General features: G+C 35.4%; 17 protein-coding genes across 18 annotated transcripts; 6 read left to right on the top strand and 11 right to left on the bottom strand.

Moving 5' to 3' along the window:
* Positions 1-21,436: 21,436 nt before the first annotated feature.
* LOC123662281 lies at positions 21,437-22,346 on the bottom strand. The gene is made up of 2 exons (XM_045597143.1): positions 22,027-22,346; positions 21,437-21,933 (listed from the first exon to the last, which is right to left on the bottom strand). Exons 1-2 carry the CDS (start codon positions 22,168-22,170, stop codon positions 21,733-21,735), a joined length of 345 nt encoding a protein of 114 aa, XP_045453099.1. The 5' UTR covers positions 22,171-22,346; the 3' UTR covers positions 21,437-21,732.
* Positions 22,347-32,613: 10,267 nt separating this feature from the next.
* On the bottom strand, positions 32,614-44,393 carry LOC123662254 (DNA-directed RNA polymerases I and III subunit RPAC1). Its single transcript, XM_045597121.1, has 6 exons — positions 44,211-44,393; positions 43,742-44,042; positions 42,085-42,204; positions 36,851-37,033; positions 35,721-35,948; positions 32,614-32,727 (listed from the first exon to the last, which is right to left on the bottom strand). Exons 1-6 carry the CDS (start codon positions 44,262-44,264, stop codon positions 32,618-32,620), a joined length of 996 nt encoding a protein of 331 aa, XP_045453077.1. The 5' UTR covers positions 44,265-44,393; the 3' UTR covers positions 32,614-32,617.
* A 20,035-nt stretch (positions 44,394-64,428) lies between these two features.
* On the top strand, positions 64,429-83,448 carry LOC123662101 (mucin-5AC; the record flags this gene model as incomplete). The annotated part of the gene is made up of 7 exons (XM_045596988.1): positions 64,429-64,462; positions 72,998-73,160; positions 75,062-75,306; positions 76,367-76,543; positions 80,232-80,420; positions 82,498-82,676; positions 83,292-83,448. Coding segments are annotated over 7 exons (999 nt in total), but the record flags the coding sequence as incomplete, so codon positions are not given.
* Positions 72,172-72,765, bottom strand: LOC123662100 (NADH dehydrogenase [ubiquinone] 1 alpha subcomplex subunit 8-like). Its single transcript, XM_045596987.1, has one exon. It carries the CDS (start codon positions 72,763-72,765, stop codon positions 72,226-72,228), a length of 540 nt encoding a protein of 179 aa, XP_045452943.1. The 3' UTR covers positions 72,172-72,225.
* Positions 83,449-84,473: 1,025 nt separating the features above from the next.
* LOC123662000 (40S ribosomal protein S29) lies at positions 84,474-87,093 on the bottom strand. Its single transcript, XM_045596899.1, has 3 exons — positions 86,928-87,093; positions 86,733-86,832; positions 84,474-84,524 (listed from the first exon to the last, which is right to left on the bottom strand). Exons 1-3 carry the CDS (start codon positions 86,987-86,989, stop codon positions 84,516-84,518), a joined length of 171 nt encoding a protein of 56 aa, XP_045452855.1. The 5' UTR covers positions 86,990-87,093; the 3' UTR covers positions 84,474-84,515.
* Positions 87,094-91,003: 3,910 nt separating this feature from the next.
* LOC123661985 (adipocyte plasma membrane-associated protein) lies at positions 91,004-107,074 on the top strand. The gene is made up of 6 exons (XM_045596887.1): positions 91,004-91,239; positions 91,317-91,525; positions 91,724-92,012; positions 92,534-92,727; positions 104,764-104,981; positions 105,126-107,074. The coding sequence occupies exons 1-6, from the start codon at positions 91,118-91,120 to the stop codon at positions 106,140-106,142; spliced, it is 2,049 nt and encodes a 682-aa protein (XP_045452843.1). The 5' UTR covers positions 91,004-91,117; the 3' UTR covers positions 106,143-107,074.
* Positions 107,075-111,239: 4,165 nt separating this feature from the next.
* On the bottom strand, positions 111,240-125,889 carry LOC123662473 (presenilin-1). The gene is made up of 9 exons (XM_045597314.1): positions 125,743-125,889; positions 125,264-125,478; positions 124,604-124,813; positions 123,313-123,533; positions 123,021-123,119; positions 117,283-117,366; positions 116,332-116,574; positions 115,726-115,838; positions 111,240-111,562 (listed from the first exon to the last, which is right to left on the bottom strand). Exons 1-9 carry the CDS (start codon positions 125,887-125,889, stop codon positions 111,407-111,409), a joined length of 1,488 nt encoding a protein of 495 aa, XP_045453270.1. The 3' UTR covers positions 111,240-111,406.
* A 674-nt stretch (positions 125,890-126,563) lies between these two features.
* LOC123662009 (26S proteasome regulatory subunit 4) lies at positions 126,564-137,814 on the bottom strand. The gene is made up of 9 exons (XM_045596906.1): positions 137,708-137,814; positions 137,343-137,630; positions 137,029-137,199; positions 136,480-136,608; positions 128,784-128,969; positions 128,380-128,480; positions 128,204-128,300; positions 127,032-127,241; positions 126,564-126,828 (listed from the first exon to the last, which is right to left on the bottom strand). Exons 1-9 carry the CDS (start codon positions 137,708-137,710, stop codon positions 126,694-126,696), a joined length of 1,320 nt encoding a protein of 439 aa, XP_045452862.1. The 5' UTR covers positions 137,711-137,814; the 3' UTR covers positions 126,564-126,693.
* Positions 137,815-138,323: 509 nt separating this feature from the next.
* Positions 138,324-143,033, top strand: LOC123662536 (signal recognition particle 54 kDa protein). The gene is made up of 7 exons (XM_045597380.1): positions 138,324-138,416; positions 138,500-138,676; positions 138,986-139,215; positions 139,432-139,582; positions 140,188-140,336; positions 140,614-140,875; positions 142,502-143,033. The coding sequence occupies exons 1-7, from the start codon at positions 138,339-138,341 to the stop codon at positions 142,958-142,960; spliced, it is 1,506 nt and encodes a 501-aa protein (XP_045453336.1). The 5' UTR covers positions 138,324-138,338; the 3' UTR covers positions 142,961-143,033.
* A 4,661-nt stretch (positions 143,034-147,694) lies between these two features.
* LOC123662212 (abscission/NoCut checkpoint regulator) lies at positions 147,695-149,802 on the top strand. The gene is made up of 6 exons (XM_045597087.1): positions 147,695-148,195; positions 148,270-148,356; positions 148,442-148,515; positions 148,590-148,839; positions 148,938-149,186; positions 149,530-149,802. The coding sequence occupies exons 1-6, from the start codon at positions 148,148-148,150 to the stop codon at positions 149,734-149,736; spliced, it is 915 nt and encodes a 304-aa protein (XP_045453043.1). The 5' UTR covers positions 147,695-148,147; the 3' UTR covers positions 149,737-149,802.
* A 47-nt stretch (positions 149,803-149,849) lies between these two features.
* On the bottom strand, positions 149,850-152,204 carry LOC123662211 (CCA tRNA nucleotidyltransferase 1, mitochondrial). Its single transcript, XM_045597086.1, has 6 exons — positions 152,001-152,204; positions 151,716-151,915; positions 151,330-151,613; positions 150,816-151,136; positions 150,376-150,592; positions 149,850-150,154 (listed from the first exon to the last, which is right to left on the bottom strand). The coding sequence occupies exons 1-6, from the start codon at positions 152,049-152,051 to the stop codon at positions 149,857-149,859; spliced, it is 1,371 nt and encodes a 456-aa protein (XP_045453042.1). The 5' UTR covers positions 152,052-152,204; the 3' UTR covers positions 149,850-149,856.
* A 3,797-nt stretch (positions 152,205-156,001) lies between these two features.
* On the bottom strand, positions 156,002-157,182 carry LOC123662082 (DNA repair protein XRCC3). Its single transcript, XM_045596971.1, has one exon. The coding sequence runs from the start codon at positions 156,920-156,922 to the stop codon at positions 156,011-156,013; it is 912 nt and encodes a 303-aa protein (XP_045452927.1). The 5' UTR covers positions 156,923-157,182; the 3' UTR covers positions 156,002-156,010.
* Positions 157,183-157,755: 573 nt separating this feature from the next.
* On the top strand, positions 157,756-159,267 carry LOC123662046 (probable pterin-4-alpha-carbinolamine dehydratase). 2 transcript variants are annotated; one of them, XM_045596935.1, is made up of 3 exons: positions 157,756-158,035; positions 158,261-158,470; positions 159,144-159,267. In XM_045596935.1, the coding sequence occupies exons 1-3, from the start codon at positions 157,868-157,870 to the stop codon at positions 159,225-159,227; spliced, it is 462 nt and encodes a 153-aa protein (XP_045452891.1). In that variant the 5' UTR covers positions 157,756-157,867; the 3' UTR covers positions 159,228-159,267. The 2 variants fall into 2 exon arrangements, with proteins under 2 accessions (XP_045452891.1, XP_045452890.1); XM_045596934.1 differs by lacking the exon at positions 159,144-159,267 and adding an exon at positions 158,919-159,094.
* Positions 159,268-159,417: 150 nt separating this feature from the next.
* LOC123662472 (L-threonine ammonia-lyase-like) lies at positions 159,418-170,224 on the bottom strand. The gene is made up of 10 exons (XM_045597313.1): positions 170,210-170,224; positions 169,668-169,778; positions 169,493-169,563; positions 168,261-168,545; positions 167,621-167,783; positions 166,535-166,690; positions 165,379-165,515; positions 163,116-163,215; positions 162,655-162,780; positions 159,418-159,564 (listed from the first exon to the last, which is right to left on the bottom strand). Exons 1-10 carry the CDS (start codon positions 170,222-170,224, stop codon positions 159,418-159,420), a joined length of 1,311 nt encoding a protein of 436 aa, XP_045453269.1.
* Positions 170,225-172,754: 2,530 nt separating this feature from the next.
* On the bottom strand, positions 172,755-177,317 carry LOC123662470 (L-threonine ammonia-lyase-like). Its single transcript, XM_045597312.1, has 8 exons — positions 177,186-177,317; positions 177,033-177,103; positions 176,675-176,962; positions 176,188-176,350; positions 175,826-175,984; positions 174,530-174,666; positions 173,823-174,048; positions 172,755-172,928 (listed from the first exon to the last, which is right to left on the bottom strand). The coding sequence occupies exons 1-8, from the start codon at positions 177,315-177,317 to the stop codon at positions 172,755-172,757; spliced, it is 1,350 nt and encodes a 449-aa protein (XP_045453268.1).
* Positions 177,318-179,393: 2,076 nt separating this feature from the next.
* LOC123662469 (L-threonine ammonia-lyase-like) lies at positions 179,394-195,861 on the bottom strand. Its single transcript, XM_045597311.1, has 9 exons — positions 195,832-195,861; positions 195,345-195,458; positions 192,000-192,070; positions 191,607-191,894; positions 190,353-190,515; positions 188,334-188,489; positions 186,575-186,711; positions 180,413-180,638; positions 179,394-179,937 (listed from the first exon to the last, which is right to left on the bottom strand). The coding sequence occupies exons 1-9, from the start codon at positions 195,859-195,861 to the stop codon at positions 179,785-179,787; spliced, it is 1,338 nt and encodes a 445-aa protein (XP_045453267.1). The 3' UTR covers positions 179,394-179,784.
* A 5,183-nt stretch (positions 195,862-201,044) lies between these two features.
* Positions 201,045-201,990, top strand: LOC123662310 (DNA-directed RNA polymerase II subunit RPB3). Its single transcript, XM_045597169.1, has one exon. The coding sequence runs from the start codon at positions 201,152-201,154 to the stop codon at positions 201,977-201,979; it is 828 nt and encodes a 275-aa protein (XP_045453125.1). The 5' UTR covers positions 201,045-201,151; the 3' UTR covers positions 201,980-201,990.
* Positions 201,991-218,517: the final 16,527 nt, after the last annotated feature.

Raw genomic sequence — 218,517 nt, 5'->3', positions numbered from 1 at the left:
ACTTCCTGGTCGTAGCCCGAATGCGTGGCCTCTTTAAACGGTGGTGACATCGAAAGGCCGAGCCTACGAGTGTTTTGGACAGAGTGAAAGTGGAAACCTACAAGAAAAGGAAAAGAAAGACGAGTATGTATAGAAACTGAAAGAAAGTTTTAAAAGCATAGAAGAGATAGGTGTGATTGAAGATTTGTGGGATAAATTTAAGAAAGGGGTCGTGAATGTTGCTATGAGGTATGCGGGGTAGCTAAAAGAAGGAAAGGAAGAAAGAACTATAATGTGTGGATGGATAAAGATGTACAAAAGGCTGTGCAAGAAAAGAAGAAAGCATGGTTGGATTGGTTAGCGACAAAAGCTAAGCTAAAAGTTCAAAAGGCAACGGATGACGAGATAAAGGAAGCAAGAACGAAGTATAAAAGATTGAAATTAGCGGCGAAAGAAGTTGTGTCTAGAAAGAGAGAAGAACGAAAGGATGATTTTGATAGAAGCCTCAATAAAGATTTTCAGTCAAACATCACGTTTTTCTGGAAATCCATCAAAACAGCCAGAGGAGAAACTTCTACCTCGGAACTGAGTACAATCAGGAGTCAAGATGGGAGCATTATAAAAGGAGAAGAAGGTGTGTTAAAGAGATGGAAAGAGTATTTTGAAAGTTTGTTCGAAAGAGAGAAAGTGCAGGTACAACATACGGCACCTTCATACGTTGATGAAAGTGAGATAAGCATGGATGAAATAGTGAAAGCATTGAAACGTATGAAATTAGGTAAGGATGCAGGGTATGACAGAATTACCGTCAAAATGCTAAAGGCTGGACAAGGCATAGTGGCTAGCCAGCTGTACCGCCTTTTCAATTTGTGCTGACGAAACGGGCAAGTATCGGGAGACTGGTGCAAAGCCGTAATCGTCCCATTGTACAAGGGAAAAGGGTCACGGCAGGACTGCAGGAATTACCGCGGTACAAGTCTCCTCAGCATCGTCGGTAAATTGTATGCAAAAGTGTTGATTGAGAGCGTTGTGAATGAAACAGACGATAAAGTATGGGATGCACAAGCGGGATTTAGAAAGGGAATGGGATGTGTGGATCGGGTTTTTTCTTTGCGGTGCATTGCCGAAAAGTGTTTGGCAAAAAACAAAAAAGTCTATTGCGCGTTCGTGGATTTAGAAAAGGCCTATGATAGAGTGATGAGGAATGAATTGTGGTCAGCATTGTCTGTGAATGGTGTGAGCAGTGTCCGCATACGAGCATTGCAATCTCTTTATAGGGATTCTAGTGCTTGTATGAGAATAAATGTAGCATACACTGAATGGTTTAATATCGAAAAAGGTGCTAGACAGGGATGTGTAGCGTCACCGTGGCTGTTTAATCTACTCATGGACAATTGTTTGACATATTTAAAAGAGAATGAAAATGGATTGAGAATGAATGAGTTACTCGTCAAATGTCTTCTCTATGCTGATAATCAAGTATTACTTACGTCTTCGCCCGAGGAGTTGCAGGAGATGGTAAATGATATCAGTGGAGCCTTTGTAAGAAAGGGAATGAAGATGAATGTAAAGAAGACGAAAGTGATGGTGTTTGAAAGAGATGAGGCAGTGACAGACTGCAATATCGTGATTGGAGACGAACAAATTGAACAGGTGAATGAGTTTGTGTATCTGGGTTCAAAGTTTACAAGAGATGGAAAGTGTGAGAGTGATATTGAAAGAAGAGTGAATGCAGGAAACAGTTCCGACACTCATGTACGGAAGTGAAAGTTGGGTATGGCAGAAGAAACATGAAAGCGGAATAAATGCAGTTGAGATGAGAGCGTTAAGGAGTATGATAGGAATTAAACAGAGTGACAGGATAAGATATAGTGAGATAAGGAAACGTTGTGGTCTGAAAAAAGATGTAGTGACAAAAATTGAGAAAGATATGCTCACATGGTTTAGCAATGTCGAAAGAATGAGTGAAGAAAGATTGACGAAAAAGTGTATAATGCGAATGTGAATGAAAGGGTTTGGAAGCCGTTAGGCGGACGTTCCGAGACCAAATAAGGGACGTCTTGAAAAAAGGCCAGGTCAAGAGTACCCTAAACCGAAGAGCATGTATAAAGGGAATAATGAAAGTGGACGAAGCGAAAGAAGTATGTCGGCCATTCTCCGATTAGCAAATTTTTCGTGTCCGGGCTTGTTTAAACCGTAATATCATCATATTCAATCATGCACTTTTTTAAATATTTTAGATAGCATCCGTACCTAGCTGTAAAAAAAATATTGGCTTCTGTTTTAAGTAATTAAGACTAAATTAATTTAACTTATGTTCAAAAAACCTCTGTTCTCTAATTACCGTGACGTGTCCGCACATCAACTTAATCTTAAAACTTGCTTGTAATTTTTATAGCGTATAGATTTACTTTGATCCATTCAACGTTTTAAACGATATTAAGCAGCGTGTATCGCATAACAAAATATCAACTCAATAGAACCAGTCTACTAATAATTATTATGAAGTAATCGTATGTCCAATGGAAACTTCTAATTACCGTAACATCTGCTGTTCTCGAGTGCACATCCCTAAATAAAAGTATTTGGCACATCACTACCGTACGCATCGCGTCTCCTCAGTGTGTGCCGAGGTCCATCAGCAGTTGTATGACTCTCATGTTAGTGTACCACCAATGAAGCACGTGAGTATATAATTACCGTAGCCTTGGTTAAAAACTTTTCTAATTACCGTTGTTCTTATTTTAATACTAGATTTTTAAGATAGACCCAAGTTGATCATGTAAATGGAGACAGTACTTTGGCCTCCGTACGTTGTAATAAGCTAGAATTTGTATACTGCGTCGGTTTTAAGCATTTTTGTGAAAATGTATCGTTTTCTAATTACCGTATACCAATTACCATATGTTTATAATTACCGTTGTATGAAAAAGTAATACTTGTTTACCGCGGTTTTCGTAGATTATTATTATCATTGTCCGTAAATATGTCTATATTATATGCTGACCATTCATCAAATTATTTAATTTATAGGATAGGAAAACCCAAAAATACCAAAGAGGAAGTTAAAGAAAATAGAAGGCTTGCCGCGCGACAACGCCGAGAACGAATTAAAAATGCCCCTTTTTGTATTAGCAATCAAAGAAAAAATAAAGGAGAAAGAAGGGTACAATAAAAAAAATAAAAAAATACTGCCTATCTGCGAAATGTCACCAAAAGCCGGAAGAAAACTCAAAAAAGAAGTAGAGAAAATTTCAGAACTTACTATGAAAGACAAAAGGAAAAGGGAAAATTGAAAACAATCGAGGAAGAAGGGACCTTAGATATAGAGGTGCTTGATAACAATATAACAGATCCTCTTGAAACTCTGTCACACACATCTCAATGATTTATCATATTCGCTGCGCTAAAAAGTACACTAAAAGAGTACAAAATTGTCCCGAAAATCCCAAATCAAAAAAATAAGATAATCAGCAAGACGAAATTTTTCTGCAGTCGAGTTCTTTTGAAAAAGAATTAGTTCCCTTGAAAAAGACACCAAATTTTAAACCTTCTTTAATCACATCAACGTCGCGTCCATCTAGTGCTCTGTCATCATCTTCTACTGAAAGTATGTTATTTTATTATTAATTAATAATGAGCATTTGACCGAAAATAAACGAACGAGCGTCTTCCTTGTGTTCAACACCAACTTCACCATCTTCAAAGATAACTGTCGAGAAACCGATACGTAAAAAAATCTCACTCTTATTGTTATTTAGAAGGCATGTATAGAAAACAAATAAAGAAATGTCATATTTGAGACAAAACAATAGACCTAAGAAGAGCAAAAGAAAAGTACAGGAAGCAAGCATTAAGACTGAAATATAAAACACGCTACATCCAAAACCAAAACAAAGTCATGATAAAGAAATAGAACCAAAGTATTTACATAATAATAATATAGGGACTACTGTAGAGATAACCAAACAAGACGCCCAAATTTTTGTAGAGCAAGATGAGATCAGTCGCATTTGTCCTGGCAAGAGAGAATATATTTCAAGAAAAACGTGGCGTGAACTCATGTGTCTTGTCTTGTCTTGCCCATAGTCACCACGCTGGGCAGGCGGGTTGGAGACCGCAGGGCTGGCTTTGTTGCACCTAAGACACTGCTGCCCGTCTTCGGCCTGTGTATTTCAAAAGCAGTAGTTGGATGATTATCCCACCATCGGTCGGCACTTTCAAGTTCCAGGGTGGTAGTGGAACTGTGTAATCCCTTAGTCGCCTCTTAAGACACTCACGGGAAGAGAGGGAGTGGCTATATTCTTATTGCCGTAACCACACAGCATATTTTCTAATTACCGTTACATTAAATATAAAAATTTTCTAATTACCGTATTCATAAATTTTTTAAGTCTCATTATCTAGAAAACCACAAATAACTGTTACATGCCAAATTAATTATTGAATTCGTATTTTTGATTTGTTTCATATTTTAATGTGTTTAAATCAAATCAGTGAAAAATAAAAAACGTCACGGTAATTAGGCAAAGAACGCCGAATTGGAGAATGACCGATGTAAGGATCGTAGCAAGTGGAAAGAAGTGGTCTCTGCCTACCCCTACGGGAAAGAGGAGTGATTATATGTATGTATGTAGTTATGTATGTGTAGAATTGAATTCGCTTACTTACGGAGGGATTGCTATAAACTTATGAAACAACGTTATTACCGTTATATTCTACATTTCGAGGAAGCTATTAGCAATAATCCAAAGTATTTCTGGTCACATACAAAAAACATGCGTCGTAAGGGGTCAAATTATCCTAATAAAATGTCTCTGAATGATCATGAGGCAAGTAGTAAGAAAGATATTTGTGATTTGTTTGCTAGTCATTTTTCGTCAGTTTTTGTTAGGGAAAATATCAATGACAACTTATTGTCACAGACAGTAACCCCAAATTCTATAGGCGGCACTTATTTCTCCAATCAAGACATTAAGAGTGAGCTTAAGCGGTTAAATAAAACAAAAAGTCTTGGCCCCGACGGAATTCCACCTGTACTGATATATAAATGTGCAAGCTCACTAACTGCCCCTTTGACTCTCATATTTAACACCTGTTTGAGGACAGGTATTTTTCACTGAAAAATGGAAAGAGGCGCGGATCGTACCGGTATTTAAAGGTGAAAACGCTGCACATGTAATTAATTATAGACCTATATCCATTTTATCTACTGTGTCAAAGGTCTTCAAGAGCGTGGTCTATAAATCATTTTTCAAGGACTTGGTACGGCACATTGGTTGGCATCAGCATGGTTTTATATCTGGAAGATCTACAGTCACAAATTTATTCTTGGACGTAACCAACTTAATTGAGAATGTTGATAACAAGTTGATGCTATATATACAGACTTCTCCAAGGCCTTTGACAGGGTAAATCACGCATTACTTATTTATTTATTTATTTTATACTTTATTGTACACCACAAATATATTACAAACAAAGCATAAAGATAGTTACAGACAGTGAAGTACAATGGGCGGACTTATGGCTAATTAGCCATTTCTTCCAGACAACCCATTATTAATAAACTGATTAACTTATTAATAAACTGAGAACATTTGTTGTGGGAGATAATTTGCTGAACTCGTGTGAATCTTATCTTCAGAAGAGATCTTCGACCGTTGTGATAGATGGATACGTTTCACAGTCTTATACTGCCTATTCCGGTGTACCACAAGGCTCTACTTTGGGATCAGTATTTTTTAACATCTACATAAACGACATTGCCTCGATATTTCAACACTCGAACGTCTGTCTGTTTGCTGATGATCTCAAATTGGTTAAAACCATCAGAAACATCTCTAACGTTGAACTATTGCAACAAGATTTCAACCGTCTTTTCCAGTGGTGTAATAACAACCAAATGTATCTCAATGCCAAAAAATGTCACCTCATCAGGTTTACCAGAAAACATAACTTTGTTCAGAGTCAATAGTATATTGATACTGAAAAACTAACTGTGGTTCGATCGGTGCGTGATTTGGGTGTCATACTAGACAGCGAATTAAAATTTACCAAATATATCGACAGCATAGTCACCTCAGCTACAAAGTCACTGGGTCTTGTATTGAGGAATTCCAAATAGTTCAGAAAACCAGCTATTACAAGTAAGCTTTATATTAGTCTGGTCAGAAGTAAGCTAGAATGCTGCAGTCAAATTTTAAGTCCTCACTACAAAATCCATTCAATGCGAATTAAAAGAATACAAAAGAGACTGCTACGTCATCTCGTGTACCGTTCGAACGGCAGTCATAGTAGTCATTCATACGGGGGCAGGCTGATTCAATATAATATGTTGTCACTGCAATCACGAAGAATTATTTCGGACATGATGTTTCTGCACAAAATTCTCGATAACAGCATTGATTCTCCACCAGTACTTCAATTATTTCGTTATAATAAACCATCCAGATTACCCAGGGAACCGCACGCCTTGTTAAATGTATCCCTCTATAGATTCAATTTGGGCAAGTATTCCCCTTTGGCTCGACTGGCACGTACTTATAACGATCTGTCGTCAAAGATTTCTGGCCTTGACATTACTTTTGATGGCTTGCATTCCTTTAGATTTAAATTGATTAGTTTTTTAACCGACTTCCAAAAAAGGAGGAGGTTCTCAATTCGACTGTATTTTTTTATGTATGTTACATCAGAACTTTTGACTGGGTGGAGCGATTCCGACAAATTTTCTTTTAATTGAAAGGTGGTGTGTGCCAATTGGTCCCATTTAAATTTATTTGAGATCTAACAACTACTTTTCGAGCTATATCTAATAATGCGTTTTTACTTGACGCTTTTTTCGTCGACCTGCGTTGTATTATAGCGCATAACTTTCTACTGGATGTACGGATTTAGATAATTCTTTTTTTGTTGAAAAGGGGATATCCCTAGTTTAGTACCATGATAAGGAAACCAGGATCTGATGATGGGATCTTAGAGAAATTGATGGAAATTCATGAAAATCCGCAATAACTTTTTACTGGGTGTACCGATTTTGATAATTCTTTTTTTGTTGGAAAGAAGATATCCTTAGTTTAGTACCATGATAAGGAAACCAGGATCTGATGATAGAATCCCAGAGAAGTCGAGGGAACTTCTTGAAAATCCGCAATAACTTTTTCGAGAAAGTTTGAGAATATTTTCTTTCTCACACCTAGAAGGTTCTCGATATTATCGTCCGCCGTAACAATAGGCTCTGCAGCTGTAGCATACGTGGTAAAGGCGCGAAATTTAAAAACTTAATTAAAATGTTTTCAGAACTAATTTAAATAACTATAATTGTGTTTGCTTGCAAACGAAAAAAAAACCGACTTCAATTACATCGACAAGTAATACAACGTAGAACGACGAAAAAATAGTCAAGCAACTACGCGTTATCAAAGATTACTCAAAAAGTAGTTATCAGATCTCGATAAAATTTATATGTGACATGATAAACATCAGCTTTCGATTAAATTAAAAATTATCAAAATCGGTACACCCAGTAAAAAGTTATTACGGATTTTCGAGAGTTTCCCTCGATTTCTCTAGTATCCCATCATCAGATCCTGGTTTCCTTATCACGATACCAAACTAGGGATATCCCCTTTCTAACAAAAAAAGAATTATCAAAATCGGTATATCCAGTAGAAAGTTATGCGGTATAATACAACGTAGGTCGACGAAAAAAGCGTCAAGTAAAAACGCATTATTAGATATAACTCAAAAAGTAGTTGTTAGATCTCAAATAAATTTAAATGGGACCAATTGGTACACACCACCTTTCGATTAAAACAAAATTTGTCGAAATCAGTCTACCCGATCAAAAGTTCTGATGAAACATACATAGTGTTGCCCAAATTCAGTCTTGGTCTTGCAGTCTTGGTCTTGTTCTTGCGTTTTTGCAAGACCAAGACCAAGAACAAGACCGCGTATTTTTAGCAAGACCAAGACCAAGACTGACCGTGCAAGACTTGAGCAAGAACAAGACATAGCCTGCAAGACTCTTGCGTCTTGCAGCTAGGACTTAGCGCTATTTCACTGAGTAGTTAGGTGTAACAGTTCGGTGTATAGGTAGGTACGCTTAGGAATTCTATGAGACGCAAAAAACTGTATCAAAGAATATGAAAAACTGGACCTATGCGCATTACGACTAATACCATAAACATAGCGAATAAAAAAATATCTATTAAAATCAAACTGAGTGCATGCATAGTTATGTTTTAACCATCGGCACTTTGATAATGCGGCATCAAAGGTTTTGTACTTACTTCTCAAAGAAATTTGCCGCTTTTCGGAAGTACATGGTTATGATACACGCGCCGGCGGCTTCTTTTGAAATCTAAAACAATCGTTGCCGCCACGCCGAAATCATAACATTTGACACTATTTGATTGCCGCCATAGGGCGTAGGTATACTCATGCAAAATAATTTCGAATTTTAAGAGTACCTACAGGTGTTCCAAAGAATAAATAAGTTTCAGAGTGCTTAGAATGAAAATGAATACATTATACTGATCACGCAAGTAGTATTATGATTAGGATAAAATGGTAAGGATAGGTAGTAGATGTCATATTAATTCATTCTAGTAAGTGTATATTATAATATTGATTACTTATATGGTTTTAAACTAATTACTTAGGTACTATTATTGTACATTTAGTCATTATATTTCTTAAGTTTTTACAAGAAAAAATAGCAAAAAGTGTTCAAATATCACCCGTTTAATAAATATTGTAGCCACTTTTAAATATACTTGAAACGTGTAAAAAAATTCTACAAAACTAATAAAATAATATAAAAAGCGTAGGTACTTACCTACTAATAAAATAAAAAGCCTGCGATAAGAGTTTTGTATTACTTACCAGCCCGAATATCTCTGAGAGAGATGATGAGAGTAAGTATTTACTAGCTGTGCCCGCGACTTCGTCCACGAGGAATAGTAACTTTGGAGGTATAGTGACGTTCAGGACTTATTTATTTATTTTAAAACTTCTGTCATCAAACATACAAACGAACTCTTCAGCTTTATATAGTATAGATGTACGCCAACACATTCACTTATATGTAAAGAATAGTGATTGGCACTAATTCTTTACATATATTTTATTCACGCGTCGCGTCTGTACAAGTAGGTAATATTTAGTGTGTGTTTGTACGCCGCACGCGGCATTGTTTGATTTGCGGCGGCATCCTTTTCATAGAGCCGGCACGTGGCGAGGCGGCGCGGTAGAAAGCAAGGAAACGTACTATAAATAAAGGAATTATTTTAATTCCAGTCATTTCCAATTGAGCTGTGCTTCGAGTCTAACTTAATAATTGTTTTTACTAATTCTCGTTGTTTTCTAAAAACGTATCACGTGTACAATTTAATATGAGTGACGAAGATTCAAATTATTCTAGTCCGAGTAACGAGAGTTTGAGTTACAGATCTAAAAGACCCAAAAGCAAATTTGAGGAGTTTTTCGAAATAATTCATGCATCCCAAACTGCCTTCTGTAAATTGTGCCAACATAAAAAGATTGAAATAAAAATGAAAAACAGAAACACTTCAGGCTTAAGGAAACATCTAATATCTTTCCACAAAAAGGAATCAGAAATATTTCTTCCTGTTAAACCAAAATTAAGTGGAGATATCACAAGCTTTTTAGTAACCGCTGGAAGAAGTGGACAGGTAAGAATATTTTTTTAACAGTTAAAAGAATTTTAACTCTGCGTAGCTATTCATGCGATACTTTCAAAAACGCCATTAACTTACGTAAGTATTTTTGAGTTAGTGGTGTTTTCATCTAGGGGTGCGACATATTAAGTATGTAATTATCGTCTTAAATATTTTTTATAAACACCCATATTTTCATTTAATCGGCCAGTAACAACTAAGTACTTTATTTTGGTAAATTACAGTACAGTGCAACCTTAATATAACAAATATCAATTTAACGATTTTCTCGATTTAACAACAACAAACCTCCTCCTCTTATACGCTCAAACCTAGTATGTTTTAAATAATAACACAAGATTTATTGTTTTGTTTCAGTCGGAAAACAGCAGTGACAACATCACGACAGCTACAGTTGATTGGGTGGTGAAAAAATATCTTCCCTTCTCATTTTTCGATGACGAAGCTACACAAGTATATTTTTGATGTATTTGCCCTAATATGGTGTTTCCTAAAAGGTCTACACTTAGAAGGAAAGTCAAAGAGCGATTTGAAGAGCTCCAATTGAATCTCAAGGAACGACTTCAACAATTATCATCTAAAATGTCTTTTACCATTGATGGGTGGACGTCAATTGCTGGTAGGAGTTACTACGGGGTTACTATTCATTATATAGACAACGAATGGAAGTATCAATCTGTAGTTCTTGATTTTATACCATCACGCGGTCGACATACTGGGGAAGATATTGCAACGATTTTCCATGAATGTTTATTGGAATATGGCATAATTGATAAAATACAAGGTATCACGGTCGACAACGCAACTGCAAATACCAAATTTATGTATGAACTGGGCAAACAGCTGCCGCCACACTTTGATTCAGACAATCAACATTTCCGGTGCTTTGCTCACATTTTAAACCTTGGTGTACAAGATTTATTAAAGACCTTAGCATTACACTGTGAGTCTGACACTAACGCGCAAGATCAGCAGTACGAAGACTATGCAGACGAAACTGAGGATGAGGAAGATGAAGAATCTGCACCAAATATTGCTGACTCGCGTACATCTGTAACAAAGTTACGCAGTATTTCCAGTAAAATAAAAAGAAGTGAGATAGTGAAGAAGAAGTTTCAGTCTGCTTGTGAAGCAGCTGGCGTGCCATCAAATCTAAATGCCATTCTTGACTGTCCAACGAGATGGAATTCCACACATGATATGATTGGATTTGGTTTAAAAATGAGAGCGGGCATTGACATATTGTGCAGTTCTGTCACCGAATTAAATGATTTTCAAATCACAGCTAATGAATGGCAGGTACTCGAAAAATTACATAAATTTCTAATAAACTTTAAACTTTTAAGTACAAAACTTGGTGGAGACAAATATGTTACATTACCGCTAGTCATTGTATCATTCAATCTCTTGCTAGATAAAATTGAATCCATGGTAAAACAGTTAGATGAGAAACCTAATCGATCTGAAGTGGATGAAAGGCTCATTCTAGCTTTCCAAGCAGCTCGAAACAAAATGCTTAAACATTACAAGAAGAGCAACTGGATTTATTGTACTTCTTTAATTTTAGACCCAAGGCATAAGGCTCAGACTTTTGACCTGACAATGTGGGGGAAGCAACTTAAAACAGAAAGTCTGCGCAAGTTCAATGAACTTTATGAAGAATATAAAAGTCTACACTCACTGAACAAATCTCTGGAATTACCAGAAAAAGAAAATAAAGTATGTGATGAAGATGAAGACGTAATAGACTTTGATAAACTCTATGAATGTCCCTCGACGTCATCTGGATCTTGTCTTCAAGGCTTAGTGATAGACGAGTTGGAGGAGTACCTGAGAAAACCAAGAACTGCCAGCTCGGAAGACATTTTAGATTGGTGGAGGACGCATGAGACAGAGTATCCGATTTTATCGAAAATGGCCCGTGATTTTCTCTCAATACCTGCAACTTCAGTACCTGCTGAGAGGTTATTTTCTAAAGCATCATTAGTAATTAGAAAACATAGAAATAAGTTAAGTGATGAGTCAGCCAGATGGTTACTTTGTATTAATTCTTGGTCAAAAAAATTGATATAAAGTATCATAACCTAATGATAAAGCTGTTGATTTGTGTTGTATTTTATTTTTTATTCAAATAAATGATAAATCGTAAAACTCTTTTATTAAATTTCTTATAAGTTGAGGGTTCAATCTCTTTCTAGACAGATAAGTATTGTTCTTTAAAATACAGTCAAGTTATTGTAATTAATTTGTTTTTTTACATGTTTTAGCAAATGTAAGCTTATAAATCATAAATGTTTATTAAGAAACAGTTACTTCCATGGAAAACGACATATAGGTCAGTTGATTTTTCGAATTTCTTATCAAATCTTCAGTTATTTATTAATCTGCTTGATCTTTACTATGGCTATGTTAATTCAAGCTCACAATGTTCCAATTCTAATACGTTTTTCTAAGATTTAAAGTAAACTTTAATAAATAGTAATAGACTAATAGGTAATTGCAAGACTTGCAAGACTCTTGCTGCAAGACCAAGACCAAGACCAAGACTGGGAGCGCAAGACCAAGACCAAGACCAAGACCAGGTGTATTGGCGCAAGACCAAGACCAAGACTGGCTAAGTCTCGTCTTGTTCTTGCATTTGGGCAACACTAAACATACATAAAAAAAAATACAGTCGAATTGAGAACCTCCTCCTTTTTTGGAAGTCGGTTAATAAAGACATTCTGTAGTATATTTAGTATCAGCATTACACCCGTGCGAAGCCGGGTTGGGTCGCTAGTTTATATATAAAATTGTCAAATAATTAAATTTCTTTTTAAAAGTATATTAATTTATTTAATTATATAATCTAGTTTTTCCTAGGGGAGCCTTTAATTCCTATGGGAACTCATTCCCAAGGTGGCGGATAGAGGACTGCTCGCCTGGTGCTGCATGAGCAGAACCAGGAGGGTAGGAGTGAAATATAATAGCTCCTGCAGGCCAAAAGGCCGCAGGACACTGCGATATAAAACCCCTGCTGCGGGCTTCTTCGACATCTTCGGAGCAGAGACCGTAGCTGTGCTGTGAATCTGGGCTGGGGCTCACAGAAGAGATGACGTTGGAAAAACCCTTCGGGGCCAACGGCAGCGCTCATACTCCGCAGCGGGTGATAGTCTTGGCGTCAGGTGGCAAGCGGCCGTAAAAAAGCCAATCATTATAACTTCAAATCATGAAAGGCAGAGATAAGAAAAGGGCAATCAATGCTAGGGCGTCCCCCTTTAAGCGACGACAGTAATGATGGAAACGCAACAAATGCTAGGGCGTACCCCCAAAGCGAAGCAAATGTCATCAGAGCATTCGGGATCAAATGGCACTGGCACACGACCTTGCGAATGTTAACACTTTCTTCACTAAGCCTGCAGAGCATCTGATAACCTATAAAAATGGCAGAGTATGCACTCAGATAGACTACATTCTAACTGATAGAAAAAACTAAAGACATGCAAAGACTGCAAAATAATACCCGGGGAACCTCTTACTTTACAGCATAGAATACTAATGGCAGAGTTCAAAATACTAAAACCATACAGGGTCAGCGCTTCGGCCTGTAATTTCTCACTACTGGCCATAGGCCTCTTTCCCCATGTAGGAGAAGGATCAGAGCTTTCCTTGGCTGTAACCGTTGCGCCAACGCGGCATCATACAGGGTCAAGAAATTGAAAATCATAAGAACGCGGTGGCATAAACTGGAGGGTGAAGAGGGTCTCAGACTATGTGAAGAAATCGCACAACATCTTCAGGAGCAGCAGGATGATACAGCTGACGCAATGTGGAGAGATTTTCAATCATAATGCAATGAAAAAGCTAAACGATATTTAGGGCTAACTAAAGGTGCCAACAATAATAACAAGGAGTTGGTGTAATGATGAAGAGAGAAAAATTGGAAACTAAGAAAACATTCTTCAAATTATGGCAATAGACAAAAGACGTTGCTGATCACCAAGCTTATAAAATTCCTAAGAAAATCGCAAAACGAGCTGTCGCACAGGCCAAGGCAACCACCAGGGATGATTGACACTAATGACATGACACTAATCTTGAAACTGCCTTAATTGATAAAGAAATCTTTACGTTGGCAAAACGCAAACATCAAAGTAGTAGGGATATTACCACAAACAGATTTATCAAAAATAAACAAGGTAAACTACTAACATCAAATAAAACCCTGGATTACTCCTGGATTACTACGCTGCATACGACATCGTGATAAACTATACAAAGAAACTAAAAGTAATCCTAATGACATGACTGCCAGAATAATCTATACTCGTTATAGAAACTTCTTTGTTGAAGAAAATAAAGACTGACTTTGAATTTAACGAATTCCGGAATGCTGGCAAAGATGTAAGGAGAACTTGGGCTGTTATTAAAAAAGTCACCAATATTTCTAACGAAAATACTAGCACATCAAGTCTCTAAATTCCACATCATGCACCCCTTTTTACTACTTGTTTAATTACTACTTGTTTTATCATAGTTATTTTATTATTGTTTGATCTTTATTTTTCCTGGTGATCATTGTGTTTGTGTTTATATTTTGTTACATTTGGTCATCTTTGTGATACGACGCTTTGTGAGGAGGGCGTTAATGACTGAGACACAGTTTTATACTAATGTAGTTATTATCGTTACAAATTGTTTTTGTTATTTACCAAATATTTGAAATAAATAAATATTATTATTATTATTATTATAAAGACATCAGAGACCGCTGGACAGAATACTACACGGAGTTGCTAAATGAGGTATTTCCCAGTGAGGCACCACAAGATATTCCTGCTACAGAAGGCCCTATCCCAAGTATAAAGCCGGAGGAGATAACTCTGGCAATCAAACGAATGGCAAATCATAAAGCCTCTTATCTCTCGATATCCCTGTTGAATTCTGGAAGCGAATCTGAGACACAAGCTGATGGAATACCCGACTGGCGGAAAAGCTTTCTAATCCCTTTCTATAGACATAAAGGATGGATATAAGACTCTGCGGCAACTATAGAGCTATAAAGCTGATCTCAAATTCCTTCAAAATACGGGAAAGAGTCATCAACCAAAGACTACTTGAAATAACTAGCGTCACTGAAAACCAATGCGGATTCGCTGCCGGTAAATCCACAATTGAAAAGTACAGACACAATAAAACAGACTTGCACATGATATTCATCGACCTCGAAAAAGCTTTCGATCGGGTACCGAGAGAACTAATTTGGCGTGCTCCAAGGGCCCAGAGTGCCCCCGAGCATTACATAATGTATGTCAAAGATATGTACCACCAAGTATCAACCAAAGTGCGAACTCCAGCGGGAACAGGCGATGAATTTGATGTGAAGGTTGGTGTGCATCAAGGTTTCGCACTCAGCCCTCTGCTATTTAATATTTTAATGAACCATCTCACCTCACATCTGCAACGAGCACCACCATGGGATATGCTACATAAGATGTGAATAACCTACAGCAGATTTTGGAAAAGTGGAGAGAAGCTCTGGAAACATCAGGTCTGCGAATAAGCAGAGAGAAGACCGAGTACATGCATTGCAACTTTAGCGGCGTCAATAGTAAACACACCGTCTGTTTTCAGAACACCCAGCTAAAAGAAGTAGACCATTTCAAGTACCTAGGATCAATCATCAGTAAAGATGGGTCAATAGACACTGATGTCACCCATCGTATAAATACCGGGTGAATGAAATAGAGAGAAGTGTCCGGCGTGCTATGTGACAGCCGAATGCCTGTTCGCATAAAAGGACGAGTATACAGAACAGCCGTCAGACCGGCCATGACATACGGAGCCGCATGCTGGCCTCTCAAAAAGCAGCACGAAAACCAATTGCACTGTGCAGAGATGAAGATGCTCAGGTGGGCGGGTGGTGTGACTAGGCTGGACCATGTCAGAAACACGCATTTATGAGGAACCTTCAAAGTAAGACCTATCCCAGAAAAACTACAGGAAAGCCGCCTGCCTCAATGTATCCTACATTGAGGCGACCATCCGATCACATGACCAGAAAAGTGCTGGATATTAAAACTAAGCCCCGAGGACGAGGAAGACCCCGAATCACATGATATCTGTAGTAAATAAGAACCTCAAAGAAGCCCAAGTCAAAAAAGAGACGACCCAAGACCGTGTTGCCTGGGGGCACATGATACGGAGGGCTGACCCCAAATAAAATGGAAAAGAGGCAGCAAAATATGTAAATGTATATATATACTAGCTGCCCGCGGTCGCGGCTTCGCCCACGTTCAAGTCAGTGTGTCACAAAGTTTTGCTGGCAAACTTCCAGTGAAACTCTCATCAAAATCGGCTTAGCCGTTCCTTAAACCTTCCCCTTGGAGCCTTCTCTTCATTGGCGAAATCGCATGAAAATCCGTGGACACCTTCACACCATTTATAGAGCATACATTTTAAATTTCAAGTCTTTTACTTCAAAAACATAGGACTTTCATACAAACGTCCAACCCCGTTTTACCCACTTATGGGTAGAGTTTCGTAAAATCCGTTCTTAGCGGATGCCTACGTTTTATAGGGAGCCTACTTGTCAAATTTCAAGTTTGTTGGTGTGATAGTTTCGGAGATTTCGTGATGAGTGAGTGACCTTTCGCTTTTATATATACGAGTATATATACTAGCTGTGCCCGCAGCTTCGCCCGCGTTGAAATTAGTGTGTCACAAAGTTTTCCCGGCAAACTTCCAGTGAAACTCCCATCAAAATCGGCTTAGCCGTTCCGTAAACCTTCCTCTTGCCAATGGTGGAGCCCTCTCTCCAATGGTGAAACTGCATGAAAATCCGTTCAGTAGATTTTGAGCGAATCGATCACATACACTTTTGGGGACTTTGTTTTATAATACACTAACTGTTGCCCGCGACTACGTCCGCGTGGTTATGAAGATATGCATTACTATTAAGATGTTTAACGCAACATCGTAACGGTACATCGTTCCATAGCTTAATTGGCTAGAGCGCCGACACGGTCAGTCGGAGACGCGGGTTCGATCCCCGCTGGAGCGGTATTCAAAAATGTTTGGAATTCCTAATGTGTGGGTAACACAAAAATAAAATCGTACATAATAAAAATTGCATGGTGTCGTCTCCTGTCAAAGATTTTCATTGTAATATGAAACTTTGAATAGTTACGGGTCTCTGTAAAGAACTCACTGTAGATGGCGCCACGGTTCTCTTAAACCGAAAATAAAAATCATCATATCAAAAATTTCGATCTAGCGGGTACATCGTTCCATAGCTTAATTGACTAGAGCGCCGACACGGTCAGTCGGAGACGCAGGTTCGATCCCCGCTGGAGCGGTCAATTTTTGATATGATATTCAAAAATGTTTAACGCAAATTATTTTTTTATTTCAGTCACTTGAAATGCTTATCAAATTGAGTAACTTTTTAAAAGGCACAATTTAGTATAATTTAATAGTTATTTTTATAAAACCTCTCTATACACCACATTTCTAGTTTTATTTCCAAGCTGTATATGTTTCATACAAACTATCAACCATACAAACCGCCTTAGCGGCGGAATATCGTAAAATCCGTTCTTAGTGGACGTCTGCTAACTATAATCTACCTCCCTGCCAAATTTTATCTTTGTCCAACCTGGATGGATAGACCATCCAGCGGTTTTTGAGTTCTCGTGATGAGTGAGTTAGTGATCTTTCTCTTTTATATATATATAAAAGATCGATTTTCGTGAAATCAGCTCTTAGCGGATGTCTACGCCCTATAAGGAACCTACCTGCCAAATTCCAACTTTGTAGCTGTTATACTTTCGGAGGTTTCGTGATGAGTGAGTCAACCTACCATCCCCCATTTTAACTCCAAAAGAGAGTAGATTTCTAAAGATACATTATTTGTACACCTTTTCACCATCTATAAAACATACATTTTAAATTTCAAGTCTCTTACTTCAAAAACATAAGACTTTCATACAAACTTCCAACCCCCGTTTTACCCCCTTAGGGATCGAGTTTCGTAAAATCCGTTCTTAGCGGATGTCTACGCCCTATAAGGAACCTACCTGCCAAATTCCAACTTTGTAGCTGTTATACTTTCGGAGATTTCGTGATGAGTGAGTGACCTTTCGCTTTTATATATATTAATTAATATTATAGATATTATAGATTATAGATATAGATTTATAGATAGATATATATATAGAAGAAGAAGATAGATAGATAGATTTCATATTTACTGTTTGATTATTGCATGTTATGTGCCTTTTAAAAAGAAATACAATTAAACTTCTTTAATTAATTATGTAAAATAATTAACCGACTTCCAAAACAGGAGGAGGTTCTCAATTCGACTGTATTTTTTTTTTAATGTATGTTACATCAGAACTTTTGACTGTGTGGACCGATTTCGACAAATGTTTTTTTAATCGAAAGGTGGTGTGTGCCAATTGGTCCCATTTAAATTTATTTGAGATCTAACAACTACTTTTCGAGTTATATCTAATAATGTGTTTTTACTTGACGCTTTTTTCGTCGACCTACGTTGTATTTATACCGCATAACTTTCTACTGGATGTACCGATTTTGATAATTCTTTTTTTGTTGGAAAGGAGATATCCCTAGTTTAGTACCATGATATGAAAACCAGGATCTGATGATGGGATCTCAGAGAAATCGAGGGAAACTCTTGAAAATCCGCAATAACTTTTTACTGGGTGTACTGATTTTGATAATTCTCTTTTTGTTGAAAAGAAGATATCCCTAGTTTAGTACCATGATAAGGAAACCAGGATCTGATGATGGGATCTCAGAGAAATCGAGGGAAACTCTTGAAAATCCGCAATAACTTTTTACTGGGTGTACCGATTTTAATAATGTTTAATTCAATCGAAAGCTGATGTTTGTCATGTGGACACATATAAATTTTATTGAGATCTGATCACTACTTTTTGAATAATCTTTGATAACGCGTAGTTACTTGACTATTTTTTCGTCGATCTACGTTGTATTACTCGTCGATGTAATTGAAGTCGGTATTTTTTCGTTTGCGAGCAAACACAATTATTCTTTTTGTTTTATGTTGTTATTTCTGTTGTCAATCCTAATAAATAAATAAATAAATAAATATACAAATAAAAAATTAAAAAAGGTCGTTTTTTTAAGAAAAATTTTCATCTACCATACTTAATTCTAATGCAGAGAAAGATGACGTTTTTCTTTCAATCGACAAAAAACCGAGGAGGCTCTAGTCGATATTTTTTTTGCTTTAATTTTGACCATACATAACTTTTTAGAGGGTAGTCCGAATTTGATAATTCTTTTTTTATTGGAAAGGCCCGAAGTTGATTGTCGCCTCGGAGGTGAGGGAGAAGTGCGGTTCGCAGTTTGCTTGGCATAGACATGGGAAAGAGCAAAGGCCACATTCTTTTTATTTGTCATTGTATTTTTTACTAGTCATCATTACAGCCTATAAAGTCCACTGCTGGACATAGGCCTCCACAAGTTTACGTCAAAAATAACGTGAACTCATGTGTTTTGCCCATAGTCACCACGCTGGGCAGGCGGGTTGGTGACCGCAGTACTGGCTTTGTCGCACCGAAGACGCTGCTGCCCGTCTTCGGCCTGTGTATTTCAAAGCCAGCAGTTGGATGGTTATCCCGCCATCGGTCGGCTTCTTAAGTTCCAAGGTGGTTGTGGAACCTTGTTATCCCTTAGTCGCCTCTTACGACACCCACGGGAAGAGAGGGGGTGGCTAAATTCTTTAGTGCCGTAGCCACACAGCACATTTTTTACTAGTATTACGGTAATATTTATTTTTTAACGTCACCTATTTAAGAACACTTGGGCTGCTAAAACGAACCTAACGGTACCTCAATTATGTAAATCCGTTCTGGAGATATGAGGTAATAAAGAATTTTACATACATACGTACATAGTTATATACATACAAGTTATGCGCGAAAAACCTAAAACTTCCTTTGCAGTCTAGTAAAAATGGAAAAAGTGAAAAGGTTTATAACTTAGTATAATACTAGCTGTGCTCGCAACTTCGTCCGCGTCGCATAGTGACTACATGTTCAACGTGATTCTTTATATTGGCGTAACTTTTTTATTTATAAACCGCTTGACATGAAACAAACACTAAATGTTAAGCTAAGCTTGCCACAATTTACTAGTAAAAACCACATCTAAATCGGATGAGCCGTTTCTGAGATTAGCGTGCACAAACGCACAGACAAACAAACAAAAGTTCTGACAATGATTGTTTTGGGTGTGAATTGCGTATTGATTAAGGTCCCAATAATATTTTTTCTCATATATTTTAAATGTTCAGACAGTGACCCGTTACATTTTTATTATATGTACTGATGATTTTTCAAATTTAAAATAACAATAAATTATACCAGAGCATTATGGTCATATAGATTAACCTTGAAATAAAAATAGCTTGATTGAATCAAGCCCTACTAAGTTTTTTTGCCTCCAAATATCTCATTGAATAATCTGAAGATTACCATGATGACCTCGTGTCTCTCTGTCACAACCACTTTGCTGTAAATCTTTTAGAGCAATTGAGTTATAAAATACACAGACCAATTTATTGGTTAAAAAATACTTAAAAATCACAGTGAGCTGTTCAATTTATTAAATAACGCGAAAAACCAATAAATTACTTTCACTTCCACGTCAAATAACTTGGAAAGGAGTGAATTTATTTCAAAACGTCAAGAAACTTTTTTGTAGAGTATTAAATTTCCTTTGAAAAATAGTATTTTTTACCATAAAAATACTGATATTTCTGGTAATTACAAAAATCCAAAATAGAAACGCAAAATTGAAGAAATTAATCAATGTTTAAGGCACAATTACAAGGAAACCACTTGCTTTACAGTTTACATTAATTTACTAAGAAAGCTTTTTTTCAAGGACATTTAATTACCTTTAAGAATACACATCACTCAAAACTTTTCAGATTAATAATTGATTAGTTTTGAGTACAAAAATGCGATAACATTTAAAAAACCTAAAGTCGCAACGATACACCCCTTAATATTATTATTAAGAGCTCAAACTTTTTGAATAACCTTTTTTTTATCACAATGATTGATATTTTCAGTATTGTTAAGAAAAAAAATAGTGTTTTTTTGGCCCAGTCTAATATTATATATTTTATTTTGTTTTAATAAAATGTTTAAATTGTCACATACAATTTTAAAAATTGTTTTTACAATGTAAAAACTGTTGTCTGGAAAAAAAATAGAAAGAACTTAGAAGAATACACAATAACACAAATAACAAGAAAACTTTACTAGATGAGGGATACCTATAAATATCAATCAAAATATTAAGTATTAAAACTAAATGAAACTAGAGCATCGCCACATGAATAATTACAAATTACATTGAAATGTTGCTTACTATAAAATGACTAGCACAAATCAAACATAGATTTTTCACAATTTTTAAAAAAACAACAAGAAATATACAACAGGGTCAAATAACTTTTATAACTTTATTAATTTAAATAGCCGGGAGTAAACGTAATTTTATAGATACATACAAATAAAAAGAATAATTCAAAAAGACTATATGACTTATATGACTCACTATATTTAATTTTATCAATATAAATTATATTTTACAAAATGTAATTACTACTTGTTAATATTATTGCAACTTTTTAACTTGTTAATGTTATTATTTGATAATGAAGTTGTTCTAAAATTACATAATAATAATAAACTATTAACTAGATTATACATGTATTTTGAAATATTTACAACTTGAAATTATATGACTAATTTAAATTATTATAAGCACTTAAATAATAAGTAGTAGGTAAGTCTAGACATCTTACCATACACAAATGCTTGTAATTTGTTTTCAAAAAAGTGACAAACATTTAGTCAAATTTTCGTTATTCTAATGAGAAATAATAGATATTTTTTAAATTAATTTTCAGATATCTTTGAAAGTTTCCAATGCTTTATATCTTACATAAATACTAATTCTAGTCATAGAATAAAATTTTATAATACAAACTAAAATTATTAATAATTTATTTTCGTATAGGAGGATGTGGAGGTCCATTGGAGTTATCGCATAGGCTCACATAGCAGCCGCGACCTACTCTGGCACGTCTTTGTCCTTTTAACATATTTGCTGCATGTTCGATACGCATTACCAACCTATGCTGATTTTCTAAGCGTTCTAAACAGTTCTTGCAAATAGTTTTGGGTAGAGGATCTGAACGTGACACCTAAAAATATAAAATTATTGCAATTTAAATTTATAAAAGCATTATTGATAAAGTTGCAAATGAAAATAAAAATCTTGAAAATAATATACATACGTTTATTGAAAGATATCTATTGATTTTCTCAGATATACATAATCGTATGCCTTCTTCTCCATAAATGTGAAGAACAACACGATGCATTTCAGAACATAAACGACATATAAAACCAGTCAATACACCTCTGTCTAAGCTTCCCATTTTTATCTTAGTTTGGATATAACAAAGAATTTACAGGGACTACACTGGAAAACAAAATACTGAAATAATCTATTTCTATATTGTTTTATAACAATAAATACCAGAGATATGAGAGATATTCGCAAATGTCAAAACTTAGACTTTCAATTTTACACAGAGAAAAAATAAAATTTAGGATCCCGCTTGCGTTAGCTGTGGTCAACACACGTGTTTTAGTCACAGAGCAACACGGAGGGGAGTAGTCATGTACAGGCGTTCCCCTCTGTCAAGGTATAAGGCCAAATGCCCATATGCATACAATAAAACTAGTTGCAGCCGCACTGATCACTAGACTAAATCTAGTTGCGCGATTGAATCAACGTCCTTCAAAAATATAGTTCTTTTAAACCTTTTTTAAACTTACAAATTACAAATATTATCGGTCGTGTTGACTCGATTTGTTTACCAACACAGGCCGCTCGCCCTCATACAATATGCGGATCGTTCGAGCGACTGATCGGAGTCTATTAGACTTGGGTAACTCATGAGTGAGTGATACAAATGAAACACTCTTTTCAAGTGAGCTAGTCTCTCATCAGCTCACTTACGTTTCAAATATATCTCCAGCTCACTAGTCTTATGATTCATTTTCGAGAGATTGACGTACTGAGCGGGAGTAAACGAGACTGAGCTAGTGAGCCACTCGATCAGACGATGGCGTTTATCATGCGAAAGAGAGAGATAGTCAGTTGTGGCTCTGTATCTTTTCGATTCATATTTCACAAGGTCATAGACTCAATCGTCTTGCTTTGAACAAGCGAAAAAGTATTTTTTTACCACCACATAAGGTTGCATTTTGGTTGAATTATAAAATTATTTCACTGAGCTAAATGAGCTGAAGAGCTAAATGAGTGATATATATCCTAAGATCAAAATGATATATATTTCTCTTTTCTTTTCAGTGATATAAACTTCGCATGGCTAGAGTCTATTTCCGAGAAGTCACTGTCGCCGAGCGATAGTGTTGTTACCGGTTTGTTTGTAGATTGTTATCGATAAAAACGGCAAAGGCAAAAGAGGAGACAGACATTTTTGTGATTTTGATTTATTTAAAATATTATATTGCTAGCTTTTTTAAATAAACATAGTTATATAATAAAATTGTATTAAATTAAATATATTATACGTATTATGAGTATTAATACATTTTACTAGAATTACTTAATGTGAACTTCGACCATAATGTTTTATATAAAAATTTGGCAGGTTTTCTAAAAATCCAAATTTAAGGGATATATGGAAAAAAATTGTAGTAACAGTTAACCTGGACGCCCACAAAAAATAGTGTAATTTGTTTAGATCATATCAATACCACAAAAAATAAATAAATGCTGCCAGCATTCTTGGCACAATTCCACGCGGACATGATTTATACCAAAACTATCTGTAAATATTTAGTTCTTAAGTTGTGAATTGTAAATATGTATAATATTTTGTATACCACTAACTTTCAAGTGTTGGCGAACAATAGAAGGAAATTAGTCGAGGGCAACAAACCAACACTAACGCCACACTGTTTGTGTCCCTTTATTTTATTTTTTTTGTCTCACGTACAAGGTAATCAAGATATAGTTCAACTTAGTCATAGTAGTGAAATGAAGCTTAGATTTATCAACTTTGAAAATTAACACTGTTAAATCCATCCTTTCAGAGTCATCAACAAATCATTCAATCTAGCAGATAACAGGCTATCATCTTATGATGCCGTTAGTCCTACTCTCCCTATTCCTGATTCGTTGACATCACCGTGTACATTATCAACTCCGCAAAATGTGGGTTGACTTTAAATCGTTTATTGTAGACTGGCATTGTTTGACGCAACAACGTTGCACCAAACGTATTGTGACATAATTATAATAGTTAGACATATGCTGTCGCGACACTTTTTAACCGACTTCCAAAAAGGGAGGAGGTTCTCAATTCGACTGTATTTTTTTATGTATGTTACGTCAGAAATTTTGACTGGGTGTACCGATTTTGATGATTTTTAATTTAATAGAAAGCTGATGTTTATCATGTGGTCATGTTCAAATTTCATCGAGATCTGATAAAAACTTTTTGAGTAACCTTTGATAACGCGTATATATTACGTATATTGTATTACTTGTCGATGTAATTGAAGTCGGTTTTTTTTCGTTTGCGAGCAATTACAATTATTGTAGATAATGACGTGTTCTACAAAGTCTTACTACATTATATATGTCGCAGAGTAACACGTGGTTCAATAAGTCCCGAGACTAAGTACTAAAAAAAGGTCTTTTTTATAAAATTAATTTTTATTCATCAACATAGTCTCCTCCAAGAGCGATACAGTCCCTCCAACGCTTTTCTAACTTTTCTATCCCATTTGTGCAGAACGATTTGTCTTTGGCTTCAAAATAAGCCTCCGTTGCTGCGATAACTTCACTATTTGAGTCAAATTTCTTACCCTGAAGCATTTTTTTGAGGTCTGCAAACAGCCAGTAATCGCTGGGGGCCAAGTCTGGCGAATAAGGGGGATGAGGAAGCAATTCGAAGCCCAATTCGTTAATTTTGGCCATCGTTCTCACGGACTTGTGACAAGGCGCGTTGTCCTGGTGAAACACCACTTTCTTTTTGTTCATGTGAGGCCGTTTATTCGCAATTTCGTACTTCGATCGCTCCAATAAGCACATGTAATAGTCACTATTTATATTTTGCCCCTTTTCAAGGTAGTCGATGAAAAGTATTCCATGCGCATCCCAAAATATAGACGCCATAACCTTACCGGCCGATTTCTGAGTCTTTGGACGCTTCGGGCGGCTTTCACCAGCCGCTCTCCACTCCGCTGCCTGCCGATTGGATTCCGGAGTGAAATGGTATATCCAGGTTTCATCCATTGTTACATACCGACGTAAAAAATCCTTTTTATTATGATTCATCAGCGCCAAATATCGCTCTGAATCATTGATACGTTGTTCCTTTTGATTAGTTGTAAGCAAACGCGGCACCCACTTAGAAAAAAGCTTTTTCATGGCCAAATTTTTATGTAAAATAGTGAAACCACTACCAGCTGAAATCTTCACTATCTCGGCTATCTCTCGCACTTTTACCTTCCGATCTTCCAATACGATTTTGAGGACTTGGTTAATATTTTGTTGAGTCACTGCTTCATTTGGACGACCTGAGCGTTCCCCATCATTGGTGTCCATGCGACCGCGTTTGAAGTCGGCATACCACCGACAAATGAATGCTTTAGAGGGAGCTGATCCTGCATAACATTTTATAAGCCATTGCTGTGCTTCAACGGTATTTTTTCCCATTAAAAAACAATGTTTTATCAACACGCGAAACTCGTTTTTTTCCATTGTTTCGAAATTACAACCGTAGCGTCAATTAAATGTTTCGAAATCAATAATTTTATTGTTCCATTTTTAAAAATTTGACACATATTCTTGTATTGATAGCCAGTACTTTTTAAAAATCAAAAGAGTTTTTAATATATGCGCCATTTCCAGGTTAGTCTCGGGACTTATTGAACGATCTAGTATGAATACGGAACGTCAAGTGTTTGACTTGGGTGTATTCAGATAATGTCAGTTGTCAATTATTAGCTGTTAGAGTAGTGGGGTGATCGACGCGCCACCTAGCACATCGTTCGATAGTCACCTACCCTCATTTATTATATTACTCGAATTGTTCTGAATAAAACGAACGGTTTCACCTCAGCTAAGGCAGTCTTGGCTCTGGCTTGGCACGATACACTTGTTGTATCCTGCTAGTAGCTTAACCTAGACTCATTCACTAATTAATTTGTGCAAACGAATTAATTATTACCTATTACGATTAATTTGGCTAGGCGGGACGTATAACTCGAGCAGTGAAGGTGAGCGTTGATACGTATCTCAAAGGGGGGCCTCCTTAAACCTACACCTAGGTCGCAAGTCCTAGGCACTGCTCTGAGTTACTCACTTTGCTAAACGATGAACGAGAGAATTATACCTTCATTCCGACATCAGAAGCGGGATCAGATCCAACCCCACTTTCAAAATTTAACTAATTAATTTAGTTACATTGAACGAACAAATGTCTCTCTTCGCTTCCAGTATGGAAGCTATTATTCAGAAAATATTTGAAGTTATAGGCCCACCTCCTGACAATAGATCTGTTTTTAGCAAGAGTGCAAGTTAGTTGCAATATTTTGTGGTGATTGGTGGGTACATCGATATTTTAGTTCTTTTCGGTCGTTCTGTTGTATTCTTATCGGTGTGTAAGTGGTTTTTGTTCAGTGTTCGATTACGTTATTCGATTTACCGGTTATTTGTTGAATTTAGTTTTGTTTTAATACGTGATACGTAGGTAATTGTGTAGCGATTGATTTTGCGATTCTGTTTTTGTTTCGATTCAGTTACAATGTCAGATTGTGAGCGTGATCGTTGTACAAGCCGTCGTGGTAGGCGCAACCCCAGTCGTGAGTGTCGCCGCAATAGCCGTGGTTGTCACAACGGTCATGAGCGTCGTGATGACTTTCAGCGTCGCGACAGTCGTGAGCATCACAGCGACCGTAACCGGGGTGATAGTAGGCGTTGTTAACGATCTCCTGACGAGAATACTAGGTTGAGGCTCGAAATGAGAACAACGATAGCTCGTATTAGCGCGTTAGAAAATAGGTCTAGGGCTTCGTCTATTCCAGCGCGTTCAAGTGAGCACATGGTGGGTTCTAGACTCTAGTAGTCACGATGTGTTAGTGTCGAAAAACGTGCATACTTAGGACCAACAATTTACGAAGGTCAGGTTAGGCCGAGTCGTGAAAAAGTTAGGGCTTTGATTAATACACTTTAACCGCAATATGCCAAGCAGTTTCGTCAGTTCATGGGTTTAGCCAGCTATTTTAGACGTTACATAGCTGATGTTGCCCTAAAACCCCTTGTATTGTTGACCGCTTGTATCGACAGTGGAGCCGGTGGCGCTGTAGCTTAGTGACGCGTGGATATCTGGACATTGACAGGCGTTTGTGGTAAATTACAACAGTTCGGCCAGTCATACTATTTTTATTTTTATTCCGGTGCCGGATGCTCTCTAGCTAATCAAACTGTTAGCCGTAACTTCATAGGGCGATTATTCATTTACAGGGTATAGGTTATGCTAATGAAGAATGTACTGAACAAGTTCTTTGTGACGTGTTGATTAGTGGTAGTCGTTTATCGAGCCTATTTCATGTGATTGCCCGATGATTGTTTCAAATATGGCGTAATTATTGGTCGAGAATTTTCAAAACCCTTGTTTTGTACAATTAGCATTACTGAGTCGTTTTTTGATATCGCAAAATAAAAAATCTGTTGCTACCTGTACTTACGAACCGAAATTCTTGTACAATCATGACGATATCGACATAGGTATTCTGAATAATGAATTTCTGCTGTCCTTACTTAAGGAATTTGTTCACGCTTTTATTGATTGTTTACCCCACACGCGTGTCACATCTAGTGAACTAATAATTAGATTTCATGATGCGAATCGTACTGTTTAGCGTACTGTTTATCGTCTTACAGGCTCAGTCCAGATGAAAGGTAGATAGTGCGTTCTAAGGTTAGAGAGCTAATAGAAGCTAACATCATTTGCCTCAGTCTGTCTTCGTTTGAGAGTCCTATACTACTTGTGAAGAAGCGTGACGGATCTTATCGTGTGGTGGTGAACTGTCGCAAAATGAGCTGTGGCACGGTGCCAGATAAGTTCCCTTTGCTTCTTATTGTAGAGTAAGCGGCTAGGAACATAGAAAAGAGTGTGAGTTAAGATAAATTTAGATTTGATCAAATTAAGGCCAAAATTGTAAAGTTTGACATTGGTGACTTCTAGCTATCCTAAATACAAGGAACCGTTTAAAGTTGTAGAATTGTTTGAAGGCAATCACTGTCTGTTAATACAGTGTCTGGTAATAGAACCTATAGTATGCTCACGATCGCATGCGAAAGATTCCTCTTACTGGTGTACCTGCTGAGTTAGATTTGTTTAATGTGGATGATATACCACCTGTGTATATAGACACATACCATGGCTATTTGGTCGCACTGCACGCACTAGTCTGTAGTCGTAGCTGCAACTCACTCGGGTTGTTCGGGTTATGACTGAGATTATTGTAAAGTTCTTCAAATATCTTAAGTTTAGAGCGTAGAGTTTGTCTACTTTCCCCTTTTACGTAGAGTTTGACTGAGTAGCATGAGCTGCTGTCGCTCGATTTAGGTGACAGTGTCGACTCTTGATTACGGTTATCGTCACTCGATGGAGGTGGCAAGGTTATCGTCACTCGCTGAGTGGCATGAGCTACTGTCGCTCGATTTAGGTGACAGTAGCGACTCTTTCAATTACGGTTATAGTCACTCGCTGAGTGGCATGAGCTACTGTCGCTCAATTTAGGTGACAGTAGCGACTCTTTCAATTACGGTTATCGTCACTCTTTGAGTGGCATGATTTACTGTCGCTCGATTTAGGTGACAGTAACGACTCTTTTAATTAAGGTTATCGTCACTCTCTGAGTGGCATGAGCTGCTGTCGCTCGATTTAGGTGACAGTGGCGACTTTATGTAGAACTATTAATGGAGTCCTGTTCATACCAATCGGGATTGGTTAATTTTGATTTAATGATAGTTTCGCGTATGGTTGTATGGTGTGTTATCAAAAGTGGTTGTACTATCACTTTATCCTTGATTAAGTGTGAATCAGGATAGGCCGAGATGAGACTTTGATACCGCAGTACCTTTTTCCTTTTTACAGCATCACACGAGGACGTGTGACTTGTCAAGATGGCCGTGTCGCAGAGTATGAATACGGAACGTCAAGTGTTTGACTTGGGTGTATTCAGATAATGTCAGTTGTCAATTATTAGCTGTTAGAGTAGCGGGGTGAACGACGCGCCACCTAGCACATCGTTTGATAGTCACCTACCCTCATTTATTATATTAATCGAATTGTTCTGACGTGTATAAAACGAACGGTTTCACCTCAGCTAAGGCAGTCTTGTCGCAACGCGCTCCGCTTGTCTAGGTCGCAAGTCCTAGGCACTGCTCTGAGTTACTCCCTCTGCTACACGATGAACGAGAGAATTATACCTTCATTCCGACATATATTTCTATTATCATTAGTTTTTGCAGCGCACGCAATGTAAGGAATTTTTAGGAAAAATTTTAATCCCTTGGGTTACATTAATGGAGTTTAAAAAAGGATCCCTAATATTTTTGAAAATATAGTATAACCTATGTCGCTCAGGGATAGTGTAGCTTCTCAACGGTGAAATAATTTTTTGAATCGGTCCAGTAGTTTCGGAGCCTATTCAATGCTAACAAACAAACAATCAAATCTTTACTCTTTATAATCGTTTATTTTACATGAAGATGTTTGGTATATATGGTACCAGTTGAGACCTATAATTTGCCTACCATACAGTGCCTAAATTGTTGCCGTTTTGGCCACATTAAGACACAATGCAGGTCACAGCCAAGGTGCTACAAGTGTTCACAATCGCACACAGGTGAGTCATGCGACGTAACTAAAGAAAATGCGACTTGCTTACATTGCTCTGGTAGGCATTTTACAACCGAGAAGGACTGTCCTGAATACCTCCGTCAAATTAAATTAAACCGATATGTCTTCGGATAACATATCCTATATAGAAGCATCCTCTCGCCATCCTCCTGTTCGTCGGTCATATGCAGAGATGACAAAGGAAATGTTCACTCCCCCCGTATATATTCCCACCTCCTCAACACAACCTCCTTCTTCACCGAATAGGTCCTATCGTAAAACGGTAACGCATTATCCTCGTCCTGTAGCCGCTCTAGGCAAAGGGTACACAAAAACGGATAGACAAGGATAAACAAGCCCATCAATCTATTGTAGGTGACATCCCCTCCTCTCTCCCTAACGGTTGTGCACTAAACAACCCTCATAGTCCCTTAACCCCTTATAGTAGTAACCTATTAGAAAACATCGTCCAAATGATCCTCAGTATTATTACTACATGTAATGATAAAAAGAGTTGAGCAAGTGATGCGGCAACGTTGGGCGGTAAGGACATAATATGTCCTTACCGCCCAACGTTGCCGCATCACTTGCTCAACTCTTTTCTATCCTTAAAAATGGCCCCACTCAGCTTCCTCCAATGGAACTGTAAGAGCATCCGCCCAAAAAAACATGAAATCCTATCCTTAATCAACCTGCATAATCCTGCCGTTATTGCCATCTCTGAAACATGGTTAGTTCCAGGTTCTCGTTTTCGGGTTCCGGGTTTCTTCTGTTTGAGAGATGACAGAAGTGATGGGTATGCAGGTAGTGCCATCCTCATTCGGCACAAAATCCCCTTCTCCCAAATCCCCATATCCTCCCCCAGCTAGCACATCAATGCTGTTGCTGTTAGATCCTGTGACATTTCCTTTTTATCTCTGTATATTCCTCATCCTAGTCCTTCCCTTATCCCTGAACTTCGTTCTATCTTTTCTTCTCTTCCTAGCCCTGTTCTTGTCATGGGAGATTTCAACTCCCATCACACCTCCTGGGGATCCCACCTTACTAATGGTTTTGCTCTCCTGTTGTTGGACGTCTTTGATGAATTCAACTTTTGCATATGTACGATTTTATTTTTGTGTTACCCTCACATTAGGAATTCTAAACATTTTTGAATATCATATCAAAAATTGACCGCTCCAGCGGGATTCGAACCCGCGTCTCCGACTGACCGTGTCGGTCAGTCAACTTTTGCATTCTCAATGATGGTTCACCAACTCGGAGTGCTTATCCTAATCAGAACCCCAAATCTGCTGTAGACCTTTCCTTAGCCTCCCCTTCCTTAGCTTCTATGTTGTCCTGGCAAGTCCTCCCATCCACTTTTGGCAGTGATCACTTTCCCATTATCCTTGCTATGCACTTACGACCTTCCCTGCCTTCTAACCCTATCCATATTCTTAAATTTAAATTGAAGTTTTCTAATTTCTCTCCTTATGCTGAATCTGTTGATAGCATGATTGACATGCTCCCTGATTCTCAAGATGATGGAAATATTTTAATTTGTTATGATCTTTTTCTTAATGCTATTTTAAATTCTGCTAATACCCATTTTCCTAAAAAGCACCACTCAAAAACACGTTTGCTTTCCACCCCCTGGTGGGATGAGGATTGCAAACGCCTAGCTGAACTAAGATCGGAAGCAGCAAAAGGCATACTCTCTGAGGATGTGCCCTGAAAACTTTATCAGTTATCAAAAATTGGATGCCAAGTTTAAACGCTTGGTGTCAAAAAAGAAAAAATTTGGTTGGATTTGTTTCTGTGAAGCCCTTACTCCTCGCTCTTCTCCACGTCTAGTTTGGAACCAATTTAAAAAATTTCGCCGCTCTCTAGCCTCTGATAGCCATCCTCTAATGATCGTTCTGTATGGCTTAATGATTTTGCAGACAAACTCGCCCCTCCCTTTGTCCCTTGTGAGGACAACATCTTTACTTCAATGCCAGCATCTATCTCGAATGAAATGGATGCCCGCTTTTCTTTTTCTGAGCTTCAGTGTGCTCTGAATGGATTGAAAGATTCAACACCTGGGGAAGATGGCATTCCATACTCTCTTATCCAAAATTTAAATGATAAAGCAAAACATTGCTATCTTAACATAATTAACACCTTGTTTATGACAGGAATCGTCCCGCAATCATGGAAGTCTCAAATTATTATCCCAATATTAAAACAAGGTAAAAATCCCCTAGACAGTACTTCTTATCGTCCTATTGCTTTATCGTCTACTCTGGCAAAAGTTACTGAGCACCTTTTGAAAAATCGCCTGGAATGGATAGTTGAGAGTAGAAACATTCTGTCTCCCTCCCAATTTGGCTTTCGGAAGGATTTCAGCACAACTGACGGTTTAAGTTTACTCACAACAGACATTCGATTAGCTTTTGCTAAGGGAGAATATCTTGTAGGCATTTTTCTGGACATAGCGTCTGCATACGATGGTGTCCTTCTTTCGATACTCAAGCAGGTGCACTCAACGTTATTTGTAAATAAATAAATAACGTCAACTGCCATGGTGCCGCTGCCTGTGTACTAAATTATGCAGGGTAGGTACGAGTAACGGTCAACTATAAGTTGTGTACTTATATTATTTTGATGTGACAGTACAAGCTTGAAAGTAATTGTGTTGTGGCAGTAAGAACATATTTTACATATTACATATAATATATTATTATATACCTGCATCGGAAAAAGGCGTCTATCTACGTGGTGGCAAAGAATTGAAAAAAAAAGAACGTAAATAGGCGTTGTGTCGAATCATGTATTCACTAAATCACGCAAATAGACGTACTGTCCGTGAAATTGTAGTAATATATGGACTATACACTATCAATAAAGTTGAGGAACATAGCTATATACAGTAGAAGTGCTTTCGGCGAATAAATAATACAACGAAACTTTCTTATAAATTATTTAATTCATCTAATAAGTTTTGACATTTATCTCTTAATATTTTGACTGCTTCAACAAATATAACATTTGGTGGCATTGCTCCAACGGATTCCACATTAACTGAAAAAAAAAAAAAAAAAAACATATAAGCAATAAAACAGTATATATGGAAATAAAATTGTGATACATTTTTATTGAAATGGGTGGCATAGAATTAAAAACAATAGTATAGCAGAAAAATAATAATATTCAGTTGTCAAAGATTTCACTTTTCACAACTACTTACTTAGATAAAATAAATATACTGTTTTACGATTATTTATCGAATAATAATTTAATATAATTCATTTAAATATTTTTAAGTGAAGAAATAAAATGTTATTTACAATATTTTTAATCTGTACTGAAACACTAACTACAGTGCTTGACGTCCAAGAAGCTTATATAAAACAGTCGAGAGTGCATCTAAAACATTCACCCCATTTATGTTTTCTATCCCCCTCACACTTTATTTAAAATTGCCATGCTATGTACAAAAAATCCCAATCAATATGTGTGTTGTCACCTTTTAATCAATAAGTTCATGTTGTATCTCTTTTCAGTTTTTCTTTTATTTGTTTTTCGTTTGCGGTCACTTTGTCCTGTTAAAAATTATGCACTGGGTTTTTTTTTGTATAATTTTAACTTGATCAGCATATTTTTTTTTTTACAAATAAAATTATTTATTTTTAAAAGGATGACTTTCCCAATTTTTTTGCGCAGAACCATTTGCATTGCTTATCCAAGAGCATGGTCAAACCATGCGTATAATAGCATATGTATCTGTATCTACTTTGATGTGAATTATGATTTTCAGGATTTCGTAAGGTCAGTGTTCTCCTTTCTGGTTTTACTTCCCTAATTGTAGGGAGCTGCCATTTTATTATTATAGCAACACTGGACGAAACTTCAAAAAACAGTATGATTTGATTTTAGGTTGACTACTTTTATTATTCATAATAAGAAACTATTAATAAAGAGAATATTCGCTTTTTGAAGAAGTTTAATTTTGTTTTTTAATATACCTACTTTATCTTTATCCAAACATTAATAGCCTAGTGGTTTGGAATGTGGCTTCTTATTCGATCCCGGGCATGCACCTTTAACTTTTCGAAGTTGTGCGTTTATGTAATTAAATAACACTTGCTTCAATGGTGAAGGAAAACATCGTGAGGAAAGGCGCTCAGTAGTGAGCCATTGATAGGTTGGTGATGATGATGATATTCATCTAAAAATCTTTTTGAATGTTTTAAGAATCTTTCAATTTTAGCGTACAGTGCAAATTTCATCAAGATCGGTTCAGTGGTTTAAAAGAAATGGGCCATAATGTTACACGAAATTTTTTTTCATCGTAACTTTTGTTGCATCAGTTTACCTTTTCAAATCACTTTTGAATGTTTCTAAAAACACAAAATTATTTGATTATTTATTGTGTTAGGTATCATTCATGTGCATTTAATACTCAAAGTGTGCGCGCCATAAAAATAAAGCAGCTATTGATGGAAGTCTGTTTATCAACACTAAACTATACTGAGGTAGGACATGTCCACTGATTTTTTATTTTACTTTTATTGCGACGTTGCCACATCCACTATATAGCTCACTACAGGAGATAAAGTCGGATATGCCCGCGTGGATTGGGCTGAGATCAAACTAATCGCAAATATTACGATAGGGTCCATCAAGTAACAACGCATCGTCGTCATCACGTTTTTTAGCCTACCAAATTTGATGGATTTAATTATCACTTCAGTTTGAAAATTCCTTATCGCTAGCGCATCATAATCTTCAAAATGAAGCTAAAAACGATAAAAATATCAGCTCAAATAGTAAAAGTTTTTGATAGATTAGTACCATTATCGTCCATAGGGAGGACGCTGCTGTCCCTTTTCATTTTTGCGAGCTAATAGAATAAAGAAGTCTTGTAAATGCTTGACAAGATTTTTAAATAGTATGGATCCTGAACATAGGATCAACGTGGTCACCCTACAGAAAGAGATAAAGAACATACGTGACGTAATTCAAGGTCAATTTTTTTTGTCTTCAAAGGATTGTTTACGATGCACTCTCCGGTGTTTTGTATAAGCTTCTTGGTGACGTCATTTGTAGGATCAAACATTGACAGCGTTAAATTAAGCATCCGCAACGCCCGCATCATGTTTTCACCATGCAGCACACAGCTGATACCTGACACTTGACAGCGCTCAAATATGCGTTCCACTTATAAAATTCACCCACAACGCCCGCGGCGTTTTTTTAGTGGAACGGCAATTTCAGCGGTCGTGTTCGATGGCGTTGTGGGCCTTAGGTGGAACGCGCCCTTTGTTATTACTACAAATGACGTCACGCGCTCTCAGATGACATAGCGTGGCGTTTTGACGGGATGATTAAACAAACAATATTGAAACATGATTTTGAGTACCTAAAAGGCTATAAAATAAATAAAATTTTATTATTTTATTTTCGGGGATACCTCCGTCGTTTATGGACCGATTTTGATAATTCTTTTTTTGTTAGAAAGGAGATATCCCTAGTTTGGTACCATGATAAGGAAGCCAGGATCTGATGATGGGATCCCAGAGAAATCGAGGGAAACTCTCGAAAATCCGCATAACTTTTACGAGGTGTACCGATTTTGATGATTTTTAATTTAATCGAAAGCCGATGTTTATCATGTAGTCACATTCAAATTTCATCGACATCTGATTACAACTTTGATAATGCGTATCTACTTGACAATTTTTTTGTCTACCTACGTTTTATTACTTGTCGATATAATAGAAGTCGGTTTTTCTTCATTTGCCTGTAAACACAATTATAATGTTTTTGCTTCAGTGCTAAGACTTGCCATAGAATATTCGTCCAACTTTAATTCTTAGAACAAAATTATTTTCACTTATTATGTAAAATATCTGTCAAAACTATTTAGTTTTTTACAAAAAACATTTATTCTTTTAAAAATTTTTGTATCATCCCAGATATTTTTTTAGGAGTCTTAGCATTGTCTTTACTTAGGGTATGAAAAAATTCAGACATTAAACACTTAAAGTTATAAGTTAAAGAAAATAACTTACATATAAAGTGATCTTTTATCCTGCTTATTATAACAGCATCTTTTATTGAATCATAACGGTATATATTTCTGCTACAACTGTCATATCTCGCATCTCTCACATAGGCTTTCCCGTCAGAGTCAAGTCCTATCACTCCCGGAGAAAAACAACTTTGCAATAAACTTGCGTCACTACCTCTAACTTCGCGTGCTAACCTTACCTCTGGCAACAATCTGTATGAAGCAGTTGCTAGAATAAAAAAAAAATATATAAGTCATACAGAACTAGTTTTTATATATATAATGAAATTGGTCTTTTATCTATTTCAGTACATGACATAATTACAATTAAATCTTATAAATACAAGAAATACAAAAATGTTTGAAGATAGAACTTTTACTGGACCAAATATTCTGAAAATTATCTATAAAATATTGGTTCTAATTGAGTCCTGTATTACTTCAGAACTTCCTTTAGCTTTACGGGAATCTTTAACAGCAATTAAGATAAAAAGATACCTAAAAAAATATTTTATTAATAATATACAATAACACCATATCACAAATTGAAATAAAAAATTTAACTAATTTAAATAAAACTGGTTGGTCGGTCTATCGGCATAAAGCATTTCACCTATTGATGTGTGAAGATTATTATATAATTAATAAATTCTTTGGTAATAAAATGATGTACTTCAACATTAAGTCAAATATATTATGTACCTCCCTACTGATAATGTCGACAATACTGATGTTCGGTAGAACTCGAATAAGTTGATGTGGCATCTTATTATCACTAATTGTATTGTATATTCTTACATGTATCTTAATAAAATAAATAAATAAAATAAATAAATCTAAATTTAATTAATAATTAGGCTCACGTAGTATATAATTAATAATTAGGCTCACGTAGTATATGTTTTTCATGAGTGAATATCAATAAATAAACAAATAAATTTAACATACATAGGCAGTGGTTTATTTCTAAGGCAACATACACCCGTTTTTAAGAACTAGCCAATTGATATACATATTAATTTTTAATGAACATATAACAAAGATTTAAAGTCATAATGTCTATTTAAGATAAAAAGAAAACTGTCACAAATATTCTTTAAGCAGACAATATTTATAGTTCTAAAAACTTACCAACAGGTGAAAATTTCGCATGGTCTTTGCCTATGCCTTTAACTGCTACTAAGTGGAGATCCAATTCGTGGCCTGATCTCATTTTCGATATAAGTATGTCACTATGTACAGGACCAACATCAGCTTCTTTAAATATAGATGCTTGGTTGCCTATTGGATGCCACTTAATTGCCGAAGAATAAACTAAAATAAAAAAACTTATTTAGTGATATAGTTGTATTAATTACACTAACACAAACGACTACTGGGGAACTACAACCCCCCTAGACTGTTCGGTACGGAGCTACAGTTCAGCTCGGAGGTAAAATATCTAGGAATCATTCTTTCTGAGGTAGGGCACAGCAGGGATTTCCTGCTCAAAATCTGAAGCAGCCCGACTGGGGGTAGTACCTCAACCTTACAGAAGATCACAGCTAAATAATACTGTTTTCGAGCAGTATTGTGTTCCTGTTGGTGACTAAGGTGATCAGAGCTCCTGGGGATTGGGTTGGCAACGCGCTTGCGATGCTTCTGGTGTTGGAGGCGTCTATAAGCTACGGTAATCTCTTACCATCAGGTGAGCCGTACGCTTATTTGCCGACCTAGTGATATATAAAAAAAAAAAACTAATTCTAGATAGCAAACTGAACTGGAGCAACCATCTTAACAGCAAGATCGACAAGGCTACAATAGCCTTCTGGCAGTGCCGCAGAATCATAGGTAAAAAGATGGGGTCTATCCCCAAAAATCACTCTGGCTGTACCAGTCCATCATCAGGCCAATTATCAGCTATGGTTCAGTGGTTTGGTGGCCGAGAACTAAACTAATCACCAGTGAACGTTGCAAGGACTTCAAATGCTGGCGACTACGGGCTGCATGAGGACCACTCCTACTGCGGCTCTGGAAGCCCTACTGAACCTGCCGCCCCTGCATCTGTTTATCCAACAGGAGGCAGGAGCGGCTGCGGTAAGACTCAGGAAGCTAAACCTATGGAGGAACGTAAAAGTAACACACACAGGAATACTTGGCGAACTGGCAATACAGGGAACCGCTTATCGAAGCGGTCACCGACAGGATACCCAAACAGTACGTATTCGATAATAATTGTGTTTGCTCGCAAACGAAAAAAAAAACCGACTTCAATTATATCGACAAGTAATACAACGTAGATTGACGAAAAAATAGTCAAGCAACTACGCGTTATCGAAGATTACTCAAAAAGTAGTTATCAGATCTCGATAAAATTTATATGTGATTACATGATAAACATCAGCTTTCGATTAAATTAAAAATTATCAAAATCGGTACACCCAGTAAAAAGTTATTGCGGATTTTCGAGAGTTTCCCGCGATTTCTTTGGGATCCCATCATCAGATCCTGGTTTCCTTAGCATGGTACCAAACTAGGGATATCCCCTTTCCATCAAAAAAAGAATTATCAAAATCGGTACATCCAGTAGAAAGTTATGTGGTATAATACAACGTAGGTCGACGAAAAAAGCGTCAAGTAAAAACGCATTATTGGATATAACTCGAAAAGTAGTTGTTAGATCTCAAATAAATTTAAATGGGACCAATTGGCACACACCACCTTTCGATTAAAACAAAATTTGTCGAAATCGGTCTACCCAGTCAAAAGTTCTGATGTAACATACATAAAAAAAAAATACAGTCGAATTGAGAACCTCCTCCTTTTTTGGAAGTCGGTTAAAAAATACAGAATACAATTATATGAAGACCTAGGGGAGGGCCTCAACCTCAAAGAGTTAAGAATCTTCACAGACGTGTCAAAAACATCAACAGGTACAGGTTCTGGGGTTTACTTAGAAGAACTGAATATCCACATCTTATCGCCATTTGGAAGCCATTATACTGTCTTCCAGTCGGAATACATGGGAATCATAATGACAACAACAGCGATCAATTCTAGAGATGTACAGGGTTTTCCAATCCGTATACTTTCAGATAGCAGATCGGTCCTGCAAGCCCTACAGAGCGACATTATGATATCAGGGCTAATATACGAGTGCCATCGAACTCTGACGAAGGTAAGTGAAACAAACACCATTACCCTTCAATGAATAAAGGGCCACAGTGGATCGCGAGGCAACGACGCGGCCGATCGACTGGCCAGGAATGAATCGGAGATGAGGGTCCACGGACCTGAACCCATTCTGCCTCTGCCTTTCGTATGACTGCGCAGCCAGCTGCGACATAACACCAAGGTAATGTACCAAGAATATTGGACACACCTAACTACCTGCAGGCAGACCAAGGAAGCTCTTCCGACGATCAACCCAGGATTGTCCCGCAAACTTCGCGGTTATGACAGAGCCCAGCTCCGACTACTGGTCGGGGCTCTTACCGGACATGCCTTGCTTAACAAGCACAATTTCGTTGTTACAAACAGCCGAGCAAGACGCTCTTGAGACCCTCCCTCGGCGACTGAGAATCATCGAGGCGAGCCCTTTTGGCCGGTGCCTGGGACGTACTTCCATCCCCCTTACCCTTCGCCTGCGTCTTGCCGTGTTGGGCGCGACTAGTTGCCTGGTTACCCTGGCCACCTGCCGCCCCCTTCGCGAACTTGACGGACCCCTTGGGTTTGGGTTCTTCGGCATAGGCTGTCATAGCGCGCTTGGCGGCTCCCGCCTACAATTCACGCTTCTAATTGACGTTGGCGCTGCCTCCTCCCCTTGCGCTTGGGCTTAGGTTCACTTCCTGGTTGGAAGGACCCTGTACCACTAGCGCGTCTCGCCGACTTGCCGGGTTTCCCCTTGGCCTGGTTCCGGGTTGCCCCGGTGCCGTGTCGGCGTCGAGCCCTCTGGCTTAGCGCCTCCCTGAGGTGGCACTGAACCTGTTGAGGACGCCGTCGACGTGAACGGCCCCGGTTCCTCCAGTTTCCCGGTTTCACCTCGGCGTTTTGTGTGTGGTGGCGCCACCTTGGCAGCACCACCCCCACGTGTGTGTGTTTTCTGAGGTCAAGGTCGACTTCACTGCATTGCGTCCGCTTGTGGAGGAGGACAGTCCCATCTTCTTGGTACCGCTCCCCTGCTGTGTTGGTTGAACCCGTGATGGGTAGACGGACCTGCTTTCGCGGTTCCCGCCACCAGTAAAGTACCATCCGGTTTCCCTTCAGGTCCCTGTGAGGGTTTGGATCTATTAATGTCCATGGTGTATATAAAAACAAATTCATCCACTGCGCTCCCTACCCTCCATGGAGGCCGCAACGTTGGGGATGCCGTGTCGACACCGGGGCTATGCAGTGGATATAGATGTGGCAGGTTGGGTTCCAAACGCGACATCAGGAGCTACAGATGCCCAGCTGGTGACCGCGATCCCACGGCCCCTAGTTGTCCCGAACATCCTTGCTCCGTCAGCATGGCCGGTCCCCATGTCCTACCAGAGGACCCTCCCCCATCTCGCCAGCGTAAAGCACCCCGCTCATCCGTGCAGTTACGCATGTCCATTTCCCCATTTGTTAACAAACACTTACATAATTTAGGTGTTACAGACAGCCCCCTATGCAGAGCCTGCATGGAGGCAGAAGAAACAGCCTCACACATCCTGCTGGAATGCGATAGTGTGGCGAACTACTGGGCAGTACACCTCGGGACACCGAGGTCACTCCAGGAAGTCGTCGGCAACGTGATGGGTCTGCTAGGCTTCCTTAAGGAGCTGAGCTGGCAATAGTGTCCACAGCCAGTCACGCAAAATAGGCGTACAAAGACGTCGAGTTGCGAAACATGGCCCGTGTTAACATACATCCATCCATACATACATACATAGTTGTATTAATTATAATAACTTATACTGGAGTTTACTCCTTAAGAAACAATAATGAAAAAAATAAGGAATGTGAAATAATAATGAAACCTGCCTGATAACAACTTTTACTGCACAGTATCTTGCAATAAAGACATAAATTAGTGTTCGACCGAAAGTTAGGTTTCAGGCCGAAACCGAAACCGAAACTCGCGTGTTCAAGTATAAAATTCCTTAGAATATTGAAATTTTGTGCATTTTACCCGTTATTCTGCTTTAATTAGGACATGACATGAAAACACAGTATATTTATTTTGTTGTAAACATTTATTTAATATAATATAAAAATATTGAAAATATTTTTATTACTTTTCATAGCAAAATGTTTATCAGTTATCAATAATAATCAAATCACTAATTGTTACTATTTCATTAAATAATAAATACTAAGTATTGGTATTTTGAAATCTTATTAATTAATACTTTGGTTTGTATTTCTACTTAGAAGAATCATCAATCAAGCATTTCCGCGAGTAACGAAGTAAGGTGAGCATGCACGACAACTTCCGAAATCAGTTTCGGCTTCGGCAAAAGTTGACCGAAACTGCCGCCGAAACTTGATTTTTGGCCGAAACTCGGCCGAAACCGAAACCGAAATTTCGGTCGGACAAATACTTACATAAATACTTACTACATTACTTATTATTTAAGAGTTAACTCCAGTTGCCTGTCAGAGCTGACATACACTATTTAATACCTTTATCGCTTTCACCAGTTATGGAAATGCTATTTCCAGAAAAATCTATCCATCGTTTGAGATGTAGACGTTGAAAATTGAAAGAAAACACGTATCACAAGGAGAAGAAATAAGAAAACAAAGAAATACTGCCGTTTTATTGAGATTTACTGTAAACATATATAGGGGTAGTTCACCCCCTTAACTTCATTTGCGGTAAAAACGCAAAAACCCGTATCTACTACTTTTTTGCCCTCTTCAAAATGCAATTGAAACCATCGAGATAGGTGCTATAGTTTTTTTGTTATAACGATTTTGTGAATTTCAACCCCTATAACTTTTTTCCTGTGCAACCCCCCGATATGAAACCAGTTGCATTTTCCATCGTTTATCATTAAGTTGATTATCCATTTGGGTGCATTCGCTTATCTCGAGTGAAAATAGGCGAAACCTGAAAACTACCCTCGGAGGTCTCAACTTTAGGGGATATTTTCACCCCTTAGAAACGTTTTTCCGCCGATAAAAAAAAAATACGTGTCTCTTAGATTTTGATGTAGAATAACATATTTCAATTTAATTGAAATCGAAGGGGGTCAGCGGAAAGACTTTCCTTGTCAGACACATGCTGCTATTTAAGAGCAACATTATTTGGCTATCTTTTTTAAGGTTCAGTTACTTCCACAATCCTGCTTCAAAATTTGAAGCAAGATATTTCGTGCTGCGCAAATCAGTACAAAAAAATATTAAATAAAACATACCGCTATGGTTTTCATACAAATCTTCCATTCTAAATGAATCTTTAGGCTGCGATTTATTTGCTGTACATTTGATTTTTAAGGAAAACTCCAAAGTATCAAATTCTGATCCTTCTGTTGCATCTGTGAATAAAAAAAAAAAACAGTACAGTCAATCAGGGTAACTATGACAGATCATTACTATATTTTTTTAGCTAGCTTTGACAATGTTAAATATGAGACACAAGAGTTGATTTAATATGTGCTCTCAGGTTGGTTTTCATGCTCTCAAGTTATTTAACGGCTATAAAAATTATAATATGTATCAAAAACTGGTCAATTTTGATGTGTGTCAAAGTTATAACCCCTTTGTGGATAACTTTGATACAAATGAGACTTTAAGATAGATATAGTAAAGGTTCTTCTTCTTCTTTAGGGTTAGGCTTTCAATAGTGCCAAATGAGCACAGATGATTTCGCCAATGTCACGTAAAAAATATTAAAGCTTGTATTATGTTTTTCATACCTTGATAGTAGCAAAATTTTCGAGTTATCTAAAAAGTTTACCACTGAAAAAAATACAAAAATTGCACGTGTAACTTTTAGCAAAGTTTTTGAAGTTACCTTTATTCTTAAGCTTTTTTTTCAGAGAGTTTACTTACAAAGTTTGTTAAGTAAACAAATTTTTTAAATTTAATTTTATGCACTAAATGGGGATTGTGGACCAAAAAAATAGGCTAAGATCTAGATTAGGTAAAACCGAATTAGAAAAACTGAATTATGGGGTTTTTGGGTGTGGAGGGTGGAGGGTGTAGGGGAATCTATACAAGGTAACACTGTCACACCTCAAAACCCCATGGTTATGGAGATATCCATGGTTAAAGTTTTTAGTCTGTCCTACCCCTAGTGTTTTTTTTGTGCCGCGGAGGCGCGGAGGGAGGGCAGCCCTCGCCCGCCGTGCGAAAGCGCGCGAACGAATGCGTAGAGGAGCGGCTGAGCCTCCGCTGCGGAACGGAGCATGAGTGAGCGTGCTTTCGCACGCAAGGGCGGAAGGGCTGCACTTCCCGCAGCGCCGGAGCCAAGCGTTCCTCTAACTTTCGAAATTCTTCTTCTAACCTCAAAACTTTAACCATGGATATCTCCATAACCATGGGGTTCCGAGGTGTGACAGTGGTACCAGGGGAAGCGTTCCCCACCCTCTCCCCCCCCATCCCCCCACGGTCCCGAAATTCGGTTTTACCTAATCTAAAGCTTTGTGTTTTAAAGGAAATGCTAAGTGACGCCTTATTTTGGTCAACGGTGTCTATTTGTTAGTCGTTAAACGTCAGTTCGTATCGTTTGTTGATCTTGCAATCGAGATCGTTTTTACGTAAATTTGTTCGAAAATAAAGTGTGAAAGTTGGTGAACAGAGCATATGAGTGCACTTCCCGCAGCACCGGAGTTAAGGTGGAGTCAGACGCGGAGCTCTAAGGTATTGTAATATCTCTGAATCACGTAAAGTTAACCTCAAAACTTCAAACACGATATCTTCGAAACCACGGGGTTTACGCGAAAAGCACACTACGAGGGGGGGTAAAAAACCCACCCTCCCCCCTCCCTTCACCCCCTCTTCCCCCAGGACCCCATAAATTGGAGCCCACTTAACTAAAGATTTACCAATAATATTAATAAAAAGAAACACCTTGTTGTCGGAATTCGAAAAGATTGGGATCTGCTTTAAGAGGAATTAATCCTAATCTATGGGCTAGAACTTCGTCTTGTATAATTGATGTGTTGTTCTTAATCATAACTTTTTCGATTGCTATGCTTGGTACTTCACTCAGCATGAGTCTACGAAATGCATTTGCAAAGGCAGGCTGAATACCAATTAAATCAAACTCCATTTCCGAATTATCCATACGGACAATAACTATGCGAAACTTTTTAGTAAACTTCTTAAAATTCCATTTTTCATCTGCCATTCCATAATCATCAGGTCCATTCTGCGAAAAAGTAAATGATATTTCATCTTTATCTATTTCCTATAAACTTTATTTAATTTTAAAGCCCTGTAGTAAAGTAAACCCTTATATGTACAAAACGTCTGTCATATATAATATTAAACAATAAATAATATAATAATAATAAACATTTAAGAAAATATATCTAACCTTTATACGAAATTCTTCCAAGAAAACTCGAGGTTTGTCTTCTAATTTAGGCATGATTATAAATTTGTAAAACTACCCAATATCAATAGAAAACACTACAACCAAAGATACTACAACGTTTTAATAACCTCAAAATCGTTGTTGTTTTAAAATTTATCCCCAATAGGGAAAGGCAAAGGACTATAATCCATACGGCCTTCAAAATCGTTGATTAGTCGATCATTGATACAATGGGTATGTTCCACTAAACGATTGGATCGATTATAGGTGTGTTCCACTAAAGGCCTACAACGCTATCAACTACGACGGCTGAAATTGCTGAAAACATGCAGATGTGAGGATTGTGAGTATGTGAGTAAATATTTCGCATGGGTTGGAGTAAAATTTAATTCAATATGGATCCCCTGATTTATCGTTGCGTTTTTGATGAAGCGAATGAGAGATAATGACTCGAAAAGTCATAGATAAAACATGAAAAGTTGAAAAGTTCATCAAGTTCTGAGGACATTCACAATTTGACATTGATAGTTGTTTTTTTTTTTGAATCCCGCCAACCGCAAATTGGATGTTTGGTAATGAAGGATGGGATTGTGGTTGTGTGCAAGTTTCGTAAGTTCTTGCGCGGCTATTTTTCTGTTTAATATATTGATACCTTTCTGTTGTAAAACCTCTATCCCATTGTGTTTTGTGTTGTGTGATTGTCGTTCTGTAAGTATATTTTTGTAGTTTTTACTTGTTTTAAAATGGATAATGAACCGCCAGATCCTGGTGGAGGATATATATGAGTACGGCAGTTTCAATGGATTTGAATGGATCCAACAGAAAAAGGCGGCCTGAACAGGATAATCTCTAGGCCAAGAAATCGTCGTCTTGCGCCCTTGAAAAACCATGTATTCAATTGACTTACGTTCATCCGGACTATGACAAAGGAAAAAATAAGTACTCGTCAAATGATTTTGCTCTTTTCGTGGTCGACGTATCTAGACATGAAACAGTACCAGACACAGGTGCAGTCCTATGTCCAATACAATTCGGCCATTTTCTTTATAAAAATAATATCAATAATGTTGTGATGGATGGAATCTAAAGAGTTGGTCGCAATCGTGTATCTATAGAATTTAAAACAGCTGAACACGCCAATGATTTCTTAGACCACTCAGCATTACCTGCTGGTGGATATACAGCAGCAATCCCAGTATTTAGCGTTTCCCGAATGGGAATTATTCGAGAAGTACCTGTAGAGTGGTCTATGGAAGAACTGGTGGAAAATATTGAAGTCCCTAATGGTGTTGGAAAAGTTATTAGGGCCCGGAGACTGAGCCGAAAATCAAATAATGAAAATAATACTCCCATTTGGATACACAACACAACAGAACGAAAATTCTACACAAAAAGTAGTTTTAACTTTCTCTGGACAAAAACTTGCCCCTCGTGTATTTTGTTATTTTACTTCTTTACCGTTTGAAACCTAGATTCTGCCAACAATCCAATGCAATAATTGTTGTCGATTTGGTCATGTAAAGGCTTAGTGTAGATCAAAACCGAGGTGCTTCAAATGTTCACAAATGCACGAGGGCGAAACATGCTCTGTCCAATCCCTGTCCTGTTTATTTTGCTCTGGTGCGCATGCAGCAAATGATAATTCTTGTCCTGTGCACTCTAGACAAAAAGCAATAAAATTATTTATGTCGCGGGAAAGCGTTTCATACCTTGAAGCCGCTGCTAGATTCCCACAGGTACGTAGATCATTTGCTGATACAGCTAGGAATACGCCTCTTCTTCTGACCCTGTCAATACACAATATTCCCCTACTTCTACTTCATATAGAAAAACTACATTTACCCCACCCCGTCCAGCATCTGCTAGCCCAGGTTGTAACAGAAAAGCGCATCGAAATATAGTCCAACCCACTATTTCATCCCTACCTGATGGGTGTGCTTTCCCACAAGAGAATATTTCCCCTAATGATAACTTTTTGGAACTACTAACTTTTATTCTCATTAGTATGATTTCCCGGTTCAGTGACACCGGGCTAACGAACAATATTCGTAAAAACCTATCTCAGCTGTCTTTATTATTGCAAAATGTCTCTGAATCTAATCCAGTGGAAGTGCCGTAGCATAAGGAATAAAAAACATGATTTTACATATATCTTAAAAAAATATAATCCATCAATTGTTGCCGTCCAGGAGACCAGGTTAAGGTCTGGTACTTCTTTTAGGTTACCCAGCTACGCTTGTCTCCGGGACGACATATATATACATATATATCTGTATATATACCTGTCCCTTCATCATCTGTGTTGTCTAAATTTTCCTCTATTTTATCCTCCTTAACCCCTCCTATAATTGTTTTAGGTGATTTTAATTGTCATCATATGTCATGGGGGTCATATTTCAGTGATAGTCTCTCCCTACTTTCACTAGATTTATTTGATGAATACAACCTCGTTGTACTTAATGGTGGTTCTCCCACACGCAGGGTTTCACCTTTCCAGAATCCAAAGAGTATTGTCGACGTTTCTTTAAGCTCCTGTAACATCTCAGCCCAATTTTCATGGTCGATTCTCAGCGACTCTTTTGGCAGTGACCATTTTCCTATTCTCATTTCATTGAGTCACACTCCTTCTCCTTCTGTGATTAATTATCCAACCAGACAATCATTTAAATTGGCTAACGCAGATTGGTCTCAGTTTGCTAACATGACTGATCAACAAATCCGCCAAATTCCTCCAGTCTTCGTCGACAATGTTCACATGCTTTACTCAGATTTTAAAAACGTTTTGTTAAATAGTGCGAAAAAAAACGGTTCCTATTAAAAAAAAGTGGCATTTATAGAATTTCTTCCCCACCATGGTGGGATTCCGAATGCACAAATGCTTGTAGACGGTATAAAGAGGCAGAGCGCTTGTATTCGGTATCTATGAGCTTAGAAAACTACCTGAATTACAACCATATTGCAGCACAGGTAAAGGTTACTTGCTCAAAAGAAAAAGAGTTGTTGACTGAGAGTGTTTTGTGAAAGCTTGTCTCCTTCTTCTCATCCCTCATTAGTTTGGCGAAATATTAAAAGATTCCGTGTTTTTTTTTCCTTAATGATAGCCCTATGATTAATGACACTTCACTTTGGTTAGATTCCTTCTCTCAGAAGTTGGCTCCTGCATCGGCTCCGTCTTTGGAGGAATGTCGCGTTTTTTTAAGTTCGCCGCGTACACCCTTCGGTGAATTTGATCGCCCCTTTTCGCTGGAGGAGTTTCAATTGGTTTTAAATTCTTTAAAGGACTCTTCACCCGGTGTCGATGGTATTCCTTATTCTTTTGTGGTAAGAAGTGGCCTGGAAACACAGAGGACTTGTCTAAATTTTTTAAATTCCATTTTTCAATCGGAAATCCCTCCAGAGGAATGGGGGACTTAAATCAATATACCTATCTTAAAGCCGGAAAAGCTTGGTAATGATTCCTCTTCTTATCGCCCAATTGCTCTATCATCAACCCTGGCAAAAAATTTAGAGCACCTCATTAAAAATAGGCTTGTGTGGAGTGGATGAGTAGAGAACAATGACATTCTTTCCAAGACTCAATTCGGTTTTCGAAAAGGTCGCAGTACAGTAGATAGCCTCAGTATCTTCATTACTGATATCCGCACTGCCTTCTCAAAAAACGAATCATTGATGGGAGTATTCCTTGACGTGTCGTCCACCTACGATAATGTGCTTCTTCCGGTGCTCAGGCAAAAGATGCTTCATCTGAGTCTTCCTGTGAAGATAGTAAAATACATCTGCAATTACTTGTCCACAACCACCTTGGAACTTAAAAAGCCGACCGATGGCGGGATAACCATCGAACTGCTGGCTTTGAAATACACAGGCCGAAGACGGGCAGCAGCGTCTTTGGTGCGACAAAGCCAGTACTGCGGTCACCAACCCGCCTGCCCAGCGTGGTGACTATGGGCAAAACACATGAGTTCACGTTATTTTTGGCGTAAACTTGTGGAGGCCTATGTCCAGCAGTGGACTGTATAGGCTGTAATGATGATGATGATGATGATGAATTACTTGTCAACCCGTTCTATTATGGTTAATTATCAAAAGTCCACCCTCCCACTTAGGAAAGTTTGGAAAGATCTTCCCCAAGGCTCGGTACTTAGCCCTCTTTTATATAATATTTATACTAACGACCTTGACCTTTCAGTTCGTTCTTTCTTCGATGTTTTGCAATATGCGAACGATGTGGAATTGTACATTTGGCACGGATATACTAGAATGCTCTAACCGACTTAATTCCTCTATTTATTATTTAAATGAGTGGTTTGATAGACATGGTTTATCCATATCTACCGAATAAAGTAGTGTGGTGGTGTTCTCTAGGAAGAGATCTATACCTAATGTAATAATAGTTTCAGATAACCAAGTTTTCCCGGTTAGGGATTGTGTTAAATTTTTAGGAGTATACCTTGACTCAAGAATGACTGGCTCTCAACATGTTAATCATGTTCTAAATAAGTCAGAAAATAATGTCAATATTCTTCGCTCACTTTCTGGGGTATGGTGGGGCTCACATCCCTACAAACAGAAGCTCCTCTATAATGCTCTGGTCCGCAGTCACTTTGATTATGGAGTCTTTCTACTTGAGCCCTGCAATAAAACCTGTTTAAAAATGTTAGATAGGGTACAATCTAAATCACTTCGCATAATTATAGGGGCTATGAAGTCTTCCCCTATCAATGCTATGCAGGTGGAATGTGGTGTCGATCCATCCCTACATCTGCGACGTCAGTACCTTGCTGATAGGTTTATCTTTAAAGCTCTCCAAGACTCTCAACATCCACTTATTTGTAAGCTTAGTGTACTGTCCCAGCTTACTTCTTCCATCAACTATTGGTGTCATAAAGATATTCCTTGTCTCTTTAAGAGTTACCTAAAGTTTACATCTCTACCATGCCCAGTTGCTCAATTCAGACTTAACCCTCTTTATGATACCCCCTTTTCTTCTGTTATCTTATCCCCCAAGATTATCCTAGATTTACCCATAAGTAAGGATTACATGGTGGCCAACTCTCAATTCAATTCTATTATGAACAGACAGTTTAAAGACTGGTTAATTTTATATACTGATGCATCTAAATTGTCTGAGTTGGATTGTGTGGGTGTGGCTGTCTGGATTCCTAAAGTTAATGTTATTTCAAATTACAGATTACCACCAATATCCTCGGTTTTTACAGGTGAAGTTTTGGCTACTCTTAAAGCTCTTAAATTTTTTGAGTCACACCGTCTTAACAAAGACATTATTATTACTGACTCGAAGAGTGCTCTACAAGCAATTACTTCTAATCAATTTCGAACAAAGTCAAGGTTTCCTTTAATCCTGAAAATTAAACATATACTTTTTAATTTAAATAATAACAATATTCAAGTTGAGCTGGGTTGGGTTTCTAGTCACTGTGTTATAGTTGACAATGAGAATATCGATCTTTACGCTAAGGAGGCAACTAGGTCTGGAGGGCTTATTCAATTTAAGGTTTATTGTCAGGACGTCATTTTTCTAGCAAAAATTCATTTATTCTCAGTCTGGAATGAACTGTGGATACAGTCTAGTAGAATTATGGGAAGGCACTGTGCTGATATCCAAAGGCAAACCTTGGTTTTTTAAGTACTACAAAGCGGCCAAGTATGTATGTTCCACAATATGCCGACTTCACCTTGGCCATTCTTGCAACCCTGTCTTTCTAGCTAAAATAAAAATGAGAAACAGCTCCCTTTGTGAATGCGGATTAGACGAAGGCTCCCCTGAACACATTTTTTTTAGCTGCTCACAAAATGTATCCTCACTATATAATTTTCTTCCGCCTGTTATCCCACGCCCTACTGATTTTAAATCTGTGCTATCCTTTGTACATACACCATTTGTTGATACTTTGTGTGCGTTTATTGTAGAAAATAACATTAGACTATAGAGTAATGTCCTACTAACCTTTGTTGTGTTTTGTTTTAGGTAGAGCAACAGTTTCTTTCAATATCGTTAAAAAAACCTTTTTTCTTTTTATTTAACTTGTACTTCCACAAATCTTGATAAATAGCAAAGTCAGTCTTGTCAATGTCTTAATTGAACAACAGACACTCACCGAACATTGAAGCATCTACTCTGATACTGGCAATTCCGCAAGGGTGCTAAAGCCAAAGAAAAAGAAGAAGAAGAACCGCAAATTGCTAACCCACTGATGTACTCATAGATTATACACTTATATACTGGTAGATGTACTTAGTCTTAATCTCCAGACAACTCAATTTGATTCGGGCATCCTTCCTAGTGAATTCATTCTACTTTAAATTACAGTTATGGTAGTAAATAAAACGCTTCCAAATGAACGGTTGCAGTAAACCATAGTGGTTAAGGTAAGTGACAGTGATGAGTTATTAGTATTTTTACTTTTGTAATCGACTTTAAATCATCCAAGTAAAGAAAAAAAGGTAATTTTAGAGGGTTATGTGTGGCAATTATTGTGACAAAATTCTAGTGAGGCTCTCGTTATATGTAAACTAGCGACCCACCTCGGCTTTGCACGGTTCCAAAAACAATCAGTGTTCCTCTATATATATATATATATTATGCATGTATTATACATATAAACCTTCCTCCGGAATCACTCTATTTACCATAGAAAACCGCATCAAAATCAATTGCATAGTTTTGAAGATCTAAGCATAGGGACAGTGGGTAGCGACTTTGTTTTATACTATGTAATGACAATAGGTCTCTAATTTGCGGGGTTTGGGGGAGAGAAGGGGAGGAGGGAGGAGTTTTTTACCCTCTGGTGCCACTTTTATCGTGTGAAACCAACAAAAGCTCCTATCGAAAATTAAACTGAGATATCAAAAACCATCACATCTCCTATGACGGGTACACGATGTCGTCCGCGACAGAATTCCTAATGCTACGCTATCAATTATGTGAGCCAATCACTTACCTCCACACATCTGCTCAGTCCTTGCCGTGAGCGACATCTTCAGCACAAAGACTGCGTTGGGAGAATTCGCACCGCTCGCACACAAAATGTTAGAACAATATCGTGAAGTTGACACTGTCAGCACAACACTGCTGCCTCATACGTCCACATCCTAGATACACAGTACTTGATAAGCAAAATAAGAAAACTCTTTATCGAAATCGCCGCACTAAAAGCAAGAAGTATATATATATATATATATATATTGTTAGAAACTTTCCCGCGACCCGGCTCCTCTACTCAGTGACGTCGTGCGACGGAGCGCGGAGGGCGGGACAATAACGCCGCGTGCGCCACGTCACATCATGCGGTAGCATCGCTCTCTTTGCTTCGAGCTCGCGGCAGCGACGGACGTACTCTCTAGTGCTAATAGAACGCGTACTTGTACTTATGTTGATAAACATTTAGTTGATGTAAATGAATAAATCTTGTAAAGTAACTCCGTGTCTTATTCGTTTTTTTTTTAAATAAAATTCTCTTTCACTTCTGATTTCTAAGATCAGAAGTGGGATAGATACACGCGCGTTTCGACCGTTCGCCATTGTTATAAATCAACAATAGTGATTGTGTAACATTTCTTTTCTTCTTTCATACGAAAAAAAAAACCTCGTGTTGCTCGTTAAATGTGTGTCGAGTGTGGTATTTTGTTTAAAATCAACAATAGTGATTGCGTAATATTTTTTGTTTTATTAGGAAAGAAAGCTTTGTGTTGTTCGTTACGTTATTTGTGTCATGTGTGGTATTCAGCTATTTAGTTAGAAATGTCTGATCGTGAGTCTGGGTCTACGGGTTGACACACTCCGTCTGAAGAACGATATAAAAAGCAGAATTCTTGTAGACGTCGTGGTAATTCACGCAGTAGTAATTACGACCGTTTGGATAGACAAACTCGTTCCTGTCACAATCGTAGTAAATCTCCCTGTGAAAGTACGAGGGATAGGCGCCGCGATAGTTCGTATGGCCGTCGCGATAGTGTACGACGTGATGATCCTTTTAATCGAATACTCAAGTGGTTAAATGCACTAGAGAGTAGGCTGCCTACTACGGCGTCATTGACGTCAAGTACGATACCGCATCCTAGCGCCGGGCGTGCATCCCAACTTTCGCACCAGGAAACAACGAGGTCTCTGTAGAAGATGCGGAGTCGCACGCGACAGGTCAAGCGTCCGAGGCGCTTCGCGATGACAGCGCAGGGACAGCGGACAGGATTGTTGACGCGTTTTTCATTCAAGTAAGATCTAAGCATTACTATATATCAAACTTCGACCCCAGTGTTCATGATTCTGACCTGTGGTGCGCAGAACTAGATCGCGCTCGGAAATTAAATAACTGGGACTATCGAGAATGTCTGGGACACAGGCAATTGCTTACGTGTGATGCTAAATGCTAATGCATGGCTGGATGGCTGGACTGCACGTATACGAATTTTAAAACTGAATCTCGATTGTTGTGGCCATGTGAGGTGAATTAAAAACTGCTTCAGTGATCGGAGGCATTTCTGATCTCAGATTAAAGCCGTGTCAACGAACGCTAGGTTACAGTTAAATAATATGGTCGAATTTCTGTCGGTATATGTAAAGCCTAAGAGCGCGCGTTCAGCGAATAATCCTGTTCGTTCGTCAAGCGATAGTAGTACGTTAAATCCACGTAAACGTGATGCTATTAGGTACGGTTGATTGTCATGCTACAGACGTGGAAAAATAGGTGTAACGCCGTAACGATTTCCAAATCGGTGGTAGCTTTACTTTTAAAAATAATAATCACTTTAAAATTTTAATTGGTAAAATGACGATTCGATAGTGCTTTTGAAGGTTATTTGAATAAAGTTTTTTTGATAGACAGTGGTTTGGTTCCGAGTTTCAATATCAATCATTAGGAATGCTTTTTTTTTTAATCAACTGAGATAGTATTGAGCGTAACATAAGTCAAGGTCAGGTATGACCGAGCGAACAAAAGACGATGCTTTTGTTGAGATTCCTCTTGAGTTAATACTTTCGTAATAAAAGCATTGCACTCATTTTGAAAAGAAACATTAACTCAGACGCGTTATATCTTAATCTGACGAAACTGTAACAGATGCTTTTATTTAAAAATGTGAGTTCTCTGTTTGGTTACTCCCATACGAATTGTAGTACACATCGACACTTGTTTTAGAGTCCAGAATTTTGAAAATAAGTTTTATGTTGTGTATCACATTGCAATACGTAATATCTGATATTGGACAAAAAAAAAGTTGAGCGTTATTGCCGGATAATATTAAACAGTGCTACATACTGTTACCACCGACATGAGATGTGGTTTGGAGCTTAGCCTAAACATGACTACGCACGATTAGATGTTTGTTGCCTATTTTTAAATGTTACAGCTGTGACCACTAGCGACCAACTTCACGTGTAACATAGCGTGGCCAGAGGTGCGAAGAGTATGTGCTGCCTGCCTGAGCTACGTTGAGTACTGCTGCGCGTGACATACTCAGCTGAGCGCCGCACCGTACAGCCTGCTGATAAGCGGTGAATTGCTTGGCCTGTGCTGCAGTGCTGGGCCTGTGCTGCAGTGCTGGGCAGAGAAGAGTGAGCTGCGTGTGACGCTTCGCAGAGGGATTAACATTGTGGCTATACTTTGCCCCGACCTTGTGGCAATTGTCCGCCCCGACATTGTGGCGTTTGTAAGCCCCGACATTGTGGCTGTAGTTTGCCCCGACATTGTGGCAATTGTCCGCCCCGACATTGTGGCGTTTGTTAGCCCCGACATTGTGGCTGTAGTTTGCCCCGACATTGTGGCAATTGTTCGCCCCGACATTGTGGCGTTTGTTAGCCCCGACATTGTGGCTATAGTTTGCCCCGACATTGTGGCAATTCTTTTCACCTCGAAATTGTGGTGTTTGTTAGCCCCGACATTGTGGCTATAGTTTGTGAATACGAGTTGTAGCTACCTATTTTAATCTGATCACTTGAAATGCACACTTGTGATCATTTTACAATGGGATGTTGTCAACGACAACAAAGTATGAAACAACAGCCAAAAGATTTCTTTTGCTTTAGATGACGGTGATTTGACTGGGGTTAAATGAAGATCAAGCCCGAGGAACTCCTGATGAAGAGGAGCAGAGCCAAGCCGAGGGGAGTTAAGCTGACGAGGACGTTCAGCTGTCAGGAGAGGCCGTGTTAGAAACTTTCCCGCGACCCGGCTCCTCTACTCAGTGACGTCGTGCGACGGAGCGCGGAGGGCGGGACAATAACGCCGCGTGCGCCACGTCACATCATGCGGTAGCATCGCTCTCTTTGCTTCGAGCTCGCGGCAGCGACGGACGTACTCTCTAGTGCTAATAGAACGCGTACTTGTACTTATGTTGATAAACATTTAGTTGATGTAAATGAATAAATCTTGTAAAGTAACTCCGTGTCTTATTCGTTTTTTTTTAAATAAAATTCTCTTTCACTTCTGATTTCTAAGAATATATATACAATATAAATTGATCTAGCTAGGATTCATTTTAAGAAAATGTCGTTTTATCCGTGTTTTTAGGCAGTGAAAAAACGGCTACAATACCATTAGAATACGAAGGCAAATTGCGCCATTGTTTATAAGGTTATACCCGTAATAGCTCAGGTCAATCAATCGGCTGGTTCCGATACGAGAAGACCCCGGTTCAAATCCTCATGTCGCCAGATCCGAATATATTTTTCCTTTTTTTCTAATTGTACTCGTGTTTTTTTTATATTTACATAACCAGATGAAATTTAATTATTATCATGACGGTAAGATCGAAAAATATTTTATTCGTATGTCATTAGTATGTAATTCATATTTTAATAAAAAAAAAACAAGGCCTTCTTATTCCCTGATCGAGTATTTTACCTATTTGTTCCTGTATATCCTTCCTGCATATGAACATATGGGATTTCATCGGTGGTTTAAACTGAGTGTTGTGTATTTTATTTGTAAATATAAGTGCCTCGCCATCTAGATAAAATACGTCGTCGCTAAAGAAGAGTCGCTAAGAATTTTCAGTCATCAAGTCATCAGATGACTATGTGTTAGTTGGAGTTATTTATTTATTTATCGTTATTAGGTAATAATGATTAGGTATACTATTTATATACTAGCTGTGCCTGCGACTTCGTCTTGCGATTTAACAAACAAGTTATTGTTCAGTTAGCAGTGTTATAAAATAAATAAAATTCTTAAATAAAAGTAGCCTAAATTACTTCTTACTACATCAGCGATCTGCCAGTGAAAGTCCCGCTTAAATCGAATAATCATCTCCCGAGATAAAATCTTTTGCTTTCGGACAGGATTTCTTCGATTTCTTTCCCTTACTGTTTTGATCGTCTTTTTCGTACGAACACTGAACGGAGAGGCGGAGGAGGTTTCATTGTACCTATCAATAATAGCCTGTTACACAAACATTTGACTAATACCAACAAAATGTTCCAAATTCATATGTTACATTTGAATTTGGAACATTTCGTTTATTTTTAATTGTAACAGTATTTGTTGGCCCAGACTATCTATACAAATAAATAAAATTGGAGTGTCTGTTTGTAATATTAAAATAGTCGCTTTTTACTAAATGCATATGGATATATACACGGTACATATACCAAAATTACATTTTGTACAGTTTTTGTCTGTTTGTCTGACTGTTTGCTCCGGCTAATCTCTGAAACGGCTGGACCGACTTTGACGGGATTTTCACTGGCAGATAGCTGATGTTATAAGCAGTAACTTAGGCTTCTTTTATTTTACACTTTTTTTTATTGGAATGAAGTTCCTTACGGCAGGGTTGACATTTGGCTGGGCGACCGAACTGAAAAAAAATGTGATACTAAAACCGTGAGAAAATATGTAACGGAAGTGACGTAATATCAGTCACACGACTGTATAATATGACGTTTGTAAAACTAAAATATTAGTAGTAAACTTTTTTTTTAAATTATTTATGTAATTTTATACTATCGACAAAAATAAATAAAGACACATGTTTTTTTATTTCACTTAATAGTTTGAATTATTATTATTATTTTGTTTGATTAATTTTATTTTACGGTATTTGTTATTTTCTAAAATATTAATTTCCTAAATACTTTTATGTACTTTACTTAATTAAAAACCAATCAACAAAATTAAAAAAAAAATCAAGAACTAGAAAGTATATATAAAATTCAACATTTTTTTTCAAATTGTGTTGCTTCTATACTATTCGAAGGAACTTCGTTCCTACCTGGTGTCCCATGATACCACATTTTTTTTTGTATCTCTGCGAATTGAACCATAATTTTTTTTTAAATTTCACGCGGACGAAGTCGCAGGCACAGCTAGTTGTAAATATAATGACCAATTCAGATGAAGTCGCGAGTATCAGTTACTTTAAAATAACTTCGTAAAAATAATCGTATCAACTAGAAAGCTTAGTAGTAAGTTAAGAATAGTTATAAAATAAAAAAAAAAAATATTTTATTTTAACAGGATACCTGTCTTATGGGTCTCATTTGTGTGTATAAATAATAAATACCTAATTATTTGTAATTATATGATTGGGTTAAATTTTGATCAAAAATTTAATTTGTTAGTCTCACCTATTTAACTAAATAGCTAAAGAGGACAAGCACACTGTAGCAATAATGTGCAGCGAAAGTATTTGTGTCCGCCAAATGATAATCTGTATCAACAGCGGCAAGTACTTATGCAACCAGCGGCTCCGCGGCACCATTTGCCGTCTCCAGCCTCAGTAAGCAGTAGACACTCTCGGTCAAGACTCGCAAAAACCAAGAAAGTGCCATTGTTGACTTAGCAAACTGTGATATTATTTTAGTGAATCAAAATGCAATTCTATGTTTTAACGTTATTGATTTTGCCAATTGGAATATTTAAATCAGGTGAGGTTTATTTAATAATTTATAATGCTATGTATTTTTTTTTTATATATTTCAAAAAATAAATCTATAGGTAGGTTGTCACCTGATTTCTAAAAGAAAATTAAAGACTAACCTACCTGGAATTCTGTTCCATTTTGGAAATATTTTTAAGGCTATTAAATACTGCTACTAAAAAATACTGATTTCCATAATTTAAAAAATATACCTGTTTAAAACATTTTAAATATCATGTAGGTAAACATTTCATATATTATAAGTGCTAATCGACGTTTTATAAAGAACCTAATAATTGTGTTTGCTCGCAAACGAAAAAAAAAACCGACTTCAATTACATCGACAAGTAATACAACGTAGATCGACGAAAAAATAGTCAAGCAACTACGCGTTATCAAAGATTACTCAAAAAGTAGTTATCAGATCTCGATAAAATTTATATGTGACCACATGATAAACATCAGCTTTCGATTAAATTAAAAATCATCAAAATCGGTATACTCAGTAAAAAGTTATTACGGATTTTCGAGAGTTTCCCTCGATTTCTCTAGGATTCCATCATCAAATCCTGGTTTCCTTATCACGGTACCAAACTAGGGATATCCCCTTTCCAACAAAAAAAGAATTATCAAAATCGGTACATCCAGTAGAAAGTTATGCGGTATAATACAACGTAGGTCGACGCAAAAAGCGTCAAGTAAAAACGCATTATTAGATATAACTCGAAAAGTAGTTGTTAGATCTCAAATAAATTTAAATGGGACCAATTGGCACACACCACCTTTCGATTAAAACAAAATTTGTCGAAATCGGTCTACCCGGTCAAAAGTTCTGATGTAACATACATAAAAAATACAGTCGAATTGAGAACCTCCTCCTTTTTTGGAAGTCGGTTAAAAATAATCTTATTCAAATTTACTTTTGTGAAACTACTGATGGTGATGAGGGTTGTCTATAATTGTGTTTGCTCGCAAACGAAAAAAAAAAACCGACTTCAATTACATCGAAGAGTAATACAACGTAGATCGACGAAAAAATAGTCAAGCAACTACGCGTTATCAAAGATTACTCAAAAAGTGGTTATCAAATCTCGATAAAATTTATATGTGACCACATGATAAACATCAGCTTTCGATTAAATTAAAAATTATCAAAATCGGTACACCCAGTAAAAAATTATTACGGATTTTCGAGAGTTTCCCTCGATTTCTCTGGGATCCCATCATCAGATCCTGGTTTCCTTATCACGGTACCAAACTAGAGATATCCCCTTTCCAACAAAAAAAGAATGATCAAAATCGGTACATCCAGTAGAAAGTTATGCGGTATAATACAACGTAGGTCGACGAAAAAAGCGTCAAGTAAAAACGCATTATTAGATATAACTCGAAAAGTAGTTGTTAGATCTCAAATAAATTTAAATGGGACCAATTGGCACACACCACCTTTCGATTAAAACAAAATTTGTCGAAATCGGTCTACCCGGTCAAAAGTTCTGATGTAACATACATTAAAAAAAAAAAAAAAAAAAAAAAAATACAGTCGAATTGAGAACCTCCTCCTTTTTTGGAAGTCGGTTAATTAAATTAATTCAAAGTTTTATAAAGTACATCTCATTATTACTAAAATAAAACACGAAAAACGGCATCTAATCTGTTTACTATCATTTTGCATATTACTTGTTATTAGCGTACCTAAGTAGGCGCTTTTCCGTTGTAATTAAAAAAATTAATTAAACTATTTATCTTTACTACATTCGAAAAGAAAACAAATACTAACAGTAAAATTAGTCGTGTGGATATACAGACAGTCCTCGACTTAGGTACGTCGTTTCAAGTTACGTCAAACAATGTTTTGATTTTGACCATGGAGCATAGATGGTTTTGACACTATTCCTCAAGCATACGTCAATTGTTTCAATTTCCGGCAAAGGAGAATTCACTCGTTAACAGAGAAGTTTTAATGTTCATAACAAAATTTGTGCAGCCTATCAGTGTTACCAAGACCTGTATGATAGCAAGATGAAAGAAGCGAAGCAATCTAGAATTAATAGTTTCTTTAAGCTAAATGTTTAATTTACTATTTCTCATTGCATATTTTGACTATTAAAGTTTTATCATTATAATTAAAATAAATAACACTCAAATACCAAAAATAACTAGCAATTTCATAAGTACATATACTTATAATTATTTTAAGAACTTACTTTTGATAATAAATTATGTAGGTATATCTTTAGTTATAAATGCAGTTTTATTTTTATTTTGTGTCCGCGTGGATCCTAACCCTTGAGTTTTACACGTAAACATATGAAAAAATATGTCCCGACTTATGTTGTTTCGATTTACGTCGCGTATTTCGAGAACCTAACATGCCGTTTGTACGAGGACTGCCTCTATATGTAAATCGAATCTTGAAGATTTTGGTTAATGTTGTGAAAAAGTATGCAGATTTAAAAAAAAAAAAACTTGAATCGAATTATAATTAAAATTTAAATTTCAGTCAAAAACCCTGATATTGAAACCTATATTTTATAAAAACTTGCAACGGGTTGACAGAATGGGAATCCTTCTATCCTTCGAAAAAAAAATGTGTGTTCTTATGACTGTACATGCGTAAGAAGTTATACTACATTGGCTAGCTAACCTTACATTGCTAACTTCTTCTTCGTTGACTAGCTAACTTCAGGGTTTCGATTTTTTCGTGACGGTGTACGCGTGCATCGTAAAAATTTACTCTCATATTTTTGCCCTAACGCACCAAAGGAAGTACTATAACTTCAAAAAGGTCAATGATCCCTCTGATCCTGATAATGGTTATAATATAAATGCAATTGCGTGTCATTATAATCATATAATACCTATGCGTTTTAGCTTGGACATAATACCGTAAATAACTGTAAATTATAGAAAACACCTTAATAATGCTACATTCTCATTCGTTGTAATTATAATTAAAACTAGCTGTGCCGTCGGCGTGGAATTCAACAAAAAATTTATTGTTCAGTTTGCAGAGTTATAAAACAAATAAATTTCTAAAGAATTATGTGGGGTGTCATGGGACACCAGGGAGGAACGAAGTTTCTTCGGATAGTATAGAAGCAACACAATTTGAAAAAAAAAATGTTGAATTTGATATACATAGTTATATATTTTCTAGTTCTTGATTTTTTTTTTTTTTTTTGTTGATTGGCTTTTATTAAGTACGTAAAAGTATTTAGGAAATTTAGTATTTTAGAAAATAACAAGTACCGTAAAATAAAATAAATCAAACAAAATAATAATAATAATTCAAACTATTAAGTAAAATAAAAAAACACGTGTCCTTATTTATTTTTGTCGACAGTATAAAATTAGATAAATAATTTTTAAAAAAGTTTACTAGTAATATTTTAGTTTTACAAACGTCATAATATACAGTCGTGTGACTGATATTACGTCACTTCCGTTACATATTTTTCTTACGGTTTTAGTCTCACATTTTTCTCAGTTCGGTCGCCCAGCCAAATGTCAAACCTGCCGTAAAGAATTTCGTTCCAAAAAATACAAGTAGCCTAAGTTACTCCTTACTACATCGGCTATCTGCCAGTGAAAGTCCCGTCACAATTGGTCCAGCCGTTTCAGAGATTACCCGGAACAAACAGACAGACAGACAAAAATTCTAAAAAACGTTATTTTGGTATATATATCGTGTATACATACATATGAATTTAGTAAAAAGTGATTATTTTAATATTACAAACAGACGCACCAATTTTATTTATTTGTACCTATGTATAATTTATACACTTAGACAAAAAGTTATGCTTGACATAGCACAGATATGCGTTACTCTAAGGTCTCTTTTTGCTAAAAATAAATAAATAGTAAAGCATAATCTGCCACGATGCGCAGAATGAGACCATCAAAATTCAACACAAAACATGAAAATTTCTTCGTGACGTTTTTCTACGCTGCTTTAAACGAGATGAATGATCATTATTTTTATGTATAAACTTAACGAAGCTTAGCTAGCCTAAATACAGATGTATTTACTCCGTGACTGCGGCTTATCTATAAAATTATTCTTTAAAAAATATTTCATCTTATTTAAAATAATAAATATAATTATTATATTTATATCTATTCTGTAAATAATCTTTATGTAAATACAATGCTGTTTATACTTTATATTATTTAGTAAATTATAATTTTACACCAATAATATTTTTGTGATTAAAAAATTATATTGGACAACGAGTATAATATGTTACAGATATTACGAGGTATTGTAAAAATTCATGAAAAAGATGTTATAATTTATAACACACCGCGTTTAGCTTAATGTATATTAACATTCATTGATTAGAATCATAAATAGTTATTATTTTTTAAAACAGTCCAGTTTTCTTATCCCGAAATTTGATAAGGGCTTGTCTCACCAGTTGTGGACAACGCTATTTGGCGGATGACGATAGACGATACAAATACATTTTGACAGCGGGACGTAGAATAGGCCATTAGGACCTGTTTCTCCTCAATTATTAAACTCTAACTTTAAGATTAATAGTTATATGCAAATAGAAATATCTCATAAATTATAATTGAATTCGATGCTAAAAAAGAATAACCAATCAAAAACTTTTAACTATTCGGATACCGTCATCTGTCAAAACATAGATTTCAAAATAATTTAAGTAGATACCTACAAATTAACATAACTCATTACAGCCTATACAGTCCACTGCTGGACATAGGCCTCCACAAGTTTACGTCAAAAATAACGTGAACTTATGTGTTTTGCCCATAGTCACCACGCTGGGCAGGCGGGTTGGTGACCGCAGTACTGGCTTTGTCGCACCAAAGACGCTGCTGCCCGTCTTCGGCCTGTGTATTTCAAAGCCAGCAGTTGGATGGTTATCCCGCCATCGGTCGGCTTCTTAAGTTCCAAGATGGTTGTGGAACCTTGTTATCCCTTAGTCGCCTCTTACGACACCCACGGGAAGAGAGGGGGTGGCTAAATTCTTTAGTGCCGTAGCCACACAGCACAATTAACATAACTACTCTAATGTAAGTAGGAAATTATAAGAGTTGGTTTAAATATTTTTGATTACAATTGTTAAACTATTTAACGCTACAATACATACATAGCTGCAAGTAGCCCTGAACTAAGTTTACGATATACCTTTCACAAGATATCAATCATGATAAGTTAAATGTTCATAAAGTGACTGCTATATATATTTACTAGCTGACCCGGCAATCGTTGTCTTGCCGCTAAACGCTATTAAAAATAGGGGTTGATGGTAGAGGTTGAAAATTTAGGGTTGTATGTATTTTTTAATGTTGTATCATAAAAAAATAGAAATTAAAAATTTTGTCTAAAAAATAAAAAATAAAAATTTAGGGGTGGACTACCCCTAACATTTAGGGGGATGAAAAATAGATGTTGGCCGATTCTCATAGATACCGGATAAGCACAAAAAATTTCATCAAAATCGGTCAAGTCGTTTCGGAGGAGTATGGCAACGAAAACTGTGACACGAGAATTTTATATATTAGATAGTATAAAACAATTTGCGACAAAATGTAGCACTGTTTCACTATTAAAAGATATGTATTTATTATAATTATGATATTAATTCATTCAGGTTCTGATGAAGTAATATTATTATATATTATAATATAATATAATAATATTCAAAAGAAAGTAAGAAGAAGGTATATCTAATACCACAGAGCATAGTAAAACTTACTCTAATACTAAACACTGAAACAGTTCAGACTTCATGCCAGATTGAGCAATTTTGAGTCTTAAGTCCTTCGATAGAGGAAATAAGAAAATATAGATAAAAGATAGGAAATTTTAACCATTTTTTTAAATTTATTTTAACGAGCAGTTTCTGTCATTGTCTTCAAAAAAATAAAATAATAATTGTGTTTGCTCGCAAACGAAAAAAAAAACCGACTTCAATTACATCGACAAGTAATACAACGTAAAACGACGAAAAAATAGTCAAGCAACTACGCGTTATTAAAGATTACTCAAAAAGTTCTTATCAGATCTCGATGAAATTTATATGTGACCACATGATAAATATCAGCTTTCGATTAAATTAAAAATTATCAAAATCGGTACACCCAGTAAAAAGTTATTACGGATTTTCGAGAGTTTCCCTCGATTCCTCTGGGATCCCATCATCAGATCCTAGTTTCCTTATCACAGTACTAAACTAGAGATATCCCCTTTCCAACAAAAAAAGAATTATCAAAATCGGTACATCCAGTAGAAAGTTATGCGGTATAATACAACGTAGGTCGACGAAAAAAGCGTCAAGTAAAAACACATTATTAGATATAACTCGAAAAGTAGTTGTTAGATCTCAAATAAATTTAAATGGGACCAATTGGCACACAACACCTTTCGATTAAAACAAAATTTGTCGAAATCGGTCCACACGGGCAAAAGTTCTGATGTAACATACATAAAAAAAAAAAAAATACAGTCGAATTGAGAACCTCCTCCTTTTTTGGAAGTCGGTTAAAAAGTCTGTTATGAAATTTAACGACAAAGAATCTTCAAGAAAATTTATTACACGTCCGTTTTAATTTTTAACCAACTTTCAAAAAAGGAGGAGGTTTTTAAATCGTTTCATTAATTATCTATGATTGGATCGCATCTGGAAACACATTATCTGTGTGTGTCATCACTTTACATAATAATAATCACATAACATGTTTTTATTGTTTACGCAAATTTATTTAAAACGATTTCATTGAAACCATTTGCGAAATAATCAATTGACATCTATATAATATTTTGAGTATAAAAAAATCTAGGAAGAGAAATTTGGGAAGGGCTATGATTAATGAATGACAATTCCGTCTAGGGGTCAAGACTTCATCAACAATAAAATTAGCACAAAAGATATGATTAAGGGTCGATTTCATGAATCTAATTGAATTAACACTTTTTACCCTTGAAAAATCCTTGTCACACACACGTAGACACACGCACACGCACACGCACACGCACAGGCACACGGTCGTCTTAAAGTAAATAGTATTGTACTTATATTATATATTTGTATTGTTTTAATGTATGTTCGGGGATAACTTCGTCGTAACGTTCGTATTATTCTTTTTTTGTTAGAAAGGAGATATCCTAAGTGTGGTACCATGATAAGGAAACTAGGATCTGATGATGGGACCCCAGAGAAATCGAGAGAAACCCTCGAAAATCCGCATAACTTTTTACTGGGTGTACCGATTTTGATGATTTTTAATTTAATCGAAAGCCGATGTTTATCCTGTGGTCACATTCAAATTTCATCGAGATCTGATTATAACTTTTGGAGTAATCTTATTATTATTATTATTATTGGGCTTAATGGCTTTCAGTTGTGCCAGGGGCACTGTCGAGGAGTAATCTTTGATAATGCGTATTTACTTGCCTATTTTTTTTCTACCCACGTTGTATTACTTGTCGATGTAATTGAAGTCGATTGTTTGTGTTTGCGAGCAAGCACAATTATTCTTTGACAAATATAACTAGTCTGGCCATAAATACTGTTACATAAAAACTTTTCTTTTAATTATTATGAAATCAGAACACGTATATTATTTTAAAAACTTATTTCGATTTTGCGCCATTTCACATATTTTTTCGTGTACATTATCAAATTACAATATGGATGGGGTGTTAAAGAAAATAGGATTGCAGTGATCGCCTTGCACAAAGTGGGTATGGAGCCGTCGATCATATTTCAGACACTTCAAAAGCTTGATATCAGCCGTATGTTCGTATATCGTACTATCAACAGATACAGCAATACTTCGTCTATCGAAGACGGGCGGCTGCGTGTTGTTAGAACTACAAAGGCTGTTAATGCTGTCAAAGCTAGAATTCGTCGAAACCCCATTAGGAAGCAAAAAATCTTATCGCGAGAAATGAAGATTCTAGTTAGATTCCGCTAGGACTCTGTCGCGTATTATAAAACAAGACCTGAAGCTCGGTACTTATCGCCGATATACAGGACAAGCCCTAAATCAATCTTTACAATTAAAGAGAGTGGATTGATCAAAACGCCTTCTATCGCTATACGCAGGTGAAAGGCACAGAAATATTCTTTACCGATGAAAAAATTTTCGGGATTGAAGAACACTACAATAAGCAAAATGATAAAGTGTACGCTCACAGTTTTGCTCAAGTTGTCGGAAAGGTACAACGTGGTCATCATCCTGCGACAGTGGTGGTTTGATGGGGCGTGTCTTATCAAGTAGTCACAAAACTACATTTTTGTGAAAAAGGAGTGAAAATTTCAGCCAAAGTGTATCAAGATACAGTCTTGGATCATGTTGTGAAACCTTTCAGCAATATACTTTTTAAAATTATACCGTGGACTTTCCAGCAGGACTCTACACTTGGTCACAAGGCACGAAATTCAAATTATGGTCAGTTTTAGGGGACATGGCCTGCTCTGAACGACACGGCGACATTGAGTCATATAAAAGTCATAATAAATAAAAAATCAATATTATAATTTTTTAACTATCTTTATTTACATGACCGTGTTCAGTGAAAAATCATATATGTATGTGGTGACGATCCTCAGCAATGAGGAAACGACGAAGAAGAAGACTTACATGATGTTATTTTAATTCATTTTCAATGTAGGACCCTTCATTACGAGTACAAAAGCGCATTCTTTTCCTTAAAGTGCTTTTTACGACACTTGTTTGTAAAGTTTGCCTGATTTGTTCAGCAACGGTCACCCAATAATGTTAAAATAATGTCATAATGTTTACAATTATAGATTTATTAGCGCTTACTCTTAAACCTCTATAAGTCTATATTTTTAAAACAATGCATGAATTTACTAACTATAAAGTACTCTTTTATACAGAATACACATCAAGCTAGAAATTCTGTCTTTTTTAATACAATTATCATACGATTATAGTAAAAATAATCTAAAAAAAATATTTTATTGGATGGTAACGTTTCGGATGTACGGATGATACTTAGTAAAATAACGCGAGAACAACTTATCGAAATAAGCTGTTGTTTTTATTATGTCATAAAACTATTAACTTCTTAGTAAGTTAGTAAGCTGATTGAACATGAAGGCTGAAACATTCTTCAATATTTTACAGTGAATATTTTTACGTGTAAATTTTTTTTTTTTTTTTTGTAGTGAAACTTCTTTAGGCGCATGAGGGTAAAAAATTTTACGAATGAGACGGCAACGTTTTGATGAAACGGGGCAACGTTTTTGTTGGTGGCGCTGGAACGGAAATCTAAAGCTTTAGATTTGTATAAATATAAACGAGACTTAAAAATTAGTTTGCCACATAAGTTTCTCTTCTGACATGTGTACTTTTTATGCACGAACATTTTTATACACAACTGAATCACCAAACAAGCATACGGCTCTATATCGAAAACTTTTCAATTTTCTTTTGTATAAACCTCGTCATGCAATAACAAACAATACATTTTTTTTTTATCAGATTCAATGCCATCGCTCGGAAGTTGGCCACATAGGTACATATAAATTCGACCATTTACTTTTATTTAAAGGTATATTATTAAATACAGAAATATAGATTTATGTAAATTACAATAAAGATATTTATACTTAATCTTTTAAGTCGTTTCTTAATGCTAATAATTTAAACTAAGAAACGTGTTTAGCAACGAGTATTTCTCAGAAAAAGTTATGTAAGAGTTGTATATGATATAATACCAAACGCAGGTAAACTATTAATATTGCCATAATTCATTGTGATTATTGTTGTGTTAGTTTAAAATGTAGTTTACTCATTTACGCTCGCGGGGTGACTTGGGGAGTAAGCTGGTGAAATCGTGACGAGAGCGTTATGAATAGTCTACTCAGGCGAGGTGACGGAAGTTGAGAGGGAGATATAAGCTACTGAAGATAGAAAGAGAGAGCTACGTTTCGTATATTATTGTAGGAGCTAAAGAAGTTTTACTTCAGTCGTGTGGTCTAAAGCACACTCGTTTTTCTTATTTTTTAAATTTTTTTTAAATGTTTTAAAGAATTAAGTATGAGAAAAAAGTATATTTTGTTTTTTTATGAATAAAAAACTGTCAACTTCGAGTTAGACAATTAAATCAAACATAGTATAATAAAGTAAAAATAATATTTTTGGCTTCAATTGCTTTCATTCACAGTAACAATCTTAGCCTCACCTATGATCATTTATTCACATGTATAACCATCTTGGCCTCACTTATGATAATGTTCTTGATTAATAAGTTGTTTACTTCTTATTTGAAACTAGTTGTACTCTGCGCGCGTTGCTACGCTTTTTTATGGTCGTACTAACTCAGAAACCTTTGTGGGTTCATGCACAACACTTTGCTGAAGATCGTAATAAAAGTAAGTAACACCAAAGCCATGAAGCTGTTTACGACGGGCGTTGATGTTAACTATGCCAAGAAGTGTTGCGAAAAAAAAATCCAGAAGAAAACTTAGAAATGGCATGAGTACAAAAATTTATTGCTCAAAACCTTAACAGAAAACAGTATTTTTACCATTTTTTTAAATATTTTTCAGACAAGAATGCAATTATTTTGCAAAAAGAAGTTAACTGTTGCGTTTTCAAAGACGATGCTTAACGCATGCATTGAGCGTAATTCCGGTCAACGCCAAAAGATAACATAAAAATTCCGCTCTTTTACTATTTGGCTAGCGTGCATAAGTACGCATAACATAACAATAACATAACAATACACTTTATTGTACACCAAAACAGAAACAATACATATCAGATTGATTTTAACAAAGTATCATAAAGTACAAAGGACGGCCTTATCGCTGAAAAGCGATCTCTTCCAGGCAATCTAGGGGCAGAGGACGCATCTATGTTTTACCTTATTAGAGTATAACAAACAAATATTGACTGCGACGTACCTTAACGTAGCTACTGGATCTGATACTGTGTATTATGATGGGTGTAATTTTTGTACTAACAAAGCAAAAAAAATATTTCTACGGCTTACAAGTTTGAAATTTAACAGAAAGATGTTTCATAGTTAGTAGACGTCCGCTAAGAGCGAATCTCGCGATTATATGACCGCATCTAAGAGCTGTCGAAAATTTTTGTAAAATTTCTTCATGTTTGTGCTATGAACTAAAAATTTGACAAAAAGGTAGTTTTTGTAGACGTCCACCAATAACGGATTTTACAAGTTTTTACAAAAATCCTTTTTTTGTGCTTTGAACTTGAAATTTATCAGATAGGTAGTTAATAGTTAGTAGACGTCCTCTAAGAACAAATTTGGGTAATAGAGCCGCATTAAGAATGTCTAATGGCTCAGAAAGACTTCATAAAAGTCCTTAATTTTTGAAGCAAAACTTCTTTACGCACGCTTGACTTGGGGAGTAAGGTGATACTTTCAACCCCTATCCCCAATCTACCTTTTTCCATCATATTTTTTTAAATTGAAGCATGACGTTTTATTCAGGAATATACCTAACATAAATAAGTATCCTATCCTACCTAAACTTAAGGAAAAACTTTTTTTGGCACGATTGTTCCATGAAGCGTGATTGAGAGCAAGCTTTGCTAGCAGTCTGGTGGTTCTAACGCACAAAAGGTGAAACATAAATATAATGATTATACGCTACTTTAGCCTCTCTATGTAAATATTATCAATTTCTACGTATGCGAAACCGCGGGCAACTACTAGTCAAAGATCTATATATATCCTTACTCTCCTACTAATTATGACTTTGTCTTACTACAAAAAGGATACAAATCCAGTCATCCCACATTTTAAAACATGTTTTTTTAACGAACTGAAAAAAAAAACAGAAAATTGGATAATTTGGGAAAACGCTTAAATAACGGTATGTGTAAATGTTTATCACACAGATTTGTAAATATTTGTTTTTATGGATGGAAGGTTCGCTTAAAAGCTTCAGTATCATTATATGTTTCGTAATAAGTACCCTATAAGTAGTAATATATAAGTAGTATAATATATAAGTAGTATAATATATAAGTAGTATAATATATAAGTAGTAATAGATAAACTATTTAAATTAAATATTGTTTTCTAATGTTTACGCGAATTTTACTCATTTAATGAAACAACTTTTTTCGGATTTTATCGCGGTTTATTATTAACTTTTGGACTCAGCACTCAGGACTCAGTCCTCCCGTGACCATGGTTGCTGTAAAGTATCCGAAACGTCGGGAATCAAAAGTTAATAATAAACCGCGATAAAATCCGAAAAAAGTTGTTTCATTAAATATTTAAATTACGTTTAATACGAACACCTATCTTCTAATATATCAGCCTATCATCTAATTAAATCAATTAATAAAGTTACTTTTTCGAAATATCGTTAGGCGTGAACTTCATATTATAATTGAAATTATTTCTTCTTACGATACATAGGTAAGTAGTGTCGCAAGAATTGCAACCTTAGAGCATCATTGGTTTAAAATAGAAGATTCTTAACCGCTCTCAAACTAATAATAGGTAACAGTTGTTAAACCATTTCGCTCCAAAAATAGCAAATACGTAAACGTTACAATCCCGTTCACTTGCCTTTGTTTTTATTAAAAAAAAATAATAATTGTGTTTGCTCGCAAACGAAAAAAAAAACCGACTTCAATTAAATCAACAGTAATACAACGTAGATCGACAAAAACATAGTCAAGCAACTACGCGTTATCAAAGATTACTCAAAAAGTAGTTATCAGATCTCGATAACATTTATATGTGACCACATGATAAACATCAGCTTTCGATTAAATTAAAAATTATCAAAATCGGTATACACAGTAAAAAGTTATTGCGGATTTTCGAGAGTTTCCCTCGATTTCTCTGGGATCCCATCATCAGATCCTGGTTTCCTTATCACGGTACCAAATTAGGGATATCTTCTTTCCAACAAAAAGAATTATCAAATTCGGTACATCCAGTAGAAAGTTATGCGGTATAATACAACGTAGGTCGACGAAAAAAGCGTCAAGTAAAAACGCATTATTAGATATAACTCGAAAAGTAGTTGTTAGATCTCAAATAAATTTAAATGGGACCAATTGGCACACAAAACCTTTCGATTAAAACAAAATTTGTCGAAATCGGTCTACACGGTCAAAAGTTCTGATGTAACATACATAAAAAAAAAAAAAAAAAATACAGTCGAATTGAGAACCTCCTCCTTTTTTGGAAGTCGGTTAAAAATAAACACAGTCTGAATATTAAGAATTCACAAAAGTTAAGTCGCAAATTATTCGCAGCTATAGGATTCCTCCGCCGGTTTCAATATTTCCTTAGATCTGACGATATTTGAATTATCTCTAATAATGCGTATTTAATTGATTAGTTTTTTACTACTTACGTTGTATTAAGTATTTGTCGTCATCAATTGATGTCGATTTTTTTCGTTTGAAAGCAAACGCAAACCGCATTTAATACTTATACTTCCGCGGTTTATGCGTGATGATGGAACATCGACAGACAGACACATATACCCCAAATAAATATTTTGAATTATATTATTCTCAAAAGACACCTAAACTTTGTTTTATCTAAATATCATAACATGACATAAATATCGGCTACTAATAATGCTATTAGGTATAAGTAATACTTATTAGTCAGTCAATCAGTCAGTCAATTCAACCTATTGCAGTCCACTGCTGGACATAGGACTCCCCAAGTTCGAGTCAGACATCCCGGTTTTCCGCAAACCTCATCCAGCCCACACTGATCTTACGTAGATCGTCGGTCCAACGAGCCGGAGGACGTCCACTGCGTTTGCCAAGACGCGGTCTCCACTCCAGGACCCGTTTGCTCCAACGGCCATCGGTCCTGCGATACAGATGACCAGCCCACTGCCACTTCAACTTGCTAATTCTGTGGGCTTTGTCGGTTACTTTCGTTCTCTCGCGAATAGTATAAGTATATATAGATTTATTTATATTATATCATCCATTTACAATTCTGTTTTTGCTTAATGTAGTCGGTTCCATTCAGAAACTTCCATTACATGACTAACGTCCTAAAACTCCAAATGCTAAAAACTCAACAGAGCTCGTGCAGGCTTGAACTTTCGACCGTAAAATTATTATAACACTACACATTAAATATTTAAATGTAACATAGATAGCCAGCGAACAGATTAAATGTTTATTTTCTGTTCTACTAAATATTTTTGGCGGGTACTGTACATTACATTATTAGTAGTTTCCGTTACCCCAAACTAAGTATGTACAATCACGATAAAAATCAATGGGACATTATTCGACTTGTGACAGAAAACATGTTTCTATCGCGGTCGGTGGAGTTTAGTAAAACAAAACAGCAACCTCTTTAAATATAATAACAACATTAAAGTTAGTTTTGTTGTTTTTCTCTTCATTAAAACAAAACTCTTAAAAAAAATTCGTGTCACATAAAGCGCTAGCATGTTACAACATAGGTACCACTTTTTGTTTCACTTGTTTCTTAAGTTATTATGTTATTAAATGTTCATAACCAGGTGAGTAGGTAAAAAGCAGTAGGTACTTACAGCTTTCGACATTGAGTTAGCTCGCCCTATTAACGGTGCATTTTCGATGACCTTCATTGTAACAAATACTGACTGTCCGCTCTCTTATTCGCTAAATTTTCTAGACTAATCGCATATTAATTATGAGTTAATACATATTATTTTAATATTTTTATGATCCTACGACTACTTGAAAGGTTATAAACCTTGAACTGTTGCATAAAGTAAGGTAATTTTATTGATTACGTCTTTTTACATTCGTTTTAAAAATAAATTTAGGTACGATCAACTAATAAAATGATATTAAATTTCTTTCGATTCGTTAAACATTTACATCTTGTATAATATTGCATGACTACATTACCTACATTATGAAAGAAATACGTTAATATCTCAATTGTTTAGTGCATTAATATTAAGACCCAGTAGAAATTAATTACCGACCTACACGTACACGCATTATGTAGGATTTATTAAGGCAACATAGTTTTTTTTAAACGTATTATAAACGTATTGTACTCACACTTTTTTTTAAAAATAAAATAACATGCAAGATAAATATTTTTAAGATAAACATTTTTAAGATAAATAAATGTTACCGTTGTAACACGTAAACAATAAATATACTATTCTGTTATCCAAAAGTATCGTCCACCGAAGCGGGCAGGTGGACGAGGCTTGCAATCAGGCAAAGACGGTGTTTCATCTGGCACTTTAGGTTGACAAGGGCACGGCTCTGGTGGCGGCGGAGCACTAGGACTGCTATGGACCCTCGCACGACAAAAATACCCAAAATCGGGTCTCTCCATACACAATTTTTCTTTCATACACGTGTCGAAAACTGCTTGGGTTTTACGGCAATTTGCCAATGAAAAATCACCAGAACTCTTATCGACGCAATGTGAATACTGTTCAAACTCTTGTTTGCATTTGCTTTTTATGTTTCTAAATAATTGCAATGTGCATGCTGTAACTTTTTTACCAAGATCTACGCAAGCTCGCGGATCATTAGACTCAAATCTACATAGCATAAATTCATTATTGATGGCTTCGCAATACTTGCCAAGATACGGAGCTGCCGACATTAACGTTGCGGTAGACAAATCCACCTCTGGCACGGTCAATGTCGTGAATTCTGGCAGGTCCACTTCCTTTGTTAACACCATTTTTTTACTCGACTTCAATTGAAAGGTATTAGTACATAAAAATAATAACAATTATGTATACGATACCTAATGAACGAAAGGTATATAAGAAGACATTTCAATAAAAGTTATGTGACAAACGTCATTTAAATATTTGTTAACTGTAAAACCTTTTTACAAAAAAAAAATATATCTATATTTAATCATATCTATCATGATTATAAAAACATCTCTTCCTTACTTTATTTCACAGGTGAATGTCAATCACTGCAATGTCCTAAAGTACGAACGACTAGTGGTTGGTTAGATCTGTTTCCCATTCCATGTAGAAAAAATAACGAATGCGCCGTAATGGGAAAACAGCATCTTTGTTGCAAAGGATTTTGCACCAGAGGGATTAAAGCAGCAGCATTACGGTAAGTGCCATTTAAAATAAAAAAGCTTTTAGAAACAACATCACAATGCCATAAGTATTGTTATAAACATTGCGGGTTTATAATCCATTTTTAACCGACTTCAAAAAGGGGAAGTTACTCAATTAAAAAGCACGTACTCGAATAAATAGAAAAGATAAATAAAATAACTAAACGCTTCAAGCTCAACGGAAACCCAATAGGATTTTCTCATGTGTCGGGAGTCCGGAAACACACAATATACAAGCACAAACATACATACCACGAGAAACATCTATATGGACAATACAAAGGTCTGTCGTGAACGGAGATCGAACTCGCAACCGCCAGCATAACATCCTGTGCTGTGACCGCTGCGCCAACGAGTCATCATTATAACTTAAGATACCCAGCAGAAAGTCCGTTATATGTATAATGTAAGGTATCACATTATAGGTTGTAAAGGGTCTTAATTATACTCAAAGAAACTATCAGAAAAGTACAGGAGTAGTTAGGTTATAGTTTATACATACCTATATATATATATATATAATTATGTAAGCACTGTCACTCCTAGAGGATTGATCTGTAATTTATGGCGTAATGTATGTCAGTCGTTATGTAAAAGACCGGAAAATGGTTGTAGGTATCACTGGTATTAAATACAATACCTTATCTGGTTTTTCTCAAAGTCGACAAGTTTAAATTTTACCGTAAAATACTAAATTCCAGCTGCTTGTACCTAAATGTCTCATAAATAGACAAAGGCTCTTTTCTAATCAAGGACAACTAGCGAAGTTTATTTTTTTTTTCGTGGAAATATTGCAGATAGATGCACGGATTCTTACAATGTTTGTAAAAGGATGAAATTCAAGAGATCTATTCTCTTAATTTTTTCGAGATATCTCAGTAAATATAAAATTTCTTTATTATCACCCAGAGATTTCTAAAGACCAAAATATAATTAATTTTTTCTGTCGAAGGGCAAGAAAGCTAGGATAAATAATTATGTAAGGTAATAAATTATATCAGATGAGCTGTTAATTACTTTTAAGCTTTGAAGCATTAACTATGACGATTGATTCTCAATTCTAGTTTGTAACGAATATCTAATAAATCATGACAAATTTAATTTAAATATAATAGAGATACAACACTATTATTAACTTATCAACATTCAAAAAGGCTTTTAATTCTCATAGATCTCATAGCCTTCTCAGATGATAGGTATCTCTCTCGGTATGAAAGTTTGGTCAGCATTTGTCCATGTTTTTGTAAGGCTTATGACATTTTTTCCATAGGGTTTCACATCTATCGTTAGTATTGCCATATGTACCTTTACTTAATTTAGTAATTCTTCGAAGCTACAGTTAATTTACCTACTAAACTAACTTGAAATATTAATTGTAAAAATAAAATAACTCGTGTACCTACTCATACTTACCTACTACATATTCTTTAACGTATTTTTTATCTTTGTCAATTATACAATTAAGTATAAAGTTCATATTATGAGCAATTTTAATTAATATTTCATAAGTTCCTTATTGATTTTCTTCGTAACTAGTTCTGATAAATTACATAATTTGATAAAATGTTATTGCCACCTCGTTAATACGTATGAAAGTGAATGGTATCTACGTTTAAGTTTTATATCGTTTTTATTAATTAAATTATTGTTTTAATTTCCTTGTAACAATAAATATAAAATGTTACACGTGTTTTTATTGCATGGTATAAACAGTTCACGTGTTACTTATTTAATTTTAATTTTTCTTACTAACAGTGAATAAAATTCGTATGATTTTTATTAATAATAATAAATTTTAAGTCATCAAGCTAAATTAATTACTCGACTAATAAAATAGCACCCGCTTCGGCTTCTTTAATAATCATCCATCAGATCATATTCTAAAATATTCTAGAACCACGGAGGCGAGTAGTGTAGAGCCCAGTAGTACAAGCACAAGCACAAGCACTAGCACTACCACTAGTACTACCACCACCACTACCACTACTACAACTACTACAACTCCAAGTACCACCAGCTCGACGACTACGACTACCACAACTCCGAAGCCAACTACGACGACTTCAACAGAAGCACCGCGCCCTTTTCTACAATTACTGCCCATACAAACAACGCCAAAGGCTGTACCATCTAAAATAGGTAATAATAAAATATTGTTGCCATTTTATATAATTATATTTGTATAAAATCTTATGGGCCTCGAGCGTTATTAGATAACTTTTATGTAAAGCAAATCACTAGTTAGTTTATACTCGTAAGAGATAGTTACGTTAAGCAATTAGACAGTCAGTATTAGTATGCATTATCATTTAAACTATAATTTTCATCATATTACAAAGAAACGCTTAAATACCTATTCGTATTTGTAACGGTTTAATAATAAGACGAAAATTTATTAAAATAATTAAGCTCTGATCCTTCTCCTACATGGCAAAAGAGGTGCCCAGCACTCAAAGTACTCATACAAAATAAAAGCGATCAGTCAGTACAAATTAAAAAGTTGGTCATTATGTATATTGACCTATTAAAAAGGAATTTATAATATATTCACAATAAATAAAATATAGGTAAGTACTCTTCCATAAGTAGACCATATTAGAATTAGACCAAATTCTTAAAACAGTGTCATTTCAATGTAAAGTATCAACACTGTTGCTCAAAGATAATAAGATACAGACTGATAGAAGAGAAGTTGATTTTTTTTTCACGCTTATTTACCATTAAAGTATAACGTACTACGTACATTAGTAATAATACTACGTACGTTCCTTATAATAGCTCAATGTTCTTTACGTTAGTGCGTGTTTTCTTATTTTGCAATACCACAAAAAACATAAAAACGTTTATAAACAAAATAAAAATATTTACACATTCAAAATTAAATCTAGGGTTATAGCTAAGTTGTTATAAATTGACATTAAATTCGGAATGGTACTATTCAGCGTAATGTTGTTAGGTATATCAAATAACGCATTGATATTGAACCTGACATATTGAACGGTCACTTAACAACACTGTATTGTAATGTACTTATCTAACGTAATGTGTGTATTTACCGAAAAAAGTGTGTGTATTCACACACGGGAGAAGTGAAACTTCTTCTTATTTTGTACCTACATCTTTCCTTTTATCTTATAATTTTTATGTTGATAAGGGATAACTATTATTATTTTTAATAAATAGGTATTTTATTAAACAGGAAATACACAGAAACTAGTGTGTCCGAAGAACCCGACTTCGATACTGTTCCCAATTCCTTGTGAAAAGAATTCACAGTGTCGTGCTAGCAGCGGGCCCGGGCAAGTTTGCTGTCAAGGCCAGTGCGTGAAAGGTGTACCAGCACCGCGGCCCACCGTAAAAGAACAATCACACCAACGTAAGTGTTATATAAGAAATAAATATTTTACTTTTTTACATTTACAAGCTCATTAATGTCGAAAAATATCGTACAGTCCAAAAGAGTGTTGGTACTAAGATGGAATCAGGTTCTTTATTTTATATAATGGATTTAATATTTTTCACAGTACCTATATTGTGACCAAACTACCGTTTTTATCTATTTTTGTGACCAAATTATCGTAGAATTATTAAAAAATTTATGTGTGAAAACACTATCGATTTTAATGAAACTTGTGAACTGATAGTTTGTACCTATAACTGAACTCATTAAGTCTACAAAACATACAAAGATTGTGTTGTATGTAAGCGGAATAATACCGCCAACGCGGGAAAACCGCGCGGACGGACTAGTCTATAAGGAATTTCGATTTAAAAGTGTGACCTCCTCAAGGGCCGCATTATTTACTTGACAAAGTTACTACTGATAGTCGCACCTGGTATCATCACGTCTCTGAGGGGTTTTTATTGTGATGTGATAATTTGAAAATTCCCAGGTAGGTACTAAAAATCCTATATATCCTATAATTTCCTTTACGCAATAAAACTACAAACGCCAATTATATAACGCTCTTTTATATAAAAAGCAAAACATACGAGAAAACTCGAAGCCGCATTAAAACACCATGACTAAAATAAGTAAAACATAAATAATGCTTTTGCTATCTATCCTAAAATACATTTAGGAAATCTCATACATAGCATACTACTTAATGGCATACATCAATACCAACGATTTACTAAGTTTTTAATTTTTTACAATTATAATATGCATATTAAAATCAAACATAACACCTTGATGAATTATAACGTAACCTTTACAAATTGGGAAATATAAATTGACGTAGAATACTTTTCTGAACCATTCACAATGAAGAAATATAATTATATGTACTAGCTGTACCCTGCGCGCATTGCTACGCTTTTATTTGTCGGTCTTACAAACTTAGAAACCTTTGTGGGCTCATGCACAACACTGCTGAAAATCGTGACATGATCAAATGTATAGTTTACGATTCTATATTCATTTTTATATATATTGCACTAGACGTTTCCTTCTGTTTAATCTGTATTCAGTGTCAAATATGTAGGGACGTTGATAGTTATTATTACATATATACCTAACCCGAGAGCCCGTGAGGGCCAGACCTTCGTCATTTTATAAAAGCTGAAAGTTTCTCAGCGCATGCTCCCAACACAGGTTGAAGCATTGGCCAAATATGAAATTCAACTCATGGCAATAATTTGGCAGATACCAGGTATCAAAGGCGTAATATAACGCTCGTTAATATAGTCTGTAAGATTGACCATTAAAGCTTAAAGAACTATTATTAAAAAACTATTTTTCATACAGTAACTTATTTTTATTACTTTGACGATAAAGTCCTAATAAATATATTACAAAATTAAATCTTTTACACAAGAACATGACGGATACAAGCGAGAAGCGTTAAATTAACCACATACATATTATTTTTAGTTTAATTAGTATGTAGCACAAGCTCTTTTGAAGCTATTTAACAAAAAAGCAGCCTTGAATGGATAGTTCAGATATAGGTAGTAGCAGAAGAAATTAATAACAAGTTTCCCTAACTTGTTTTTTTACTTACGATAATACCTAAATAAAGTAAGGTCACAAAAGCTTTAATGTAATTATTATTGTTTATTTTTTAATAATTTTAGAAACAAACAGTATAGTAACACAATAAATTAAAAATTGATATAAAAAATGCGTAAAACAATACTTTCCAATAACAAACGTTTATAAGAATCCAGCGAAAAAATGGAAATAGAAACTAAAATATGACGTTATAGAAAAATGAATAGATTAATATGACTTATAATGCACATTTTCTTAAAATTTTTTGTAACATTAAGAAAAGCATGTACACTACATTTACTTGCAAAAGCCCTTGGGCTTGTCCGCAAGTAACAATCTCACATTTTATATAACACTTATGCATATTGCTATAACATTTACAACGACTAATGTTATATATCTTCTTATATAAATAAATATGAATGTTGCTAAGCGCATAACTCGAGAACGGCTAGACCAATTCGGCTAATTTATTTTTTTGTATGTTCCTTAAGGCCCACGGAAAGTTTTAAAACTTAGTAAAAAAAAATGAAAAAAAAAAAACGAAAATTGTGTGGACAAATTTAATTTTTACTATTAACTATTGACAGAACGAAGTCTGTAAGGGCAGCTATACATATAGTCTTACATAAAAAAATCATTCAAGTATAAAGAATTAATTAAATGATAAATTAACTATTTACAACATCAATCGTAATTCAATGCAAATCAAATAAGTATACATCATCACCATCATCATCATCATTTCAGCCTATCACAGTCCAGTGTTGGACATAGGCCTCCACAAGTTCGCGCCAAATATGGCGTGAACTCGTGTGTGTTGCCCATAGTCACCACGCTGGGCAGGCAGGTTGGTGACCTTAGGACTGGCTTTGTCGCGCCGAAGACGCTGCTGCCCGTCCTCGGCCTGTGTATTTCAAAACCAGCAATTGGATAGTTATCACGCCATCGGTCGGCTTTTTAGGTTCCAAGGTGTTAGTGGAACTGTGTTATCCATTAGTCGCCTCTTACGACACCCACGGGAAGAGAGAGGGTGGCTATATTCTTTACGGCCGTAACCATGCAGCAAGTATGACACAAATATTTATTAAAAGAAATCAACCTAACAAGAAATTCTCGATTATGTAGAAATAATAACATTAGTAATTTAAAAAATTATAGCATTTCTTATTTAAGCTTTATAATTTGTTTTGTACATACATAGGTATAGCATAATCTCCATCAAGAATGTATTTATTACATTTTTTACAAGCTCTAAAATTAAATTTTACGGCGTATTTATATTGTTATAACCTCAGATATACAAATAATTGTGCTTGCAGGCAAACGAAAAAAGCTAGTTCGCAGAGTTATAAAATACAAAAAAAAACTAAAAAAATATAGCCTAGGGGTAACTTAATACCCCTTATTACATCAGAAATCTGCCAGTGAAAGTCCCGTCAAAATCGGTCCAGCCGTTTCAGAGATTAGCCGAAACAGACAGACAGACAAAAATTATAAAAAATGTTATTTTGGGATATGTACCGTGTATACATCCATATGCATTTGGTAAAGAGCGGTTATTTTAATACTAGCTTCTGCCCACGACTTTGTCCGCGTGGAATAGTTACTTTGGGCTAACGAAACTTTAACTGTTTACGCAGCGTACGCAGCGGAAGCTCTCAAAAGGAAAAAATCCCAATTTTGAAACATTCATCATTGGTGCTCCGCTCCTAATAGTTTAGAGTAATGATATATAGCCTTGCTCGATAAATGGGCTATATAACACTGAAAGAATTTTTCAAATCGGACCAGTAGTTCCTGAGATTAGCACGTTCAAACAAACAAACAAACTCTTCAGCTTTATAATATTAGTACAGATTACAAACAGACACTCCAATTTTATTTATTTTTATAGATGTTCTTTTGACGTACCTAACGTTTTAGATACGGAAAGATTTACATTGATATAGATTACGGTGCCTCTAGGTGGATTTTTTTTACCCAAGCGAAGTGTGTGAAGGTTGAAGTGTGTGTGTGTGTGAAGTGTCAGCTAGTATATGTCTAAATATTACATACAAATTTCCAGCATTACTTGGTGTGATCCCTCGTGAATGTCCATCGACGCCGCTTGGTGAACTTCTGTTTGAGGTGCAGACTTGCAAGACCGATGCGGACTGCTGGCCGCGAGTGTGTTGTCCTGATGGCAATCGGTCTTATTGCCGTACAGGACGCGCTCGCCTCGACCTCGTACCCGTCGCCAACAGGATCGAAGCTCGTAAGTTAGAAGTAGTCTATTGCACGAATGCCGAAGATTAAAAAAACGTAACGAAAAAAAACCGACTGCAATTACATCGACAACGTAAGTAGACGAAAAAATTAACAAACGCACTGGTCGTCACTACGATTTTCGAGGGTTTCTCTCGATTTCTCTGGGATTACATCATCAGATCCTGATTTCCTTATCATGGTACTACACTTGGGATATCTCTCTTCTAACAGTAAAAGAATAATCAAAATCGGTTCATAAATGACAACGTCATCCCTGAACATACATATTGTAGGTATATATATAACGATCGAATTGAGTAACCTCCTCCTTTTTTAGTCAGTTAAAAATTAGACAATTGTTAAATTTGCATAATTGATACCTTATTATTAAATTATTTGACCAGTTAGGAAATTAATGTCATGGTCTCAATTTTTTAACCATTTTAGTATACCTAATTGACCGCAAAAAATTAACAAAAGGTTTCAATTAGTTTGGTAACTACTATTTTTTTCCATGTTATTTGTTCTCAAAAGAAAGGCTGTTAATGCTGTTATACCCTAAATTTTCGAAACAAAAAGAAATCTCTTAGTTTCACTCAAGTATTTGAATATAGAAATAATTTAACATCATAAACTTATATTAACTATAACATATATGCAGACAGGTTTCTCGTTTTAAGTTAAGTATTTTGTTCTCAATCATGTTTTTTTTTTCCTTATTCCAAAGCTATTAAAGAAAACATAACTAAACGCCTTTGAATAATAACGGATATTCTAAGCTAAACAACTTTCTTCCTTGTGATTGTGACACGAGCCCGATCAATAGCCTGCTGGTTTAATTCATTGAAAACTAGTTGGCCTGGCGAACTTCGTACTATCTTCTTTTTTTTAAAGTTGGCTTAACCACCATTATGATCTGAAAACCCAGGCGCCCCAGACATTTCTTATTGTCTAATGGACAAATTCTTTACAAATCCTATACTACCCGCTATAGCTGAGGCCGACGCCGACAGTCTCAGTCATAGATTAAACATTTATATAGTCGTCTCGGTCGATTCTCCGATCTCAGCTGCTCAATAAAGTACATAAAAATTATACGTAATAACATGTTATCCTTACAAAATATTTTGCATTTTTTTTACGATTAAAATTGTAATTTTATTACGGTAGATGTTTTTTAGGGAACTTATTTAAACTTTATATAAGCTTGATGATTCTTTTACGAACGAATCCAGACTTAAAATAGTCTCCTAAAATATCATAGAAATAAATAAGTTTGAAGTGAAACTTTTTTAGGCGCATGAGGGTTAAATTGTTAAGGATGAAACGCAGTAATAAAATATTTGCGTCACAAAGATGTACAACGTTTTTGTCGAACTACAGACCCACCTAGCGTGTACTATAGAAACTACAAAGGTTGTTACATTAATATCGATAGAATTACATTGCAAACTAACTAGATGGCGCTGGAACGGAACTCTAGATTTGTATAACACTTAAAAATTAGTTTGCCAAAGAAGTTTCACTTCTGACATGTGTACTTTGTACATACGCACTTTTTTTCCTACGATATTTAGGAATTTTAATCCTTGACAATATTTCCTACAACTTACGTTAGAATCAGCCGTCAAAAATATATTTTTTAAACATTTTTACGTATTTTAGCACTTAATATCTGAAAATTGTCCATTGGTAGTAAGACTTACTTAAAATTAAAGATATTTTATACACAACTATCGAGAACTCGACGGCATAACTAAAGCTATGTATTCATTAGCAACATTTGATTCGCAATACGTGACGCTCAACATGCATCTCAACATGTCGAGCGACGACGCGGAACTTTCTTAAGTAATTTCTAACCCACCAAAGTTTTTTCCTCTTTTTTTATGCTATGATATTATAACAAACGTAGGTGAGACCAACACTAGCTCTTCAGGCGACATGTTATTGGTGACTGAACGTCCATTAGACTGGCAACGTTGCTAAGCAAAAGTTCCGCGTCGTCAAATGTTGCTAATGAATACATAGCTTAATACAATGAAAAAAATATGAAAGTATGAAGCTTAAAAACTATTTTGCAGCGGTCCGTATGTTTGAGTCGTACTTGCAATGTACACCACCACCACAGTTCGATTCATTCCCACAACGGTGCAGTTCAAGTGTCGACTGCTTCCCCAATTTATGCTGTGCAGAGGGCGGTAAAAAACATTGTCGGCCGCCACAGAGAAGTCTCTTTGCGCTTCTTACCGGCGCTGCCGTCGTATGTATATTTTTGTATTTGTAACATTAAATTCTAAAAAATTTAACCTTTCCTGGTCAGATTTTGTCACAGTAATCGTGTCCCCAGCGCCATACAATTTTAGGGTTGGGAAATCTGAATAACTGTTCTCGATGTTATAATTATAGTAGCTCATGTACATTGCTCTTCGGCATCGCACGATTCTGTTTTAATCCGTAAGATTTTTTTTTATTTCGTAATTTTCTTTAATCTTCGTCCATTATCCAAATGAGATGTTTAAAAAGACATTAAAAAATTTAAGAAATTTAGTCTAGACATTCATCATTAAAATATTTATTAATTCAAAACCATTGCTTTTTTTAATTTAGTTTTTACTAGAGCATCATTAGCCCACGTAAAATTACAGTGTGTCAGGGTTTATAATTGAATTTAAATTTCATTTTTATGTATCAGAATGATGAGCCTACTGTTTAAGTTATATAAGAATTAGACATCAAAACAATTGAATGTAATATGACAGGATAAGCTCCACAGGTACTAACATCAAAACACGGAATATTATTACGGTGACGGCCGGGAAAGGGTTAAGCAATTTATAATGCTAAGTTTTAAAAATTAAATATTTTTACTTTACAGAGATTTGGTTGATGCTGCTGAAACTCGATGAAGAGTAGGTGTGAATATGTGTACATAGCTTATATACATCTTGCAGAGTAACCATAACTCTTTTTTATACTTATTTCAAATTATGTATTAATTTTATTTATAATAAATTTTCTTTAAAAAATGTTTATATTGTTTGTTGTTTTATTATTATTATTATTTATAGAAAAGGTTAAAACCTTTTCTAGCTTTAAAATTTTTTTAAATTCTTTTTGAAGGTGGTGAGAAACTTATGTATCATAAAAGACAAATAATTGTGTTTGCTCACAAATGAAAAAAAAAACCGACTTCAATTTCATCGACGAGTAATACAACGTAGATCGACGAAAAAATGGTCAAGTAACTACGCGTTATCAAAGATAACTCAAAAAGTAGTTATCAGATCTTGATAAAATTTATATGTGACCACATGATAAACATCAGCTTTCGATTAAATTAAAAATTATCAAAACCGGTACACCCAGTAAAAAGTTTTCGATTTCTCTGGGATCCCATCATCAGATCCTGGGTTCCTTATCACGGTACTAAACTAGGGATATCCCCTTTCCAACAAAAAAAGAATTATCAAAATCGGTACATCCAGTAGAAAGTAAGTCGACGAAAAAAGCGTCAACTAAAAACGCATTATTAGATATAACTCGAAAAGTAGTTGTTAGATCTCAAATAAATTTCTCATTACTCTCATTACAGCCTATACAGTCCACTGCTGGACATAGGCCTCCACAAGTTTACGCCAAAAATAACGTGAACTCATGTGTTTTGCCCATAGTCACCACACTGGGCAGGCGGGTTGGTGACCGCAGTACTGGCTTTGTCGCACCGAAGACGCTGCTGCCCGTCTTCGGCCTGTGTAATTCAAAGCCACCAGTTGGATGGTTATCCCGCCATCGGTCGGCTTCTTAAGTTCCAAGGTGGTTGTGGAACCTTGTTATCCCTTAGTCGCCTCTTACGACACCCACGGGAAGAGAGAGGGTGACTAAATTCTTTCAAATAAATTTAAATGGGACCAATTGACACACACCACCTTTCGATTAAAAAAAATTTGTTGAAATCAGTCCACCCGGTCAAAAGTTCTGATGTAACATACATAAAAAAAGTACAGTCGAATTGAGAACCTCCTCCTTTTTTGGAAGTCGGTTAAGAAAAAAACAAATCTTGGGTTATTAAATTTTTATTAACCTAAAACTCCAACACATCTTAGTCGAGCTGAAACAAAGTAAAAATATATATTAAAATATTAAATGAAAAAGGACATATTAATGTGTAGTATACATAATGTGACCATTTTTTTCATTCATCCAAAGTGAAATCATTTCATTAATTAGTTTATAACGGCTCAGGTGGCTGTACACAGCTTAAACATTTGCACTGAAAGTATAATGCAAAACGTGTATCATCTGATGTGACTTCTTGCAGATTCTTCTCTGCAGAATCTACATTCTGAATTGGTAGCTTTTCTTTTAAAAATAGTAATCATTAAAACTAATTTTTAAAATTACAATTCGAAAGTGATTTTGAATATTTGAATAAAGTTATCTTGATTTAATTAATTATTACAGTCAATCGGGGTAACTTTGACAGATCATTACGATATTTTTTTAGCTAACTTTGACAATGTTAAATATGAGACACAAGAGTTGATTTAATATGTGCTCCCAGGTTGGTTTCCATACTCTCAAGTTATTTAACATCTATAAAAATCATAATATGTATCAAAAACTGGTGATTTTGTTGTGTGTCAAAGTTATAATCTATTCTAAGTTTGACACAGATGATATTTTAAGATAGACATATTAAAGGTTCTTCTACTTTAGAGTTAATGGCTTTCAATAGGGCCAAATGAGCACAGATGAATTCGCCAATGTCACATAGAAAATATTAAAGGTTGTATTATGTTTTTACATACCTTGATAGTAGCAAAATTTTTGAGTTATCTAAAAAGTTTACCACTGGAAAAATACAAAAATTGCACGTGGAACTTTTAGTGAAGTTTTTGACATTAACTTTGAGAGATTCTTTATTTTCAGAGAGTACATCTAAGAAGTTTGTTAAGTAAACAAATTTTATAACTTTAATTTTATGCACTAAATGTGGACAACGTAAAAAATAAAAAAATAGTTTTGTGATTTGACTGTCAAAGTTACCTTGTCAATCAAAGTTACCCCGAGTGACCGTATTAAGTTAAATATTACAAATTAAAAAGGGCTCCAGTAACTCCAGGAGCATAGTAGAGTGTAGCAACCCTACCCCCTTCCTTCACCAGAAGCTCTGGCTACTCACCAGAGGAAAGTAACACTACTAGAGGGCAGAGTTATTTATCTAATCTGTAATGTATCTCTCACATTACAGAATACTTTCCCAGTCTAGCTGCTCCAGATATTTCTTACTGTGTCCTACCTCAATATTATGCATGGTCCAACTGACAAAATATTAATGCCACATAGAAAAACAGGATATTTTTTGTCAATATTTGTAAAAAATAAATTATATGATGTTCAATGAAAGCAATAAACGAAAATAAACATTTTTAGAAATTTAATGTTTATTTCATTATTATGCAAATCTGCAACAATTGATAAATGATGATCTTCATGTCCCATTAATTTTAGAAAAATCTTTATGAAATAGTTTTGTGCTCCTATATGTTTAATATCAAGTGCCGCTATCTTTGTTATTTCTACAGAGAACAAATCATAGTGTTATAAGTTGTTAGTCATTACAAATCAGTTATTCATTTAACAGGACACTAAGAAACAAATAATGTAATACAATAACAAACAATATTGTTATGACAAGCTTCGTTAACACGTTAAACGCCATTGGGGACACCAGTTGGGCCTCACTTGTTTAGTCCATGGGGCCAGTTTAAAAATCCTTATTTACAAAATTTTTATGATAACTTTTTATTGTACTATTATATAACCATTCTTAAAGATCTTATTTATTTTTCCTTACACTATATGACATATTTATTAAGTTAACTCTGGCTCGCGGTCATGTGGTGTTCCCCTTGACACTAACGGAAAAATTTGTTTGTTGACAACATGGTGTCCCCATGGCCCAAACAGAAAAACTAAAAATCAAGGCGGCATTTAAAATATTAAACCAAATTCACTTGATATTTTTGTTAAAGGTACTTTTATTTTGAACAACTGGTTTACAAAGGGGACATAAAAACATTTAGGTTCATTTAAAATAACCTTGACTAGAAATTACTAGTATGTGAATTATACAAAACAAAAATTGAAGTGATATTTGGTGTTGTCAAATTACTGTGACTAACATTTTAATAGACCATATCGTTTTATTGTTAATAGATCATTTTGTTTGTATTTGTTAGTTTGCTATTTATTTCATATAAAACAAATTTTGGTTAGTTTTGTCACTATTTGTAATAAAATGGCATGTACTCACTTTTTTGAAACCGATATCATGTGCGTACTCTCTGAAGCACTGTCTGCAAATATTTAGACCATATTTGCGAATGAGACCGTGTCTGTTGGAGCAGGCGCGGCTGAAAAGGCACCATGTTACAATTTTAAACACGTGTTCTAACCATAGTCGAATCACAGTAGCGAGTAATAAATATACAATAAAGTTAATACATACCATGAACGAGATCCTTGACCGTATCTACGGGGGTGGGAGTACCAAATGTTAGCGTGACCCATCTTTAATTATGACTCTTCACTAGCAATCGTACCAAGTACGTCCTCAAACGGCGCGTGAAGCAACAAAAAGAAGCTGATGGAGTATTGTTTGTTGCCAACTTTCAAAAATGTACCCCCTTAAATTCCCAATCAAAAACCCCTAAAATCCTCACAATTACTAGGGTACTATTGTAAAATAAATAATCAAATATTTTTGAATAAATAATGCATTAAAAATAATTAATAAATAGTATAATATCATTAAACAAATCTATAATAATATATATAAAAGCGAAAGGTCACTCACTCATCACGAAATCTCCGAAACTATTAGACCTACAAACTTGAAATTTGGCAGGTAGTTTCCTTATAAGACGTAGGCATCCGCTAAGAACGGATTTTACGAAACTCGACCCCTAAGGGTGTAAAACGGGGGTTGGAAGTTTGTATGAAAGTCCTATGTTTTTAAAGTAAGAGACTTGAAATTTAAAATGTAAGCTCTATAGATGGTGAAAAGGTGTCCAAATAATGTATCTTTAGAAATCAACTCTCTTTTGGGGTTAAAACGGGGGATGGCAGGCTGTCTCACTCATCACGAAATCTCCGAAACTATAATAGCTACAAACTTGAAATTTGGCAGGAAGGCTCCATATAGAGCGTAGACATCCGCTAAGAACGGGTTTTACGAAATTCGACCGCTAAGGGGGTAAAAAGGGGGTTGGAAGTTTGTATGAAAGTCCTATGTTTTTGAAGTATGAGACTTGAAATTTAAAATGTACGCTCTTTAGATAGTGAGAAGGTGTCCAAATAATGTATCTTTAAAAATCAACTCCTTTTTGGGGTTAAAACTGGGAATGGTAGGTTGACTTCCTTATTACGAAATCTCCGAAACTATAACAGCTAAAAACTTGAAATTTGGCAGGAAGGCTCCATATAGAGCGTAGACATCCGCTAAGAGCTGATTTTATGAAACTCGACCCTTAAAGGGATAAAACGGGGTTGGAAGTTTGTATGAAAGTCCTATGTTTTTAAAGTAAGAGACTTGAAATTTTAAATGTATGCTCTATAGATGGTAGAAAGGTGACCAAATAATGTATCTTTAGAAATCAACTCTCTTTTGGTGTTAAAACGGGAGATGGTAGGTTGACACACTCATCACGAAACCTCCGAAACTATAACTGCTACAAACTTGAAATTTGGCAGGTAGGTTCCTTATGGAGCGTAAACATCCGCTAAGAACTGATTTTACGAAAACCGACTCCTAAGGGGATAAAACGGGGGTCGGAAGTTTGTATGAAAGCCTTATGTTTTTGAAGTAAGAGACTTGAAATTTAAAATATATGCTCTATAGATGGTGAGGAGGTGTCCAAATAATGCATCGTAATCTATATATATAAAACAGAAAGGTCACTGACTCACTCATCACGAGAACTCAAAAACCGCTGGATGATCTATCCATCCAGGTCGGACAAAGATAAAGTTTGGCAAGGATGTAGATTATAGTTAGCAGACGTCCGCTAAGAACGGATTTTACGATACTCCATCGCTAAGTGGGTTTAATTTGGGTTGATAGTTTGTAGGAAAAATATACAGCCTGAAAATAAAACCAAAAATGTGGTGTGTAGAGAGGTTTTTTAAAAATAACTATTAAATTATACTAAATTGTGCCTTTTAAAAAATTACTCAGTTTGATAAGCATTTCAAGTGACTGAAATAAAAAAATAATTTGCGTTAAACATCTTAATAGTAATACATATCTTCATAACCACGAGGACGTAATCGCGGGCAACAGTTAGTGTATTATAAACAAAGTCCCCAAAAGTGTATGTGATCGATTCGCTCAAAATTTACTGAACGGATTTTCATGCGGTTTCACCATTGTAGAGGGCTCCACCATTGGCAAGAGGAAGGTTTACGGAACGGCTAAGCCGATTTTGATGAGTGTTTCACTGGAAGTTTGCCGGCAAAACTTTGTGACACACTAATTTCAACGCGGGCGAAGCCGCGGGCACAGCTAGTAATAGTATATTTTTGACAATACTCTTTTTTTCTCTAACATTAGATATTTTAACGAATGACTTGCTGATAAAAGTACGAATTGAACAAGCAAATAACTAATAATAATCAACGTATTTGTAGTAAACATAAACGCAGTTTAACCTTACGTTTTTTTAATTCTGCTTTCTTAGTAACAAGCAATCGCACTAGATTTCGCTAAGGCGGTGTGTATAAAAATGAATAGGATTCGCTAATCGCTAGATTGGATTATCCCAGGGCATATTCTATTACATCTTTACTTTGCTTATTTTGAAATAAAAAATAAAAAATTATTTGAAGTTATAAAACACTTTTTCCCCCTAAATTTGGGAGGAAAACCCCTAAGTTGACATCACTGTAATGAAGTTTAGTACAATACATGTACAATAGTATATAATATCCAAAGATAATATTTGACAGACTATATACAAACACAGATATATAAAACAATTATGTACCATAGATAACTAGAGTTTATAGCCGCTGCTAGCCTGCCACAGATTGGGCTTTCCTGTTAATTCAGATACTCTGGCTAGAAAAGCTACAATAAGTGGTGAACTTTTTTCGTATAAAATTTCCTACCCAGATTTATTAACTTTGCCCAAACTTTGTATGGATATTGGATAAGTCGTGGTAAGTGTCCTATGGTCATAGTGTCGGCAAAAAGGAACGTATTATTATAGTCTAAAATCTGAAATTTTGGTAAAAACCATGGTTTTATAATATGGACTTTAATAGAAAAGGCTGTAGCATAATATCGAGACTAAGGCTTGGTCACACTTGTTCTCCACACTCCAAAATTATTTCCAGTCCGTCCTGTTTTTGTGGTTATGAAATTAATCATCTTTTTATTCTTTCAACCGATCCCGTTTTCTGGAGTCACTGATTGAGTATAAAATTCCTTTTCCCGCATCTATAAATTGTTTATTGTCTTCTAGAAAGTATAATATATATAAAATTATATTGGATTATATATTTCTTAATAATAAAGACATTTAATATATTATATAAGTTACCTATTTATTTATTTTTATTTTCCTTTGCATCATAAAATATATTATTTTGTTTCTTCCTATCCTGTTCTGAATCCTGTCATAAATTTCTCTTGTTCGTTATCCACAATTTTTTAACATTTTCCTTAATTCCTGTTCGTTATTGGCAATGCACTAACGGGCAGTCCATAAATAAAAAAGAAAAAAAAGACAGCAACACTGCTTAATAGTTAACATACTTATCTAATAATTAAACTGTACTTCTTTATTCTTTTTTATTATCAGTGTTTCCGTTTTAGCCATTTTGTGGCTAGATCTAGCGGATTTTCAACGGTTTTAGCCAAAAAACAATCCATTTTAGCCACCAAAATAAATCTAGCTACTTCTAGCTGCTTTTTAGATTGTTAATACAAACGTATTTTTATTACTATAAAAAGTCTACCGACTAATACATACCACCATACGGTACCAATACTACCAAACTAAAATACATAATTAATTTTAGGCAGCACCAATAATGTCCGCATTATGGCAGGGGGATTCCCGAATGAATGTTTATCTTTAACGTAATTTAGGTTCGATCGAATGAAAATAGACCGTATTGCCATTGCTGTTGAGCCTAGTTTGTTTTGCATAACGTCAATACTACTCGTGTCAAAATGTCAAACGGAGCGCAATGTTGTTATTGTTTACGCATACGCAATACGCATTTTTTTTAAATTAAAGCGTGTGAAACCGCGGGGCACAGCTAGTATATTATAGTTAGTAATTCAAAGTAAAGTAAAGTCGTCGTAGTTTTTTTAGGTGTATTTCAAAACTAATTCAAGTTCCACTGAGTCACATTATGCTCTGTAATTGGAAAATGCACACTTTAGCCACTTCTAGCGGAATTTCGAAAGTGATTTATTTACAAAACTGGCAACTTTTTTCTTTGATGTAGCCACAAACTAGATCGTCCTAACTACTTATATACTCTTTGGTCCTAACGGCAAGTCGGCAACACTGTTTATTATTCGTGTTTAATCAAGTTCACGACGTTCACGTTCAAGTTCACGATCATTGGCATTTGGCATCACCGTAATAAGTTAGTAAGAGACTCGGACTTTGTTCCAACGCCAATATGGGATTTTTATTTGCATTAGTAAAAAAAATATTAAAAGTAATATTATATTCAGCGATTGTAATAGCAGTAATAGTTTTTATTCCGAATCTTCCGCCGTACACAAAGTTTACAAGCATCGGGTAAGTTTTAAACTTGAAATAAAGTTATGATAATACTTACCGTTATGTTAAATTCAATAATGTATTTTAATTAATAGAATCGAGCCGACTCAACCGTTAACTGGTGAATTAGCAATAAACGGCTTATTGAATAATGCCGAACGTTTATTAGAGGACAAATTAATGGGACCAGAGTGTTATCAAATATACAATGATGAGTTGTATACGAGTCTCGCGACCGGTGAAATCGTGAAAGTATCGCTAGGTGGCCATGTGACGATCGTAACCAAAATTGGCGAACCTTGTAGTGAGTAACTAATAAATGATTTAAAAAATATACTATAATGTGCTCTAAGTAGTATGTACTAACTACCAAGATGCCCCGCAGCATCTACTAACTTAATAAAAGGTTACAGATTACAGTGTAACAGCATTTTTGTAAGCAAGCACAATATTGTTTTTTTTTTTTTAAATTCAAACATAAAAAGAAAATTATAATTTTTAGCTGGTCTTGTGCAGGAGGATATTTGTGGCCGTCCCCTAGGATTTGTCATTGATAATAAAAATAAAGCAATGTATGTTGCTGATGCTTACTATGGCATTTGGAAAGTTAACTTAGAAACATTCAAAAAGCAACTTTTGGTTTCGCCTCGAGTACCTATAAATGGAAAAGTACCTATGACTTTTAATTCAGTAGCGCTGGCTCAAAATGGAGATATTTATTGGACAGATTCCACCAGTGAATACCATTTAAAAGATGGTATTACAGGTATTATGTGCGATCCAACAGGAAGGTTAGTCATATATTTAAAAGGTTTAGATTTTTTGTTTATGTCTTGCCATAGAAACTAATGCTGTGTGGTTATGGTAATAAAAGAATATAGCCACCCCCTCTCTTCTCGTGGGTGTCGTAACAGGCGACACACACAACACAGTCGTAACACAGTTCCACTACCACCTTGGAACTTGCCTGGAAGCCGACCAATGGCAGGATAACCATCCAACTTTTGGCTTTGGAATTCACAGGCCGAAGATGGGCAGCAGCGTCTTCAGTGCAACAAAGCCAGTCCTGCAGTCAGGCAAAACATATGAGTTCACGCCATTTTTGGCGAGAACTTGTGTAGGCCTATGTCTAACAGTGGACTGCAATAGGCTGAATTGATGATTGATGATGATGATAAAAACTAATAAAACGATTGGTTCACTCTTGGGTTTAAAAATGTTTCTTACCACTATATATATATTAAAAAATCTTACTGTTAAAGCGTGATTACTTAAAAGCAAAATATTAAATATATATCTTTTTATATAACAGGATGTTCCACTACAATTCTGCCAAAAATGAAAGCCGAGTACTACTAGATGACTTATATTTTCCAAATGGCATAGTTATTTCACCAGACAATCAATTTGTGTTAGTAGCAGAAACAGTAAGGTACAGGCTTGTCAAGTATTATATAAACGGACCTAAGAAAGGCGAGACTGAAGTGTTTATCGCTGGATTACCAGGTGAGGAAATGTAGAATCATTTGATTTTTTATATATACTTTCATAATATATTAAAGTACATATTTTGCTACAAATACTTATTTATACATACACACAAGTTTCCAGAGCTTTTCTCCAGACACAAATAAGTTATACATAAAATAGTAATCATATATAAAAAATCATTTGAAAAAGAAACAATACTTGCATTATACAATAATGCAAATGGAAACTGAAATATGCAATGACATTACAATACAAAAGATAAAATTTAGAATTGTTGTTTAAAAAAATATGTATAAAGAATAACATAATATTAACTTTATATGTTACATTATTTATTTTGTGAGTGTTTCATTGTTAAACATTCATTCTCGCCGTGATTGCCATAATATTTTTAACATCATTGTAATGTCAAAAAAAAAATTTAAGGGCACAATATATTGTGATATTATAACATGACTTGTATTACATAAATATATTATGTAATATATGTAATATAAATAATGAAGGCTTAAAATATATCCTATCTAATATATAAAATTCTCGTGTTGCGAAGTAGAGAGTAGAGGTATTTAAACTCCTCCGAAATGGCTTGACCGATTCTCATGATATTTTGTGTGTATATTGGGTAGGTCTGAGAATCGAACAACATCTATTTTTCATCCCCCTAAGTTATAAGGGGTTTAACAACATATATGGCAAAACAACGTATGCTAGGTCAGCTAGTAATAGATAAAATTGACATATACATTATCATCTATTACTTGAAAGCATTTTATAATTGCAAATCTAGATTTCTGATAATTTTGAAAACTCTTTTATACATAAATTTTCCATTAACTTATTTGGTAAACTCTGAAGTATGTTAATCAGTAAAATAATTTTGCTTAAACAATTCTTTTATCATGTAAACTTGTATAAATCCTACACACATCATAAAAACTACCTGTAATGTGGACCACATGTCCACAATAAAAGTATCTTCAACTGCTATATAGCTGTCTCGAGATTTAGTTGCACTGTACCTGTCTAACATATGTCGTGCTCGGACGACATAGTTCAAAGTGCGCATTAGCGAGTCTAATATAATCTTAACTTCGATTGTATATGTATCACCATTTTCATCAACACCCACCCAATCAAGAATTTCTTCCTCTAAATGTTCTTTTCCTTCCGCGTCGACTACACTCACTTCTGTTTCATTTTGACCTTCTTTGTCTTCTATTACAACATATATGAACACAAGTTTAGAGTTCATCATACTGTATGTGTTATCCAAACAGAAAACATAGTCACCGTCATTGTCCAAGTCCATTATGATCGAGTTTTGAGATTGCTTGTAATCAGATATCAGCTTTACTCCTCTCGGGTCTATAACGTCTACCGATATGTCTAAGTCGCCATGCTGACCGTCAAGTACTTGATAGTAAAATTCCATCAGTTGACCAGATTTACCCTTTTCAAAGAAACAGGTTCTGGTACCAGCTTCTATTCTGAAGTTGACGTCGGTTTCGTAAATTTGATCCGTAGTTTCTAAACTGCTTAATGCTACAATAAATAAAATATTTCTAAAAAGACACATTTTAGCGGTATAATTAAGCGCAGGCGTACTTTAGTATACCTTAATTTTATATGTAGTGAGATGGAGTAATTTCAAGTTGTTTGCACAGGTGAACTCGTTACAAAGACGACACATATTACCAAAAACAATTTAATATGTAACTACCTGTTCAATAAGGTTACAATTGAGCAATTAAATCATCACTTAACAAATATTAAGTAATGGTACTGCCATTTAGTATTCGGTCATTTAGCTACGATTAGGTACGTTTTAATCTTCGCTAATATGCCAAATCCCTGTGATGATCCCTGCCAATGATAATGTTACTCAAAAATTAATTATTGTGGTTAATATTTTCGGTTAAAACTTCTTTCAAATTCTATATATAATGTAATACAGTTGTTGTTCTTACGTTTCGTTCGTACTTCTACATATATCTATCTATTCTTCTCTTTTAAAAATAAAATATGTTGCAACCAACTCTCTATATTACAAGTTCATGGTATTTGTAATTTTTGTAGCATATAAATTGCGTTACAATTTATTTTGGTTGTCATTAAGATTTTCCTCGCTTTTACTATTTTGAATAAGTAACGCTTCAGCCTGTAATATTTCACTACTGGGCATAGGCCTCTTTCCCCGTGTAGAAAAGAGGATCAGAGCTTAATCCACCACGCTGCTCCAATGCGGGTTGGCGGATATATTCCCTACTATGAGTAACGATTGCTATCAGGTGTACATGAAAACAACCGGGACCGACGGCTTAACGTGCTCTCCGATGCACTGTGGGGAGACCCACAAGGACTGCCCAAACACCCAGACCACGGCAAACGCCTGTATGGCCAATACAAATGTTTGTCATGTGCGGGGATCGAACCTGCAACCGCCAACGCAACAGGTACAATCCATGGCTATAACCGTTGCGCCAACGCGGCGTCATTTTGAATAAGTAATTGAAACAAAATAATATCTTGAGCATTATTTTTGGTATAATGCTAAGCCACGTTAATGGCTTCAAGTTTTATGTTTATATTGACATCGAGTCCGAGGTAATGCACGCAATAGCTTTGAAGTAAATTCTAACAATATAATTTATTTTATGTATAATAGGTACATAGGTAACATTTTAAACTAAAAAATATATGTGTGATGATATAGGTATTAAAAATTAGCTTTTGTTTTTTGTTGACTTAACACAGAAATTAACGAACTTTCAAATTTATTATGTCGAAAATCATCTTATTTTATTCTATACACATAAGATATAATGATTTGAGATTCGGTTAGTTCATTATTTATATATATACTATATAGCACATATATCTGCTTTATCATATATTTTATTTATTGTTTATTTAGTCTATTTTATAATTTTAAATGAGTACTCATAGTGATCAATTTTTTTCCCTTTTATTATCTGATGGATCGTCCAGTGATGATAGTTACCACAGTACATCTTCTCCTACTCTAAATGTCGCCCTTGATTCATACTTCTCAGACTGCCTGACAAATTTTAATGTTATTCACATAAATGCTCAGTGTTCCGGCTCACTATCCCGATATGCTTGCGTCTTTTGACTCGCGCAATATTCACGCCATCCTTGTTTCAAATCACAGCTTAAGCCCTGTTTGCCTTCCACTTTATACTCAATATTCGGGCTTTCAGCTGATTCGTAACGATCGTATCGGTAAGCGAGGTGGAGCGGTAGCGATTTTTTTACGTACCCACATTTCTTTCCTTTTCACTATCATAAGTTCGTCTGCTCAACCTCCTCAACCTGATACGGCCGAACATTTACTTATTGAAGTAAATCTTTCTAACTCTAAAATGCTTCTGTGTGTGTTCTACAACCCTTCATTTCTTTTTAACTACTTCAAAAATTTTGAAGATATCCTAGAAAACCTCGTTCATAGCTACAGCCACGTGGTTATAATGGGAGATTTTAACACCCGCTTACTGAAAGGCGAAACAAACAGTAAAAAATTGTTAGAGATAACAGAATCATGTAATTTGCATATCCTACCCCTATCAGCTACACACCATTCTCCTGGCTGTACCCCCTCGCTTCTTGACCTTATTATGGTATCATCACTAGATTCAGTTTTCAAATATGGGCAACATTCCGCTGATATATTTTCTTATCATGATTTGATCTTTCTCTCATACAAAATTCGTCCTCCCAAATCCAAATCAAAAATTCTTCTCCAACGTAATTTTGGCGGAATTGATAAAGACCATCTCTGTAACAATGCTCGTCAAATAGACTGGTCTGAGGTTTATGATGCTGACTCTATAAATAAAAAGGTGGAGCTGTTTAATATGCGAACAATCCAGCTATATGACATGCGATAGACGCACCTATAAGGCCTGTGAGATTAAAGCACCATCCGCCTCCCTAGCTGTCTGAGGAGCTTAAAACTTTAATTGCCGATAAGAAAAAGCCGAATATAAATATAAAATTAATAACACTGACCGTAACCGCGATAAATATAAAAAAAAATCCGAAATCGATGCAATACATTATGTAGAGATGTTCAACGACGCCACATCCATAAATTTGTCGAAAACGGCGACATTGCTAGAACATGGAAATTTCTCGAAAACCTAGGAATCGGTAAATCGTCTCGTAAAAACCCTTTAAATATTAACATTCAGCTTCTCAATAAGCATTTCTCCTCTTCTACGATACTCAATGATGTTGATAAACATCAAACTTTAAATTTTCTTTCATCACTATCAACTTCTAACATCCTACCGTTTACTGTGGCTTCGATTGCCGTCGGAGCCGACTGCTTAAGCCGTAATATGATCATCCCTATCTTAGATATAATTATTCCTATTTTGTTACATATCCTTAATTACTCTCTCACATGTAGTAAGTTTCCCAAAACCTGAAAGGATGCACATATTATCCCGATTATAATTATTCTTATTTTGTTACACATCCTTCATTACTCTCTCACATGTAGTAAGTTTCCCAAAACCTGGAAAGATGCACATATTATCCCGATTCCTAAAAAAAACTAGTGATACCTGTGTATCCGATTTCCGACTGATTTATATTTTTCCTTTCCTCTCAAAATTCCCAGAAAAGTTAGTTTTCCAACAATTAAATATTTTCCTTTACAAACATATCCCCCTAAATCCTCTTCAGTCTGGATTCGGTTCCGGTCATAGTACGGTTTCAGCCCTAGTCAAGGTTACCGACGACATCCGACTGGTTATGGACAATAAACAACTCACTGTTTTGATACTTTTGGATTTTAGTAACACGTTCAACTGTGTTGACCACGACATTCTATTAAGTGTGTTGCGCGCTTTTAACATGTCTCAATCGGTGACAGACTGGTTTCTGAGCTACCTCAAAGGGCGACGACAACGTATACGCTATGATGATGCCACATCTTCATGGTGTGATGTCCAAGCCGGGGTACCTCAAGGCGGCGTTCTATCTCCATTGCTCTTCTTAATCTTCATCAATTCGATAACTCAATCCATTTCGTCTGTCTACCATATGTATGCAGACGATGTCCAAATTTATCGTCACACAACGCTTCAAGATTTTCATAGAACAATTGATTTAATCAACAGAGATTTAGCTAACATATCTGAGTGAAGCAGACGCTACGGACTTAATGTTAACCCGAGCAAATCACAGGTTAATTATTGGTAGTCCAAGCTTGATTGTAGGGGTTGATAGGTCAACCCTACCTACTATCTTATATAACGGTATTAGTCTGCCTCACTGTGCCACCGTAAGGGACCTTGGTATACAAATCGATCGGACTTTATCGTGATCAGTACAAGTAAAAGAAGTCAGAAGAAAAACCTTCGCTGCGCTGAGCACCCTACGGCGCCTCAAGTCTTTTTTACCAATTCCTACCAAAATTATGTTGGCGAATTCTCTCCTCCTATCGATTCTCGACTATTCAGATGTAAGCTATATTAATCTGACAGAAGATTAACTTAAGAGGCTTGAGCGTCTTCAAAACTTTGCTATACGGTTTATATTCTACCTTTGCAAATATAACCATGTTTCTGAATTTCGTTCCAAGCTCAAGTGGCTTCCAATACGTTCTCGCCGAAACCTGCATACTTTGTCTCTTCTGTACTGTGCGTTGTTTGACTTTAAGACTCCGTCTTATTTAAAAGATAAATTTGAATTTCTTGGGGACCATTCTTCCCTAAGATCTTCGAGGAGACTAATGTTAAAATTGCCTGTTCATAAAACAAAATTTTTCAGTCAGTCTTTCACCATTCGGGCAATTAAGCTATGGAATAATTTACCATTATATTTAAAAGAAGCCAAATCACTCCTAACGTTCAAAAAATTAGTTAAAAAGCTACCTTAATACTGAGGGCGATTCCAATTAAATTTATTTATTTTTTATTAATTTTTTTAATTTTTATGGCGAAATTGATTGTAAGTGCTATGAGATACTGTTGTTATATTTATTAGTTTATTATATTATTCAAATGTTTATATGCATTGCTTGTAAGTATTAATGTGTAGATATTTGTATGTAAGTTTATCTCTATATATATAAAAGCGAAAGGTCACTCACTCATCACGAAATCTCCGAAACTATAACACCTACAAACTTGAAATTTGGCAAGTAGGCTCCTTATAAGACGTAGGCATCCGCTAAGAACGGATTTTACGAAACTCGACCCCTAAGGGGGTAAAACGGGGGTTGGAAGTTTGTATGAAAGTCCTAAGTTATTGAAGTAAGAGACTTGAAATTTAAAATGTAAGCTCTATAGATGGTGAAAAGGTGTTCAAATAATGTATCTTTAGAAATTAACTCCTTTTTGGGGTTAAAACGGGGGATCGTAGGTTGACTCACTGATCACGAAATCTCCGAAACTATAACACCTACAAATTTGAAATTTAGCAAGTAGGCTCCTTATAATACGTAGGCATCCGCTAAGGACTGATTTTACAAAACTCGACCCCTAAGGGGGTAAAACGGGGGTTGGAAGTTTGTATGAAAGTCCTATGTTTTTGAAGTAAGAGACTTGAAATTTAAAATGTAAGCTCTATAGATAATTAGAAGGTGTCAAAATAATGTTGCTTTAGAGATCAACTCCCTTTTGGGGATAAAACGGGGTTAGGTAGGTTGACTCGCTCATCACGAAATCTCCGAAACTGTAAAACCTACAAACTTGAAATTTGGCAGGTAGGTTTCTTATAGAGCGTAAACATTCGCTAACAACGGGTTTTACGAAACTCGACCCCTAAGGGGATAAAACGGGGGTTGGAAGTTTGTATGAAAGTCCTATGTTTTTGAAGTAAGAGACTTGAAATTTAAAATGTATGCTCTATAGATGGTGAGAAGGTGTCCAAATAGTGTATCTTTAGAAATCCATTTTTTTTTTTTGGGTTAAAACGGGGGATGGTAGGTTGACTTACTCATCACGAAATCTCCGAAATTATAACAGTCACAAACCTAAAATTAGGCAAGTAGGTTCCTTATAGGACGTAGACATTCGCTAAGAACGAATTTTATGAAACTCGACCCCTAAGGGGATGAAACGGGGGTTGGAAGTTTCTATGCAAGTCCTATGTTTTTGAAGTAAGAAACTTGAAATTTAAAATGTGTGCTCTATAGATGGTGAGGAGGTGTTCAAATAATGCATCGTAATCTATAAATATAAAAGAGAAAGATCACTGACTCACTCATCACGAGAACTCAAAAACAGCTGGATGGTCCATTCATCCAGGATGGACAAAGATGAAATTTGGCAGGGAGATAGATTATAATTAGTAGATATTCCACCGCTAAGGGGTTTAATTGGGGTTGATAGTTTGTATGAAACATATACAGCGGGGTCGGTTAAATAACCGCGTTGCAACCCTATGTGTTCAAGAAACATTTATATTGATCACTTATAACTTTTAACTGAGGTAGGGCACAGCAAGAATTTCCTGCTCAAAATATGGAGCAGCCCAACTGGGGTAGTACCTCGACCTTACAGAAGATCACAGCAAAATAGTACTGTTTTCAAGCAGCATTGTGTTCCCGTTGGTGAGTAAGGTGATCAAAGCTCCTAGGGGTTTGGGGATTGGGTCGACAACGCGCTTGCGATGCTTCTGGTGTTGCAGGTGTCTATAAGCTACGGTAATCGCTTATCATCAGGTGAGCCGTACGCAGTAGTACAGAAAAATGTATTTTTTACAATATCTAACCTTTGCGTTACTAGAATACTTTTTATTTACCCCTGTCGTCACGGAGTCACGAAGGAGCGTGCGTTACGCTGTTCTGTGGCATATAGTTACGTAGAACCATATTAAAAACTAAATTACATGCAGTATATTTAAACATATTTACACTACAATACTATATTATTACTACATTATTTCATACCACAATTCTGACGAATTCAACAAACCATTTTGTTAAACGCGACGCGCTTCACGCGCACGTAGTCGCGGGCAACAGTTAGTGTATTATAAAACAAAGTCCCCAAAAATGTATGTGATCGATTCCCTCAAAATCTACGGAACGGATTTTCATGCGGTTTCATCAATGGAGAGAGGGCTTCAAGAGGAAGGCTTATAGAACGGCTAAGCCGATTATGATGAGAGTTTCACTGGAAGTTTGCCGGGAAAACTTTGCGTCACACCGATTTCAACGCGGGCGAAGCCGCGGGCACAGCTAGTTATAATATAAATGCATCACATACCCGATCTTAAAATAAATAATTCTCAATCCTATTTCGGGTTGTCTGGAAGAAATGGCTAACTAGCCATAAGACCGTCTTTTGTACTACACATTCTTGTTTGTATTATTATTATTATTTTGTACTAACGGCCCGTTCCGGCTTCGCACGGATATAAAATATATGTCATTCACTGAAAAAATGATTAAAATAGATCCAGTAGTTTAGATTTATTCATTACTGCCCGTGGCCCGCACGCGTTAACTTTAGAGTAAAACAATTCTTCTTTTCCTAAACCATGAAAATTTCTTGTTATCTTTGGAATATCTAAATTCACGCTCCCGCCGCCCCCGACCGGCCGGAACCGCCGCAAACGCTACGTCCCGCAATTTTTAAATTTGTAATATCTTCGAAAATATTTATTTAAATTATATGCTGTAAAGAGCCTTATGGATCTATATTAAATCAACAATGTATTTAGGGTATTTAATTAGATAAGGATTAATGCTGTATTTGTTAAAATCGCTTCGAAAATTAGCCATTATTTGTCGTAAAAAGTAAATGACAAAAAATGTTATTGTGGGATATCCATAAGAGATAGACATATACCATAACGGAGTTTTCTGTGGAACTTTTCAATGTGTACAATACTTAGTACATTATTTTGATAAATCTCGTAGGGTTCAGCCTGCGTTTGCAATGTAAGCGGAAAAAAAGTAATTATTTACGACATCACAATAGAAACCTCAAAAATATCAGTATTTCTCCACTATTTAATGGATGTTATTATACATCTAAACCTTCTTCTTCGATCACTTTCTCAGAGATCGCTCTTTCAGCGATAAGACCGCCTTTGTACATCTTTCATTTTATGTTTTTTTTTCTCTGTTGTTTCTTTTAATGGTGTACAATATAGGGTATTATTATATTATTATATCACTTTATCTATTTAAAAAAAACGCATCAAAATCCGTTGTGTAGTTAAAGATTTAAGCATACATAGGGACATAGGGATATAGGGACAGAGAAAGCGACTTTGTTTTATATTATGTAGTGATTTGCATATTGTGGTATACAATAAACAGTAAATAAATAAAAAAATAAATATAAATAAAATAATAATAATACACTTTATTGTACACCAAAAACAGAAATAATACATAGCAAAGAAAGAAAAATATTAACAAAAAAAAATCACCGAAATGTATGTACGCGCATGACTTCCCAAAGACTGCATCAAATTGGATATTTTTTGTGTTCGATTGTCAGGACAAGGTTTGTATAAAAGAAAAAAAAAGAAAAACCACAAATCTATTTACAAAAAAAAGAAAAAAAAAAAACTGGCGATACGAAGTTCACCGGGTCAGCTAGTGTTAAATATGTATAAAACGTGTTAATGTTTCCCGTCATTGTGAATGTTGGAATACTATTAAAATCATATACAGTCACGACTACACATTATAGCATTAATATATATCTTCATTAAAAGCTTTTATGTTTGTAAAATTTACATATATACAAGTGTTAATATAGTAAAAGGTATTAAAGTTATATTATCGTACTAATTAACATTGATTGTAATAAAATGTTCTTTTATTTCTTAAAGTACTTAAATTGCTTACTACTTAATGGTTTTTTAATAATGATTACAGAAATTTTAATATCATTAAAAAATTTACGATATTTTGGTGACATTGCAAAAACCAGTTTCGGGAGATTCAGTGCAGTATTTTTATTTATTTATTAAGAAAAGGTTTACCAGCAGTGTTTGTACTATTTAACAAATTCATAAAAATAAAGACCAATACTAAATGCAAAAACCAATTAATGGTAAACACAGCATGCAAATTTACAATAAAAACAAAACAATATTCCGAGTAACAGTACCTATGTCATTGTAGTATGCGTTTAATTATTTATTATCTACTATTATTGCTGAAACTTGGTCAATAAAATTTATGCTTCACATTACAAAACTTCCCTGGTCGGGGTATGGTCGGTACTACGTAGCATTAATTGTTTACCGTCGCTCATAGATATATGCAATGTCAGAGGAGGTGCGACTGTGTGAGCGAGACCACCTTCAACAGTAAAACACGTGTCCCGATGTCAAGGGAAGTCCCGCACTCCTCCTTTTTAACCGACTTCCAAAAAAGGAGGAGGTTCTCAATTCGACTGTATTTTTTTTTTTTTTTTTATGTATGTTACATCAGAACTTCTGACCGGGTAGACCGATTTCGACAAATTTTGTTTTAATCGAAAGGTAGTGTGTGCCAATTGGTCCCATTTAAATTTATTTGAGATCTAACAACTACTTTTCGAGTTATATCTAATAATGCGTTTTTACTTGACGCTTTTTTCGTCGACGTACGTTGTATTATACCGTATAACTTTCTACTGGATATACCGATTTGGATAATTCTTTTTTTGTTAGAAAGGGGATATCTCTAGTTTAGTACCATGATAAGGAAACCAGGATCTGATGATGGGATCCCAGAGAAATCGAGGGAAACTCTCGAAAATCCGCAATAACTTTTTACTAGGTGTTTCGATTTTGATAATTTTTAATTTAATGAAAAGCTGATGTTCATTATGTGGTCACATTTAAATTTTATCGAGATCTGATAACTACTTTTTGAGTAATCTTTGATAACGCGTAGTTACTTGACTATTTTTTCGTCGATCTACGTTGTATTACTTGTTGATGTAATTGAAGTCGGTTTTTTTTTCGTTTGTCTGCAAACACAATTATTTGCAGTCACTTTGGCTTTGGTTATATTGGACGAAGCTACGTCTGCCCCATTCAGAGACCTGCTCCCAGTAGAGACACAAATTGTAATCTGTTCCCAACTTCCGACCGAGGCATATTAAACCGGCCAGTGTAAAATTCATTTCCCATACTGTCATCTGCATAGCAACGAATATTGCTGGCTTGCAACATATCGTTGACATGTAGAACAAACAGTGTGGGTGAGAGCTCTGAGCCTTGAGAGACTCGAATGTTAATGGTCATGGTTTCCGAGTACACTTCGTCGACAGCGATCTTGATGCTACATCCATCAAGAAAACTGATTATCCAAGTTCATAACCCTTCTGGGAGCCCTTGAGATGGTAATTTCACTAAAAGAGCTTTGTACCAGACCCTATCAAAAGGCTTTAGGATTTCTAGCACAGATAATTCCTAGCTTCAATGTCATTTGCCTAACGATAACTCAAGAGTCAAGTTTGTGCTAGTGTGTATCATCCCACTGCTGAACATAAGTTATTTTCTCCATGTAAGAAAACGATCAGAGCTTAACTCACAATTTATGGTTGGCAGATATATTGCTTACTAGGAGTAATAATCGCTTTCAGGTGTCTATGATATCAATCGGGTCTGACAATTACCGTACTCTACAAGACACCGTGGGAAGCCGAAATAGAAAACCTACTAAGACAGACATCTAGACGTGAAACAACTATTTGCAATAAAACAAAAAAAAAAAAAAAATCCGAACAGTAATCGAACCCACGACGTATTTTTTCTAAATGCACCACTACTCGAGAATGGTTGTACTATAAAAATTAAGTAAATAAAAAAATGTGTATCTTAGCAGTATTATTATTCCATATCTAAATAATTACATAGTACAAAAAAAATACATTCGTCAAAAATAAGTTTCATTTGAATGCGAATTGAAAGATAATGTGAAACAAAATAAGTACATAGATAACCAAAACAAATAGTACAAATAAATTTGTAAATAAACGCAAAATTTTAAAACTTTTATTTTTAAGATATTTTAATTGCATTAAATGTCATGTGCTCAATAATTTATTATTTATGCAGGTTATCCTGATAATTTACGATTTCTTCCCGATGGTTCTGGTGTATTGATATCGTTGTACAACGTTTTCGACGAAAATCACCCCAATATAATAAAGACATTGGCCTCAGTTCCCCTCGTAAGAAAGTTTATAGCAAGAACATTCCATCTCATTGAAAATACATTTGACTTTCTGAACAAACAATTTCATTATCATATTTTTGAAGAAATCGTATATTACGTAAGTATTTTAATTTAAAGAACATTTAATGTATATCAGTAAATTGATTTAGAATACACTATAAAGTAGTAGATTTAAAAATATTTCAATTTTATTACATGTTGGAAACAAACTATAATTTTTTTGATAAAAATAATATTTCAGGTTGGAAGCTTTGGCAGTGCAGCATTTTTAAATCCAGGAAAGTCTGGCCTTATTCAAGTGGACTGGAGTGGTAAAATAATTGCTTCATATTATAATACAGACGGCAGTATACATCACATTAGTGATGCTATTGTGCACAAAGACAAATTATACACTGGCTCTCCTCATCAAAATTTCATTGGGGTTGTACCAGCTCCGCCTCTTTTAAAGAAAGCCTTTTCTACTAATAAACCTACCGTTAAAGAAACACCAAAAGTAGAAGTTAAACTTTCAGAGCAAATAAAACCAAAATTAAAAGAAAAGGCAGAAGTTCCTAAACAACAGCAACTAAAAGAAAATGTTAAAAAGCAAACCGAAAAAAAAGAAGTTCCAGTGAAAAAAAATGAGATGTCCGGTGATTCTGGAACCAAACCAAAAGTGACTCCCAAAGAAGTAGAAAAACCAAAAGTAGTTGCTAAAGAACCTGAAGTCAAACGCAAAGTAGCTGCAAAAGAAACTGAATCCAAGCCAAAAGAAGCTGAAGCCAAACCAAAAGTGATTTCTAAAGAACAAATTAAACAGCAAGAACCAGAGAAGAATCTAAAACCTACAGTTACAAAATCACAAGATACCAAAGGAAAAAATATTGACAAAGAGCCTGCAGTAAATAAAATAAAGCCAACTAATAAAGACCCTGAAACCAAATCTAAATCATCTAAAGATGCGAATATGAAGTCTAAAACCGAAAGTAAAGTAACTGGACAAACAAAACCAGTTCCAAAAAAAGTCGAGGTTGATTCAAAAACAAAATCAGAAGATCCCCAGAAATCTGAAAAAGTAAAAGTAAACCAAAACTATGGAGAAAGTGAGAAGAAAACTAAAGAAGACTCAAAATCAACGAAGAGTGCATCTAAGAATGCTGCTAAATTAATCCCAGTTGAAGAAGAAATACCATCAGACACTGCCAAACCAAACAAGGAAACATTAAAAGTCATTAAAAAAAGTGGTCCCCAAGAGATCCCTAACCTTAACTTGTAAAGATAGGTTGTGTACAAAAGACTAATAGTTTCCATTTTAAATAAAGATAATTCACATTTTTATAATATTTGAATATGGTAATGGTTATTGAGATTATGATTTTGCAAGAAATATTTGCACAAAATTATTAACTGATTAAAATAGTTAATGAATCTGAATTAGTTTAGTTAAAGATAGTAATAAAGTTGTCTAGAAATAACTATTACCAACAAATTTTAATCATTGTTGTTTTTAAATTATAAAAAGAAAGATTCTTTTATATATGTATAATTTTATAGGTAAGACGCAATTAATTCCTTCTTCAATAAAAAAAAAAATAACAAGTTGTTAGGTGATGTTTCCAACAAATTCTTGGTGTGGGGTTAACTAAAAGTGAAATATTTATGTACAGGCGAAATTATTATTTTTGCATTCCCTAAAATCATTCCTAAATTTTTTATTATTTTTTAAATTTAGTATTGAAAATATTTTGTATGTCAATTATATGATAATATTTTTATAATCGTGTATTAATTGATAAGATCTCAAATTTATATCGTAGTTTAAAAGTGTTATGAGTATTTCAGTCAAACTGAAAATACAATAGCGATAGTTACGCTTTACTGACTTGACTGAATGTAGATGAAGCCTTTATAATTGATAATCTATATTTAAATAACCGTATTTTTTATAATTTTTTTTCTTTATTTTCGTTTTTAAATGACTATTTTGATATGTTACCACTGCAGTTGCAAATGTTAAGAAATCTTATGTTCCATATTTTTTATGCATAATACCAGAAATTATTTACAAATTATGTAGCAAAGTAGTGTGCAAACAAAATATCGTCCATTGTTGTATGGGATAATTTTATATACAAATGTATATATATTGTCTTAACATTCTCACATGTAAATCGAGCAATACTGTTTTCAATAAACCATTTTAATACACTTTTTTTTTTTATTTAGCTTACTTTATTTAGTCATAAATTAATCCAAGTAAACGACACTGATTTTTCGGAGACTTAATAACTATTATGCACTTAAGACACGACATAAGTGATGTGCTATTTTATTTAAATCGTTGAAGTGGTAGGTCAGTGACCATTGTGTGTAAATAGTTTGTTATAATTTGTGTCTTTGGTACGCAATGCAAATATATATATATTACGCTTCAGCCTGTAATATCCCACTACTGGGCATAGACCTCTTTCCCCATGTAGGAGAAGGATCAGAGCTTAATCCACCACGCTGCTCCAATGCGGGTTGGCGGATATATTCCCTACTATGAGTAACGATCGCTATCAGGTGTACATGATAACAACCGGGAGACCCACAAGGACTGCACAAACACCCAGACCACGGCAAACGCCTGTATGGCCAATACAAATGTTTGTCATGTGCGGGGATCGAACCCGCAACCGGCAGCGCAACAGGTACAATACATGGCTGTGACCGTTGCGCCAACGCGGCGTCGGCGGTGGCGACTGTACCCTGCGTGCGTTGCTACGTTTTACCGTCGTACCAACTCCGAAACCTTTGTGGGTTCATCACAATTAATCAGCTGATGTGTGTGTGTTATTTTTTTACGATTGCGGTGTTGCGTTTTGAGAAACTGTAAACATGTAATCTTCTTCTTCTATCTATAATAAATATAAAAGCGAAAGGTTACTCACTCATCACGAAATCTCCGAAACTATAACACCTAAGGGGGTAAAACGGAGGTTGAAAGTTTGGACGAAAGTCCTATATTTTTAACCGACTTCCAAAAAAGGAGGAGGTTCTCAATTCGACTTTTTTATGTATGTTACATCAGAACTTTTGACTGGGTGGAGCGATTTCGATAAATTTTCTTTTAATCGAAAGGTGGTGTGTGCCAATTGGTCCCATTTAAATTTATTTAAGATCTAACAACTACTTTTCGAGCTATATCTAATAATGCGTTTTTACTTGACGCTTTTTTCGTCGACCTACGCTGTATTATACCGCATAACTTTCTACTGGATGTACCGATTTTGATAATTCTTTTTTTGTTGGAAAGGAGATATCCCAAGTTTAGTACCATGATAAGGAAACCAGGATCTGATGATGGGATCCCAGAGAAATTGATGGAAATTTTTGAAAATCCGCAATAACTTTTTACTGGGTATACCGATTTTGATAATTCTTTTTTTGTTGGAAAGAAGATATCCTTAGTTTAGTACCATGATAAGGAAATCAGGATCTGATGATGGGATCCCAGAGAAATCGAGGGAACTTCTTGAAAATCCGCAATAACTTTTTACTGGGTGTACCGATTTTAATAATTTTTAATTTAATCGAAAGCTGATGTTTGTCATGTGGTCACATATAAATTTTTGAAGTAAGAGAGTTAAAATGTATGCTCTATAGATGGTGAAGAGGTGTCCAAATAATGCATCGTAATCTATATATATAAAAGAGACTCAGGTCAGTCAGCAGAGGTCACTGACTCACTTCATCACGAGAACTCAAAAACCGCTGGATGGTCCATCCATCCAGGATGGACAAAGATGAAATTTGGCAGGGAGGTAGATTATAGTTAGTAGACGTCCGCTAAGAACGGATTTTGCGATATTCCACCGCTAAGGGGGTTTAATTGGGGTTGTTTGTATGAAGGGATAGTTTGTATGAAACATATACAGCACCTATAAGTTCGCCTGATAGGTTATTTATACTGCAGCCTGAAAATAAAACTAAAAATCTGGTGTATAGAGAGGTTTTATAAAAAATAACTATTAAATTATACTAAATTGTGCCTTTTAAAAAGTTACTCAGTGTGATAAACATTTCAAGTGACTGAAATAAAAAAATAATTTTCGTTATACATCTTAATAGTAATGCATATCTTCGTAACCACGCGAACGTAGTCGCAGGCAACAGTTAGTGTATTATAGAACAAAGTTCCCAAAAGTGTATGTGATTAATTCCCTCAAAATCTACTGAACACATTTTCATGTTGTTTCACCAATGGAGAGAGGGCTTCAAGAGGAAGGTTTACGGAACAGCTAAGCCGATTTTGATGAGAGTTTCACTGGAAGTTTGCCGGGAAAACTTTGTGACACACTGATTTCAACGCGGGCGAAGCCGCGGGCACAACTAGTTAAGTATAAATTTAGTTGTTCAGTGAGTTTAGTTATAGTATTTAAGTATATTTGAATAAACTGCCACGAAAAGGACAAATGTGGAATTATTTTAATGTGGTGGATAAAATTGCAAAAAACTTTTAAAAAATAAAGCTAGAACAAAGTTTGTGTAAATAAATCAGTGTGCAAGTGTATATAATGTAGGAAAGGTCTTACACTGATTAATTAGTTAACGGAGAGGGGGACGAATCTCGACTGGAGAGCGATTGTTGGTCTCGATTGGCGAGTGATTGTCGGTCTCGACTGGCGAGCGATTGTCTGTCGACTGGCGATAAATTTTCGATCAACTGGTGAGCGATTCATTGTGAGATATTTAGCAAATTATTCAAATGGCTAATAAGCTGGTATGGCTAGTATTGTTCATTTTTTTATTTCTAAATAATTTTAAAATGCTACAATATTCTTACTTTTCTAACCTCCTAACGATCTCCTTCGATAACCATGTCTTAAATTAGGTACTTGATGGGATAAAAAATTAAAACACAGTGATAGATGTTAACATATATTTCTTAAATAAATCAAATGTAAAATAAAAAATAAGACTTAATTTAAACGGAAAGCTAATATTACAATTTACTGATTGGAATGTAAAGATTGGTAAATATCGATATTAGATACATAGAAACAATCTTTTTGTTATGTAATTAAAAGAATAGATTAATTTTAGACTAAAATCAAATTTAATAAATTAAAATAATGATACCATGTTATTTTTAACACTATTTCTAAATTACTTGTGAATATTAACCTTACAAAGTGAGTTCACTCGGAAAAAATATCTACAACAATTGTAGACTAACTAGACAATATTCACTATGTACACTTTAGCAATTGTTACGCTATTGGTGTAAATTTATTTTATTGCATTAGAAATGTCATTTTGTATTTTCTGTTACACTAATATTAATGTCTACATTATCGTTACTATTGCTAGCCTAAAAACGAATCTAGTAGGTATAATTCAGTCCAAATATTTTTGTTAGTTACTGAATACACAATTTTAATTTTTTTTTAAGATGTATACAAGCCATTATTGAAAAAGCTTAAGCGTCTGTTCAGTTCGATTATTTACTTATTTCATATTTGATGCTGAATCATGTTGAAAGTGTAATCTAGGCTCTTAAAAAAAAAACAAGTACTGACAAATTATATTGTGTAATCGATTGACAAATAAATCGAGCTGAACAGCAACAAAGCGCTTTCAAAAAAGTTAAATCCGTGGGACGGAAGTTATATCCTCTGTCAATCTAACTTTCAATCACGGTCTTATTACACAGGTCAGAACACTAAGCCCAATTTTATTGGTTAGAGATTAGTACGATAATATCTAACTTTTCGTTCGCTTCAACACCGCTGTACGTTGCTGTACGTCACTACTATCGCTTAGTGCCGTCACGTGGTGCTGTGGCGACCTTCATTGTAATTGGTTATATTGAGTGACATTTCATTGTATTGGTTATATTGAGTGACATTTCATTGTTTTGGTTACATTGACTGACTTTTGTAAATGTAATTGATTATATTTTAAAACATAAACGCGTGATGTGTGATAGGAAAAGAGACAATGCTATTCTGTCTTCATTGCACAGCACCACGGTCTTACTCACTAAGCGATCGTCATGCCACTCATGCCTCTGGCGGCTTTTAACCATTAAACCAACCACTTAGTTCCGCGTTAGCGTAGTTTCCCGACCTGTGATTACCCAGGTCGGAAAACTACAGTTGGATAAGACCGTGCTTTCAATGCTACTATTCAGAGGATTGACAGTTCAACTGCTCCCTTAGCTGTATAAATTTAACTGCTTTCACCAGAAATTCTCAAAGGTTTAATAAAGCAAGTAATCTCGTTGCCTTAAAACGCTATCTTCACAAATATTAGACAAAAAAAAATTTAAATGAATTTAAAAAATGAAATGTTAACTTTTTAGGCAACTTTAATATAAACGATACGATTTTAATATTACCTTTTTTTATAAATTATATACATTTATAACCAGTATACTTTTAAATTTTATGACAAACCTCCATCCATAAAGACAACAAATTACAGAATACTGAGTAGTTTTTTTACTGTGGCAACATTTTTATATTTAAAAAAATTAACGTAGTGTATCAGCTATTAAATAAAGACTTGGTCAGCCGCCAGTGCGTCCGCGAACGGTTTAACGACGCAACGCGTAGCGAAGTAGAAAATAAGACCAAAGGTTATTGATATGGGAAGAGCAGGCAGTGCTTTCTTGAATATCGCTAACAGCAGCAGAGTTAAACAGAGGCCCTGTTGACAATGATTTAATATTACAAACGACAAATAATACAAAATTACGACTAGCCCGTTAGCGCAGTTTGCAGTGACCCTGCTGCTCTAGGAGTTGTGGGTTCGATTCCCGCCTCGAGTCTGGATATGATATATGTATTTATTTTTATTTATATAAGTATTATTTGTATGTAATTATCGAAAAACAAAATGTAGCTACATCAGCCGGCTGGTACCAATAACTCACGCATTAAGTTACATAGCGAAGGAACAGACGACCGTGTGTTTATTATCATTATAATTAAACTTTTTTTTCTGTTTAATTACATATGAAGAGATGTTATTCTTTGTAGTTGTATATTATTGTCTATTTTTTAGTTCAATTTTTATTACATCATTTATTTTTGTCTTTAATTTCATAATAAACACTAACTGACCTGGCAACTTCGTACCACGTTTTTTTCTTAAATATAATAAATACATATATCAAAATAAAATATAGTCTATCTTTCAAGTTGGAACAAACTGCACATGGTTTGCAAATTTGATTAAAATCGGTTAATTAGTTTAGGAGTCCATGACGGACAAACAACGTGACGCGTAATCTATAATCTATAATATATATAAAAGCGAAAGGTCACTCATTCATCACGAAATCTCCGAAACTATAACACCTACAAACTTGAAATTTGGCAGGTAGGCTCCTTATAAGACGTAGGCATCCGCTAAGAACGGATTTTACGAAACTTGACACCTAAGGGGGTGAAACGGGGGTTGGAAGTTTGTATGAAAGTCCTATGTTTTTGAAGTAAGAGACTTAAAATTTAAAATGTAAGCTCTATAGATGATAAAAAGGTGACCAAATAATGAATATTTAGAAATCAACCCCTTTTTGGGGTTAAAACGGGGGATCGTAGGTTGACTCACTGATCACGAAATCTCCGAAACTATAACACCTACAAACTTGAAATTTAGCAGGGAGGTTCCTTATACAGCGTAAACTACTGCTAAGAATGAATTTTACGAAACTCGATCCCTCAGGGGGTAAAACGGGGGTTGGAATTTTGTATGAAAGTCCTATGTTTTAGAAGTAAGAGACTTGAAATTTAAAATGTATGCTCTATAGATGATAAGAAGGTGTCCAAATAATCTATCTTTAGAAACCAACTCCCTTTTGGGGTTAAAACGGGGGATCGTAGGTTGACTCACTGATCACGAAATCTCCGAAACTATAACACCTACAAACTTGAAATTTAGCAGGGAGGTTCCTTATACAGCGTAAACTACCGCTAAGAATGAATTTTTCGAAATTCGATCCCTCAGGGGGTAAAACGGGGGTTGGAAGTTTGTATGAAAGTCCTATGTTTTAGAAGTAAGAGACTTGAAATTTAAAATGTATGCTCTATAGATGATAAAAAGGTGTCCAAATAATGTATCTTTAGAAACCAACTCCCTTTTGGGGTTAAAACGGGGGATGGTAGGTTGACTCACTCATCACGAAATCTCAGAAACTATAACACCTAAAAACTTGAAATTTGGCAAGTAGGCTCCTTATAGGTCGTAGACATTTGCTAAGAACGGTTTTTACGAAACTTGACCCCTAAGGGGGTGAAACGGGGGTTGGGAGTTTGTATAAAAGTGCTACGTTTTTGAAGTAAGAGACTTGAAATTTAAAATGTATGCTCTATAGATAGTGAAAAGGTGTCCAAATAATGTATCTTAAGAAATCAACACCCTTTTGGGGTTAAAATGGAGGATGGTAGGTTGACTCACTCATTACGAAATCTCCGAAACTATAACAGATACAAACTTGGAATTTGACAGGTAGGTTTCAGGACGTAGACATTTGCTAAGAACCGATTTTACGAAACTCGACCCCTAAGGGGGTGAAACGGGGGTTGGTAGTTTGAATGAAAGTCCTATGTTTTTGAAGTAAGAGAGTTGAAATTTAAAATGTAAACTCTATAGATGGTGAAAAGGTGTCCCAATAATGTATTTTTAGAGATCAACTCTTTTTTGGGGTTAAACCGGGGGTTGGTAGGTTGGCTCCCTCATAACGAAATCTCCGAAACTATAACAAATACAAACTTGAAATTCGGCAGGTAGTTTCCTTATGGGGTGTAAACATCTGTTAAGAACTGGTATTATGAAATTCAACCCCCAAAGGGGTAAAACGGGGGTTGGAAGTTTGTATGAAAGTTCTATATTTTTGAAGTAAGAGACTTGAAATGTAAAATGTGTGCTCTATAGATGATGAGATGGTGTCTAAATAATGCATCGTAATCTATATATATAAAAGAGAAAGGTCACTGACTCACTCATCACGAGAACTCAAAAACCGCTGGAGGGTTCATCCATCCAGGATGGACAAAGATGAAATTTGGCAGGGAGGTAGATTATAGTTAGTAGACGTCCGCTAAGAACGGATTTTGCGATATTCCACCGCTAAGGGACTTAATTGGGGTTGATAGTTTGTATGAAACATATAAGTTCGCCTGATAGGTTATTTATACTGCTGCCTGAAAATAAAACTAAGAATGTGGTGTATAGAGAGGTTTTATAAAAACAACTATTAAATTATACTAAATTGTGCCTTTTAAAAAGTTACTCAGTGTGATAAGCATTTCAAGTAACTGAAATAAAACAATAATTTGCGTTAAACATCTTAATAGTAATGCATATCTTTATAACCACGCGGATGTAGTCGCGGGCAACAGTTAGTGTATTATAAACAAAGTCCCCAAAAGTGTATGTGATCGATTCGCTCAAAATTTACTGAACGGATTTTCATGCGGTTTCACCATTGTAGAGGGCTCCACCATTGGCAAGAGGAAGGTTTACGGAACGGCTAAGCCGATTTTGATGAGTGTTTCACTGGAAGTTTGCCGGCAAAACTTTGTGACACACTAATTTCAACGCGGGCGAAGCCGCGGGCACAGCTAGTAATAGTATATTTTTGACAATACTCTTTTTTTCTCTAACATTAGATATTTTAACGAATGACTTGCTGATAAAAGTACGAATTGAACAAGCAAATAACTAATAATAATCAACGTATTTGTAGTAAACATAAACGCAGTTTAACCTTACGTTTTTTTAATTCTGCTTTCTTAGTAACAAGCAATCGCACTAGATTTCGCTAAGGCGGTGTGTATAAAAATGAATAGGATTCGCTAATCGCTAGATTGGATTATCCCAGGGCATATTCTATTACATCTTTACTTTGCTTATTTTGAAATAAAAAATAAAAAATTATTTGAAGTTATAAAACACTTTTTCCCCCTAAATTTGGGAGGAAAACCCCTAAGTTGACATCACTGTAATGAAGTTTAGTACAATACATGTACAATAGTATATAATATCCAAAGATAATATTTGACAGACTATATACAAACACAGATATATAAAACAATTATGTACCATAGATAACTAGAGTTTATAGCCGCTGCTAGCCTGCCACAGATTGGGCTTTCCTGTTAATTCAGATACTCTGGCTAGAAAAGCTACAATAAGTGGTGAACTTTTTTCGTATAAAATTTCCTACCCAGATTTATTAACTTTGCCCCTGTCGTCACGGAGTCACGAAGGAGCGTGCGTTACGCTGTTCTGTGGCATATAGTTACGTAGAACCATATTAAAAACTAAATTACATGCAGTATATTTAAACATATTTACACTACAATACTATATTATTACTACATTATTTCATACCACAATTCTGACGAATTCAACAAACCATTTTGTTAAACGCGACGCGCTTCACGCGCACGTAGTCGCGGGCAACAGTTAGTGTATTATAAAACGAAGTCTCCAAAAGTGTATGTGATCGATTCCCTCAAAATCTACTGAACGGATTTTCATGCGGTTTAAGAGGAAGGTTTACATAACGGCTAAGCCGATTTTGATGAGAGTTTCACTGGAAGTTTGCCTGGAAAACTTTGTGACACACTGATTTCAACGCGGGCGAAGCCGCGGGCACGGCTAGTTTATATATATTAAGATTATATTTAAAAAGACTGCTTGTTACCGAGTATAATTAAATTTTATATTTTGTAAAGTATACAACAATCAATACTGATATCTGTATGGGTTATAATGATAATGCCTAATTCACGTAGCTCTGAGAGTTGTTTAATGGGTTAATAGTTAGATTATCAAATTATAGTAAAATTAAATATACTCACAATAAGTATGGCTACAAAACAGGCAAGTGTGGTGTTCCAGTCTCCATATGAACTAGCTTTACCTACTAGTACACTGTAAAAAATGAAATCTCCCAATCCTAGCTTAACACCCTCTGAAAAAAAAGAAACTTGTTTAGGAATATAATTTTCACAGAATTTGACAATTCGTTCATAGCGACATTAGTAATGAGTGTATTGACATAGTTTTAGATGGAATGATGTAGATGATAGCTACAACTTATGTATTAGAGGTTGGAATCTGTTGATGAATTCCCACATACCAATTCGGTAATCTAAAAAATTTGTACTTAACAAGAATTCTATAGTAAATACAATTATTTTGGCACATTTAACTAAATATATTTGCGACTCTATAGACTAGAGGATGGTCGACCACCACCAAAACTAGTTGTTTTTCTAGAGTACTTTTTGGGTTATTCTTAATAGTGTGTATTTAATCGACTGTTTTACGGACCACCTACATAGTTATACTGGTTGATGTAATTGAAGTCGATTATTTTACGTTTGCAAGTAAACGCAATTATAAGTTATCTATGCTCGGGTTACTTATCTACTAGGTGTGTGTACAGAACAAGAGCAACTCACTCTCCTCGTTGTCTTGGTGTTGAGGCGCGCGTTCGACACGTGTAACATACTGCGCAGGCGCGGTTCCATCCACACGCAGGCGCCGTGGGGCCGCTCCCCCCACTCTTCCTGTTGCCCCCGCCCCCGCCGCACGCGCTCTCCATGCCTCATCGAAACCCCCTTCGCCCTCTCCACCAGCCCCTCTGCCTCCCTCGCCGCTCCCACCACCCTCCGCACTCCCACTCGACCCGCCTTCCCGCGATCCTAAATAATTATCATATCATATAAATTATCGGTCATATTGTTAGAGGTTAAATCAAATTTTATATAAACGTTATGGAATAACGTATGTAGATCATGCTCACATGCATGCATATTGTTTGTTGGATGTTATTAATTCAATTTAATAAAATGCTTTTAAATGTTAGGCTTTTAGTCTATAAACAATTATAACTGAAGCAATAGTCTAAAATATGGTATATTTACATGCATACTTTAAATATTCTGCTTTATAGTCAAACAATACCGATCAATGCAGATTACACTAACATGCTTAAAATATTTACAAACCAATTAACACCATATAAACTCAAAAAGTATAATAAACTACAGAATGTTAGGTTAAGCGCAAACCGCATTTACACACATTGATCTTGCCCTTCAAATATAAGGGGAATTACCTTCAGGTATTTCTTAGGGGAAATTCCTGGATAATTTAATGCTTTTGTGTTTAATATGAATACCTATATGAATCAGACATTTTTGGAGGTAATTGGAATTGCATTGGTCTCTAGTTTTCCCATCGGTATGGGGCCATCCATAAATTACGTCCCACGTTAGAAGAAGGAAATGCGACCTTGTGTGACAAGAACGAGGTAAAAAATTGTGAAATCAAACGCCATCATATGAGTGACGTAATTTACGAATAGCCTTAAGGTGTGGTAAATGCGGCAGAGAGTGTTAAGCACGGACCGTGGTCACGCGGGTTGAGCGGGCGCAGCTCGCGCGGCCTCTCACCTTCAGTGCCCGTCGCCGCCAGGCAGTACATCACCGTCGCTGCAAACAAGCTACTATTAACTAACCGAATTTAATTGAACCGCATATATATATTTAATACAACTAGGCTCTGGTCATCTTATTTACCACAGAAACACAACCTCTGTTTAATTAAGTTTTGACAAATATTAATTATTCCCTTCTTTAAGGCTCGTAACCTTGAACTAGCAAGAAGTTCCCCATGGCAAAGGAGCCTCGGATGGTATTGGTGCTGTAGTTAAGCGCACTACTGATCGTCATGTTAAATTTGGAGATGACGTCGCGAGCCTCCCTAGGAGCTTTGGCCGTCAGAGGATTCCGGGGCTAAGCTTGCCCACCCAGTAGCGCTAAGGCGCGGTGTGCTGGCTCCCTGGAGCTTGCTCGGTTGCTAGTGCAATCCGGCAGACCAGTTGCGTGAGGGCCGGGCGGTGCTGGCTCCTTGGAGCTTTTATCTCGGTTGTCGGTGCAATCCGTGGGACCCGTGGGGGTAGTTGCCGGGTCGCATTGGGTTCTCTCGAGCTTTGCTCAGTAGCTCAGTGCGTTGGAGATCAGGCGGGACGGACCCCTAACGCCGTGTAGCCGGACGTTGGAGGTCAGGCCTGCCTGGTTTGGAGGGGGGACACTCCTGGACATGCGTCTCCATTCTGCAGACGGTAGACTGGTACGGTTGAGCGTCCCTTACGTGGGGTGGCCGGCTGGGGTTCGGGGGACCTTTGGCTAGCTTGATACCTCACAAGTCTTCGGGAGGGGTGGTCTTGTAGGTGCCGCCCCTCTCTGGGTGCCGGGGCCCGGATGTTTTCATTCGGGCCGGCCGCCGGGGCGACACGGTGCATGCTAACGCGACCCCATCTGGCTCCATTTAGGCGGAGATCTGCTCACACGTGGATGGTTTTTATTCAGTAAGAGTCTGACTCCCCTCTGGTGCCCCCCTCGCCAGAGGGTGTCCATGAGGATTTTCCCCACGTTAAAAAAAAACTACCCCAGTTGGGTTGCTCTAGTAAGTCCCGTACATTCAGAAGTGTTCGCACATTAGAAGCAGATATTTGTTCACATTTTTAGTTAACAAGTTGTAAGTTCAAATCTAAAGGACAATATACTTTTACTGAGGTTTTAGAAAATTTTGTGAGGAAAAGAACCTCTAAGCATGTTTTATAGCATTGTTTCATTTTATTTATTTATTTATAAGGGATGATACACAGCACAGAAAAAATTATAAAACAAACAAGAATGAAATATAACCAAAAAGGCCAATTACGACCATCCATCTATTTAATAGTTAAATTTAACTTAACAAACTTATTTTCATATTAAACCTGTAAGTACCGTATACATCGGCTTTTCCACACTTAAATTTAAGGGGATGAACAAATTTCTTTTGTACACTTTCAATGCGTTTTATATAAACATCATACCGTGGGGACCATATAGGAGCAGCGTATTCTAAGATGCTTCTAACGTATGCATAATAAACTATTTTGAAGCTAATAGGATCTTTAAAGAGACTTCAGGTTCGTATGACAAAACCAAGATTTCTTAGTGTTTTCTTACATCTCATTATATCAATATGAGAAGACATTAACATTTTGCTATCAAAATATACACCTTAATCACGGACCGTCTTTATTCTGCCAATTTCAACGCCATTAAAATTATATTTAAAAACAATAGGATTATTTTTACTAGTAAAACTAATACATTGATATTTCTGAATCTAACATTTATATTGTTCTTTGTATAGAAATCAAATAGGTTGTTAAGATCATGTTGTAACCGCTTACAATCATCAACCGCGCGTACGCTTATGTATACTTTTTTTGTCGTCAGCATAGTGTTTTGAGTTTACAAGAACCGTACTTATGTCATAAATAAACGCGCAATAGAAAATAGGGCCGAGGTGAGATCCCTCTGGTATTCCAGAGGGTACATGGATGTAGTCGGATCTATAACCTCCAAGAACAAGTCTGCGTACGGTATGTAATATAAGACCGCACCCAACGTAACAAATCATCATGAAGTCCGACACCGTGTAGCTTTTCAAGAAGGATGTCATGGTCTACACGGTCGAAAGCTTTCTCAAAATCCGTATAGACCACGTCAACCTGTCCACCTTTCTCCATTGCTTTTAAATTGTAATGCCTGCCTCGGACGTTATATGTATATGCATATATTGTATGTGTTAGGATCAGTGTGTTTTACAAGTTATTATTATTATTATTAAAACAAAATCAGAAAATATAACTAAATTAGATAAGGTTGACCTACCGCTTATGAATCCGTGTTGTGTATGTGGGATAATGGTCTCTTAGCAATAATTAAATCTACATATCTTCATACACTACTTTTTCAAACAACTTAGCGATAGTATTGAGAATGGATATTGGACGATAGTTAGAAATTAAGGACTTTGAACCCTTTTTATGGACGGGAACAATTTGGGCTTTTTTCCAGGCATCAGGAAAAATTCCTTCTTGTAGTGACCTGTCAAACAATATTGCAATGGAATAGCAAAGACCCCGAGATACCGTCTCATCCTGCACCTTTACTTTTGTCTATAGTTCGTAATTTTTTTAAAACATTATCTTTGTTAACATTAATTTTAGACAAACAGTTACTACTAGAGTTAGTATTATCCTAATATTCCTATTACCCTAATAGGTGTTGTAGGGTTTGTTCCTTGAGATCTTAAAAAAAAAACACTTTTGAAAAACTTGTTAAACGCGTTACATATATCATCGCCCTTGGTATAGTCAATATTGTTATGTGTGAATTTAGAAGGAAAGTTTACAGAACCCATTTTGTTTTTAACATATTTCCAAAAGTATTTAGGTGATGTTTTAATGACTTTTTCAGAAGAGCTAGTGAATAAATCGAAACAGGCTTTTTGAACTCGGTGCTGTCTTTCTCTTAGCAAACTAAACTCATCATAGTTCTGGGGTTACCGTACTTTTTCCAGCGCTTATGAAGTTTATTTTTTTCTTTAATAATTTTTATTAGGCCACGGCTATACCACGAAGGATATGATTTTTTATAAGAAACTTTTATGGATACCAATAAAAAAATACATGATTGAACGATGTTATAACATATTGTTACAGCGTCATTTACCGAATCGCAAGATAACAAATCTTTCCAGTCGAATTTTTTTGAGGTAACTAACTGTTAATATCATCGTAATTACATTTGTAGAAATTGGGAGTTTGCGCTTTATTCTCAAGTAAAGGGGATACGTCTAAGTCTAAAACATCTATATTTAATGCTGGATGATATCTGTCCTCCACGATGATTGGTCTTGATACTATATGAGATACGGAGCACGGAGTGTTGCTAAAGCATAAATCTAATATTTTTAACCGACTTCAAAAAAAGGATGAGGTTACTCAATTCGACCGTATATATACACTAGCGGCCCGCTCCGGCTTCGCACGGATATAAAATATATGTCATTCACTGAAAAAATGATTAAAATCGATGCAGTAGTTTTGATTTATTCATTACTGCCCGTGGCCCGCACGCGTAAACTTTAGAGTAAAACAATTCTTCTTTCCCTAAACCATGAAAATTTCCTGCTATCTTTGGAATATCTAAATTCATACACTACATTTTTACTTATTTACTTTTTATATTATTATAGGCACGCTCCCGCCGCCCCGGCTGGCTGGAACCGCCGCAAACGCTACGTCCCGCAATTTTTAAATCTGTAATATCTTCGAAAATATTCATTTAAATCATATATGCTGCATAGGGCCATATAAATGTATATTAAATAAACAATGTATTTAAGGTATTTAATTAGATAAAGATTAATGCTGTATTGGTTAAAATCGCTTCGAAAATTAGCCATTATATGTCGTAAAAAGTAAATGACAAAAAAATGTTATTGTGGGATATCCATAAGAGATAGACATATACCATAACGGAGTTTTCTGTGGAACTTTTCAATGTGTACAATACTTAGTACATTATTTTGATAAATCTCGTAGGGTTCAGCCTGCGTTTGCAATGTAAGCGAAAAAAATGTAATTATTTACGACATCACATTAGAAACCTCAAAAATAACAGTATTTCTCCACTATTTAATGGATTTTATTATACATATAAACTTTCTTCTTTAATCACTCTATTTATTTAAAAAAAAAACCGCATCAGTATCCGTTGCGTGGTTTTAAAGATTTAAGCATACATAGGGACATAGGGCCAGAGAAAGCGACTTTGTTTTTAACCGACTTCAAAAAAAGGAGGAGGTTACTCAATTCGACCGTATATATTTTTTTTAATGTATGTTCGGCGATAACTCGGTCGTTTATGGACCGATTTCGATAAAAAAAATTTTGTTGGAAAGGAGATATCCCTAGTTTGGTAACATGATAAGGAAACTAGGATCTGATGATGGGATACCAGAGAAATCCGAGTACCGATTAAAAGTTACGCGTATTTAAATTTCACCGAGATCTGATTAAAACTTTTGGAGTAATCTTTGATAATGCGTATTTACTTGGCATTTTTTTTGTCTACCTACGTTGTATTACTTGTCGATATACTTGAAGTCGGTTTTTCTTCATTTGCCTGTAAACACAATTATACTAAATTCATTCTTAACTAAATTATATTGTTTTAATCCTAGGAAGTACATTAATTCTACAAATGAATTAGCACTATCAGATACAACTTTAGAGCCCAAGTAAAGGTTTAAATATTCATTATAGTTGGTCCAGGATAAACAAGGTAGGGTAAAATCGCCTAGCAAAAGTATGTTATCAAAAGGAAACCTATCAATTATGTGTTGTACACTTTTTTCCAATTCTTCATAACGACTATTAAAGTCGTTCAAATCTGGTGACAAATAAACCAGAATAATATGTAGTGTGTGGCTTGAGTTTATAGCATTTGCTGGTATAGATATACACAGTGACTCAGTGGCAGGGGTGCCCCGCCACTCTAAACATGGTACTGGATCCAGATCCCGTCGCACACATAGCATAACACCACCTCCTCTACTTTTGTTTGTTGCTAAGCATTATATTTTCAAGACATGACATTATCTCTTTCCTAAAATCGTTAAAGTCCGTCCTCTAAACATGGTCTGAGGTTGTAGAATCGTAATCCGTGTGGACAGAACGCGAGCCGGCGTGTGTCGGACTCGAGTATTTTTTTGATGGTGTATGCCTGACGCTCATAGTTTGTTTTATACTAGGTACGTATTATATTATATATGGTTTTAATAGGCAACAGACACTGTAATTTTGTCGAAAATTATCAAAATGATGTATTATTTTACTTAAATAAAAATTTTAAAATTTGACACACATCTGTTCACTCAAGCGTTGACAATGTCAATTGATATTATATTATTGTATTAAATGTAAGGTTTGAACAGCAAAAGAAACATAAAGATGTCGTCATGTGATCATAAAATTTATGAGCTCTGTAAGCTTAACATTTTCCTTCCAATTACAGAAAACTGAGTATAATATACTATAATTCATGGTGTTTGTTTCAACAAAGTATAATATATATTTAAAAAAATTTGACACCAAATACATATTTAAACTTCCTGTATTATAATAATATCATAAAATTTTATGTACTTTTAACAACATTCATAGAAGACATAAGAATATTAAAAAAAAAAAACCTCAAGTTAATTTCAAATAAAACAGCTAAAAGTGATAACTTACACGAATATATTAAAGCAGGGAATATAGACTCATTCCTCTCTTGAGCTGTCTCCACTAATATTCTTAGTGGTCCTTTTGGTGTTAACACTGCTATCAAATCTGAAAACAAAAAAAAATCTTTGTCATCGTTTTATTACATAAATTTAGTTGACAGATTTACTTACAAATATACAGAAACTATAAATTATAAAAGAACAAAAATATTTACTAATAAATACTTTTTTTTATACAATATATAACACGAAAATTTAAAATTTTGATCATCTTCAAGTGAATCTAAATCTACACTTACCCCAAATAGAAATGACAGCAAGCACAGCCCATGTTGTCCATTCTGGCATATATTTAATGAATACCAAAGCCATCAAAGCTGCTATGAATATTAAATATGCCTGTTGGAGACGCAATGGACCTTTCCAATGTATTACTATCATCCCCATCACACCAAAGTTCCACATTACAAATGCTAATGTTATATAATCCATAGGTATATTATACGCCCTTAATGCTTCTCTGAAAGTAAAAGAGATATAAAAATTTGTTCTGCGCTTACGTTTATTAAACATTATACATATTTACAATTCACAACTTAAGAACTAAAACTTTAATTAAGAACGTAAATTTCTGAACATGACATATTTGAAATTGAATGGTTCGTGATCAAGATCATTATTTTTTAACATACCAAGCATACTATATTTAACCTTTTCGTCATATATTTTTTGTCACGTGGTAAACTGACGTATGTTCACAGAGTCCGCTATACTATTTTTTTAAAGAACTATATTTCAACATATTAATACCAAAAAATATGAATCAACAGTAACTTACATTTTTAGTCAACCATAAACTTTTTAGTCCCATATATTTTGGGAAACTTCACTTGAGATCAATTAAAAAAAAGTTAGATTATATGGTAAATTTACTATCAAATAACAAAATAATAGTTTTATATGTAGAAGGGGGTTCAATCAATATAAAGGTAATTGTGTTTGCTAGCAAACGAAAAAACTGACTTCAATTACATGGACAAGTAATACAACATAAGTAGATGAAATAAATTAATAAAGGCACTAGTCACCACTACGATTTTCGAAGGTTCCACGCGATTTCTCTGTAATGACATCATCAGATTCTGGTTTCCTTATCATGGTACCACCCCTGGAATATCGTGTGGGTCTGACACAGAAATTCCCTTATTATCCACATTATTTTTGAGTGAAATATTCTGCTTTACTTATTTATATATGGCTGGTATGTGACATATTTAAAGGTCAAACAGTCATTACACTTCAAAAAAGTTATGTAGTCTACGTCTACCTAGTTTGTAGAGACCATTCTTTGACTTTAAACCCAAATAATTCAATAATCACAACTACTAGCTGTTCTGACATTGATGCTACTGAACTCGAAGGTACCGTGAGATTCAGGATGTGGAGATCCAGGGAACAGTGAACTTGGTAGATTACTACCAGGTTCAAAAACCACAGCTATCTTTGTGATTGCATGATGGTAGTAAAATGTTAAAAAGGAAATTCCCTCTTACCTGTTTTTAAAACTATAATAATAATAAAATTACGTACTCTATATACAAGTATGAGAATAAGAAGAGTAGCATCAGAGATGATAGAATGAGCCAGCCGTGGATGACTTTGTAACATCTCTTCTTGTACAGAACAATGAGCAACACTGTCATCAGAGCTATCACACTCAACAAGATCATAGAGTTGGCAAGAGCATTCCATACTTTAGTAACAGCATGTGGACTCTCTTCGTGGAACGGTGTATAGGCCCTGAAAATATAATACAATAAAGTTATACATTTAAGCAATTGAAATAAATAAGAAATATGTAAGAGCATTTCTTATTTTTACAAAATGTACTTATTAGAGTAAGTAAAAAGTTTTCAAAATATGTAATACAATAGTTGTATATACATGTAATGAAATGACAAATATACAAATAAAGGTCATAGATACATAAGTATTATAGGAGTAAGCAAAGCTATTGATTACTTGGTTAAAAGAGGATTTTAAGAGTAAATAAAGATTTCTTAATGTGTATTTATTAATGTGTATAAGACTTTTATTACATAAATACTAATTCAAGCAGCTTAGCTATTTATTTTAAGAGGTATTTAATAGGATCTCATAAACTACTAGTCTAAGTTATGCTAATTTAAATTAATTTTAATAAATTAATGTCACATAAACTTTGAATATAATTTTACTCATGTTACTTACAAATACACATCTTTGACTGAATAGAAGCTGATGGACGATATAGTGGCAACAACGACTATCATACATAAGGTAACAGGAACAAACAATTTGATGACATGTCTTGCTCCATACTTCAACTCCAGCTCCTCAATCTGAGGTTCCACTGTTGCTTCGCGGGGGTTTTGACCTGAACCGCCCACTGCACCTGATCTTGAACTTTGCGAAGCTTCGACGCTCTAAAAGTTTTAATAATTTTTTAATTGATTTTGTTAATTTGATTTTAAAAACTATATTTACTGCAAACTTTTACAAAGAAAGAGATTTTTTGATATTTCGTAATAGTTTTGATAAAACAAATTGATGGAAACGTTATTTTAATATTTATTTTTATGACGTATAAGCAATGATTTTAAATGTTAAACCGGATTAGTCATCGAAGATTTCACTGAGAAACGATCAGATAACAAATCACTTTAGGTAATTCATACGTTATAACTTACACCATAGCTACGCTGTGTTTCGGATTTTGTCTTTCGTTTCCTAGCAATCCGTTCAGCGATCTCCCTATCGGGTCGGGCTTCAGCTATGTGGCCATCCATGAGTGCAGTGTGCTCGGTCGCTTCTGTGTCGCTACCGGTGTCACTCATTCATGTACAGTCACAAACATTGGTGTCATATTCAAAATCCGATGTGAGCTTTTAGTATGAAATAAATGGCTAGTATCTACGCGGATTCATTAAAATTTGCTAACAAATCACTCGTCTATAATACTCAAAATATTTTTGACAAGTGACATTGTCAAAATAAGACAGTCGACGACAATCGTACAGAGTAAATAGGGAACGTAAATTAAATTATTGTACTTTCAGTTTCATTTTCACTTTCAGCCCAATACTTTTCAATTACTCATTTAGGAGTTTTACATTATTTTTCACGAAACTTTATATATCTAATATTGTGAAATTATTTAATTAAATATTACGAAAGATAATTATTACTATTATATCTTGTTACTAGCTGACCCCGCAAACGTTGCTTTGCCATATATGTTATTAACCCGCTTAATCCCCTCCCCCCTTATAACTTAGGGGTATGAAAAATAGATGTTGGCTGATTCTCAGACCTAACCGATATGCCCACAAAATTTTATTAAAATCGGTCGAGCCGTTTCGGAGGAGTTCAATGTTTAACACCATGACACGAGAATTTTTATTAGATAATAGAGTAGAACGATTCTTAAAATTTGAGAGCTTCATATTCACTTTATTATCTGCTTTTGTTGATTATGTTATTTTTTATATGGAACAAATAAAACATTCAATTTTATTTTAAATGAATTTATTTCAAGGAATACATTAACATTTTGATATCTAGAATATTTGTTGTATCACTTATTTTACATTTCTAATTCAGATGTGAGCCTTAGCAAGATTTTAGTGACACGGTACATTTTAAAGGTAAAGTCCTTCAGGAGTGCCTTCTTTCTTTCTGTAAAGTACACTTTCTTTAGATTTCTTAAAGTCTTCATTGGTGACTTTCATTCGTCGCTCCCGAAGTGCCATAAGACCAGCCTCGGTACAAATAGCCTAAAAATAAAAACCAAATTTATGTAAACATTACTTTGAAATAAAAAACAAAAAAAATTGTCTATGCTTATAAAATAGAATTATATTCTTAAGTGCTAATCCTCAGATGTACTATGGAAACTGTTTATTTTGAAAAGTTCAAAGATATATATTAAAAATAATAAAAACAATTTAAACATGACCTGAGTAACCAAAGATGTTACCTTAATATCAGCTCCAGAAAGGTCATCCTTAGACATAATAAGTTCTGATAAATTAACATCATCAGCTAGAGTCATTCTTGAGGTGTGAATGGTGAAAATCCTTCTCTTAGTCTTCTCATCGGGTAGAGGGAATTCAATCTTCCTATCAATACGACCCGGACGAATGAGGGCAGGATCCAATGTTTCAATTCTATTCGTAGCCATGATTACCTAACATTATTAAATAATAATTTATTACAATAGTTATGTATATTACCATACATATTTCTTATTCACTTTACTTAAATGTTTAATGTATTTATGGTAATAACAAAGTATAAATCATTATCATTATGTATAATAAAACTAAGTAACTACTACACTACTAAAGGAGTCCCAGCACGGCGGCATAAAGGGACTTATATAGTGTGATAGCCCTTTATCCCCCCTCGAACAAGAAAGTTCCCGTTTTAACCCAAAGGGCGTGTTTTTAAGGATATGAGGGCTTTTGCAACCCTTCAACTTGGAAATTAAGTGTAGTGGCGCAATCTGTTGTCAAGTATTAGAACTTCATTCAGAACAACGATTAATTGGGTTGCATTTCGAAAGGCGCTGCGAGCAATTGCAGCATGTGTAGTAATGGCACGAAATTTAAAATTCCAATTCGAATAAAGTCTAAAATTAAATTTGTTACTAGAATAAAGTTATTAAATTTTATGTATTTATACAACAGTGGCTAACTTATATTTTGGAGTTAATGCACCATAATTTTAGTTATTCAAATTAGTTCTGAAAACATTTTAATTAAGTTTTTAAATTTCGCGCCTTTACTACGTATACTACAGCTGCAGAACCTATTGTTACGGCGGACGATAATGTCGAGAACCTTCTAGGTGTGAGAAAGAAAATATTCTCAAACTTTCTCGAATATCCTAGAGCCTAGCTGTCTGAATATATAAGAGCCCGGTGTCGCCCGCCAGGGTTAGTTCAATTTGAAGTTATTTAAAAAAAAATTAGGGATTGGAATTTTTTGTCAAATAGCGATGCAAAGCCGGGGCGGGAAGCTAGTCAGTAAATAAAGTTAAGTAGTTAGTTTGTTTTAAGGTGTGAATCGTAAAAATGTATAATATTGTTAAATTTTAAAATCAATAAATATCCATGAAGTAAAAAATACAACTCTTTCTTTCACTTACTTTAACATCACCTCGAGAGTCAAAACCATCTAACTGGTTTAGTAATTCTAACATAGTTCTTTGAATTTCTCTTTCACCACCAGAATTGGAATCATAACTGAAAATAAAATGTGAACCTTTTTAAATGTACCTAATAATGATAAGAAGATCTAATATAATAATGTATTGTTTCTTACCGTTTAGTACCAACAGCATCAATTTCATCAATGAAAACAATGGATGGTGCATGTTCTTCTGCAACTCGGAATAGCTCACGAACCAATTTCGGTCCATCGCCCTTAAGAAAAAATATTTTTAATTAATATCCACATTAAGTTTTTAAGCTTTAGCAGTCACTATTAACACTATTATTTCTATGGGATTTACTGCAATTGACTTTATGAATAGCGTCTGAAACATGCCGAAATATCGAAAGTTTCAAAATTCAATTGCAATAAGAAACTAAAGTGTTAACACTGACATGTTTATATCATTTTAATACTGTGAAATTATAATGTATTAGGATTTATAAAATGAGTGTTTAAAGCATATTAATTTGGATTCTGGATTGCTAACATTTTCTTTTAAGTTATAGTCTTACCAAGTATTTCTGGATCAGTTCCGACCCAACAACTCTGAGGAATGTAGCAGAGGTTTGATTAGCTACGGCCTTTGCTAGCAAAGTCTTGCCAGTTCCGGGCGGTCCATACAATATCACACCTTTGGGTGGTTTGATACCCATCTCTTCATAGTACTCTGGGTGAGTAAGAGGTAGTTCAACTGATTCCTGTTAGAAAATTATAAAATGATTATAATTGAAGTATTTAGAATCTACATTTTAAAATATTAACAAAACTTTTTGTCTGTTAGGTCAAATGGAATTTGACATAAAATTTGAAATTTTGATGCATTGGATTAGACAAGCTAATAAGTAGTGGTTATGATTTAGTATCTCTGCAATATATTATGTAGTATATATATATATATATAGTATATGAAGTAATGTGTAGTGTATATTGTACATGTATATATAAATACATCCAGATACATTTTTGGCGTCAAGCACAAACTGCGTTATTACGACGTCCCTCAGTTATGCTTACATTTTATATGTTTTTTCTGCGAATGTTGCTTATTTTTTTCATTTTGAATTCCGTGGGTTATATCAATTTCTTTAAATTTCTTTTTTGAGAATATTCTGCTTACAGTTGTGCCCAACCATTTATGAACCTCTTTCATGATACTTATGTTATTGCTTCCTCCATATATCCATATAGCCTCACTTAATGCACCGATTATTTAGCGTCCTATATAAGTAATGATGAAATGAGTGAGAAGTAAGCTGAAATGCGACGTTGCCAGTTTTCTAGTAGGTGTGATCATCTATCGTTAACTTAAGAAATAATTCTATTACGCTCGTTGAAATTTTAACATGTAACGGTCATAGGAACACCTCCAATTTTTCATCTTATAATAAGCTCTCTTAATGAGTTGCAACATATATTTTATTTAGGCTTTTAACATTTTAATTATTGACGACATAGTACATCATCAGAATAATAATATAATAAATAATTATTTATCGTTGTGTCCATTTGTTATAAGTATTCTTTGACGGTTCGCAGGTTATGTCCACTTTCCTGCGAACCTTCAAAGAATAATAATAAATAATGTTCCCTTATCCTGCCACGGATACTTTCTGTACATTGAAGATATTTAAAAAAAGTGATACGGTCTATGAATACAGGTTACAGAATCGAACATTTTTTTATATGTTTGTATAAGTCGTTGTGTCTTCATCACGCCAAAACAGCTAAACGGATTTTAAGTAATTTTAAAACATGGGTAACTGGGCATCCAAGAATACCAGGATATTATTTTTTCTTCTTCGCTGACGAATCTTATAGGTTAATTAAGTTTTATAGCCACAAATAGTTGTGCTGCCTGCTTTTACAAACAACATATTATTATCATTTTCAATATAAAAATGTCTCACGGCTAAAATATTTTTTATACAGACTAAATAGTCTAACTACTTAACTCTATTTCACTAAAATGATTTACCTAAGTCGTCGTCTGGCAAATTTAAACGTCGTCAAACAATATTTACTTATAAAATATAAAGTATATCTTTTAAGTAGGTTTCTAATTTTTTTTAAGTGGATAACAATAGTTTATTAAACATTATACATATTTACAATTCACAACTTAAGAACTAAATATTTACAGATAGTTTTGGTATAAATCATGTCCGCGTGGAATCGTGTCAAGAATGTTGACAGCATTTTCTCGTTGAATCGCTATGCCGATTCTCTGGGCAAAAAAATGCACCAGCCCTCTTGTCACCAGTGGAGGCAATAAGGCGAGGAGTTATCTCATTTAAAAAAAAAATTAGCACTGCTACTCCAAGGTCCAAGTGTTTCGACTGCAAATGGCACAAAGATGTAATTTGAAATTAATGACGAATACTTGTGCCGTTTAGTCGTTTCAGCTTTTTCCGCTGTGGCTCCCGCTTTTAAGGCTGTTTCCCTGACATGAGAAGGAGCAAGTGTGTCAACGCAGGTTGCGTCCCACAAAAGCGCCCGTCCCCTTTCCCAGGGAACCAACGTCAATCCATCAGGTCTCTTGCCATCATTGCGACTAATTCCAGTAGGCTCGATAAGAGCAGGAACGTCGATGGTGGCAAGAGCTTTTTTATGGTATCGTTTAGGGAACCGTAGCGGGAAAACCTACCCGAACTCTTGTTACAGGAAAGGCCGTGTAGTCCGAAAGAATCAACCTCTTTTCCGCACGGAGATCTGTGTTCAAAGCACAGTGGAGCTCCCAACCGGAGACCGAGAGCAATTCTAAAACTTTCATTGTCTAAAAGTGTCCCAAAGTTTTTTGACGGCATTGCGTGTAGCCTGGATTGGGTCAAAAGCCAGAACAGCTGCAAATAACTTCGTATCCTTAATAACAGTATGCGTCAAACTAACGTCCGTATATGTGTTACGTATTGCGTAGCCTTTACCTTATATACGGACGTCGTAAATCTGTATACCTACTATTCGAACCACTACATATTCGACGTCCATGACCAAACCGTCACTAAACAAAAAACACAAATTTTCAGTAGGGGCGCTCAGTAACCAAATAAAAAATCATTGCAAAAATGTATTAAATGTAACAGAACCTTTGTTTTTTCAGATTCAAAGACTGCTACCCAGCCTGGCTTCCATATTCATGCAAAAACGTATAGATAATGTATATCTAATATATAAAATTCTCGTGTCGCGGAGTTTGTAGTTAAACTCCTCCGAAACGGCTTGACCGATTCTCATGAAATTTTTTGTGCATATTGGGTAGGTATGAGAATCGAACAACATCTATTTTTCATCCCCCTAAATGTTAAGGGTAGTCCACCCCTAAATTTAATTTTTAATTTTTAGATAAATTATTTTATTTTTTATTTTATTATGATTTGGCGTTGAAAAATACATACAACCCTATGTTTTCACCCTTCTACCACCAACCCCTATTTTAAAATAGCGTTTAGCGGCAAGACAACGTTTGCCGGGTCAGCTAGTTAACTTATAGAAATATTTTTATTTTTATGACAAAATAGTGTCACTTTTCCGTTTAATATGTAAATTCAATTCGTAAATTCGTTATAGCCTCAGTTTTTCCTTTTAAGTGTACTTTTATTTTATTTTACTACTTAAGCAATATTTTGCAACCGAGCATCAAATAAACAGCGACACGTGCGTAGCAACTTCGGCAAACTGTTTTTAAATGATTTGTTTTGACTTAATTGAATATTTCAAAACCTTCAAATACAGTCAGTTTGGCAACGTCGCAATAGGACGTCAAATAATCGGTTGTATCGGAAGAGTTTTAGCAGAGTATACGCTCTGCAGTGGCGTAGCGTGGTTGTCGGCCGCCCGGGGCGGAAGAAAATTTTGCCGCCCCCGTAGGTAGGTTTAGGTATTTCAATTTAAAGTATACTAAAACTTACTTAGCTGAGTGGCTACGACATATAGAATTTAGCCACCACATTTCATCCCGTGGGTGTCGTAAGAGGCGACTAAGGGATAGAAAAGTTCCAATAATAATAATAATGATAAAGCTTTATTTAATTCCATGCAAAATTCATCAATCCTTATCTCAATTTGCCCAAATCAAAATTTCAATCAATTAAATAACAATACAAAATAATTAATAGTACTTATTAGATTTTATTAGATTAGTGATCATTATTAAGTCATACTATTTAATGTAAAATAAATAAATTAATCTAATATATAAAATTCTTGTGTCGCGGTGTTTGTAGTTAAACTCCTCCGAAACGGCTAGACCGATTCTCATGAAATTTTGTGTGCATATTGGGTAGGTCTGAGAATCGAACAACATCTATTTTTCATCCCTCTAAATGTTAGGGGTAGTCCACCCCTAATTTTTTATTTTATTTTATTTTTAGATAAATTATTTATATTTTTATTTTTTTATGATACAACAGTAAAAAATACATACAACCCTAAATTTTCAACCTTCTACGATCAACCCCTATATTTTATTTGTTAATTATAAACTTTAATTTTTTTGGCAGGATTTTTATATTTATTTTGTCATGACTTAGAATAAAAAAAAAAATTATATTACTCTTAATTTTCAACCTTTCTACGATCAAGCCCTATTTTTCCATCGCAATTTTTATTTTTTATTATTTTTAATAATTTCCTTTAATTGTGATTTTTTTTCTCAATTCAATTTGATCTCCTGCCTTCGCCGGTCGATAGCTATCAATCGATCAGTTATCCCCGCTAGATGTCTACATTACGTTGTCACCTCTCATCCAGCAAACATCACGGAGTAGGGATGAGAATAAAGCCGGTCTCCTGTCTTACTCACTATACTGTTTTCGGCCATTGTTTTTTTTTTGGTTTTATTTGTGTACCGATCGTAGTAGTGACTGTTATACGTATTATTTTGATTTTTCTGTGCACTAACTAAAGCATACTTTCATTGTCTACAACGCTTTCGTTTATAAGTAAATCCCCGCACACTTATATTATAGTAGATAGTTTATTGGCAAAACAACGTTTGCCGGGTCAGCTAGTTAATAATATGAAATAGCAAAGTTCCAATACAACTGTGGAACTAGCGAAGCCGACCGATGGCGGTATAGCCATCCTACAGCTAGCTTTTTAAATACACAACCGAAGACGAGCAGCAGCGTCTTCGGTGCGACAAAGCTAGCCCTGCGGTCACCAACCCGCCTGCCCAGCGTAGTGACTATGGCCAAAAACCCTCATGAGTTCGCGGTAGAATTTTAGGCCCTCAGTTCTCGGTAGCCCCACTATTCCCGGCTACAGCAGCGGCCGCGGTAACGGTGGGGTGGAGGGTGCTGAGGATCATCGGGATACGGGAGGCTGCCACTCAAAACTACAGGTACTACGTACCGGTTACGTATAATGGAGGCATGTTACGGCTGGACCACAACCTTTCCGAACTGGAAGTAAAACCGAGTCTTAAACTTAAACTTAAGTGAAGCATACTGGGGTTGTCTGAAATTTGAAGAGAGGGCGAAGACACGATGATCCTGGACTCAGGGGACTTGTTCTGCTTCCGTGAAGGTGATGGGCTTTCTCAAGGTGGCGTCGATTTTCTGGTCCACAAGACTCTCACTAACAACGTTGTGGAAGTCAGCAATGTGTCGACCCGGGTAGCGTACCTTGTACTTAAACTCAGTGACAGGTACTCCCTAGAAGTGATACAGCTCTATGCGCCGACCTCAGCACAATCTGACAATGAAGTCGAAGCCTTGTATGACGATATTACTAGGGCCATGCATGGGACTACTTCGGCCTTCTACAACGTTGTTGTGGGAGCCTTCAACGCTAAAGTGGGAATACAAGACCGCGACGAATCGAGGATCGGACCACGTGGGTAGGGGCGCAGGAATCGTAGGGGGCAGATGCTCGTCAACTACTACGAGTCGTCAGAGGGGCTCTTGATGAATTCATTTTTTTGAGAAGAAGCCCCAAAGGCGGTGTACATGGCAAAGCCCCAACACTATGACGAGGAACGAAATAGATTCATCATAGCGGATAAAAGGCATATACTCAGAGATGTCTCCTTGGTTAATTGGTTTAACACTGGCAGTAACCACCGACTATTGCGGAGCACCTCTGAAAAGAGCGGGCCCGCTTAGTGAAATCTACTCTCCGACGTACGCTGCCCCAATTACTATGTGGCTCCGAGCAGTTTCAATGGGAACTCCAAAACCGTTTCGATTCGGAAACTACTGGCAACCTGGAAGAGATGACCGACAACATGGTGAAGACGGTGTGTACACTAGGTTGTAGGCACTTTCCGCCGACGAAGTCAACAAAGCAGTCCAACTCTCTTCCGAAGCCTTGGATCTAATGTGGCGGAGGCGCGAGTTGCTCACTGCTCAAGCAGCTTCGCCAGAACAGAGGGCTCTTTCCAAGAAGATACGAAAACTTGTACGCCGAGACCTCCACTGCTCAAATACGAGAGAGATTGCTACTCTGACTGAGCAGAATAGGGATGACTTACTCGTAGTTACGACTGAGCTACTTAAAGCCGTAGGGCGACCTGCCCTAAAAGTCTTGGCGAGAGTCTTTCACGCCGTCACCCACCGAGGTACCACGTCGGAGGTGTGGTCCAGTAGTGTGTTTGGTGCTGTTCTTTAAGAGAGGCGATAAGTCTCTGTCAAAGAATTACACATCGATCTCACTTCTGAGCCATATCTATAAGCTGTTTTCGAGTGTTGTTACGAATCGTCTCGCCAGAAGACTCGACGAATTCCAACTACCAGAGCAGCGAGGTTTCGAAATGACTACAGCACTGTAGACCACATCCATACTGTTCGATAGATTATACAAAAGACAAGAATATAATCAGCCGCTGTGTATGGCATTTGTGGACTACGAAAAAGTCTTCGACTATTGCTTCTCAAAATGGAAAAACAAAAACTACTGTTTATCCAAATGTTTTGGATTAAATTTTTAAATAGCCCAGCAATTAATATTTTTTTTTTGTATTAATAAATGAATTTGATGTAATTTTTTTTTTATTATTTCACTTTATACGTAGCGAAGCACGTACCGGGCCGCTAGTATTTACTAATTTTTTTTTATTATTTAAGTGTTGTTCAATTTTGCCGCCCCCTAAAAAGTGCCGCCCGGGGCGGGCCGCCCCCCCCGCCCCCACTACGCTACGCCACTGACGCTCTGTCGATATACGCGCTAGACTAGCGCTGCACCGTTGGTGCGGAATTTCGCGGAAGTTTTAGTTATACAAATGCAAATGTCTCAACGATTTTTTGCCTTCCGGCGATTTTTGTTGTACAGGTAGCTAGAGCCAAAAGGACTAATGGGACATCGATTAAAAAAGTGGCGTCCGATAAGCGGACGTCTAAAGGAGGTGGACGCCAGTTTAGATGCATTTCGGCCCATGTGGGACGCCTAATTATTAGCAGGATGTATATATTTGTATATATGTATGTATATTATGTATATTTACTTTTTCATATCATATTTCCTGTGAACTCCATTCTAATTCTTTATCAACTCTTTGTATACTTCCTTACCACTTCTCATTTTATATGCTCTGTCCTATACCCTAAACCACCTTTGTACATCTATCATTGTATGTATCACTTTTGTATTACGTTTGTTTATTGTGTACAATAAAGAGTATAATATAATAATATCTTTATATATATATATATATATATATTTCTTGTGTGCGTGTGTATGTCACTGAACTCCTCTTAGACAGCTGGACCGATTTTGATGAAATTTTTTGTGTGAGTTCAAGGGGATTTGAGGATGGTTTAGATTCATAATTTGGTCCACTGGAAAATGTTTATTTAACTAATTTTTTATTTATAAGTAGTTGTTAATTTTAGAATGTTTTACATTGGATCCGGTAGACTGCGCTACCATCGCAGCACCAAATAGTAAATATTATTCTATTTTAATTTCAGTTTGTCTAAACAGTTGGTGCTGCGATCAAATTGAGAAAAATATTTGAAATTTTGTGTTATGGCAAAACGACTAGTTATTATTATAATAAAAAATATCTTTTTCTTTATTATTAAATTTACAGCAAATTGCAGTTATAAATGGGTAAAAAGTGTGAAATAAAATTACTGAAACACTTTACTCCATCATCTGCTACTCTTTTGTTGCATCATTATACCATTAATAAGTCTTGTAAGGATACAATAGCTTCATAATTTAAATGATTATTGCATTCTAACTCATTGGTACTGTGAACTCAATTAATACCTTAATTTCCTGTATCTGTGTATCCAGTCCACCAATATCAGCATAGGTTTCTTGCGGAGCTTTCTCCAGTTTCATCACTGACACCATTGGATCAGTGTCATCACCCAAGACTCCGACAACTGCATGAACCTATTATATAGGAAAAATTAGTTATATATATTTAGATTTTATTTTAATATCTTTATTTAGGTTCCCGCATTGGAGCAGCGTGGTGGATTAAGCTCTGATCCTTCTCCTACATGGGGAAAGAGGCCTATGCCCAGTAGTGGGATATTACAGGCTGAAGCGTATTAAGGGTCTACATTGTGTGACAGTCCTATTATAAAATTCTTACACAGGAAAGTGTTTCATATTTTCATTACACGATGAATAGAATAGAAAGGTTTAGGTTATATGATTCACTTGATGGAATAAGTTTATACAATGCCTTATAAGATGTATAGATCTAAATGAAAAAAACACCAAAGTATGAATACTGTTTCAACCTATTCTTTTACTTCATTTAAAGATAGTGTTAAAAATATTTTAATTGTTGTGATAAAGATTTACCTTATGATTTAATAAAACAGAGCAGCCAGGCTCCAGTTGATCCTTGTCAACAAATGACAAAATACTGACATAGTGTTCACTGCCGACTGAAGTAGACACTATAGCATGGTTATCATCAATGATCTCCTCCAGGGTACCCACTGACATTGGTGTTCCTCTGAGATCATCAACCTGTAAATGGCTGTGCATATTAAAGGATGTAAAAGACAAAGAAAAACAATATGTTGTATTTCAGGGTTTTGGATAAACTTTATATTTTAAGCATAGTATAAGATTATTAAAGCACTTTTTTAATATTTTTCACTTTTTAGTACCTTGGATCGTTCTTCTTCAATTTTCTCTTCTTGTGGCTTAAGCCTCTCTTGATTACGAATAAATTCTTCTTCCATAAGTAGGTAATCCTTTATTCTTTCAAGCTTCAATAACTTCAATCTACAGCGCGTATGTGGCGTAACTTGAGGCAGTTTCAGAGCGGCGTCTGGTCCCTTAGCCTTACGCTTCTTCTTGCCCACCCTGGTAGGAATCGGAGGCTCGTATTTCTTCTTCTTGTCTTTATCATCTTTCTTGTCACCACCACTGCCACCTCCAGATTGATTTTGACCCTATTATCAATTTTTAAATTAAAACTATCTCAAATTTAGAAATTTAAATATAATGCGCTTACAAACTATATACATACCATTACTACAACTTAAGTAATTTCTATTTAATTTAAATCAGTAATTTTTTTTTAATATTCTCGTACATGAAACAGCGGATTACAAAGCGAAAATTGTTATTTTTAATTTGTATAATCTGTATTAGAGATGTACGATAGAATCGATAATAGTAATTAGTAAATCGGTAGCTTCCGTAATTAGTACCGATTATTATTTATTAGTTAATATATAAAACATTTATTTTAGAAAATAAGAATAGATTAATTGGATACTGATTGTGTTCTTTATATAGTTAATTTATTAGGCACAACAGATTCCACCATAGCCTAAAATAATCAGAGATTTAAGTCGAACGGAAACATAGATAAAACATGAACGGAAACTAGACGACTGACTTTGACATTTGACGTGTGCGTGTCGCATTGTCAATGATTAGTGTGGAAACTGTCCGTCGTGGACCAAAAAAAAAAGAATATGGATAATCGTATTATGTGAATGTTATTTTTCAAGTGAATTTCGATTTTTGATTAATAAGTTATTTTTGATCTAAAATGTCACAAAACTTGTATGATTTTATTTTTTGTGATATTTTATAGTTTTGTGCTTAGACAACAGTTGACAATATAATTATTTAGTGTGCAGTTATTCAAAATGGTTTTAGCAGATTTAGGTCGAAAAATAACGACTGCTTTGCAGTCGTTAAGTCGTGCTACTATAATCAATGAAGAGGTAAAGACATTTACATAATACATAAATAACTTGTTATTTACTTGTATATATAATGTATTCAATACTTTTACTGTATTTTTCAGGTTTTAAATTCTATGCTTAAACAAATATGTGCTGCTCTTTTGGAAGCTGATGTGAATATTCGTTTAGTTAAAAACCTTAGAGAAAATGTCCGTGCAGTCATTGATTTTGATGAAATGGCCGGAGGTCTTAACAAGAGACGAATGATCCAATCCGCAGTCTTCAAAGAATTAGTAAAGGTAGTATGAGTTATATTAACCAGTAATAATGTTATTCTAAGATGAAGTAATTTTTTCGGATTTTATCACAGTTTATTGTTTTAAATGCCCGATGTTTCGGATTCTTTACAATAACCATGGTCACGGGAGGATTCCAAAATGAGGAAAAGTTATTTTATTACAATGAGCGAAATTGTGTAAACATTAGAAGACAATATATACAAAGATGCTTATGTATAACAAGCTTATTCAAATTTATCATAACATTTGTATGAAATTACTACAAAACTGTATGTTAACAACATTAATTTATTCAATACTCTTTTCCAGCTTGTAGATCCAGGAGTAAAGCCGTACCAACCAGTCAAAGGCAAACCAAACATTATTATGTTTGTAGGTTTGCAGGGTTCAGGTAAAACAACAACATGCACAAAGTTGGCTTATCATTACCTGAGAAAGAATTGGAAGTCATGTCTTGTTTGTGCTGATACATTCAGAGCTGGTGCTTACGATCAAGTGAAACAAAATTGTACTAAGGCCAGGATACCGTTTTATGGAAGGTACTTAAAGAAAAATAGTTAATAATTGTAATTATGATTGGCTGTTTAGGGCCATTGGTTCAATTCCTGGCTCAAGTCTAGGAGTAACATTTACTTATGTATATGTATAAAATGTTTGTTAAAAAAATTCAGTCAGCTGTTACCTTAAAGATGCTTACATTACTTTAAGAACAGATCGCTGAATGTGTATGTAAAACATTTTTTGTTTCATTTAAGTTATACGGAAGTAGATCCAGTTGTAATAGCTTCTACTGGTGTAGAGATGTTTAAAAAGGAGGGTTTTGAGATGATAATCGTGGATACCAGTGGACGTCACAAACAGGAAGAGTCATTGTTTGAGGAGATGTTGGCAGTTGCTAACGCCATTGTAAGATTTAGTTTTATGTATATTAGTTTATGTAAGATTTTTAGTTATTGAGAGCATTAATATGTGATCTTTTTGAATAAGTTTTTTTTTAACCTTTATGTCAAATAATAAAGATTTTTTAGCACAAACAATTGTGCACTAATTCTGTTTCTTAATGCAACAATAGGTAGGGTTAAGAGGCAAACAAATGTACCTTATCAATATAATAATTTTTAATGTACATTTTAATATTCATATTATAAGCATTACACATCATTACTAAATTTTTCTATTCATAATATGATTTTGAAGTGAAACTTTTATTCTATCGCCCCAAAAATTTTCGTTCATCTATCGCATGTCGCGCGTCGCATTACAACTGGCTGTGAAGTAGGGATAAAGTGAAAAGCGCAAGGTAGAGCAGCCACGGCCAATAGCGTCGACCATTGCTCGCATTAGCTAACGGTGTAGAACTTTTATTCTCAATTATTCATGCAAGAGTTCCGCGGTATTTGTGTGTTTTGATTTGTGTATTCATTTAAATGTTTTTGTTCATTAAAGTTTTACATCTATTGTAATTTCATAAAACCACACATTTCTTTTTTTTACATATCCTTTTTTTTCAGAAACCAGATAACATAATTTTCGTAATGGATGCCACTATTGGACAGGCTTGCGAGGCACAAGCTAGAGCGTTTAAAGAGAAAGTAGACATTGGTTCTGTCATTATTACAAAGTTGGATGGGCATGCTAAGGGTGGTGGTGCATTATCAGCGTATGTTTAAATTTTTGTTTCTGGGTTCATTGATTTTTTTTTTCACATTTATAACACTGAATAAATATCAAAAATATGATTTATGCCCGGTGCAGTAACATGTTTTTCAAATAGGGGGCTTAGCGAGCTAAATGAATAGTTTTTGTATATGGAATCTGTGCTTAATAGTAAATATTCACTTTTAATATTTTATTGACAACGATTTTTTTTTAAATTTGTATAGATGTGAGTTACTATGTGTTTTATAGTGTTTTACGAATAATACTTTTATTTTTAGTGTTGCAGCAACACAGAGTCCGATTATCTTTATCGGTACTGGTGAACACATTGATGATCTTGAGCCATTCAAGACCAAACCTTTTATCAATAAATTACTGGGTATGGGAGATATCGAGGGTTTGTTGGACAAAGTAAATGAGTTAAAATTAGATGATAATGATGAACTCCTAGAAAAACTCAAGCATGGACAGTTTACATTGCGTGCTATGTATGAGCAATTCCAAAATATCATGAAAATGGGACCTTTTTCACAAATAATGGTACTATAATTTTTTTTAATCCTATGTTAAACTCGTAAGCCACCTAGCATTTATTATTTATTTATGTATATTTATATATATTACACATATACTACTCAAACATATGTATGTTAACTATTAGTATTTATACATACATACATGCATAGACTGCCGTGAATGTGCTCGCGCATATCTAGTATGTCAGAAGGCCAAGGTCAACCGACACGACACCACACCTCTCGGTACGTATACCTTGCCCAAATTTAGACAAGACTAATAGACAGACGTAATTTTGTGAGGCAAAATATTTAATTATTAATAGCTAAATTATTGTTTAATAGCTAAAAACTTTATGATATTATTATTGATAACATACATGTGACATAAGAAGAATATCAATTCAATCGTTTTTTGTTCAAAACTTCAAATATACCTCAATATATGTTACTTTAGGTGTACATTATATTTACTTTTTTAACCGACTTCAAAAAGGAGGAAGTTACTCAATTCGACCGTATATATATATATATTTTAATGTATGTTCGGGGATAACTTCGTCGTTTATGAACCGATTTTGATCATTCTTTTTTTTATTGGAAAGGAGATAGTCCTGGTGTGGTACCATAATAAGGAAACCAGGATCTGATGATGGGATCCCGGAGAAATCGAGGGAAACTCGAAAATCCGAATAATTTTTTCTAGGTGTACCATTTTTGATAAAATTTTTAATTTAATCGAAAGCGGGTGTTTATCATGTGATCACATTTAAATTTCATCGAGATCTGATTACAACTTTTGGAGTAATCTTTAATAATGCGTATTTACTTGACTAATTAACCGACTTCCAAAAAAGGAGGAGGTTCTCAATTCGACTGTATTTTTTTTATGTATGTTACTTCAGAACTTTTGACCGGGTGGACCGATTTCGACATTTTTTTTAATCGAAAGGTGGTGTGTGTCAATTGGTCCCATTTAAATTTATTTGAGATCTAACAACTACTTTTCGAGTTATACCTAATAATGCGTTTTTACTTGACGCTTTTTTCGTCGACCTACGTTGTATTATACCGCATAAGTTTCTACTGGATGTACCAATTTTGATAATTCTTTTTTTGTTGGAAAGGGGATATCCCTAGTTTGGTACCATGATAAGGAAACCAAGATCTGATGATGGGATCCCAGAGAAATCGAGGGAAACTCGAAAATCCGCAATAACTTTTTACTGGGTGTACCGATTTTGATAATTTTTAATTTAATCAAAAGCTGATGTTTATCATATGGTCACATATAAATTATCGAGATCTGATAACTACTTTTTGAGTAATCTTTGATAACGCGTAGTTGCTTGACTATTTTTTCGTCGATCTACGTTGTATTACTTGTCGATGTAATTGAAGTCGGTTTTTTTTTACGTTTGCGAGCAAACACAATTATTTAATCGAAAGGTGGTGTGTGTCAATTAGTCCCATTTAAATTTATTTGAGATCTAACAACTACTTTTCAAGTTACTACATAATAATGCGTTTTACTTGACGCTTTTTTCGTCGACCTACACAATTATTTGACATATATTTCAGTAAATAGCAATAAATGTTTCACCTAGCCTTTACTTATATGCAAATTATAGACAGTGCTGTTGGTTTACAGGGTATGATACCAGGATTCTCTCAAGATTTAATGACAAAAGGCAGTGAACAGGAATCAATGGCAAAGTTAAAAAGACTTATGACAATTATGGATTCTATGAATGAAGGTGAGCTGGATCACCGTGATGGTGCCAAATTATTTTCAAAACAACCGACACGTATAACAAGAGTAGCGCAAGGAGCTGGAGTCACAGAAAGAGATGTAAAAGACCTTATAGCTCAATATACCAAGTTTGCAGCTGTTGTGAAGAAAATGGGAGGAATCAAAGGTCTTTTCAAAGGTGGCGACATAGCGAAAAATGTTAATCAAAATCAAATGGCTAAATTAAATCAACAGATGGCTAAAATGATGGATCCTCGTATTCTCCAACAAATGGGCGGTATGTCGGGCTTACACAATATGATGAGGCAATTGCAACAAGGCTCCAGCGGTATGAACAGTTTAATGGGTGGAAAATGACCTTAGATGTATATGTATTTGTAAACCACCAACCCTTATATATCTTAAAACTCATAAATAAAGTGTGATTGTACTTAAGTAGTTTCATTTCACGTACTTTTATACATCTTAACATTCAAACATTAAATTACACTTATTAAACTGTAACCAAAAAGCATTCTTTAAATTACCAATTACCGTTTAATTTTTTAAGACTTTCAAAAAAAGAGGAGGTTGTAAATTCGACTATGTTTTTTTTAATGTATGTTTCCTCACTTCTTCAGAACTTTTGACTGGTTGGATCAATTGGATCAAAGTTAAAAATTATTATGGTATCAAAACCAGCCAGCTACAAACAATACAACCAACAAGATTTTATTACAACTTTTTACTAGAAAATACGACAAATTTTTCCCCGACCTATTATTTAAATTGATTATAATAGTATATACCTAGTTACCTATATATTATACAGATGTCATGGTTTTAGCGTGTATCCTATAATTCCTAAATAACGGATCGTTGATCAAACGTTTGTTATTCGTGTTGGCGTGTTGGGAGTGTTGTGTATGTTTTGTATATTTTTAGGTAATTACTTCAAGTAAAGAGTCTCATTAATAGCATTAGCTGTATATAGCTTTCTCACACTCAGTATATTTGCGACCAGTCTCAGCGTTTGCGACTAAACACAATTATAAATAATAATTTGCAATCTAATGCGTGCTAAACACTTAGGCTAATCGACATATTCGATTCGGCAATCGGTCGAACAACAAGGCCAACAAGAAGGAAATTATCGCATATCTTCATTTGGTTGAAGACTAAGCTAATCGTAAGTCATGCTTCTTTAACCGAATATATTTTTTTTAATTTGTAGGTTTTAATGTCTACTTTTTAACAGCAATACTAATACAAATATAATAACATGTTAAGTAGGATACAGCAGTGAATATCCTGCTCAATCAAAATCTGGAGCAGGATAAACCGAACGGTAGGTACCTGAATTTTACCGTCCGGCTTGAGATTTAACAAAATACTGTCTGTCTAAATGACCTTTATCCTGAATATAAGCCTTCCTGATACACTTGCTCCGTCTCATGTCAGGGAAACAGTCTTAAAAGCGGGAGCCGTAGCGGAAAAAGCTGAAATGACTAAACAGCACAAATTCTCCAATTTCAAATAACATCTTTATGCCATTTGCAGTCGAAATACTTGGAGTAGCAGTGCTATAATTGTGTTTGCTCGCAAACGAAAAAAAAACCGACTTCAATTACATCGACAAGTAATACAACGTAGATCGACGAAAAAATAGTCAAGCAACTACGCGTTATCAAAGATTACTCAAAAAGTAGTTATCAGATCTCGATAAAATTTATATGTGACCACATGATAAACATCAGCTTTCGATTAAATTAAAAATTATCAAAATCGATACACCCAGTAAAAAGTTATTGCAGATTTTCGAGAGTTTCCCTTGATTTCTCTGGGATCCCATCATTAGATCCTAGTTTCCTTATCATGGTACCAAACTGGGGATATCCCCTTTCCAACAAAAAAAGAATTAGCAAAATCGGTACATCCAGTAGAAAGTTATGCGGTATAATACAACGTAGGTCGACGTATAAAGCGTCAAGTAAAAACGCATTATTATGTAGTAACTAAATTTAAATGGGACCAATTGGCACACACTACCTTTCGATTAAAACAAAATTTGTCGAAATCGGTCTACCCGGTCAAAAGTTCTGATGTAACATACATAAAAAAAACAGTCGAATTGAGAACCTCCTCCTTTTTTGGAAGTCGGTTAAATTTTTTTTTTAAAATGAGGTAACTCCTCGCCTTATTGCCTCCACTAGTGACAAGAGGGCTGGTGTATTTTTTCCCAGAGAATCGGCATAGTGATTCTAGGGGGAATGCTGCCAATAGCTATCTGCAAATATTTAGTTCTTAAGTTGTGAATTGTAAATATATATATACGCTTCAGCCTGTAATATCCCACTACTGGGCATAGGCCTCTTTTCCCATGTAGGAGAAGGATAAGAGCTTAATCCAACACGCTGCTCCAATGCGGGTTGGCGGATATATTTCCTACTATGAGTATTGACCGCTATCAGGTGTACATGATAACAACCGGGACCGACGTGCTCTCCAAGGCACGACGGGGAGACCCACAAGGACTGCACAAACACCCAGACCACGGCAAACACCTATATTATATATATTATATAGTCCCAATCCCAAGTTAGACCAAATTACAGGTGCTTACAAAATTTAATAAAAATTGGTTCAGTAGTTTCGGAGTTACATACCGATAGCAGTGATCTCCCAAGTTAGACATTTCAAGGAATGTGTAAGGAATAGGACGTGAAGTCCCTTATTGTTGTGTCTAGTGGGCTACTGCCCCGACGGTTGTTGTTGTGATCTTATATATATGTTCAATCGCTCTGATAACTTTGATATCGCGATCTAGGATACGTCAGTTTTCTCTAGTTTTGTATGTCGTGAGATAGATGCCGCCACAGACATTTTAATTTTGGAAGAGTCACATTTACGTGCCTAAGATTCGACGGGGGGATAAAACGTTGAGATTGCAAAGATAATCCAAATCTTCGACGCCCTGACAGGAATAGTCCTGGCCTACACACCAGGTCAGGATATTTTATTTTTATTTACAATATTAATATATAATAATTATAAGTAATATTAATATAATTCCGGTGATCTCAACTGGATTGACCTCACTAGCGAAGCTCGATTCTAGTTGAGAATCATCTACTGGAACCCTAGCGGCATCAGGGGACATATTCGAGATCTTACGTTGCTCGTCCTGTCGGAGAATGCACACGTGATTCTCCTGGGTGAGACAAAGTTTTCGAATAACGTTGAGCTCCGAGTTCCCAACTACTTCTGCACCGGTATGACGAAGTCTCTCTATGGAAGAACAGCTCTCCCCAAACCCGCCAAACATGTCAGATGCCAATGTCGTCCGACATCACGTGTCGGTCCAAAAGACAATAGAACGGTTTCTGTCGGGCCCTATTATTGATCTCTAGGAAGGTGACCTTATTTCCTAGTGCCAGAGCTCAGGAAAGTGGTTGCCTGCCTGCCTAAGCGGAAGGCCCCAGGACCCGACGGTATACCAACTGCCGCACAGCTGCCTATTGGATGCCTCATAGCTCTCACAAAGTCGTTCAACGAGATATTCCAGACCGGACACTTCTTTGTGATATGGAAGACCGGGAATATCATCGTCCTACCTAAGTCGGGTAAAGACCGTCGACTCCCGGGAAGCTACCGGCCCATCACGCTACTCTCGCAAATCGCCAAGCTATTTGAGCGACTGTTGCTGCGGAGACTCGCGCCCCATTTGCCCATGTGGGAAGAGCAGTTCGGTTTCCGCAGCAGACACTCGACGTCGTTCCAGCGGGTAAGAGTTCTCAGCCACTTAGCCAGTGAGCTCAACAACCGGCGCTAAACGGTCGGGGTTTTTCTAGATATGGAGAAGGCCTTCGATCATGTACCCTGGGACTCCTGGCCAAGTTGATTGATACGACAACACCGCCCACGTATGTGCGAGTGGTGGCGTTGTTCCTGGAAGGCCGTAGCTTCCTCGTCTCGGTGGATGGTGTGGATTCCCTGAACCACCCAATCCGAACTGGAGTACCTCAAGGCAGCTGTCTGTCACCACGACTCTACGCGGCATACACGGACGACATCCTTTCCTTCCACAACTATTAGCGCAAGGGGGAAGAGGACGTGCTGTTGGTGCTGTATGCGAACGACAGCGCGTTCTTTGCGTATCACCAGATCGTCGCCACCAACAGATTGCAGCGTCTGCTGGACTTGCTCTCGGAGTAGTTGAACATGTAGAGGATGGCCGTTAACGTTGGGAAGACGGCCATCCTACAGACCGGCGGCTCCAGGCCACTGCGCCAGCTCAAGCTCCGAGACCAGGACGTAGAGTGAAAGACTTAATGAGGTATCTGGGGTGCCAGTTATCGACCTGAGGCTGCGCATTGTTCCCACCGTGAACCGTGCGGTGAACACGCAGCGGCGGCCCGGTCGAAGTTCCACTCCGTCTTTACATCCAGATTACCCCTCAGAACCAAACCAATGATCTACGGTGCTTACGTCCGCTAGCGCCTGGCGTATGTGGCCCTGGCCTGGTACGCGCTGTGCTCGGCGTACCAGACTAGAAGTTTGCAAGTCCAACAAAACCGTTGCCTGCGCTTGATTGCAGGAGCTCCGTGAAGTCAGAAACGACGGTCATCCATCGTGACACCAGGACGCCCACCGTGGAGGATTATGTGCATCGGCTCGCACGCGCTAAGTTCGCTCGTGCGGACAAAGGTGCCTGCATACACCTCCACGGGATTGCCCCGCTCCATGTGAGATCGTATTCCGTGTGGCTACGGTAGTAAAGAATATAGCCACCTCCTCTCTTCCCGTGGGTGTTGTAAGAGGCGACTAAGGGATAACACAGTTCCGCTACCACCTGGGAACTTACAAAGCCGACCGATGGCGGGATAACAATCCTACTGCTGGCTTGAAATACACAGGCTGAAGACGGGCAGCAGCGTCTTCGGTGTGACAAAGCCAGCACTGCGGTCACCAACCCGCCTGCCCAGCGTGGTGACTATGGGCAAAACACATGAGTTTACGCCATTTCTTTGGCACGAACTTGTGGAGGCCTATGTCCAGCAGTGGACTGTAATAGGCTGGAATGATGATGATGATGATGTGAGACCGCCGGAAGGGCGTCCTCTACTTCGCGAGCTCCTGCAATCACTACTGAGGCGACGATCCGGACGACAGGGGAGGACATTCCAGCGCCAAGTAATTAAGCAAGTGACCATCCGACAGGGAACGACCTGGCGTTGGGATAATACTTTGACCAGGCGAAGACCCCAAAGGCTATAATGACCCCGGAGGAAACGTGTTCCAGTGATGAAAGCCCGGGTAAAAGGATGTGTCTCAGCCTCATTTATAATTTTACTCGAGACAATCGATTAAAGTGTAGTCAATCACTAAATTTGATTTGACATTGACATTTGACCAAGATTAAACGTGGATTACACGAAGGATTTTATTATAATATTGAGTTTTATTTTCCTAACATTTAACTTTTCCACTTAGAAAGTTAGAAATATCAAAGAAAATATTGCAAAATTCGACAACCTTGATACGTTGTTCGATAACCTTGTTACCATGGCTTGTAATTCCTGTTCAAAATCATTTTCATTTCTGCGGCAAGAAGTAATTTTATTTTTAATTCATTTAATGTTTATGATAAAAAAATACTTGCTGTAACAAAACTTTGGAAATTTTAGAAAGGATGTCCGGGTTGTGGATTCAGCTATTGCTCAAAATGTTTAAATCACAAAGTGTTTTTGCAAAAACTTAATTCTGAAGCAAAGGTAAGCGATTGTACTTTCAAAAAATACTTTAAATCTCACTGTTGTATAAATGATATTTTAGGAGTCTTATGTTGTTTTTGTTCAGGTTTGTGCTAAATGTAAAAACACAGCTAACACAAATGAATCAAGAAAAGTTGAACCACCTGATGCATACTATAAGTATAATATTGTTATCTACTGTTATCTTATATTGTTATCAGTGCTTTTAATGCTTTCTTTATTTTAAACTTCAGAAGAATTGGTTCTACAATCGATACTACAAAAAGAAAAGATACCAATGAAAATGCAACAGATGAAGAAATATATGACAAATTAATGAAATTGAAAGAAAATAAACAGGAAAATACGCAAAAATTAAATAATGACGATATAATAAACCGCTTAAAAAAACTTAAGGGGGACATTCCTTCAACATCTACTGCTGAATTGGAAGCAAGATTAGCCAATATAAAAGGAGTCCCTGTTAGTGCAGTTCAGACTAAGGTTATTTATATATTTACAGACTAACTTTGCAAATATTTTTGTTATTTAAAATCAAAATTTTTTGAATAGCGAATATATATTTTTTACATTTCTTATAGCTAGTATTACCCAGTCCAGATTTAAGAACAGAACAAGAACAAGCAAATGACCTTTTAAAGCAGTATATGGCACAGACTAATATTGATGCTAAATATAAAGATGAATTTGATGAACTTGTGAGTGATATCGAAATTAGATTACAAAAACTTAAGGGGTCTTCCACATTTGAGCCAGCAGGGACAACAAGTTCTATGAACAATGAAAAAGTGGAAGACGAAGATGAAATTATTAAAAAAATTATTGAAAAGGTAAATTAAATGAATTATTAATAGTTTAATTTTATTTTGTCTTATAAAATTGATAAGATTTAAGGCATTTTGTAATATAACTATTTAAACTTTAACAGTCACTATGAGCACTTGATTCTACAGGACTTACCACAATCATTATTTTACAACTACCAATATAAGAGTACTTGTATATAGGATTACCTGCGACCTTGGCACCTGCAACATCACCAAAATATTGGGCATTTCAAAATAATAATTGTGGTAAGAATCAAGTATTATAATAATTAATAAATAAGAATTGATTAAAAAGTGTTCCATTTGTAATATATAAATTGTAATAATACTAACTTTTTCTTTAAAGGCAAAGGTTGAGAATAAGTTAGAAGAAAATGAAATTTGTGATTCAGTTGTCGAAGAGCTACCTTTTTGTGAAATATGCAATGAGGATGCAAAGATGCGCTGTCTCGGCTGCAAATATCTTTTCTGCAAACAATGTTTCCTCGAGCACAAAGATGATGATGATGGGTGTAATAAATATGAACCATATATTGCACGAAAAACTTCCTAAAGTTTTGCTTTGTGAATGTATATTCAAAACAAAATGCATATTAATATAATAATTTGATAAAATTAAGACTTATTTACATCAAAGATTAATTAAAAATAAATAAAATGCTTAAATATTAAATTATTTTTTATTTTCCTTTATAACACTTGGAATCAATTTAACTAAGTCGTCAGTTGTAAGCTTGTATTCACTGTCTATCCACAGGCCTTTTAGTTTATGTATAATACGGCCATACATTTTGCCAGCTGGAACTCCATTCTCTTTTAAAATTTTACCGTTTAATGGAAACCTAGGTATCTCCCATTTTCTGAATTCTTCTAAAAGTTTCTCTTCACCTTTATATTTAAGAAGTTCTTGGACATATTCAATAACATCTTTTTGTTTTATTTTGCTGTTTAATATTAATTTTTCATAGTATCTAAAAAAAAATTTTTTTTAGTTATTACATTAAAAAAATGTAATTTGAATTTGAGGGTTTTCGAGTGAGCACTGTAGAGACGCCTTATTCCTAGAAACCAGCAAAGCACCTGTAATTCCTCTAATGTTACATACCTTGGTCAGCAGTAATCATTTAACATGCCTGCTCTCCTCCCCTTTAAATAAAAAAAGTGATTGAGGAATAAAATACTCAAGACTTACAATAAAGGTCTGGAAGAATCTTCAGTGTGATCTCTGTTTTCAACAATGAAGTAAGTCATGTCTCGTTCATAACTGGAGAATTTTAGGCGAGCATGTAGAAATGTGACATCATCAATATCTTTAAGTAGAGCAGCTAAGTAACTCATTGGGTGCAAGCCTAAATGTTTGCTCATTTTAAGCAGTTTATCTAGCTCTCCTATATTTGGGTTGGGCAAACCTATTATATAAAACAATAGAAAGACATTAATAAAGATTTACTAAAATTTTAAAACTAAATTAATAAAAGCAACATTTGTGATAATTTAGGGTAAAACTTTGCCAGTTTGGTAATTAAGTTTGTAGTAAAATGACGTACGTAAGAAATTCCAGTATAAAAATTGAAACTTTAAATTATGAAGTAGTAGTATACTAATTTTTAGTCATACAATATTTTCTTTTACCTATGTATTGTCCAATGTTGACATTCAGCATTTCTTTTAGCAATTCTCCAGCAAAGTTTCCTTGCAGTATCTTTTTTAACTCCATCCAAATTCTTTCTCCAGACACATTTTGTAAACCTTCTGCATTTTGTTTTATAATTTCTAGAGTGTGTTGGTCGTGATTATCTGGCTTCTCTGCTATTCTTCCATAAAACCGAAAATAGCGCATAATTCTTAAGTAGTCTTCTTTTATTCTCACATCTGGGTCTCCAACAAAAGCAATTCTTCTGTTCTTAAGGTCGTCATATCCATAAAAGTAATCATAAACTGATCCATCAAATCCTGTTGAAATTTCACATTTTTATTATTTCTATTAATCCTTTTATAAACAGGCTTAGTAAAAAGATTTATTTTCAAATCATATTAAGTTATTAGTATGCTTAAACAAACTAAAACTTTTCTTATTTTCTTTTAGTTTTGTAAAACAAATTCAGCAAAAAAATCTCAAATATTAAAAATATACAATAAATATTACCTAAAAACATTGAATTGATAGTAAGATCTCTTCTATTAGCATCTAATTTCCAATCTGTAGTGTATTCAACTTCAGCGTGCCTTCCATCTGTAACTATGTCTATTCTTAATGTGGTTACCTCAAAGTTTTCTTTGTCATTTATTCTGGGTGTGATTGTTCCATGTTTCTCTCCTGTCATGTTAATCATTCGCACTTTTTCTGCAGTGAACATATATTTCATTTGCTGAGGAGTAGCTGTTGTAGCAAAATCTAAATCCTTCGCTTGTTGACCAAGTAACAAATCTCTAAAAATACATAGAAACTTTACTATGCACATTTAAAAATTATTTTGGAACAATTTGTCAGCTGAAAAGTACCGTTGACGTATTATAATTTGTTATTGTTACCTTACAGCCCCACCGGCTATCCTGATTTCATAATTGTATTTATCAAATATCCTTTTCAAATCTAATACTTCTTGAGTAAAAATACTTTGAAACTCTGGAGTGTTAAGTTTAACAACAACAGGATCATCACGGCTTTTTAAATCCATATCTATTTTACTTCGCAGTCTTTTTGTCTTCGGAAAACTTGTTTTACTGTAAGCCTAATTTATTTTATTACATGGTTAATAAATCAAGAGTATACAAATAAATAATATAATAATAATATTCTCTCACTCTGTTACTTACTCTGAAATTTTTTATTAAATTAAACTTCCAATAATAGCTGTAGAAATTCATTCCAATTTGAGTTATACTTGTTAAATACTCTTTGGTTATATATAATTAAAATATATTTTCATTGATTATTATATCATTGTATGTCTGTATGGTATACTTTAAACAAATTTTACCAAAATTTTACTTGAATGAGAATGACATCAGTAAACGACAAGCTGTGTTGCCAACCCCAAGAAACCAAAAAACAGTAGCTCACCAATAAAAAACAGGAGAAAACAGTAGGTAAGGTAAATAATTGTGTTTGCTCGCAAAGGAAAAAAAACCGACTTCACTTACATCGACGAGTAATACAACGTAGATCGACGAAAAAATAGTCAAGTAATTACGCGTTATCAAAGATTACTCAAAAAGTATTTATCAGATCTCGATAAAATTTATATGTAACCACATGACAAACATCAGCTTTCGATTAAATTAAAAATTATCAAAATCGGTACACCCAGTAAAAAGTTATTCCGAATTTTCAAGTTTCCCTCGATTTCTCTGGGATCCCATCATCAGATCCTGGTTTCCTTATTATGGTACTAAACTAAGGATATCTCCTTTCCCATAAAAAAAGAATTATCAAAATCAGTACATCCAGTAGAAAGGTTTGCCGTATAATACAACGTAGATCGATGAAAAAAGCGTCAAGTAAAAATGCATTATTAGATATAACTCAAAAAGTAGTTGTTAGATCTCAAATAAATTTAAATGGGACCAATTGACACACACCACCTTTCGATTAAAAAAAAATTGTCGAAATCGGTCCACCCGGTCAAAAGTTCTGAAGTAACATACATAAAAAAAAACAGTCGAATTGAGAACCTCCTCCTTGTTTGGAAGTCGGTTAAAAAAGGCGAATTTCATACTTTCCTCGTATAATTAAAATAATTACCTACTTTTATTAGTTATTAGGACTCACATACATTGTTAACCTTCGGTCAGTCGCGCATTTTTTGCTTACGCGGTTGGTCGCGTGGGGTCTCTGAAGACCCCAAAAATAAACAGCCTAAAAAACAACTATCTAATTAAATTTTCTTAATTATCTCAGCAAATTATTGGTAATTAATCTAATTACAATAAGACTACAACGAGTTACATAAAAATATTCTTTTATTTCTGCCTTCAACTTACAATCTAAAAGTAGGAACCTAAATTTCTGTCCTTGAGATCACAATCACAAAACAAATGTTTTAATGTAACTAAATGCAGGAACTTCTCCTTTTAATTAATCTATATACAATAACACTAAAATAACAAAGACAGTTACGTAAAATTTGGGAAACACCAACAAGATAAAACATAAACTTTTACCAATTGAAGTCAGTCATGTTTTTACCGATTATATTTTTGAACACAGTCAGTGTATACCGTTTTAATATGTGTTGGTCATATGTCAGCCTTACAATAATGGCAAACAGATTTGAATTTTCAATCTGTTGGTCTTGGACAATGAATGGCAAAGGTGTCTTCCTCCATTTGTAAATTATTTTGTAGGTACCATTTCTCTCCCTCTTTTTGACGATGAAAAAGTTTTGTGACGATATATTTATCAATGCCTCATCATCTCTATACGAACTTTTCAAAGCTATGTGTGTTCATTCGATTCCAAAACCACATGCAGTTCGTCCAACGATTCTAGAACCTGACATGCTCACGCAAAAATTCTCAATTCTCAAACAGTTCGTCCCGAGATACCTCATGTCGTTCTGTAGATTCATCTTCACATTTCTGCTCAGAATCAGTATTATGCTTACTCCTTTCATCCGGATATATACCGCTTTCACCATCTTCATCATCACTACCACGTTAACATCGTTATTTTTAACATCTAACCAGCTTGATATACGACGTTGTTATTCTTCGTCCATTTTACCAGTTAATAAAATTTAAAATAACAAAAAAAATACATAAAAATATGTTAGAAAAAAAATCTAAATTAAAAAAATTAATTCAATTTTACTTACATGGTTAGTCGCGTGGGGTCTTTCAAAACCCGTACGCACAAAACACGTTTATATCTCTCGGCACATACGCGTGAACTGAAGTTAGCAGCGATACGCAGCAAGTATAATTCAAATTAGGAGGGTACCTAAAATATTGAATCGCTGAGATGGTTTTAAATGTTAACATTTTACATTTCTGTAACACCTGGGCTTTCAAAGATCCCACGCGACCAACGGAGGGTTAAAGTAGCATTATTTTCCACTTTCATCCTCAATTGCCTCATCTTTAGTATTTTCAGACTCCCTTTCCTTGTTGTTAAATTTCTTTATGTGCCTTTTTGTGCCTTCAAATGAGTAGCAATCAGTTATTTCGGATTTAACCGGTTGCTACTTATTTGAAGATTTAATGTGAGTAACCGAGGTAAAAAAAGTTATATGCTAAATGAATATATGTACACTAAACATAGCAAGTATCTACTACATAATCTTCCAGCACATGCTTAATACTGCAGATTTTTTAACAAAATTAATATTATATTTAAGTTCAAGTACTGCGTTTCATCATCTTCTATGTATATAAAAATTAATGTTTGTCTGTATGTCCTTTATATAATCGTAAACTATGCATTTGATCATGTCATATTTTCAGCAACGTGTTGTGCGTCAGCCCACGATGGTTTTTGAATTGGTACGACCTAGAAAAAGCGTAGCAACGCACGTAGGGTATCGCTAGTGTTAAATAAAAGTCGCACACGAATTCCGCACCATTGACTAAACTGAATGTAAATAAATGTTCTGTAAAATATTTAATTGTTAAATAAAATTAAATATTTTATGAATATTTCAAGCGTTTACCTAATGCTGATTTTAATATCGAGCAAAAAGCGTCAAAAAAATCACTTTTGTTGCCCCCTAAATATCTTTAAATAATAATAATATCTTCTAATAGTCTTTACTATAATTTTATTATTTATTATTAAAGAAAATATACAATTTAAGTATTTTGTGAATATTTCAAGGGGCTACCTGTTACCATTTATTGATATCGAGCAAATATAGGCAAAAAATCGCGTTTGCTGTATGGGAGCTCCCTTAATTTTTAATTTTATTTTGTTTTTAGTATTTGTTGTTATAGCGGCAACAGAAATACATAATTTGAAAATTTCAACTGTCTAGCTATCGGTATCGCGGCTTTTGAGATACAGCCTGGTGACAGACAGACGGACAGACGGACGGACGAACGGACAGACGGACAGACAGCGAAGTTTTAGTAATAGGATCGCGGTTTTACCCTTTGGGTACTGAACCATAAAAACGTGTTTTTAATAAGTTAAAACTTGTAAATTTGTATAGGTTTTACGTATAGATTAACTCATTGGGGTGTCAGTTTTGCAAAAAAGTGAAAAATCACAAAAATGTCGATTACTGCAAATGAAATTACTTGGCAGGGCAGAGTTCTTTAATCTGTTAGTATACGCAATTGATGAGTACCAAGGCATCGGGTTGATCTATAAAACTGATGAGCGTATTAAGAATACAAAAACCAACATTGAAAATTCAGTAATGCTTTCTTGGAATCGAAACCGAGACTATATGTGACTTTTTATGGCTACTAGACCGTCTAATGTATATATTATAGTTAATACTTTAAAAAATTGTTTCAATGGATCTGTGCTGCTGTTTCCGTCTTATCAGAATGATAATTCAGGCAGTAGGTATATGAAAACAGAATATGCACCATATTGAAAATACCTAGGGGAAATAGGTACAACAGTGAACTCTGGATTCGATTGTGATACAAATAACATTTATGCTTGATATACAAGTAATAAATTATGTATACTTATATGGTTGCAGTAGTCACCATACAGATCTCTAATTTGTAACACAAAAAATGTAGCATAATAGATGTAATGTATTCACACCATTTCATCATTCTTTCTTTTGTTAGGGTTTAGTTTACTTAATTATTACATAAAAGAACACTTCACACTTTCTGTGTATTAAATCAAACTACAAAGCGTTAATTGATTATTTATTATCAAATACATCTTCATCTTCTAATCCTTTTTTAGTAATTAAAAATTTTGCAGATGACCCATTTGGCAAATGAGGAGCGTAAGCTATAGTCAATTCTCTAGATTCCTTAAATATTTTCGTAATTTTTAATCTACAAGTGATCATATTCGACCACACCAGACCTAATGTTGGAAGCACATCATCAGAACCATTAAAACAAGCTGTCACTTGATTGATACAAATAACAGCTAAGTTATATTCTTGGGCTATATAAAGAAGATTTATAGCAAGTTCTTTTAATTCCTCTGCTCTTTGAATATAATTAGTGTTTTCACACCTAAAAGGAGCAGCTACTGAGTCTATTATAACAGCAGAAACCTTATTTAACTTTAAAAGTTTTGGTAAACGCACTCTTATACAAGATAATAATTCATGGGACTCGGTCAGATGTTCAATAAATATATTGTTTCTGCATGCTGTGTCTTCCTTACTGGACCAAATGTTCTGGCTCATCTGATTAAATCTCTTTACAGGGAAAACATCTTCTGTACATATATATACACAGCCACTTAAACCACAGCAAACAGCAGTTTGCAGTACAATTTGTGTTTTTCCTGTTCCACTTTCACCATATATTTCTGTCAATATACCTCTTTTAAAGCCTCCTTTCAATATTTTATCAATACCTCCACAGCCACTCTTTACAGCAGCGTTATTTCCTTTTAATAAAATTCCATTTATACTACTAGGGCTACAATTGTATGTAACAATGTTTTTAATCAGTAGTATCTCGTCGTTAATCAAATTTGTAAGTTTTTTAATGTCCCAAAGAGAAAGAATAATTATTTGTTTAGTAGTACAAATACCTGCTTTATCTAATTTATCGTATAATCTGGTAGGTAGTATTTCTTTCAAAGAATCCATTTTTTAAATCAAAATAAGTACTAATTGCAGCAACGATTTTAATTTTCCATTTAAAAAAAAAGTAAATTAACGGAATTCTAGACCAAAAATGGTTTATTCTGCACTAATATTTTTAGATGAAAATAAAAATGAATAAAAAAAAAAAACATTTACCAATTATAAACTTTTATTTATTGTATTCGCTAATATGATTGGTCGCCATACAACAGCTGATTACAAATGATATATTGTCATTCTGATTTGATCCTTGAACGTGTGCAATATAGTTGATTATCATAGAAATGTTATTTGACAGATTGTTTTTCATACAATCCGATTTACGTTATGATTGTTATGAATGACGAAATACAATTGAATTTACCTAATAATTTTTAAGATTTTGTATAATTATAGACTTTGAAAGGTGTAAGCTTTAGTCGATACGTAGCGTTAAAAAAGGAAAAATTATTTTGTTAATTATTTAAAGGCAAACAGAACATTGCAAATTTATTTAATGAAAGTAGTCAATCCACATTGTTGTTGGTTGTTGGGGTTAATCAATAATCATATTTTATATTTATAATAGGGCTGTTGATATTTTTTAAAGTCTCTCTCTCTTTCTTCTTTCATTAAGTTATGTGTCAACTTCCGTTCGCCTCACCCGATCACACTTTTTGTAACACTCTCATCACATATTCACCAGCTTACTCCCCAAGACAATCGCGCGTACAGAAGTTTTACTTCAAAATATCGAGTGTCGACATTTAAATTTCAATATCGAATTATCGATATATCGTCTCAAAAAGTAATAGTAATAAATATCGATATTTCTAAATAATAATATCGATATTTCGATATATCGATATTTTATCAACAGTCCTAATTTATAAACGATATCAGCAATGTCAAAATAACAATATTTTAAAAACTACCGCATATTGTTAATTGATAAATATTTTTAATTCAATGATGTTTCGAAGTCGAAGTGTGTACAATGTCGCGTATTTGATAGCGATACACTTTCACCCCGGCGGAGTCGCCCATAGCGCGCATTCTACGATCAATGCCACAACCAGTTGCGCCAGTCAAGTCGTGAGGTTCGCCAGTGCGACTTCGTCAAGTAAGAGGAAAATGGTAAGAATATTAAATAAATAATTACCTCCTTGCGTTTCTTTAGTATTCAAGGTTACTTTTTATCTTGGTCATTTTACTTTGTTTATTTAAGTTTGGTGGTTTAAAATTAGAGTTGTATTTTTTTGTGATAAAAATGAAGAAATATTTTATTTAGTTGTTATTATATAAATTTTAAATATTAATTAGTTATAACAGTCATTAATTTATAAAATTAATATTGTTTAGGCTGACAAATTAAACAAAGAGGAGCGCGAAGGTCTCCTTCAACCTCTGCTACAAAATGGTTGGAAGGTTCAAAGCAATAGAGATGCTATTGAAAAGGAATTTCAATTCAAGGATTTCAATGAGGCGTTTGGTTTTATGACTCGTGTTGCACTTTTAGCTGAAAAAATGGATCACCATCCAGAATGGTTCAATGTCTATAACAAACTGCAGGTATAGTTTTATTCTTCTTCATAAACAGCTCATAACTTTAAATATAGAATCTATATTAAAAATATTTGTATCTGATATAAGATCATTGTAATTTTCTTGTTTGTGTCATATGTAAATTTTATACAACACAAGTTTTATATTATTGGCAAAAATCAGAACTTTAAATAAAAAAAAAACAATCTTAAATATTTTTTTAAAAATTATTGTACTTATCTGGGGTATTAATTCTATTAAAAATGAATAAATAAGATTAGAATTAATTTTTTAGTAAAAAAAGTGGGTAAATTACGAAACTTTACCTTGGAATTTAAATTATTTGTGTAGTTGAGTGGACGATGATTAAAGTTATTACAGTTATATTTTAATATTCTTCCTTGTGACAATAGTCTGTTATTGTTACATATATGTTTAGAAAATAGACTGTATTTTTATTGGATTGATTTTCTAGATGCAGCCCTACTATACCTGTGCCAAAGTTAGAAGCAATCAAATTCTTAGTGGACTGTTTGTAGTAATAGGTTTTGTATATAAAAAAAGAGTATTATTTTCCTCAAAAGTGACTTAAAAGTAAAACTTTGTTACAGCACATGGTATTATTAAAATTAAAAAAAAAAGTAAAACTAATTTTCTTTTATTGTTCTTTGAAATCTTAAAATTTTCTTTCACATTTTAGGTAACATTATCATCCCATGATGTAAATGGTCTAAGTAAGAGGGACATTAAGATGGCAACATTTATGGATAAAAATATCCAATAATACCACAAACAAATATATAAATATATTATTTAGAATGTGATCAAGTGTATTTTTAATATGTTAAGTTTTATTCATATTTTATAGACATGTATGTTGATTAACAAAATTTATTAAACATGTGCTTACAATGTGTTTTCTTTTTCTTTATCATATTTAAAATATGATTTTATTGTTTTTCATTAATGTAAGTTTATTTGCATTTTGCATAGCAAGGGCAGGTTTTGTCATCATTAAAAGGTTCAGTTTCAAATAGACAAGCGTCAGGGTATGCCCTCTCAATTATTCGTTTCAGTTCCAAGGCATGTTTCACATCTCTTGTTTCACAAACAATTTTAATCTAAAAAAAAAAACAAACTATAATTATTATTATAAAGATTTTTTTTTCATACAACTAGGTCGCCAAACAGGCGTACGGCTCACCTGATGGTAAGCGATTACCGTATTTTGTAGACGCCTGAAATATCAGAAGCATCGCAAACGCGTTGCCGACCCTATCCCCAATCCCTACCAGAAGCTCTGGTCACCATACTCACTGAATGAAGTTAAAAGAGGATATGATTTTTTTTAATAAACGCTTCACACTCAATGGCCCAACAACGGCTGTAAGATTTCCTCCTGTGTCGGGGGTCCGGACACACACACAATACAAGCACAAACGCTCAGACCGCGACAAACATCTATATAGCCAAAACAAATGTCTGTCGTGAGCGGGCATCAAATCCGCGACCGCCAGCGCAACAGCCAGTACTGTGACCGCTGCACCAACGCGTCGTCGTAATTGTGTCAAAGGAATTTGTTAGTAGTTAGCAAATTCGAAAACTAATTATAAACTTTATTGATTCTCAAACTATAAGGAAGCCATGATATCCTTGGATGAGTTAGAATATGCCATGCCTGCCATGATATCGTGATATGATTAGGACGACAATACTTTATTAGGGTTCCGGAAACCATCATAACACAAACGACAGCTAAGGTTTCAGCCAATTATTCTGGGCACTTAGCCGACTTGTCATTAAAAATGTTCGCAAACGAAAAAAAAAAACCGACTTCAATTACATCGACGAGTAATACAACGTAGATCGACGAAAAAATAGTCAAGTAACTACGCGTTATCAAAGATTATTCAAAAAGTAGTTATCAGATCTCGATAAAATTTATATGAGACCACATGATAAACATCAGCTTTCGATTAAATTAAAAATTATCAAAATCGGTACACCCAGTAAAAAGTTATTGCGGATTTTCAAGAGTTTCCCTCAATTTCTCTAGGATCCCATCATCAGATCCTGGTTTTCTTATCATGGTACTAAAGTAGGGATATCTCTTTTCTAACAAAAAAAGAATGATCAAAATCGGTACATCCAGTAGAAAGTTATGTGGTATAATACAACATAGGTCGACGAAAAAAGCGTCAAGTAAAAACGCATTATTAGATATAACTCGAAAAGTAGTTGTTAGATCTCAAATAAATTTAAATGGGACCAATTGACACACACCATCTTTCGATTAAAAAAATTTATCGAAATCGGTCCACACGGTCAAAAGTTCTGATGTAACATACATAAAAAAATACAGTCGAAAAAAATATATACATATATGTAACACGTGGTTCAATAAGTCCCGAGACTAAGTACTAAAAAAAGGTCTTTTTTATAAAATTAATTTTTATTCATCAACATAGTCTCCTCCAAGAGCGATACAGTCCCTTCAACGCTTTTCTAACTTTTCTATCCCATGTGTGTAGAACGATTTGTCTTTGGCTTCAAAATAAGCCTCCGTTGCTGCGATAACTTCACTATTTGAGTCAAATTTCTTACCCTGAAGCATTTTTTTGAGGTCTGCAAACAGCCAGTAATCGCGGGGGCCAAGTCTGGCGAATAAGGGGGATGAGGAAGCAATTCGAAGCCCAATTCGTTAATTTTGGCCATCGCTCTCACGGACTTGTGACAAGGCGCGTTGTCCTGGTGAAACACCACTTTCTTTTTGTTCATGTGAGGCCGTTTATCCGCAATTTCGTACTTCAATCGCTCCAGTAAGCACATGTAATAGTCACTATTTATATTTTGCCCCTTTTTAAGGTAGTCGATGAAAAGTATTCCATGCGCATCCCAAAATATAGACGCCATAACCTTACCGGCCGATTTCTGAGTCTTTGGACGCTTCGGGCGGCTTTCACCAGCCGCTCTCCACTCCGCTGCCTGCCGATTGGATTCCGGAGTGAAATGGTATATCCAGGTTTCATCCATTGTTACATACCGACGTAAAAATCCTTTTTATTATGATTCATTAACGCCAAACATCGCTCTGAATCATTGATACGTTGTTCCTTTAGATTAGTTGTAAGCCAACGCGGCACCCACTTAGAAAAAAGCTTTTTCATGGCCAAATTTTTATGTAAAATAGTGAAAACACTACCAGCTGAAATCTTCACTATCTCGGCTATCTCTCGCACTTTTACCTTCCGATCTTCCAATACGATTTTGAGGACTTGGTTAATATTTTGTTGAGTCACTGCTTCATTTGGACGACCTGAGCGTTCCCCATCATTGGTGTCCATGCGACCGCGTTTGAAGTCGGCATACCACCGACAAATGGTTGCTTTAGAGGGAGCTGATCCTGCATAACATTTTATAAGCCATTGCTGTGCTTTAACGGTATTTTTTCCCATTAATAAACAATGTTTTATCAACACGCGAAACTCGTTTTTTCCATTGTATCGAAATTACAACCGTAGCGTCACATAAATGTTTCAAAATCAATAATTTTATTGTTCCATTTTTAAAAATTTGACACATATTCTTGTATTGATAGCCAGTACTTTTTAAAAATCAAAAGAGTTTTTAATATATGCGCCATTTCCAGGTTAGTCTCGGGACTTATTGAACGATCTAGTACACATAAAGTAAACTACAAATCGCGACAGTTATGACTTAATGAGCGACATATAATGCTTTTTAAGGCGTTGCTTGAAGCAAGCTTGTGTAGGTCCACAGACGGACAGCATTAACAGTAAATGAATTGGAGTAGAAGGAGGTACAATGGGGAAGAATTTTCAGAAGCAAATTGGATTCAGATCTAGAGGAGTGTTCATGGGAATCGCAAAGAAACGTGAACTGTTCTTTAAGGTAATGAGGGGCATTAGGATTAAAAAGAACACAGTAGAGTAGAGTAAGTACATGGGTATTCCTGCAAAGGCGAATTGGGAGCCACTTGAGTTTACTGCGAAAATCGGAAACGTGGTCATATTTGTGAAGACCAAATATGAACCTTATACAGAGAAGGCGCTCAAGCTTATTTAGTTAGGTAGTTATAAGATCCTTATTAGTACCGGTATAATATTATCCATAAATGTTGACTAATTTATCGGATAGACTGATCGTGGGTAATATATGAAGGAATCTAGCCTAATTATTTATAAATTTACCTCAACTCGATATATTTCATTCTCTACCCAGATGCGATCTTGAAACTGTCGGATTATATTACATCCTATAGCGGCTAACAATTTCATTAACTCTTCATAGGCACTTGCGAAATCCTTAATTAGGACCTGTAAACAATTTTAACAGGAGGACATATATCATAGCTAACATTTCATTTACATAAAATTATTACTTATTAATTTAATTATTACTTATTAATTAATTAATAATATTACAATATTTTTTTTCGTGTTGTACTCGCCTATAAATTTTTAAGACATTTATTTAGAGAAAAATCAATTTAAAGAAAAAAAAATCTTTTCAGTCCTTGAAATTTACCGCCCTTAGAAAATGTATCAGACAAACAAAACCAAACGTAAGTAACAACTATAACAATAAACCAATGCATGCGTCGTTACATTTTAAACTTATATATTAACAATTATCTACTCTAAACATTTACTTTGAATTTAATCAGTCGTCCTTCTGCTGCTAGGCCTCTGTCCAAACTGCGTCCGAGTAGAACAGCGTCAATATTACCTCCACTGCAGATGCACACCACACTGAAATAGAATTGAAAATATATAAAAAAGAAAATTGTTACTACTTTTATTACTTAAGACAATATAATATAAATAAATATCTTATAACAAACACATGGTCGTCTGTTCCTATGGTAAGCAACTTAATTCTTGTGTAAGGTAACAGCCGAATGTTACAGCTTAATATTTTTTTTTATCAATATAGGTACATAGAAATAATAATAATAAAAATAAAAATATATAAATACAAATATTATACACATAAAAACCAGAACCGCCAGTTACATTAAAGCCAGAATTCGTCGAAACCCTATTAGGAAGCAAAAAATCTTATCGCGAGAAATGAAGATTCCCACTAGGACTATAGAGGACATGCCCTAAATCAATCTTTACAATTAAAGAGAGTGGATCAATCAAAACGCCTTCTGTTGCGATACGCAGGTGAAAGGCACAGAAATATCCTCTTTACCGATGAAAAAAAATTCACGATTGAAGAACACTACAATAAGCAAAATGATAAAGTGTACGCTCACAGTTCTAAAGAAGCTGCTCAAGTTGTTGGAAAGGTACAACGTGGTCATCATCCTGCGTTAGTGATGGTTTGGAGGGGCGTGTCTTATCAAGGAGTCACATAATTGTGTTTGCTCACAAACGAAAAAAAAAACCGACTTCAATTACATCGACGAGTAATACAACGTAGATCGACGAAAAAATTGTCAAGTAACTACGCGTTATCAAAGATTACTCAAAAAGTAGTTATCAGATCTCAATAAAATTTATATGTGACCACATGATAAATATCAGCTTTTGATTAAATTAAAAATTATCAAAATCGGTACACCCAGTAAAAAGTTATTGCGGATTTTCGAGAGTTTCCCTCGATTTCTCTAGGATCCTATCATCAGTGCCTAGTTTCTTTATCATGGTACCAAACTACGGATATTCCCTTTCCAACAAAAAAAGAATGATCAAAATCGGTACATCCAGTAGAAAGTTATTGCGAATTTACGAGAGTTTCCCTCGATTTCTCTGGGATCCTATCATCAGTGCCTAGTTTCTTTATCATGGTACCAAACTACGGATATTCCCTTTCCAACAAAAAAAGAGTTATCAAAATCGGTACATCCAGTAGAAAGTTATTGCGAATTTTCGAGAGTTTCCCTCGATTTCTCTGGGATCCCATCATCAGATCCTAGTTTCGTTATCATGGTACCAAACTAGGGATATGCCCTTTCCAACAAAAAAAGAATTATCAAAATCGGTACATCCAGTAGAAAGTTATGCGGTATAATACAACGTAGGTCGACGAAAAAAGCGTCAAGTAAAAACGTATTATTAGATATAACTCGAAAAGTAGTTGTTAGATCTCAAATAAATTTAAATGGGACCAATTGGCACACACTACCTTTCGATTAAAAAAAAAAAATTGTCGAAATCGGTCCACTCGGTCAAAAGTAACTTGATGAAACTAACTTCTAACTTCTGAAGTAACATACATAAAGAAAAATACAGTCGAATTGAGAACCTCCTCCTTTTTTGGAAGTTGGTTAAAAACTACATTTTTGTGAAAAAGGAGTGAAAACTTCAGCCAAAGTGTATCAAGATACAATCTTGGATCATGTTGTGAAACCTCTCAGCAATACACTTTTTAAAAATATACCGTAGACTTTCCAGCAGGACTCTGCACCTGGTCACAAGACACGAACTACCCAGGTCTGGCTTGAAACCAACGTTACGGACTTTATAAGAGTTGAAGACTGGCCCTCATCTAGCTCAGACCTCAACCCTTTTAGACTTCAAATTATGGTCAGTTTTAGAGAACATGGCCTGCTCTAAATGACACGGCGACATTGAGTCTCTTAAAAAATCTTTGGAGCAAGCAGTGGCGAAATTTCCCTTGGAAACAGTGCGTAAATCCATAGATTCGTGGTCAAACAGATTAAAGGCCAGTATAAAAGCTAAAGGTAGCAATTTCGAATAGAATATTTTTTTTTATTTTTTGCTGAGACGTTAATAAATATGTAGATATAAATTTTAATAATATTACATTACTTCATTTAAAAAAATACTTTTTCATTTATAACAGAACTTATGGCTGGAAGAGGTACTTTACAACGAAAGGACCCCAGTTATCACTCGAACTACTTATATAACTATGTTACAGTTTTACTTTCAAAGGCTTACTTCTTTGTTTTAAGTTCCGGCACGAGATTGCCGATGATAGCAGCTAAAGGGCATGCGCCAGCTCCCTCTACAACGAAGCGTTCATTCTCTACCAAGTGCAAAATGGCTCGAGCAACCCAATCTTCTTTCACTAGTAACTACAGTTTTCATTAATAATAATATTGCATAACACTAAGTATTAAGTTTTAAAATATGAGCTATGAATATGATTTTATTGACGTAGGACATAGCAAGTATATTTTGAGCAAAAAATTTCCTATCTTACGGTGTGGTTACGGCAGTAAAGAATAAAGCCACCCCCTCTCTTCTCGTGGGTGTCGTAAGAGGTGACTAAGGGATAACACGGTTCCACTACCACCTTGGAACTTAAAAAGTCGACCGATGGTGGGATAACCATCAAACTGCTGGGTTTGAAATACACAGGCCGAAGGCGGGCAGCAGCGTCTTCGGTGCGACAAAGCTAGCCCTGCGGTCACCAACCCGCCTGCCCAGCGTGGTGACTATGGGCAAAACACGTGAGTTACGCCATTTTTTGGCGCGAACTTGTGAAGGTCTATGTCCAGCAGTGGACTGCGATAGGCTGAAATTATGATGAGTATGATCAGCCTAACCGGGAAGCACTCTAACCTTAGAGAAGACCACAGCTTTATAGTACTGCTCTCAAGTAGTGTTGTAGGTAAGTATTCCTGCGGTAGGGTAGCCAGCGCTCCTGGGCAGGCTTGGGGTTAGAATCGGAAATGTTCTAGCAATGCTTCTGGTATTGCACGTGTCCGTAGGTCACGGTATCCGCTTACCATCACGGAGTGTACTTTGGTTTACCACACTGGTTGAAGTAAAAAAATATGTATTTTGCTATATTAGAAACTAGCTGTGCCCGCGATTTCGTCCGCGTGGGATTTAACAAAAAAATTATTGTTCAGTTTACAGAGTTATAAAATAAATTTCTTAAATAAAAGTAGCCTAAGTTACTCCTTACTATATCAGCTATCTGCCAGCGAAGGTCCCGTCAAAATCGGTCCAGCAGTTTCAGAGATTAGCCGGAACAAACAGACAGACGTATAAAAATTGTTAAAATGTTATTTCAGTATATGTATCATGTATACATCCATATGAATTTTATTTATTTGTATAGATATAGGTAAAGAAAGTATATTACCAATTTATCAAGCTTATCTTTAACGTTATAAAATGCATTAACACCGACGTATGGCATAGCTATGCCTTCAGCTATTGACGGTTCGTAAGGTAATGTTATGGGTTCTCCAGCTTCTAAAGACTTGAAAAAAGTTGGAAGTCTTTCAGATTGTACACCCTAAGGAAATTAGATTTGTAAATGACTAACAATTATTAGGTATACTTAAGAAAGACAAGTTACGGTTTATACACTTCAGTCTGTAATATTCTACTGCTGGGGATAAACCTCTTTCCCCATGTAGGAGAAAGATCAGAACTTAATCCATCACGCTGCTCCAATTCGGATTCGCGGATATATTCCCCACTATGTGTAACAATCGCTATCAGGAGTACATGATAACAACCGGGACCGACGGCTTAACGTGTTCTCCTAAGCACGATGGGGAGACCCACAAGAACTGCAAAAAGACCCAGACCACGGTAAACATCTGTATAGACAATACAAATGTTTGTCATGTGCTGGAATCGAACCGGCAACCACCAACGCAACAGCTACAAACCGGTGCTATGGCCGTTGCGCCAAAAAGGTAAGTTTTTATTATATTTAACAATATAGATTAGATTTTCGCAGTTCTACTCGCTTAAGTTCTATTTTGGATCTCCAACTATGCAGCCGATCGATGGCGGGCTAATCATCAAACTGCTGGCTTTGAAATACACAATCCGAAAACGGGCAGCAGCGTTTTAGGTGCGACAAAGCCAGTCCTGCGATCACCAACCCGCCTGCCCAGCGTGGTGACTATGGGCAACACACATGAGTTCATGCCATTTTTTTTGGCGCTATCTTGTGGAGGTCAATGTCCAGCAGTGGACTGCAATAGGCTGTAATGATGATGATGATGATGATGATGAACTATGCACACTTATACCGTAAGTTGAATGTCACTTTAGAGGTTTTCGTGTGAAAGAATAGATAGTAAATATAGGTACCTACTTGTAATCAATATTTTTAACAATTTATATCTGTAAAGTGGATCAGTCAAAATTACAGTATTTTTTATATCGAATTGATTATTCTCTTGTTACAAAATAAACTTTAAATACTAACGTAAACCAGGCATTCTGGCTTTAAGTGCTTAACGACTGTAGCCACAGACGCCACCAGGCCACCGCTCCCGACTGGTACTATTATTGCATCAAGACATGGTATTTGTTCCAATATTTCTACAGCAATAGTCCCATAACCGCATATGATATTTGGATAGTCTCGTCTAATTAAAAATATATGTATTTATTTTTTATACACACGCAACTAAACTAAAAATTTGAAGATGTTTGTGTTAATCTTTATAAATATAACTAGCTAGAGTTGTCATAACATTTGAAATATATTTTTATAATGTAAAGTATATCTCAAAAGTCAACAAACATACATAAATAGAAGAACATTGCCCTGAGGCCTGACGGAACTGTTTGTCAATATGACCTTAGAGGCTAGAAAAAACATTGTCGATTAACGAACCCTGCTTTGCTTCATTTTTCTCTGTGTATACAATACCTTTTTGGATTTTTATTAATTCACCAAATTTGTCTTTGAGGATTTCGGCCTTTTAAATACATTACGACTTATGTTTCCGAAACATGAGATCTTTTTCACGCAAACTAACTCGTTTTAGGTATCATTATTTATATCTTACATTATAGTCTACTTACTGTTAAATAACTTTATTTTACAAACTTTGACTAACTTAATATATGTGAGTCCTTTATCCTTCGCATAGGCTCTGGCGTACTTTTGTGCATCTACCAAGTTGTTGCCTTGAACTATAACTTTGGCACCCAAGTTTTGGCAAAGCTGCATTTTTATAACCGCAACACAGGTAGGCATAATGACAGTGATTGGTATTTCTAGCTTCTGGCCATAGTAACAGATGCCCATAGCATGATTACCAAGAGAAGCTACCACCACACCGATTTTTTGACTATCTCTTGGTAACAACTGTAAAGCATTGATCGCTCCTCGTTCCTTAAAGCTATTTAAAAATTATCCGCATTAATAAAGTACAAATTTCTATACTACCTTATTATAATGAAACACAACAGGACAGGAGGTCTGCGAAACGTCGGGCATCTAAAAAACTTAATAAACCGCGATAAAATCCGAAAAAGTTGTTTCATTATGAGTGAAATTCGCGTAAACATTAGACAAATATATAATACCTTTCTTTAAATACACCCTGCTGAAAATTCCAAATAAAAAACGATGATTTGTATGGGAAGTTATTGTAAACTATTGTTTGTTTGAAACAGGTATTCCAAAATTTTCATACATTTTCATACAAATTTTATCTGTTTTTATCTGGGTTATCTGGATTCCAGATAGATCTATCTGGGCTATCTGGATCCAGATAAAAAGAGATAAAAATTTTGGAATTTTTATACAATTTTTCGGTTTTTTATTGGAAATTTTCAGCAGGGCAACTATGACAGTGAATAAGAGTACGGACTTACAACCAAAAGCATCACAAGCGCGTTGCCAACCCTACTCCCAATGAGCCCCCAGGAGCTCTAGTCACCTTATTCACCACAGGAACACAACACTGCTTGAAAGTATTAAATAGTAGCTGTGATCTTCTGTAAAGTCGAGATACTTCCCCCAGTCGGGCTGCTTCAGATTTTGAGCAGGATATTTGCTGCTATGCTGTGTTACCTCAGTTAAATCTTAATACATATAAATTACGCATAAATTTCTTTAGCAGCGATAGACTCCTAATCTTTTTAACTGATTTTAATCGAATTTGCAAACCGTGTGCAGTTTGTTCCAACTTGAAAGATAGGCTGAATTTTATTTTGATATATGTAATTATCATATTTAAGAAATAAAAAATAAAACGATACGAAGTTGGCCAGGTCAGCTTACTTTTATAAATGTAATATGTTAGGATGATTAAAATAATTTACATATTTTTTTTTAATTTACCTTCCCGTTCTTTGAACTGTTTCTAATTTGTAGTAAATGTTGATACCACTCTCGCGCTGGTAGTGCGATGCCTGGATTTTTAAAATAATCGTAATTGATATAGCTGCTTATATCATTATTTCTTTAGTCTTCTTTTTAAAATATAGTAAATGTAAATATAATATTATACAATTACCAGGCAAGGAGTCGGTGTTATAAATTTTTTTATTCGTTTTGCTGCTTCTAATATATCTTCATATTTAATTATTTGTGGATTTTCTGGATCACAGAGTTCGTCAAAATCTTCCTATAATGCGATAACGTAACTTAATTTGCTGTGTGGTTACGGCATCAAAGAATATAGCCACCCCCTCTCTTCCCGTGGGTGTCGTAAGAGGCGACTAAGGGAAAGCACAGTTCCACTATTACATTGGAACTTAAAAAGCCGACCGATGGCGGGATAATCATCAGATATCATTCAGATAATCAACTGCTGGCTTTGAGATACACAAGCCGAAAACGGGCAACAGCGTCTTCGATACGACAAAGCCAGCCCTGCGGTCACCAACCCGCCTGCCCAGCGTGGTGACTATGGGCAAAACACATGAGTTCACGCCATTTTTGGCGTGAACTTGTGGAGGCCTATGTCCAGCAGTGGACTGCGAAAGGCTGTTGTGATTGTGATTGAACCTAACTTTACCATTTCTTTAATTTTTATATTAATTTTTGGCTACTTACGTTACGTCTCGTCATTTTGTGAGAATTATTATTTGAAAAGATTTAACTATTTTAAAAGTTTTTTTTATATCTGTTTTATAAAATCTTAAACTAAAAATTTTCTTTCTGACAGTTGGTGACAAAAGGTGACAAATTATGTTATATCCTTTAAAAATACAAAGATTTTGTTTGCTTTATTTTGTGCCACACGTGTGAAGGCAGACTGATAGAAACTCATATTTAGCCAATATATGTAATATAGGCTTTTCGTACTTGTGAATGTGACACTTGAAATTGTAATGTGATAGTCCGATGGCTTTCAGTGCTGTAGTTATTTAGACACACATCTAAGCTGCTATCGTTGAATTTGTCGTGATTAAATGTTTTTTGTGGTGAAGCAGAACGTCAAGGGAGCTTTCACGTTCTGTAATCGTTTTGATGTATCTTGATACTTTACCTACGATGGCAGATTGATGAGATTGAATTACATCTCGATATATTTGTATATTTATTATGATTATGATTTTAGATCATCGTAATGTACCTATTGTATTTATTAGGTATACTATCATAATATTTTATTCTAGAAACGAGTTTGGTGGCTAAAATCTTTTTGCTCCAAAAATAATATTTGTTTATTTATTTACAAAAATGCCTTTATATATTCCACGTACACTTAAGAACACAGTTTTATATTCTAAGTAGTTTATAACTTCTTGTGAAACTTTGATTCCTTGTTTTTCATGATTTTTATTCATTTTATGACACAATCTCACCGGAGTTTTTAAAAGATAAAAAGTTATCTTTTCTTATTTTTTTTATAAACATTTATTTAATTTAAAAAAAAATCATTTTGTTTATTTATTATTATTAATTTATGGAGTGTAGAAGAAAGGAGCACTGTCTTTGCGTATCAGAATATCTGTGCAAAGTAGGAGACGCCACTTGTAGCCAGAGGGCAATTTTCAAATAAAGCGCTAAAAATTAAAGAATAGAGAGACTTAGATCATATATATTAAAACCCTAAGTTTGCCTCCCTTTTTAGGAAAAAAAACTTCCAATTACTTCACGTAAATTGTACATCATTTTATAGATAATTGTTTGCTCTACCGGCATCTACAACTAAAAAATTGGTTTTGTTTTTGTAATTTAATTAATTGCTAAAATTGTTTATATGACGGCTTAAATTTTGAAACAACGTCAACATGATTGACAGTCGGTAATTTTTTTTCTTTTTTAGTGCAAATTATTCGCACAGGTAATGCTACTGTATTATATTGTATTGTTGTATTTAATGAAATATTTTCCCTTTTACAATTTTATCACAATACTTTATATTCACTTACAAAAGCTCTTTATAAATTCACTACAATTAAGGACTTTTAAAGTTATCTCACAGTAACTGTTTAGGTTATATATACCAAATATTTTCCGAACTCAGCATACTCCACGTTCTTTGAATTTGCTTACTTCATATCATACTTTTTGTTTGAACTCCTGTTATTGGCCTTAGTCCGTCTGTTGCAGACAGACAGGGTTTCAAATGAAGTTTTCCTTCTCCAGAAATCTGATGATTTTAAGCCAGGTTTATCCCTCGGTCGCCTTTTACGACCCCCACGGGAAGAAAGGTGGAGGTGCTATTCTACTCGGCCGACACCACACGACACGTTGTTTGAACGATAATTTAACGTTTATTAGCGGACACTTTTTTAGCTGAATCCTCATACAAGGCGGTGCTCCATTCTTCTACACTCCATATATTAATTTATTTATTATACGTTGTACGTTTTATTAGGTTGATTGACTGGTTTAATGGCACGTTTTAGGTTATAATAATCTAAAGCTCGGTTTTATATACGGGTCCTGCAACGGAGCTTTGCTCATAACATTTCGTTCGCGTCAACGTCGCTGCACGTCTCAGCTATCAATGGGTGCGGTCACGTGATGCGGTTCGCAGTGCGCACAGTGCACGCCAGTTGAGTGACGTTTCATTGTAATTGGTTATATTTTAAAACATGACTGCAGGCAAATTATATTTTTTTTACTTAATAAAACAACTCTTGTTGTGCTTATTATATACAAACACGTGTGAATAAAACAATGCGAGCTGGTTACCTACTGTATTATCATGATCTATGAATTCAATAGTATTTGTGAAATACGAAATAAATTCTCGTAATGTGATGAGGGTTTTGTACACATGCGTTACGTGGAATAGAAAAAGCGACAGAATGCTATTCTATCTAAGTTGCACAACACACCCATCTATCGTCATGCCTCTGGCGGCCGTAAATTGAAAATAAAAGTGCAACCATTAAGCCGATGTACCCCCACTACTGTTGTTGCAAGACCAGTGTACTGTGTAGAAGGTCGTGCTTAAGAAAATGTGTGATTGAAACCCACATTTGCACATTTCACATGCATACCTACACAGTGGACGTATGTTTAAAAGATTTACGCTTTTAGAGCAACGAAAAAAGAAATTCAACAAAACGGCATGCATCCCAGCATATATTAAAAAGGTTTCATAATTTACATTAAAAATATTTAAATTAGTCAAATTAAATTATTTCTGCATGCAAACTGGATTTGGCGCCAGGCAGGGACCACGTTTGGCTCCCGGACCCTTTTCTTGCTTATCATTCATTTCAGGGAATACACATTCCTTGTATTTTCTCTTTATAATTTCGATTAACTCTTTAGTGTGATCCCATCCTCTTGTCTCCACTATCACTTTCATCTAAAAATATAACATTATTCTTTAATTTATACTATCGATATCCACTACATATATGTATATCTAATACTTCCATTATATAATTATCTCATTTACAATAGTGTAATGTAAACTAAATATTTGGGTTCTGAGGTTTTCTACATATTAAAATACCTCAGTACTTATAACCACAAGGTATCAAAATTTTTATTTAAAATACCTCTGTTCGGTATACCTAATCTTTTAAAACTAAAATTTATGTGGTGTCATGGGTCGCCAGGTATGAATGAAGTTCCTTCGGATAGTAAAGAGCAACACAATGTGAAAAAAAAAGTGTTGAATTTTATATATATTTTCTAGTTCTTGATTTTTTTTTAAATTTTGTTGATTGGTTTTTAATTAAGTACATAAAAGTATTTAGGAAATTTAGTATTTTAGAAAATAACAAATACCGTAAAATAAAATAAATCAAACAAAATAATAATAATATTAATGATAATAATTCAAACTATTAAGTGAAATAAAAAAACACGTGTCTTTATTTATTTTTGCCTACAGTATAAAATTACATAAATAATTTAAAAAAAAAGTTTACTAGTAATATTTTAGTTTAACAAACGTCATATTATATAGTCGTGTGACTGATATTACGTCACTTCCGTTATATATTTTTCTTACGTTTTTAGTTCATTTTTTTCAGTTCGGTCGCCCAGCCAAATGTCAAGCCGCAATTTTTCTATTAATTTGAGTCGGATAGCTATACAAATTAGTTCGAGATTGAGATTTTAGTGTCTTATAGTAGAGAAAAAACTCAATCAAGAAATACTATGCCGACCAGGAGTATAATAAAATGGACTTCGATTGTATTGATAAGGATAATAAATGTATGGATAAGGATGAAGAAAATAGCATAAATACCTCTACGCTAAAAACGTCGCCTTTAACCCAAGCGCGTTCTGGGATGCAATCCCGCAGCGTCACTCCCAGGTTAGAGAGGAGTCCACAGAGCTCTGCCATGCCACCCGGCCGATCGCTCACAGTTACTTTGAACTTGATCAGCCGCCCTTCCGCCGCCATACCACGCTCAAGAGCGCGAGCGAGAGTTGTAGTATCGATGTTTCCACCAGACAATATGCATACCACCCTAGATATTGAGTTATGTTGAGTATTTAAAGTTTTATTCCAGTTAGTACTGAGTCATGTGAGAGTTTAGTAATAAAAAGTTGGAGAAAAAAAAACCTTTTTATCTACCCTCACAATTTGAGAGTTTAGTGCGGTCACGAATTCAAAGTGTGATTCTTTATACCACTACCATAGTATGGTAAGCGGTTACAAAGAACGCCTGCAACACTACGAGTGAGTTGCTGACTCAACCCCCGACTTACTAGGAGCTCTTGCTATTTTCTTAGCAGTATAAATTAGCTGTGATCTTCTGCAATGGTACTTCCCCGTTTAGGCTGTTCCTAATATTACGGAAGGTATTTCATGATATTGTTTCTGAATAAAATAAAAGTGACGCCAATTAATTTAACATTGGTTTCATTCTAGCTTTTAATAGTAATTATTGTCATATTATATTTGCTTATTTATTAAGTCCTTCAATTTACCATTTCTGAATATCTTACTTTTTACCCTTAAGATTGGGGAAAAGGCCTGCCATTATACTCGCTATTGTGACTGCAGCGGAACCTTCTACAACGTATCTCTCTTCTTCAACGAGATGCATTATTCCTCGTGCTACCCAATCTTCTTTAACAATAACCTATGATTTTTACAATAATATAATGACATCTATATTTGCTTTTGTTTTTTTTAATGACAAGAATTCTACCAAACATTTTAAGTATTATTTTGGTTACAATTTCTTTTTACTCTTTCTTTCATATTTAGTGTTTAAAATTTTACCGAATGAAACATTGATATAGTACATTACAATTATATTATACACACACTTCAGCCTATCGCAGTCCACTGCTGGACATTGGCCTCCCCAAGTTCGCGCCACACATCCCGGTCTTCCGCAATCCTCATCCAGCCTACACCGGCAATCTTACGTAGATCGTCGGTCCAACGGGCCGGAGGACGTCCCACACTGCGTTTGCCAAGACGCGGTCTCCACTCTAGGATCCGTCTACTCCAACGGCCATCGGACCTGCGACACAGATGACCAGCCCACTGCCACTTCAACTTGCTAATTCTGTGGGCTATGTCGGTTACTTTCGTTCTCTCGCGGATAGTCTCATTTCTAATCCTGTCTTTGAGAGAGACCCCAAGCATAGCCCGTTCCATTGCACGTTGAGCGACTTTAAACTTGTGGACCAGTCCCTTGGTCAGTGTCCACGTCTCGGCTCCGTATGTTAACACAGGCAGGACGCATTGCTCGAAAACTTTTGTCTTCAAGCATTGCGGAATCTTCGAAGTGAATACAATTATATTATAGTACATTACAATTATATTATATACTAGCTGACTCGGCAAACGTTGTCTTGCCGCTAAACGCTATTTAAAAAGGGGTTTGTGATAGAAGCGTAAAACTTTAGGGTTGTATGTATTTTTCAACGCCAAATCACAATAAAATATAAAATAAATAAATTTTCTAAAAATATAAAATAAAAATTTAGGGGTGGACTACCCTTAACATTTATGGGGATGAAAAATAGATGTTGTTCGATTCTCAGACCTACCCAATATGTACACAAAGTTTTATGAGAATTGGTCAAGCCGTTTCGGAGGAGTTTAACTACAAACACCGCGACACGAGAATTTTAAAGTTCTCGTGTCGCGCGTGTACATATATACATATATATCGTAAGTATTGATAAATATTTTACAACAAAAAGTTGGGTAAGATATAAGTTAAAACGTCGTTATGTAAAAGAAGCTAAGGTGCAGATACAATTTAATTAAAATCATAAGCATACCATTTTGTCCAAAATTCCACCTTTTAAATTATGAAAGGTATTTACTCCAGCCAAATTCACAGCTAGACCGTCAGCTATCGTGGACTCTATATTTATCTTCACTCTTTCATTTCTTTTAAGTGCTTCTACCATGCTATAAGTTTTTTCAGTTTGAATACCCTGATAAATTTAATGGATAAAAGAGTTTTTCATTTTTTATGTAGAATAATAATTAGATTACAACCTTTTTAAAATAATGAGTAAATATAATTTTATTTAATCTATTACGCAAATAGATAAAAGCAACTATTTTCAGATATAAAAATTAACGCAAAATGATCATTAGATTTTATTAAAGCAACACGAAAACAATTTTTGCTTACATAAACTTCAGTATCAGGCTTAAGATGTTTTACGGCAATAGCGATGCCAGTTACGAGGCTGCCACCACCTACAGGTACTAAGACGGCATCCACCTCTGGCACTTGTTCAATAATTTCAATGCCTATAGTACCTTGACCTTCGATTACATTAGGGTGATCATAACTGTAATATAATTTTGATACTTCAATATACCTATCGCAAATAATGATGGATTTGCGAGCCGAAAAGATCTAGTCGAATAGATGGATTGACAAAAGTTCTGATTCTAATCAGATTTATAATGTTAGTTATTTTAAATAATAGTTGAGGAAAAATGACATTGTTCAAAAAAAAAAAAAAAAAACTTTGAGAGATGTATAAGCTACCACAGCGGATCAAGCTCTCTACATTTCTATTTATTAAGTGAAGAACATTTACCTTACTATAACTATCTGTATATATTTATCAGCACATCTTCACTATTTTAGGTAGAATTATTGTACTTACCCATTAATGTAATATAACTTTTTTTCCTTAGATAAAGACATGGCGTAATGCTTAGCTTCAGCCATATTTTCACCATGTAGCAGCGTTTTTGCTCCAAACGATTGACACTTCATGAGTTTGGTAATAGGGGCTCGAACTGGCATCACAACTATGCAGGGAATACCGAGCTGAGTGGTGTGGTAACTCATGGATAGTCCATGGTTTCCAGTTGACGCTGATATAACACCTATCTTTTTCTGTTCCTCTGATAATAAAAGTAACGTATTGCGGACACCACGTTCCTTAAAACTAATATATTAAATAAATGAGATTGATATAATTGTTTAAAATATTTTAGCTGTTTCTATATTTGCCTCACCATCCCGTATACTGCATAAACTCCTGTTTTAGATATATTTCCATCCCTAGTTTATCTGACATGTGTGCTCTCTGTCAAAATATATTTTATTATTTTTATCAATTAACTACCTGTTTCACATCTTTTATCTATGTTAATAAAAGTTTAAACTACCGTGCAAGGTGTTTTGATAACCGTGCCCGCGATGCGACGGGACGCGGCCAAGATATCGTCATATTTTATTTTTCTAGGATTCTCTGGATCGCAAAACTCGTCAAACTCTACGTCCTGTTTTAAATAAAACATTTCGTAACATAAATATGCAAACTTAGTGAGCTAAAGATATACTTTATTACTCATAAAGAGTACATTTGTGTAAAATACCTATTATTTATACTGTTACTAATAATTTACATATTACTTACGTTTTGCATTTTATTGTAATTTCTGTTAAAGTTTATTGGCGTTCAGTAGCATAGCATCAGTATACTTTTAATATTATTTATAGTTTAATATTATTATTAGTTTTAGTGTATTTAACACATAAAATTTTATGAAACCACAAAAATTTTAATCGACTTCTAATTGCCAAAAATTCAATGTCATAGCTTTGATTATTTTTTAAATTCAGAATTATAAACAGGGTTACTTTATGAAAGAGGTACATAAAATATTTGTCAAAAACAATATACAGGTATTCTTAAATCATTTCCCAAATCTATTCCTTTACAATCTAATATATTTCGTCATTCGACAAACTTACAAATTCTTCGTTAAGTATTGGCATGTTTCTTTTATTTATTTAACAATTTATTATACGTACAGAATATATAAAAGGTGTAGACTGAATTATTTTCAGGGCGACAACTTCAACAGCTTCCATTTGCCAAGACAATTCTACTTCTTCATAGCTTTTCCAGATGCGACACCACTTTCGCGATCCATGGAAAGATTAAAATGGGAATTGCTAGCTGTTCACGGCTAAACCAGACCTGAACCAAAACATTTCAGACATTTTCAGTGAGCTCGCAACATCACCTGAGAATAGTGAACAGGCCGGCGAGAAACTGTTTCTGATGATTTTGATTTTGATGATGATATTTTAGATTTCGACTATAATTAGTTTTTTTTAGATGCCATACCTAATTAAAGAAATATAAGTTTATTTTATTATTGTTTATCTTATTTCTTTCATATCTCATTAAATATTGATCCCAGCAAAAAAGTGTAAAGAGCCTTTTCTGTAGAGAATTTATGTAGATTACTTGAGTAAACATTTTTTGAGAGCTAGTTGTGCGCTAAAAATGTAGGTACTGAGTATCAGGACGGAATACCATCAAAGAAGGCAAAATTAAATCAGTGCGGCGTAGCACTACAAGTTTTAGAATTAGATATGTTGTGGCACAGCAACCAAACTTTTAAACATTAGTATGGCCAGGCACCGTACCTTTACGTTGTGCTCAATAAATCGGGTTTTTGCTGAACGTTATAGTACGTTGTGCCATATCATATCTACCAATATGTAACGTACATATACATTGTTCGCATGAAAGCGTTAACCACAAATTGCACTGATATAATTCATAAGACTGATTAGGTAATTATGATAAATATAATTAACTGAAAATAAATAATATCATACAAAAAATTTTCATTTTAGTATATTTGTAATTATAATAATATGTTAAATAATTGTGTTTGCTCGCAAACGAAAAAAGAACCGACTTCAATTACATCACAGTACACCCAGTAAAAAGTTATTGCGGATTTTCGAGAGTTTCCCTCGATTTCTCTAGGATTCCATCATCAGATCCTGGTTTCCTTATCATGGTAAGGAAACCAAACTAGGGATATCCTCTTTCCAACAAAAAAAGAATTATCAAAATCGGTACACCCAGTAAAAAGTTATGCGGTATAATACAACGTAGGTTGACGAAAAAATAGTCAAGTAAAAACGCATTATTAGATATAACTCGATAAGTAGTAGTTAGATCTCAAATAATTTAAATGAGACCAAATGACACGGACCACAATTGCGTAAAAATTGTGAAATGAATCCGGTCCAACCAGTCATAAGTTCTGAAGTAACATACATTAAAAAAAATACAATCGAATTGAGTAACCTCCTCCTTTTTTGAAGTCGTTTAAAAATCGGGGTTTTTTTTTTAATTTTGAGAGCTTCCGCTGCGTGCGCTGCAGTTTTGCAAAAATCATATATGAAAGAATTGTTCATATTCCAGGCGGACGAAGTCGCGGGCAGAAGCTAGTTGCATATATTTATTTGATAAATTTGGTATCAGCATTGCACCCGTGGGGCGGTTCGCTAGTATGTAGGGGCGGGTAGCTTATATATATCTACATAAAAGTAAATTATATTATTCCTTTGGTGAATAGCTCTTATATTTTTAATAATCACAGTTTAACAAATTTGCTTAAAGGATATAGAAATACATTCTCTTTATTAGGTACATTAAATTGATACAGAATTAATTATTTAATTGCTTCAATATTTAGCTAAACATAATTATATTATGTTCTCGTATCTCCTATTACATAAACGATTAATAAATTGGTTGTTTTAGTTTGGTCTTATAACTACACACTTACGAGTAGATGTCAGAGATGCGATTTCAACGATACGATCTCATGTTTTAACAATAATTCCGCCTGTTATCAATTGAAAATTTTCCTTGTTAATTATACATCACATACGGGACATATATACATATGTTGTATTTATTTGCCACCTAAATTTCCCTAATATTCAAAAATATTAATGTATAACATCGTCTAACGAGTCTGTACTCGGCCTTCGATGTGATAAATCACACTCCCGACTGAAGTACCATTCTCGATACGAGTTTGTAATCATTGATCTGAGTTCATTCGTATGTTCAGGACCTCGAGTTTCACATACCGCTTTGACCTGTAATATAATAATTAAATGTCAAAATTATCGAACAATAGACAAACACGCTAAAGTCTAAACCAATTCCCGAGTCTTTATTTGTGCTGAGAACTAAAAACGAGTAAGTTGATAACGATCATCTGTTAGTCTGTTACATGCATAAATCGGGACGTTACTTTCAAAGGAGGTCATTTTAAAATGTATCATCATTCATCATTTTAAATGTATATTGTTTGAATAAAAAAATTCAGATGGTTCTGCTGAGGGTTGGAACCAATTTTTAACTCGTAGGTAGGTATAATAAAAGTTTTCATCAAATAATTTTATAAATTTATTTCTATTTAAAAAAAAATCGACATTTATTTCAAATGATGTCGTAGGCAATGTTTTAGAAAACTAGATTTGACTAATTATGAAAATGATCTACTGGAATTTTGTATTTATTATATTCATTTTACAATTTTGTCCCCTTATTTGTTCTAAAAATACTAACCCGAACACTAAAAATGTCTCCATAGACCCAAGCGCGCTCTTGAATTATGTCTTTAATGGAGACTCCAATAGACGCGATCAGCTTGCAGAGTTCCGCGATGCCTCCGGGACGATCGCTCACGGTCACTTTAAACTTGACAAGACGTTGTTCTGCAGCGAGACCACGCTCCAAGCAACGACCCAGAATTGTTGTATCAATATTGCCACCGGAAAGGATGCATACAACTCTAAAATATATGAAATAGCATTTAAAATAATAGAATTGTTGAAACACTCTCTTTTTTGTTTTATTTACGGGACTTAATTAAGTGACGTCATCCATTAATTAGGTGAGCTTGGAATAGAGGGAGAGAATGGAGGTAGAGATCCAATGAAATCACACCAAATTACATTTAATCCGAGGGGAGGGGGGATAAATGAAAATTTCACAACACGGCCATTCTCCGATTAGCAAATTTTTCGTGTCCGGGCTTGATTAAATCGTAATATCATCATATTCAATCATGCACTTTTTTTATATATTTTAGATAGCATCCGTACCTAGCTGTAAAAAAAATATTGGCTTCTGTTTTAAGTAATTAAGACTAAATTAATTTAACTTATGTTCAAAGAACCTCTGTTCTCTAATTACCGTGGCGTGTCCGCACACCAACTTAATCTTAAAACTTGCTTGTAATTTTTATAGCGTATAGATTTACTTTGATACATTCAACGTTTTAAACGATATTAAGCAGCGTGTATCGCATAACAAAATATCAACTCAATAGAACCAGTCTACAAATAATTATTATGCAGTAATCGTATGTCCAATGGAAACTTCTAATTGCCGTAACATCTGCTGTTCTCGAGTGCACATCCCTAAATAAAAGTATCGCGTCTCCTCAGTGTGTGCCGAGGTCCATCAGCAGTTGTATGACTCTTATGTTAGTGTACCGCCAATGAAGCACGTGAGTATATAATTACCGTAGCCTTGGTTAAAAACTTTTCTAATTACCGTTGTTCTTATTTTAATACTAGATTTTTAACATAGACCCAAGTTGATCATGTAAATGGAGACAGTACTTTCAACTTTGGCTTCCGTACGTTGTAATAATCTAGAATTTGTATACTGTGTCGGTTTTAAACATTTTTAAGAATATTTATCGTTTTCTAATTACCGTATACTAATTACCATATGTTTATAATTACCGTTGTATGAAAAAGTAATACTTGTTTACTAACTGGAACCGCGATGAAAAGTTTTACCGTGGTTTTCGTAGATTATTATTATCATTGTCCGTAAATATGTCTATATTATATGCTGACCATTCATCAAATTATTTAATTTATAGGATAGGAAAACCCAAAAAGACCAAAGAGGAAGTTAAAGAAAATAAAAGGCATGCCGCGCGACAACGCCGAAAACGAATTAAAAATGCCCCTTTTTGTATTAGCAATAAAAAAAAAACAAAGGAGAAAGAAGGGTACAATAAAAAATATATATAAAAATACTGCCTATCTGTGAAATGTCACTACAAGCCGGAAGAAAACTCAAAAAAAAAAAGTAGAGAAAATTTCAGAGTTTACTATAAAAGACAAAAGGAAAAGGGAAAATTGAAAACAATCGAGGAAGAAGTGACCTTAGATATAGAGGTGCTTGATAACAATATAACAGATCCTCTTGAAACTCTGTCACACCACATCTCAATGATTTATCATACTCGCTGCGCTAAAAAGTACACTAAAATAGTACAAAATTGTTCTGAAAATCCCAAATCAAAAAAAGAAGATAATCAGCAAGACGAAATTTTTCTGCAGTTGACTTCTTTTGAAATAGAATTAGTTCCTTTGAAAAAGACACCAAATTTTAAACCTTCTTTAACCACATCAACGCAGCGTCCATCTAGTGCTCTGTCTTCATCTTCTACTGATAGTATGTTATTTTATTATTAATCAATAATGAGCATTTGACAGAAAATAAATATACAAGTGTGAATATTACGGAACGAGCTTCTTCCTTGTGTTCAACACCAACTTCACCAACTTCACCATCATCAAAGACAACTGTCGCGAAACCGATACGTAAAAAAATCTCACTCTTATTGTTATTTAGAAGGCATGTATATAAAACAAATAAAGAAATGTCATATTTGAGACAAAACAATAGAGGAGCTAAGAAGAGCAAAAGAAAAGTACAGGCAGCAAGCATTAAGACTGAAATATAAAACACGCTACATCCAAAACCAAAACAAAGTCATGATTAAGAAACAGAACTAAAGTATTTACATAATAATAATAATATAGGGACTAATGTAGAGAAAACCAAACAAGACATCCAAATTTTAGGTAGTGGAACTGTGTAATCCTTTAGTCGCCTCTTACGACACTCACAGGAAGAGAGGGAGTGGCTATATTCTTACTGCCGTAACCACACAGTATATTTTCTAATTACCGTTACATTAAATATAAAAAATTTTCAAATTACCATACTCATAAAATTTTTAAGTCTCATTATCTTGAAAACCACAATTAACTGTTACATGCCAAATTAATTATTGAATTCGTATTTTGATTTGTTTCATATTTTAATGTATTTAAGTCAAATTAGTGAAAAATAAAAAACGTCACGGTAATTAGGCAAAGAACGCCGAATTGGAGAATGACCGACCAACTTTAAATAATTGTGTTTGCAGGCAAACGAAGAAAACCCGACTTCAATTATATCGACAAGTAATACAACGTATATACAATTTTTATACAATTTTTTGAGTCCCTTGAAAATCTCTTAGAAGTACTTACACCACAGTATAGTCACATGGTAGTGATGGGTAATTTTAACACCTGCCTCCTTAAGCAGGACTACAGAGCTTCACGCCTACGCTCTCTTGTAAGCTCTGTAAGCATGCACATCCTTCCCTTGAACGCCACCCATACCCTACCCACATGCTCTCCATCACTCCTTGATTTGATATTTGTCTCCTCTCCAGACTTTGTTGTTAAGCATGGACAGTGCCCGGCCGATGCATTCTCTTACCACGATCTCATTTTCCTCTCATATAAAATCAGACCACCAAAGGCAACGTCGAGAATTCTTCTGCAGCGCAGTTTTGGGGGTGTGGAGTTGAACCGCCTGCGTGAGGATGCTGCTATGATTGACTGGTCAGCGTTATTTAGCTCTTCTACAGTGGATGAAAAGATTGATATCTTTAACTCCCGCCTAATCCAACTATACGATGTGCATGCTCCTGTTCGACCCGTGCGTATTAGACATCTGCCTGCTCCCTGGCTTATAACGGAAATTAAGTCATTACAGCTTCTAAAGAATAAAGCAAAAGTCAGATATAAGGCTGACCCGAGCCCATCGAACAAGGAGAAGTATAGAATTTCTCGGAATCGCTGCAACAAGGCATGTAGGGATGCACAACGACGCCATATCCATACTTCTGTTTTAGAGGAAGCAGACTCTGCGAAAATTTGGAAATTCCTCAAATCACTAGGAGTTGGCAAAATCAAACAAAATATAGCTTCAAACTCATTTAACCTTAACCAACTTAATAAATATTTCACATCCTCTGTCAATATAGACTCTAGGACTAAATCTAACACTCTCAACCAACTTTCTGCTATTAGAACTCCTTTACTGTCATCATCTTTTACTTTCTCTCAATTGTCTGCATGTGATGTCAAGAAGAGCATATTAGCCGTTAATTCAGATGCCGTAGGATCTCATTCTATTAGCCGTAGTATGATCATCCCTATCTTAGATTCCCTTCTACCTGTTATAACTCATATCTTAAACGAATCCTTGTGTACCAATACCTTTCCTACTTGCTGGAAAGACGCTCAAATTATTCCTTTACCCAAGAAACATATTCCATCGCCTTTTCTGATCTTCGTCCAATATCAATCCTTCCTTTTTTGTCCAAAGTCTTAGAGCGTCTTGTCCATCAGCAGCTTTCACTGTTCCTGCACTCAAACAATCAAGTACGGCTACGGCTCTGGTCAAAATCACTGACGACATTCGATTAGCTATGGACGGGCAGAATCTCACGGTATTGACCCTGCTAGACTTTAGCAATGCGTTTAATACTGTCGATTTTGATATCCTACTGGCTATCTTGTGTTCTCTTGGCATATCTCCATCGGCAATTGACTGGTTTCATAGTTACTTGTGCGGACGGCGGCAGCGTCTGCGTGTCGAAAATTCATTTTCAGACTGGTTAAACGTAATTGCCGGCGTTCCACAAGGTGGCGTGTTGTCTCCTCTTCTTTTTTCGATCTTCATAAACTCTCTCGGTCCTCATATATCTTCTCCCTATCACCTGTATGCAGACGATCTCCAAATTTACTCTCATGCAAAATTAGTGGACTTACCGACCTCTATAATTGAGTTGAATAATGACTTGGACAACATTCACAGTTGGAGTAAATCATACGGTCTAAACGTCAATCCTTCTAAGTGTCAAGTCATTATCATCGGTAGTTCAAAACTAGTGTCTCGAATTGACTGGTCACTTATACCACCCGTTATTTTTAATAACACCGTTATTAATTACAGCGATAAAGTAAAAAATCTCGGTATAATTTTTGACAGTCACCTCTCGTGGACACATCAACTGAGTGAGTTAAGTCGCAAATTATTCGCAGCTGTCGGATCCCTTCGCCGGCTTCAATATTTTCTTCCTATCCCTACCAAAATTGCGTTAGCACAGTCACTCCTACTACCGATTCTTGACTATGCTGATATTTGTTACCTAGATCTTAAAGAGGAGCAGTTAAATAAGCTTGAGCGCCTCCAGAATCTCTGCATACGGTTCATATTTGGTCTTCGCAAATATGACCATGTCTCCGATTTTCGCAATCAACTCAAGTGGCTCCCTATCCGCTTTCGCAGGAATACGCACATCCTTTATTTACTATATTGTGTACTTTTCCATCCAGATACACCGCTTTATCTAAAAAATCGCTTTGAGTTTCTCTGTGACACTCATGAACGTTCCCTCTGGTCATCTTCAACCTTAACACTCAAAACTCCTTCTCATACTACTTCCTTTTATTCAAACTCCTTTTCTGTTAAAGCTGTACAACTTTGGAACTCTCTTCCTCTCTCTATAAGAAAAGCTCAATCTCTTGCTTGTTTTAAAAAATATCTAAAGGCGCATTTTTTGTCACTAAATACCTCATAAATATCATTATCAGCTTCATAAATATATATATTATGTAGTATTTATTTATGTAGTATATGTATATGTATATATTTATTTGTATATATGTATGTGTATGTATATTGTGTGTATATGTATGTGTATATGTATATTTACTTCTGTTAATATCATACTGCTTGTTAACTATACGCCAATTCTTTATCAACTGTTTGTACACTTCCCTCCCGCTTCTCTTTTTCTTCCCTATGTCCTATGCCCAAAGGTTGTCTGGAAGAAATCGCTCTTAGCGATAAGACCGCCTTTGTACATCTTTCTTTTCATGTATCACTTTTTTGTAATGTTTCTTTGTGGTGTACAATAAAGAATATTTATTATTATTAACGTAGGTAGACGCCAAAAATGGCGTAAACTCATGTGTGTTGCCCAGTCACTACACTGGGCATGCGGGTTGGTGACCGGTAGCTTTGTCGCACCCAAAACGTTGCTGCCAGTCTTCGGGCTGTGTATTTCAAAGTTGGATAGTTCCTGCCATCGGTCGGCTTTTTAACTTCCAAGGAGGTAGTGCAACTGTGTTATCCCTTATTCGCCTCTTACGACATCTACGGGAAGAGTAGGTGGCTATAATCTGTACTGCCGTTACCACACAGCAACGAAAATTTTATTATTTCCCGTCTATTTATATTATATTCTGCGTCAATCTCACGTAAGGGGAGGAGCGGGTCCAAGCAAATCTCACTAAATCTCACCTCCCTTAGGTGTGTCCCTTAGGAAGGATCTAAAGTTTAGATTCTAAACTGATCGAAAAATAGCTCACGTAATATGTGGATATCATAGAGACGTAGTGAGCATGAAATTGGAGAACTTGAATAGAAATGTTGGAAATAAAAGACGTAAATTTAATTGATATAAGCACCAATTTTCCAAGTTTAAAATTAAGTTATTGGTTTTTTTTCTGTAAATGTCTTATAATGTATACAGCTTACGTTACTTACATACTCAGAGCTATATAATATACTTACTTCTTGCCGGCTAGTTCTGGCACTAGCCCCGCCATGATGGCTGCAACACAAACTGCGCCACCTCCTTCCACCACAAACTTTTCTTGTTCAACAAGACGTAGGATGGCACGAGCGATCCAATCCTCATGGACAGTTATCTATAAAATATTCTCTTATTGTAAAAAGTAGCGTAATTTGACTTTATTGGTCCCCGTAAAAGCTAATGTCGAATAGCGTTAGGAAGAAAGTTTTTTTTTATTTGTTTAAAGGACACGGGGACCATTGCTTTTTGAGGTTTCCAAATAATTGATAAGCTACTGGTATATATGATGCTTAAAGAAATAAGTAAGTGCTATAGTGAATAAGAGTATAGTTATATCCGAAGAACCATGACCAAGATCTTCCTTTTTCTCATTTGCTTTTAAAGTTTTCTCTCTTTAGAGATAATTCTTAAAATGCGGAAGCAAATAAAGGTGAACTTCTGCTGATGAACCTTTTAAATTCACTTCATTACGATCTTAAATTTAAGGTCATCATTAGTTATTACACTTAAGCGTAGGTATATCTTCTCTTCCGCAGGCGACAAACGGGGGTGCGTAGGAGGCGCTACTTAATGCGCCTCCAGTAACGCCCCTATGCCAGTGTTGGGCCGGGATGGGAACCCGGTCCTGCTAGACACAGCGTCGTCGGGATTGTTCAGAGAGCCGGACAGTCCCCATGTAGGAAAAGCCTGGCCTTTTCGCCGAGGTCAGTCTGTCGCTGGAGGGATCCTGTTGCCTGCAGATTCGGGATCCTCTCGTTTCCCGTATATCTTGATGGCGAATTCTTAACAAAAACGCCTTGTACATAATTTAACAAATATCGGAACTCAAACCAGAAGAAATTATATGATTTCTTAACTGTGGTCTGATTGTATGACACATATTCGTAGTAGAAGATAAAAAAAGAAGAATTAAAACAGTCGGTCCAGAATTTTTTTAGGCAACCCTATATTTTAAAGTATGTCTCATTCTATTATCAGCTCGGTGAAGATCGACTTAGGTTCGGATCTTAAACCAACAATAAAATTGTAGTTCCTAATAACAATTTTTTTTTAATAGCGTTATCATTTGTCTTTATAATGGGTCAAACGATTTTATACGATTAGGTTAATTAAACAAAGGTTATCTCTTTGTTTCATATACATATACTAGCTGTGCCCGCGACCTCGTCCGCGTGGCATTTACCAAAAATGTTATTGTTCAGTTCGCAAAGTTATAAAATAAATAAATTTCTAAAATAAAAATTGCCTAAGTTACTCCTTACTATATTAGCTATCTCTGCCAGTAAATGTCCAGTCAAAATTTTCTCCAGCCGTTTCAGAGATTAGCCGGAACAAACAGACAGATAGACAACAATTGTAAAAGATGTTATTTTGGTGGTATCGTATATACATCCTTATGCATTTAGTAAAAAGCGGTTATTTTAATATTACAAACAGACACTCCAATTTTATTTATTTGTGTATAGTATAGATTATACAACAAGCTACGTATATACCTACTGTTATACATGTCGTAATAAATTTATTATAATTGTTTAATGAAATGTTATCAATATTTATTGTAAGAAGTGAAGATCTATTATTATTTTGTCTACGAAACAAAAAATATAATCGAATTGAGAACGTCTTCGTTTTTTTGAAGTCGGTTCAAAAGAAACGAAACCAGATTAGTTAAATCATCAAATAATAGCTATAGCGATGTTTTATGCATGTATGTAGAGCATTTGATTCACTTACCATTCGATCAATGAGTGGCTTGATCGTGGCAAGTGCATTGTATCCAACGGTAGGTACCGCAAGACCATCAGCTAGTGTTGATCGAATTTCCACATTTACTGGTTCATCTTTCGCCAAAGCTACTTCCATACTTGGACATTTTTCTGTTTCCGCTCCCTATAAACAAATTATCATCATTATCAGGCCAAATGGCCTGATTTTACATAGAATTTGACATTTAAGTGAAACAACTTTTTCGGATTTTATCGCGGTTTACTAACTTTTTTGATTGCCGACGTTTCGGATACTTTACAGCAACCGTGGTCACGGGAGGACTGAGGTGTCAGACGTCCTAACGTTACAAAGTTATTCGAAATTACCCAACATACATCAATATTTTATTTAGTCCTATCTACGCAGAATGTGCTAATTGAGTCCTCAATCTGTGGTAAATTATGTTTGGTTTTTGATTTAATTATATTAATAATAGGATCCCAAGCAGGTGGTTATAGCCAGCCATCTTCTCTATTGAAATTTGGATGTTTTTTAATTTCTTTAGCCTCACGGATCATCCTTGGTTGAAATCGGTGTTCTTTTGCGAGGATCTGTGGTTTATCGAATCTAATATAATGGCTAACTGTGTCTAGACTGTGTTCACGGATTGCGGACTTAGTATAGCAACGATGTTTCATATGTTCTTTCGCGAGTTTTAATCGATCGTTTTGTTTGTCCTATATAAGAGAGACCACAGTCACAATCAAGCTTGTGTACTCCTGCATCTTGTAAGGGTTATATGACACTTGACAGATGGTAAAAATTGACTTATCGTTTTTGGCGGCTTGAAGAAAGTTTTTATAGAAGCTCGCTTTAGGATGAAGCCAATCTTGTCAGTGACCTCTTTCATAAAAGGTAGCACAGCAGGTACTCGTTCGACGGTGGCTGGTTGTACACGTTCACTGTGATCCAATCCAAAATCCGAAAAAGTTGTTTCATTTAAATGAGTAAAGTTCACGTATTACATTAGAAAACAATATAGAATTTGACATATTTAGTGTCCCATTAACATATATTATAACATAAAAAAATATGTGGTGTCATGGGACACCGGTAGGAACGAAGTTCCTTCGGATAGTATAGAAGTAACACAATTAAAAAAGTTGATTTTTATATATATTTTCAGGTTGTTTTTTTTTTTATTTTGTTGATTGGTTTTTAATTAAGTACATAAAAGTATTTAGGAAATTTAGTATTTTAGAAAATAAGAAATACCGTAAAATAAAATAAACGAAACAAAATAATTATAATAATTCAAGTAATTCAAACTATTTAGTGAAATAAACAAACATGTGTCTTTATTTTATTTTTTTGTCTACAGTATAAAATTACATAAATAATTTTAAAAAAGTTTACTATATTTTAGTTTTACAAACGTCATATTATACAGTCGTGTGACTGATCACGTCACTTCCGTTATATATTTTTCTTACGGTTTTAGTATCACATTTTTTTCAGTTCGGTCGCCCCGCCAAATGTCAAGCCTGCCGTAAGGAACTTCGTTCCAATAAATTGTTAAATTTAAAAACGACGTAGGTATTCTAACAATAATCACTACTTTAAGAAAAAAAATGGGTCTAATTGATGATGCTTCGATTCGCTTAAACCGAATATAAAAATCATCATATCAAAAATTTCGATGTAACGAGTACACCGTTCCATAGCTTAATTGGCTAGAGCACCGACACGGTCAGTCGGAAATGCAGGTTCGATCCCCGCTGGAACGGTCGATTTTTGATATGATATTAAAAAATAATAAAAAATGTTTAGAATTCCTAATGTGTGTGTAACACAAAAATAAAAATCGTACAAAATACCTAATACATTCCAATATTTATCAATAAGCTTTATAACCGTGTCTAACTTTGGTCAAAAGAGCTAAATGAAGTAAAATAATTCATAATTTTTTTGTTGATTCTTATTTGTTTGAACATGCATACAGACGATTTTCTGTTCTAAAAATACGCAACTTAATGCCTTACTTACATAAACAAGAACGTGTGGTTTAAGATGCTTCACTGCAGTAGCTACACCCGCTAGTAATCCACCGCCTCCAACTGGTACCAACACTGCGTCAATGTCAGGCACTTGTTCCAATATTTCTAAACCCACAGTCCCCTGTCCAGCCATTATATGAGGATGGTCGTAACTATCACATAAAAGTGACAAATACCATTTAAAGTAAATTCAGAAGTATAAAAAGAACAGATAGCATAATAAAAAAGTGTGTGTCGGCTCCGATGCCAACTGGAATTTACTCCTTATGAAAAATGATATTTAAAAATTAAAATGTTGAATTAATTGAGTTAAATTACAATAAATAAAAATAACACTAAAATAATAAAAAAAAATTGACGCTTGCTCTCCGTATCAGAACAGTAGGTATATACCTACTGCTGGAATACTATTATACCAATATCTATACATATAATAAAATGGTAGGAAAGTCAAAACTGTACATTGAATATTTTTTTAAAAGAATACTTGGGGTGTGATCTACAATCGATACCGAAGCCAAAAATATAGTTTTTAGAATTTTTGTCTGTTTGTCTGTGTGTCTGTTTATCTGTATGTATGACCGGGATAAACTCAAAAAGTACTGCATAGATTTACTTCAAATTTGGCACAAATATTATTCAGAAGTCGGGGTCAACATATAGGATACATATTATCACGCTATCACCTACGGGGAACGAGCAGTGAACCTTTATTTCTTCAACGCATTCTGTAACAACGTGTAATCTAACGACAAGTATTTGAATGTTGTTGTTATTATGTAACCATAATAAGTTAGCTTCACACTATAAATGAAGACATTCTGTAGTATATTTAGTATCAGCATTGCGCCCGTGCGAAGCCGGGGCGGGTCGCTAGTATGTAATGTAAAAAAATTCTAAAAACTATAATTTTGGCTTCGGTGTCGATTGTAAATCACAGCCCAAGTATTTTAAAAAAAAAATATTCAATGTACAGTTTTGACTTTCCCACCAATTTATTATATGTATACATGTATAGATAGATACAGTCAAAAGCGCTGTAAAACGTTTGTCTCGACGTCATTGCTAAGCGTTACTGTTTCACAAGATTTCACTCCCCATATTTTTTTATACATCGGACCTTAAATCGTTTCTTAAAGAATACTCTAATAATTTTTGATTAAATAATCACCCTCTCTTTCGCCTTCTGTACTAGAAACATACTTTAGTATAAAACACTTATTTTAACAGCCGATTAAATTACCCGTTAATATAAGTGAGGTTTTTCTCCTTCGAAAGCGTCATAGCGTGATGCTTCGCTTCTTTCATATCATGACCGTGTATGATGACATTGGCACCAAAAGATTTACATTTCTCTATCTTCATAATTGGGGCCACGTTAGGCATAACTACAGTTGTAGGTATCTTCAGCTGCTTCGCATGGTAACTTAGACCCTGGGAATGGTTCCCCAAAGACGCAGATATGACACCACGTTCTTTGGCTTCCGGCGAAAGAAGGAGTAATGCGTTACGTGCTCCTCTCTCTTTGAAACTACGCAAAAATAAAAGTGTTTGAAAATTTAGTAAAAAAAATTCTTAATTAATAAATGTATTTGTCGTTTACAATGTATTTCCAAATCAAAATATTTATAAATACCTTCCTGTATTTTGTAAAAAGTCGTTCTTTAGATAAATATCCATACCATATTTTGAAGACATGTGAGATTTCTGTAATTAAGAACGTAAAGATTATTTACAATTTATTCTATTTTTTTTTTTTTATTTAGGTACAAGTAATATAAGGGTTTTTCAACAAGAACTTTGTTTTGTAAATTTAATTGAACAAAAAAATTTGATGACAACATAGTACATGAGTCTTTTTTATTGTGATTAGTTTGACACACACTTCGGCACGAAATGGTTCGTTTAGTTATGTTTCGGTTACTGTTATTCTTTTGTTAACCGACTTCCAAAAAAGGAGGAGGTTCTTAATTAGACTGTATTTTTTTTTCTTATGTAGGTATGTTACATCAGAACTTTTGACTGGGTGGAGCGATTTTTGTATACAGATTAAAAGTTTGTGTTAGCTATGAACCCTAAAAAGTACCTTTTTATGCTTGACGATTGCTTGAAAGAAGAAGTAAATCGAAAAAGTAGAGGGAGGTAAGAAAAAAGGTGACTTTTGTCATTGTTAAAGAATATTAGCAGTTAGTAAATTTATAGGTAATAATTGATCAACACTTAATAATTCGAAGTTTTATCTATTTACTCTCAATTTCGAACCATTTGATATTTCGAACATTCGATAATTCGTAATATTTTTTGGGTCCCCTGAGTTTCGAATTAACGAGAGTCGACCGTATAGGTATAATCTGAATCTCGGAAACGGCTCCAACGATTTTCATGACATTTAGTATGCAGGGGATTTCTAGAAAATGTCGTTTATCCCTGTTTTTAGGCAATGAAAAAAAAAAAAGGCTACGATATCGTTAGAATGCGAAGGTAAAATTCGCAATTGTCAATAAAGTTGTAATAGCTTTGGTGGGAAATCGGCCGGTCGGAATCGACCGAGAAGACCACGGTCCAAATCCGCATGTCTCGAGATCAATTATTTTTTCCTTTTTTTTTCCAATTGCACTCATGATTTTTCATTTAAATAACCAGTTCATATTTTTTTTCCAATTATGTTTCTAAAATCGGAAAATATTATGCATATTTTACTATTATGTATTTCGTATTTTAATGTGATTTCCAAAAAACACGATTTACTAAAAATACTCAGCTAAGATCGGTCACCTAGGTACTTGCATTAAAAAGAGTAAGGCTTGGCAATGATGAATGAAAAATTATTATTGAATTTCATTCATAATTATATTGTCAAACATCACTTTTTTTAATATTAATCTCTCTCTCTCTCTTTAATTTCGACTGTCCCTACGTATAATATGAAATTGAAAAAAGGCACTTAACATTTTTTACGCTGAATGATTTGTTAAGTATCGATATTGAGTATAAGCTCATGAAAAATGTGATTTTATGTGTATTTTATAGGATTTTCCCTTTTTTCTTTGAAAATATACATAAAAAGTAGTTTTTTCATGCAATAAAAAAAAAAAATAGAAAATTTTCAGTTTCGATACTGTACGTAGGGACAGTCGATTTTATCATTATCGTTTAATTGTTTACTAGCTGTGCTCGCGACTTCGTCCGAGTCGAATACGAATAGTGACTTTACATGTTCAACGTGATTCTTTAAATTGGCATAACTTTTTTATTTATGAATCAATTGACATGAAACAAACACTAAATGTTAAGTTAAAATTGCCACAATATATTAGTAAAAACCCCATCTAAATCAGATAAGCTGTTTCTGAAATTAACGTGCACAAAAATTCAAACAATAATTGTTTTAGGTGCTATTTGTGTTGATAAAGGTCGCAATAATATTTTCTCATATATCTTAAATGTACAGAGAGCGACCCGTTACATTTTTATTATAATTATGTATTGATTTACAATTCACTATTTATTGTTTTATTTTGATTTATAAAACAAAGTTCTTATTGAAAAACCCTTTTCCTTTTCAAAAAAGACAGTTGATATGACAAATTAATGTTTATTCTTGACGTGTAAGTATATCGTGTTCACAGTGAGTAAATTCTTGATTTCTTATGCAACTTAAGAGTTGACCCATTAGCAGTAAATCGTAATAGCCATTTAATTGTGTTGGTATGGTGCAAGTACAACTGAAATTGCTTTAAAATGCATTAATTTACTGTTTCGAGATCGCTTATTTACTTTACAATACCTCAGATGTATTTTAAAATAAATATTAATCGATTCAGCCTGTAACATCCCACAGCTGGGCATAAACCTCTTTCTCCATATAGGAAATATTAATAGTCGTTGCTAAATATTTCATAGTAACACTACTTTATACGCCAACGCCGCGTTGGCGCAACGGTTACAGCTATGGATTGTACCTGTTGCGTTGGCGGTTGCGGGTTTGATCCCTGCTCATGACAAACATTTGTATTGGCCATAAAGGTGTGTGGCTACGGCAATAGCTGTGTGGCTACGGCAATAAAGAATATAGCCACCCCCTCTCTTCCCGTGGGTATCGTAAAGGCGACTAAGGGATAATACAGTTCCACTACCACCTTGGAACCTAAAAAGCCGACCGATGGCGGGATAGCCATCCAATTGCTGGCTTTGAAATATACAGGCCGAAGACAGGCAGCAGCGTCTGTGGTGCGACAAAGCCAGCCCTGCGGTCACCAACCCGCCTGCCCAGCGTGATGACTATGGGCAACACACATGAGTTCACGCCATTTTTGGCGCGAGCTTGTGGAGGTCTATGTCCAGCAGTGGACTGCGATAGGCTGAAGTGATGATGAGTGATGATACAGGTGTTTGCTGTGGTCTGGGTGTTTGTGCAGTCCTTGTGGGTCTCTCCACCGTGCCTCGGAGAGCACGTTAAGCCGTCGGTCCCGGTTGTTATTATGTACACCTGATAGCGATCGTTACTCATAGTAGGTAATATATCCGCCAACCCGCATTGGAGCAGCGTGGTGGATTAAGCTCTGATCCTCTTTCCTAAATGGGGAAAGAGGCCTATGCCCAGTAGTGGAATATTACAGGCTGAAGCGACTAATTAACATATTTTTTTTATGTAACACTGTTAACCTTCCAGGTCTCCAGGGTTTCAGTTATACATTACGAGTATACTTTATAAAATACACACTTTGACACCTCTTTTATTCCTTTAAGTTCAAAATTTTTCCTTAGAAATGTATGAAAATGTCACTTACTGTTTAAAATTAATATCATCTCAGAATTTAAAGCTTTTTTTTTACGAGAGTCGTTTTTTAAGGTATATTATTAAGGTTTAAACTTTTAATCACCTTAACTTATTATGATTATCAACTAATTCCGTTAATTTTAAAATTACATTTTGTTTAAAAGCTGTAAAATATTTCGAAAAGTAAATATCTATACATACCACGCATGGCGTTTTTATAATCCCACTTTGAATTCTGAAAGCGGCTGCAGATACATCTTCAAATGAAATTTTCTGGGGGTTTGACTTGTCGCACATGGGATCAAACTCTACAGTCTAAAAAAACATTTCTTATCAATATATCACACTGAATACCCTATACCCTAAAACCCAAATGACGACTGAAGAGTTTCAATAATTTTATGAATTACAACATATTCATTAGGGTCAAAAGTGTCGCAATTAAGAGCACCCTATAATAGATAGTAATACTAATTAGAAATACAAATAAATAAATTTTACACATTGCTTATCAAACTCATTGTTCGATAAAAAAAAAGTTAAACTTATTCTATATCTTATTTTTGTACAATAGAAACAAAAGTTAGAGTTTTAAAAATTTAAGAAATTTGATAATTGTAATTAAAAAAATATTACCTAACTATAACAAAATATCAGAATATTATTTAAACAGTAATAACGAACTTACTGAATTTCTGCGTATTTCGTATTGTTCCATTTTTATATTAATAAACAGCTACACAATAAATTCGCGACTTTGCACTGTCACGACCGACTTTGTACTGACAATTCTACAACTTCTTGTTGAAATATTATAAGTGATAAACAAGAGTGCGCCAATTTTGTTTAAATACTTAGAATTTTGCCTTTGAATCCTATAACCTATACCAACTGATGGTGGGGCAACTAAGTTTAAGACAGAAAGAATAATTATCATACATCGTAAAAAAATGTAATCAGTTTAATCAATTTTTAATTAATTTTCAATCAGTTTTCATTTGAAGTCGATCATTTTTGTGGAATAATGTATCATTAATTAATATTACCACTATCATCTAAAAACTTTCATTCTTAGGATTCCGTATATCAAAAGGAAAAAACGGAACCCTTATAGGACCACTGTTGTCTGTCTGCCTGACAGGAATCTTTTTCTCATCATGACCTGCCGTCTCATGTCTTTCTATCATAATAAAAACTATTAAGATAACCTTAGGAATTTTTTTTTGTTTTATTTACAATCACATCGAGCATTTTGGTTGGAACACCGATACATTATAGTCATAGCACGGCAAAAAAAAATTTCAGATACTTTTACACATTTTTCAACGAAAAAAAAAAAAAAAGTGTAAGCCCGATGTTGTTGTGGAGATATTTGACATTAACATAGCGTTGATTGATTAACTGGTTTCAACTGAATTGGAATCAACTGAAAGCCACAAGGTTTATAGTTTATTTAGTAGCGTTCTATGAATTGCTGTTCAACTTAGCACGCCCACCATAATGGACACGAGATTGCGGCAACGCAACACTTGATAATAATATATATATATATTATTATGGCATTGCCATTATTATGGCGCCATATGCGTAATCGTTGACGATAGGTACACTTACGTTTTTATTGAACTACTAGCTGCTGCTCGCGACGTCGTCTGCGTGAACGCTATACAGCACAGAAAATACCTATGATTATACCATTTTAAATAAAATTCATTTACCCGTTTCTTCTTTACATTTCATATCTACAGAAAAATCTCATAGATGGCGCTGCTTTAAAATTGTCTTGTCTACTTATATTCATTTAATTATGTTTATCAGCTTAGTTACTTATATTGCGTGATTTTTATAGTGTGAAGCTAGCTTATATAGCATGGTTAATAACATAATAACAACAACATTCAAATATGCGTCGTTAGATTACACGTTGTTACAGAATGCGTTGAGGAAATAAAGGTTCACTGCTCGCTCCCGGTCGGTGATAGCATGATAATATGTAGCCTATATGTTGACCCGACTTCTTAATAATATTCTTGCCAAATTTGAAGTAAATCCATGCAGTACTTTTTGAGTTTATCCCGGACATACATACAGACAAACAGATAAAATTCTAAAAAATATATATTTTTGGCTTCGGTATCGATTGTAGATCACACCCCAAGTATTCATTTAAAAAAATATTCAATGTACAGTTTTGACTTTCCTACCATTTTATTATATGTATAGATTTATGCATTAGCCAGTCAGTCAGTTCAGTCTATTGTAGTCCACTGCTTGACATAGACCTCCCCAAGTTCGCGCCAGATATCCTGGTTTTTCGCCATCCTCATCCATTCTACATCTGTAATCTTACGTAGATAGTCAGTCCAGTGGTCTCTACTCCAGGACACGTCTACTTCAAGGACCATCGGTTCTGCGACACAGATGACCACCCCACTGCCGCTTCAACTTGGTAATTCTGTGGGCTATGTCGGTTACTTTCTTTTGCGGATAGTCTCATTTCTAATCCTATCTTTGCGAGATCATAAGCCAAGCATAGCCTATTCCATTGCACGTTGAGCGACTTTAAGCTTGTGGACCAGTTCCTTTGTCAGTGTCCACGTCTCAGCTCCGTATGTTAACACAGTTAGGACGCATTACCCGAATACATTTGTCTTCGAGAACTACGAAACTAAGAAAGACTTGATGAAGTCTGCCAAACAGTGCCCAGCCCAACCGAATCCTCCTATCAGCCCCTTCTCAATGTTGTTGCGGCCTAGTTGGATGGTATGGCCTAGGTAAACATAATCCTGAATAGCTTCGAGAAGGGTACCGTCGACCGATACCGGTCTCGGTATGGCTTGGTTGTTAAACATAACCTTCGTTTTGTCCAAGTTCATACCGAGATCGACTCGTCAGGAGGATTTCTTTTAGGCCGGCTAGTGTTTGGCCTAGCTCATTCAACGTCTCCACAAAGATGACGATGTCATAGGCGAAACGAAGGTGAGAGATGTATTCGCTGTTGAAGTTGAGGCCTCGTTTCCCTCAATCTTAGGTCTTAAAGATGCATAATTCGATATAAAACAAATCTTATGATTAAATCAAAAAATTAAATCAAACTCATTTATTTGTCATATAGGTAACATTTTTTTTTTATATTTCAACCGCAGTTTACAACCCTTTTTTATTTAATTATACGAAATACTATATTTTTTTTACTAAAATTTATAAATTGTAATCAACAATGATTCGGCACCGATATTTCGACATGAAAATTAACCTCAAAAATTAATAAATGTAAGTACCTACTGGATTAGGATTTGACCTTACATACATTCTTAAGTTATGAGAAAAAATTTAAAGTACATTTTATTTATTTTATTGGAAATCCTTTTAAAAGAAATTAAAGTTGAATGAACTTTTAAAATTTAAAGTGAATACAAACGTTAATTTTTTTTTAATTTACATGCTACACGTTACATCTTGGCTATTACTGAACTAATCTCGGACAAAAGGGGCCTACTCAAAGCACTGCCTGCAGGGCCTGCTTGCAGTTACTGCCGCAGAGGATGTTGCTCCACAAAGCACTGCAAATCATTTACGCGGCATACGTTGTCGTGTTCACTTGTGTTCTCTTTGTCCTTGCCTAAATTCGTCAGTTTTTATAAATGGCTCCTACATTATTCAAACACCAAAAAATAGCATTGGGTTTGACTGTATTGAGTACTTGTAGCATTCAAAAGAAAAAAAGGAAGCACTGGTGTAAAAAAGTTTTATATTTTTCATGTAAAAGCGACATAGCCTGCGACCGCATATCTTTGTTATGATAATGATCGTGGTTAGTTTTCCAAAGACATGGCAAATCCCTCTACAATTAGATTACGTCCCTCCACACGTCTTTTTCTCGTTGGCTCATTTTTCTTGAAGAAAACAGAGCCAAACAAATAATATAATAAAACCAAACCAACTAACTACCAACTAACTGATTAATTGCTAAATGACAACCACTGACAAGACAAACCCCAGGTCAAATAGAGTAGACAAACGTCGCAATGTACCGACGTAAACAAAATGGTGGTCTAAATCGGCCCGACCGAGCTACACATGTCCCTGATTGCAGTTTACGGAGTGGGGAGATCGTGTGTCGGGCTGGCAGAACGACACTGCGGCCCTGCGACAGGGTGAACAATTAAAATATCGGCCCTGCATGCATACATACAATACGATCGGCAGTGGCACTGCAAGCAGGGCCCTGCAGGCAGTGCTTTGAGTAGGCCCCGTAAGAACCTTTGATTCTTATTTCTTCTTTCCCCTTAAGAATCAAAGGTTCTTACGGGGCCTACTCAAAGCACTGCCTGCAGGGCCCTGCTTGCAGTGCCACTGCCGATCGTATTGTATGTATGCATGCAGGGCCGATATTTTAATTGTTCACCCTGTCGCAGGGCCGCAGTGTCGTTCTGCCAGCCCGACACACGATCTCCCCACTCCGTAAACTGCAATCAGGGACATGTGTAGCTCGGTCGGGCCGATTTAGACCACCATTTTGTTTACGTCGGTACATTGCGACGTTTGTCTACTCTATTTGACCTGGGGTTTGTCTTGTCAGTGGTTGTCATTTAGCAATTAATCAGTTAGTTGGTAGTTAGTTGGTTTGGTTTTATTATATTATTTGTTTGGCTCTGTTTTCTTCAAGAAAAATGAGCCAACGAGAAAAAGACGTGTGGAGGGACGTAATCTAATTGTAGAGGGATTTGCCATGTCTTTGGAAAACTAACCACGATCATTATCATAACAAAGATATGCGGTCGCAGGCTATGTCGCTTTTACATGAAAAATATAAAACTTTTTTACACCAGTGCTTCCTTTTTTTCTTTTGAACGCTACAAGTACTCAATACAGTCAAACCCAATGCTATTTTTTGGTGTTTGAATAATGTAGGAGCCATTTATAAAAACTGACGAATTTAAGCAAGGACAAAGACAACACAAGTGAACACGACAACGTATGCCGCGTAAATGATTTGCAGTGCTTTGTGGAGCAACATCCTCTGCGGCAGTAACTGCAAGCAGGCCCTGCAGGCAGTGCTTTGAGTAGGCCCCTTTAGTCCGAGGCAGGGCTGCCAGGTGCACAAAAAGTGTGATCGTACGTCAACTACAAAAAAAATCGTATGCCAAGGAAATTTTGAAATAAAAAGATCGTACAGCCCTTTAAGAATAAGTACTAATTTTTTGTTATAAATTATCAAAATTCGTTTAGTTTTAGAAAATAAATGTAATAAAACTATTTGTTACACTCATACAAAATTTTCTGTGGTCATATTTTTTAATAAAAGAATTTGTTGGGTTAAACTTCGTAAAATTTTCGTTTCTTCTTAATTGATTGCTTAGCTAATAATTTGCACTTACGTGAATCATTGGATAAACTGTTGCTAAGTTTTGTTTTGATTAAATAAACTTCGCTGAATGCTCGTTCACAATCTGCACAGTAATGGGGAACACATAACAAATTTAAAGCAAATTGAGCCAGTTTTTTATAATTTTCAAATTGTTTTTTATTTCAAAATGTGTTTTTTTTTCAAGTCGCAATTAATACCGTAAGAGAAAATATCTATATTATATATTTTAGTTTTGTTAGAAAGCAAATAAATACAGCTCTTATAAAGATCTAGGCACGCGTAAGGTAGTTGGGGTAGTTCTCCTAAATTCATGCTTACCAGTGGATGACGTTTTTTTAATTATGAAATGCTTCCAGGTAATAGGAATATAAAAATCGTATATTTTGTGTACGATCTTGGTCTAGCGATCGTACATGAGTAAAAATGCAAAAAAATCGTATGAGTACGATTTAAATCGTACATCTGGCAGCCCTGGTCCGAGGAACGTTATTAACATTGACACTGACAGTGACAAAAAAATGACATTTATATACTTTTCGACTATACTGTGTAATTGTTTAGTAACGCTAACTGCAGTCAAACATTTTGTTACAATAAGTTAACTTTACTTTGCTATAGTACTTAATCAAAATACAAAATGCCTTATGCAAATCAGCCATCCGTGCATATAACAGAATTAACTGACGATAATGTGAAATTTGTCGTTGAAGATACAGAACTAAGTGTAGCTAACAGTATGCGTCGTGTGTTTATTGCTGAAACACCTACAATGGCTATAGATTGGGTACAATTAGAAGCGAATTCTACCGTTCTTAGCGATGAATTCCTTGCACACCGTATCGGTCTGATACCTCTCATATCTGACGATGTTGTCGACAAGATTCGCTATTCAAGAGATTGCATGTGCGCAGATTTCTGCACAGAATGTAGTGTTGAATTTACATTGGACGTAAAATGCACAGGTGATCAAACAAGACACGTTACTACTGCTGATTTAAAATCAAGTGATCCCCGAGTGGTACCGGTTACATCACGTCATAGAGACGAAGATCAAGCTGATTATGGTGAGCTTGATGAAATTCTAATCATTAAATTACGTAAAGGACAAGAGTTGAAGTTACGAGCTTATGCTAAAAAAGGATTCGGCAAGGAACACGCAAAATGGAACCCAACTGCTGGAGTTTGTTTTGAATATGACCCCGATAATGCAATGAGACACACATTGTATCCAAGACCAGATGAATGGCCAAAAAGTGAACACACAGAGCTGGATGAGGATCAGTATGAAGCTGAATTTAATTGGGAAGCTAAACCAAATAAGTTTTTCTATAATGTTGAGTCATCAGGAGCATTAAAACCAGAAAATATAGTTCTCATGGGCATTGTAGTGTTGAAAAATAAACTTTTAAATTTACAAGTACAGTTAGCACAGGAAAGTCAAAATGATGCCTTAGCAATTAATTAATTTAATCATGTTTTAATATAATGTCAAAAATCAACCATTCCAGCGGAGATCGAACCTGCATCTCCGACTGACCATTTCAGTGCTGTAGCCAATTAAGCTATAGAACGATGTTAATTGGCCAAAGCACCGGCACGGTCAGTCGGAGATGCAGATTCGATCCCCACTGGAACGGTCAATTTTTTATATGATATTAAAAAATGTTTAGAATTCCCTAATGTGTCCTAAATGTAACACAAACATTATATTTTAAGTAATAAATAACGTATTTTCCTTTCATTTATCCTTTTTAGTATTTAATCTTAATAAAAAAAGTATATACACAAGGAATTAAAATGGACATGGAAGATATTTTAGATAAATATTTTGTAATGACCATAAAAAAGTTAAACTTATATATGATTAGTTTCTAATGGTCTGCAATTTTTATTATCATATTTTTATCTGTCCTTTTCTAATTTATACATAGGGAGTCCACTTTAAATAATATTGATTTTTTTATTTGAAGTTGTGTCAGTTATGATTAAATTTTAGTTTGTAATTTACAAAAGAATTATTCAGGATTACAATTTAAAAAAAAAAGACGTATTATAGTCGCAATAGTTGAAAGTTCATCACAAGTGTCAGTTTTTTCGTTTTTTTTTTTTTGAAGGCTGAAGACGAACAGTACAAGATTAAGATTATTGTATATTTTTCTGGTAACTGTCACTACTTACCTTCCCTTAAGTTTTCGGCTTGACATTGATTTTTGGGACATTCTGTATATATTATAATATTAACTGTGACTTTGTGCGTGTGGAATTAAATAAAAATATTGTTCAGCTCGCAGAGTTACAAAATAAAAATATTTCTAAAATAAAAGTAGCCTAAGCTACTCCTAATTACATCAGCTATCTGCCAGTGAAAGTCCCGTCAAAATCGGTCTAGCCGTTTCAGAGATTAGCCGGAACAAACAAACAGACAAAAATTGTAAAAAATGTCATTTTGGTATATGTACGATGTATACATCATAAATCTATATGCGTATTAAAAAAAAAGGTTATAATTTAATTTATTAGAAATGATGAAATAAAGGGACGCAAGGTTCAAGCTTATTCCTGGTATCAAGCTGGGAATCGATTTCAAAGTTCACTTATCTGGTATATGCACTCGGCCGCCGGCTAATCGGCAGGGAGCCGGGCTTAGCAAGAGCTTTCACATGTACCCGGTTTAAACACGGTCGCCGGAGGAGCGATCTCAGTATTATCGAAGTTCTAGACTGAACATGTCGTAGTTTGTTTATAATGGAACGAAAAAAGCAAATAGCCCTACTCCTATTGTATCGACAATTTCTGCGCTGGCAAACGTGAGAGAATATATTGGATCCATCCTTATAATGCTATCAGGAAGGAAAAGGTAGATTTTTGCACAATGTTTTTGGATCTTCGAGAGCACGAAAACAAATTTTTCATCTCTTTCGTATGTCAAAGAGCTCATTTGATGAGTTAGATGGAAGTTTAAAATACTGTCTGCAGCATCAGAGCATCATAAGAGACGGCATTGAACCCGTTGAATTGTTGGCAGTTACTATTAGGTAAGTAAATAATTGTGTTTGCTCGCAAACGAAAAAAAACCGACTTCAATTACATCGACGAGTAATACAACGAAGATCGACGTAAAAATAGTCAAGTAACAACGCATTATCAAAGATTACTCAAAAAGTAGTTATCAGATCTCGATGAAATTTAAATGTGACCACATGATAAACATCGGCTTTCGATTAAATTAAAAATCATTAAAATCGGTACACCTAATAAAAAGTTATTGCGGATTTTCAAGAAGTTCCCTCGATTTCTCTGGGATCCCATCATCAGATCCTGGTTTCTTTATCATGGTACTAAACTAGGGATATCTTCTTTCCAACAAAAAAAGAATTATCAAAATCAGTACATCCAGTAGAAAGTTATGCGGTATAATACAACGTAGGTCGACGAAAAAAGCGTCAAGTAAAAACGCATTATTAGATATAGCTCGAAAAGTAGTTGTTAGATCTCAAATAAATTTAAATGGGACCAATTGGCACACACCACCTTTCGATTAAAAGAAAATTTGTCGAAATCGCTCCACCCAGTCAAAAGTTCTGATGTAACATACATAAAAAAAAAAAAAAAAAAAAAAAAAAAAAAAAAAAAAAAAAAAAAAAAAATACAGTCGAATTGAGAACCTCCTCCTTTTTTGGAATACGCAATAACTATTCTTTTTAATTTTTTATTAAGTACTTAAAAGTAATCAACATTTAAGAGTTAAAAAAAAAAAGTGTATACACCATATTTTTGAGAAATCAATGTCAGCGTGGTCAGAGCCTGCGTAAGAAGATTGTGAGTCGTTCGAGGACGGACTATCGGCATAAGCGCATTGTTCATAAAATTGGCGTATGTTCGATGGAGTCACATTTCGCTCTTTCCATGCTACATTATATTGCCTTTGGGGTTTGTAGTATCTTGAAGATGGACAAGGTAACGACGATTGAATTAATTTCGGCCTGGATACTTGTGTATCAAAAAATGGAAGTTGCGGTGAATGACAACCCTTTAAAAAACAAAGATGCGGATTCTCTGGTTCCTCTGGCACATCTAATATATATTTTTTCAATTCTATTATCTAGCTTCCGTTTACGTGAACCGAGCTGTTTTCGTGGCGGCGGCGGTGATTTAAGCTGGCTGCTACTGTTGCCTTCTGCACTATTGCATTCTGCACTATTGCCTTCTGCACTATTGCCTTCTGCATTGTTGACTCCGGCCCGATCAGTAGTTAACTAGTTATGCTATTACCAGTATATAAGCGTATAATCTGTGTGGTTACGGCACTAAAGAATTTAGCCACCCCATCTCTTCCCGTGGGTGTCGTAAGAGGCGACTAAGGGATAGCACAGTTCCACTACCACCTTGGAACTTAAAAGGCCGACCGATGGCGGGATAGCCATCCAACTGCTGGCTTTTTAAATGCACAGACCAAGGACGGGCAGCAGCGTCTTCGGTGCGACAAAGTCAGCCCTGCGGTCACCAACCCGCCTGCCCAGCGTGGTGACTATGGGCAAAAACCCCCATGAGTTCGAACCTAAAAATAAGGCCCTCAGTTCCCGGCAGCCCCACTATTCCCGGCTACGGCAGCGGCCGTGGTAACGGTGGGGTAGAGGGTGCTAAGAATCACCGGGGTACGGGAGGCTGCCATAGAAAAATATTCCTGGCTACGTATAATGGACGCACGCTACGGTTGGACCATCACCTCACCGAACTTGAGGTAGAACTTAGTCACATTAAGTGGAGCATACTGGGGTTGTCTGAAGTCCGAAGAGAGGGAGAGGACACGATGATCCTGGACTCCGGGCACTTGTTCTACTTCCGTGAAGGTGATGGGCTTTCCCAAGGTGGCGTCGGTTTTCTGGTTCACAAGACTCTCACTAACAACGTTGTGGAAGTCAGTAGTGTGTCGACCCGGGTAGCGTACCTTGTACTTAAGCTCACCGACAGGTACTCCCTGAAAGTGATACAGGTATATGCGCCGACCTCGGCACACTCTGACGATGAAGTCGAAGCCTTGTATGAAGATATCACAAGGGCCATACATGGCACTACTTCGACCTTCTACAGCGTTGTTATGGGAGACTTCAACGCTAAAGTGGGAGTACAAGGCCGCGACGGATCGAGCATCGGACCACACGGATTGGGGCACAGGAATCACAGGGGGCAGACGCTTGTCAACTTCCTCGAATCGGAGGGGCTCTTCTTGATGAACTCATTTTTTGAGAAGAAGCCCCAAAGGAGGTGGACATGGCAAAGCCCCGATACTGTGACGAGGAACGAGATAGATTTCATCATAGCGGATAAAAGGCATATATTCAGAGATGTCTCAGTGGTTAACAGGTTTAACACCGGCAGCGACCACCGGCTAGTACGGGGCACTCTGAATATATGTCTCCGAAAGGAGCGGACCCGCTTGATGAAATCTACTCTCCGACCTACGCTGCCCCAAATACTATGTGGCTCCGAGCAGTTTCAGTTGGAACTCCAAAACCGATTCGATTCGCTGGAAACTACTAGCGACGTGGACGAGATAACCGACAACGTGGTGAAGACGGTGTGTACACTGGGTCGCAGGCACTTTCCACCAACAAAGCCAACGAAGCAGTCCAAACTTTCTCCCGAAGCCTTGGATCTGATGCGGCAGAGGCGCGAGTTGCCGGCTGCTTCGCCAGAACAGAGGGCTCTTTCCAAGAGGGTACGGAAAATTATTCGCCGAGACCTCCGCTGCTCAAATACGAGAGAGGTTGCTACTCTGATTGAGCAGAATAGGGGGTCCAAAGTTTTCCAAAGACCATTGGGGAGAAGCCTTCTTGCGAAGCTTAAAACAGCAGATGGCAGAACCGTCTGCTCTCGCCCTCAGGTCCGAGAAGAGGTTGAGAATTTTTATGGACAGCTGTACTCATCGAGCGCACGCAAGCCTGCGACTTGGGACACCGAAGATCCACGGGCACCATTGTTGCGCCATTATTCGGAGTGTATCCCGGACTTCGAAGAGGATGAGATTAGTGCAGCGCTCGGGCAACTTAAAAACGGAAGGGCCCCGGGGGATGACGGAGTTACCACTGAACTCCTTAAAGCCGCAGGGCGACCTGTCCTGAAAGCCTTGGCAAGACTATTTAACGCCGTCATCCACCGAGGTACCACGCCGAAGGCGTGGTCCAGGAGTGTGGTGGTGCTGTTCTTTAAGAAAGGCGATAAGTCTCTGTTAAAGAATTACAGACCGATCTCACTTCTGAGCCACGTCTATAAGCTGTTTTCGAGGGTTGTTACGAATCGTCTCGCCAGAAGACTCGACGAATTCCAACCACCAGAGCAGGCTGGGTTTCGAAATGGCTACAGCACCGTGGACCACATCCATACTGTTCGGCAGATTATCCAAAAGACGGAAGAATATAATCAACCGCTGTGTATGGCATTTGTGGACTACGAGAAAGCTTTCGACTCCGTCGAGACCTGGGCTGTCCTGGACTCTCTGCAGAGATGTCATATCGACTGGCGATATATCGAGGTACTAAAATCTATGTACGACGCGGCGACGATGACCGTTCATGTCAATGACCAAAGAACAAGACCTATTTCCCTCCGGCGCGGGGTAAGACAGGGGGATGTAATATCACCGAAACTGTTTACCACTGCGCTAGAGGATGTTTTTAAGACCTTGGATTGGGGGGAACGGGGCATCAACGTCAACGGTGAATTCATCTCTCACCTTCGTTTCGCCGACGATATTGTCATCTTTGCGGAGACGCTGGATGAGCTAGGCCAAATGCTGGCCGGCCTAAACGAGTCCTCCCGACGTGTCGGTCTCTGTATGAACTTGGATAAGACGAAAGTTATGTTTAACAACCAAGTCATACCGATACCGGTATCGGTCGATGGCACCCTTCTCGAAGTTGTTCAGGATTATATTTACCTAGGCCATACTATCCAACTAGGCCGCAACAACTTCGAGAAGGAGGCCGATAGGAGGATTCGGTTGGGCTGGGCGGCGTTTGGCAGACTCCGTCGAGTCTTCACTTCGAAGATTCCGCAATGCTTGAAGACAAAAGTTTTCGAGCAATGCGTCCTGCCTGTGTTAACATACGGAGCCGAGACGTGGACACTGACCAAGGGACTGGTCCATAAGTTTAAAGTCGCTCAACGTGCAATGGAACGGGCTATGCTTGGGGTCTCTCTCAAAGACAGGATTAGAAATGAGACTATCCGCGAGAGAACGAAGGTAACCGACATAGCCCACAGAATTAGCAAGTTGAAGTGGCAATGGGCTGGTCATCTGTGTCGCAGGACCGATGGCCGTTGGAGTAGACGGGTCCTAGAGTGGAGACCGCGTCTTGGCAAACGCAGTGTGGGACGTCCTCCGGCCCGTTGGACCGACGATCTACGTAAGATTGCCGGTGTAGGCTGGATGAGGATTGCGGAAGACCGGGATGTGTGGCGCGAACTTGGGGAGGCCTATGTCCAGCAGTGGACTGCGATGGGCTGAAGTGAGTGAGTGAAGTGAAGTGTATAATCTATGTATGCTATTTTCTGTAGGACGTTCACAAAGAAAAAATATTTAAAATTTTTAACTGATTAAAATAAACGTACTTTACCGGATTTTTTCAAAGTATTTTTTTTTTTGTTATATGTTTCTGATGCGCGTCTCGTATATTTTCCCATCGTTTTACTAGTTATTTACCGAGGACAATGTAAATTACTATTTATTTTTTGTTTCAGATACTTGCCTAGCGGGTGTACTTTCACAGACCTACACAAAAATAAGCAAAATAGTAAAGGAAGAGTGTTTTAACATTTCGCGTGTTATGTTCCCAGATTGTATGTGTTGAGGAAAGGACAATGTTCCACTTCCAAAAGTTTTTTTCATGTTATTATCACTCTATGAATTTAGGATGTCTTTTTTGTCTATGGCAGTTTTGTAATAATAATAGTAAAGGTAAGATTTGTCAGTGGTAAATATGTAAATTAGACTTGCGCAAAACAGTGCTTCAAAATGTAATGTAATATTACATTACATTTCGTACTGAGTAATATGGCATCACACCATCACACCGAACATTACCCGAAATGTGTACTGTTCGGCGTGAGATATTTCTTATGAAATGCTATATATCACGTAATTGTCATCACACCAAACATTCCATGAGATTTTGTACTTATAGTTTGTTTAAGTGTACGGTGTTCGGTGTACTACGTAGCAGACCAAACATCACTTTAGCATAAAAATGGTAAATGAGAGGTGGAAACTGGCTAAAAATTCATAATATTTGTTTTGTTTTTTTTTTTGTTTGGTTTTCTAAAAGTTTGTTCTAAAATTAGTTTTGATTTGTAAAAACACACACAACTAAATTAACACATTAATAATAAACACATGGACAACTAAATTAATACTAGCCGTGATCCGCGATTTTACCCGTTTAGTTTCGGTCCCCATGTGATTATTGATCCTCTTCGGATGTCCCATCGATCACTATACCAAATTTCATCAAAATCAGAAATCGTAAAAGGTAGATAGAGTTACTTTCGTATCCCTACTAATATTATGAATGTGTGTTTGTTTGTTCGTCCTTCTTTCACGTCAAAACGGCTGAACCGAATTTGTCAAATTTTGGTATACAGATAAAACAGACCTTGGAGAGAGAGCCTTAGGCTACTTTTTATCCCGGAATCATCACAGGAACGGGAACTACGCGAGTGAAACCGCGGGACGCAGCTAGTTTATAATATAAGTTAGGAATAAACTTATGACCATGAATACTGGCGTATTTAAAAATCAACTTTATATACATACAATGATTACTTTTTTTATGTCAATACTTAATTTATAATTTTATTTTCACAAGCAACATAAATAAACAAAACATTTTAATAAATGCAAAAGCAGAAATTTGAACTCGAATTTTAGCGGCAGTCAAGTGCGTAACGCATTATTAAAAAGTATTACGTACAGTGTTGTGCTATAATATGCCTTAGCATTCTTAAATACGATTCATATTTCACTTAAAAAAATGACGGAAACTCGCCACGGCTCAGTAGCTCGCTCTCACTCATACTAACGAAAATAATGTAGAGCTAGAGAGTGAGGTTATGACTGGTTGCAAAAGTGCGCCGCGCATCACCGTGTCTCACTCAGTAAGTGAAGTTAGACAGAGCAAATAGATAAGAAATCCAACATTCCGACCGAACAGAGCGCGTAATGTCAAGTGTGATGTGTAATACTTCATTTCGTCGCGTAATGTGTGATGCCATATTTCATGTTCGAGTAATATCACGCGTAATGTATCAATTGCATTACTTACACATGTCTAATGTAAATGAAGAATATAAAAAAATAAAAGAAAAAGTGTTTAAAAGATAAAAGCTTTATTACTATTCCTCGATCCTGTCAAAATAACCAACAGTGGTAGCAGAGCGTGGTTTTCTGCAGTTTCCGGCAATCTATAAAAAGAAAAATATCGTCGAACACAACGTGAAAAGAACAAAATGGCGTCAGGACAATATGAGTTTAAAATGAAACAGTTTGAGAAAAAAAAAGCGCGGGAACTTTGAAGTGAAAAGGCGGTCTTTTTTTTTTCAAAAATATTTTATTAATTTTATAATTCATTCACTGGAGTTTTTTATAAATAAATACTTATAAATTAATCAAGAGATGGGGAGAAGTAAGAAAAGGAAAAAGAAGGAGGAAGGTAACGCTGAGGACGACTCGTTGAGCTCCGACTCCGAGTCCATAAAATCTGTTGAGCTAACAGACGCCGAAAGGTATGCCCCGTTTCGGGTAGCCGATTACGTGCGGCACTACCCTGAGAACGGGGGTAATTTTGACTATATTGTATTCCTGGAGAGTACAGAGGCTGACAAGCCAATCGGAACAAGAGACATGATGACACTCGCTAATAGCATAAAAAAATATAATAAAGGCGTGAAACAACTAAAACGCATTAATAAAAGTAAAGTTGGAGTTATCTTTGATAGACCTGCTTTTGCTAACGCGGTCTTAGGCAACAAAAAATATCTTGATGGGTACAAACTTAAAGCTTCCCTTCCGGCTGCCGCTACAGAGGTCACTGGGGTAATTTCTCATGTGCCTATAGAATTATCCAATAAAGAAATATATTCAGCTCTAACTAGCACGAAAAATATTATATCTATACGAAGATTTATGCGACGTGTAAGAGAAAATGGAGAAATAAAATTAATCCCCACAAAAACAATTTCTATAACCTTTTCCTGTCCCAATTTACCAGATAGTGTGGACCTCAACAGCTGGCGGTTCGAAGTACGGCAGTACATCCCGCCAGTAAAGCAGTGTCTAAAGTGTTTAAGGTATGGTCATATTGCAAAATTCTGTAAAAATTCACAAAGATGCAGCATTTGTGGCGAAGGTCACAATTTTAAAGATTGTCAGACTCCTTATACTGCAGCCAGTTGCTGTCACTGCTCTGGCAATCACATTGCCATATCCCCTGCATGCCCTGTTAAAAAAGAAAAAATCCAGCTTAACAGAGATAAATTTCAGAAAAAAAGCTTTGTTGATGTTTTAAACAGCTCTCACTTTCCATCATTAAACAAAACTGATCAGTTCTTATCTCTTTTAAATTCCGAAATAATACTCAAATCTATTACAGAAGCTTTAGTAAAACTTATAACACTAAACAAAAATAATGAAATACCTATCTCTTCCCAAAATATTAAAAATGTCCTGCAAGATACATTAAAAAAGGTTACTAATAAATAATTTGTACTTTATGGATACTTTAAATATTGTGCAATGGAATGCTCAGAGTATTCTACACAATCAACATATTTTTAATTATTTCCTTTTGGACAAAAATATTCACATTGCGTTAATTTGTGAGACTTGGTTAAAGCCTTGTCAAAAATTTAAGATACATCATTACAATGTAATTCGTCTTGATTCAGGAAACACCCACAATGGCGTAGCCATATTAATACATAGCTCTATTTCTTATTCTAAAATTGATACTTTTTATGATGACTCCATTCAAAATGTTGTTGTTCGTATAAAATACTCTAGCAACAAAGAACTTACTATCATAAGCTTTTACAGTCCAACTAATTGCAATCCTGCTTTTTCTAAATCTAAACTAGACAGGTTAATTAAAAGTTTACCAGAACCAATCTTCCTAGCAGGAGATTTTAATGGCCTAAACTCAGCCTGGGGCTGTTCTACTTCTAATTGTCGAGGCAAAGACATTTTAGAGTCTATCAATAACAATAATTTGGTTATACTTAATGACGGAAGTATGACCACTGTTGGTTCGCACATATGGAGACAGAATGCTCTTGACTTAACCATAGTATCACCTTCATTGGCTCTAGAGTGTGACTGGTCAGTACATGACGATCCCTTAGGCAGCTACCACTTTCCTGTAATCACAAAAATTTTACTTAATAACAATCATTACAATGCCACTCCTATTCCCAATAGTAGCTCACTACCCTGCTTCCCTAACCTGAACAACGTTGATTGGAACATTTATAATTTAAATGTCCAACTATTGCTCACTGAATTTTCTCTTGATACACAAGACCCCCTTCATAACTACACAAAATTTACAGATATTTTACACTCAGCACTGTGGAAATCATCTTCTATTTCTAAGCACTCTTTGGTTAATACAGCTTTATCTTCATGCTCTCCTTCTAACTTAAATAAAAAAAAAAAAACTTCTTCCTTGGTGGAATTTCAATTGCACCAAAGCCGTATTAAATAGCAAAAACGCTTATTTGACTTTTAAATCTGATCCCACTGAGGCTAATTACATTAATTTTAAAAGACTACAAGCCACCAAAAAATATATTATCAGAAATGAGAGAAGAAACAGTTGGATAAAACTTTGTGAACAATTTAACAGATCGACTCCTATATCAGTCATTTGGACGTATATGCGAAAATTTAACAAAAGCTATTCTCCACCTTCCCATAACAACTCTGACTATTCTTGGATCTTTGATTTTCTCAAAAAATATACTCCAGATACTGTAGAGCCAGCCTTTAATCTTAATTCTTTCTGCCATATTCTTCCTAATCAAAATTTTATTATAAAATCTTTTACCATTGTCGAATTAAATTCTGCTATTTCATCCAGAAAAGACTCTACACCTGGCCTTGACTACATTTCATATAAAATGCTTAAACACCTGTCTTCTCAATCTAAACTAATTTTATTAAATATCCTGAATCTTCTTTGGGAGCATAATCTTATTCCTATGGATTGGAAGGTTGATTGTTTAGTACCTATCTTAAAACCCAACAAGGACAAGTTTAACTTTGATTCATATAGACCTATAGCATTGACTTCTTGCATGGGAAAAATATTTGAACAACTTTTAAAACAAAGATTGGAACATTTCATAGAGTCTAATCATATTTTACCTTCTAATCAGTTTGGTTTTAGAAGAGGCAGGTCTTCAAGGGAGAGCATTGCTCACTTACATCTTGATATTTATAATGCTATACAATCAAAGCAAGCTCTCGCTGGAGTTTTCTTCGATGTAGTTGGAGCCTTTAATAATGTTAACCATCATATTCTATCCACGGAATTAGCTGCGATTGGTTTACCTGTAAAAGTTATACAATGGATTTTTAATTTTTTGCACAGTAGGAAGGTATTTGTTAAGTATAATAATAGACTTATTGGTCCAAGGCTTTCTCATAAAGGTACATGTCAAGGTAGCATTTTGAGTCCATTGATTTTCACACTTTATATACATAGATTAAACTTAATTCTAGGCTCTCATATATACAATTTACAGTTTGCTGATGATTTGGTAGTCTATTGTTCTAGTAATAATATAACTACCCTAAATCTTAAGTTAAACGAAGCTTTAGTTAAATTAAATTCTTATTTTAATTATCTTGCATTGGACATTAGCTTTGAAAAGTCTAAAGTCATAGTTTTTAATAAAGTAGGGTCTGAAAGAATTAAAATAAACTATAATAATATATCTCTTCTTATCACAAATGAAGTTAAATTTTTAGGTGTTATATTCATGAATAACTTATCATGGAACAAATATGTAGACCACATAGTTGATAGAGCTCTTAAGGCTCTTAATATTTTAAAGTCTCTTGCAAAAACATATTGGGGTTCTGATCCAAAAATCCTTCTTACCCTATATAAATCTCTTGTACGCAGTCATTTTGAATATGGATTTCTATGTTTTTCTGCTAATGACAAGTTGGTTAACAAATTAAATATTATTCAAAATCACAGCCTGAGACTTATCACTGGCGCCATGAAAACAACCCCAATTAATTCGTTACAGGTCGAGTGCAACATTTCCCCCTTACACCTTAGATTTAAATATTTGAAATACTGTTTTTTGCTAAAACTGTTTTCCATTAGTAATCATCCTCTAATTAAAAAGCTTAATTACTTACATAGTAAATATCCTGTAAATGCTCCATTAACTTCTAATAACCCATTTATTCTCTTCGAATATTCATTCATGTTAAATCTAAATAACCAACACAAAATACACAGTTCTAGCAATTGGATGTGTTACGAAAAGGAGTTTGACTGTCTTATTAATCAAATCGATATTATTATTGACCATAAGCTAAAAGAGCGCCAGGAAGTTTACAACCTCATAGCACAATACTCTGATAAGTTCAAACAAGTTTACACAGATGGATCAAAAAATGATATAAATGTTTCCATGGCCTATTATGTACCTCATCTGAAGTTTGGCCAAGGCGTCAGATTGAAAAAGGAGATATCAATATTTACAGCTGAAGCTCTAGCAATTACTGCTGCCCTAGAATTCATTAAAAAACAAACTAATCAATATTGGCTGATCATTACTGACAGTATGAGCGTTCTAAAGGCTTTAGATAATTATCAATTCAGTGCTAATACAAACTTCATCATTTTAGAAATAAGACATCTCCTTTATCAACTATCCAGAAGAAACTACAACATCAAATTATTGTGGACACCTTCACATATAGGAGTAAGGGGAAATGAACATGTGGACTTTCTGGCACGTTCAATTGTTGACAGTGACAGCGGCAGCCCTGTTGATGAGAATGTTGCCGTACCATACACTGATCTATTAGTTGCTATTAAATCAAAAATCCTATCTGATTGGCGTGATCTTTGGCGACAAACCTTGTTAAGAAAAGGATCTTGGTATGCTCAGATAAATCAAGATATTGGAAAAAGTCCTTGGTTTACTAAATCGCATCAACATAGAAGCAGAAAATATTATACAATACTATGCCGCTTGAGATTTGGACATTGCAGATTTAATGCACATTTGAATCGTATGCGTATCATCTCATCGCCCGTTTGCCCACATTGCACCAACAACTCTACACAGTCTTTAGATCACATATTTTTTGAATGCTCCGCTTTTAATCTGGAACGCCTCTTATTTATAGCCAACTTGTTATCAACTTCTGGACCAAAAAATGTCCCGCGCAATACACAAGATTTATTGACTAATTTGGATAACTATACTAGTATATTTGAATTTATTTGCAATACTATCAATGATATTTGAAACAGGATCAGGACCTTCATTCATCGGATGTGAAATTTTATTTTGATATTTCAGGCTTCGGCCTATTACAGACTTGGTTTCGACCTCGCCTATCACTTATAGACAAAGAAGAGTAGACGAAAATATGAAATTTCAGACTTGGTTTCGGCCTTACTCTACCAGTCATCGAATCAGAAGAACAATAAAGTTACTTCAGACTTGGCTCCGGCCTTTTGATATATCAGAACGAAACTTACAAATTCAGACTAGGCTGTATGGATTATAGTCCTTTGCCTTTCCCTATTGGGGATAAATTTTAAAACAACATGAAACAGTTTGAAGGAGAAAATTTCGATACGTGGAAATACAGATTGAAAACTATATTAAGAGAGCAGGAATGCTTAGATGCTATAGAAAGTGAGAATTTTGCGATCAAAACAGAAAACATAAAAAAGGAAACAAGAGCAGTAAGCATTTTAGTAAGCTCCATTGCAGACAGTCATATTGAATATATAAAAGACGAGAAAACGGCATATGGGATGCTTAAGATATTAGAAGAAAACTTCATGAAGAAAAATACCAGAAGTAAAATTTTTATAAGAAGACAATTAATGGAAATTAAGTTTAATGAAAATGAAAAATTGCAATCACACTTTACACAAATGGAGGAATTGTTTACACAACTCAAAAACGGAGGATCCACCCTGTCAGAGGAAGAAAAGGTGAATTACATCTTACTCAGTATGCCGAAATCTTATGAAGTAATAATAACAACTTTGGAAACTATGACTGATCTTAGTGTCAACTTTGTCAAAGAGAGATTGCTGGGGGAAGAGGAGAAAAGAAAGAAAACAAAATCAGAGGTGACAACAGCTGTCAACAATGCTTTCCTGTGCTACAACTGTGGTTTGCCGGGCCATAAGAAGTTTCAATGCCATAATAGAGGGAGAGGACGTTACGGACCAGCCCGAGGAGGTAATGCAGGATGCGGACAAAAAGGTCAAGAAGGACAATACCTGAATGCAGGACGAGGACGTGGATATGGCAGAGGACGTGGACATGGCAGAGGACGAGGACAATATAGGGGACACTACCATGAAAAGAACCATCACACATTCCTGTCAACATTTGAAGAAGAGGAGGCACCGCTGTGTATTAGTGAGGTGAATGTAAATGAAAGTAACTACACTACATGGTGTGTAGACTCAGGTTGCTCTGATCACTTAACTAATAATAAAAGTTTCTTTATAGATTACATAGAATTAAGTAAACCTAAAATAATTGCAGCAGCTAAAAATGGTATCATGTTACAAGCAATTGGCATAGGTAATATTAATGTAAAATGTTTTGTTGGTAGAAAAGAGTCTTATTTTACTATTAAAAATGTTTATTATGTCCCTGATTTAAGAAAGAACCTATTGTCAGTATCTAAAATAGAAAACCATGGCTTTAGAGTAGAATTTTACAAAGGTAAGATTAGAGTATACAACTATAATGATCTTACCATGATAGGAAATCAAGAAGGTTCACTTTATACAGTCAAATTGTTAATAGATAAACTGGAATGTGACTACACTAATATTGATGATGTTAACTTGTGGCATAGGCGCTTTGGACATTTAGGAATTAAAAATTTAAGTTTATTAAAACAAAATAACATGGTAAATGGATTAGGAGACTTAAAAACAAATAATTATGATACATTGTGTGAACAGTGTGTGACAGGTAAAATGACAAGACAACCATTTAATAGAGAGGGTCGTAGGGCGTCCAGGCCTTTAGAATTAGTTCATACAGATGTGTGTGGGCCAATTAACCCACCAACAAGAAATGGATATCGCTATTTTATAACCTTCATTGATGATTATACTCATTTTGTAATGATATACCTATTAAATAATAAAAGTGAAGTTTTTAGTAAATTCAAACAATATTATTATTATGTTACAAACCATTTTAATAGGAACATCTTAAAACTTAGATCAGATAACGGTAAGGAATATGTAAATAAAGAATTTCAAGATTTTTGTTATTACAAAGGAATTAAATTGGAGTACACGGTCCCATATAATCCAGAAATGAATGGGGTAGCAGAGAGAATGAATAGAACGTTGTTGGAAAAGACCAGAACAATTTTATTAGATTCAACTTTAGGAAAAGAGTTTTGGGGAGATGCTGTATTGTACTCAGCATATGTTAGTAACCGAAGTCCATCAGCAGACAGGTACCATACTGCAAGTGAACTCTGGGAAGGAAGAAAACCGAATGTGTCAAACATGAGAGTATTTGGAAGTTTAGCATATAATTATGTACCAAAAGAGTGCAGACAGAAGCTTGATAACACTGGACGTAAGATGATTATGATTGGATATGCTCCAGCAGGTTACATACTCTTCGATCCTGAAACACAAAAGGAAGTACATGCAAGAAATGTGATATTCGATGAAAAACCTAAAGAAAAATATGTACCAAGAATTTACTTACCTTACCAAGATGTAGAAGAAAAAGATGAAGCACCCGAAGAAAGAAAAAAATCACCTGAAAAGAAACAAGAAGAAGGTAAGAGAATAACAGAGAAGAATACAGAAGATAACACACAAGAGAAACAGAATAAAGAGTCATGCAGTGAAGAAAACACAGAAGTTTATGAAGATGCAGTGCAAAAATTAGAAGACCGACAGGTTGAAAAGGAGCTAGCAAGCAGGGAGAGACCTAGAAGAAATATTAGAAAACCTAAATGGCAAACAGATTACCAGTTAGATGATAATGAAGATACAGGAGATATATTATATGCTTTACTTACGATTCATTCTGACGCACCACAACGTTTTGAAGAGATACAGAACAGAGAAGATAAACAGCAATGGGAAAATGCTATATCAGAAGAAATGAAAGTCCTACAAGAGAGTGAAACATGGAAGATAGTACCTAAACCAGAGAATAATAAGTTAATAGATACCAAGTGGATATTTACTAGAAAAGATATTGGAGACAAGGAAATATGTAAAGCAAGGTTGGTAGTAAGAGGATTCCAGCAAAAAGAAAATTTAGAAAACATTTACTCACCGGTTTTGAAACTGCAAACATTGAGAGTGTTGTTGTCAGTAGCAGCACACAGAGACTATAATATTCATCAAATGGATGTCAAAGGAGCTTTTCTTTATGGTAGGATAGATGAAGATGTATACTTAAAGCCCCCTCAGGGATTAAATATACCAGATGGTCATGTATTAAAACTAAATAAGTCACTATACGGATTAAAGAAATCTCCTAAATATTGGTATGAGAAATTTAACGAAGTTATAACTACTTATGGTTTTGAAAGATCTAATAATGATTATTGTTTATATTATAAGAAAGATATATACTTATTAATATATGTTGATGATTTGTTAATTTTTGGACCTAACAATAAAGAAATCGAAAAAATAAAAAGATATTTGTCAGAAAAATTTAGAATGAAAGATATGGGAA

Source organism: Melitaea cinxia, chromosome 18 (assembly GCF_905220565.1).
Source record: "Melitaea cinxia chromosome 18, ilMelCinx1.1, whole genome shotgun sequence".
In the NCBI taxonomy this organism is placed as follows: Eukaryota; Metazoa; Arthropoda; class Insecta; order Lepidoptera; family Nymphalidae; genus Melitaea; species Melitaea cinxia.
Note: the sequence above shows the minus strand (reverse complement) of the source record. Positions and strands in the feature narration are given on the sequence as shown.

Coding starts and splice junctions, on each gene's coding strand:
- LOC123662281 (XM_045597143.1), bottom strand. CDS start 22,170: ATGGGAAGCTTAGACAGAGGTGTATTGACTGGTTTTATATGTCGTTTA. Junction 21,934..22,026: donor ATAGATATCTTTCAATAAAC/GTATGTATATTA, acceptor TTATATTTTTAG/GTGTCACGTTCAGATCCTCT.
- LOC123662254 (XM_045597121.1), bottom strand. CDS start 44,264: ATGCCTAAATTAGAAGACAAACCTCGAGTTTTCTTGGAAGAATTTCGT. Junction 44,043..44,210: donor TGGAAGAATTTCGTATAAAG/GTTAGATATATT, acceptor ACTTTTTCGCAG/AATGGACCTGATGATTATGG. Junction 32,728..35,720: donor GATAAAAGATCACTTTATAT/GTAAGTTATTTT, acceptor TTTTTTTTTCAG/TTAATGTGGAATCCGTTGGA.
- LOC123662100 (XM_045596987.1), bottom strand. CDS start 72,765: ATGGTGTTAACAAAGGAAGTGGACCTGCCAGAATTCACGACATTGACC.
- LOC123662000 (XM_045596899.1), bottom strand. CDS start 86,989: ATGGGTCACGCTAACATTTGGTACTCCCACCCCCGTAGATACGGTCAA. Junction 86,833..86,927: donor GGTCAAGGATCTCGTTCATG/GTATGTATTAAC, acceptor GTGCCTTTTCAG/CCGCGCCTGCTCCAACAGAC.
- LOC123661985 (XM_045596887.1), top strand. CDS start 91,118: ATGGGATTTTTATTTGCATTAGTAAAAAAAATATTAAAAGTAATATTA. Junction 91,526..91,723: donor CAAAATTGGCGAACCTTGTA/GTGAGTAACTAA, acceptor TATAATTTTTAG/CTGGTCTTGTGCAGGAGGAT. Junction 92,013..92,533: donor ATGTGCGATCCAACAGGAAG/GTTAGTCATATA, acceptor TTTATATAACAG/GATGTTCCACTACAATTCTG.
- LOC123662473 (XM_045597314.1), bottom strand. CDS start 125,889: ATGAGTGACACCGGTAGCGACACAGAAGCGACCGAGCACACTGCACTC. Junction 123,534..124,603: donor TTCTCATACTTGTATATAGA/GTACGTAATTTT, acceptor TTTTACTTTCAG/AGAAGCATTAAGGGCGTATA. Junction 115,839..116,331: donor ACACCAAGACAACGAGGAGA/GTGAGTTGCTCT, acceptor CTTTTTTTTCAG/AGGGTGTTAAGCTAGGATTG.
- LOC123662009 (XM_045596906.1), bottom strand. Junction 137,200..137,342: donor TTGAAGAAGAACGATCCAAG/GTACTAAAAAGT, acceptor AGCCATTTACAG/GTTGATGATCTCAGAGGAAC. Junction 128,970..136,479: donor CACAGATACAGGAAATTAAG/GTATTAATTGAG, acceptor ATTTTCTAACAG/GAATCAGTTGAACTACCTCT.
- LOC123662536 (XM_045597380.1), top strand. CDS start 138,339: ATGGTTTTAGCAGATTTAGGTCGAAAAATAACGACTGCTTTGCAGTCG. Junction 138,417..138,499: donor CTACTATAATCAATGAAGAG/GTAAAGACATTT, acceptor TGTATTTTTCAG/GTTTTAAATTCTATGCTTAA. Junction 140,337..140,613: donor GGTGGTGGTGCATTATCAGC/GTATGTTTAAAT, acceptor TTTTATTTTTAG/TGTTGCAGCAACACAGAGTC.
- LOC123662212 (XM_045597087.1), top strand. CDS start 148,148: ATGGCTTGTAATTCCTGTTCAAAATCATTTTCATTTCTGCGGCAAGAA. Junction 148,196..148,269: donor TTTCATTTCTGCGGCAAGAA/GTAATTTTATTT, acceptor TGGAAATTTTAG/AAAGGATGTCCGGGTTGTGG. Junction 148,840..148,937: donor TTAGTGCAGTTCAGACTAAG/GTTATTTATATA, acceptor CATTTCTTATAG/CTAGTATTACCCAGTCCAGA.
- LOC123662211 (XM_045597086.1), bottom strand. CDS start 152,051: ATGAATTTCTACAGCTATTATTGGAAGTTTAATTTAATAAAAAATTTC. Junction 151,614..151,715: donor ATAGCCGGTGGGGCTGTAAG/GTAACAATAACA, acceptor ATGTATTTTTAG/AGATTTGTTACTTGGTCAAC. Junction 150,593..150,815: donor CAACATTGGACAATACATAG/GTAAAAGAAAAT, acceptor TTTATATAATAG/GTTTGCCCAACCCAAATATA.
- LOC123662082 (XM_045596971.1), bottom strand. CDS start 156,922: ATGGATTCTTTGAAAGAAATACTACCTACCAGATTATACGATAAATTA.
- LOC123662046 (XM_045596934.1), top strand. CDS start 157,868: ATGATGTTTCGAAGTCGAAGTGTGTACAATGTCGCGTATTTGATAGCG. Junction 158,036..158,260: donor CGTCAAGTAAGAGGAAAATG/GTAAGAATATTA, acceptor AATATTGTTTAG/GCTGACAAATTAAACAAAGA. Junction 158,471..158,918: donor ATGTCTATAACAAACTGCAG/GTATAGTTTTAT, acceptor TTGATTTTCTAG/ATGCAGCCCTACTATACCTG.
- LOC123662472 (XM_045597313.1), bottom strand. Junction 169,564..169,667: donor TAACACCGACTCCTTGCCTG/GTAATTGTATAA, acceptor TTAAAAATCCAG/GCATCGCACTACCAGCGCGA. Junction 165,516..166,534: donor AAGATAAGCTTGATAAATTG/GTAATATACTTT, acceptor TGAAAACTGTAG/TTACTAGTGAAAGAAGATTG.
- LOC123662470 (XM_045597312.1), bottom strand. CDS start 177,317: ATGTTTTATTTAAAACAGGACGTAGAGTTTGACGAGTTTTGCGATCCA. Junction 177,104..177,185: donor TTATCAAAACACCTTGCACG/GTAGTTTAAACT, acceptor ATATTTTGACAG/AGAGCACACATGTCAGATAA. Junction 176,351..176,674: donor AAGTTATATTACATTAATGG/GTAAGTACAATA, acceptor ATTATATTACAG/TTATGATCACCCTAATGTAA.
- LOC123662469 (XM_045597311.1), bottom strand. CDS start 195,861: ATGGAACAATACGAAATACGCAGAAATTCA. Junction 195,459..195,831: donor ACGAAATACGCAGAAATTCA/GTAAGTTCGTTA, acceptor ATGTTTTTTTAG/ACTGTAGAGTTTGATCCCAT. Junction 186,712..188,333: donor AGCCACTCATTGATCGAATG/GTAAGTGAATCA, acceptor AATATTTTATAG/ATAACTGTCCATGAGGATTG.
- LOC123662310 (XM_045597169.1), top strand. CDS start 201,152: ATGCCTTATGCAAATCAGCCATCCGTGCATATAACAGAATTAACTGAC.